General features: G+C 41.1%; 4 protein-coding genes and 1 long non-coding RNA gene across 5 annotated transcripts; 2 read left to right on the top strand and 3 right to left on the bottom strand.

The window, feature by feature from the left end:
* Positions 1-15,913: 15,913 nt before the first annotated feature.
* Positions 15,914-124,327, top strand: WDFY4 (WDFY family member 4). Its single transcript, XM_054276966.1, has 61 exons — positions 15,914-16,195; positions 19,754-19,868; positions 20,478-20,581; positions 21,969-22,115; positions 22,474-22,663; positions 23,754-23,943; positions 25,796-25,956; positions 26,321-26,773; positions 27,156-27,260; positions 28,112-28,302; positions 30,851-31,458; positions 35,461-35,554; positions 40,129-40,343; positions 41,224-41,324; positions 42,281-42,488; positions 42,759-42,835; positions 43,519-43,737; positions 44,732-44,916; positions 47,855-48,086; positions 50,006-50,157; positions 50,659-50,770; positions 50,881-51,071; positions 52,587-52,739; positions 53,086-53,159; positions 53,956-54,117; positions 56,247-56,338; positions 57,221-57,320; positions 58,112-58,317; positions 58,890-59,059; positions 59,415-59,540; positions 59,982-60,143; positions 60,258-60,455; positions 61,442-61,559; positions 62,140-62,297; positions 62,749-62,987; positions 64,784-64,893; positions 65,857-66,048; positions 66,603-66,739; positions 75,651-75,728; positions 76,664-76,867; positions 77,724-77,775; positions 78,632-78,798; positions 82,790-82,938; positions 84,072-84,192; positions 85,729-85,814; positions 87,167-87,229; positions 100,010-100,052; positions 100,845-100,964; positions 101,441-101,558; positions 102,247-102,356; positions 105,968-106,121; positions 107,697-107,788; positions 110,638-110,850; positions 111,375-111,522; positions 111,965-112,122; positions 113,718-113,876; positions 116,803-116,982; positions 119,869-120,054; positions 120,665-120,752; positions 122,931-123,042; positions 124,027-124,327. Exons 1-61 carry the CDS (start codon positions 15,914-15,916, stop codon positions 124,091-124,093), a joined length of 9,597 nt encoding a protein of 3,198 aa, XP_054132941.1. The 3' UTR covers positions 124,094-124,327.
* On the bottom strand, positions 89,960-90,814 carry LRRC18 (leucine rich repeat containing 18). The gene has a single exon (XM_054276730.1). It carries the CDS (start codon positions 90,812-90,814, stop codon positions 89,960-89,962), a length of 855 nt encoding a protein of 284 aa, XP_054132705.1.
* Positions 124,328-131,899: 7,572 nt separating the features above from the next.
* Positions 131,900-163,391, bottom strand: VSTM4 (V-set and transmembrane domain containing 4). Its single transcript, XM_054277067.1, has 8 exons — positions 163,291-163,391; positions 157,760-158,158; positions 154,056-154,124; positions 153,154-153,261; positions 150,615-150,648; positions 145,585-145,697; positions 144,687-144,748; positions 131,900-133,955 (listed from the first exon to the last, which is right to left on the bottom strand). Exons 1-8 carry the CDS (start codon positions 163,343-163,345, stop codon positions 133,830-133,832), a joined length of 966 nt encoding a protein of 321 aa, XP_054133042.1. The 5' UTR covers positions 163,346-163,391; the 3' UTR covers positions 131,900-133,829.
* A 19,213-nt stretch (positions 163,392-182,604) lies between these two features.
* On the bottom strand, positions 182,605-189,850 carry LOC128937591 (uncharacterized). The gene is made up of 3 exons (XR_008483053.1): positions 189,829-189,850; positions 183,588-183,614; positions 182,605-182,824 (listed from the first exon to the last, which is right to left on the bottom strand). It is a non-coding gene; the product is annotated as an uncharacterized LOC128937591 (long non-coding RNA).
* Positions 189,851-231,613: 41,763 nt separating this feature from the next.
* On the top strand, positions 231,614-236,266 carry CUNH10orf71 (chromosome unknown C10orf71 homolog). Its single transcript, XM_054277370.1, has one exon. The coding sequence runs from the start codon at positions 231,614-231,616 to the stop codon at positions 236,213-236,215; it is 4,602 nt and encodes a 1,533-aa protein (XP_054133345.1). The 3' UTR covers positions 236,216-236,266.
* The last annotated feature ends 7,527 nt before the right edge of the window (positions 236,267-243,793 follow it).

Raw genomic sequence — 243,793 nt, 5'->3', positions numbered from 1 at the left:
TGCCAAGGGACAAAGTCTGGAACAATTTCTTTGAATTTGGCTGAAAAGTAAGAAAGTGTATAAGCCTAATGACATCTTGGGCTTCCCAGGGGTGATGGTCGCTGCAGGAGGCGGTGAATGTGCCAAACACATCAGGGCTGCGAGGAAAGGACAGAACTGTGATCTTGCAGAACTGCATTCAGGAGTGGGGATTAAGGGCGACACTGAAAAATAATAATTTTTCATGTTTTTCAGAGTGAAACTAGGGAATTTCTGTGTGTCTTTATTATTCTTTTACACTCAATGTTCCTTCCCATCTAGTCACGTTCCACAAATAGGTCAGAAGTAATTAATCATTGATTTCAGGATGTAAGAGTGACTCTCTAGAGAGCAGCTGTAGCTTGAGAGAAGCCTATAACACAGCTGCCTTGGACGTCAGTGGGATAAGAAACTATCCTGCAGAGATATTCCTGCCCACACTTTTTCCCCTCTGCACTGGTGAGCATATACCAAGTGTACCTATACGCATGTTAGATCTCACCACTATTGGAAATACCTTAATGTAATCCAAATTTATTCAAAAGAGTGCCCTGTAAGAAATAAAAATAGATATTTTACATAAGTAGCCTGCAAAAACACCTAGAGAATTGTATGTTATTTTTCCTAGTAGATTAAAAAAGCAGGGCTTGGATCTTTTTCCCTTTGTTTTTTGGTTTATACTTGACAAACATGAGAGACGTTGATGTGCTCTTTCTGATTTTGTTATAAACAGTGATCTCCGACCATGTCAAGGTGCACTATTTCTTATGAGAAGAGAAACCTTTGACAGAATTTTTCAGCTTTTGAAAAGCTGTTAGGCAGTTTAATTGAAGAGGTGGTAAAAAAATGGATAGTCAATTCTGAATCATTTGATAAATATTTCCTGATGTGTTTTGTGATGTACTTTCATGTATCCCAGGAAAGCAAGACTTAGATTAGGAATGCAAGAACTTTCTTCAGAGCAGTAAGTGTCTTATAAATCTAGATGTTCTAGATTTCCTAATCAGGGAGATCAAGTGTGTTCCTAGTTTTTATTTTTTTTTTAATATTTTGTTTTGTCTTTGTGGTGTTATCCTTATTATACTAGGAGCAGAAATTGTATGTCCCCTTTAGTACTAAAAACTCCTTTGGCAATGAAGGTGAACATAAGGATACTGAGACAGGATGGCTCTAAGCATTGCATTGTATTTGCTTTTCACAGGAAAAGGAGATAAATACAGAATGGATACTAGTTGTATGGACAACCAGTGCCCATCTTAATTTTGTGTCTAGATGATAGCTTTATCAATGAGGCAGAGAGAAATCTTTTAACCATTGCAATATCTACGGGGGACGTGTCAGGGCAGATCAGAGACTTTGAATCATTTGGTTCTGCTCCATACAAGATCTAGTGGATATTTTCCAATCTGAAATAGGATGACAGCTTGTGTCTCACAGCCAGATGAAATAGTGTTAACACAATTAAGGTACGCAGAAATAAATTTTTCCCCAATTATATTATACTTGGTTTGAAGTGTTTCATATCTGAGTAAGGACTACGCAGACTATTGAGGACTAGGGCACTTCTCCTACAAGGAAGAGTTAAGGGAGACAGATTTTCTTAATCTGGTACAAAGGCTATAAGGAATCTAATGTCAACCCACACGTAGTTAAAGGGCATTTTCAGAGCATAAAATCTAACACCTGGTAGTACAGATGCTGAAACACAAAAAGCACTGCCCCCAAGTTTGGACCTTAGGAATTTGGAGTGGAGCCCAGAATATCTTTTTGACCAGGAGGATGATGGTGCCGTACCTGCAGAGCAGGGGGAATGTCAGCCTTCAGAGATTAAGATGATTAGATTAGTTTGGTTTTGGTGCTACTTCTGTTCCAAGCAGAAGGCTGGACTAAGCAACCTCCAGAGGTCCCTTCTGTTAACATGTTTGTGAGTCTGTCTTAAAGCCTCTTTTCTGCTGCTATATCTTTTGATCCAACAAAATGCTACTTTTCTCTCTAGCTCTTGCTTCACTATCACCTTCAGATCATCACAGATCTAAGAGGGCTGCTACTGCTGCTAAATCAGGGAATCACAGTTGAAGATCTTCCCTTCATCATTGTCTCTTTTAAATGGGTGAGCTTCTCACTGAAATTCTCTGTGAAATGTATTCTGATCTTTTTGAACTTAATTTCCTGATTCCAATATAGAAAAACATTTGAAATTAATCAAACTTAAATAATGAGAGTGCTCACAAGCTTCACATCAAAATACAAGCTGAACTGACCTGCTGGATCAGAATTCATTGGAGTAGTTCACATTGTTTGGATTTTACGTTATGTAAGCAAAGCATCTCAAAGTTAAAGATGAAGTTTCCTGACATGGCCAAGTCCCAGTTAACTGTGCTGTTGTGCTCACATCTCTGGTTCTAATTGTGTCACCTACCCAGCTATGCAGTCTGCTCCAATCACCTAACAAAATTTGCCAGATTGAGCTTTGATATCCCTGAGACAGGTAGGATGTGAAAGCCTGGAAACATCATGGATTTCTCTCTTGTTCATCTGTTTCTGTACACCCTCCAGGCCTTCCCTGCACCTTTGAGAGCAGTGACAGTAATATATCCTTTGACAAGGAGCTGCAGGACCTCATGAATCAGCTCCATAAAACACAGGGACCTGGGCAATTGCTTATCCTTTCTGTCACCTGTGGGCCTGGAAGACATGAGGTCCTTGGCTGGGAGAGGAGATAAAGAAATGCATTATTTAAAACTTGAATGCTATCTCTGCAGAATAAATGTTACTTTTTTTTCTTTTAGTGGCAGGAATCAAAGAGCAGTGCATGCATATTTTAGACACCTTGGACTGAAGCTGGCATCCTCAGGAATGTATCTCCTCCTGCTGCCTCAGGGAAAAATATAGTCATTTAGGCAGATCTGATTCAAAATGAAACTAGGGTGAAAACTGGAGGCTAGGTGAAAAATGGAGGGAGCTAAAAATTTCAAAGGTGCTGTTATTTTAACACTGACCCATTTTTCTTCTGTTTCAAATCATTTTAAGCAGAGAATAAGAAAATAATGACATTAAAATAGAGTTGTTAATGACTTGCAGACTTGCGGTTTGGAGGCCCAGGTACTATTTGTGGCTCTGCCACAAAACTGGCTTGGTATGTCATTTCAATTCTTGATGTTACTGTTTCCAGCCTGTGAAATGCAGTCATTAAAACTGACTTATCTGATAAGCTTTTAAAGATGGAAGAATAAGCAATATTATTTATTATGTATAAGTGTTATCTAAAAATATGTTCCCGTGAATATTTTTTGGATCAAAATGTTATGGAAACAATGTGGTATTATTTTTAAAAATATTTTCAACTTCTCTATGGATGAAGAAAATTTAAGAATTCATTTAAAATTGATAGTAATTTAAAGCATCATTCATTTTAGAGCAGATGTTATCCTATTAAAGATTGTCTTAACTTGATAATCAGCATCTTGTTTATAAGGAAACCATTTTCCTAGAAGAAGACAAATCATCTTCCCTTTGCCTCCCCCAATATTCTTATGTGCAGCAGACTCATTTTGACCATCCAACTGTTTATTTTTACAAATGTCTTCTCAGATATGCCCTGCTGTGGAGGTGGTCCACTCATAGCTGCAGTATAATGAGTTTGCATAGAGATACTTCATTTGATACTGTAAGATCAAATAAATATACCAAAAAAATCCCATGATTCTAAATCCTTAACAAGATTCCTAAGCTTGTGTTCCTGCAGGGAATTTCAACTTGGAAAAAATAAGGTACTGAAAAGTTCTATATTACTGGATTTTCAGAGAGAGCCAAACTATTCTTTAAAGTTTTATGAATGGGATTTTTGTTTTGTTTAAAAGCAACCAAATAACCCTCTAAAAATCACCCACCTGAACTCCCCACCAATATATTTTGTCTCAGTATATTCCTGTTTGTTATCCTTCATCTAGCCTTACTAATATTTTTTGTTCAAGGAAAAAATACCTTGCCAAAACAAAGCATCAACTAGTTTTGTTTTGAAAGTCTCAAAAACCATTTGTTAAACTAAATATCCCTTATGTTTTTTCTTTTGCCAATGCTGACAAAATGTAAAGGTAATTTGCTTATTCTAGACCTTCATTACTCATCCACAATCTTTTATCTGCTCTGCTACATGCTGACACCTTTATATGCTGTGTCCCTAAAGGGAGAAGGCCAAAATAGAGCACTGTTTTCTAAGTGGCTTCTCTGCTGGGTGCCCAGCTAAAACCTGTCCATTCCAAAGGCTGGTGGGAGCGTGAAAATGTAATCCTATAAATGCTTAAATAGCTGAAAGCATGTAAACAGGCAGCTGAGTGGTTGTATTTTGTGCTGTGGCACTCTACTGTCTCCTATCTTAAGATGGTGTCGGGAAAATAAACGGGAGCTGCAACTCTGAGATGAAAATGAGCTGTGTACTTGCAGGTAGGTGTGCGAGATTTTCCTGCCTGATGCAGGAGCAGCCCTGGCGAGCCCTTCTGTTGTGCTGCCACCTCGTGACGCTCAGGGAGGATGGTGCCAACCAAAAGATGCTCAGAATGAAAACTGCCCAGGTTACTGCTGAGAACCACAAAGCGAGTAATGTTCTCTGGAGCTCAGACAGAGGCTAAAAGGCTGTAAGGTACAGTTTCCTATTTAAGATTTGTATGGACAAAACTGGCCTGTGGAAAGGGGACAGCCCTGAATATCTCTGGCAGGAATGTCTGTGTTGGGCAAAGGCTGTCTGAATTTTTCATCTTTATTCTCATCTCATTTGAGGAAAAAAAAAAGAAATAAGTTGGTTGGAAATGAAAAAAGATAAGACATTAAATAGAAATAAAAATGCCACCAGATCCTGGCCTACCTCACTAAGGGTTTAGTCATATGCTTGTCATCTGTGCATTTCAGATGTCTTTTAAGATGGATACCCCCTCTGAGCTATTCTTCCATTTGTGCAGAATAAAGTATAAGCCATGTGCATGATTTTGACATTTTTTTCTCTTTTTTTTGGTAGCTCTGTCAATGTTCTGAGCACAGGTTCTGGTACTAGTTTGTTGCTACATATCTGGATGAAGGGGGCAAACCTCTCAGGTTACATTCTGAATGCGTGCAGGTCCCAGATTTTGGCAAGGTAGGTTTCTGCTCCCTTCAATAACTTGAGGCATCTGTGTTGTGACTGATGTACTGAGATACAGAACAATTGTTTAAGCTTCACCTTATGACTGCTGTCTGTTTTTTAGGCAGCTTAGCAACTCTTGTTAGTGCATAAGCCTCCCTGTGAAGCCTGCCATTCACATTTCCCTCTTGCAGCCAGGCAGTTCTTGGGGGCAGTGATCCCAGAGCCCCTGTGTCTGGGTGGCATCCCAGTGTGCAGCCTTGCACAAGGAGCTCTCTGGTTTGACAGAGGCTCAGCAGCAGCAGGGGCTCCTGTGTGACAGAGAGCTGCTGAGGGGCCTGTTGCACTTCCCTCTTGTGGTGAGCCCCCCTGCAAGGTGAGGACTGCATTCTTGTACCAGTTCCTCCTTTGCTGCATGTGGCAGCTACCTCTGCTGTGACAGCTCTGCTTTCAAGTTCTGCTGAATGCTCTGAGCTCCAAATGGTCACACAGCCAACGACTAGTTCCTTGTTGCTCTAATTTACCCCCTTAACAAAGTAGTTTCTACTTGTGCAGTGCTCAGGTTTAATTTCAGGACTAAAAATACCTCTCTGATTAGCAGCAGCAATTTTTTGTACCCATATTGGTGCAGTTCCTAGCAAAAAAGCAAACACTAATGTAGAATCTGGCTATAAATTAAGTATAGATGAAGGAGATTTATTTCTTATTATTTCCTAGCCTAGAGCAGGGCTGTTTGAACACCCTAAGGGCAACAGCCCCCAGGGAAGCTACTCAGCTTCAAGAATTGTTTTGTTTTTTTTTTTTTTTGTTTTTAAATCAGAACATACCAGATAGCAAAACCACTGTTTTCATCCCCATTCCTTTTGTCCAGGATTTTGTATGGCATGGCAAACCAAATGCAATTGGAGTATTGGTTCTGTAAATAAAGAATTGAAGAAAAGGGAAGATACCTGAGTCTAGTTCACAGTGCTAGAAGAGTATCTATAGCAAAACCAGGCTTATCCATTAATAGAGTGTGACAGCTTACTGAGCCTGGCTTATTAGGCACTTGCAGGTACCTGAGCAGGTGTGACTGTGGGGAAGCAGCCCTCCTGGGTATGTGCAGAGTCTCTCTGGGAGCACAGCTTATTGGAGAACAAGGCCACAAGAGCTGGAGTTTATCAGTAGACTTGGGAACTGGAAAAAAAAGCCAAACTAACCAACCCAAAAAAAAAAGTAGTTAGCAGGGGACATATCAGAGCTGGGAAAACGTCTGCTTTCACACTTGTGTTTGAAGGATCTTGTTTAATTTGTTTAGCCTGAACTTCAGGCTCCCTGTTTCCTTTGTGATGATGATGAGTGTTGCTGTAGGCTGTGCAAGCTACAAAACATCCTTGCAGAAAGCAAAGGGGGTGTAAAACGGGAACTAGGACCCGTTTATGAAACTGAAGGAAGTGATGTTGTCTGCAGAGATTTTGATGATCCTTCTGCAGGGAGAATAAGAGTAAATATTCTAAGAAAAACATAAGAATGAATCTTCCAAGAAGAGCAGATCTTGGTCAATGTGTGTTTTGTAATTACATCTTGTGGTTTTATCTGCAGCTGTCTGTGAGAAATATTTTCTGATAAGGACTCTGTCTTAAAGTCTAACTTTGCCTTGCAAGTATTTTTAAAAAATCCTGCAGAACTTCTGTATCATGATAGTTTAATTCAACAACTTTTGTGTTGAAAAGAAAACAATGAATTCCTGTGTATCCTGTTGTGGAGAACTAATCTGAGGTACAAGAGGGGTAATGCCATTGCTATGCCAATTAAATTTTTTGCACCAGCCTTTCAACTTCCTCCATGTCATTAGGCTAACATGGATTCTAGTGTGGAGATAATGTGTTCAGTCAAGTTGCCTTAAAATTTTCCTGCACAACACTTTGCTAGTCAGTAGGTGACATTTAACCAAAATAGCAGCTTCCCAGAGGAACTTTCTTTTTGATACTTTTTTCTTTCTGGGAAAAAATATTCTATTTATACAGTTCTTTTTGGGTCTGACAATTCCAAATAAAAATGTTTTCACTTTTATTACATACCCATTTTACAATGAGGCTTCTTTTTTCTTGTCTTTTTGAAAGTTGATGCTATTTTATTGACTCTGGAATAATTTTGAGATTTATTCAGGCACAGAATTTTTAAAAAGTGTAGCTTAAAATTATTCAGTGTACTCCTGTAGTTATATCATCCTGTGAGTCTCCCTGACTAATTTTTACAAAGGCAAAAAATGACCAAAGGGTGAAGCTATCAAGCAGCTGATTTACATGTCCTGCATAATGGTTTGTAGGAAACTATCTCAGAATTGCACAGGTTTTGAAAGACTGAAATCCAGTGTTGCAGCCCAACATGTAAGATGCAGGCCATTGGGTACACTTCTGTTGGTTCCTGTTAAAACAAAAACATTGGAAAAAATTCATTTTGACTAACAGATTTGTGTTGATGGAGGGAATTTGTTTCCAATGAAACATTTTGAAATAGCAAAATTCAAGTGACACATTATCCTTACTACATGACATTGCTACTGCTGATGGAAGGTGCCAGCTGGGTGCCAGGGGCACAGAGGAGCAGCTGCAGAACTCCTGACCTTGCTCAGGTGGAAACACGGGCAAAGGAAATGGATCACTTTCCTGGGACAATTAGGAGCTTGACCACAGGATCAAGGCTGCAAACTGCCGTGTTCTTCTAAGCCCACAGCCATGGTAATGTCACAGACATCTTTTCATGAAAAAGCCTTTCCTTAGGATTTTTCCTCCTGAGAAGCTGAGAGGCCTCAGGAACAAAATGTAAACAATGGTTATCTGCTGCTGTGGAATGCAACAGGTGGTTCTGTGATTGGCTCATGTTGGTTTGTTTGTAATTCATGGCCAATCACAGACAGCTGGCTTGGACTCTGAGACAGATGCTTTGTTATCATTCTTTCTGATTCCTTTCTATTCTTAGCTAGCCTTCTGAGATGAAACCTTTTCTTCTATTCTTTTAGTATAGTTTTAATGTAATATATATCCTAAAATAATAAATCAAGCCTTCTGAAACCTGGAGTGAACATTCTCATCTCTTCCCTCATCCAACACCCCCTGTGAACACGGTCACAGTGTAGTGTGGGATGTGTGGGGCTCCCAGCACAGGCTGAGAGTGCTCAGGTGCAAGGGATGCTGGCAGGCAGGAAATACTCTCCTTGTGGATAAACTGTATGTCTTCACCAGCTATCTTTTGTGGTTTCCTCAGCATGAGCTCCATTTAATGTACAGCTGCAGTTAGTCTCTGTGCAGGTGCCCAGACAGGTGAGTTACCTGGCGGTCTGCATGCTGTGGCCGTGCTTTGGCTCATGGCGCCTCCTTCCCCTCCGGGCTGTGGGGCTGCCAAGGGCTGGGCAGGAAGGGCCCTGGCTCAGCTGGGCTGCCTGCCAGCACCAACAGAAGCCGTCTTCTCCTTCCACCTCCCCAGGGCTCTGACCTCCAGAGGAGACCCAGCCCGCGAGGTGTCGTGGGTACAGGTGCTGCCCCACGCCTCCCCTGTGCTGTGCCCGAGGAGAGGAGCTGAGCTGCTCAGACCCCCTGTCTGCAGCTCCTTTGTGCCTGCTGCTTCTGCCTCTTTGGGAGGATGTGCTGAGGGAGCTGAATGCCTCCTTCATTGCATATTTCAAGGTTTGCTGAGAAAAATGATAAGTGAAAATGATGGTTAAGCAGATGGTTTAAATTTCTGTGCTGCCTTTCTCTGTGGTTTCGCTGTCAGCTTCCGTTCTGCCACTGAAAAGAGGGGAGAAAAATGAAACACAGCCGCTTCCCTAAAGAAATGAATAATCATTCTATGAACATTTTTAATCAACTTTCTTTTTATCAAGAAAAGATGATGGATTTCAGCAAAAAAGGCAAAGAGTGGGGGAAAACTTGCAGCTAATTCAACTTTTGGACGCTGAAATGTGGAAAGGAACACATGTTTAACTTGCTTTTTTCTCTAGATTGAAGGTAACAAATGTGCAGCACAAAAATTTATTGTCTCAGCAAATTCAGATGAATTTTATTTTTTTATATCTACAAGGAGACAAACCTGCTGAAGGGAGAAATACAGGCTTTTCACCAAAGCCCCATCCCATTTGGGTTTGCAGTTGGGCTGAAGTCTGAGCCCTCAGGCAAAGGCAGGGGCACAGCAGTAGCTAGAGGATGTGTCTGCTCCTGCTGTAGCCAGTCAGCCACTTGGTGAATGTGATAAAACTGAAGCATACTGCAAGTTGTATTTTTGGGAAAATCTGCATTAGCTGACCTCCAGACTCAGGCTGAAGAAGTACTGTGATTCTTAGCATTCTGAACAAATAAGATAAATTGGTATGGCTGGTATAATAGATGTAAAGGCATGAATCTGATTTTTTTCCACTTGTGTGTGGAGACTGGAGTGGCAAAGAAGAGAGAATTTTGACAAGAAGCAACGTGAGGGACAGTGTTGGATGCTGTGAGACAGGTGGGCATTGTAGCTGCAGTTATCTCTGGCTCCTTGTCTCAGAAAGCCAGCTGTAGGTCTGGCTCAGGCCGGACACCATCTCCACTGGGCCATGGATCGCACCACAGTGCTGCCCAGCCAGATGGGAGTTTCCAGTGGTGTTGGTACAGCTGGCTCCTGGGACCAGGAGATTTAGTGCCCTTTCTATCCCTCAAGGTGAAGGTTCCTTTGAACTAGGTGCCCTGACATAGATGCAAGTGGGAGACATGTCTTTTGTTGTTGTTGTTTCCCTCAGACTGTAGGGAAGAGGACAAAGAAGGATTTTTCTTCCCGTTTTTGTACAAAGGGGTTTATAGTACAAACAACCCACCCTGACAAAGGGTGTTTTGGCACTGTTTCTTACTATGTGAACTCTATGTTTGTCTTTACCCCTTGAGTTATTTTTGCTACAGATAATTTGGTTACATCTGTTTTGCTCCAGCGAAGCAGAAATTAAGTGGGTGGGTGTGTTGAAACTGGACTTTCGGGCCCATCAACAGTTAGTGAAGTATGAAAAAGAGAAATGGAACTTCCTCTGCTGTGACTCTCCTAACGACTGTGTGTCTGCTGGAGTCCTGACATCATCTAGTGAGGAGGTACCACTGGACTGGGGGAGGTCTCTTTAACCAAACAGCATGGTGGGGCTGCTGCAAATGACCGTCTGTGCTTTTAAAGTGGTAGTGGGAGGATGGAAATGGAGCACACTTAGGCTTGGTTCTGAGTTAGGAAGTCTGAGGGATGTTCTGCCTGGATTGGTATTAATATTCTCTCTGGATCTCTGTGTTTCTGCCACTTATCTGAGCAGTGTGGGCTGGGCTAGATTGCAGCTGGAAGTGGACCAGCTGCTATGTGAATGGCCTACAGCAGGAAAGCAGCAGATGTGCTGGCACAGAGCTTCACAAGGTGCAGGAGCTTGCTCAGCCTGTGCTGACACTGCCAGAGGCCCCACAGCAGTGCAGCAGGGGCTGTCAGTGGCTCTGGGGACCACTGAAGTGGCCAAATGCAACATTCAATGGAGCTGCCCCAAATGTGCACAGCTCTGGGTGACCTTGCATCTTCTTGGAAAACACTCTCTAAATTATACTTAGTTTAGCTAATGCTTTCTGAAGCATGGTCAGTTTAGAGGCTACTGTGTGTATAGACTGGTGCAGAGTCTTTTCCTTGGGATCTAAAGTATATTTCTGTTTGCTGCAAAGCTACAGCTGTGCTTAAATCCTGGTATAATGTGTAATGTGATGAACTGAACCCCCATGGTTTTGCTGATGCCTGTATTCCAATACATTCCCCGTAAGGGATGAGAACTGTCCTCTGGGATTGCTCTGTGCCAGGAACACCACTGCATCAAGAGAGGTCCCTGTGGAGTACAGGCAATTGTTATCCTGGCTTATGACTTACTAGGAGTCTTCAGCCTGGATTAGCAGCACTTTATGCAATGAAGTTGCAGCTTGGTTGGAAGAGAAAGTTGGTCAGTTTTTCTTCTGAATGCTTTTCCAAGCATTTGAATAAAGCAGATGTTAGCAGGTGGCTTTAACCACCGAGGGTAGAGTCCCCTCAGGTTTCAGTCACTGTAAGGTCATGATCCTGTTGCTTCTCAAGATCACCATAAAATGCTGGGGAGAAGCAGTTGGAAACACTTGAATCTCCTGTGTAAAAATCTTTAAACTCCACCTCCCCTTAAAAAAAAATAAATTATAAAGCCTTTCAGATGTGTTATTAGGGAGAAAAAAAAAGCAACCAGACAACTGAGAAGTAATCTTCCCCCAAGCCCCTATCTAATCAGGGTTCATTTATGTTGTCAGTGAGCTTATAGTGCTTGTTTGCTTTTTGATCTGAGTAGCTGCCAGATAATTTCAGTAATGACAGAGTTCCCCTTGTCATTCAAATGTATTTATTTTAAGGGTTCAGCATTTGAGGAAGGACTACAATAGTTGCCTGACTTTGGCCATAGATTGTTGCACAGGGAGCATGAGATTTGTGGTGCTGTATTCCAGTAGTAGTTTTTGTAAGCCTTAAATTTAAAACCAAAGTGTAACAAATCCCGCTCCCCTTCCCCCTTGTGAATATGGTACGGAGGGGGAAATACCTGGTTACTCTTGATGCAGGGAGAAGAATGCTGTGCCGCCCAGATTTGTGTGTTGGCTGAACTGTTCTAAATTGCTTTGGGAGCTTGATGGCTCCTGAGCTGTGGCTCATTTGCTTTTCACTTCTGCTTTCCTCAGGAAGTAAGTGCAGCAGCCTATCAAGTGATTCACAGTGGAAAGTTTAAAGAGCAGAGTGGGAGATACTGCATACACCAGCATGCCTAGAAGGGCAGGGGCAGCAACACTTATTTCTCTGGATATGGGCATTGACTGCAATAGGAGCTACCACATCTAGGAGCCCAGGTATGTCAAGAGATTGTCTGTGAAAGCAGACAGAACACAGTGCCACTGGTATATTTTGATAGGATTACTTTCAAATAGTGAAAGATTCAGTTGAAGTTCACTCTAAACTGCAGTGCAAAGACAGTTTTCTTTAGGAAGTAGTGGAATTCCTGTTTTTAGCATTTACAATTATTAGCTGTCATAACTGTGTTCATTCAAGAGTCATCTTGGCTGCCAATGAAAGGAAGGGAGTATAAAACAATATCACGCTGGATTTTTGGGACGATCTGAGCTGTGTGTTTCTGATAGTCCACACAATCCTGGAATTTAATAGTCAAGAAAAGTATATTAGAGAAAGAATTTTTAAAGCTGGTAGCTCTAGAACTAGGGGTCTGATATTTTTCTAGTATATCTCTTGTTATCTGAACAATTGAAGTAAATAAGGAGGCCAATTACAGTCTTTATTTTTTGTTCATGTACTTTTGGAGATTAAAGATTGCCATGTACACTGAACTAACATTTTTTAAAGACACTTACTGTAAAAAGGGGACCAATTTTGGCCTGAATTTTGGTATGAGACTTGATTCTCTTTTGGTCTTGGTGCAAACTGGGATTTTTTTACTTGAATGGGATGCTTCTATGAACTGCTGAAGGGGGTAATCACAGATAAATACAATTAAAATGTTATTAAAAAATAATATTTGTTCAACTAGTAAGCTGTTAGTAACAGTATTCTGCTGGTCCTTCTGCCAGTTTTGGTCAGGCCTTTCTTCCCTTCTGTCTTTTCAGTCTGTAAAGATGTAACCACATTGCTGTGTGATTTCGCACAAGCTTTATTTAGAAAAAAAGGGAAAATACATGATTAAGTTCCATTTTCTCTCTGTAACCTGACACTGTATTCTGAATGATACTATCAGATTTATTTGGTTAGTCTTCACTTTTATATATTTTAAAATATTTATTATTTAGATTTTACTTTTTGTATCATTGTGATACTTATCAAAAAGTATCTTCTCAAACTTAAGAATCAAAAAATTCACCAAAACTGAAATAAGCCATAAACTTACACTGAGGATAAGAACAAGTGGTGGAGTGTACAAGACAAAACATATAAGACTTTTTCAAAATATCAAGTTTATCCTTAATTCCAAAGATATTTGAATAATGAACTATGTGATTTTGTGGTAGGTCTAAAAGAGTAATTGTCCTGCCAGATGATTAGAAAATTAAAAGGATTTAAAAGTCCTAATCAAAATGTAGATGCATTTAGTGGATGCATGTAGTGGAAATAAAATATAAAGCATATTGTGCAAGTAGAGTCGACAGACTGATACTGGAGTGCTGATATTTAACCTGATATGGCTTTTGTAGTCTAGATAGTTGGAAAAAAATACCAAGGAATATCATAATCTTCCTTTTGCTTTCATGTAGTTTTGGAGATTAAAGTGTTTCACATACACTTTAAATGTCTCACATAGCCTGTTACAAGTTGATCTTCACTGAGGAAGTTGTTTGTGAGTAACTGGTTGTAAGTTTCTGTGGAGCTGGGATGAACTCTCTCATTACAGGGATTCACAGAGTGAACACTTTGAGAGGCTATCCCTGCTTGCTTTAACTATGCCACCAACAGGAAAGGCCTTCTCACTCAAGTATAAATAGAGAAAATTGGTAACCACATTTCCAGGGCCATGCAGTGCAGCTCAGGGAGCTGACTCATGAGTCACTGACCTTTGTTTGAGGCCAGTGGAAGCCCTTCATTTCACCTCTCCATGACTAATTTCACCATTTATAGAATCCCTCTGCAAAGCACTTTGGGGTTCTCTGTGCAGAAGACCACGGTGAGTGTAGGCACTGGAGTGAGTTACTTGTAAACACTGATTGAGGCTTAGCAGAGTGGCTTCCAGGGTGAGGGATCTCCTTGAGGAAGGGAATGGCTTTCCTATTTGGGATGCAAGTTGAGCCTCACTGAAAACAGAACTGAACTATGCTCACTGCTAGAACAGCACCCAGGCTTTCTCAACCAACACACTCACAGCTTCAGGATGACTCAAGTGGGTCAAAATCCCACACCAGAGTTAAGTATAACATATGACAAATGTAACTCCCACACAGTCATGAGGAACAGTGTCTTCCTGTTTACTCTGCACACTCACCACACTTTTTCTTCTCATAGGGCTTGTTGTCTTAATACAGATAATTAAGGAAAACAACAGCAGCAAAACAGAAAATGTTGTGGACATAGGAAGTTCCAGACTGACTGTTCCTTGGGCACTGATCAAAATTATATAGGCCTCCATCTCCTAGCCAAGGACAGAGTATGGGCTGTGGTAAAATAGGCTAGCCTGGGTGCAGTGTGAAAGACCAGCATTTGCATCTAGGCACAGATGTCTGCTGGGACCATCATTTGCTGCAGGTGGTGTGGTGTGCAGCGATGGTGCACAGTGACAAGATAAATGCCCTGCCCTTCATCACTGCAAGAGTGTGGAAGTGAGACTGGTTCATCTGGCGTGGAGTGGGCAGAATGCAAGCAGTGAGCTAGCTGTGTAACTAATGGATGAAGAAGGAAGAGAATCCCAAATGGTGTTTTAGTGTTGGCTAATAATTCTAAGCCAGGCTCATAATACTGTCTTTTAAAATTTATTTTCATGTCTGTATTTGTTCGTAATGCAGATCTGACTCAGAATTTTAGTTACATTTGCTTTTTTGGCATTTTTTTTGAAATGGTGGAATAGCAATCAAAGAGACACTGTAGAGAAAGGACCAATTTCCCAGAAATGAAGGTAGATTAGTGTTTTTCTTTGAGAGGTAATGATTTGTTAAAGACTCTCTTGAGCTCTTAAAAAACTATATATATGGTAAGCAAAGTGAGCTACATTCATCTTGGTGACCACTCCCATCTGCCCACCCACATTGTCATAATTTGTCCTGTTGTAGTCTCAGGAGCAGTCACACAATGACGTAGACTCCAGTAAGCAGATGGATGACTTTGATGGAAGCTGGAGAAGCCTGATCTCCATTGTTGTCATGATGTAGGCTCAGTACAGCAGGGTGAGATCACAGAGACTGTGGCAAAGAAGTAGGGCTGAGTGAGCCCCCAGAACATTATGGATAAAAAAATGGCTGTAAAGTAGATAAGAGGACTTGGGGTTGAGATAAGGGTACCAGAAGGATTCCTTGATGTGTAGTGTAAGATGAAATTAAAATCACATTTTAATTTTTATGGAAGTGAGAGTGCCAGAAGCACCATGCTCCTTTATTGTGGCATATCTGCTTCAGTTTACAGGATCAGCAAAACAAGCAGTGTTGTTGTGAAAACACCTATTGTACAGAGCTCTACATCTGCCACAAAGAGCTGAATGTTGCTTCCTCTTGGGGCCAGAACAGCTCTGTGAGCAATCTTTGGCTTTTCCACACAGCTACTATTCCAGATGGTCTTCAGCCCCACTCTGGGTGGGGAATTTATCAGTGATGTGCAGCTAGGTTTAGCATCCACACTCAATGAAATCTGTAACTTGGCTCTTAGTGTTCTTCTATTGCAGATCTGCTGATAGTAATAGTTATAACTTTTACAGTTGGGGTGGCTGAGGTAATAAGGGAGAGGATCTGCCTCAGTGGCAAAGCTGGGGCTGGAATCCAGATTTGCTGTGTGGTTTACTGGTTTGTTCTGCCAAAGCCCAGATGAGTTGTGTAGCACATGCATACATCTCATGGAAGAGAGCTTGTTCATGCAGCTGCAGGGCAGTAATGTTCTTGTCCAGGAGCAGGTTGATTTGCCATTAAATTGGAAAAAGTCAGTGACTGAGAATGACGGTTTTAACTGCTGGAGTTAGAATTTAGAAATATGGAAACAGTGTCTAATTTCTTGGGTGAGTTGACTGGTAAGATGTGTAAATAACACAGTATATTTATTTGGTCTCATCTCAGCATGGACCAAGCAGCTGAACTCATGTGGCAGCTGGAGGAGTCACCTGACAATACAGGACAGCAGGAGCAGAGCCCTGATGATGGAGACACAGCAAAAGGGCTGGAGCAGCCTGCACACAGCAAGGATGAGCAACCGCAGAGCAAGGATGAGCCACCCAAGAGCCATACCCTCCTGTGGGACACTCTGGGCAAGCAGTTTGTAGAATATGAACGAGTGGCTCCATTTCTCATCCCAGAGGAGCAACAGAGAAGGCTGCTAGAATTTCTTCCCCTCTTCTTAAAGGTTTGTTCTCTTTATTGCCTTTGGTGCAGATAACAATTTGAGTTTCTTTTGCTTTATCCATTCTGTGGTCACCTAAAGAGCCATTGTTAATTGAAGCAGGATCCCTTTAGGTGATAAATTTCTATTCCATTGGGAGTCTCCTCTCCAGCGTGGCAGCACAAAAAGGCCTTGGCTCTGTGTGAGCCCTGCTCAGCAACAACAGCAGTATCTCTCTTATCAGCCCTGTGTGCAGCACAAATCCAAAACAGCCCCATTGAAACCAGACCAGCCTCTACCCCAGACCAAACCAGCACACTTCCTCTTCAAGGTCTGTGGAAAACACATCCTTAATGCTTCTAGGGTGTTATTCAGACCAATGAACAGGCCTTGCTATAGAAGATTACCTCTCTCAACTGCTTCCTCCTGTCTTCATAAGAAATGTATTGCAGGCTTTATATGAAATTCTTCCATTGAGGTTTTCCTACCTCAAATTTACCATTTCAATTGAAATTCTTAGATCTCAAAGTTTCTAAGTTCTATTAGAGCTTTAGTTTTTGAATACCATGTAGTGAGCATGAAAGAAACAAGTTGTGTGAGATGAGATTATATACAACTTCTTTATATTTACTGATTCTTAACTAAGTATGAATAGCAAGAATGTCTTTAATGTGCTGATAATTTTTTGAACGAAATTTTCAAAGAACTGAGAAAGCAGAACAAGGGTGATAAAAGTTATAAAATCTTGAAGTCTTGGGAATTAAAAATTGGGCCACATAGCAGAAAATTCTCACATGTCACAATAAGTAAGCAAATAAATGTTAGTACCAGTACTTTAGGGTCAAAGGACAGTTGTTCCCAGGAGGCAGCATGAGTATTGCTGAGGGACTGGCAATGTTGTACATATACATATGCATCAAGTGTTTCCTTCTTGTAGGGCTGAACTTCACAAGCCTTGAGACTGTAAAATCCTAATACTGAATTTCAGTAATGCTTGAAAAAAGGGGCTTTTAAGTTCTCAAAAGAAACTTTGCTACTGAATATATTCATAATGGAGAAGTGAATTTTTCATTAGCTTAACACTTGATTTTATGCCCTAGGCGTGAGATTCTTCCTCTCCACTTTTCTTAGATAGGCTAGTGGAGCTTTGCACTGCCTTGGAGGCATTTAGGTCCAGAAGTGTGACTCGATCATTTTGGCTTTGCATCATTCATTCTGGAGGATCTTGCCCTTTAGCTTTTAGTCATCACATCCTTGCCCACATGATTTTACTCCCTTCATATGCCAGCCTTCTGCTGGCTTGGGGAAATGCATCTCAGTTTGGGTGGTACACGTTGTGAAGTTCTTACAGAAACTACCCTGTTTAACAATGGGCTCTGTGTGAGTCCTCTCCCTCCTTGGAAGATTTTTCTCTTGCTTTTACTTTCCTGTTCTGATCATGCAGATGCCAATGCATCTCTGCCTTTTTGTTTTAGTGCTTTAGCTCTTACATGGTTGGCTGAAGAGAGGGGTCACCAAGCAGGAGACACCTGGGGTGCGGGGGCTCGTTACTCACTGCTGCTCCTTGACGTAGAAGGAGAAGGTGTGGGAGGGAAATGTCAGCCATCTGCTCGTGATTCAGGCCTGGGCTGGGAGTCATTTTAATGTGCCTTCTGTATCTTCCCTCTTGGTGCCTCAGAGAGTATCAGAACGTTCTATTACACGGCTGGTTTCGAGCTAGCATCTCTCCGTGAACCATGGAATAGGAAGGGCAGATGGGAACAGCAGACACGGGGAACTTGTGGCAGAATCTTAAATATGTAGAAACAGGTTTAAGAGGAAGAAAGAAAAGAAGATTACTTTGATACCATATTATTTGAGTTTCCCCTCAAGGCAGACATCCTACAATGGAGTCAGGTTGATATGCTCCCAGATATAGATCTTCTGTAGGCTCAGACATGAATATGAAATTAATGAAATCTGTTCCTAAAGGAGAGTGTATTCTGAAGATTGGTTTTTAGCCCTCAGAAAGAGCACTTGCACGATCAAATCAGAACGTTAGTGGCCTGTTTTGTAGGGAGACGGACTATTTCGTTCATCAATAGCTATGAACTTTTGGTTACTGCTCTCTGCTGTGTATGATCCAAGCTTCTAAAACTTATCCTTCTCATTCTGTTGGCAAAAGAGTGATTATAGTGAGGTCTTTCTGAAGTGTAAAGAGGATGTTCCTCTTTGAGGAAGAGGGGCAGAATTCTTGCACTGCTTTCTTCTGAAAAAGGGCATAGCTTAATGACAAACATTGTATATTTTTAAGTGACTGTAGGTTTCTTGTCATTTTGTTTGCGCAGCTTGCTTCTGCTCTTTACAGATATTCCCTCCCTTCTGCATCAGAAGTGGACAGATTGGTGGATTTTGCTTCTGCAACTGAGTGTCTCTGAAAGTAACTTAGGGTCAAAATCTGAAAAAGATGATTTGCTTTTAATATTATTGACTGATTTATGAAAATTAATAATAGGCACACTATGCAATTGAATTTCACTCTTGTAGCACAGAAAGATGATTTGGGTGCATTTTACTTATTGACTGCAGTAAAATGAAGTAAAAAGTAGATGCTTGCCTGATTACTGAGAGGTGACTGACACTTTGTCCACAAGCTGCCATCTGTGATGAAAGAAAAAATTGAAAGCCATGGTAGGGAAGGGAATAGTATTTGTGGAGAACCTTCATTTACAAAAAGTTGCACTGACTTCTTGGCAGAAAGTACTATGGGATGTCTTATCTAATTTTTTTTAGGAAGACATATGTAGTTTTTCTTCCTTTAATTATTGGGGCTTATAGTGTGATATTTCAGAGCTTCTAAAAGGAGGAGACTTTTGTAAAGTAAAATTTTCAAGGTTGCTGAGGACAGAAATATCTCAGACTGGTCTTTTGAATGCTGAGCTTTTGCTAATACATAAATGTGTGCATCATCAGAGGTTTTACAGAAAAGAATTGGCACTTGGTTCTTGGAGGCTAGTTGCGTGCAGTAGTATTATTCTACTGGAATATTTTCTTTATTGATGTTGATTTTTTCACCCAAAGATAGGGCTAAGAAACATAAGAAGGGTTTGTCAGACTCAGGGAATCAACAAGTCTTCCTGTTATTTATCTAGTAGGTTTTGTACTTAATTGCTTTGTCCATTCTTAAACAAGGGAGTTATAAACCCATTTATGAAATTGTTTATAAACTTGTCTATAATTTTGTGCTTATTCAGGGTGTTTGTCATATTTTGAAAGGGGCTAGCATATAATTTTTGATACAAATAATTAGTGACACAGGGTATAACCAACATTTACATTGTGTTTGGATGGTATTCAGTGTGGAAAATACTGTAAAAGTTCTCTAGTAGTTGCATTGCATGATTCAAAAGGTAGCTCCAGTTTGACTTCTGTATCCAAAATGTCAAATTCCTGCCTGAGAAATACTGCTTAATGGATTATACTGACTACTGAATTTTATAGAGGAATGTTAGCCTTGTTCTCCTTTATTTATGTTTATTCATTTTTGTCAATCTACCAAAGACATGATGTGTCAGAGACTTAACAGTTGCACTTGGATTTCAGGCCTGGGAACAGTCTGCTGGAGTAATTGTATTCCCCAACATTCAGCTGTTAGCCAGTGAGGTTTCCAAGTTTCTGACTATAGAAATTAAGAGGAACCTCAATGGAAAACCTGCAGGTAATGATCCCATACAATTTCCATTGGATCCAGTTATTCTGGAAATGTGTGTCTTTCAGTTGTACTCTGCGCTGGAAATAAAGGGGGAGCAGGAAAATGCTGTGCAGCAAGCCAGATATTTTAGTAGGTGTGAGCTAGCACTGATTTGAGGTGGCTGCACTGAGGATTTCACCTTGTATGACATGCTGATCTTTAGTTTGGAACTCTTGTAGCTGGAAGTGTGTAATGTATAATGCAGGTAAGAGTGAAAGAGTATGTTACACACCATTCTGAGGAGCTTTCTTGAATGAGAAAAACATTGCTAGCCGCATATGGCTTTCCTGGTGGCTGTTGTACATTCTTTGTGCTGTCAGCTGCCAGGCTTCATGAACTGAGCTGGTATTCTTGGTGAAATTTGTCAGTTTGAAATATGTAGTTTGCATGAACTGAGCTTGATGCTGAATCAAAATAATTTTGTTTTTCTGTTTACTTTAGTGGACTCCTGCTACTATAATTTTGTTAAATTTGTCAGATCTGTGATAGATAAATGCATAATGCCTAGATAAAGCATAAATGCAGCATTTTTATCTTTGACTAAGGAATTAAAGTTTAATGTTTTTGTGATAACAGAAGAAGCTCGTCTGGCTTTGGAGCAATTGCTGAAGCAGAAAGGGGAAGCAGGAGATGGCCATTTGCTCTTGAAATCAGTGTATCTGCTCTCACAGACTGACTTGGTAAGAGAAAATACCACAAAGCATGTTTTCCATTTTATTTCAGAGAAACTCTGCAGGTGCAGTAGAACACCCAAGTCTCAGTATTTGCATTATCCCTAATATTTTGAGTTTGAGCATGCCCAAGGTATACAGTTAAAGGACACACCACCAGGTTTGTAGGCCAGTCTTTTCTAAAAGATAGAAGTAACTATTTTGTGCTTTCTGACACCCTTTTAGTTTTGGTTGTCAGATGGCTGGTTTTTCTATTGTTTCACTGCTTCCCCTCCCCATTGTGTATCTTTTTGTGTATTCTTTACCAGTCTAGTTTACATATAAGAAAAGATGAATAGTTAGAATCTGTCTGGTAATAGAATGGTTGACTTTACTTTTCAGTCCTGATAGTCTCTCACTTTGAAGTGTTTCACAAACTCTACTTGTAGAGCCATCCCAAATGCAGACTGGCATCAGGAGTACAGCCTGCTGGGGGCATCTGTGGTGTGTTTATCCATGACATTTAGTTAAACAGTTTGTGTTAGTTTTCTTGTTCAAAGACACACAAAAATAAAATCTTACTGTCAGATTATAGTGGATATGTTCTGTATCATAAGGAGATCTATAAAATTATATATACATATATATATAGCTAGTCACAACATGACATTTCTGATGTGTTTTTCACAGATTTAAGATGTTGCCATTTTTTGTAGCACACATACTTACAAAACTTCATATCACAAACCTCATTCTTCTGTTAGTTTGGTGCTGATTTTTGTTATGACTACTGTGTGCCAAGCACACACACTGGGACTTCTCTGGAAGTTCTGTGCAGCCATAGTGAAGATGAGAGGAAACTAAGTATTGAGAAACACTGTGAAGAAATTGCCATTTGCATTTATAAAACCTGTAATTAGAGGTGTGTGCAGTTATTCAATATGTTAAAAAAATGAAGGCATTAGAGGTAAACTGCTGCTATTCCGAATCAGGAAGCAGTGGAGAATTGATGTTTGCAGCATTCCAGGCCTCTCTAGCTGCAGAGTGTCCTGGAAAGTAATGGTAAAGGGGACACTGTCTGTCCCTGGCCTTGCTGTTGGTCCAGCTGCTGGGTAGTTTGCAGGTTGGTGCTTCCCTGACTGCAGGTCTCCATATGCAGGACAGAGTGCTGCCAAAGCTGGAGTTCAGCTGGAGCAGGAAGTCTGGGAGCAGCTATATAAATACACAAAGTGTATTTAATTCTGCCAATGGACTTCACAGCCACACTGTGTGACTGCCAGTCTTGTGTGCCCTAGAGCACCCATGAGGGTAAAATGCCCCAGTGGGTCTTTTATCTGTCATGGCTATTCTCAGTGTGGAGGAACACAAGGAAACTGTGGTCAGCTGCTGGAGGAGCTGATTGCATTTTTCTTCTTAGAGGACTCTGTGGAACATTATTGGATCTGGACTCCCAGCTGCTCTGATGCAGTGCCTCTACCTGTTCTTTACTGTCCCTCTGAAGAAAACCAGCAATGACAGGGAGACAAGTGAGGATGATGCCCAAACTCAGGAAATGCTTGTTAAGGTGAGATGTGCATTTGGGGGTTCATTTGCCCTGGGTACTCAGATGTTCACTTAGGCTCGTAGTTGTTAATTTGATTCAAGCTGACAAAAAATCTGTAAGCTTGGACTGCAAAATATTGAATAAGCATCAGGAGCCATATAAAAACTATCTCATCTTTTTTTACTAAAAAAAAAAAAAATTACTTTAACTGGGAAAATCCATTAAGAATTTCCTGGTGGTAGTTTTACTTCTTCATTTCACTGCATCCTTTCTCCTGGCATTAGTATCAAACTTATCATCTCCTTCTCCAATGGATTTTTCTTCATCTCCTGGGTATCTCTAGAGTGTTTATTGTAGCTGATATTTGTTTGCTTTTCAGACAATGCTTAACATGTACAAAGAGGAACAAGGCATAGAGGAACTGCTGGCAGCTGATAAGCTTCAGTCATTAATTATAGCAACTTCTTCTCTGTGGGACCAGTGCAGCCACTCTTGGAAAGTACCTACAGGCTGTGTGCTAAGAACAATTTCAAAGGCTCAGACCAAAAACAGCATTGTGTATCTACAAGGTTTGGCTTCTTCTTTCCCCATCACTCCCCTGAGAATGAATTACCAAAAAGAGTCTCCCCAGGACAGATTACATCATCTGTAATCTCCCTTACATCATCCAGTAGTCAGCTGCAAAGCATGGGCTTGTGACTTAGTAGAGAGGAGCTTTATTTAGTACTGATAGTCATCTGGAAACTGAAGGATTGTAACATAAAAAAACCCTCCAAATTACAGGCAAGAGCCAATCCCACTTAATCACACTGACATAGGCAAGAGGAAGATGTAGTACCTTTTTTTTTAGGTTGTGTGACTCAGTCTGTGGGTCTGAGCCTCATGAACACTAAATACAAGATTGGGTCTGAGTAATGGTGTCTTGAGGGACAACAGCATGGTTGGTTAAGCCCTCTCTTCTTTCTAGGCTTTATTAGTTCAAGCAATTTTTTTTTCTTATTAAGAAGTACAAAGGTCACAAGGCTCAATTTCTTAGAAGTAAAAAAATAGTTTTATCATGCACAAATTACCATCAGTATTCCATATAATGGAGTAAATGCAAATAGATATTTTTATATTTTAAATCAAAGGACTTGGCTTCCCAAGTGAGATGGAAAGAACTATTTGGGCATATTTTGAAGCTGCCCTGGAAGGACTGGCCATGAGATTAGACAAGAAAGCTAGGCTTCATTTCCCAAAGCAAAATCTGTGTACCCCATTGTATATGCTTCATTGAGCAAAGAATGAATCTGTGAACTCTGCACAGGATGTGTGATTGACTTAGTATGAGACAATTAAATCTGCTAGTCTCTGCTTACCTTGTGCTCAGGCAGCTGGATTCAGTATATATCAATTTTGGTGAGTTGGGGATTGAAAGCTTATGCTCCTGAGATTAAATCAGTTTCTGGTAGTAAAGCAAAAAAATGCATGCCTATTTTATAGCCAACAATGCTTCTGAAATTAGTATGATATTCATATGTCCTCTTTTCTTTTTAGAAAAATAGTTATCTGACTCCTATTTTAGTGGGAAATAACTTCAAATTTGTTTGATTTTTGTTGGTAACTTTAAATTTGTTTGACTGTCAGTTCTTAAATACCTGCTGGGGTTTTTTTTCACAGCTGTTGACTGCATTAAAATAGCTGTTCAGAATCTCTTTACACTGGCTGATACTCTACCTGCTTGTGATGTGTGTGAAGCTGCCAGCATTGTGTTGTGCTTTGTCAAAGATTCTTATCCTGTATCATCAGCTTTATTGACAGAGTTTGAAAGTAATGATGGCTACCAGCTCCTGCTAAAAATTTTACTCAGGTAAGAGAGGCTTCTAGTAGGCTTCTAAAGCATGGTAAAGCTTAATTTTCAGAATGCGTAGTGGTCTCTTAAAATATCAGTCACATAGGTAACTCTGGATGCAAAGCATTGCTATATTAGGAAGGGAAGTAGTGCATAACTCTTACTACTTTAGCCATAACAGAAGGAGAACAGTACAGGGGAAGTTAGTTTGCAGGTGGGATGGGGATTTTTTGAACACAAGACAAAGGTTCATCAATTAGTTTACAGAGGATGTAGGTCAGAGACATTTGTCTCAGTTAAGGTGAGCTTTTAATCAGGAATGCAGTCAGCTAGGGAGGGAAACACTGTGTCCTTGCTGTGCAAAAACAAGTGAACAAAACCCACCCAAACTTAAATCTGAGATGCTTATATTCTTCAGAACTGAGATGGGCATAAACACATCAGGAAAAATCCCTACTAGTTATCCTAATCCAAATTAAAAAGCAGAATCTGTTGCTCTCCTTTGTCACCTTGTGTTGTTGCACCAGGCTGAACTTCTTTAACATTGTCAAAAGAGAGCATTTCCAGATGTTTTTGTTTCCATTCTGGATTTGCCTATTTTTGTAGCATTCATCCAACACCTGTGCAAACTTTGACCCCGGAACAATGACTGGGGTGGGGAGGGTACTTTGTAATTTGGATCTAGAGGATTGTAAATTGAATCATGAAGTCAAAGATATCTGTGAATGACTATGTCAGTTCACGGTTTTTGAATGGCACAAAATTATTAGTTTATGGTTGGAAAAAGAATTGTGTTTTTCTGGCAGTGTTTTCTTTAGTTACCAGAGACTGTCTAGATTTCCCTTGTAAATAAACTGCATTGATATGCTTATTTCTGATTAAATTCTAGCCATGTTAGGGCAGGAAATACGGAATCCTTTTCCATAAGGGCTATGACTGTCCCCGTCCCTTTCAACTGATGTAACTAGGCTGAAGAGACAGAAATAACAGATGCTCAGGGCTTCAGATTAGTCTTCATTCCCAGCATATGCTGGCATAATGGAGAGTTCTTTCCAGAATGTTTTGTGTGAGCAGGTACCCTCTTCTCTGATGGTTGGAACTTTTTCTTCAGGTAAAAAGAGTCTTGCTAATAGCATTCTTTGAAACAGAGCATTTGCTCTTTTGTTCTTTTTCATGTTTAGGTGAAACCACAATATTTTGTTGTTTTCGTCAGAGATTTTTCTAACCTAACTGTATCAGTCTATTTCTCTGCTACTAACCCATGCCCAGATTATGCAGTTTTCCTTAAGAATTGACCCATTTTAGAATTACAGAATAAGATGATGTGCTAAACAGCTCCCTGTCCTTTGATAGACTGTCACTTCAGTCTATGAACCATGGCAAATCGGGGATTACATTTCAAACTATTTCCTTATTTAGGAGAGATCTGCTGTCTTCATGTCTGATTCACAAAGCTCAGACAATATGTTTTTCTGTTCCTCAGGGATGAGATTTTTCTGTTATTTATCTCAGTTTGCAAGTCCCTTATCTTGCCAACCACATGTCCACCTTTTTATATTGAGTGTTTTAATTATTTGAATTCTCACAAAGTTTAAATTTTTATCCCCCAAATCAGACTTGTTTTGAGTTAGCTTTTTTTTTTAAAGGACATATAACGGGACTAAGTTAAAATATTTATCTTCCATTTGTTAACAAGACTCTTTCAGTGTCACTTCAGTTTCCTTCAGTCTGTAGGTTTTGTTCTGACTCAGTGCGCCACCATGGTGGGGATTATTCTGTGCAGCTCCTATGTGCTCCATGCCTGATGATGTACCCCAAGTGTTTCATAATTATGGCATGAATATATGACTGTCCTGAGTTTTATTCCTAGATGTGAAGGTTTGCAGCAAAATGAAGGAGACCCTTATCTGGATGAGATCTTGGACATGCTGACTTGCCTTACAACCTGTGGAAAAACTGAACTGAAAGTTTCTGGCAATATTGTGCACCCACAGTTGCCACACTTTGACTTTGAACGCACACAGTCTTCTGGTACGGTGTATGTGTGTGTATATATGTGTATGTGTATACATGCCCATGTGGCTGGGTAGGGGGGGTCATAGGAAAATGAAACTCTATTCATTTTGTGCCTTAACATGGAGGGAAGGAGTTTGATGTGGCATCTTCAGATCTATGTGTCAGTGCTGCAGGAGCCTGAATGCCACCTACATCAAACTGAAATGACAATGTTAAATCTAGCATCTTATCCAAGCTCAAGAATATGCCTCCCAATCATATCTCTCATGTCTGTTGCTCTCATTTCCACTTTCAGATGATCTAGAATTGCAGTTAGGGTGCTTGCAGACTTGAATGACACTCATGTAAAAATGATCTCTCCTGGGTTTTATCCACACAGGAATGACAGTGAAAAACCTCCAGCCTTTCCAGGTGCTGCAATCCATTTTCCAGAGAAGTAATGATCAGCATCTGTGTGGAAGAATCTTGTCAGCAATTGGTACCATATGGGCTTGGGACAGAGTGAACTTCTTTCTCCTGGAATGGACACTGCAACCTATCAACCAATTCACTGATATCATTCACCTCAAACCACCCCCAGTCCAAGTCCAGTTCTTCAGACTGGTGGAGTCCATAGTCCTGGGCCTGTCCTATGTTCCCCATGAGATTTTGAAGAAGGTTCAGTATTTGATAAAGGAAAACATAGTGCCATTCTGCACCTTAACAGCTCTCCAGTGCCTTCTCAGCATGACCCAGAAGGACCTGTTATTTAGTGACATTTTCCGTGACTCTGGGCTCTTAGGCCTACTGCTGGCACTCTTGAGGAAGGAAGCCAAGATCTTGAGGAAATCAGGTACAGCTTAAAGCCACTCACAACAACCACTGAAGAAGGCAGATCAATAGGAATAAATAATCTTTTTCTACAGTAAATTTATGTGGTTTTTTTTTATACTGAGTAGCTAGATTTTGTCTTCAGGCCAGTCAGCCTAAATTTGGCACACAAGCTGGGTCCTCTCTGAAATCTTTGCTGTTTATTTTTCTGCTCGCTAGCCTAAACAGCTCTGGGATTTTCTTTGCTAGTGTATGTTGAATTTTTCTGGGTGGTACCCATCAGCCCACACTTTTAAACAGGTCTTAATTTGGGGTTCTCTAGAATGCAAGCTTGAGATGGGAGCAAGAAAAATACTTCCTTCCATTTCTTGTATATTGTAACATAACTTTTAATATGCTGACAGCTGGAACTCCTCTGCCTAACCCAAAAGAAGGCACTGAGAAGGAATTAAATATTGTGATGCTGAAAATGGTGGCTGCCCTTACAGCAAGGTCTGTGAGGAACACGGGTAAGGAAATACACATGACTCTGTTACCCTCATGATATTTGGTGGTAAGTGGCCATGGTCTTAAGGAGCACAAACAAATTTTCTGACTTTTGTGCTTCAGTCAAAAATGGAGGAAAAAAGCAAGAAGTGTAGGGGTAACTGTGTTACACTAGAAGGAAATGTGACAAAGGTATTCTCATCCTGAATTATAAGCTTTGCCCCCAGTAGTCAGCTTGTTTCCTTCATCCATGTGCATGCTCCTGAAGTGTTTGTATAGAGTTAGCTTGTGGGACAAAAGCGTGTACTTGGCTCTTGTGTATCATTTGTTCATCCAGGTTTTCTGCCATTATATCTGTTTTTTGAAATCTTGATTGAATCAGGTGCATGCTGAGGAACACTCCTATATTTGTGTTATACCTAAGAATTTATACCTGTTTGTATGGAATCTTGTGGAACACAGCAGCACAGGAGTGAATGCTACTGAATACAGGAATCCACTCAATTCACTATGGAACCCTAGAATCATCATGTTTGCAGCATCTTGCATGGTGTAAAAATATTTTTGAAAATCATCAAAATTTCCCTTCCTAAATGAAAGAGATGCTTAAGCTGAAAATAAGGTGTCTTTTTATTCATTATTGTATTGAGAACCTGTCATCTCTGATGATTGGAAATCATGGTCATCCAGTCATTTTATCCCTAGTTGTTCTTGTGCCATTCAGTTTGTGTCATCTTTAGCTTAACCAGCTGCTCTTTTCTGTCCTGCTGTATTTGTAGAAATGTGGAACTTCACACCAACACTGAAAATCTGCCTGTAAAAATTACAAGCAAAGGGTACTTTAACTGAAAAATAACAATGTGTTTGTCCCCAGTTGTTCTGAAGGACTATGGAATGGTGCCATATATCAAGATATTTTTGGATGACGAGTGCTACAGGAGTGCTACCCTCAGCATCTTGGAGCAGTTATCAGTCATCAATTATGAAGAATATATGAGCATTATTATTGGGGCCCTCTGTTCTTCCACTCAATGGGAACTGCACCTGAAACTAGATCTTCTGAAGGTAATAATGTGGCTCTCACTTGGGCATTGTTTTCTTGGGAACTATCTGTTTTCAAGATGAAAGAGCAGAAGAAAGAGCTGTAGTCCAGCTCTAGATTATGGTAACTTGGGCACTTTGCTTTTTAGCAATGCCTGTGTGGTCAATACCTTCATTCAGTATCAGATTGCAAAGTATTTTGAAGACTTCAATGGTAATGCAAGAGGGAAAAATGGAAATGCTAAAGGCACAATTGTATGAGCAGTTCTATATAATGTGATAGAGAAAGGAGAAACAAATGTGAATGAAAGTGGATTTGTAGAGAGAGGATGCAAGATGTGAAGCAGCAAGATTGGAAGAGCCAGGAAAGGCATGAGACAAACAGCTTAATTCTGAAAAGTTTCCAAGATTGAAATTCTGATGTCCCTAATTTTGTCATTTCTCACAAACACAAGTGTAAACACATGTAAAAAGAGATGAGGCAATGGAAGGGAAGAATTTTATGAATGTTTGGAGGAAGAAACTAGAACTAGTCATAGCCTCTATTGACCCCAGAGTGTCTGATCCCTAAGCAATGAAACAGAGGAAAGAATCACAGTGCTTTATTTTGGTTTAGGTCACAGGCATCCAGTTGAAAAGCAGCACTGTTGTTGTAAGCATTGATTTTAAAATTTCTTTCTACCTTCTCTGTCAAGTGTCAATGGAATTAATTTTTCTGTACAATATAACAACTGCTTCTATAACAAAAGAACCATGTAAAAAAAATTAAAACCATTTAAAAAATTAAAAGAACCATTAAAAAAATAAAAGGATGAAGTTTATAGCTTTGATTTGAAATAGTAAACTTTAACAATACCTGTGGAAAAGTTGAGTATGATGTCCAAACTAATATGAAAATAAATGCAACTTCAGTGTCTAATTTTGACAAATGATAACTGTATTAAAGTATAATGTAAGCAAATGAATTTATTTTCTTTATCCATTGGGACTGTGATTGTGTTACACACAAATTCAGATTGATTTGCTAATGTATATTTAGCTGTTAAAGCCTGAGTCCAAATGCGATTAGCACTGCCGTATTCCAGTGTGGCACGTGGACAATTATGAGGAATAACAAATAATGGAATGTGCAAAATAAATTCTGTTAGCAGTAACTGAGTTAGGGGGTTTCCAGCAGACATCAGTTTTATAGATTCAAGACAGAGGAATACTAACTCATAGGTGATTAAATTCTAACTGAGTTAAAGCTGGGGGAAATGTGTTTACTGTTGACCTACTCTGGAATGTGTTAAAGCCATCCTGATAACTTCAACTCTAAGTTATTAAATTTACTCCCTGTTCAGAAGTCTCTGCCTGGTTTGATACATTATCATACAAAATTGAATGACAGTAATAGAGTGCCCCGTCCCCCTGCAGTTCTCACAGCCTTTTCTCACAGTCCTAGCTCCTGTTACGGCAGATATACTTCTGTTAAAAACTGTTTCTCCTCAGGAGGCTGTGAAGTAAAGCTTTTCCATTGGGTATCTCTTGGGGAGATCTATATGTGAAATTAACCCTTTCCAATGTGCAAAGGTACAGCATCAAATTTGAAAAGTCCCTGTACAAAATGAATTGTGCAACACCTCAAAAACTTGGGATCAATTATATTCAAATGCAGTAGACTGTTTCCTTGCAAGCTCCTTTTTCTCACCAATTTTGTTTCCACAGCTCTTAATAACTTTTCCAGATTTGCTTTAAAATGGCAAGCCCATAACATTCAAAATTGGAAAATAGTTTAAGTTGGTTTTATATATGTTATATTGTCAAGTGGCATTCACTTATAACGTGCTTTAATCCTGTTGAAGTTAGATAAAATCTAATGACCTCATTGTCTTGAGATCTTACTTTTTATGGCTTTTTTCCTCTGAAGTGTTGTGCAAACTTTAAAAATACCTTACCTGAGAAAAGATATTCTTGCCTTTCTTAATGAGGAGAGCCTGCTGCTTGCAATATTCTTTATGTCATCCTGTGTCACTAGTTTTTTTTTGGAAAGGGCATTCCCAGTCATATGAGCAAAAGTTTAGTGTGGGTTCTCATGTGCATTCAGGGCTGCAGGAAAAGTTGTCTGTAGAGAGCTGTCCCTTCCTGCCAGTTTCCATGTGAGAGTATTTGCAATTTAATCTTTACTTCCATTTATCTAGGGCAAAAGCAGGTTTCTTGAGAGAGCTTGAGAAGACTGGTAAAGGAACATCAAAGATATGAAACTACCTCTGGCCAAACTGACTAGGATTTGTAAAGCAGGAAATTTGATTTCTTTGCTTCCTCCTGTGAGCACTGCTCTGTACCTGACTGCTTTAGTGGCTCCTAAGGGTGCATTCAAGGGTTGGTTGTATGATTCACTGGGTATATGGGGAAAGGGAGGAGAAGTTGTGCAGTGATGACCTTTATTTTGACCACCTTCCCCTTCCCCGTCAAAGAGTGAAATTTTGGTCAAAGAATTTTGGTGCAAACTTGTAATTTTACAGTATTCTAAAGCTTCTTTTCCCCTTGATTTAAGTGCTTCTCTTATTTTCTTTCTTTCCAACATCTGTAGTCACTCTTGAGGATACTGGAGAGTCCCAAGAGCCATTCAGCTTTCAGAACCTGCAGTGGATTCAATGGGCTCCTGTCCCTCCTGTCTGACATGGAGGGTGCACTGCAGGACCCTCCATCTGGGCAGTGGGCAGCAGTTGGGCAGAATTGCATCTTGGAGCTGGTTTTCCATGCTCTTCAGGGGATAACTGCAGCCCTGCACCTAGACCCTGTCAACAGCACCTTCTTCCAGAGGAATGGCCTCTTTGAAAAGATGGCAGAGGATCTGGGATCACTCGGATGCTTCTGGACGGGAGGGAAAAAGCAAATTCCTGTGAGCCTTGAGAAGACAAGGACATTTCCAGAATTCTTGGATGCAGCACTCTGTTCTTCACAACCTCTCCCAGAATGGCTAAAAAACTGCATTTGGATTCTGAATTTTCTTGATCACATGGTCAAAGGAACCCTCCATCAAGAGAGCTACTTTAAGGAGAGGAAGCCAGAGATGGAAGAAGCAAGAGATGATCAGGAGGCCCCCCAAGCTCAAGAAGAGCCTCCTGTTCCTTTCAAAAGACCAGTCAACAAATTACCTGCCTCTGCCTATATGCTATGGGAGAACCCTGAAGAGAAGTAAGCCTTTATTTACTACAGGAAATAGAGTACTAAGGCTGATATGTGCATTTTATATGATAGCAAACTGAGGGAAGGTGTGATATAACCTGCCAAGTGTAAACAAACCAGTTCAATCCCAACTCCCAGGCCTCCAGGCAGCAGAAGTCTGGAAAGGTTTTGGAAAGGTAAATGATAAAAAATTGGGTTATAAGTATTTAGTGCATCAGTGGGACACACAGCCCCAAGAGCTGCAGAGTTTATGTTGAAGATTGACACCTGCAAACTGGGAGCAGGAATGGAGTCTTAGAAGAAGGTTGGTGGGACTTAAATCTTGTGCTTAGTCACTGCTTGAACCCGCTCTGATCAATTTTGACTTTTTCAATTATGTGGAAAGCTGCTTCCAGTCACTTGATACAATGAAAATAGAAGTTACACTAAGGTATTTTAAATGCTCCCTCATGCATGTGTGTCCAAGCACGTGTGCAGACACACTCTCATTTATTCATGTTGAAATAGAGAAAATTGGGAAAGGAACAGTCATGCTGCCTACCTCACTGAATAAAGGTTTTTGTCAAAACATATATCCTTGGTAGGAAGGGAAGACTATACCAGAAATCAGCATAGCTGTCAGCTGTGAATCTGTTTTGAAGCACCTGCTTTTTGTAACTCATGAGATTTTTCTGTCTATTCATTTTTCTCTAGCTTTATCTTGAATATAAATTCTTTTATCAAATTTGTTTCTGGTTGGAGTTATGCTTAAAAAGGCTAAGTTGATAAGTGTGAGATTTCTTCAACCCTTACTGTAGATTATTGCAAAGTCATCTTCCAATTTACAGACCAAGACATAATGTCTGCCACTCATAGCAGCAGTCACTGAAGTCAGCAGAACTCTTTTCCCTGAGTACTGGAGCAGGCTGAATAAGCATTTCTGGTTATATTTATATTTGTTTGAAGCAAGTAAAAGAATGTGTGGTGGATTTCTTTGTTCCCTGTGCAGCAGATTTTAAAGTAGTCATGGAGATGTTTGCTCCATGTTTACTCTTTAAAGTACACTGGAAGTTTCTGATTAGTACTCAGTGCTGGGGAGAGGACTTGGTAGCTCAGGAGGAATAAATGCTCTTTTCCAAGCAGATCTTCCTAGCCTGATTTGGAAGAACATGGGTCCCTGTGCATAGAGGGTGGTAGTTGTGAGAAGTACACTGTCTGTTGTATGGATGTTAAGGGAGAAAGAGTAGGTTGAGGCAGTGCTGGGAGGGGTGTGGCTCTGTCTTTCTTTATGAAGTTACTAGGTCTGAAATGAAGAAATGAGCAAGGCTTCCTATCTCCTTGTGTTCTTTTGCCTGCTGAGATGTGATGTTGTGCAGTAACTGCAGACCACTGTGGAGATATTAATCCTGAAAACTGGGACCCTTTCAGTTCACAGTGTCTGTCTGATTTGGGGTTGTTTGTTCTGGGATGTGAAGGCACAAAAGGAAGCCAGATCAGCTAGGGGAGGTTGGAGACTGTGCATGACAGCTGTATGCAAACACAAAAGAGGAACATGTACTGGAAAGCAGACAATCTTCAAGCTATACAGCCTGTATCCTTTTCCACCAGTAAATTTTATGAAAATAAAAATAAGAAATCCCATAGTTTCTGCAAGCCGGTTGTTCCCCTAGTGCAGCTTCCTCTTAGCTGTAATCCACACTCACACTTCCTCCTGAAAGGTTTCAGGCAGCAGCTTGAAAGGAGGAACTTCAATGCAGTCAGTGTAGGTGGCCTCTGATACCCCATCTTGCAACACGTATTTAATATTCCCAAGGAGGCAGGGAAGGGAGGTGATCCTGCAAGAGCTTGTGGCTAATACATAGCGAAGTTAGTATTTTAATGCTGGATAATATTCTAGCCCCTTCCACTGTCCTGTGGTCAATGATGCTGCAGACTTGTGGGAATTGACTCTGTCCTTCCCATCTCAAAACCAGCCCTCTGTGCTCCTGCAGTAATGTTTGAAACACCTTTTGTGGCAGATGGGGTCTCTGGTTTTCCTTTTGTTCCTGGTGATTGGACATAGCCTGCTGCAAGCTGTGTTAACTGAGGCTGATCTCTCTGGAGGGAGGGAGGGAAGCCCTTCTTTGTGCCCACCCAAGCAGCATGGCTGCTGCAGCTGCTCTTACAGCAGCTCACTGTGCTAATGGCTCTTCAGGTTCTTTGTGACATCGCATTTTGTACCCAAAACCTCTTATTTATCTTATTTAACTAGCACCAGTGCAGAGCAGATTTGCAGTTCACACCATGAGGCTGGTGAGATAGATGGAGTGGAATCACAGGGCTAGTTGGATAGCCCTGGGGCAGGGGTGGGAGAGATGGGCTGTTTGCAGAGGTGAGGAGTACAGGAACACAGCTTTTGTGCTAAGACAGGCCATAAAATGAGGAGCACAGAGAATTCTTATTATTCAGTATATTATTCTAAAAAACCCTTCTTGAGCCTTGTTGCTCTTCTCTGCACACACTCCAGTACCCCGACGTCCTTGTAGTGAGAGGCCCAGAACTGGACACAGCACTCGAGCTGTAGCCTCACCTGTGCCAGGCACAGGGGCAGAATCGCTCCCCTGCTCCTGCTGGCCACTGTTGTTGATGCAGGCCAGGATGCCATCCCTGTTGGCCGCCTGGGCACACTCTGGCTCACCTGGGCATGGGCCAGCAGACCAAGCTTGTTTCCAGCCAGGCAGCTTTCCAGCCATGATTTTGTCCCCATTGATTTTAGTGAGCTGGGGTTATTCTCTTCTAAAATGGTGTGGGTTTTCTCAGGGAGATGGGAGGAGAGTGTATTCTCAATGTACTTTTTTCTGTGATATTTAAAAGCTTGCCCACATTCATGTCAAGTACAGGTCTGTATATCCACACTGAAACCACTGCAGTAGCAACTCTTTATACCAGACCTGATTTTGATTTGTTGCACAGAAAATATTGCAAATAAGCAATTAATTTGAAATTATCCTTCTTGAGAGTGCAGTAAAAATTATTTGTCACTGTGTGGCAGTGTGCTACACACTACTCCCTGTTCTGCTGTATCAGATGAGCCTTTTTGGGAGTGGCTGACAAACATGTTTAATTGCAGCCCTTTTACCTTTCTTTACATCCCTTGTAAAACTTTTTTTTTAATGCTTACTCCTATCCTTGTACCTTGTGTTTTATCCAGTTCATAAAGTATATTATACTTTATTTTGTCAGTCTAATTACAGCCATAAGATGTTGCCTTTGCTTTTCTTGTGAGATCTGCTTGGGACAGATGTTTCTGACAGTGCACATCACAACTCCAGTTCAGAGGTGCACCCAGCAATGCTGATGATACTCTAAAAAGGATGAGCCTGTAGTGCCTAAACTAGAGTTTTTGCTGTGCTGTGGGTTCATCTTTGAGCTGTATCTGACCTCTAGACTGCATCATGGCATTAGCAGATCTTCTCTGTGATGTTTCTGATTCCTCAGTTCCTTCCTGTGCCTGAACATAAAAAGGTCCTAAGTGGCAAAAATGAAGACTTGTGGGAAAGCTATTCAATTTTACTTTATTACTTTAGGCAAATTCTAGTGTTGGAAGGGGAGGATGGCATACTGATTTCATCAAGACTGTCTCACCTTTGCTTATTTCTGTTTTATTTTAAAGTACTAAGGATACTGTATAACTCAATTTATAAACTTCTAGAAAATAAAAGGATAGCACTGGTTGTGGACTGATTCATCAGTGATGCCTCTGGTTGTCTGTTTTCTGTTCTGCAAATACCTTCAAAGGCAAAATTTGCTTAAAGAGGCTACCTCACATCTTTGAATGTGCAGGTCCTTGAAATGTCAGCTCATGAGCAGGTGATGTCCTGTCTTTGTTACTCTTAGGAGGCATCCAGCTGCTCTGGGTCATTTGTGTTGTTTGCTTAGTTTCCAATGCTGAGCCTGGTTGCTGCTGGGAGGATTTAATGCTGTGCTCTGCTGGAACATGGTTAGAACCTCTTTGCTGGTCTATGATAATTATGATGTGTCCTTTTACTGCAGGTTGGAAATGAGAGACTGCACCATTGTACATCCAGGTGCTGTCTGTGTCATGGTGAGGTTGTTGCCAAGGCTGTACAAAGAAGGATATGCTCAGGTGAGTCTGAACATATCAAAATGCCATCTAAACAGTGTCTTCTACTTCTCTGCAGCTTCATTTCCAGGAATTGCTTAGTCTTTGCAAATGTGGCAGTACTAAAATTTACCTAAAATGCTGTCAGGAGGAACAGCACAAATTTCACCGTGTCAGTAGATGTAAGAACAACAAAAACTATTGGCTGTCAGTTTGCCAAAGCATTTCTGTGCTTGTCTGATGCAGTGTATGGATTTTGGTCCCAGAATACTTATTGCAAAGGCATAATGTAGAAGTGCCTTGAAAACTGTTTTAAGTATAGCCAACAGATCAAGCAACCAGAACAGTCTGAACCCTTCAGGCCTAATGGTCCATAAACATTTAATGCAGCTTAGAATGTGTTTTTCCTGGTCAAACCTTCCAGATATATACACACCCACTCTGAATAAATATACTGCCTGGATTGTATTGGCTGTTTGGTCTAACATGCAGTCAAAGTACACATGAAGGGACTGAAATAAACCCAGGTTCTTCATCCAGAGCTCTGAAAGGAACAAATAACTGCTGGTACATTCCATCTCTTGTTTATTGGAATCAAGCCACCAGCTTGTGAAATTTTGTTAATTACAGTAATTAATTTCTGAAAAACAAGTAGAAGGGTTAATTGGATGAGAGTGTCATTGAGAAATTGGAATTGGCTCCAGGACTTGAGCTCTGTAAGAAGGAGAGCCTCTGAGATCCTCAGTAGATGGCAGTGTTCTTAAAAGTATGAAGGACTAGAGCACAAATTCCAGTTATGTATTTAAGTATGCTCATATTTTCTTTTTGTCTCTCATTCCTTTTTTCTTAGTCAATAAGAAATTATTACTGGTAGTGTTTTAGTATTTCTGTTGTGAATATGATTGCCTCAGGTAAAATTGGACCACTATTATGCAAAGTCCTGAGTCAAACTCTCCCTAGGAGTTAACAAATGTCTTGAGGAGTTCTCATAAAATAACCTGCAAAAAAGGTTAAAGGAAAAATAGAATTTTCCTGGCTATTTCTATTGAAAAATCATTGAATGAGACAGAGAAGGAACGGAATATTTCAGAGCTTGGGGAGCTCACTGATGCTGCCAGGTAGAGACATAAAAGGCTGGACTTTATTAGCTTTAATCATAACATATATCACTACATGAATCCTTGTGCCAGGAGATTCTACTTGGAACACAGGAGTCAGGTAAGATCTGATGCAAAAGGTTTAACCTCAGTGGCTAGTGAAGGGGAGCTATGTGCTAGAAGGAAAATAACTGAAGCAATTACTCTTTGGGTAGATATATTCTGTCCCAAACAGGTTACTATTTCCTTTTCTAGTGCTACAGTACTAAACAGCTAGATGAGATGAAATAATGGCTTTGTGGATGTACTGCAGACTTTGATAAAAAAGTCCTTAAGGGGCTTCTTGCTCTGAATTTAAGACTGAATCAAAAAGTACCCTTTTTGGGAGCAAATGTGGGGAAGAGACAATAACTCATCTCTTTGTGCTTATTTTAGTGCCATGATAGATATTTTAGGTCCTAGTCTCCGAGAGTAATCTGGAAAAATCTTACAATCAGTTCAAGTCATGTGTGATTCCTTTGCTTTCACAGAATTAGCAATGAGAAAGCACTGCTTTTACAGAAACTTTAATGGGACTCAATAAAATTAATGTACTTTCAATTCTGACCCTCAGAAATAATATCAATTTCCTGCCAATTTTGCAACTTCTCAATGACCTTTGTCAGACCCAAGAAATGATGGGCTGAAGCAATGTTGAACCTGTCAGTGTAGAAAACCCAGTAGCAGACAGTAAAACAGGTGTTTTTGTACTTCAGCCATTTCTTATGGAATGGAATGACAATTCAAAGCTGAGGAGAATAGATTTGTGGATGTATATTCCTGCCATTGCTAGGCATGAGGAAAAAATAATTTGAATTTCATGGGTCCAGAAACTTGCTTAAAACTTTTAAACTGACCAAGAGTTTTGAGTCAGTGAGCAGTCTTTGAGTCAGTAAATTGTATTTAGGGGACATTGCTCATGTTCATGCCTATGACTGGAACTAAGCCAGTTTCCATCGGACTCTATGTTGTTTGACCACATACAAGATAGATTTTCCTTTCATTAGTATGTTGTCTGTTCAGTGATGAAAGATTGCCTTGCACATGTTTCAAACACTTTGTAAATTGAGACAGGTTCCCATCCACTTCAGATATGTGGCCCAGGATATTCACAGCATATTTTCTACCTTGAAAAGAAAGACGTTTCCTTTCAGACACATCATCCTTGACTGAAATTTTAAGATTCCAAAGTGTCATGACAAATCTTTCCCATTTGTAATGTCAGATACAGAGATCGTCTAGATCTGACGAAGGTGGGTAAGGGAAAGGAAAGAACTTCTGAGAAGAGAATAAAAGCTTGTTTCAGTTCTGTCTCATCATCCTGGCAGGTTTCTTCTGAATACAGACAAAAAAAAAAATCTTCACACAATTCATCATGTAAATTATTTATACTTTTGCTAAGTAATACTATTGCTTCCACAGCTGGATTTTTCCTTTTTGTTTTCATCCATGTCTCTTGTATAATGAGCTGCTGTCATAGTCACTGTTGTGAAATCAACATCAATAAGGATTTTGCAATTTTTAAAAAGACACTAATCCCTGTTTTAAATTTAGGCTAAATTACTTGTTCTCCCTTTAGATGTTAAAAAAGTTAATTTTTTCAAGTATTTCTGCACACATAATTATTGCTATTTTGTTCTTCAATCTAAGGAAATTGCATCCTTTTGAAGTGAATGCACAGTGACAAAAGTTCATCATTTTTGCATATCTTGAAAATAGCATTATAACCCTGAAGATGAATAACAGTGAATTAAATTCAGCTACCAAGTTTTGAAACTATGGGCTCTTAGGAGAAGGAATCTGGGAATTACTTAAGCAGATTGGACAAATTGCCAGGTGACATTTGCCCTTAAAACTCTGAGGCAGAGCTCAGCTGCATTCTAACTGCACCTTCAATATCCTGATTCACAGTGCAAGTAACAAGAGTTAAGAAAATCAATCCATGCATACAGAAATACACAGCATGGTTTCTTGGCCACCTTTAATATTTCCACTAAAATCTCATTTTACTGGAACAAAAATCCATGAAAACAGCTCATTTTATTCAAAACAAAGCAATATTGGTATTGACAGAGCTGCTAGGCTAATGAAAACAATCAATCTTTTTGTACACCATTATGCTTTTATTGGATTTATTTTGGAATAAATCGGTTGCTTCACTTAGTCAAGACCCATGACATCCTCTGTTTAGTGTTATTTACACATACTTTCCTGCATATAGTCAGAAATGAAGTAAAATGTTAATTAAAAGATTTAAAAAGTTGTGAAACTTGTAAACACTCTGAAATAATGTAGTTTAGTCTGGTGGACGCTTTCTGTGTGTAATGCTATGCACAGTGAAAGGTATGTCCCTGGCAATGAATAGTCCTTCAGAGAGAAGAAAATGTTATCCAAAGAACTCACCCTTAGGAAATGTTATACAAAGAACACACCCTTCAGATATGACAAATTTAGTTGAGTTTGCAAAAACAGTATGTATGTTGCAATGGATGCATTGTTTTCTAAGTGCTGCAGTTGGGGGCACTTTGAACACAAATTGTCCTGTGTTGGCTTTGAAATTGTCCTGTGTTGGCTTTGTCTGGTTGAATGAAAAAGAGCTCAATTCCTCTTTCCACTTAATAAGCTTATTCTGAATCCAGTTGCTTCTCATTCATGTTATAAAATCAAATCCCATTGCCTTTATTTGTGTGTCTGTCCCCATTGTTGTCCTTTTCTTTAAAAGTTTGTGTGTCTATTTCCTGGAACATCATGGGAGAAAGTTTGAAGCTCTTTGAAATAGGGAATAATTCATCTTTGTAAGATTTGTGTTTAAATATATGATCCAGTTACTTTTACATGAAATCCAGTTAGGTCAATGGGGTACAATGCATTCCTAACTGTAAACAAATTGCTCTAAAGATAATTTAGGAGAATAGAAAGACTTAAAGATCATTAAGAAGCAAAGCTTCAATTCAGCAAAACATATAGAGAAGTGTTTAAAATTGTTTCATGACATTGCTTGATACAGTTTTCTTTAAGAACAGTGCTTTTAGAATGAAGAGTAGATAATGCCAATATGGCTCTCCACAGGCTTATTGTTATATATATTCTGAATTCCTGTGTTGGTCTTGGAGCTTATGCCCAGTAATCTGTCCTTGGTGGTGGTGCCTTGTTTTTGAATGCCAGCTGATTGTTTTCTTCCTTCACTGCCACAGAGACGAGGCAGGAAAGCTGAGCTGTGGATGGCCAGGCAGCTGCTCAGATGAATATATGCACATGAATATATGCACACTGATTTAGCGCAGAGCTTGATAGAACAGCCATGCAGTTCTGCTTGAGCCTCTTGCCTCAGGGGCTTCTTTTCTGGACCAGATGTTTACACTCAGGGATTTGACAATTGAAAAACAAATTAAAACAGAATAAATCAGTTGTCCTGTACAGCATAGTTCCAGCTCTCTGACTTTACTTCTGTGTCCATTTCAGCTTTCCCAGGAGATCCAATGTGCTCTGGTTGATCATATCCAGTCCTTGGTGAAGTCAGAGAAGAGCCGTCAGGTGATGTGTGAGTGTGGCCTGCTGAGCACCGTCATCACCTCCTGCCAGGATGCTTTCTGCAGTGACAGCCACCCCCTGCACCTGCCCCTCACCAGGGTCTTTGAGAAGCTTGCATCACAGGCTGTTGAGCCACATGTGTTAAGGTATAAGATTGTATCTAATGGAAGCAATTTGCTTTAGTGGTGCCTTTTTTTGCAAAGTTTAGTAAATAATTAGATGCTTCATGTAGTGCTCTAATTCAGCAAGACTCAGCCTTTTCTTTCAAGTCCTAGTTAATCCTCCTTCCTCACTGATTGCAGGATATATGCTTAAATGACTCATGAAGATGGTATGAGTCTGTAGTGTTCTGCATCATCTCTGTAGAGGTTATAAAGCCACTTATGAATGAACTAATTAAGTCACTCAGGGCTATGATAATACCAGGCTTCTCTCCTGGTATTTATATGGAGAAGCTGTTTTCTGCAGAGTAAAAATTACTTTCTCATGTCTCAGATTCATGTCAATGACAGATGCAAAAATAAAAAGTGCATCCTTTTTCCTCATGTGCTGTTTCCTGTTCAAGGTTGCATTTTCCTCAGTAACGCTGACAAATGCTAAACATTACAGTACCTAACAGCTACCAGAATGCAGATGAATATAAATATTCAGTGGAAGACTGTATTTCTTTCAGTCAAATAGGGAATAGGATTTAGAAAAAAAAAAAAAAAACTCCATAAAAATCTCTGACCCATTTTTTTTTTTTCTGAAAAATTAGGGCCATTCAAAAATATCGATGAAGAAAAGCAATCTTTGGTATTTTTTTTCAACATGAAAACCTTGAAAGGAAACATAAAGCAAGCAAAATATTTGTGTTGCTACAATGGAAAAGATTTCTTCTGTTCTATTTGGGATGTCTTTAAAATTCGGTGTTGAGTAAAATAAATTGTTCTCAAGAAGTCCAAGTTCTATTTGCATGGTTGCCGTGACTCCAAGTGTCTAGATTGTTTTCCTTTTTTAAAATGGCTTTTTTTTTTTTTATTTTAGGCAATTTTTGTGGCTGGGAGGTTCTCCATTAGTACCTTCTAGGCCCAGCACAAACAAGGCCAAGGTCCTTTCCTGCCAGGGGAGCGAGTCAGCTGATGCAGGTAAGCACACAATGAGCAGGGGCTGAGTTAGAGTTGTCTCTGCAGTGACTGGAAACTGCTGTTGAGTAGGTTGCTCCAAGGCAGTCCCTGTGAAGCTGGAGTATGCCTAGAAGAGTTTCACTGGGTATTTCCCCAATTGGGTGGTACTTGACCAACACTGAGAGCTGATCTAATAACTAGCAGAGATCAGATTAAATCTTTGCTCAAGTTAGATGCTGAGTATATACTCAGATTTTGCTGAATCAGACATGGACATGGTTTATAAAAACACTAATATTCTACAAATCAAGGGGAATGTCTCCTTTGTTGTGCAGCATATTTTTCTAGTGATTTATAGACAGAAATAGAATAAGCATGGGAATAAAGAGCACTGCTTTTTGTAGTCCCTAGCATATCCTAGTAATCTCCCTTGCTTCTGCAGGCAGTCTGAGTCGTTTCTCTGCTCTAATGTATTTTATAGATGAGAGGCTACAATACTATTTGCAGTAGTATTTATACAGTAGTATTAGGTGCTTAAACTAGTCTCATGCCTGAGACACCTGATACAGCATGGTCTGTACTTGGGTCTTATGCTCTTTGCAGTCATTCTTCAAATACTCTCTGATGTGTTGCTTGGGACTATTCTGTTACAGCACAGTTGAATGAATGGTCTTTGTTTAAGAAGAATGAAACCAATGGGTTTGGGATATTTTTTAATAAAATGAGTTCTGGAGCTGCCTGAAGATGTGTGGGAAGAAAATATGGCTATGGCTCTCCTGAAAGCCTCCAATTTTAAAATGTCTTCAGTGCAATATTTTTTTGTATTGCTGTAGGATTTCTGTGGGCTGCTGAGGTTGTGTTATCTCAAGAGCATGAAGTGCTATTTTGAGCAGGGATGCCTAGAATATCGGCAATACCTGTGGCTGGAAAATGACTTGCAGACATTGATCTGGTTAGGCACTGTGTTCCTCTTTCAGGTTCAGAAGAGAGTGTGTTGGACAGTAAATCTGATCCTCAGACCGTTGTGCCCGTCAGGAGCTCTCCTTGGCTGTCTAAGGGATCTGCACTGGCACTCCAGACTGCCATGAGTCTCATCTCCATGACATCCCCTCGGAACTTCCAGCTGCACAGCACTGCTTTGGCTCCGTCCTTTGTGGAGTTTGACATGTCCATGGAAGGCTATGGGTATTGCTGCTGTTGCTTTTATTTTAGCTGCTCTGGGGTCTCCAAACCCTTACTCTGAGCACAGTAACCATTCACTTCTCTCTTCGTCCTAATCTATGTACCCTATGGCTACCTTCCATGCAGCAATGTTGCCAATACCTTTTGTTACTGTCTTATTGCTGGCAGCCTCCTCTCTGCCTTGCTACCATGATCATGCAGTATCAGAGGCTACTGGTGACCCTCAGGGATGATTTTCTTTCTGATGATGGGTTCTTGCTTGCTTTTGTATAGGTGTTTATACCTGCCTACCTTGGCCACTGTCACGGGATCCAGTGCAGACCAATCTGTCTCGGGAGGGACTGGCACAGGTAAGCACTGTGACACACCTACAGCTTCTGGGAGCACTGACTACTCAGGCCCAGTGAAAATATTCAACAGCTGTAAGAAAGGGCAGCTCATAAGCTGTGTGCTCCAAAACACTTCTGTCTCTGTTTCCCAGACCAGCTCTGAACTGTAAAGCTTGTACTGCTCAGCAAAATGGGGGAATTGGGTGCAGCTTCGTACTGTGATGAATGAATATTAGCAATACAAATTGAAAGCAGGCTTCTAAGAAAACAGTCTTAGCCAGTAAGAGTCACCTGATTTTAGGGTGATCTGTGGAAGGAATAGTATCTTTCACTTAATGGGATTCTCCTATACAACAAAATACTCTATTGGGTGCACTGGGAAATGGTTGAACCTTTTGCTTCCTGAGTTTTTGTGAAATTTGAGAACTTGTTTCTAGCTCAGAGATTGCTAATTCATCTGCTCCACAGCATGGAGATCTAGTGCTCATTTCCCATCAGTCAGCTTTAGGCGATTTATACATGTGCACAGAGTCATATGTGCAATCTCTGTGATATTGAATGCAGGCAATGGAGTCCAACAGAATAGAAATTAAATTCCATAATCTAATGATGGTTCTTCCCTGGTATGGAAGAATGAAAAGCAGTTTGCTAATGGCTGCACAAGGAAAGCAACTTGCTTAATGCTTTTTTGTTCCTGTCTACAGGCAGCAGGACGTTCCCTCCCTCCAGTGGCCTGACACTGTCCTGCTGGTTCCTGGTGAGCAAGTTTGGCTTGGTGCACAGCAGCCACCCACTCCGCTTCCTTACCATTGTGAGGCACATGTCAAGAGCAGAGCAAGAATTTGTTTGCTTTTCTGTAAGCTTCTTCCCACAGGACCTTTCTCTGGTCATTTCTACAGAAGAAGTAGAATTCCAGCCACTTGGTAAGGCTCTTTTCAGTTAAGTTGCAGTGCTGTGTCCTCTTGTTATCTGGAATTTTTCATTAATAAATTTCCTCTTTGAAGTACCCAGGATATTAATGAGATTTCTCTTCAGTTTTCTTCTTGAATACAGTCATGATTGTAATTGTTGCCAGTGTTTAATTTTCAAGTTTGCTGTAGGCATTGTGAATTACTGCAATATTCAATTGAAAATTTTTGAGTGTCTCTTATATTGTGGAGTACAGTTTTGGAGACTGGGTATGAACCATTCAGTTCTGTATGACACTAAGCAGGTTTGGAGAGTAGGACTGAGGATTTGGGGAGTGATCTAGCATCCTAATGAAACAACTAATTTCCTCTCCTTACTTTCAGAATGTTTTCTGTTTTGCCAGTCTGTTAATATTGTTCCCTGTTGATATTTATCCCTTTTTCCTTACTGAGTAGAGTAGCTGCTTCAAATGTAAATTTGATTGAGTATTCCAGAGGAGGTTGGAAATGATGTGGGAATAGTAGCTGGGACTTTGATGAACAGCTGACATAGTGTGAGTGCTCTGATTGCTTTAGATAATGATAAAATTCCAGCTTACCTTTTTTCATAAAAGCTACAAATTAATATAGAGACTTTTATCATCTCATGGATCTGCTAGGGATTTTTTCTCTGTGTCAGCTAACTCTGTAAATACACAGAGGGGTTCTCCTCTTAGTGAATATGCTGGGTTTGTCCTAGTTCAGGGCAGGTTTGCAGCATCAAGGCAGACAGCAGGTGTTATTTGGAAGGGTGCCATGTTGCATACTGGAGGCATCTTGAGAGCTGTGCAAGTTGTAGGTCCTGAAACAGACTTTGGGCAGTATTTTAAAGACTTTAGACCTAATAGCATCAAAGCACACTGTACACACAGTGTGTCATGTTCTTCCTGTCACATCTGAGAACTGTGTTCTAGAGGCAGGTGAAGATGAGAAACTTTTTGTTGACTTATCCCTTTTTTTGCTGTTGCAGATATTATGGAACCTGAGACTGAGGTCCTAAATCCCTCTCCATTTCCAAGGCAAGTCAAGTTTGGCTGTGGTAAACTTTTGGTCACTGGCCAATGGCATCACCTCACAGTGACAGTTGCTAAGGAAGCAAAGAAGAACTGCATTGTGTCAGCTTATATAAATGGCCAGATGCTTGGCTCTGCAAAGGTAAAGGCTCTCTGCATAGGTCTTGTGCCTGGCTTTGGCCTTGCATTGCTTTTCATTTCCATCTCCCAATACCATGAGATTTCAGTGATTATCTGAGAAACTCAAAGCATGTTGATTTACGCTTTTAACACATGCCACTGTGCTGGGTGTGAATGGAGTCAGAGATGTGTACAAAACAGGGAGTACTTGCGCTGCTTTTCAGAACTATGTTCTCAGCTTATACTGATGCTTTGAGCTAGCTCTTCTCTCCCGCTTCAGCATGTAGGTAACCAGGGCAATTTGTGTGATGATGCTCCTCTAGATTTGGGGATACCTAGCTTGCAGGTAGCTCAGGGTTATATTGCTGGAATTCATTTATACCCTTAGGTCAACATTTTCTGAGTTTACTAGTGATTCAGAGGATTTATCAGTTTAAACCTAAGATCTACAGAGGTTGTCAGCTATAAAAAGTGTACTTCACATCAAGGTGTGGCCAGAGAGCCCTAAATCAAGGATGACTTGGATTTAGGCTAAAACCTGCAAAGATGATGAGTTACACAGAGAGTCTCCACTCCTTCTTTTCAAGAAAGCTCTTGAAAGTGGAAAGGTCACGCAAAAATAAGCTGCTGTGACTGGTCAGCTCTTTGCTGAATCCAAAGGTGGGAGGAATTTCCTCAAGAATCTTATTTGGTCATGTATTATTTTATATCTTATTTGATCAAGCTGTCCTCTTTCTCCTACACTCTTAGAGCAATCAGTCAGTGGTCTTTTTCTCACTAGCACACTAAGCACTCAGGAACAGATAGGTGTTCCTCAGGGTTAGTTGTTCAGTGTGTGAGATGATATCAATTCATGACTTCATTGCTAATATTGGTGTACTGGCAGTTCCCCTAATATGCAATTTCTTGTGATTTTTGTCACGCAGCAGTCAATTCACAAGTTGGATGAAATAGCAGGCAAAAGTAATCCAAATGCACCTGAAGGGTTCATAATCTACAAGATAAATGAGAATAGCCCCTGGTTTCTATTATTAATATCATTATGCTCCTGGTTTTGCAGTTAATCTCTTAGTATTTCAGAGATCTCATTTTTGGATTTTGAATGCAGTGTAGAAAATGCAGCCTGTTCTTTCTATTATATCTCTGGTTGGTGTGGTGGATTTTTGGTTTTTGAGTAGAATCCTTTTATGAATTGAAACTTGTGACCTTGTTCTCCTTCTTTTTGTTCCCATGTTTCAATTCAATCTCAGCATGTGCAAAGCTCACTGTTGTAAACACAACCTGTTTTAATTCCAAGTATTCTCTTTCCCATACTTGAGAAAAATCATCTGTCTTATAAATGTCTTTTGGGACCTATATCCATTTCAAGAATGAAAATTGAATTCATTTTGACTTCCTTCAAATGAGACTGAAAGTCATCAATAAAACTAGGCCTAAGCATTGCAATTGATGAAAGAATTCACAACAAGTGTGTTTAACATTCAGTGAAACAGCTCATATGAATAAAATAATCCTTTAGTAAACAAAAGATTGTCCCAGTGTTGGGCTCACTGATTAATGTAAGTCTTCATCTTGATATGTACAGTGAAGAAAAGATGGCCTAAGAAGTTAGAAATGGATGAAGGCTGTTAACAATACTAAAGGCTATTTTTAGTTGGTGGAGCTGGAGTGGGGTGTGTTACTGTGCTGCAACAAGTCTAATATTATTCACTGAAGTGTCAACTCCTGCCTCTTAATATTGACCATCCCTGTTTTCTAAATCTCAGTAGTCAGAGACCAGTAAATGCTTGGAGTCTCCCATCCTAGCAACAAATTATTAAAGACAGGGCTAAGCCCCAAAGTACAATATAGTTTCTCTTTACCAAAAAATTCCAACTACTTCCTCTATGGTTAAATAAAATAGACTCAGTTTAGGAGGCCAAATCATTATTCTGGTACCCAAAATAAATGGCCCTGTTTTCTAAACAATGTTAGTTCTGCTGAAGCTAACTGATGCAATTGGACAATCTACACTCTTCAAACACTGCTTATTCTCCATTAATGCCAGTACAAAGTAACTGTAACTTGCCTTTCTGTGTTGAATGTCCCAGTCAGGGTTATGAAGTTAGGAAAGGGAATATTTCTGGAGTCAAGACAGGGTTTTCTTTGCCAATACTTGCAATTGTTTTTACTGTGTTTTTGGAACAATAATTGGGCTTAAACATTCAAAATGCTTATGTTTACAGTACTTGAAGTCCAATTTCTGAATGGTAGTTAATAATTGTTGTGGTGGGTTGACCTTGGCTGGATGGCAGGTGCCCACCAAGCAGCTGTATCACTCCCCTTCCCAGCTGGACAGAGGAGGGAGAGTAAGGTGGAAAATGACTTGTATCTTGAGTTTATTAAAGCAGAAGTGAGTTTTCATGTGCACAAGCAAAGAAAAAAAAAAAAAAAGGTTTATTCTCTACTTCCCATCAGTGACTGCTGTTGAGCCACTTCCTGGGAAGCAGGCCTTCAGCACATGGAGCACTAGGAGGTATAGGAGGCAAGCATTGTAAATAATGAATTCCCTTCCCTTCCTCCTCCTTTCCTTAGCTTATATGTCTGCATTGATGTTATATGGTATGGAATGGAATATCTCTGATGTTAATTTGGGTCAGCTGGCCTAGTTTTGTGCCCTCCCAGGATCTTGCCCAGCCCCTTGATGAGGGGAATGTTGGAGAGCTGGTGCTGCCAGCTCTGCTCAGTAAGAGCCAGAGCTCTGGCGTGTTACCAACCCCTCTGTAGCTGCCAGGGCAGAGCACAGCACTGTGAGGCTGCAGGGGCAGAAGGAGCTGCAGCTGAGCCAGGCCCAGTATGATTGTGTTGCACAGCTGAGACCTCAATGAGCAAAGAGGTGGCAGGCAGCACCTCACAGGGACAAGGCCCCAGGGCACCCTGAGTGCACTGGATCCCCCCAGTGAATTCCTCCTCTGTTGCAGATGCAGTATCTCCAGCCTTTACCAGGTAGCTGCATTTCCATGGATCCCTCTTCCTTTGTTGATGTCTATGGGTACATAGCCACCCCTCGGATTTGGAAACACAAGTCCTCCTTGACCTGGCGCCTTGGTCCTACACACTTGTTTGAAGAAGCCATTTCTGTGGAAACCATGGAAGTTATTATTAAGCTTGGCCCTCAGTATTGTAGCAACTTCCAAGCAGTACAGCTTCAAGGTATGTGACAATTCTCATATCTGCCACTGTTTGTTAGGACAGTGTTCTTTCTATTCTTTTCATCTCTGTTAGTGTTCCAACTGTGTTTAGAGATCACTCAAAAGTCTGGAAAATGGCATTACTGAATGTTGTCCAAGATTGTAGTGAGATATATGAGGATCTTGTAATGTTCTGTGAATTGGATAGAAGGGTAGGAATCAAGCAGCAGAGAGAGATGAAGAGTAAAGAGGGACAGCATGTCCTGAGTTGCAAGGTTGTGATTTCTGTTGGACAAACATTAAAGCAGAAGCTCCAAGTGAGACATTCTGCATTAACGGGGGGAAAAAGGCAGAAAGAGAACTATGGAGTTTAATTGCAAATGCCTGCAGAATAAGAGAGAGGGGCAGGGGAGTAAGTTACATTCAATTTAATGAAGAGGCTTTTTAACTAAAGTATGCTGTTAGCTTCAATTATTAAACAGACAGACAAAACATTTCAGTTATTGATTACTCTTTGTCCAACAAGTAGTGCATTCCCCTCCATGCTAGAGCTTGGGATGATATGGGATGGCCATTTCTCATTTGAAAACAGCAAAATAATCTTTCTTGGTCATGCTCCAGCCTAAAAGAATACAAAAACACTGGCTGAGAGTACTCCTTCTGACAGAATGCTGTAAATATACACAAAAAGTTGCAAGTCAAGTGTGGGAAGGAGTTATTGAGAGAGAAATGGTGTCAAAATACAGCTCTGAAATAAAAACATTACCTGTAGGAGTCAGAAGGATTTGATTTTTTGAATCATTGCAACTTTATGAAGTCTGGGGGCTTGTTTTCAGCGTAGTTCTTCCCAGCTGGACTTCAGTACTAATCACAGGTTGTGGCCATGTGACTCTAGGGATGCCCTGTTTAGGGGAGATCACTGAGCAACATATAAGATGTGATCTCCTAATTGTGAAATGATCTCACTCTCTCTGCACTCTCCCTATTTCCATCAAAACATCCAAAGAAACTCAGGCAAATGGAAATTTTGACTAAAAAGTTTTACACAATCCCTCCAAATACTACAATGAGGGTTTTTTTTTTCCCTTAAAATGGGTTTTTTACCTTGTTGCAAACAGCAGTGGGAATTTTTGGCAGTGGTGTGTCCTGTCTCTGCACTATCTCATTGCTTCTTGTTAATCAGCTGCCATTGTACAGAGGCTTAGTCTGCAGACCAAGTGCTGCTGGAAGGGAATTGGTGACACAGTCTTGAGGCATTTTATTTATAGTCAATCTTCATGTGGTGTGTGAACTAATTTTTTGCCTAAAAGGGCAGTGTTACCAGCATTAGTAAACAGTTTTGTAAGTCAGCTGTTTTCCCAGTCTATAAAACTGTCAAAAATACAACATGACTTTTTTTTAATAAGGATACATATAGTTTTTCCAAGTGTGAGAATGAATAAGAAATTCTTTAAAGAAATGCATAAGAGAATTTCATACTAAACTGCTGAACCTGGTACTATTGAGAAGTTTCCCAAATGTTGTGAGTTGGCAGCCCTGAACTTTTGTCTCTGCTCTCCTTCCACACAAATCTTTGCTTTGAGTACTCCAATAAAGTTCTCAGAAGGCCTCTGAAATGTTTTCTGTGTCCAGAAAGTTTGTTTATACTGTGTGGACAGAGAGAGAGGTTTATTATGGACATTTCTGAGCTCCATGAGATGTTATGAGGGGATACAGAATCAAGTCAAGGCAGTTACCAGGGGACACAGCCATGTGTTGGTGATGCAAGCTGCCATGGTCTGTGTTGCAAAGGGTGAATGCTTTTCCATGGTTATAGTTAAGACAAAGTAAAATTATTTCCTAAACATTTATTTCCTCCAGTTATTTTTCACCTGCCTCTCTCCTGTCTTGCATAAGGCACAGTGAAGTTCCTTCAGACATTCACAGCCTTTCTTGTTTTAGGTGAGGACCAGTGCAGTGATCGTATCATCGCACCTCTGGTGGCAGAAGAGAAGATTTCTTTTGGAATCAATGCCGTGTGCTCCTCTCTCACTACAGTCCAAGATATAAAGAGCTCTTACAATGAAGTGGATGGTCGTCTGATTGCCAAAGAGGTCACAAATTTCCCTTTCTTAAACAAGAAATTTTCTATGGCTTCTAATCAGTTTTCTAGAGCCAAATTTCTGACTTTGTCTTGCCTGTGTACCTTCAGAGATTTATTTTTTTTAACTTCTTTTTCAATTCCTTAAATTTGTTCTACTTGTAGGTTAATTTTCACCTATTAAAAGCATTTTTTGAAACAGGAACAGAAGCCATAATTTTCAGGTTTTAGCATAATTTGTTTCAGTCTGTGTTTTCTTAATGTCTTCACAGGGACTTTTTACATGCTATTCTATTGTTTTTCTAATACCAGGTCTATTGATATATGAAAGTAGTGGCATTGAAGGATGTTGTTGGTGGGTGAATATTTGTCCTTACAATCAACTTTTTATGGAAAAAAATTGTTTTCATAGTCTAAAATTATTAAAATAATCTAAAGTATTGGAGCATAAATTTTTTTTTAGTGTCCCTGATACTACTAAAGGTTTTCCTGAAGTGCCTTTTATCTGTTTCAGATTGGGATTAATTCTCGGGACAGTTCAACTCCAATATTCCTGGCTAAGAATATTGCTGGACACCTCTCAGGTTCCTTGAGGACTATTGGGTCAGTTGCTGTGGGCCAATATGGTAAATGCACTTGTCTTAATGTTAATATTCTTTTAGGAGTGAAGCTTTATTCTGTGCAATAATAGATTGTCTGTGTGACCACCTGGTAGAGTAACAGTGCAATTTCCTAGGGGTGAGAGTGTTCCAGTCCTCCCCAGCAGCCACCAGCCTGAACTTTATTGGGGGCCCTGCCATTCTCCTGGGTCTCATTGCTAAGGCCCACGATGACCACACCATGTATGCAGCTGTCAAAGTCCTCAACTCCATCCTCAACAGCAGCCCCTTGAGTGCAAAACTGATGAGGCACATCCACGGATACCAGGTAGACACACTTTTGTTCATTCATCCTGGTTATAGTCTTTCCCTTGTAGATATTTACCCCCAAATTTATCAACGGGAATGAACCAAACATATCCTGACTATAGCCACTTGTGGTTGGAACTTAGCAAGTTAGGAGGGGGGTAGAGGACGATGCTCTACATCCTGTGTTCACAGTTCCTGGGAGCCTCTGTAACAGTTTTCTGCTGAAGGAAATGTGAGGACAGATGCCTCTTGGTCAGACATGATTTAATACAATAAGTAAGCAAGAGCAGCAGATTTGTGACTGACCCACTCTTCACCTTTTACCAACACACTTGATCCCACACACAAAAGACCACTTCTCAGGCAGCTTTTCTTCGTCCCCTTGGCTCATCCAGCCTAAGATTGCTCTTTACAGACTGCCCAGTGTAGGGCTGATAATGAGTTCCTATGGCTCAGTCTTCACTGTGTATGAGGAGTTGTGCTGATGTAAATAAGTGCTGTCTGAATTGCATCGAATAGGTCGGTTCCAAATTCATTTTTAAACCTGAAAGCTATGCAGATTGAAGATTTTGGTTGTATGTAAAGTATAAATATGTAATATTGGATGGATTGAGGCTCAAGTATGAAGTTTCAGTTTAGTATCATTTACTTTGTGCTGTGTAGGTGAAGCAGAGAACTCTGAAGGAACAGACAAAACAGACAAGACTCTTTAATATAGAAGGTTCCAAACAAGACCCTCAACATTAGGGTTTCATTAATCATTTATTAGAAACCTTCCATTTTCCCAACATGCAAATTGTTCATCAATTGATAGCAATTTCTATGAATATGTTTATCCCACTAAGCTACTGCTTGCCCAATGCTTTCCTGTAGGTCAATGCCTGTCTTTGTGTTGTGTATGAGCTGTTCTTTTGATTTTTTGCTAAATAGTGTTCTCTCCATGCAACTGACCATTATGTTGCAATGGAGTGAAGCTTTTTTTAAAAGCCAAGTAATATATGTGTCTTGATATGTATTTTCAAATTGATTTCTATTTTTCCCAACCTTCTCAAAATGTAATGACTTTCTGAACATTCTTCTCACAGTATGGAGAAATTGTTGGATAATCAAAGGTAGGCTCAGTTGAGAAACTGGCCATGTTTCACTAATGTTTTTCATTTGGGGAGGTAAAATTTATTATTTTTTAAATTAACACCATTTATAAGCAATTAAGATTACATCCATTGAGAATAGAATAGCACAGAACACTACTGTGGTTATTTACAGTTATATTTGTCTGTCTATTTCCATTCAACATAATATGGCACATATTTTCCTCCTGTTCAATGCCACAGAGTTGCCAAGCTCCTTCAAAAATTCATCCTTAGACTTTCTGCATGAAATTTTATGTCTGGACTGAAATCTTAATTTTCTTTATGATTCTTATGCAAAATGCATGCATGCATGACTGCTACATGTGATTAAACTATATGGTGGTCTTGAATTAAATAGAGATTTATACTTGGCAGATACTTATTCAGTATTCTCTTTTCAGTTGCTGAGCTATCTATTGAAGAGGAAAACTCGGCTGCTCAACAATAGGATTTTACAGTTAATATTCTCCCTAGTGGGCACAGCTGAGCTGGGCTTTGAGTCTTCTGTCATCAAGAATTATAGTGCATTCCAGTATGTTCTCTGCAACTTTGAGGTACAACTGTTCATGTTGCTCTGTGGGTTTGGCTGTATTAAAGATGGCTTTATAATACAAGATTTGGTTTGTTCATAGCATCTCCTGGACCCAATATTTGTGTGTTGTGCTTTTGCACACTGTGGGCCCCCAGGTCTGCAGGAACACTCCCAAGGGTCTGCTCCCTGGGCCTAGAACTGGAGCTGCAGCTCCCTGCACGAGCAGGGACTTCCCAGTGCCTGCAGGCTGCATTACAGAAATACTCAAAGTTTATGATGCTCTCCTCCCCAAATAGTTTTAACAGTTTCTCTGATGCAGCTACTGTTCTCACAGCTCAGTAAAACCTCTGCTTTCCTTTGTCTTTCAGCTTTGGATGAAAGCACCAGAAAATCTTGACCTTGTTCTTCTTTCCCATCTTGTGGAGATCTTGCAGTCCTCCAGGTATAAACTTCTGTTTGAATCAGAAACCTGAGGGGAAAACTCATCTGTAACCTGAAGCTGGAACTCTGAGGGGGATATGAAGGGTCTAATCCCAATTGGAATCAGAGGATTCTGGGAGTGAATCATTCATGCATTGCTCTTTCAAGCCTGGGGTTAGGGATTTGATCAGCCCCTGAGATGACTTGGGGGACAGTCTGGGAAAAGATATCTGGTTACCTGGTTCATGTGGAACCACTGCTGTACAATGCAAGTTTAAATATCTGCTGGGGAGGGGAAATCTTAATGTTTGAATTGACTATGATTTTTTTTTTAAATATATTATTGAAGTTGTGTTTAAAATCAAAACACAACTCCTTTATCAATATTCTAATCATCTGGACTGGAGTTGAATGCATCTAAAGAGACAAAGCATGGCAGAGGGACTGAGTAAAGCTAGATTCCTACTTTTTTGCAGAGCTGTGTGATTCCCCTTGGTAAGTTTTACAGGAATAGAATTTTTTGCTACCAACTTGCTGCTTGAAAATGCAGTAATGTTTTCTTTGCGTTTGTTGGAATGCAGCACTTTCTGGGGGAGAGGGCAGAAAAGAAGAGTAGAACACACAAAGTAGTCCTCCCATCTCCATCACTGATATATGTTCAATTTGTCTGACTATGTTTTAAATGGTATAAAGACAGTATTAGAAGCCAAAAGTGCAAAGTATCAGTGCAACCTGAGAATCCTTTTAGCTGAAACTCTGCAAATTTTGTCATTTCCAGTAGAAACCTTTAATAGTCCCTGTGTTTGTTTTTTTTACAGAGATGCCTGTCAGAATATTGCAATTGCCTACCAGGTGCAAATGGTGCCCAAGCTTGTTTTCCTTTTCAATGATCCTGAAATCAGCAGCTCCAAGATCACTGTGGCCTGCACTATCCTGTCCCATCTCTTGCAAGGATACTTTAATACAAGGGATGTTCTCAGGTAACCCTCAGGGTCTATAGCTTTTCCTCAGATTGCAGATGAGCTATACTTGTGCTAGTGTTGGAGAGAGCTTGACAGTCGAGCTTCCCTCACCTTGTCTTTGGTAGAATGCCAGATCTTTGGCAACTGCAGGATCCCCTGGTGAAAAATTGATGAAAAATGTTTTCATTCACTCCAACCTTATATTTGTGTGAAGATGAATATGGTGATTCCTGTTATAATGGTGGCACAGACAGTTCTGTAGGTATGACTGGGATTACTCAAATATGTACTTAATATTTAGTTTCATTAAAGCCTTGTCCCTAAAGTATCACTACAGTATTACAATTTGGCCCCAAAGAGCAGTGTACCTAATCCTGTTGGTTTGGCTTATATCCCAGTAACAATCCTTTTTGTTCCTGAATTTCAATCAGTTATGTTAGTCAGGATTTCATGAAGCATTGCATTTAAATCCTTGTTTGCTCTTCACAAAATGCAAGAACTGCTTCATTTTATATTCACAGCCTAATTGTATCAACCTGTAACATATCAACTGAGGGAGGTCCACATAGTGCTGGCTGTAGCCACCTAATTCCCAGGGAAATGCCCTGCACAGATGGAAGCTCTGTTTCTAAAGCTCTATTTTTAATAGTTTAAAAACAGAGTTGCATGTCAAATCTGTGGACTCTGCCTTTTGCTCTGTTGGAGAGTATGAGCACCTCTAATAGTTAACTGTGGAGTAACCTAATACATGAACTTGGTGTTTTCCAGCTCTTCTGTAACTGTGTGCCCCTGGATATATGTTATCTATATGTATATTCCTACCCTGGGCTTGTAGGAATTAGCCTGTTCTTTTTTCATATAGGTGGTGAGACAGGTGAGAATTGTGGATTTAGTGTATCAAATTTGTCGTGTTGTAAGGAGGTGAATGAGCATTTTTTCGTAAATAATCGTGATTTATTATTCCATGGTAATACGATTAGTTTTCAGGCCCATGGATGCTGAGAGTGGACAGAGACAGCCCTCTGTCCCTGTCCTTCTGGCCCCAGGACAGCAGAGACTGTAACAGGCTCTCAGCAGCACTGAGAGGTGCTGGAGCTTCTGCTGGTCCCAGATTTGGGCTTCCAGAGGGAATTGCTGTGTGGGCTTTTCCTGCAGAACAATTGGTGTTCTGTCCCTAAAGAAATGTCCTTCTTGTGGGCAGGAGGCGATCGTGCACTTTCACTAAATGTGTATATTTCACATTAATCTTTCTATCCTTAGAACCAGATAATGTGTCAAAGCAAACTACAGGTGAAAAAAGGAAGCCAGTCCCCCTTACAGTGGACCGGCTAAAGTTTCTCTGTTCTCCTCTATATGCTTGGAAGCCAAGTGGTAATAACAGTGAAATTACAATGCCACAGGCTGCTCAGAATCTTTCATATAAACTGAGTGCTTTACTCAGTAATCCCTTCCTCTTGGTGAAAGACATTTAAAGTGGAGAAAACGTTTCCATAGCAGAATATATTTTACTTTGATTTTTAGATAGTTTAATTGATCAAAATATAAGAAAGATAAACTATTAGAAAGCATCCAAAGAAGGGCCACGAAGATGAAGAGCCTTGAAGGGAAGCCAGATGAGGAGATCTGAGTTCACTTGGTCTGTTCAGCCTGGACAAGAGGAGACTGAGGACAGGCCTCACTGCAGTTACAGCTTCCTCTGAGGGGAAGAGGAGGGGCAGGCACTGATGAGAATGGCCTGAAGTTGTCAGGGGAGGTTTAGGCTGGATATTAGAAAAAGGCTCTTCCCCTAGAGGGTGGTCAGGTACTGGAACAGGGTCCCCAGGGAAGTGGTGACAGCACCAAGGCTGACACAGAACAAGTGTTTGAACAATGCTCTCAGGCACAAGTGTGACTCTTGGATTGTCCTGCTGAGGGACAGGAGTTAGGCTCTGATGATCCTTGTGGGTACCTTCCAACACAGCACAGTCTGTGACTTTTTAATTTACTTCCTAGTTTATGAAGTTTTCATCCTATCTCTGAAATGGTTAGAATTTCTAATGGTGGTTCTTTAGTCACTGTTAACCTGTATGCAGCTTTGCATATAATCTCCAAGTAAGTAAATTAATTTCTTTCTGTTGACCACAACTGCTTCACTCTTTCTCTGCTAGGATTGGATTGTTCCTTGTTTACACCTTGAAACCTTCTTCTGTGGATGAAAATCAGATTTACATGGATAGTGTGGCTGAGAGGCCCACTGAAGGTGAGGGGTTGCCTTTAGGGTATGAGTTGTGATAGTTCAACTACAGAATTTCCCTCCTCCCCCAGGACCTAATTGCAATATTAGTGCTTCTGCCTAATTGCAATATTGTTGCTTCTGCCTTCTGCTGCAGGAAGAGACAAAATTCAAATTTCTTCATATGGAAAGGGACAGGCTGCACTGAGGTGACCCTTTGCTCTCTCTCTACCAATAAAGCAGCAGTACTTTTGCTGCATTGTTCAGAGCCAACACAATGCTGGATTTCAGATATACACAGAGAGAAAGGACATTAAATTGAAATCACCCCAAACCAACCTACTAGGCTGTTGCAAGGAATAAAATTTCAAAGGACATTCTGGATTTTCTGTAAACACTTACAGTTGTAGCAAATAATAATGAGGAGCTCTGCACCTCTTAAAGTGGCTATGTATTTGTCAGGTTCATGTGGAGGAACATCCAGTCATTTGGCCCTTTCACTGGGATCTTTCAGTTGAGGTTTTATTGTAACTGCATCTCTAAACAACAGATCGTATTGAGGTGACAGTGGGAACTGCAGTTTGTAAATAGACATCTCAGCTGGGCAATACAAGTCAGATTGCCTGTTTTATATTTCTCTCTCTAGTTAATCTGAGATATTGTTCACCATGCAGTGTTAATGAGTTTTAAAAGAGAGGACTTGGGCAATGTAAGCACTGGTTGTTTATTATGTTAGCAGGAATCCTTATGTCTAAAATTTGACATCTGCATCTTTTTACTCTGCAAAAACCAGATAGAAGTATTTCTATGGGGCTAATTGGGTGCAAACAAAATTGTTCATCAAAGCAATGGAACAATGGAACATCTTTTGTCTGTTCTTTACTCTTTATTGCTTTCTGATATTTGTAGCCTTAAACCAAACATCTGGAAGGACAATCTGTCTTCGAAACCAGCTACTGAGGATGCTGTTAGATGTAATACGCTCAGACAAACTTCAGCTGTCCTCTGAGTAAGTAGAAACATTTAGGAAGTTAAGTGTCTCTGTCTCCCAGATTTTTCATCATCCTGGTGCTTAACCAGGACTAAACACACCGATAATATTTGAACTTCAACAAATACTAAGTAAGAGCAGACTGGATTCAGAGACTTTTTTGTCAGTGATTTATCTGGCATTCACACAACTGTGTGGTCTGATAACACATCTTATATCCATTTTGGAAAAAGTCTAATGTTTTTAGAAAATACAGTGAAGGGGGAGCTTGGATATTGATGCTTCTGCTGCATATCAGAGGTTGAAGAGACCCCGTCTCTGAAATCTGTCTCTGAAAATCAAGTCAATCTAATGTGAGATTACTTGCACAGCTATATCTTAACCATGAGAATGCCATTATTATAATTTTGCCTTTCATAACTGAAAGGCAGATTTCATAGTGCTGGGAGCTGTAATTGTGCATTTTTATTAGTTAGCACATCTTGGACTTGAAAATTTAAACCAGAATTTTGAATTTCATAGCTTGAAAAATCTGGTCTGTGACGTCGTTTGCCTTGGTTATTGATACACACTCTCAGAAGGGGCTTCACATTAATGAACTGTTTCGCCTGACAGCAGTAGAAGGTTAGACATAGCAGGAATTGAATGACTTCAGCTGTGTGGATGAGCCTGTGGTTACATCTTTGTGATTCTCTAAGGGTGCACCTTTAATGAGGTTTTATTTTCTAGAGAAACATGAGGTTCTAAATCACTCCTTTCTGTCTTCCATTGTTTCCTTCCATGTGTTTTCATTTACCTGTTTTTCCTAGGGAAAAAGAAAAGACATTTTTGGCGCTGGGGCCAGACTGGTTTCTGCTGTTCACACAGAGCTACCTGCACTTCAGCACAGTTGTCCTGGGAATCAAACTGCTCCTGTGCTTCCTGCACAATCATTTGCTGCTGAACAAATTCAAGGAGGGGATAGTGGCTGGGCGTTGGCTGGAAAACAGCTCTGCAGGGTTGAACATCCTAATGGGTATGTGCTGTTTACCGTTCCAAAACACTGCCTTTATCCAGCACAGTGATAGAAAATCACTGTGCACATGATAGGAGGATTCCCACTGATCTCAGTAGACCAAGAGTTCAAATTACTTTCTAGGGCAAATTTGTCCTGGTACTTCAGCATTTCTGTGCTGAAAAGTGGAAGGCATTACTTCTCCCTTGCAGGTAATTAGCAACTCTGATTAGATGGGCCTTTTTGTGTTGCACAAAATCAGGCTACCTGATAACCCTGTAAGGTGTTCAGATGTCAACTTGTTCTGAATTGTTTCTTTAAGATTTGTTCAGCCTGCTTTTTTGATAATTAGACCTTGGGTTCTGAGAAAGGGAGGAGAAAGGAAGAAGAACAATTCAGGGAGAAAGCCCTTTAACAAAAGTGATAGTGGTAAAAATTGTTATGTTAGTCTGGAGGTGTTTATTAAACTGTTGATACTGCAGCCTAGCAGACTACTGTGTTCTGGGACAGAGACAAGGATAAAATTATGTCAGTAATCCTTCTGCTGATGTGACATTCATTTTTAGACACTTTCATTTTCTTTTCCTTTAAAGATAATTTAAAAAGTCGTCCTCCAGTGCCTGACAATGGCTACTTCTTGATTTTTGGATTTTCTGTATTGCAAAGATGTCTCACTGATCATGTTCATATCCCTGAGATCTACTTGGTTGTGGCAGAGCTCTTTCTGGCAACTCCACCATCTGAACCACCTGAAGCAGTCAAGGTATGAAAAAAAAAATAGCAGACAGGCACCTGAAGCTGCTATTGCATTACTGTTTTGACATTTTATGCCCTTTCCCATGAGATGATTTTCAGGCATGTCAACCCTACCTGGGCTTTGTAATAATAAAAACTATTCATACTTTTTAAATTAAGTTAATTAACTTTTATTTAAGAAAATTTACATTCAGAACAACCTTGTTCATGCAGGTGTTAAATGTTACAAATTTAATAGGAGAGGAAGGAACTGCTGGAGGTAGACACCTGTTGGTTTTGTTCTGATGTAGAGAGAGCAGGCATTTTTCTTGATGTGTCATGTACAATTCCCATCTCTTAATGAAATCTTTCTTCTTGTGTAGAAAGATCTTGAGTCTATGTTGCAGTGGATCTTGCAGCACCACCACAGAGAGAATGTCCTCAAATCTGGGTTGTGTGCAGAGGCAGCTGTGTTACTGCTGGAAATGGTTAGATTCACTGTGGACCAGGTAAGTGTCTCATTGCAAGGACAGTGCAGTGTGAGTGGCTGAATAAAGAGCCCAGGTGTGAGAGATGCTGGTGACAGCCTTTGCCTGTAATCCCTGTAATCCCTAGTCCTGCTCTGCCCTCAGAGAGCAACACTGAACAGGGGCACAACTACTACTGCCCTGGGTATGTAGCACAGGATGTGATGGGCTCATGTTTGAGAGAGACCAGAGGCACATCTTGCCCTCAGCAGTACTCAGTTTTTTAATTCTTGATGATGACTCTGGTTGGGTCTATCTTCAGTCTGCAACGTGGGGTTGGCTACTGGTGCCTTGTATGAATTTGTGGCTGGGTCATGCTTGCTTAGGAATACCTGAAGAGGAACAAAGATAAACTTTTTAAAAGATAAGTTTTTATAAATGAGAGGAATGCTGCCTTGACCAGATGCACGTTTGTCTGTTCAGCCTATTGCAGATGCAGAAGCCTCCTGGGCGATTGCCTATCCGGGGAATGTTATCGAGTTTCTGTGCTTGATCTATCACAGTTATACACAGGACCCTGTGTGGCACTGTCCTGACTTCTTGAAAGCTTTGGCTATGATTGCTTTTCATTCAGGATCACCCAAGGTATGTGCACAGGAGCCAGCATAAGCCCTTCTGACCAGAGATGGGTCACTAGGAGGAAAAAAAAATCAATGTACAGTAGACTGAGTGCAAATGTATTGCTATCTGCTTTCACAGGGTGGGTCTGAAGGCCTCCTGACCCCTGATGGTCCAGCCATTGCTGAAGGGAAAGGCTGTGCTGATCCCTCCTCTCTCCCGCTGCTACCACACCCTGCCAAGAAACAAGTGTGGGATTTTGTGCGAGTCCTCCTGATGGACAGTCTTCTCAACATCCCAGCAAGCAAACAAGGACACCCCCTTGAGCTGCTTCTCGAGGTTTATCTCATCAGCAGGCTTTGCTGTTCTACCTTGCACTGGGGGTGGAAGGACAGGACATATCCTTCTAGTGACCTAGTAACAAAAGTGTTAACAGTGATTAAAGGAAAGGACTTCTCTAATTCCTCTGCATTAATGTGAACTAAGAAAATGCTGTCCCTGGAAAACAGAAATTTTTCAGGCAATCTTTAATATTAAAGAAAAGTGTGAAAAAATATCCTTTTCCTTAGTAATACCTGCTTGTCATCAGGGCACCCCTTGAATTTGAGAACAGAAAATGTCACTTGGAGCATCCTGTGTACTGATTTTTGATATAACAAAATCTCAGTTCTCAAATAAAAAAATCCTGTCTCCACTGTAAGTACAGATTAATACAAGCTGTAACAGCTGAGTCTGGATAATAGATTTCAACTACTCAAAGCACTCTAGAGAATCAGAGTAGTCTGAAGAAAGGGGAAAATTAAAAATTTAGGATTCAGCTCCAAATTGTCAGTAGTTCAGGTGTCCCAGGTGTGGGTTCTGATGCAGACTTGACTTAGTAATACGGATAGTAATTACTAAGTTATTAGAATAAGTTTGACTGCAGTTTTAATGACTTAAATCCTCTTGTGGAGCACCAGCTCCCTAAAGTTTTACATATACTCTCCTGAAGTTTGATACAGTTAAAATAGAGTTTGGATTTCTGGTTGTCTGAATCCTGGGAGCTCAGTGCCCCTGACCACAAGACCTCTTGGGAAGCACTTGTGAAGCAATTCTGGCCCTTTACAAAACCTTGTTTCTTTTCAGTGTGCAGAGGGTGGCAGTGCTGGCAGTCAGCTAGATGGTGTGGTCCTGTGTAAGAGTTCCTTGTTTTCCAGCTGGGAATGAAGTTCTGCCATCTCATCTGTTGTCCAGTAGCTGTCCACATATGCACTCTTGCTGAAAGTGAAGCTGAGTCAGATTTCCTGTTTTCCTGCTGTACTAATATGTGTGCCATCACTGTACAGGCTTCTCCAGAAGATGCCACCAGTGAGCAGAGGAGACTTTTTCAGACAAAAGTTCTGCTGTCTGCTATGGATGTCTTTCAGGTTGCCAGCCAAGGCGAGGGGAAAATGAGACCAAGAGGTGAGTGGTGAGAATCAGATTGTTTAACTCTTGCTTGAATATCATTGTAACTGGTATTTAGCATGTAGGTGTCATTGTTAGAAAGGTTTGGAAACAACAGCTAGAATGACAGTCCAGCTCAACAGGCTGCACTGTCCATTCTATATTATTGTGAGCCAGTTTGCATCAGTTATTGTAATTGTATAATTTTTCTGGAGAGCATCTTCCTTTTTCTTTTTGAGAAGAGATTCTGAATATTAAAAAGGGAGTATATAGAAAGAAACCTAGATTCATCCTTGAACGCTTCTGGAAACAGCCCCATTAACTTAGATGTTACTGCTCTCCTTTCTGAGTTGTTAGTTAAACCAGTTCTTCATTACAGCATTTTAGTGAGATTGCCTCCATCCTTAAGATGGGACTGTCATTTCCAATCTGAGTAAGGTGTTTCTGCTATACCTAGAGACTTGTTTTCTTAGACATGTCCCACCTCTGAGATATTATGGAATGAGACTGTTCCTTCTCAGCTCTGATAATCTCACATTTCACTTTTTTTTTATTTCCTCTTGTTCTGCAATAATCAACCCTCTTATATCCTCTCCAGCAAACACTGATCCTCATGGTTGTTCAGAATCAGCTGCACCGCTATCCATGATGAATATTGCTTATTTTGTTCAGAAGCTGGTTGAGAAACTGAGCAGCAGAATGTTTGTGGCTGATCCCAAGCAAATCCTGATCTTCATTGCCAAACAGATTATATGTGTGAGTCACTTTTCTTCTCTCCAGCTTCTATCAACATGATGTAACATGCTGGTTTTTTACACTGAGGTCATGATGCTGCAATTCTGAAGAAGATGGCTGTATTCCATTTGGTGATTGTTTTTATTCCTGTTTTTTGCAGGAGAACATAACAGCTGTAAATTATAATTAGAGAGAAATGGTGCAGCATAAAGAAAGGAGAGTTAACTCTCTTGTGACACTGTTTGCTGGCTATGTACACATTGCTGAACTAGGATAAATTAATAAATTAATCCCCACGGTTATGGGTACTTCAGCAGAAATACAAAAAATTTACAATTTTTATGTAACAGGTAGTTCAGGGGAAATTTGCTGAAAGAAGTTTCCAGCAGTTTAAATGAAATGGGAGGAGTGGATCCTTGGGGAGAAAGTTCTTTGAGCAAGTCAAGTAAACTGCTGCTTTGTGTTTTCACAGGTCTTAGAAAGCTCTGTTTCTCAAAAGGAGGTTTTCCTCAGTGCCCTGTACAGCTGCTTAAACAGAGCCATCCTATACTGCTTATCCAGACCTCAACAATCACTGCCTGAGCAGTTTAATGTCCTGAATACTCTCATTGTCCTGCAAGAGCAGTGGGACATTATCTTTGCAACTTACAACTCAAACAGTAATTTTGTCATCTGCCTGATGTACTGCCTTTGCCAACTGAACTCGGGCAGGTACAAGTGTTCATCTCATTATGATTCTTTATATTTGTGCTGTACCTGTGGAAGTGGATGCAGAGGGGGAGATATGTCACATAACTTAGGCAATTTCCAGTCTGGGGAATCACTCGAAGCTGAGATTGAGCTGGATCCAGCATTTCCAGCAGCTACTCACTTCAGAGTAGTAACTGCAGTTAACAAGCTTGAACTGATTTCAGTGGAGCTGGCTCACAAACAGCAAAATGAGCAGCTGGAAATCTTCCTGGGATGTGGGCTAGGATCACTCCCAAATCATGAGGGTGGCCATTCTCTGAGACATCTGCATGGGGTAATTCAGTGAGAGGTTTTGTCTGATCCACCAGTCATTTGTGTGTGGGTACATTTAAAGCATATATAAAAGTGTGATCGTTGTGTTATTGTTAGTTTGATCTAAGCCGCAATATCTTAGTTGTTCTGACATTGGGAGTTTTGTCTTCTGCCATTGGGTAGAGCTAGAACATCCATACTCACTCTTTGCTGTTCTTACAGATGTTGATATAAAAGATGAACCCTTGTTAATGCAAGCTGGGGAGTTACCTTGGAAGCTTAGCTTTGTGAAAAAAAAGCAAACATTGGCAAGTGCATTTTTCGCTTTAATGTTTCTTGCTTCAATGATAACCTTCTGTACTGCTTTGATGATCTGAATGGAATCCATTAATACAGTATCACACCAGAAATGAGCTGCACTTCCTGAGATCTTTTCTGGATGTTCTTATTCCAGTCAGATAATAATTTCCAGGCCAAACTCGTTGAGATGGGATGAGGATTGCTTTTATGGAGTTAAGAGCACAAACCATTTTAAAAAAACCTAAAATACAGAAGGGTTTATGTTATCCAAAAGCTAAACAATCCAGGGAATCAGAAATGTGGTATTTTAAAGAAAATCAGAAATAAAAATGCCAGCTGCCAGCTTTGCATACCCAAGGATTTGATTCTCCCATGATAGCAGGGCTTGTTTAGAACTGAAAGAGCTTTGTGTTACTATATATGCTTATAAATGCTATTATTGACAGCAGTTCTGTGAGAAAGTCCAGATTTTCTGGATACCTTAAGCAAGCCTGTTTCTTTTTTTTTTTTTTTTAAGTATTACTGCTGTACTGAAGTTCCTAGTGTCTTTTACCTCCTGTCTGGTAGATTGTGGCACAGCCCTCAGTCCCAAAGCAGAAGTCCTCTTGGCCATGGTGATGTTCTCAATAATCACATCTGCATGCTAGTTGTATCCATGGAGCTGAGTTCATAGCTTTTTTGTGCTGAGCACTTTAGAAACTGAGTGAATCATCACTGACACAAAAAACTCAGTAAGCAGTTCAAGTGCAGGGTAGAGCAAGACACTGCTTTCCACATAGTGGCAGATACCTCTAGCAAAGGAATTCAGAGTAAAGAGACCAAGTGCCAGATGCCCAGGGGAGGTGCAAGAAGGCTGAAGCAGACTGGCTACATCAGGACAGCCCAGAGCTCCATCTAATTGGGGTGAATGGTAGATACAAGTGCAGTAAAATGTAGGGATAAGGCACATACAGGAGAGTGATTACAGGGTCATGATGACTGCTCCTTGCCTTTGAAAGTCAGACTGGCAGGTAAGTTCCCACTTGATGAAAATTCCCTGGTATTCCATAACTGGTATAAGATCCAAACCTGAAAATACTCATCTACTAAACCAAGGAGGACTGGGTGTGCAGAAACACCTGTAGCTCCTTCACTGTTCTCAGTTTGTTTGCAGTCTGGTTTCCTTACCTGCCCTCCTTTTTTTCTTTTTTTCCCCTTTGTCACAGCTGTTCAGAAGGTTTTGGGATGGATGCAAAACCAAAGCTGGCTTCTCATCACCAAATTTTCCTTGCACCTAGTGAAGAGGAAAAGGGCAGCCTGCCTACTCCAGATGATGGTAATTTATGGCATGTGTTTCCTGTGGCTTAGAGAGGAGAATGCCTGTCTTAAGTAGTTTTCAGAGTAGGTTGTACAAGTGCCACTTATTTTGTCTTTGGTATACAGGCACTGCACAGAGAAAGGAGAGTTGTGCTAAAAATTACTTGGGTTTGCATCAAGCCTTTTTATTCAAAAGTCCTACCCAGCATCCTCAGGAGTAATGGGTATCAGTTTGGAGATCTCTCCTCCATGCTATGGCCAGTATAAGGGGTGAGATACATACACTATTTGCTGCTCTATTTCTTTGTTCAAGGCCCATGCAGGGTTTGTCTATTGCATGCAGAAAGAAGTACTGGAGTATTTCAGAGAAACACAGAAAAAAAAATTGTGTGTTGGATTCAGCGTGGTCAGCTGAACCCTGCAGCAGAGCAGTGTTTTGGTTTTTTAATTTTTATTTTTAAATATATATTGGCTTGGTTAAGCTGCAACCAAATTAGTCTGGTTTGCAGGGAAATAAAGAAGAGCTCAGCACTTTGTTGTACAATATCCTGCTGCTGTGTCAAATTGTTTCACAACTTGGTTACCTTTGCCCCTCCATCTCCAGTGATGTTTGGCAACATAAAGGAAAGTCGTTTGTGTGCTTTAGCATTTTATGCACAATAGTAAGGTCATCAAAATTCTGATTAAATGGTTTTCCAAAGAAACCAGCTAAAACCATGTGTCACTGCTACTTGTTTCTTTTAAGGAGTTGAAATACCATAAAAGAAATGTCCTGCTGTTTTCTGTATAAGATTAACTAGTCTAGCTGAGAAACTTTGGAGGCAGTGGACAAAAAGGAGCAACTTCACTGACTCTGACAGTTACTCTGAACCAGTGCTTTTCCAAATTAGATGTTTTTGCTTTTTTTGTTTGTTTGTTTTTTTGCTGTTTATTGACTTGAAAACATAAATGAATTTTTTTTGATGTTGCTTTTGTTTCCTAGTCCGCCAGGAGATTCTGAGGACAGTAGAAATCATCTGGAAGCAGCTCATTTCTCAGAGGCGGCAGGCTCTGGAGGACATTTACAAGATGGATCTCTCTGTAAAAGGAAATGACAAAGAAAGGGACATGAAGATAACGGAGATCGCTCCTTTATGGGAAGAAATTATGACAAAAGCTTGGCAGCACTTGCTAGGTCTCTGTTCTTTTATGGAACACTCATTGTAGTATGCAAAAACATTGTGGTAAATGGGGTGCCTGGTGGAAAGCTGCTGCTCCTTGGTTCTGCCTTTCCTCACCTGCTGAGAAAGCAGATTCTCAGTTTCTCTCATTTAGGGCTGTGATTATTTACTGTGTGATAACCCAGCCCTCCTGTAATCACCTGGTGGGGTCACAGGGCCCATGTTGTACTGCAAGAAAGAGAAATCACCTTAGACAACTGTAACCCATAGGAAGACTTAAAGGGGAGGATATATGGTTGAAAGAAGGGCATTGCAATGTGTGTAGTGCTGCAGTGATTCAATGTTCATGTCTGTGTACTGAAACTGATCTACGACAGACCTCTGCGAGGCTTTTAAATAAAAGCTTGAGAAGTATGTGTTAATTCACTTCTCATAAAAAATAGAATGTTATTCATCTGGAGTGACACACTGCCACGTTGTCTTGTCTTGTGCAATGGGGATAAAACCCCTCTATTTCTGACAGGCTCAACCTCATCTTAAAAGCTTTTTTGTCTGTTTTCCCTTGCAGTATCTGAAAAGAAGCTTCTTCAGAATAAAGCAGGGCCAAGCCTGTCCCAGAGCAAGCACAATTCCTGGAGTGAAAGCCTCTCTTCAGCTATTAGGTTCATACCTGGCCGAAACACAAAGGAAACATGCAAATCAGAGGTGAATTTTGCTCTTTGTCTTTTCTGGGTCTGCCTTGTATATAGCTCTGGATCTGGATTTGGGAGGCTTCTGAGTGTGTCTGTTGTTTGACATGTTCCATTGCAAACTAGACAGCTATTGCAGCTGAGGTTCCTTTTCTAGGCTGCTAGAAATAATCATAAAGAAACAGTGACCTGAAGAATTTCTCTTGGCAGCCTGTTCATACAGTCTAATAATGCATATTTTCTGCATAGGGCCCAGTTATGGCACTTGAAAAACCTAAGCAGCCCAGATGTGTTTGTGCTTACAGGCCTCTGCTTGGGGTGGAGCAAGGTGAGGAGATGCCAGCTTTGCTGCTGCTATTGGCTTGCATCACCCATGTGAAACTTGTCCTTCAGTCTCTGAGTTAGCAGGAAGACTCGGGTGTTATCATAGTGCTTACATTTTCAGTGTTATCATGTCCTTACATTTTCTACTCAATATGAAGTATTAAAGGTCCAAATTTTAATTTAACCCCTAGAAATAGGGAAACAAGTCTTGGTGTATAATCCAGGGGTGGGTTTGGAGGGTGTGCATAATTCCTCCTGTCATCAATGAAGATGTGAACTATCTTTTCTGTGTGTGAACTCCTCCTTTGCTGAAAGAGAGGGTCATTTCCATGTTTTTGCTTAGCATTGTCAAAAATAGACATAAGAAGCACTAGATAGTTGTTACTTTTTGAGTGTACTAGGGGTAGAGTAACTAGCTATAGGGTAGGGCAGAAGTGCATTGACAGAATATTCAGAGCTTTAAACCAAGCTTATGTTAGTTACTGTTGTGCTCAACATATTAAGGTCTTTTTATTCCTCCTGGGGAGATAATGAGTCTCTTCTGAGCCTTAACCCTCTAGCTCAAGCTATAGGAGGTTGCAGCTATGTTTGGTGTGCCTGGTCCACTTGCAGGTGACCAGGCAGACTGTGACACCCAGCTAACGTGTCTGACAGTGCCTTGCTGAGCTGAAAGGCTTTTTCTGCGTGCTGCAGAATCCTTCTCACTCCTTAAAATCACACTGCTGCTTACAGAGTGAGCAAGCTCTTCCCAGGTACATATGCATACTGTGATGTCATACTGCAAGAGTGTTGACTATTTGCCCTGGGGTCTGTTTAATTATTTTTTAAAATTAATTTTGATTATTACAGCTGATTACACCTCAGTGAGCAATGTAATTGATATTTGTAAATGTATCCCAAGGAACATTTTGTACAACATGCTTTTTGCTGTTGAAGGTTAAAGACTCTGTTATTGGTTTTTCCCTAAATATGCCCACATCATTAGTTCCTCCAGTGAAAAGGTTGCCATCTGGAAAAGGCAGCACGGAGACATTATTCAGGCACAAGTGCATGAAATTGGTGTTTCTACATCTTCTGTCTCTCTTCTGCAAGGAAGCTGCTTGTAATTAAAGGAGCTGGGTTTGGAAGAAACATTACTCACTTGGTGTTATTCCTTATCATGTCAAGCACTGACAGCTCCGTAGCTCTGATAAATTGTTCTTCTCAATGAGATATGAAACTACAGTTCCAAATATTCTTCTCTTTTCTCCCTCTCCCCCTTTCTCGCTCCAGCCTGTCTTTCAGAGTTTGATGCTCTTTTTAGAGAGGTGAAATCTAAGAGAAACAAAATGTTGAGTTATCTCTCAACAGCCCTCTTCCTTTGTACACTTACTTACATTAGAAAAGTTACATTAAAAGTAAATGGTATTTTTATTTTTAACTTGTATTTTTGACAATTTTGGTAATCACTTTAAAAAGTGGTGTAATGTAATTTTGTATCATTTTCTGTGTTCACTACTGGCCTCTATCTTCACTTCTGCCAGTTGTGGACTTATGTCCTAAAGCAACAGGATATCTCCATGTTTGGTTGAAACATGGAGATTACAGGAAAAAATAACAGTGTGAACTACATAGTGAGGAACAAAGAATTTAAATCCCATGGTAAAAATAAAAATATTTGCTCCTAACTGAATAAAGTTACTGAGAGAAGTGCAGAAATTCACTCAAGATTTCAGAGGTGTGACCAGTAGAAAAAAGAAATTAGTTGTTTACTGGGTTATTAACTTGATTCCTTTATCAACTGAAAAATAAACAAAGAAGCTGAAGCAGTAGTAGTATTTGATGCAGATTAAAACAAAAAAAAACAAGCAGCAAAGCACTCCTCTTAAGTTTTCCCTGTGATTATTTACAAGATAGGAAGAGTGCTTTTGAGACCCAATCCTCAATCTGGAAAAACCAGCAAAATTCAAAGTATTCACTCCAGCAAAAGCTCAGACCCACATTTCTGTTGCACTTTTGCTCGTGTTCTCCATCCTCAGCAAAGCCAATTTCCTGCTGTTTGGTGGCAAGTGTGAGAATCAGCCATCAAATGCAGCTGTGTTTTCTGCATATTTCTGAGCATATTGTGCTATCTCATGCTTTGCTTGTGGCTTTGTATGGGAGGCGTGATCATGTAGAAAAGAGAGTGTAATTACACTTGTGGTACTAGAATGGCAGTGATCTGCTGTGGTGATTGTATCTTCTTGGTAGTCATGCAGGAACATGAGGAACATTGCACAAAGTTGGATTTTTTGATGTTTACAGGTGACAGACTTGGGTACATTTGCTGGCAGGAAGGTCTGTAAGAATGAATACAGTGCCAAAGGTTTCAAATCACTGACTTTCCTGTTTCAAAGTGAGCCTTTTGATCTCTTGCTCTTTCTCCTCCTTTCCCCCTACCACCGAGTTCTGCTGTCAAAATATTTTAGGTTAACAATGACTGTGACAGTTTTTGATATCATAAAAAGCTACAAAAGCAGCAAAGGATGACTGTAGCAATTGTGTTTCAGTCAACTGTAAATCAGTCAGAGCTTCTCCATGCCCTGACCTGAGGTTCTTCAGGATGGGTACCTGGGAAGGTTACAAGCACCACACTTGTAGCTCCTGTGAGACACACTGCCTCAGAACTGTAGATATTGCTGTTACTCTTTACAAGAAATGCAGAGCCTTCTCAGTTTTACAGAAGATCTGATTGTGCCTGTCCTCTGTTTTTGTTGATTAATTGCATTCCTCTATGACAGAGAATGATATAACTTGAAATAGATAAGGTCTTTTTAATCCCCTTTTTAATCCCATTCTTCAGAATGAAGAGGTTAAGAGACTTCCTAACTTGTAATTGCAAAGCCAGAAAGGTTACTTAAATCTTGTTCTTACCAATCGCTCAGTTGGTCTTTTATCAGCTTTTCAAGTTAACTGAGTTAAAACAAGCAAACATTTAATGATATTTCTTTGAAAAGAGCGTCATTTGTGTAACATGTTTATCTTCATAATAGAAGGATAATTAACATCACTAATTATCTAATTAAGTTCATTAACTATCCACCAACAGTGCACCATGAAGTTGACATTATGTTCTTCTGTCAACAAATGCTTTGATTTCTTAGGAAGTAATTAAAATGTAAATTAGCATGTCATTAAATGCACAAGGGAACTTTGGAATCAAATATTCATTTCAAAACTGCTCATAGCACGCATTTTTTTTTACTTCAATGAAAGCAGGCACTTTACTATTAATGATGTATATTAAACAATTTCCATTATAATATTATTGTCTTGTTTAATAACTGGCTCAAAGCTAAATTACAGCATGCTGTAGAAAGCTGAAAAAAGTTTCTTTAACTTTGAACACAGAAATTTCCATGTCCTCCTACGCACATATCTGACACACTGCTCATTTATCATTTTCAGATTGTTCACAAGATCATAAAGAAATCATTCAACAGGTCAATGTTAGATAAGAATTGCATGAAAACATAAAATATAGAGCTATTTCATATTATGTTATACAAATCACTGAATTTTCTGAAACATGTGGGGATCATTTCTCCATTTATTGAAGGCAAGTGTTTAGCTGAGAATTGGAATATCAGTGTTGTATGATCAATACTAGTCTTCAGGCTGGCTCAGATTCACAGGCCCCTCTGTCCCCTAAAAATTCATCAGAGGCTGCTACAGGAGATGGGGTGTGATAGCCCAGTGCTCAGTAGGAAACCTATCCTAGCAGAATTGTTTCTTTCTTGATTGATATCAGTTTCATCTTAAAACCTGAAACACAAGAGATATGGCTTACAAATGTTTTGTGGGTGGCTCTTCATGGGGAGTTTTCCTCTGTTTTTAAACTCAGTAGTCTTCTGTGGGAGTCAAGTCCCTTCATTGAAGTACACATTGGATAAAAATATTGCCTGTTATTTCTCCTGCATATTGTTTTAAAATATCCATTTGCCTTTCAAGCTAGAGATTCTGTCTGGTCAAGCTTAACTTTGGATATTGGATTTCAGACAGTGGAATTTCATGTTTAAAGCTGTTGGCACCAAAGTCTCATCTTTCAAGAGCTGCTGGTTTGCAGAGTTTTACTTTCATGTAACAGAGCTGATGCCAAATGAGTTGAATGGTGTTAATGTGGTTGGAAGAGGAGTTTTATTTGGTTGCAGAAAACCCTAGAAACATGTGCTAGACACTGAAACAGATTATTCTTTTCTTTGCTGAATACACAGACAAATATTTTTTTTATATTTCTTGATTCAAATATGTCTGTTTTCTTCTGGTTTTTTAGTCAACATTTTATTTATAAAAAATTCAGAAAGAAATGGACTGAATTCAAAAGACTGAAGTGTTAATTTAAAATGAAGAATAAAAGAACAGAAAAAATGAGGGAGGTCTTAGAAATCTCTGCAAGATTGACTTAAATGTTTCTTCTAGGTCAGGGTATAGGTTGTTACCTCTGCTGAAGTCTGTGACCATTCATTTCTTGTTGCTCTTATCTTTGCTAGCCAACTTAAAGTTTGCTTGCGTCTATCTGTGTTCTATTTATACTTTCTCTGCAGAGCAGCTTGAACTACATCCACTAAAAACCCAGAAGTAGTCTTGTCACCTTTAAATCTAAGTCATTTTAGAAAAACTTATTTTTATGGGTCAGGAGAGAGATTTTTTTTCCTCTACTCTGGCCCCATAGCATATACTGATGTTTACAGAATTTTTTCATCAGCTAAAGGAATAGAAGGGCAAGTTTTCCTAAAAAAAGCCATGATTCAAATGTAATAAGAAAATGCCAGCACAGGAGGCTGTTGGACAAATGCATTTAGATAATAGTGTGTAATAGAGCCATAAGTTACATCCACCTGTAGGACTTCCACATTTTAAATAGAAATCGGAAACCAGTGAGTAAGAACAAGTGAAGGCAAGAGACTCCCCTGCTGTTCCCCACAATGCCAAAGTCTGACCTTCACCTTTCACTTTCGAGGTAAAACCTAATGCTTCTGTAACAGGATGGGAACTGAGTCCTCGGGGGGTTGAATGAACTATCCCAAAGTCACAGAAGCCATTCTCAGAGACAGGATTAAAGAACAAACGTGCCTTGACTCTCATTGTGCTTTTTTGCTATTAGGAGGCAAGTTGTCTGTTCTCCCAGGGAATAATCTGTTCAGGAGTGTCATCTGGTGAAGGGCTGTGTGTATGCACACACAAATACAGAGTTATGGTTGCTATAGAAGTAGACTGGCTTCTGTACTGCCTGTCCTTAGCTGATAAATGCAGTGTGGAAGTCTCATCACATGAACACACCACACTTTAGGTTTACCCTTTGAAACCCACCCCTGTGTGTGAGTACATTTATGATGCACTGAAATATGGAGGGTTTTCTCATTAGGTCTGCTATTCCCCAACCAACTGGCAATGCCAGGAATCCATCCATGATCCTTAGGAGCAGTTGGCACATTGCATTAGCCTCCTAGCGGGCTGAGGCACGAAGCCTCCATGCAACACTTCACTGCTGGAACTCAGGCTGTTGAAAAGCTAAATGAATTTTGGCAAAGCAACAGTAAAATCCACACAGCAATAACAATTTTGTGATTCAAAAGAGCCTGCAAACAACCCCCAATGTGGAGAGTGTATGTGAAGGACTAGGATAAACTGCTCTTTAGTCTGCTAAGGAAAACATCATCTGCCTTAGCTTGATGATTGTTACCTGGAGAGTAATGGAACAATTTTTCCTCTTCTGAAATGAAATGCCCATGGCAGAGGGGTTGGAACTGGGTGATCTTTAAGGTCCTGTCCAACCCAAACCATTCTATGATTCTGTGATGTTCCAGAAACTTACTTCTTTTCTTCCCTATTTGTAAACTAAAGACTTTGTCTTCTCTCATAAATATCTATAAGATGTACTGGTCAAAAGTTCTGCACAAGGGTTATAGCTGTGATGCTACATTAATGCTCTTACTATGTATGTTTACATAGTAAACATACTATTACATACTTAGAATATTTTGCTCAGAAGAGCTAAAGTAATAGACTAATATCACTAGTTTTAGCCCTTACCAACAGATGACTTAAAATACATGCTTCAAAACAAGTATGTGGGTATTGTCACTGTCATCCACAGGATAATTCACGTGGCACAGCAAGGGATTTGGGCATTTGGGCTTTCCTTGTGTCTCTTACAAGTCCAAAATTAGTTTGTCTTGATGTTTATTTTAATTTATTAAGAGTTTTGGCACATACTTTTGTGTGCATGTGTATTCTGTAACACAACACACGCAAAGAAAGCCTCCAAGTGCAGAGCCCCAGTGACATAATGTTTCTTTAGGAAAGAACTGTGGTATGTGTGCTGTCTGTATCATGAAATTCAAGTGTATTATGGCATGCCTGAATATTTATGAGGTGCAGGAGTGTTAAGTGATCTATATATATTTTTTAAAAAAGAGACATAAGGGATTCCAAAGCTCAGTAGAGTTTTGTTAACTTACAAGTCACACCTCAATCTTTCTTTTCCACTGTTTCTCATTACAAACAGTGTCTCAATTGCTTTACTTGAAAGAAATTATAGAAAATTCACACCCTGGGTTTCCTCACTGTTAATCATTTTCTCTCCTATTTGAGGACTCCATGCAGCAAGACAAGAAAGAGTTTTTGAGTCTGTGATTTGTTTTGTTTTTTTAATAGGAAAATAACTTGTAAATTCTATCTCCTTTTTAAGCTCTAAAGATTGACTGGGGAATATGTGGCAGCAAAATGATCTGATTCTACTTACAATGTGGTTGCCTAAGGCTGCAAAGCAGAGAAATCTGTATTAAAAAGACTTAAAGCATGATTTCCTACTATTTCCTACTACGATTTCCTAGATTTTTAGGAAAGGATTGATCAGTAAGGCCCTTTGTATGTCTTATTGATGCCCTTCCCAAAAATGTGCATTACAGTTCTTACATTTACACCTGTTTTTCTGCATATGAAACTCAAACCTTATGTTACACTACATTAGCAATTATCAAAGCTGGCATGTTCTTATTTAAGACAGATTCTACTGTGGCACTGCTGTATTTAATCTACTCCATAAAGACTTGCTCTTTTAAAAGATAAGCACCTACAATTTTTAATTGTAGGAATCTCTTTATTTGTTGGAAACTTGTTTGCACTAGTTATTCATTAGGCATCACAGTATAAATGTTTTGACTGAACACTTAGCAAATAATAGTCTGGTCTATATTCTCCATGTTTATCTCTTTCAGGTTTTGTTTTTGTGTGTTGGTCTGCCTTGTCTGACTTTTTTTTTTTCCTTCAGTCATAGTAATCTCCAATTTTAACTGTACATTTCACTTTACAACCAGATGGTTTTCCTGTGAGATCAGCAGGGACATGTTCATCTGGTTGAAGCTATAGCTCATTTGGAAGCCAAAGTGGTTAGTCTTCAGCTGACCAGATGTGGGTAGCAGAACTTTTTCATCTTAGGACCCTTCATATGTTCCAAGGGCTAGGAGCTGGGTCAGTGAGAATCTGCAATGTGGACTTTGACTGAGGGGTCTCACTGATGACCATGAGTGAAATACAGACTATGAGCAACTTTGAAATAGCTGCCAGTAGAGCACTGACTTGGCTTGAACAGCCTCTGAATACCTAAAGTGCAGGAACTGATTTTTCTACTCTGAATGGTTTTGCCCAAGTCCGCATAGAGCCGGGATCTCAGCTCTTCTTCTATACCCGGACTGGTTTAAGAGCACAGAAATGCTGTTGCTTTCTAGGTCAGCCTTTATGGGAGTTTTATATGAATTATGGAATAGTTTTGTGAGGCCACAACTGTGATTACAGGTTCAATGATGCTTTAAACAAACAAAATATAATGACTTTCATCAGTGTAAAACAGGAGCTTCCTGCAGGGAAACACCAATAAATGTGACTTCACAGCAGGGCTGCAGACCTGGCTGGCAGCCAGCAGTAATCAGCACAACACCCAGACCCTGCATGTTAACTGTATTAGAGCCCAGTGCAAGCAGCAGCCAGGAGTTTGCTGTGAGGGACCACTGCCAGTGTGGCACAGAGTCCCTGCATTTGAAAGTTACCTGCCTGACCCATGGCTTCAGGTAGTACAAGGCTGGGACTTTACAGCAAGTTCAGCCTCATACTGTGACTCACAGCAATCTCACATTTGCCAGGGAAGTTCAGCTGGATGTGACAGCCTTCATATGGCACTGGGGGCACTCACCTCTCCTACAATCTCACTATAGATCCTTACCTCAGTTGGAGTCTACAACGGATGATTATAATTTATGCTGTTTGCAGTACTAATTCAGCTGCAAAAAGGGGAACCTTACATTGTATTTGGTGTTTTCTTTCTCCTCCTGAGAAAGTTCTGAGTAGTTCCACTAATGGCCCTTGTTAAGATGATGTCTATGTTTATATTCCTGGTCTAAGTGTGCAACTTGCTCTCAGGTGGTTGACTCATCTCTACACTGCCTGCAGAGCCATCAAACTTGCAAACACATGCCATATTCCCAAACTGTTTTACTAAAAGACAGGGCAATGAATGCCTGTTTCTGCCCCTGGCAGGATTTACACCTGCAGCACCTTGGCATAATGTGTTCTGATGTTTTTTCTAGGGATTTGTGTCGTGTATGGAGCGGTACCGAAGAGTTGGGCAGGAGCTCTATGCTTCTCTGTACAAGGACCACGTGCAGGTAAAGGACAGGAATATTGGGCAACAGCTTTCTGTTGTTGAAAGGGTTCTCTTGGACTGCCCTGAGAAACTGAGAATTTTAGAGGAGAGAGGAACATTGTGCCTAAAGAATTGCTGAGAATTGATGAGTCCACACTCCTTTCCTGACGTTATTGCAAAAGTTTGATACAGCATCACCCAGCAATCAGACTCCCAACTTTATTTTCAGGACCCTTTTTTTCCCCTTTATTAAATGAATTATTCAACTCTTTCAATGTCAGAAATAAAAGTGAGAACTTTGACTTTTTTTTTTTTTTAGTAGCCAGTAAAACTTTTTAAATATATCTCAAGCTCATAGACAGTAAAACATCACAGGTATGTTTCTGTTTCAGGTTTGGCCATCAGGGACTAACAAACTTTTTGCCCTTTTGAATTCACACCTCTTCTCTTCTTTTAAATTGATATGTTAGTGCTCCCTAACTGCTTGCACACAACACCAAAGTAGAAAGAATTAAGTTTACGCCTTGCTCAGAGGGAGCATAGTACAGTTACAACTGAATCATTCAGACTATTTTCAGTGAACCTTGTTGTTGCCATTTGTGACACACGTTTTCCAGAAAACAAATGGAGTGAATAAAAACCTTTGTGATGTGGATCTCCTGCTTTTGACTTGCAAATTTTATGAAAGCAGCCATTTTCAAGTTTGTGACATGCTTTTATTTGTCACTGTATTGTCTAGTCAGACTACCACTACTTTATCACTAGTAGCACCTCCTGCAGCACACTTCCAGTGGTCAACTGGACTTGTGTTTGTGTTTGTTAGGCCTGCAGCACTCCCTCTGCAGAGGTCCCATCTGCTGGGCTGGGTAGGTCCCTCTCAATCACTGGGGCAGTGCCACTGGTGGCTGAGAGGAGGGAAGTGTCCAAAAGCCACCACAAAGCGTTCCTGTCCCACAGATGCAGCAGTGTGCTTACAGCAAAGCAGCCAAGGACTGGATGACACTCGAGGAACTACTTTTCCACAGAGGGGGCCCATGGAGAGATGCTTCACCATCATTCGAGCCACGATGGATGCTTGATTGTTTTGAGGGGCCCTCAAGAATGAGGAGGAGGATTCAGCTCATGAACACCCAAGCGGCAGCAATGCAAAGGAAGAGTGAGGTAGAAAGATTTTGCAGGAGGCGCACAATGTCTGTAACAGCCGCTGGTGACTTTATAGAATTAGAGGAACATTAAGGTTGGACAAGACCTTCAAAAGCAGAGTCCAACCTTTGACAAATATGTGCATCTCTTTCCTCTGGTTCTCATCACCTGACTTCTGAATATGCTGCTCCATGTATGGAGAACCCACTGAAGGGATCTGGTTTTGTGGTTAAGAAAGGCTGCAATGTATTTAACAGCAACAGAATTTTTTTTTCTCTTTTCTTGTACAAAATCTCCTTAGACAGATGACAGTATAAGGTGTCCATACTTTTCTGCTAGTAGTATCTCAATGATACCATGCTTCCCAAGGTATGCAGCAGAGTACACTTAGAAGGCTGCACTGTCCTGTTACTAGTGCTGCTAAAAGTGGTGAATGGCCAAAAGGGGAAATAAGAGTGGTTTAAGCTAAGACTGAACTGTGAATGTGGGGTACTTACTATTTCTGTTTCTTTAATGTCAAAATGCCAAATCCCATCAATGAAAGGCTGAAGCACTTTAATATAAGGTTCCCATACCTAAGGGATTTTTTGTGCTGCTTGGATTCTGACAGTTTTCTGTATACTGAGTAGTATGATTTTTATCCTATAACTGGGCTCATGTACGATCATCTTTGGAAAGATAATAGTTCTTTTCTTAATTTGTTTACATTTGTTTCTTTAGATTCCTTTCCAGTGATGGTTATTTGTTCCTTTCCTTGAATTTCCAAGGCATTTATTTGCAACATAGTTCTAAATGTGTTTTTCTCTGTCAATAAGGTTCTGAATTATGTACCTATCTGCATCTTCCACTCTAGTCACACCTAGTCTCTTTTCAGGTTCTCCTAGGAAACAGAAGGGAAACAACTTCCCCAACTGAAGTGAATCCAGGTAACGTTTTAGGGCTACATTGCATCGTCAAGACAGTAGACATAAACAGTCAAAGATAATTGGAATTAGGGTATTAATTTCTAGGTCACATAATTTAATCCAGAAAAAATCCCTTACTGTTGGTGCTCTGGGTGAAAATGTCACTGTAACATCTGTGACAAAACTGATGCAAATTTCATAGGTGATATATCAACTATCTTCAGAATTTTCTGCTCTCTTGTTGCTACCTGAAAGGTCTAAAGCAAAAAAGCTATTCTGAAGTGTAAGCTTTTGCATTTTTGGGGACCTGGAAAGCTCCTAATTGCTTAACTTGGAAAAAGTGCTGTTGGAAATATGCAGATTGTATACTTTTTACTGTGATAGGGCCTAGTAAATAAATGAGTGGAGCTCATTGTTTTAGACTTCAAACAAGATGGAAGCACTATGTAGTTTTTGCATGAAGCCTTAATAAGAAGGCTGATTGTACCTTTTCTATCTGCATGCATTACATGAGCTTGCAAAACCTGGGACACAGCTTGGGCAAGATATAAGTGGGTTGTCTTTCTTTGGGTTTTCTTAAGATCCTGCTCAGTCCATGTCCCTAAAAGACACCATTTAAAATTTTTCCTAATTTCCTAATCTTCTGTGAATATAGGGATTTTGTTTGAATTATGACTGATTGCATGTATCTGTCTTTGGTTCCCTGAAATAAGCATCCTTCTTCAGTAGTCACAGATTTTAATTCTCTTGCCTGTTTTTTGGAGATAAATAATGCTATTTCCCAAAGTAGAATAGATTGAGTGAAAGACTAAATTGCAAATGCTTTTGGTGTCATCCGGCTGCCACTAAAACCACAATCTCTTTTATACTCATATAGGAGAGCTGATGTTAAATGGAGCAGAGAGGGAGATGGATCAGAAGGGATTGGATTGTAACCAGTTAACATTCTTCCCAGCTCTACATGAAAGTTTCCATTCAGAAGACTTCTTGGAACTGTGTGTCGAGAGACAAATTATATTGCAGGAGTTTGCAGAGAATGAAAAGGTAGGAAAGATGAACTAGAGAATTTTCTCTGGGGTCATGGCATTTTAGAGGGTGAATGGATATGGAGGCCTATCTGTTCCTTTCAGTTCAGGGTTCAGGTGGATTCAGGCTTCAGTAGACATCATTCTCTGTTTCCTTACAGGAAATATAGTTTTCCAGACTCTGTATGAACTCCAGACTTTTCTTGATGAGCATTTACATTAATTCCTTGAAGTAAGAGAAAAAATTTGGGCATGGCAAGCAAGATACTCCCTTATGAGTCACTGTCTGAATTTGCCTAAGACAAGGCAAATTCTGAGACTCTTGAGAATTCCTGTACTGCTCTACAACCTTTACTCATGCTCAGAGCAGTGCCTACATCAAATTTATTTATAACTCTGGAAGAGAATGCCAGTTTTGTATAGGTTGCTAGTTCAGTGGTGTTTACATGTCTTCATGAAGAATACCAGAAAATGTTTCCTTCCTCCTTTTACATGTTTTTCTTTCTGTCTCCCCATGAGTACTGGGCAGATTCTTCCCTCTAAGGCCATATAAACTTTCCATGTTTCATTTTTGATGCTTCCATCATGTGTTATCTATTCACAACATTTCTGTTCCTTCTCTGCACTTACCCTGGACTGGATGCCCTTCCCCAAGGTTTCTTCCCAATACTAGGAAGGGGCTTAAGGTTCAGGAGCACTGGGAGAGGAAATGAGTTATGGAGTAAATAAGGGTGACTCTTAGGAAGATGGTACCTTTGATGTTGTCAATTTAATTATAACAACCTCAATTAAATTGACAACCTGGCCTCATTCCCTGATCTTTTTGCAGTGTACCTTTTTTTTTTCTTTGGCATCATTCCCTCAGTGGCCCAGGAGTTAGCATCCCATAGTGGAAGCCAAATACTTGTAGTATGTAAACTCAGACATCACAGTGCTGTGACAGTTGTACACAGATATAGAAATAGCTGTTTTTTAAAAAATATCTCAATACCATCACCAGATTTTCTTGATGCTTTGCCACTGGCTAAGGGGTCACACTTGTGCTCTCTAATATGACTTTCTGTGAGTTCTTGATGCAGTCTGTTTCTGTAACAGAATTCATTTCTCTGCCCCTCCTCCTTTTGCCCCTTCCTCCCCATACCTCTCCCCAGCAGAAGGAGACAGGCATGAAAATGTGAGGCCTGATTTCCATGCACTGATCTCATTTTGAGCCTTCAGGCTGTCTGTCTCTTCTCCATGTAACTCTGCAGGAAGCCATCAGAAATGCCAGGCATGTTCTTTTCCAGCAGCAGTCCCTGCCTCGCCGAGCTGACAGAAGCATTAACAAAGGCAGCGGGGGGTGACATTAGCTGTCCTGTGCTCACTTAGTGCACAGAGGTCCTGCCTTGTCAGTGGCTGCCTCCTGAGCTCTTTGCACTTTAACCAGGCAACTGCAGCCATTTTATTTCCTGCACTGCTCAGAAAAGTCATTGAGTGTGTGTGTGTCAGTGTGTGAGTTGGAGTGAATGTGTTCCCTTGTACATCTGAATGAACAGAGCAAGAGATGCAGGGCTTTGGGCAATACCTTAAAAGGTAATTATTCAATTATTTTATGTCATGTTTGCTTCATTGATTAATGATTCTAGTAGCTTGTGAACAGGGTTTTGATCTGTTTTGACAGAAAATGAAAGTTTTTGTTTAATTTATAATGATGCCAAGCTGCTTGGTGTTTCAGTGCAAGACTGAAGGTACAAGACTTGCAGGTACAGCACTGTCCTGGTGGAGATTCTGCAGTACAACTCAGTCAGATCTTTGTTACTCATCAGCAATAATAGAAGTCACATTCCCCAAATGAAAAAAATGGACTCAGCTCAAGGGCTCTTGTATTTCAAATAATGCAGATTTAATTAACAATATAAGTTTGAAAAACTAAGATAGAATTGAAGAAAGGGATTGTTACTGTTGACAGTTTCTGGTTGGATAGTACACAATACTTGGGCTTAGAGTTTAAGGTTTGTGAAAGAGAAGTTAAGTGCTCTTCCCCATCAACAAGGCCTACTAACATGCCCTGGCTCTGCCTTAGGCACAATAGCAGAGTGGTTTTTTGTGCCAGACCATATTAACGATCATAGACCTCCTTCATGATCCACGTGCCTCCTATACCCACACACATCATCTCTGGGTTTGGTGAGGTGGATTTCTTACAAGTCTGGATTTTAACTTTGTGTCTGTGGAGCTGCTTTATGCAACTGCCTGATGTTTCAATATTCAGTTACCTTCCTTTTGGGAAGAAGCAATCTTTTTCCTATTTAATTACTTCAGGAAACCATGTGGTTTGCTAATGTGAGCAGAATTCCCCAGTATTCTCAGTGCAAGCATACATGTCTCTAACCATGTAAAGGCAGGCGCTCTAGTACAGAGTTCTGTGGTTGGCACATCCCTGCAGAGACAGGCATTCCTGTGGGAGAGGTGATGGAAAAATGCTACCTTCCTCTTGGAAATCATTTAGAGGGGAGAGAGATTGAAGAGATTTTCATGAAAAATTACCCACAGAAATCTCCCAGGGCTGTTTTTTCCCCTTAAACCCAGAATGAGGGAAACAACCTCCTGTGCCCACTAAGTGATTTCAAAATGAAGCGCCCCATTTGTTGGTAAAATAATGGATGGCTTTTCAGTGAAGTATTTAAGTGTGGAAACAAGATTTTATTAATTTACTTGTGAATTTAATGTTTATGTTATCCTAATATCAAAGACTAAAAGCTTGTGAAGCAGTGTGGGTCTGCTTCAGCTGACCTTAGCCAGATCATGTGTAGTTTGGGACAGCAAGGAAGGTTGTAGATTTGACTCCAGAAATAGTGAATTTAGGAACAAATTATCATATAGACTTCACGTGATCTAGTAAAACTAATTCTATTTCTGGGTAAATTTTGCATGCCCCATAAAAGAATACAGCTCCCTCGTTCTTACGAAGTTTGGTAGAGATAAGATCATTGAGATCTTAAGAGAAAAACAGATTTTGTTTTGTCAATCCGTCCTCTTAGGAACACTGCATTACATTTCTGAACCAGGAAAGTTGTCCTGTTATCTCTCTAATCCATTTGTATGTAGCCTTCTGGTCCTTGCAGCTTTAGATGGACTCAGCTTCCAAAATTCTACACTCATTTCTGGATCCTGTGCAATTCAGGATTGTGCTAATTTAGAGGAGGAGCTCAGCAGTGAGCAGTTTTCTTAGTAGGTAAGGTAGTAGTAGTGTTTTAAGATTTTGGGAGCAATATTTTTGAGGCTGGGCAAATGGATGATTAGCTACTGCCCCCTTTCTAGGAACAGAGGAGGTACTGAGTTCACCTTGATCATCCCAGTTGACTGTACTGGGACGTAGATTTTGGAGCTGAGAATATATAGAGTATTTTATAAGCAGACAAAAATAAGGAACTCCATGCTTCTAAATGTAAGGGATGTTCTTTGCAATGAACTACTGCTTGACTTAAAATCAGAGCTTTTAAATTTTCTGCAGGCCACACAATTTTCTGATCTCTAAATTGGTTTGTTTACTTTCTGCACCATCTCTCAGCCATAAAAAATGTTCCAGAAAAAGGGCTTTCTTTTCTTTATCAAAACTGGTCAATTCCCAAGAACTTTCTATCAACTGGCATATATAATAAACAAAATACTTAGTTGAAAAATTCCCCATGCTTCTCAATTGTGTTTTAGAAATTCCTCTATTGTAACGGCCAAATTAGTTTACTTGGGAGTAAAAACAAGAAATTGAGTCTTAATATACTAAGGGAAATAATAATATTCTAGAATTTTTATCGAAACCCTTAAGACAGTTGGATTGATAGATTGCTATATTCTGATTGGACTTCCGTCAGTCATATGGTGATTTTGTGACTTTGGCCCTGTGAACCCAAGAATCAATATGGCAGGGTTTTGGTACAAACTTGTGTTCTGCATCACTGGTTCTGGCTCCCTGCTGCCCCTGTCTCCTGTGTTAGCAGCTCCTGGCCTTATTATGCTTGTCTCCATTCCAGGTGACGTTCAAGTGCTCCGTGGCAGTCGTGCAAGGCCATACAGCACTGGAAGGGGTGCTGCTCTTTGGCCAAGAGCACTTTTACATCTGTGAGTGCTTTGTGTTATCCCTTCAGGAGGAAGTCTATTGTACTCGTCACTGCTTGTCCAGGTGAGTCATTCTTTCCTTCCTTCCAGAGATCTGCTTGGTCAACTTCAGTACTGGCACATGGATCCCTTGAGTTTGCACAGATTTTTGGGGGATTTCAAGCAGAATAATAGCACAGCAAGAAGTTTTCCATCCTGCCCATTTGTTACAAAAACTGCTTACCATAACTAACATAGATGCTTGTTTGCAGGCTTTGGAGGTGCCATGAGAACACCCATCTTCAACAGATGTTGGACAATCTCACACCTACATTGCTAGTTTTCAGTTTTGTTATAATGTTAAAGTTTCTTTCTGAGTAACTCACATCTTTTATTCATATGGAACAGTTAGGACAGGAGCCTTTAGCTTCATTGTCTCATAAGTTTTTTGTTTGTTTCTCCAAGACAGAGTTGTAATTAATATTTGGCACACTGCTATCATCTCTTGACTCATGATTTATTGAGAGTGATCAATATTGCAAATGAGTCTGTTAGACCAAGCTCTTTGTGCATGCTGTGTGCTCATGTGCAAAGCCCAGTGGGACAGTGAAAAGCTCAGCATTTTTACTCCCTGTCTGCTCTGCAACCAAATCTTACAAAGTCTAATATCAGTCAATCTGATCAGGTGACTCGAGGATTGATCAGACTGGATCTACTAAAAGCTTAGATTGTTTTTCTTGGGGATTTTCTGTGGGCTAGGCTTTTGATTGCAATTCTAATACATATACAGTACTAAAATAATAATTAATTATTTGCTTAATTATTAATTCCAAGTAATTGCTGTTTACAATAGCTGTGTGTCCATAAGATGCTTACCCTTGACTTGGGCTTTCAGGTTCTCCCAACAAGTATCTTCCCTTGCTGATTCTCAGACTCCAATGTGTGCAAAACATTGATGTCTTCCTACTTGCATATACTAAAACAACTTCAAACTTACCCTTAGCCTCCACAGGCTCTTTATTTGGGTAACTATTAGAAAATCTGCCTTTAGTGTTGAGCTTTATTTATTTAGCTTTGTTTTCAGTTTATGTATGTCCCAGTTGACCTTGATATCTCTTGGTATTGTTATTTTTCTTCAAGGGAGGACTTAAATGTTCAAGAGGACTTTCCAGGTTTTTTTTGTTTCAAATTTTTTTTAAATTTATTTTTCTCATCCAGAATCAGTGATCCATTTATTTTCAACTTATGTCATAAAGACCATGCTGTGGGAGACCAGACGTGTTCCCGTTTTTCCTATCAGGATATCAAAGAGATCCATCTGATGCGCTTTCTCCTGCAGGTAGGGATTAACATGCTCAGTCATTTGAGGGAAAGCTGCAACAGCAGTAATGACATGTGGCTGAAAATCACTTGCTCAGTTTCCTCTAAGACTGCTGATATGTCTTTGCTTGAGTATCAGAATGCTTTTGGACCCATCATTGCTTCATTAGCCTTTGCTGGTACAAACTCCTTTCTATACACACCACAGTGTTTGAACACCCTGACTGGAGTGGTTGGCTTATCAATTGTTGGGCTATCAGTGTTGCATGGGTTTTTTAACCATACAAAATAGAAATTTTTGGTGTGACCCAAAGTGAGAAGGGGAGATGAGTAGAAACAGTCTTTGAATGGAACTGGGGCAAAGGCTGAGCTTATTGGTTGGAGGGGTTTTGTGGTTTAGGGTTTTTTATTGTTATTCCATGGTCTTTTTTTGTTGTTCCAGGGTTGTTTTGTTCATTTAATGAACTGAAAACTCAGGTATCCGTATCAGGCTTGTGCTGGGTTTTTCAAAGTTTTTCAAACTTCTTTGAAAAAACATTGCAGAAAAAGAGGAAAGCTGATTCCCTGTGCTTTCCCTGCAGGACAGGTAGATCTGCTGTTTAGGCAGTGACTGTGCCTCAGCTGGTCTCCTCTTGCCCATGCACATAGTCCAGCCCAGAGCAAAGCACTGGCCCAATTCTGTAATGGCAACATTTGAGCAGACCTGGTTTGGAAAGCTGAGCTACAGAGCAAATGCTGAAAGGTGTTTATTGTCATAGCTGCTCTCATATTACCTTTCTGCTTTATATTTTATTTGTGAGTCATGTACGGGCCACCTGCCATCAGAGTGTTTTTCTCTAGGTTTGTATTGCACCTGCCACATTTGGATTGAAACTCATGTCTGGGTTCCCAGAGACTGCACATTATTTCTCATTTTACTTGAATGACTTGGGGGAAAAAGGACCTCTCACTAAGTAAATAAGAGGATTATATACAAATGCCCATAAAAACAAAGTATAGAGACATTTGGGGGCCAGGGAAAAGGGAGTGAAGTTTTCTTTCAGCTTGAATTCCTCAAAGTTTTGGTGCAAAATGTCATAAACTCCCCTTTCTCCTTTGGTGCTTCTAGTCAGGAGAAACTATTTGGCAGTTCTGTTGAGCTCTGTCCTAATTTAGCAAGCAGTATGGTTGCTTTCTAAAAGAAATTCTTACTTAGAATCCCCTCTGTCTTATCTTTGTCACCTAGTTGGAACTTAATGCTACTATTGTGTTATTAATCACAGAGATTTCATGATAAAAATGTTTCAGAAGCAAAAGGTGAGTGATGGAACCAATATCTGGAGTTTGGTTTTGCTTGAAAGAAGTGTTTGAACTGCTATTCACCTTGTAGGACCATCCCAACAAGTTGAAGAAATTTAGAATATTAGACATATTTTGCTTTAGTTCTGCACATTTGTCAAAGAAGTCCGGGTCTTTTTTTTTCAAAGCTCAGAAGAACTGGACAGGCCATGATGGACCCTTTGCAGCACTAGGCTTTGCTCTGCAGCTCCTCACATTAAATTATTTACCTTTCCAGGAGATTGCCTTGGAAATATTCTTCAAAAATGGCTACTCCAGATTTCTTGTCTTCCATGACAGTGACCGAAATAAGATCTTTAAAAGGTAATGACTAGCTCAGAATAATGTGGGAATGCTCCTGGTGATGCTTGGTATACCACTCTTATTTATCCTGGTGTCAGGTGTCTGTGTTGTGTTGCTGCAGGAGGTTTGTTTTCTGTTTTTTCCTTGAGTTTTAATGCATTGCACTTCAGCTGTGAAATTTTCCTTTTGGTGACCTGTGGACTGTTTGGAGCATTATACAGCCATTGACTTATCAAGGGATCTAATGTGCAGGACTTTTACAGCACCCAGTGGTGTTATGTGTCCCTCCATCCCAGGAAATTTTGACTGTAGCTGTTTTCCTTCCTCCTCCTGAGATGAGAGGCACCTCACAGTACTGGGTGAAAGAAGGTTTCTTCCAATCCTCATAGAATCACTAGATTCTTTAGGAATAACGTATTTTTGTCTCTCGAACTTTATCTTTGTAAAGTTACCTTCTAACAATGGCATTTTTTAAAAAAAATCTCCTTATGTGTTTGTCTTGTTTAATGGAACTTGAATGTAAGACTATGAAGTGATTAATTTGCACTTTTAATGTTTTCTTGCATATTATTGTCTACTGCAGTTCTGGCCATTAGATTAGGATTGCATTCACTGGCCTCTACACAGGAAAATCCACTTCAGTACTAGTGCTTCCTGCACTAAATTCTGCAGCTGAACTCAGCATTGGTACTGTTAATTTCTAAAGAATCATAGGAATTCCTTCTGCTCCTGAAATCTCTGAACAACCCCTATTGCAGTATTGCATTAAAAAGTCAGTGCAGATTTATCTGTTCTTCCTTTCCAAAGAGGCTGCATAGTGAGACCACTTAAAATCACCAGGATCCGCCCCAGAGCCAGCCCTTATCTTTGCTGTCTTTGAGTTCTGTCAAGAATCTCTTGGGGGAATCTTTCAAAGGCAGTTCAAGACAAGGTTTTGATCCTCAGCTGAAGGTCACCAAAAGTGTATATTTCAAGGGCATAGTTTGTCAGTCATCATAAATCCACAACAATTGTAAATATGAATGGCTGAGATGAGGGTTGGTGCCTCTTTTTGCCATTTCTGCTAAATAAATGTCTGAGTGGGTTCTTATTTTCTGACTTTAATAGCATCTTAAACCAAAAAATCCACAACCGTGTATGTAAATTCAATGTCCTGTTGGGGAAAGAAATGGCCTTTATCCAGCCCATAGCAACTCCTTAATATTAATGTATGCTTTTGCCTGTTGTCTTATAGCTTTGTCCTAGGTTAGAGTCTCAGGACGATGCTGGGGCTTCCTGAAGAAAGTTGTGAGGACAAAGCAGTTATATACAAATGTGATGTGTCCTAACAACCATTTGCATAACAATAATGTGACCTTTCTTATCTCCTATAGATTCTGTTCTTTCCAACCTGCTTTGAAGTCGAAGGGGATAACAGAGGAATCCCTAAATATAAGGTAAAACATAGGAAACATTGGATAATTGTAATAAGTGCAATTATGTGAAGAAGTTACACCTTTAAAAAGCATATAGAAACATACCTATTTGTATCCATCCTTTTAAAAATTCAAATGTGTTAGTAGGACTTCAAAAAGCATTCTAGCATACTTCGTCACAGTATGAAGATGAGTGTCAATCAGCTGACTGTGCATAGATGATTAATAATTATCTCCTTTGTATCACTTTATTGATAAACTCTACACAAATGGTTTCTGTGGGAAGAGATAGTGAGGTGAGGACAGAGCTAATCCATAATGCTTTTGCAGAACAACATCTTCATTGCATGCTCAGGGCAGACAGTGATGTACATATGGATGCTTTGGCATGTTGTATTAGCTGCGCAGAAGAGATTCTGACTTGTCCCTCAGATTTACTGTTGCAGGAAAGAAGTTTTCTCCTAGTGGGGGGTGCTTGAGAGAATGTTTTATGCATTCTGTGAGTTAGAGTAACTTTTCTCAATTTAGGTATCTGGGGAGCACAACCCTGAGTGCCCAATTGGTGTCCTCTGAAATGATTGCTGAGGCAGGAATTGTGTTGAGACCTGAGGTGCACATTGCCCCTGAGTGGTTGCAGCCTGTCAGCTATCTCCATTTTAATATTCAGTCTACCCATTGCAGGTCATTATCTATCTTGTAAGTGAGCACTTTCAGTGCTGAAAATGCTTTCACTTTTATCACCAGGCTAACAGTACCAGTGCAATGTGGAGCCAGCTCCAGCTAGAGCCCAACCTAAGCCAGAGGTGATGGCTGGCTGTGGAGCATGGCATCTGTTCTGTGTAAACAGCAACTGGCTCTAGGCTTTCCTTTCCCCCCGCTTGCTGGGAGCTCAGGAGGTGAGAATGTCTTGAGAGAAGATGCATTAGAGCTTCAAGAAATTTGGGCATTAACTGGGCTGGTGGTTATTGGAAGAAAGACGTGACTCATGGTTAATCTCAGAATTTGGGACTGGCTGCATGCCTAGATCCAAAGCAGCCTGTCCTGAATTCCAGTAAGGCTCTGCCTTTAGGTTTTTTTCCACTGGCTGAGAGAGGCCCCTGCACAACTTATTCACCCTGAGAGTGTAAAGGGTCTTTAGCATAGCTTTGGCTGGACCCTGTCAGAGCATGAACTGAAATAAAATAAATGTAAAATTTATTTTAATCCCTGCTTAACTATTGAAGCCAGAAAAGTTGTGTTAAAGTGGAAAGTTAGAGAAAATTACCTCACTAGCTGTGCTTCCCTTTACCAGTCAGAACTAATGGACTGAGGACTTGATGAGTTTACTCTTCCCTTGTTTGAATTGTTGAGCTGTTTCAGAGTTGGAGAATTTCAAAAGCAGCATTTGGGGCTTCTTCCCCATCTAAGGGGACAATGGCAAACTTCCACATCTTTGCAGCTTTTCCTGCCATATATGAGACAAGGAGGCAGGCCAGATTAAATTCTTTGCCCAGACATACTATTAATAATTGCACAGTTGAAGCATGGAAAGAAGAAATTACTAGTTTGATGCATCATATGACATTGAGGTAATAGAATTTCTGGGAAATCCCTTATCAGTTTTTCCACCTAGTCCAACACATAGGAGTTCCCAGGCTGTGCTGTAGTAATTTAAAAAATGAAGTGCTCCTGGCACTTTATTCCTCATTCAAATATACTTAAATGTTTGCTGTCACCATAGGTTATTATGGCCACTGCCAACCTTTCTCATGTCATGCCTGAGTGCTTTTACAATCTGCTCATTGCTTGTCCCTGTATTTTGCTGTTTGCAGGATGTCAGCGCTCTCTGCCCTACAGATGTGATTTCAGCAAGTGAATGTGTGTGCTGAGGTGCACATGTCCATATGCACATGTCAACAGAAAGCTAAAAGTGTTGTGGGGGTACCAGACTTTTTGTCAATGCAGAAGCTGACTCTTGGATCATGGAAGTCAGTGACTCTTCTCTTAATCACTTTAGTCACTGCTTAAGTGATAAACCTGAGACCCTTAAAAAGATAAATATTTCTCCTACCCCTTCTGCATCCTCCTTGGAGAGAGTCTTAGAGGCCAGCAAAATGCTATGAGTACAGGTAGTCATGCTAATTGTGTTGTACAAGTTGGAGATTGCTGCACCTAGGTATAGCACTCAAAATCCCAAAGAACTTGCAGAATCTGGCCTCTTGATGGCAACCAGGATCACTGGCTATCTCTAAGCATTGTGTTTGTACTGCTTAGTTACTCCTGAGCAGAACACTTGGGTTTGCTGCCTCTGCTGAATTGGAGCAGGCTCGCAGTTCCTACACTGACAGTGCCTGTTTGAGACTCTGAGAGCTTGGTGGCAGCCACCAGCAGCAGAAAGTTCCCAGGTCTTTTCCTCCAAATGAAACATAGTTCAACTGTGTTTCACCCTATGAAAATGAGCGGAAATAATATTTGGGGCTTAATGGTGGGAATGGATTTACTAGAAAAACCTATTGTTTAAAAGATCCCTTCATTGGACCCTGCACACACAAAAGACCCCAAAAAGCCCAAACATGGAGAACAAGTTGTAGGGACAGACCCAGATGTAAATAGCCTTTTCCAAATACACATCTGGTTTAGTTGTTATGGTTTTCATTCTAGAGACCACAGATATCTATGTTGTGTTCTAAAACCAAGCTGATCTTTAAAGAGCAGAACTGCAGGAAAACAGAGGAGGAGGGAAGTCAGCTTTTTATTTGCTTGGGCTGGACTTCATGGAGCTTCAAGGTCTGTAGAGTTCCTTGGTGAATTTGAAGGATTGTCTTCTTCTGGTGTATTTGAAGGATTGTCTTCTTTTATTCTCCATTCTTCTTGGTTATCTATTGCAGTAGAATTGGGTGTGGTGAGTGAAGAGAAATTTGGCTTCTCTGGGGGGACAGGTGTTATGTTCTCTAACTTGTGCAGCTCGTCCCTCTCACCCTGGCAGGTCAGCAGGCAGGACTCACACAGGTCTTTCTTTTCTACTAAGTAAAGCGATTCTAAACGTTTAATGGTGTCAATCGGCTCCTCTTCCTCTGCAAATTCTGGTAAAGGGTTCCTTTTTACATTCATTCTCTCAATCTTGGGGAGCTTTTTCACACTCTTCGGGATGATGGTCAAGGAGTTGTCAAAAAGACCTAGCTCAATAAGTTCCTTCAGGGCCCCAAGAGTGGTGGGAATACTCTCAAGACAGTTTAAGCCAAGGTTGAGAGTACGCAGGTTCTTGAGATGGGTCAGCTCTTCTGGCAGACCTTTTGTGGTCAGCTTGTTGTTGCATAAATTCAGGAAAGTAAGGTTGCGAAGCGTGCCTATCTCTGGGGGCAGCTCATCAATCTGGTTACTGTGCAGGTCCAGCCATATCAGATTCTGGAACTTCTCAATGATGTTTGGAATCTTTCTTATCATGTTTCTGCTCAAATCAATTTCCTCCACATCAGCCAGCTGCAGAAGGACCTTGGGGAAGACGGCAATGCCCATTTTGCTTAGCTCAAGTCGACGCCTTCCATTAAAAAGTACTCGCATCGAATTTTTGGCCGCTTTCAAGGAGATCCTTTTCCCTTGTGGACCTTTTCCTTTTCCCTTGGGCATCTCTCTGCTGACAAACAGACACCAGACCCTGTGGATAGAATGTGAGAACTCCAATAAGGCCTTTGAAAGCCATGGCTGTTAATCACAGTTATATGTTAATAACAGTTATATGTTAATACTACTGCTAGACTTTTCTGAAGCTGGTTTTCTTTGAGGTCAGAACTTTTAAACTGAAAATCTGGAACTCTGAAAATTCTTCTTTGAAGTGTTTTCAGTAGGTGAAATTCTAATAATTTATAATATAATTTCATTGCAGTGTGACATCTATGTTACATTACAGGGTGAAATTACAAGTGGGACACATTTGCTGTCTTTCATTCCTAAATACTGGTTTGAGCTTAGGATATAAAGAAACTGAATGAAATACATTATTATCCATCAGCTAGTAGACGAGAGGAGAAAAATATATTGCGGGTCTCAACACAGTCTTAGAGTGTGTTGAGAGACTGCATTTAAAAAAGCCATCCAAAATTGTCTCATTCTGCCAAACCAACACTTGCCATCTTTACAGGCCTGGCATTTGCTAACAGGTTGGTTCAATTTCTTGTGTAATGGACTTGAGATTTGGGCTCTGGATGTTATTGGAAGATTAAAAGTTTATAGGAAATTATTAAGAATTTTGTTTTGACCAGGACTCAGGAACATGGTGGGCTCCTAGGCTTGCCAGAATGATTGGCAATTCATACATCACTTACAGGACAAACTGCAACAGGGACTGATGTCAGTGCTGCTTAATGCCATGTGGACCAGGCCTTGCTAAGTGTCTCCTCCTCTGGATACTCTAACCTTGTTATTTTCTTCATGCTGTGGATAGAGAGTCTCCCACTGCAGAGGTGCCCTGCCCACAGAAAAATCCATATAGGTGTTGGAGTCAGATTTTTGACTGCTAGTGATGCTCAGCATGTGTTACACGCTTCCTGGAATGAGGCCTCTAAGAGTGTAGTCCGCTTGCTCTCTGGTTTGGTGAACTCTTTCTAATCAAAGGTCATCAAATACAGATGCTAATTATGGCTAATGGCAAAGGAAATAGGCTGATTCCCTGGAAATGGATGGCAATGTCCCTCCCAGTGAGAGTTTAGAGAGGAGCACAGGTTACAGCTGAGTAATCTCAGGTCTGGGTGCTCTGGCATTTAATTTTGAAGAGCCAAATTGCAGCTTTGATGAATGATTATTTAGGACAAAATATAGATTTGTCGACAATACATGTCCCTATTAGAGAGACTGCACTACAAACCCTTCAGGCTTTTTGGCTACTCATTAATCATGTGTGGATACTCAAGCTACAACTAAGGCATTTCAGCTTCTTTTCAATTACATGCCATAGCCCAAATAATGCAGAAGCATTAACCCAGCTACCACCCACTCTCCCAAGAGCTCTGTAATGAGGCAGATGCGTCAGAAAGTACTGGAAGCAGCGCAGTGTTTTCAGTCTTGCCCTAAGGGTGAGTTCCAAAATAGGTTTTTTGTTATTTTACATGAAAATATTCACAGTTAAATGTTTCTGTGTGTCACTCCCATGTTTCTGTCTCTCATGAGTACTTACAGAACCATATTACCAAGGAGCAATGTCAATGCTGTTGTATCTATATGTTGACTGGTAACTAAAGCAAAGTACTCTACAGTGCAAATAAGTACTCTTTTCACCTTTGTTGATGTTAGTGTAAATAATTTACTCAGGAGTGACAAGAAAGTTCTAGAGATCAAAACAGCAGGGTTTTCTAATCACAGCTCACTCATTTTAAGGATTTTATGCAATATTCTTGTTGGCAATTCTGTGAAGATAAAGCTGAGCAGTATGTGGAATGCCAGGGCCCTGCTGCTGATACAGAACACCCTGAGTCCTTTGTGGTGCACAGAGGTGAGGTCACTACCATGCTTCAGGACAAGATCTACAGGGGAGCTTTCTTACATGCTGGCAGAATGGAAAGAGACTTTCTGCTTCCTGTAATTGACATGAATCGGGTGACCTTTGGGCCTGACATTTTCTCTGTTTGAATTTTGTGTTGGATGAGTTGACCAAGACATTGAGTGTTTTTTGATAAATGAAGCTTGTCAAATAAGTATGCTTTTAAAAAATGAATGGAGGCCTCAAGGAAAAAAATGTAATATTTTTCCTAACTTCAAAATTATAATTTATTTTTAAATGCTTTTTAAAAACATGTTTAAATCTCAGAAAACATTGTATTCCGTTCCTAAATTTTTTTCCATTACTTTTCATTTAAAATCCAAAAGGAGAACATTGAGCCAAAATATTTTCCTATTTCACAAAATGCCATCTAGGCAAGGAATCATTCATCTGTGCCCCTGCTCTGGTGCCGGGGTCCCTCTGCGCTGTGCGTGCCTGGCAGCACTAGAGGGAGCCTGGCGTACAGGGCTGAGCGGTTGCTGCAGCTCAGCCTGCTGGGCTTGAGTATTTCTCTGTCAATAACCCTCTCCAAGCTGTTACAAGGTTTGAACCTGGACCTTTCAAGTTTTAAAGAAGTCCAAACAAACAGATCAGTGTGATTTTTCTCAAGACAGATCTCTTTGTATGATGCACTGCATAATGCGCAGACTCCAAAGAGTTTCTTTCCGCAGCCTACTTCAGCCAGATTTTTTTTTACATCCAGCTGTGAACCTCTCAGATGCACTGATCAAGTCCCTAAGGAGTGCTCACTCTAAGTGCTACTTAGTTTGGGTTGAAAGTTGGGGCCATATTTCAAACTTAGAAAAATATGATTTGCAATTCCAAAAATAGGGATTAGTACTAGAGCAGAAACATTTTAGTGTGTTTAAGAACTTGAAGAGGATGAATAGCTCTCCTGCCTCTGCATGCTTGCAAACTAATTATCAGTGTTTTACAGGGCTGTAGCTGGAGATAACGGAGCTTACTTAGCCATGTCTCATTATCTTTGGTTCTGTGTAAGAGGGCTCTAGTTCTGTAGCCACTGATATTAAAAAATTCAGGAATCACAGAAGTCCTTCTTGTTTAAATGTTGATTATGCCTGTTCAATCTTACACTCACAGTGCATCTCCTGGAAAGGCAGAGAGAGAGGTACAGGTGCTGCCCTACCATCTAAGAAATTATTATAATAAGTTCCACCTGTTTTCTCTAAACATGCACTGCACTGCTGGCTTCACCCTCCGAGTTGTTGGCAAGTCTTTTCCTCGGGTGGAGGGTGCTGTATTTCTGTCTAAGATCTCACTAAGATGGATCTTGACTAGAAAACCCTTTCCCTTTCTGTCCACACTTGTTAGAATCTTTGGCCTGGATGGGCTTTAAAAAACCAGAGCTTTAGGAGTGTTTAACAGGCCCAGAGTTTAGAGGTGGATCTGATACAGAAATTAATAGAAAATGTGTGTCAAGGATGTCATGCTGTCTGTGGTGCTCACTGTTGCTGGGAGCTGCAGGGATAGAACAGACCTGAGCATCAGTACTAAGACTGTCTGTGTCTCTCTGAGGCAAGGAAGGACTGTGGATTAGTCCTTATCTGCACTTATGCTCTTGCACAGGGGTCAGTTGTGACCCATTGTATCTTAAGCCTGCCCTAAGAAGATCTGATCCTAAAAGACTGCATATTTGGACCCTGTACATCTCTTTCCTTTCCCAGCCCAGGCTGGAGCAGAACTGGCCTTCTGGCTGTAGCACTGGTTGGTGCTTTGGGACCCGCTTCTCCATGGTTCTGCCTGTTCTTTTTTTCTAGAGCTGGTGCTTCCTGGTTCACTGCACCCAAAGCTGCACAGGACCATCTTGAGCCCATCTTGATCTACTCTGTGAGAATTTCCTCTTGGAGTTCTGCATGCTGCAGAGCAGGCATGGCAAGCCCAGCAGAGCTCTGCATTCCCTGCACAGCTCTGTGGCAGGAAGGCTGTGAGGTGACGTGTGCTAATTCACCCATGGAATAGGTGATACTACCCTCTATAGTGAAATATTTGCATGCGGAGCTTAAAACCATCATTCGTACAGCAAATGATTTTGTGTGAAGCCAAACTGTTCCACTTCCCTGCTCACAAGCCTGTTACCATTTCTCATTGTTGGATGTGATCTGTTGTGGAAGAGATTAATTCAATGACTGTCTTAAGCAGTCAGGTTTAGACTAAATTCCACCATGAGTAAATAGTTTGAGAAAAGTTTCCTTTCTTAATATTCTTATTTTCCAGATGACTTCAGGGCCACCATACTACCACCCAGTGCAAAGTTACTTGCAAAACCAAGGCCCACCAAGAATAAGCAAAACCATTGTTTCATCTTAACAATCCTGCCAGGCTGACCCCTGCATATGATCTTACCAGCTAAGTAGCTTGAAAGGCCCAGAGGATGGGGTGCGGATGTCGCAAGCTGCTCGGTTTTTCTCAGTAGTGTGGGCTGGTACTGTGCAGGTGTCCTCTGTCCGCTCTTCTTTGAATAATGAATTAGTCTTTCAGTCTGTAAATAAAGCCATGAGCATGAAACACAGGACAGTTTCCTTTGCACAGTCCTGTGGGTTCAGAATGGTACTTCCTTGATGGAGAATGGCAGTTCTTCAAGCTTGTGTGAGCATGCTGGTGAGGAGTGGCTAAAGGGTTCCCCCAAGCCCAGGGTCCTGCTGTTCAGTGTTGCTTCTGCAGCTTATGAAACTTGTGTTACCAAGCAACAGGAGTGCTACGCCCTTGGAGATCATTAGCATAATGGTTGGTTCCAGAATGCAAGATTGAGCTGGATGGAAAAGAACTGAATGTCATGTCTGGAAATGTTGTATTTAAAATTAGGCCAAAAGAAAAAGCATCTGGAGCTCGTTAGATGCTGTTAGTCAGCTTCTAACATTGCCTTAACTGTCCATTTTAGTCACTTGACTATTTCATTTTACTTGGCTGTAGCAAGTGAGAGATACTTGTCTGTGTGTGTTCAAACTCACGATGTTTGTGATATCATCCCTACCACGTGCCAAATGGGATAGATGTGGACACAGGAGGGAAGGCTCATTCAATGCTGCAGCAGAGAGTATTGAGCCGCAATTTATCTGTTCATTTGTATCGATCTGTCATATCTATCAGTGACCCTTCAAAAGTGCACTTGGTATAATGACTTTCATCTGGAGCATGGGAATTTGTTGAAATTTGTCCTCATGATTGAAGTTACCAAGCTCAAGCTTTTAGTAACTGATCACAATAATTTCAAAATAATATCTGAAAGAAATCCTACTATGGATGAGAAGAAGCTGAGTGGTTTGTTTGGGTATTCTTTACAGGAGATGCAACATTGAGACCTCTCTTACTCATAATAGGACCAGGATATTATTGGCATAAAGAAGCTGATGATGTTAATGTCTGATTCCAGGGTTGGAGATTGCATTCTGCTTACCTAAACAAATTAACTGGATTTACTTGATGTGTTTCTTCATGACCTGAAGTATGCCTGAGTGCAGCATCTCCACGGTGGAAATGTTATCCCTTTGGTTTAAGCACTGTGAATGCACATATTCCATACATGCGGGAGATTCCTTTCTCCCCCCTCCAGCCATTACAAGACACCCTGCTTCAAGGAGCCCTACTTATATGATGTTTATTTTTTATTTTGAATTATATCTCAGTTCTTTAGCACAGATTAAGCATAACCAGAAGGTGGACTAGGTGGACTGATACAGTTAAACAAGGAAGATGCTGTACCTTTAGAGTAAAGTAATCTAACCTAGCACTCTTCTAAGTTTGAGAGAGACAGATTATTTCATAAGGGAAAGTTAGTATTTCTTTTCAAGGCTTCTTTCCTCTGTTAATAGTATGACTTAAACCTAAGTTGTGGCTTACCAAAAAGGAGATTTTTCTTACAATATCCTTGGTAGTTGCAAAGTTTTTTAAAGAAAAGTTGGTTTAGGAGAGCCTTGGCACAGTTTTTTAGACTGTAGTCTGAGGGATGGAAGGACAAAAAAAGAAAATTAAGGCAGAAATCTAAGAATCTATTAAATTTATTGGAATTTTTGCATTAATTTTAGTAAGAGCAAAATCTTATCCTTTGAGATTATCTCATCTGCAATGAATCTCCAAATGGGTTGAGGTCCACCTGTCTCTAGCAAATGGCACACTCACTATCACAAGGGTGAGATCATAGTCTGATGTTAATGGAAGAGGGATTAATAAATCACATATAGAGTAGCCAAAGGTGGATCATCATTAGTACACATCGTGTTTACATTCTGCCATGGCTGGTATCCTACAAATACCTTATAAATTAAAATATAGCTAGATCTGTAGGTACTTCTCTTGAGTTCATATAATTTCACTCCCTCTGGAACTGTAGTTATTTATCTTGATAAAGCACTTCAGTTTATTTTACAAACCAGCCTTTGATTATATATTTATTTTTAAATTCACTTACTGCAGTTGGGTAGCTGACCTTCATCTACACTGACTTTTGCTGTGCTGACTAGAGAGGAGTTGGCTGGAAAAATGTTATTTGATTATCAAGGAGAAGTTTGGAATAGGCTTTAGCTGCCTGCAATGCAATTCTTGTTTTGAGACCCTGAGTCAACAGAGGAGAGTGGAGAATTTCAGATCTCTGGGGAATTAGAGGGAGCATCCTCTGAGACCCCGAAGGATGGATTTTACAGGGGAGAGACTACATTTAGCCTGGCTTATTTTCATGACATGGTGAACTTGTCAACCGCTTTGAGTTATGTAGTGGCTCCCAAAGTCAGCAGGGAGAATTATTTTGACCCTTGTGTGGTCCTATTAGCTGTTTAAGGCTTGTGATGAGTAGAGCAAGTGTTTCACCAGGGGGTCATGGCACCCACAAATCAACGTATTTATATTTGCATAACATTCACACAAGACTGGCCCAGTTTAGTCCCATGTGAAGCATTTTATAATGCTCTCCCCTGCTCTCTAACTTAACCAGAAATCCAAAATAAACCTGGATGGTTTTAGTGAGAGAATATGCCCCTGTGGAAAGGGAAGAACCTAACTTGATCACTCTGTAACAAACAGCCTAATCCAACCACACTTCAAGTAATGCCAGGAATCCTGATCCTGTTACATCCCTTTAAGATACCCTCTCTGAGTTCCAAATGTGTCTTGGAGGCCTTACAAAGGCCACTGGGGCAGCACTCTGTGAAATGCACAGTGAGTGTGAGAGGACTGTATTTTAAAGGGTAAGTGTTCATGGTATTGCTTTTGTGCGTTGGAGTTCCCACGTTCATGAGCCATGTGTTGCTCAAACTGGGAGTGCAACACAACTACTCAATAGAATTCCCTCTGGTTTACACTGTGTAAATTGTATATGCTAGTCTTTTTTTGGACAAAGAGTGAAGATCATATTTTTCTGTACTGGACACGAACTCTACACCTTTGTGTGTACTGGTTTCCAGAAACATAGCTTATCGTTATTAGGTTTCAAATGCTTAGCAGGAGACTTAAGCAAAGCTTAGGAATTGTAGACCATGTGGTAGAATTCATCCTGGCTTTCATGTTTATGCATTCAAAGCCCTTCTCTTGGACACACACTTTTCTCTAAGCAAAGAATAAAATAACGAATAATGTGTAAACCATAGTGCTTTTCCTTTATGTACACTATTAAATGGTCCACGATTGAATAAGCAGCAAAATTATTCATAAGCATGAGAGGTGGTTGACAAGAAAATACTACTGCCAATTCAATAAAATGGTAATGATCATAGAGAATTCTGGTGTTTTAGTTAGGTCTTTGAAGCTACTTTAAGCCTTGCATTGTGAATTTCCAGTGTGGTCCAGTACAGAACACAAGAGCAAAAAGCAGCAGTTAGTTATTCCTGCAGTAGTTTTATATCTATGCTGAACAGATTTCCTTACACTTCATGGAGTGAAATGTCCTGGCTCTGAGCTGGAACCTTAAGATTCGCTTTACTATTGAAGGGAAGAGCCTCTCTTACCACCAGTATCACATCAGTAAGCCTGGATAATTTGACAGATGAAAAGTCTCTTCAATCTATGCACTGGTTTTGGCTGGTATAGAGTAAATTTTCTGCATTGTAGAAGAAAATCACATTTGGATTTGTGCTGGGAGCAGTGTTGATAATTCAGGGATTTTTAGATACTGCTGAGCAGTGCTTACACAGGGTCAAGGCCTTTTCTATCTCTCAAAATGTTCCATCAGGACCTTGGGGAGGCTTGGGGTGCATGAAACCTTGGGAGGGAATGCAGCCAGGACAGCTGATCCCCAGTGGCCAAAGGCACATTCCACAGCAAACTGTGTCACACTGGGCATATGAACCTGGGGGCGTAAGAGGCTGGGGCATTCCCAGAGATGACGTTTGTTTTCATAAGTCATGGTTACATGTGATGGAGCCATGGAGATGGCTCAATGCTGGTCTGCCAACGGGAAGTAGTGAGTGAATTCCTTGGTTTGTTTTGCTTGCGTGCACGTCCTGTGCTTTATCTGTTAGACTACCTTAATCCACAAGTTTTCTCGCTTTTCCTCCTGTAATTCCTTCATCCCTATGCAGGGACAGTGCCTAAGGGGCTGTGTTGAGCTCATTTACCAGCTGGGGCTAAACCGTGATAATCCAGTTGTCACTTGTCTCAGTTTGGTCTCTAGATGTTGACAAGAACAAGTCCATGGTCTTCAGATAATGACATACGTTCTGGTTCAGTGCAGTTGAAATGAAACTTTTGTTTCCTCAGAACCTTTGACTCTTATTTTCAAGTGAATTCCCCTGCTTTTTGTTGATCTGGGTTGTTGCTTTTTTTAAGTTTTAATATCAACTTGTATTTTGAGAAGCAAAAATGTGGAAATGACATGTTTATTACTTTAAAAAGTAATAAAATGGCAATCCACTCTTTAAGAATGACATTGGTTTCAAAGTGGATTGTGCAACAAAAGTCTTTGACATGGAGACTGAGAGAGTTTTGTTTTTAAGTCAGTGTTTTCTCAATGCTTCAGAAAAGCATGAGCTTTTGAGAATAAGGCTTCAGAATAGAATCAGGCAGGCTTAATGGTACCTGTCATTAGCACTCTATAGTTCTACAATGGCATGAGGCTGGGAATACAGGCTGAGCAGTGTGGCTTGACTCAGAACAGCACTAACCTAATCAACGACACTCTGATTTTTGAATTATTTGGTCAATGATGAAACTTCAGTCTTCTAGCATTGGTGTTCTGTCTGTGTGATGGGAGCAGGGGGCACAGGGAGCACAGATGCTAATGAGCTGACTTTCTCTTATTGTCCTGAAGTAGGCTGTTTCAATCAAATGTTTGTTCCATACAGGAAACACTCAGGAGGGGAAAAGACAATGCTCCAAAAGTGGCAGGTAAGTGAAATCTTTTCTGCACATAATTAAGCAAAGAATTCTACCACACAGATATGTCTGCGCACAGATGTGTGTGTGTGTACACGTGTACCTCAAGGCCTAAGCTGTTCTCTCACTGCTGGAGGTGAGGTTGTTGGCACGAGGAGCACAGTATTTACATCTGGTTATTGCAGAGTTTTTGCTCCTCCTGCTATGAAACATATGGTGCTACTGTCTGGCAGATTAAGTGTGATTTTGTGCACATTTTTAAATTGAGACCAAAGAGAGCCACCTAGTTGAATGCCTGTTCGCAGATCATCTATACAGCTAAATGAATGCACTGATGTTTTGCTGAGCTGGGAGACATGTTTACTTTTCTGTAGCCATGATCTTGGTGACTCAAGGCAAATGAAGAAATCCATACCTTTTTGCTTATATGTAGCACTTTGTGCAGCCTTTTCTGTATAGGCAGTTGTCCAGGATTTTCCAATATCCAGTCTGCATGCATTTGGCTCACTTTTAAATCAAGAAAAAATGCTCTGTTATGCAAATACAGCATAAAAGCACTGTGTGATTATAGACAAATGCAAATGGCCTGTCTGAAGAAGAGACAGAATGAAGACAGGTTCTGTGGAAGGGACTGTTGTGTAAGAGGTATTGTGTTGATCTGAATGGGAGAGGATGATTGATTTCACTATTTTACATAGTTCTTGTCCTGGTGGACCTGGGAACCACAGGCCTCTGAGGGTGCTTTTGCATGGGTTTTTAGGGGCAAAGTCTGGAGAGTTAAATGCTTGTTTCCTTTCCCTGCAGAAGAGGGAGATCAGCAACTTTGATTACCTCATGTACCTGAACACTCTGGCTGGCCGCAGCTACAATGATTACATGCAGTATCCTGTGTTTCCATGGGTCCTTGCTGACTACCACTCTGAGGTCAGTGCTGGCTGAAGAATTCCATACTTTCTATGGTAGCAACTGCACAAAGGGTTGATGAATGATGCCATTGAAGCAGAGGGGTCTAGACCAAAGGTTTAAAATTTGAAGTAGTTAGTTTGAACTGTACTGATTCCATAAGATTAACTTTATCTTCAAGTCAGCAGACTGAGGATCATGTTCCATGGATGAACATCTGTTTAATACAGACCTAGTTAAGGACATGCTGAATCAGCTCAGCAGATAGGCATGGACAGGTTTCTGTGAACACAGAGGAGGAGTTTTGGATAGAAAAGCCTTAAGAGTAATTTAGAACCTGCCAGGTCCTTTACTTGTGAAGTTCCAGAGGAGGGTAAACCTGTAACCTTCTTGCATGAGTGAAACTTCCAACACAGCCTTGCCACCTCCCAGTGTCACTGGGATAGTTATGATGTCTAAGATCTTAAAATCTGCATCTCTGCTGTGTTTCTTTTCAGACTCTAAACCTCACTGATCCTCATACATTTCGAGACCTGACAAAGCCCATGGGAGCACAAACTGTGGAGAGGAAACAAAAGTTCATCCAGCGCTTCCATGAAGTGGAAAAAAGTGAGGGTGAGTGTTTTAGGAGGCTAATAGAGAACAGAGGCTTGAGTCCCATCAGAATACCCAAAAACTTTGCAAGTCTGTGGCTAAGGGAAACAACATTCCGAGGAGAGCCTCTCTCACTGCTGTATACAAACTGACAATTCAAAGAGAAACGTCTCTTTGAAATAAATGCAATTACTGCTTTATGTGCCTTGTACTGCTGCATTCTATTCTCTTCCCTTTGACAGGAAAAAAAAGTTACAGCAGAAGGCAATGTTCCCTGGAAAAATTGTGCTGTTACAGTTTTTCTGTAACAAAACAAAGCTGCACACATTGGTCTTATTTGTTAGCTAAGCTACATGTAGGAGGCTGCTGCATGCAGGTTAACAGCTACCTTAAGAAAAGGAAACAGAATGTTGAGGCTGTTGACCTCTGGAGATCAAGTGGCACTACTAGAGAATGGGATGTTTTTGAAAGTTAAAGGCCTTATTCTTCAGAAAATGAAATGTGGAAGTCAAAAAATTAACATAGTTCAGTAGTAACTGTGCACATTCAGTGCATGTAGTCAGTGCAAGGGGTGCTGAAGCTCACAGGTCTTTGAACACATCTGCTTAAAATACCTGTTCCCTGTTTAGTTGTGTTGTGGTAACTGGATGCTATGGGCTTGAAATGGTGGGGTTCTTTTACTGGAATCTGGTTTGTGTGCAATTTCCAGGAGACCTGTCAGCCCAGTGCCATTACTGTACTCACTACTCATCAGCAATTATAGTGGCATCTTACCTGGTCCGAATGGAGCCATTTACCCAGACCTTCTGTTCTCTGCAGGTAAGGGGGCAAGATAAATTCTCTCCTGCTCCTTGTTATGAGCCATGCAGTGAGTTACTGTGGCTGTGTAATGAAGGGGGATTAGTTCTCCTGACAATTGATGTACTCCATATGTGGACTTGGGGCTTACTTGGGGCAGCATTTATGCCATGAAAGTTGAATTCAGTGAAAACAGCTTAAGGAGACCGTGGTTGATACAAGGGAGAGGATTATTTAGCTTTGTGAGAGGTGAGGCACATGAACAAATAGCTGTTTTATTGCCTGTCTGACCATAAGCTTCTGGCTTTGGGGCAGATGAGACTTGGTATGATATTCTATAAGGTGAGGTCTTCTAAGCCCAAGTACAGCCATGCAGCTACTGGCAAGTACTAGGAGCTTGCTGTGGTGGCATAAAGAACATTGCTGGGCCAGGTGAGGACATATAACTTCTGGTACGTATGAAATGATAGGGATTGTGGGATCGACTTCCTGAAGACGTGGGATGAGATTACATCCAATGCTCCAGAAGGAATATTTTGTGTAATCTTGTTCTGAACTTGTTACTATTTATACAGTGCCAAGCTGATTTCACCATGGAATTCAATTTATGGAAATTGAATGTTGTGTGTACCTTTCCCATCTGCCCAGCATGTAGGGGCACCAAATTTCCCGATTGCCCTTTTCAGCAGGCAGTTGGTAATGCTCAAGCAAATACACTTGGGCTGTAGCAGAGAGTTGTTACCCTCTTTTCTGTAAGGTGTTGTGTTATAACGGGGTCTACCAGGAGGACCAATCCTCCAAGGTGTATTTTTTAAAGAGTATCTTGCTGAAATCTGCCTACCCTTGTGGAGAAATACAGGAAGATATCTTGGCCAGAATATTTCACACTTGGAGAATGCTGTATGCATAGTGCAGGATGGCCATGTCTCCTGCAGCTTGCCACGTGCCTTGCTGTTGTGGTTTGGATTTTTTTCCAATGAAGTAATACAAATAAAGTGCTGTGTTAATTAAGTAATAAGCCCTATGATATTGGCTGTTACCAGCAGTAGCTGATGGGTTAGTGAACCACCTGAGGCAATGGTTGCCATCACACTCTGTGAGCCATATGTTAGCTGCAGTCATGAATGACTGTGGAGCAGTTATTTCTTGTTGTAAACAACAAAGGCTGTTGGATCTCCCTGGCACACTTTTCATGCATAATGAGTTCGCAGTCTGAGTGAATGCTTTGTGGCTGTGTTTGTGTGAGCAGCAGGTAACCAGCAGTTTCGTGAGCATAATTATCTTCAAAGGCTACTGAGATCTCAAACACGCAAAAAATGTTCTGGGTGTGGACCCACTAAAAGAAACTGTTGAACTCCTTCTGTTCTTATTCTTTTGCTTTTATGTTGGTGCGTGTTCTGCTGAGCTCAGTGTTGTCATGTTCCCCAGGTGACTGGTCCTGTGGTAGCTCAGGAATTGCTAACTGTGAGATGCTTTCAGGCAAACAGCAGATCTGAGAACTGTGTGATCAAGTCATTATCAGGTTGCAAAAAGAGAACTCCCACACTTAAACCCTTGGAAGGGTGCTGCTGCCTTTGGGAGCTTTGAAAGTTTCTCAGATTCTTAAAAAGTGAAAAAGCTACATATATATCTGCAAATGGGTGGTCTGAATACATGACAAGGACATGCAACAACTTGGGCGCACTCTCTGTGGAAAATTGATGTTGGCATAACATTTTGTCTCTCAAGTCAAACAGTTGATTTGCACTTGACCACAGAAGCATTGAAGTGAGGAAGCATTGCTTTCAGTAGTGGGACTGTACAGGAGAAACCTTATTTCACCTTTTTTAAGTGCATTGAAATCTGACTCTGGATAAAAGTTTGCATGTGCTGTTCATATTGTACTGGAATGGAGGAAAAATTGGCTTTTCAAACAGGTATTGGTTGGTACCTCCTGGGATTCTTTTCAAGAATTGGTCTCAGCACCACAAAAGAGCAGTAAGGTTTCCATGTCCAGTGTCTTTATTTGAAAGGCATTCTAGAACCTGCCCTCAATTCTGAGATTTGCTTTTGATCAATTCCACTCTTTTATTCCCTATTATTCTTATCCCACTCTTGCATTTCAGCTATCAGGTTGACTTTTCTTGACATTTCCCTCTCAAAAGTACTTATAGAGAGCAAGGTCTTTACTCCTCATGGTGTTACTGACCCTTGAGCAGTCACTACCAGCAGGGAACAACTTCTCAGCATCACTGGGCAAGTCTTTGCACCTTCATAAGCAACTCTTAGAAACACTGAGGTCTTTGGGTCTTGAGCACCACCAAGGTGATGGATGCTTAGTGTTATGAATTTGTGGAGTTCTGACTTGTCTCTAGAGACCCTTTTGCCTACTTGCTTTGTATATATCCTGCTGGACTGTAGTTTTAAAAAGCATATTTTTCCAGTATTTTTGATTTCAGTAAGGCCTCTACTGAAAGGAAAGAAAACAGACTTACTCTGTCTAACTGTAGAAAAGTCATAAGAGTTCGTTGTCTTGCAATCTAAAAGCATAAAGCAATTCTTGATTCTCTTTTTCCCTTTCAGTGCAGTTTTTGCATTCATAGAGAGAGAAAACTCATTAATTCTGATATAAATATATGCAAATAAATTTATTAATATAGGAAATGGGAAAATCAGTTATTGCTTCCTTTATAAATAATACAGGCTTAAGTTTTAAAGATATTACTTTTCCCTAAAATGAATTAGACAGCCAGGGAAAAAATCACATTTTTTCGTGGTGGTAATATCTTTAACCAGATTTGTCGCGCTAACAGCATTTCCTATGTATATATTATTTTTATTTAATACAGGTAATCTTTTTATTACAAATCATATTGTTTCTCAGGAGATTACCACCAGCTCTCATAAAAGCTGCAAAAAAAGATGAAAAAGCATCAATCACCACCAGACACAGCACACTGTGTGCAGATTAAATATACAAAGCCCTTTAATATGCTTCAATGAGATACTTGTTAGCTGTTGATTTATTTATAGTCCTCCTTCTACTCTGTTTTAATTTCAATTTGAATTTGACTCCAAGGGTCCCTGCCTAATAATGATCAAGAGCAAGATGACCTTGTGCATCAGATTAACTCCAGATAGGCTTGCTCATGTGATTAGCCACTTTTTCACTCTGTCCCTTGAATGGGTGTGGGAAGGCTTCACAATTGTCACTGGTATAAGGAAGAAGGACGAGGAGATAAAGCAGAACTGTGCTGTCATTTAAAGATGAGGCCGGACCAGAAGCCTGACCAGAATTCACCTTAGGGGAAAGAGGGGTGGGATCTTTCCATCTGGGATGTATGTTGAGTTTTGGTGTGAGTCTATCTCAAAAAACAAGCAAGGAGTGGGGCTTCAGCACTTGAGGTTTATTGACTACTGTCTTCTGACAAAATTTTCATGAAAGTATTTTCTCTCTAAGAAAAGATATGGCAAAAATTACTTCTTGACTTGCAGTTGCCAGACTGGGCAGAGCAGATCTAAAGGAGTTGAAACCTAAGTGTGCGAGTACAGAGGGAGCCACAAGGGCAGTGATTCTTGCAAAATTGGCAAATATGTTTTTAATGCAGCGGAATGCTCACCCTGAAGTCCTTTTGTCTGTCTCCATTTCACAGGGTGGGAGTTTTGATGTTGCAGACCGGATGTTTCACAGTGTCAAGAGCACGTGGGAATCAGCATCAAGGGACAACATGAGTGATGTCAGGGAGCTCACCCCTGAGTTCTTTTACTTGCCAGAGTTCCTAACCAATGCAAATCACTTTGAACTTGGTAAGTTCTAGAAGGGATATAAATGTTCTTCCAGCATCCTACCAAAAGGAGAGATGCAGATCATATGTTAAGAGTTGGTCTCTGGACAGGATAAGTCTTTCTAACCACAAGATGAGTTTTTATTCAAATAACACTACAAGAATACAAGCTTCCAAAACTGAATTATGTCAGAAGAACCAAGTTTCCAGCCCAGGAAAAGAAGCAAGTAGTTCCTATTAATTTCTGGGCAAAAGAATTGCATGTTTTGTCACACAAAAGTAGATTTTTATCTAACCAAACTAGTTGACTGCTTTTGAAAGTTTGGCCGTATTATGATATTTGTGTAATTATTGAAAATGTCTTCTTCTTTTGGAGATATGTCAATTGCTAAATGGTGTTGGTGAAAGGTTTTTGTTTTTTTCACTCTGCATGGGATCACAAGGTGATTAGTTTCCAAATGTCCTCATGATCATCTTCAAAGGTTCTGCAAAACTCACATGAACTCGATACATTTTCCCTATTCTCAAGCAGCATCACAGTCCCCTCTCAATGTACACTGTCTCTAGACCTTTCTGCATCCGTGATGAAGGCTCAGAGAGAATCCAGAAAAAACACTAGTGAGAAATAGGCATGGCAGTTCTGACTCACTTCATTTTACAGGACTTTCACACCATTTGCAATGCAAAGTTGCTTTCTTTAATAGACACTGGTTGGTTAACAATTAAGGCAGAGGGAAAATACCTGAAGAATCATCCTGAATTTGTGATAGCAAAGGCAATTTAACCCATTGAAATCTAGCTAATATTACATTTAAGGTATCAGTGAAATGAGGCATGCTAAAAGATAGTAATGTTTATATTTCTATATAAGAATAAGGGAAAAAATCTATTAGAAGTTTGTTGAAGGATAAGAAGGAATTAGCGTAGTTTCCTCCTGAGAGGAGACCAAGAAACAAAGTCTGGCTGAAATCAAAATCCAGAGTGCAGGGACCCAAAGGGCACCAGAATCTTGCCAGTAGAGAGCAAATATACAGGAAGATTTTAAAATAGGCAAAGCCAAGAACCCGAATCTGTTCATTGCTAAGTTGTACAGAAACTTGTGGTCCCAGAGCTGAACCTCAATTTAGATTTGAATTCATCCAGTTGCACAACACTGTGCTCTGAATTAAGAACATATGCTCACCTTCTGAAAGGGATCAGGTTGCAAAGGACTTGAGAACAAAATCCCTCTCAGTGGCTGCTTTGGTCGGAATATTTGGCAGTAAGGCCTGCAGGATTATGTATAAAAAGAAAGCTGTGCAAACACATTTGTCTTGTCTGCATTTGCATTCTGTACTAAAATGACTTGTGCTGAGGACATGCACATTTTTACTGTGTTAGTGACAATTACCGGAACATCTTCTCACTGCTTTATCACTGGATCAGAAATCCCAGAACACTGGTTCTTCAGTCTTCTATGGCACTAAATTTGATGAACCTGAAACTGCATGTGGGAAAACCACCTCAATTTACTTTGACTTCAGTGTTTTAGTAAAGCTGTTCCTATTTTCAACGTGTCAGATTCTTGTTTTGGATTCTCCCTTTGTAATTCCTGCAGGCTGCATGCAGGATGGAACAGTGCTGGGAGATGTGCAGCTTCCTCCTTGGGCAGATGGGGACCCCCATAAATTCATTTTTCTGCACAGACAGGTAGGTGAATATAAAGATTTGTGATAAATTGCTGTCTTGGTCCCACTTAAAATGAAGCTCTGAAGGCCAGAGTCACAAATGAAAACATTGGATCCAAATGCATCCTGCCTTTCTGAAGTTTGTGTTGGTTCTGAACTTTGTATGACTGCTTCTCTGCCTGACGATTCACCTTCCATCAAGGCAGACTTTCCAGACCAGATGTGGATTATGTGTAGGTTTGCGGCATGTACATATCTCAGCCCACAAGTGTAAGAGAACATAATATAACGCACAGAAATTTATATGCATACAGTTCCATGTTGTTGGTAACAATCTGTGTGTTTATTTAAATTATTTATTTCCATCTCTGAATCACGCCAGAACTAAAGTTTCTTTTTTATTTTGGGGGGTTGGGATGAGGGAAACCTAATGTAATTCTCTGCCCTTAATGGAGTCAGCCTTGGCAATTTGAAAGCAAATAGCTCTAAGGTCCTGAGATTTACTGCAATTAGTGCTATCTATTAATAGTTAGAAAGTCTTCCATGTGATGTCATCTGCTACATAAAAGTGAATGCAAGTGCAATTCTGTATGAAGATTGTTGCATTGAACTCAGACTTTGCAGCATAATATCTTGGTGTAAGTCTCTCTAGTGCTCCTGCATTACCACATCAGATTTCTTAGGGTGAGCTGCATGTGTGAGTGCACACAGACTGTTGCTGTGTACAGCTGTGATGAATTTATGCTCTGTCTTGTGGCCTTTCCAAGGTGCTCAGTCTCTGTTTCCCAGTTCCCCAAATAAGGGAAAGGCAGCACTGTCCTTCCCTACCAGCTATGCTGCAGAAAAAAACGCCACGTATGACTGAAAGATGCTGCAATTTTACACTGATGCTTTTCAAAGAAAAACACAGGGAGACATCCTGTCTATTCTATGTGTTGTTTGCAGTATAAGCTGCTGAGCTCTTTACTGCTTGTGTAATGATGAACACTCCAAAGGCACTCGGATACAATGGAGAAATTTGCTTATGCCTTGTGCTTTAGAGTAATGGTGCAGTTTGGAAATCAAACTACAGTCATCACTGCATAGCATGTTTTTGGTGTCACTGTAGAATGATCTCAGATTGTGTGAACTAGATTTGTTTTGGATGAAATGAAGGAAAAACTGCACTCCGGTTGTGTGCTCCAGATGCTGGTAGCATTCACCCTGCAGGAACAATTTGGATTTAGTTGGAAGTAAAACCCCCAGAGTGCATTTAATGTGGATACTGGGTGCTCTCTACCATTTGTTTACAGAACTGCTTCCACTGGGCTGTACTATTTAATAACATTGGCACAGCTGATAAATTAATTTAAATCTCAAATAGGAACAGCTTAGCAAATGAAAGATCATGTTTATAGACTTGTGTTAATAATTTGCCAGACCTGATCAGATTTCCTGTACAGTCAGTGCAATATTGTTTCTTCAACCATAGCTGATACTAGGTACTACACAGGGGAGTGCAAGAAAGCTTAATTAACCTGCCTGGAAGATTTTGTCTAACCCTGAAGTGAAGAGTCAGAGATCTTGAATTCTGAAACATGAGGGGTTTTGTCTCCTCTGATGATATCCACAAGGCTGGAGGCACCAATTACTGACGTTGTGGCCATTTTTAAGAGGTTTCACAATGAGTTTGGTGCATAAAACAGATTGAGGTTGACACTGTTCTGAGGGGATATGAGAGCAAATAATTGTTCTTGACATAAAACTCTGAACAGCTTCCTGTTTCATGCTTAATAAGTTAGGAATCTAGTCCACTAAATGAATGTATTTACTTCCTCCCTAAACCACAAGTTCTCCCTTCCTGGCTGGGTTTGCCGTAGTGCTCAGTGAAATTCTGAGAGGCTGCACAGTTACAGCTCTGTTAGTTGCTCTGTTTTGCTTTGGCAGGAATGCCAGTCAAAATTTACAGTTTGTAATTCATGGACTAACTGCTTTTATTAATGAGTTCTGAGCCTGTTCAGGGACAGATTGTGCACTGTGCTTGCTCTGTGAGCTGCCCTGTGATCATTATAGCTGTGGGCACGGTCATTTACACCAGCTGCACTGGGCAACTGCCTGCTCTGTGAAATGAGCCATTGTTCTGGATCCCATTAGTTTGTTTATTTCTGCTGTGCTTTGGGTGGGCTGGTCTGCTTGGAAGACCTTTCACTGAACATCAGGGATTACTCAGTCAAATGATTCGGAGATAGGAAAGTGCTTTTAATAAAGCTTGACACTGCTGCTTGAATCACTGGGCAAGGCTGTTTGGGAAAACACAAAAGTTTGGTGAGGCAGGTGTTGGTGGGAGCAGTAGTATTTAGTGAAGCCTCATGGGTAGCTGGACTGGCTAACCTGGTGGTGGGCACAGGTTCAGCTTGAACTCGTGTCCCCCGCTTATGAACTTGCTTCTGGTCCATCCAAGTTCAAGTTTTCCTCTGATTGCATTGAGCTTTCTATGGAGCTCACATTTAGGTGGATATGTTACCTTGCAGCATCTCTTCCGGTGTGTCCAGTAGTAATTGTTCATTCTGGTCCTATTAATCCACTTGCCAATCACTGTGGGTGGCAAGATCTGTGGAATGCTTTCATTTTGCTTTGTGGAACCTACCTTTGTCTCTGAAGATATTGCTTCTGGTGTCTCTTAAGTCAAATCTGGAACCTTCTCCTTCTGTTTCCTGTGGGGGTCCAGTTTAGTCTCTTTTAGTGTTTTACGAGAATGTGCTGACCATGGTGGTAGTGGAGAAGTGTGATGATTGACTTGCAGAGAATTTGTCTCCAGCAAGGACTGGAAAGCAGTAATGCATTTGTAATGGACACAGTCTGGTGAACTCAGTAATTTTGTTTTGGTTCCAGGCACTGGAAAGTGACTATGTCAGTGCCCACCTTCATCGCTGGATCGATCTGATTTTTGGCCACAAGCAGCATGGCTCAGCTGCAGTGGAGGCAGTTAACACCTATCACCCTTACTTCTATGGAGACAAGATGGACCTCAACAATATTAAAGATCCTCTGATTAAGGGCACTATCCTGGGATTTATCAGCAACTTTGGACAGATACCAAAGCAGGTACCACTTTATCATGAGAGTAGAGAACATAATCTATCTTGATCTTTTTTACTGCAAACCAGTAATAGTAACTTAAATGAGAAACACCATCTGATGTAAATCTGCTGAACAATGAGCTGTAGGCTTTTCCAGGCTGGGTACTACCTCAGTATGCACCCCCACTTCTCAACCATGCTGCTCCTGTTGTATCCCATACAGCTGCAGCATCAGCTCTGGGTTCTGCTCCTTCAGTACAGCCACACAAGTTATCACTAGTCTGGGAATGGGTATAGTCAATTAAACCTCAGCTCAAAGTCTCACCTGTGTTTTCTTTCTCATCCAGAATTGTTGGGATTAACTTTCTGTCTCTCTGAGGGATGGAAGGATGTAGTGTGATGAAAAAGCAGTATGTGTACGGTTTTACTTTAATTAAGAGGTTTATGTATGGTGGTCCTGGAGTCTGTGATTAAGGATTTAAACAGGTGTTTCTCCTGCATGGTCTTGCAAATAGAGATTTATGTTTCAATGACATTCCTTTGTTCTAGCTCTTCACGAAGCCACATCCATCTAGGAATGCTCAAGGGAAAGGTCCAGCAGGAAGAGAGTCTGGGCTGTTCCTTCACTCAAGTGGAATTCTTCCTCCTCTTGTGAGCAGTCTGCAAAATCTGAAGCTCTCACCAGTTACCATAAAAGGTACCTCAGTGGCTGTGTTCCATTTTCTGAGCTAACAAGTACACAGTTTTTGGAAAGGATGAATCTGGATTTTCAAGATCATGAAAGTAGTCTCACAGCTTTGTACAAGCTGGTTCAATCAAGATCCCTTCTGCCAATTGTGATTTTTGTATCCTTGTATTAGGAGTCGGCACTGAAAACTTCTTCAAACTTCGATTGTAGAGTTTGGAACAACTTTTCTTTTAAGTCACCCTCTCCACATGTATTTATGCTGTCCACTGGAGAGGAGCGTTCCCACTGTTTTGTGTGGAATCTCAGTTTCAGAGTGGATTTCTGTCTGTGGGCCTGGGCAAAGCACTGAGCCCAGATGTGAGACTTGTCAGTCTCACCACACAAGCTGTGCAAGGAGAAAACATAAGTGCTCTAAACCCAAAAGAATTAAATATTTTCTCTGTCTTGCCAGACTATCCCAAGGGAGCTATTGGGCACATTGTTCATACAGAGAAAGGCATTCTGGCTGTCGAAAAAAATAAAATTTTGATTCCTCCTCTTTGGAGTAAAACATTCTGCTGGGGATTTGAGGACTTCACCTGCTGCTTTGGCACCTATGGATCTGAGAAGGTAAATAAGAAAAACTCTAAGAATTCAAGAAATGAGTTATATGTTGTGGTCTTTGACTGGTTTGGGCTCCCATGTCAAAGGCTGTTGGGGAGCTGATTTCAGAGGATGCTGTACAGGACTTTCTCACTGTCAACCTTCTTGAAGAATCTCAAGCTGGATATCCAAGATAGTTTAAAATGATTTTAAACTGCTCAAAAACATGGCATTTGCCTCCAAATTATCCCAAGTTTTCCATCTAGTGATTGTGTTGTCCATAGGTCATAAGGACAACACAAGGTCTCCTGGTCACTGATTAGAAATTTCATTGTGCAGAAATTTCTGCTGGAATTAAGGCAGAACCATCTGTCAATTCCCCTCAGGCTCTAGCATAGCCCAGTGCATTCATTCAAAATAATGAAGTTAATACTCTTAATTCTTTGCTGTTAAAAATAAATGGTCTATATCATCACACTGCTTGTTAAGGCACTTGACAGATCTAGTTTCTTCCTCTGCCATAAATACACTGATTTTTGGATGTATTTGGGACAATGCTATGCAAAGAATTCTGAGTTAGCTTAGTTACCAGAATAGCATAACATGTAATTCAGCAAGATACTGACTTGGATATTTGTGCAAGTGGCATTCATTATGTTTTTACAGACATACCCAAAGTCTATGGAAATGAAAAAGCCATGAGATATATTTTAATTTCTGCTCCCTGTCTAATAAAATCAGTGCTTAGCAGTTCATAGTGTTGCTGCAGGCATCAATTATTCAGTTTGTCCCTTAAAAACTCAGGGTGATGCTGAGCATAGTGAGTGTGATTGCACAGTCATTGTGAGTAATAGTTGGGAGTCCAACTTGAATTTCTTTAGGACAGCAGTGCCAGGGGGCATGAGCTTATAAAAAACTTTAGTCCCTGTTGTAAGCAGGTAAAGGTTTGTTCTGTCTGTGGCAGGGGTTTGTATCTGTGCCATTCAACTCCACCAGATTCATTGGCACCAGAGTGTTGTCCCAGCTGTGTGGGGCAGAGGTAATGCAGAGTGTGCAGGAGGACGCTTGTGCTGTGATTGGAGCAGTGTGTAATAGACCTGACCCTGATTTAGACTGATTTGTGTGCTGCCAACAGAGCACAGAATGGAATTTAGTGCTTTGTCTTTTGGCTTTTCAATCCAAATAAAGGAGGGTTTGAGGGCCTGGCAGTAACCCTGTTGGCAGTGGCCATCACAGCCTGAGACTTCTTTTTAATCTACATGGAATGTTTGCCTTCTGTTACAATACAGTTGGCAGAATGAGCTTTCCTGAAGTTGTGTAGGAAGTGTGGCACAAAAGGAATCAGGACCCAGATCTCCTAAGACAAGAAATACTGAGCTTTGCTCAGCATTCCTGTTTGCTCCCTGGAAGATGGCACAGCTGCATGCAGCCACAGCCTGTGCAGGTCCACATGTTCACAGCTGTGCCCACATAGACACTGGTTATGAATAGCTTTTCTTTCTTATGTTTAAAATATGGAGGGTTCGTTTTGAAAATTGAATCTGTCATTTGAAAATTGGATGTGTCATAAATACGTAGTATCACCCAATGAGAATTTGACTTAAAGATGCTTTCTTGTACAGAATGTGACTACATTTGAGTGCATGGCAGACTGGGGAAAGTGCCTCTGTGCAGTGTGTCCTTCAGCAACTACCATCATCACATCTGGAACAAGCTCAGTTGTGTGTGTCTGGGAATTCTCCCTGGTCAAGGACAAAGTGAAATGTCTAAACCTGAGACAGGTAAATACTCTGGCTTTTCTGCTATGGAAACTTGATGAAACCCAGAAAATAAGGTTTTTATCTCTCAGATGATTGCCAGAAGAAGCACCTTTGTTGAATAAGGCAGGAAAAAGGCAGTAGTAAGCATGTGACATGTGACAGCCTGTATCAGGGCAGGAGCTGATAAAATGCCTTGTACCAACAGCTCATAGCTATGAGTGCCACTTGGTGGATTTTTTCCCTTTAGTAGCATTTTCAAAGTTCATAATGATAAAAGAAATAATGAAGATAAGGCATATTTTCCTCTCTTGAAGTGCAGCCCTTGGGTTATTTTCAGAAACAAGTATCACCTAGAGATGCTTATAATTTGTTCTGGGCTGCTACAGCAATGGACAGGATCTCTGAAATATCCTGCAAACTTAGCTGGTGGAGATGAAGCCTCAGCCAGCAAAGTTCTTGATTCTTTTTCCTCAGCCTGAATTCAGAATATAAAAGATGTATCTGTCACTCTGTGTGAGAGGTATGCATCCATAAGAATGCTATAGCTTTTGACCTCATTATCCAAAGCCTTGAAGTGATTGTTGATTTAGAGCTCATCTGTAGTCACCAACCACCTGTATACATGCTATTTCATTTACAAAATTGAATTCTCATGCAACATTTGTGTGGTTCAGCTATGATGAGTTCTCAGCTTTACAAGTAGAACTAGAGTATGCCACTATCATATCTGGAAGGTAGCATGGGGCCATTTTTCCCGAAAGAAATGAAGATACTCTTGATTAAAAAACTCTGCTGCTTTTAGGAAGACAAAGGGTTCATTGATCACCAAGGCCTCCAAGTGTTAGAAGCTTCTTCTGTTTGTTTGTTCTGGAGAGGTATTCAGATATTTCAATGTTCTTCCTACCTTAAGCCAAAACATATTTTATTTGTCATTAAATGAAGTGAAAATTTCTTTGTCTGCTGGAATGCCAGAGAAGTATTTAGATCTTCATTTACCAGAAATTCCTGTTGTAATTTGTGTTGAAATTAGCGGGGGAAACTGTTTTAGAGCAGCCTCTCTTTTGAGGTTTATGATGTTAAATGCTGTAGAAGACAGAAATATGAGACAAGATCTAACGACCTTTTAATTCAGCTGGTTATTATTCCAAAGGAGGACATGAATATAGAAATGGAAGAAATAGCATCAGAGAATATCATAAGCAATAATTTTCATCAGCATCTAAACAGTTAGGGGGTCAGTCTGAGTTTCAGGCAACCCAAGATGCTGTCTTTTATCTGCATTACAATGTCTTTCTCTTTAACAATCTAAAATCAGCTTTGCTGATGTGTTCCACTGTGGTTAATTTGGTATTACCCAAAATCCACAAAGTGGTATGAGATCATGCAATTACAAATTTTGTGTTTTTTCCTTTACTTTGCCAGCGGAGGGGTTTTTTTTCCTTTTTATGACTGTCTGGACTGGATGTAAACTTGAACTATGGTTCTAAATATCTTCCAGTGAATTACTTTCTGTTTTCCTGTAATTCACTGTTTCATGGTGGCTGCTTTTTCTGCTGAACAAAAAAATTTCCTGAGAGAGTGAGCTTTGCTTAAGAACAGCTTATGTGCTATAAAGTGGATGCTATTCACTTACCAGCTGTCTCATGGGACTGACACATTCTGGTTTGGAATGTAGTAAAGTACAGAAACTATATTTCTGCAGAAAAAGTAGCTTTTTCCTCTCTAGTGGGATCTGCTTGCACAGTTTTGGGGAACACTAAAGATTGAGCGTAATTGCCTGAGTATTGATCCATGCAATTTACCAGCAGAGGGATCTGTGCAATCCAGTCGCCAGAATTTCTGGGCCGAACAAAGCACTCGAGCTAGGTGTGCTCTCTGCCTCACAGACCTCTCAGGAAGGTGTGGAGCTTATCTGCAGTGTGTCTGTGTCCTTGTCAGACAGTTAACTAGAATGGTCAAACTTGATTTAAGTTTTCATGGACTAAACATCCTTGCAGTGATCCTTGCATCCCTCTTTTTTGTCTTTTGATATTTGTTAAAATACCTTGGAGATTGGCCTCGAGATCTTTATGCAAATATGCTCCAGGAGATTTCCCATTAAGGAAAAATCTGTCAATCTTTGCAGAGCGATAATGAAAATATGTAGGGAGTCAAAAGCATGAAACTTTTTTCATTAATGTGTATTGAGACTGCTGGGTTGAAGCTGATACTGTAATTGCGTGCAGATCTTGAGAACACTGCATAAAACAATTGTTAGCAGCATACTTCAATCCATGCCTTCTCTCTGTGCTGTTAAATTGCCTAAAGCATGTTTCTTTTTTAAAGAAACTGTTTAAATAAAACTAAGTTTAACTGGACACTCCTTATGTCTCTGAACCTATGAAACAACATCAATAATAGAATATTGTGTAACGATGAAAGAGAGGCATTCCTACATGGCTTAAAGCAAGAATTCTCCATAAATGCTGTTTCTCCTCTTAACCAATATTAGAAATGTATTAGTACTTGTTCAGATACACATGAAAATATGACTCAGAAGGTTACTGAATTGCATCTTGATAAATTGTATTTCAAAAAGTTTTTTAAATATTGAGAAATTTCCAAGCATAAATATTAGTTAAAATTGCATGAACCTAAGTGATTTTTTTTTCTTTTTTTCTTGCTGAGCACAGAGCACTGTCTTAGAGTCTGAAGAGTAGGCCAGGGGGCCTGAATCACTGTGTAATTTGGGCAAGTCATATAATAATCTCTTGGACCCTCAGCTTTCTTCAACTATGAGTTGAGGACAAGGACGCTTCTCTGTAATATCCTTTGGTATTTCCCCCTCATTCCCTCTTCAGTTCTCCAAAGAATGACTAGGTTGCTTGTTCTTACTAAGCAAATGAGGTATTCCCTAGTAAATCACCCACCGTCTGCTGTGGTTTATTGGTTGGTTTTTCCCCACCAGGCTTTGTATGGACACACTCAGGCAGTGACCTGCCTTGCTGCATCTGTAGCCTACAGCATCTTTGTGAGTGGCTCTGATGACAGAACGTGCATCATCTGGGACCTGAACCAGCTGACGTTCATAAACCAGCTTCCTGCCCACGAGGAGAGCCTCCGCTCTGTAGCCATCAACAATTCAACAGTAAGATCTTCATTTATCATCTTTCTTCTGATGCATCCATGAACATTTCATGATAATGTAATGGGTGCTTTTCCCAACATAAAAACATCCTGAGAGTCTGATACATTGATTTTTTTTTTTCTTTCTACTGAGATTGCTAATAGTGTTTTTAATGATGAGAGCGAGCACTAAAAGCAACATCTTAGACTGAGTAGCTAAGTAGCTAAGAAGCATCTGTGGATAGATAGCAGGATTAAACAACTTTAAGTTTATGGAGCATGAAGTATTACCCTAGTACCTCCTGGATTTGGCTCACCCATAACCTTGTTGCCCCTGTTATTTCAGTAATTTCTCCTGACATTCCTGCAGCAGAGCCACATCTGAGCAGTACATTCATGCAGCTGAGACACATTAGACTGCAGTCTGCCAGCTCAGGTGACAACTGCCTTACACCTTTGCAGTGATATGTTGGCTATTTCCTTTCCTTTCTACTCCCAGGTGCAGGGAGAGCTCCTGATAGCAGTGGGTACAAATCTGTGGTGTGTGCCTCGCCAGAATTGCATGCATGTTGATAGGAAAATATTCTGTATTAGATTTTACTGCAAACACTCTGGATGAGATTTTTATACTCCCAAAAATGTTACTTTCATTTTTTTTTTTTTTTTTTTTTCTCTCTGCTAATATACTAAAACAGGATTTCAGCTGCTCAGGCAACTCAAGGTTGAATCCAGTCCTGGATATTGTACAAAAGCAAAATTGAGTTCATAGCAGTAAGAAACCAGGCAGATATTCTCTACTTGGTCTGTGCCAAAGCAGTCATCTCCTATCAGAGCTTTATTAACCATGCAGCCTGATGGCTAGCAATTTGAGGGTGGGAATTCAGTTGTCTGTTCAGTGCCAGCTCAGCCCCCAGCCCTAGCAGTCCTGGTTAGTGTAAAGTGGCCAGTGGCCTCAGCAGGCCAGCTCAGAATATCCTGCTGGTCCCTTGTGAAGTGAGCTGCAGCAGTGCCAAGCACTCAGAAATGAAGGGAGGGCTGGCACAGAGCTGCTGGAGATCCCAAGGGAACAGAGCTCTCTCCATTCTGCACCAGCCGGTTCAGCAGCCTTTTCAGGTATCTGCTCTCCTGGAACTGTCCAAAAATGAGACAGCCTGTGCCAGGAACAGTCTGGTGACTGATCCAAATGACTGATCTCCACTTTATTGGAGTGCAAAGGGTTAAGCTGTTTGGATAACAGTATATCAAAAGGTTCATTTAATAGAGGAAAAACCTTAGAAAAGTATGACTGAAGCTTCAAGGAAAATAAAAAGGCCCATATCTTGTGGATTAAAAAATTCTTTTTGAAATTAGCAAAACAGAATACTTAATTCTGAAATGCAATTTTTGTTTAATTCTTCTCTCTATATTTATGTAAAGCTACATGAAAATAGAAACAAATTGTTTCCATTGTGCTACAGTGTTTTGATTGACACAAAATTACATGATTGGTAGCAAGGGTTTTTTCCTGAAAAATTCAGAATGGTTCAAAGCAAAGTTTTGAAGAAAAAAACTGAACCACTGAAATAAGAACCCTATATAGCTCTTCATTATATGATTCTTGGAGTTGCTTGAACATCTAGAAGTTCCATCTATAGATCCAAACCCCATGGTATTTGTGTAGTGTAGGTGCAAAATAAGAACTGTCCTGAAAAGTTCATTAACTAAGGAGGATTGTAAAAGCTTGCTGTAATTATTTCAGTTAGTTTTAAATCCCTGATCCAGACCTGAAAAGCACTGTAGATTATTGCCAAATGCCTGGACATCATGTACTCTCATGCAGGTAAGGTAGCTGAAATTTAATCTCTTGAATTATTGGCAGCTCTGTTTTGAACATGCTATCATTTTTTATCTTCAGAATTCTGCCCAGCAGTGTGAAGAGCCCTGGCCCCAATTGAGGCAGGGGTGAAATAAGGTGTGAGGTGACTTAAACCAGATGCAAGCTGCTAATTTAAGGGCACACTTAAATGTGTCCTTAATGTGTCTGCACTTAAATGTCTGTCCTTTCTCAGAATCAGATGACTTTGCTGTTGAGGTTCTATTTAGCTGATTCTTTCTATGGATCAAGAGTAGAAAAGTCATGTAGAATTTCAATTAATAACTTGATCAAAATGCACTTTTGATTAGATCATTTACAATTGCCACATCAGCTCTTGGTTCTTTGTGTTTCCCTGAAGACTAACCTGAGTATTTGCTCCTTACAAGCAGCCTCTGGTAAGGCTGCACCTGCATGGAGTGGAGGGGAGAGGTGCAAAGGATGTTTTCTGCATCACAAATGCAGGGCACTGGATGCAGAGCTGGCCATTGGTCCAATGCAGAACACGGTGCAGAAATGCGATGACAGTGAGCTCCCTGTGAGGGGCAGAGGAGGATTGTGGAATCACCACAGGCTTCCTGGCTAAGCAGGTGAACACCACATCCTTGTGTCAGGGAATGCTTCTTTGTAAAACTTATAAGAGCACTAGTTCTGGCCCAGAACCTGTGCTAGGCAGTGCTTGTGCACAGCCCCTGATGGTCACTGGGTCAGACCGTGAGTCTGCTTTTTTTACTAAAAACCTGGATTTTATGGAAAACAGAAAGGGAACATTTCATTAAATATTTTCATTCTAAAAATGTGGGGGAAAGCCCCTTTTTCTGCATTATCTTGCTAGATCTGAGGCAGTTATTTCAGGTTTCTGTGATGTAAAAGTGTCAGAATTTTTCATGGAAAAAAAAGTAATTTTTGCTTTGTCTGGTTTATATCTTCTGCCCAATGGAGAAAACAATGGTCAGAATTTACATCAGAGGAGTTCAGCAATTTCTAATCAGCATTTAAAAGTCATGAGGAGGATGAGTGTGGGGCTTGGAGACATTGCCTCTTGCTGTGTTCCAGGGTGACATTGTGTCCTGTGCGGGATCTCAGCTGTACCTGTGGACAGTCAATGGGCAGCCCCTGGCGAGCACCAGCACTGCCTGCAGCCCCAGCTGCCACCTCCTGACCTGCTGCTGCTTTGCTGAAGTGATGGACTGGGACACACGCAGCATCATCATCACAGGAAGCACAGATGGAGTGGTCAGGGTAGGTGGATGGGAGAGGGAAAAGGAATCTTAATTAAATGTACACCAAAGGTTGAGATTTTTTTATTCTAAATGGAGGGACAGAGCTACTAAAAACCCCTGACACTTTCTTAAAAGTACAGCAGAGGGCAAAAAATGAAAATCAGAGTAAAATATTATCTTCCTATCAACTTTTATCCTCCTGACAAGAGGACTTCTTGCCATACAGGGAGAATTTGGAAAATGTGCTCTCCATTCTAGGGTGATTTTGAAAGCAAAAATTCTGTCACTCCTTAGAAACATGTTTGAATATGGTTTCTGAGAGTTCACATCTCAGTATATTAACACCTACTTTCTCATGAGTAGGAATTTACTGCTGATTCTGCCTCCAGTATGGTAGGTGAACTTCCTGGGTTGCTGGGATTTTCAATAGCATGTCAGCCTTGCAACCCCACCAGCTCCCTGCACACATTCCTCCAGTGTGATGCCCTGCAGCACAGTGACAGACACAGCTGTGAAATCCTGGTGTTACAAGTCCAATTCCCAACCCCTTGCTGGGAAGCAGGAGCTGAATCTTTTTCTCATTGTTACCATCCATGCTTTTTTCCATGTTTCCCCCCTCACTGGCACAGCTGTGGAAGATGAAATACAGCAACACCCCAGAGCAAGGTGCTGGGCTGAGAGCGCAGAGCGGCGTGATGGAAGAGCTGGACAGCACAGGTATGACCACAGTGGGGTTACTGGGACCCAGTGCTGCTGGCCTTGGTTGGTGGTGAGGAGGGAGAGGGGGTGTGAGCACTGTGGTGTGAAGGGAAGATGGTGTGGGCAACAGGTGCAGTGTTACTGTGACCAGCAACAGTGGTGGGTGGCAACAAAGAGCACCCCTGAGGCAGCCATCTCATGGGCACACCTGGATGAAGCTGAAGGCTTTTGCACAGGCTCTCCCAACCTCAGAAGTCCACCTTTCTGCATGAACCTCTAAACCAATGGCTGGAAATAGTCCTGGCTGCAGGAAGTCCACTGCCTGGGCACCCCTGCTGATGGCCTGTACTAAAGTATCCTGGCAGAGTGGGCAGTGCCAATCCTGCTCTGGGATGGAACAGAGAGGTTTGCTGTCTTTGCCACCTTAAAACAAGTAAGAGGTCCTTCATACTGGTGGGAGGCCAGCAGCAGGCCTAGCGCTTGGAGCTGTTTATTCAAGGCTGTGTGCAGCTGAAGCTGATACCATGGAGATCTCACAGAGCTGAGGTTAATGAGATGGTGGTACTATGGTGCTGACTGGAACTAAAAACAATTCAAGCTCACTTCTCTGTGCTAACAAATACAGGAGCTGAAACCTGTCAGAAACCTTTAAAGACACAGCCTAAATAGCACAGCTTTCTTCTTTTCCCAGCGCTTTTTCTATGAGAAAGGAATTGTGGTGTTATTATGTTTAATTTATTCCACTTATTTGCTGTGGTCCTCATTACAGACATTCTCTATTACTTCAATTTTAGGCATGCAGTTTGCATAAATATAGAGCTATAGATGTAACATCTCCAAAAAGAAAGATATTATACAGTAATTGGGCATTACCACAGAGATCTTCAGAAGTGCTGTTCATGGAACTTGGCATCAGCATTGCTTAGATTGCAATGTGAAAACATTTCCAATATGCTTCTGTATGTTTTATGGCCTAACCAGATGCTTATCAAACCTTTTGTCATGCCTCAAAGTAGCCAGAGCCAGATGCTTCTAGGAAAGGTGTAAGAACACCTGAGATGCCAGATGTGAGGTAGTCTGGCTGTAGTAACTTCATATTTGTTTTTGTTCTCATCTCTAATTGAAGAATGTTTTGTCAATAAGTCAAAGCTAAAGACTTAACATCTTTACAAAATCCCTGTGGTATTCTGTAGTCATTTTGTGGATTCTCTTTACCTATAGAAAATTCTCCTTTGATTTAAGAATTTCTGAAGTTCTTGTCTGTAACTCCCCATGGCAGGTCTTTCCAGGCATAATTCCAAATGCATGTTTTTTAACAGATTGATATTTTAGCTATTTGTAAAATGTATATCTTAAGCAGTTCTCTAAATGAGGACTTAAAAGCCATCCATGGGAGCACAGCAGAAGATTCTTGTTTGTGGTTTTCGTCCAAGAGGACTGTAAAAGATTTGTGCCCACCCCAGGTATCCAGTGATGTGTAGAGACAGCACCTGTTTGCACATGAGCATAAGGCTGTGTGTTTTCAGATGGATACAGGAACGGCATTCTTTAATAAAGAGTTGAAAGGTGTAATCAAAGCAGGGTCATACTCCCTTAACCTATTCAGATGACTACAGAATTATTTTAAATGACCAAATATTCCCACATCTCATTCTGTGCATTAAAGAAAATAAAATTAATATGAAAAAAAGTCATTAGAAAGACCAGAGTAACTGATTGTGTTATGTTGTTAGGTGTGTGTATGTATGTGTGTGTATGTGAAATGTCCACAGCATTTAATTATTGGTTCTGTTATGAGCAGATTTAGATAAGTTGATAATACTAGGGCTTTATGTAATTTCTTTTTACTAGGCAATTATAGGCTGTATTATATCCTGGCAGCAAAGTATTGTGGGGCATCTTATTAAGCACAGAGCCAGTGAAAACTGATGAACAATTTTGCTGAACTAGGCATGCAATTTAGAAAGCAATAATACACAAATCCAATTTAGCACACAATTGATACCGCCGCACGTCAGCACATGTAACTATCATAGCCACAAATTAAATTGGGATGGGCCTATTTTGCAACAGCACAGGCCAAGATTAAATATATTTGTTCTCAACTTAACAACTTGCTGACCGTAAATAATAACAATCTCATCTGTGCTGCCCCCTAGACGCTTTCTAAATATTTCTTTTTAAACCGCACAACAGGTAACAGGTGTGGAAAACATCTTGTTCTCTGTCGGGAGCTGAACCCCAGCGCTGCCCTGGCTGGCCGGGCGAGCAGGACGAGCGCGGCGGTGACGGCGCTGGCCGTGTCCAGGTAGGGAACATGCCCAGCAGAGGGGCCCTGGGCGGGGCTCCTGCTGCTCCTTCGGGTTGGGGCTTTTGAGAGCTCAGCTGGACCTCTTGTAGCCAAAAGCAGCCCCTCAAGGAGCTAGCCTGGCTAGGTGCGTTAATGAATGATGTTGGGGGAGTCATTGGATAGGTAGGAGACAAGCCAAGAGCAATAGCAGGTTTTGGCCAGAATAGCTGTAGAACTTGGTAGCTGCTACACCATCTCTGCAACATGGAAATAACTCCTGTCTTAGGAGTGGCTGGAGATACTACCTCCTTAAAATGTGAACAGGAAGTTTTTGGCCAAAGGACAGCTTTGCTGTTCAACTCCTCTCAGTTTGCACAGCCAGCAGTTGTTTACTCAAGCCCCTCCCGCAGTCATCTGGCTGTAATGTTTGTTGTTATCTCCTACTCCAGGATGTTATGATGTACTGAAAAAAACTTACTGTCTCTTTCTCTGAAAGTGTTGCAATTTTGACAGCTGATAAAAGGTCCCTGCATTCTGCATGCTCAGCCTTAGAGCAGTTGGTGTGATGTTGATGTGCATTGAAAGGAGGGGGAACGTTCAGGGTGAGGGTTACTTTCATTAGTGTTGGTGGCACTGCATGCAGAGGAGATTTCATTGGCTGAAACCAGGACATTGGGCTAACAAGTCTGAATTCTGAATCTGGACAGCAGATTATTGAACATCCATAGAATCTCAGAGAAGGCTGAGACCTTCTGATCTGGTTAAGTTGTCCCAAACTCACCCACTGAACTCTGGGAAATTTTGGATCCAATTCTAAGCTCAATCTTTGAACTACCAAACTCTGAATATTCTATAACATGGGTCTTCAATTTTAACTTTAAAGAGAATGTTCGCCCCTGAATATTGCATCCTCCTAATTGCTGCACATACAGAAAAAACCTTGATCCTGTTTGTGTCATCTTCCTCACATGGTTTTCTTTGTCTTTTTCTCTCTTTCTCAAGAAATTCCTCCAAGCTCCTAGTGGGTGATGACTGGGGAAGACTCTACTGCTGGTCTGTGGATGGGTAGAAAGAAACAGTCAAGATTTCTTGATTTTTCAACCTTTTGGATGGAGAGAAAATTTATCCTTTGGAGCATGAGAGAAGCAGAGAAACTGGAAGCCTCTGGCTGGGGACTGAATGTTAAGGGAGTTGTTGGACTGACCCTGGAGTCAGGCATAATTTAAATTAGACACTGGACCCCAAAGTTGTGAGAGAAACTGACACATATGCACATAGACAATGAGATTTTTGTAGTATTTGTCTTGGGAAAACTTTTGTATTTAAAATGTTATTTTAGATACTTAATTTGACATAATACATTGTATTTCACAAATATTATTTAGCAAATAAAACTGCCTTGATTATGCCAAAGAGCAGTGTAGCTTAATAATAACATATTGTATTTTTAATATAATGGGATAAAAAATACTTGGGCTTCAAACAGGTAAATGAGTATGTCCCAGTATTTTTGTTCTTCACTGACATGCAAGAATATTAATATCTCCATTCTTACTCTTCCCTTCTCCCTGAATTTGCATTAAAATATATGCATGCCTTGTGAAAAGCTGTTTTGCTTGCAAAGTGAAGTTTGGAATTCCCAGCCTGATGCTGGTGCCTTTATCCAGCACCTCTGTGAACTTGTGTTATGGTGCAATGTTTCCTATCTCTGACTTTTTCTTTATAATAAGGCAGGCAAAATGTAAGGAATGGGTGAGGAGAAAGATCTGATATGGCTAGTCAACATATTCATTAGTTTTCCCTCTTTTCTGTCTTCCTTCTAACGTTGTCTTTGTACTCTCTGGAAGTTCAGTATATTGGACATCTTTCAGGATTTAACTCCACAATCTCCCTTTATGGTAAAAGTGAGTATTTGTAGTAAATGAAGGCTGATACTATAGTGTAATAAATTCATGTGTCATTTGTGTCCCTAGTGGGGATGGAAAAACAGTGAAAAATCAGCCTCTTTAACATTTTAGCATAATTGAAAGGAGCTAAATTGATAACTCCCTCTCCCTTCTGCTCCTCCTTGACCTGCTGAAGAGATTGAATACCTTAGCTCCCATGCAGGAGGGCTGAGCAGCCCCACAGGCACAGCAGCATCCTGAACGTGCAGAGTGGGTCAGAGATGTGCCAGGAAGAACACAAAGGACATTATGGGCATTTTGTTCACACCACCAAACACATCCTTGAGCAGACAGTTCCCTGATTTCCAGTGCACTGGGACTGGTTAGCACAGCAGGAATGAAGCCCCATGTGTGCTGCAGATGAGGAGCTACTGTATGCCAAAATCTTGGTGCTAGAGACTTGCTAGCATCATCAGGAGGAATCTGGAGTAGAACACAGGTTTTTACCAGTCTTCTTTTAATTACGTGATCAACTACTTCTTCCTATGGGACACTGCTTAGCTAATGACTCTTCCTTTGAATTATGTTGCTGAAGGAGCAAATCCTCCTGTCGCAAACAGCCTCCTTCCCTACAGAGTGCTGAGACATGTCCCCACCACAGCCCCCCCTGGGCTGGCCTGATCTCCACAGTGAGTGAGGTAATAGCTTGTGGAAAATGCAGTAATTAGATGTAAGCTCATGATGCAGGCATACAAGGAAGTCTGCATTATGTCTATACAGATAACATGTCTGGTCTTCCTTTCTGACCTCCACGTGCATGACTTGGTGAGTCATAAGTCTTTCTGTGCTCAGGGAAACATACACTGAACACAGGCCAGGATACACCAATATTTAAATCAAAATATGGAGCAAAGGTGAACTCTGCCTATCTTTATTTCTCCCGAGGACTGGGTAAAGATCAATTGTCAAAAAAGGTATACTACTTCTTTCTTCTTCCTTCTGCACATTCCTTAGAAATAAGCTGGGATTTAGATATGTGGACAGCAAGACTTGGATTCCTGTCAACTGCAAATACAGCTTTACTGAACCATGGTAAAGGTGATTAGGAGCAGTGAAAAAAGGTCACTACCTGTGTTTTCATTTACCTGGTAAGCATCTTGAATAGCTTGCAAATTGCCTCTTCCTTTAGCCTTTCCATGCAGCCTGCGTGCCAAGAGCAGATGCTCCCTGTTCTAGAGCTGGAGGGGCACTCACTGTGCAGCCTGGGCAGCTGCACGAATGCCTCCAATACTCCAAACATCAACCTGGCTTTGTTTGGAATAAGAGCCCAGCTGTAGGCTGGCCATGCATGGATTTGACAGGCTCACCTCCTTGTGCCTAACATCAGTTCTCTTAAATCTTCATTAGTTGCTTCAACAACATCTGTTTTGAATCACAGAGACCAGGTCCAGAGTGTACATGTGTGAATGGAAGTCAGCACATTAAATGTTTTCCCAAGTCAAGCTTCTCCTCATCTTCAAGGAGCTGTAATTTGGGAGAATATAAAAGGCAGATGAATAGAAGTTGGTTGCAATTTTGTCCTGGTAGAAGTTCTCATTAGGAATGATTTGCTGTGCAACAATGCTTGGTTGAAAAAATTCTGGGTTCTTCTCTAGCTCCAGAGAATTTTTCCACAATGACATAAATCATTGGAAGAAACACATACTGTCAGTACCAAAAGCATGACTCAGATTGCAGAGTTAAGGCACAAATGTCAGCATGCTGCAGTCATCAAGTTTTCTAGGCCTGATACAGCCTGTGTGTGTGACAGGGGTAGAGTGCTACCAGGTAATTTTTCTACAGGTAAGTCTCTGGGACAGGAATTTTTTGCTCAAAATTTGTAGTAAGTGGTTGAAGAATCACCTCTAACCAACTCTCTTGCAATCGCCTGTTTTAATATTTGTTCTGGTCTCCTATGTATTTGGTAAATTGTGAATGTCCATGAAAATGTCCAGGAAATTCCATCAGCTCTGGATGTGGAGGTGGCTTTGACTGATACATAGAAAAGACTTGGTGCTAGGTCAGGGGCAGTAGTGCTGTGAACTGTGAATATCCTGAATGTGACATGTGCTTGGGATGTAGGGGCAGCAGATCGAGAATATGCTTGAAAAATGAAGTCTAGCAATTCCACAGCAAATACTTTTAGCGCAACTCCATTGTTACTGTAAGTGGAACAGTGTGAACATCAACAGACTGTTATAATTATCTCAGAATCCACTTTTGCATGGGCAAAAGTAGCTCAGGGTGAGAATTATCCTTAGAATAAATTCAATGCCATTAGGATAAGAAATGCAGAAATAAGTTTTAACTCCGCCCTATAGGGAAATGAAGAAGAGAAATGTGGAACAACCGAACATTTGTGACTTTAAAAACTAGTTTAATCTAATTGAGTACCATAAACCCTACAATGCCTTCATTACACTTATTTGGTTATTACACAGGCTATCTTGCTTCCTTTTTCAGCAACAGAACTCTTGTAAGTGTTACACTGAGCATTAAGTAGAGTCTGATCTCTAGCATCCTCCGGGCCAGTTAGCACTCATGAGGCAATATTTGCCTGTGCACTGCAAGGCCTTTGCATCCTCAAAAAAAAAAAAAAAAAGAATTTGCTTGAACTTTTTTTGATAAATCTATGCAAGGCAATCTGTAATTCCCACAGGGAAGTTTTCCCTGTAGTTGTCACTATGTGCTACTCTTCCCAACTCAGAGATCAGTTGTTGCATTATTGGTGTCACTGTTCAGATGTGTGCATGCCAATTATTGTCATTGAAGTCACCCAGGCTGATGGAGGGATGTGAGAGGGTACAGGCTGGTGTAATTCCTGTGGAGGAATGCCAACCCTCTATACTTTTTTCCTGACAGACAGTTTGTCATCAGAGCTCTTCCCAAGCATCAGGAGGCTCATGAAAATTTGCCACATTAAATTTTTAAAGGGCTCATCTGAAAGGGTTCACCCTTATTCCCTTCACTAGGATTAAGTGTCTTATGGAAATGTGGTATCCAGAACCAGGCAGCCTTTAGCAGTACATCGGAATATTAGTGACCATAAGATTTGCTGTAATGAGTACTGAGCAATGTGCCCTTCTGATGGGGACAGTGGTGCCTCTGTCCAGCAATCACATGATGTACTTCACATTCAAGTGTTGCAACTCTATGCATGAGGAGACTTTGGTGTAGAGCAGTCATGGGGGTAGCAGCAGCATGGGAACTTTCCTTGTTTCAGGTCAGGAATTGTCTCCTTGCTCAGTTTGGACATGAGGCTCTCAGGACTTTGTTTCTCCCATGCACATATGTTCTCTGGCCAAGAGAGACAACCAATTCTCCTGTTCCCATGTCTACTCCAGTTTTGATGGGATTCTCTGCTCCCCTGAGGGGAGAACATGAGGTGAGCCACAGGGGTGAGAGTGCTCTTTGGCTCCTCCAGTGCTCAGTCCATTCCCTTCCATCTCCTGGCTGTGGCATCTCCAGTGGAGAAGTGGTGGTAAGTTAAGTCTCTTCAGCCAATGTCAATGTCTTTTACTTTTTAATTTACTGACACTGCTGGACTGACCAAAATCAAATGCAGTCAAGGTGCAGTCATTTAAATTCCTATCTTTGACTGACACAGTTGTAGAGTACCAGATCTAGTAAGCAAGCAAAAGGCTTTGTGTGACAGTGGGACCGTGGATGCTGTAAACCAGGAATTCCAGTAGTTATGGAAATAACCAGAGCTGCTGCCAGACTGTGAGGTTATTTGGTTGGGAAGGTGAAATCCTGATTTGTTCCAAAGCCTTTGTCTGCCTGGCAGGCTGGCTTCAGCCAGCATTTGTTGGCTTTTGTTGTGTCAGGACTCATTTGCCACCTTGTTGTGTAGCAGCCTGTGGTGTTCATGGGGGTGCTTGGGGCTCTTCAGAGCCTGATTATGAGCTGAATATATTCTCCATATCTGGGCTGTATATTTACAGGCCCTTCTCTGTGCCAGTGCTGGGGCTCTGATAAGTGGGAGGAAGCCCACTAGAAATCTACTGAAGCAGGTCTAATTGAACCAAATAGACCAGCTCAGTAGAGTAGAAAATAGTCCTTATATATCTACCCGAAGAAGATAATGACCTTTTAAATAACAGAAGCAATTTTATTTCAATACCCCAATTACTCTGAACTCTCAAATGTCAAAGTGCCGAGCACTTTCAAAATAACTTAATTTAGACATTTATAGCACTTAGACACTGCTAGTTTCTTATCTAACCTAATTATGGGTTGTACAGGAAATTGCAAAGCATCCCAATTAGTGTTATTTTTTATAGTGATGCATAGGAGCGGCCTTTGCCATTTGCTGTAATCATGTGCATGGTGATTTACTAATTTTGGCTTCTGTGTTAATTCTTCTATCCTCTGGTTGTTCTTTGAGAGCAAGCAAGGAGGAAGTAGAAGTGAGCATAGCTATGTTTGTCTGAGGGATTCAAAGGGCATATTTTCCTCTGAGAGCAGAGTATATTTGCAAAGGACCCTTTAAGATGAAGAGGTGCCATGTAGAAAATAACAGCTGAATAGCAAAATTGTTGACCTTCCTCTGACCTGAGCACTTAGCCCATGATTCTTGACTTTTCTTATGCAATGTGCACCTTGATATAATAAGGTCAGGTCACATCACTGGAGAAAGAACAACATCGTCTTGTAATTAATTACACATCTATAAGTATCAAAGCAACCCACTGCAAGATTACAGAGAAGAAAATTTCACCAAGTATAATATGCTTTAGTGTGAGAAGTGCAGAATAAATGGATTTAGCTCTTTTTAAGAAGAACTGCAAGGCCAAATTAATCCCTGGTCTAACTCTCCAGCTTCAGCCCCACAGGACTAGTTCAGGGAAAAGAGATGTGTAAAGCTGTTCAATGATTGGAAGCAGCCCAGCAATGCTGGTAAGGAACAAGATAGACACAACAAGGTGCCAAGACAGGAGGATTCCTGAAATGCCTATTGCTAGGCAAGAGCCCTCCACTGACATGGAGCCTTTTGATCAACCCAACCAAGGCAGCAAAATGGAATCAAGCCTGCTGGTAAAACAAAGCATGTGGAATGAGTACATTTCGCATCAGTGCAGGAAACTCAGATGACCCCTTATTATGCACTAAAATTTAGGAATTTTATCTTTTATCCTGGCAGGTTAGACTGAAGCCAAAAAGAATCTTGGAAACTGGATGCCACTTACCCGAGGTGTGTTGGAGAAGCCCTCTAAAAGCAGAATTTAACCTACAAATTAAACAGTAAATGCAATCTTTTCTGGTCTGAGTCCCTCTTTGCCAGCAGCACCTGGCCAAACCTTGGCTAAGGACACGAGTTTATTAAACTTTTTAATGAAGAGAACCCACAATTACGTTGCAGTTATACTAAAACAAATTATTTGCTTGCAATTGCAGAGATAATGACATGCTGACCACACCTACCAATTAGAAAATTGTAATAAAGAGTAATAAAATACCTTTTCCTTGGGCTGCAGATTCAACCCCCACACAGCCTGTGACACTAATATGATTTACTCCTATTTGCTGATGGAGGATTCTAGTAATAAAATTTAATGTGGAGGAACAAGGAGCATTTAACCAAAGCTGTAAACATATCTAATTCTATTTAAAGCTATAGGGTGCAGTACATTAACGTTTAACAATCTGATATTAAATTGGTGTGAAGCTAATAGAGCTGTATTTGTTAAGATTTCAGCACAAAGCCATCTTTTACCAATGAAAACAGAAGGAGTAACCAAAATAGTGTGACTCAACAGACTCCAACTGCTGCTTAATAAGGTTCTAAGAGTCTTCATGGGAACTCCTGTCATAAAAGAACTGTGGGCCACCTTCAGCTCTGCTGCTGTTCTGCTAAAGCCAGAGAGAGTTAGTCCAGGGATTAATTTGGCCTTGCAATTCCTCTCAAAAGGAGCTAAATCCATTTATTCTGCATTTCTCACACTAAAGCATATTACACTCGATGAAATTTTCTTCTCTGTAGTCTTTCAGTGGGCTGCTTTGACACTTACAGATATGCAATTCATTGCAAGATGGTATTTTTTCTTTCCCCAGTGATATGATCTGACATTATTAAATCTAGGTGGACATTCCTTAAGAAAAGATATAGGAAATGTCTTCTTGGGAAGACGGGTGTTCTCCCGAGTAATATTTCTGGCCTTGTTTCACTCAGCTGGTCTGTTGCCTTTCAGGACTCTGCTGCCTCCTGAAGTCAGCTCCAAATAGAAAACATTTTAAAAAGCTGGAATTTTCTGCAGAATGAAGAATTCAATTCCAAATACTGTGACTTTCTAAGTGCCATGTAAGATATAAACGTATGTCCTTCAACCTAGGATGCAATATCCCTCTCTAGGAAGCAATAAATCCTACAGAGAGACTAAGACAACAAATCTTACAAAAAAGGTAATTTATTCAGTTCAATTAACTATTATTTTGGGGAATTAGATATAAAACACAAACAAGAATATATAGGATATTACTACATAAAGAATGGTATTCATTAACATGCTGGGCATAAATATGCAGTAGAAGATTTTTCTGAACAATGGGCACAATGGTCAGCTCTATGCAAAAGAAATGTTTCTAACCAAAAATGAAAGTTTTCACAGCTAAGTGGTCAAATCATTAGTGCGTTAGGATTTTAAATTCCAAAGTAGCAACTAGTAAATTCTAGATTTGTCTAAGGCCTTTTGAACAGCTGTCTGCATTACAGATGTCCTCACTGAATAGTCAGTCAGGATGTTCCAAAATTGATCCCTGAATGTTGAATCACTCATTAGCACCAGTTTGTTTTTGGTCAATGAGTTGATTGCTGTGTTAACTGGAAGTCCAACACCTGATCAGAGAACAAGGAAAGATACCATGCGCTTTCAGTGGGTGATTAAATCCTGGGATAATGCAAAGGTGAAACAAACATCATTTTTTATAGCTCACAAATGCAGACATTAAAAATGCAAATAATTACTGACAAATCTATTGATGAAAGCTGGCCTTAGTTTGGAAAGAACTGTTTTGATGCAGGAATAGAATTGGAATTAGTACTGTACATAATGGTCAGCCTGATAAGCTTTTCTTAAATCCCTTTTTATAGAAGAGATTTTTATCCAGTGTGGAGAAAAGATGACTGCATTTTATATTTACAGATCCTGGCTAGACAATAGCAGATTATGTGTGCTGCCTAATCTCTACCACTATTCAAAAAAGTTAAAAAGCAGTTTACACAGACTTGCTTATTCTGGTGAATCCCTCCAAAAGGCAGTGATGTGCTCTGTCACATGGGTGCCCTTGCATGTCTGTCCCCATCCCTGATTGTCCTGCCACCTCTCCTGCACTCCCATGCAGTAGCAGGAACAAGGGCACGAGTGTTCCTGTGGTGATTCCCAGCTGTGCTCTGAGCCCGGGTGAGAAGCTGCTCTATCACTGAAGGGCTGTGACCTGTAAAGGAAGAAGCAGCTTGGGCCATCTTAGTTATGACTCCAGAACCCAAGGAGTGCTACTCCAAAATCCACACTAGATACTGCTGAATGAGTGCCTGTCATGGGGCTCCCTCACAGACCTGGAGAGGACCTGGCACGGGCCAAGTATCAACTCTCCATCACCTGATGGTGACCTAAAGAGCCCAAGCTTCTACATCTCCATGAACTGCACAGTTACTCAAGGGTTAAAGCCTCCCAAGAGCTGAAAGATGTTAGGTATTTTAATTATCACGGAGCTTTGGGGACATTTAGACATTGAAGATACATGAGCTTGAAAACACAGTCCAGCTACTCTTCATGACTGAAATGCCCAGGATGGCACAGAATGGCTCATTTTCCATGAATGTGTATCAAAGGAAAAGGAAGAAGGCCTTCTCAGTTATCAAGAGGTAAGGAAAGAGGAATTTTATTTTGTCTCCTGACATTAGGCTCATTTCCCTGTCTCCTGAGCCCTGGTCTTTCCAAAGAAATAACTCCAGTCAGCAGGGCTTTACAGAGTCTGTTCCATACAGAAGGAGAAGCTGTGTATTTTTTTCCTCTAGATCAGCATCTCATTAGTGCAGGCTACAGGAGGGAACTTTGGTTTGGAAATACCACACGAAATAAAGACCAAAAGCAGTGTCCTGGTTATCTCAGTTTTTTACTCACTATCAAGTTTTTCCTACTCCCAATCAGAATTCTAAAAAATCAAATTGTGGGAGATGTTCTCAAGCTATGAATATTCTTCCTTAAATCATGGGGGTTTAACTATAAATGTTCCCTTCAGATTATTTTGAAATATTTTATTTCAAGCTATACTAAAAGTAACGTAAGTTTTTAAAGACAATGTCATTTAGAGAGGGAATTTGAAAACACAGAGCACAAACCTTTCCAACTATTTCTGGAGAAGGGGAAAAGAAGTAGAAAAAGTAATTTTAGCTTTTCCTTGGCTGTAGCAAAAAGTCCCAGCTGTACTGGGTGGTTATTTTTCTGATGGGGTGAAATGCATTTAAGTGGCCATTTTCCTGGTCAGTGGTCTTTCCCTTCAGTAGCAGATTGATGGGTGTGGATCCTGCTGTTTGTCCTCCTGAGGCCTGCTAAGATACTGATGTTGGCAGCTGGACCCATCACATCAGCATTAAAGAAGGAATAATGTTTAGTGTTAAAAATGCCCCAGGTGGACCTTCAGTCCATTTCCAACAGAGGCATGGAACACCACAAAGGTATCTCTGGAATGTCACTTGTTGGCCAGCTGCTTTTTCTGTGATTACCTTCAACTACATCATGTTTAGAAGTCTCACAGAAAAACAGAAGTGCATGAATGGAAATAAAAAAAATAAGGACATTTGTATGATTTTTATAAATAAACAGCACAGAAAGAATTAAATAGAACACAGACAAAGGACATTTATACAGGCACGAACTATTACAGCTTGTTCTCCTCAAAGAGTATCTGTGCGTAGACTGTCATACTGGAAATGCCTTTGGCTTCCTGAATTGGCTTCATCAGTTCAAGTTCAGCATATGTTAAATTCTCCTCTGCGATTTTTGGCTGCAAAACAGAACCAACAAATTCGTTATAATGCCGTTGCCATTGAATGCACATATTTTATAATATTGGGTATAGTTCTTCTCTCACCCATTCCAATTCTACTATGTTGTTAAGCAATTTACTCTGCATTAGAGCTAATTCATAGAAGATGAAATAAAAATAATATTAAAAATAGGAAACAGGGCTAAGAAGGATTTTCAGATTTGCTTCTGATTTAACAGACTATTTTGACAATTCAAATATTAAAGATTTGAAAGATGTATTTTAGTAAAATGTTCAGCCTCCTTAACACTAAATTTCCCAATTTTATTTATTGCAGACTTCACAATTTTAAAGATATATGCCAGATGTGCTTTCCAGCTGTAAACCTTGGACCAGTTACATCTCTAATCACAGCCACTCACACAGCCTCTCAGTATATTTATTAACAGAACCAAAAAATGTTAAAAATACAGAGAAGGCAGAAAAAACTGGATAGAATTACTGCCATTCCAGTGGAATTTCACCACTTTTGCCAAGCTGTAGATGAGTTCAGAGTTTAGAACAAAGGCCATTCCACCAAAACTGTTTGCTGTATTACCATGATTGAATTTGACTTAAAACTATAAAATTTAGCTAAGGGAGACGGCCAATAAAATTTACTGAACAAATTTATCATGTGTGGCAGAAGCTGCCTACTGCTATTGGCAGCTTCATCCAGACTCAGGTGGTTTAGAGGAGGAAAATCTTGTATTGTGCTCCTGTATGTGTTTTGCTCACAGTTGGGAGTGTGTTGTTCATGTCTAATTCACCTCAGAAAATGTAGCAACAAATAAAAGAGTTGCTGTGGAATTGTATGAGACCTTCAGTACTTGAAATGGATTTGATTTTATCTGTAGAAGGTTGAGGTTTATGCTCTCTGAAAAAGGACGAAGTTCTACAGCCCTATGCAAGTGAAGAACAAGTGGAGAATTTGTTCTTTATTTTCTTGAGTACTGTGTTCTACCCAAATAACTGGTGTCCTCAAGTTGAAGTGCAGAAGACAATTTAAAAACTGAAACATTTCAGCCATGTAAATTTTTGCAGTCACAAGAAGTAACCATGAAAAGGCTGCATTTCTCAGACTAAGAAATGGCAATTGTAAACTTAAAACTGAACTTTAAAGTTCATAAAGTTTCAAAGTTCATAACCCAAGATTTTCCACACAGTACTTAAATGTTAGGAAGAAATTGTAAATATTTGTCAAGGTCAAAAGTTTCACATTTTATTTATTCCTTATTTAATTCTGATTTAATACAAAAAATTTCTGTTCCCTTGAAATGTGTTTGAATAAGTATTGTATTGTCTTCTGCCTAAAAAGAAAAACATCTAATACCCTCTGAAATCAGCCCCTGTGCTCCCCTGCTTCCTGTCCTTTGCACTGCTCTGGAATCCTCTCCTGTTGCCTTGACAGTTCCTCACACTCAGCATTTCAAGTTCTTTACATCAAGGTGAAAAAGTTTACACTTTTCCAGCATTCATTTGATCTTATTTCTTCCTTGCACATCAAATCCTCAAGAATTTGTGCACTGCTGCTGCAGGTGGTGCTGCTGAAGTCAGCCCATCTGTGCCATGTGAGTACAAGCCCTTTGCAGGGCACTGCCTGCAGGGCTGGCACTTTGCATTTCACTGGTCACTCTGTCTTCCCTCCCTCCCTCCCTCCCTCCCTCCTATGTGTCACTCTATTTCATCTCAAATTCTGGTCCTCGTTTGCTATAAAATGCTCCGCTGTTGAAAAGACAGAACAATTCCTGCATTCACTGAATTCTCTGGTGTAATGATAAAAGGAATTCCTGTGGATCCAGACAGGTCTTGACTGTAAGAGAAATTAAACATACATTTTCTTTGTTAATATATTAGAACTGAACTGAACCACAATGTTTAGTAGGACATCTCTCCTAACCTGGCCTTGGCTTAAAGATTTGAAAAAAAATCTTGGTCAACTGATGTGATTCCTGAAAAAATTTTATATTACCCTCGTATTTCTATCCTGAAAGTATTAGTCTCAGTTTCTAGGCATTTAGTGTTTTTTTACTTTTATGTTAAGTTAGAGATTCCTTTTGAGATTTCAAATGATAAGTGCCTATCTATTCAGTCATGTTAATAACAGAAGCTAAATACAGGAGTTACATTGAGGATGGACACCACAATAACATCAACAGATGCTAAAGATTTTATTTTCAGTCTATGACAATATATTGAATTTCTGTTTGAAGGTATTGAGAATTTTGCTGCCAGATTTAATGTCACTTCAATGCACTGCATGTGGAAAGCCTCCTAAAAAGGAATCTGATAAAACTTTTGAACCAAAGCTGTTGGTCACTGCCAGAGTAAAACTCTACATTTCCTAAGTCTGATGCAGACATCTGTTGAGGTAGAAATATTTTCATTGTTCTGTAGGAACCAGTTGTTCAGGACAAGCTAAATCTGTATATGCTTTCCCCTTTGTTTAATCATATTTCTTGTTATGTTTCCATTTAGAAAATGCTGCATGTCCTAAAATAGCCACCCTAACGCCCAGCTCATGTAAATTTTAGAAGTAAGATTTATGAAATCATATTGTCCAGGTGTTTTATTATATTATCTCAAAATTGCATTGTTTTCCAGTGTAGATTATCTCTTTATTCTTACCTTATTCTATTATGTTTGGATATGAAAAATAACACTAGATTCCCCAAAATAAGTCATTGGGCAGTAGTGGCTGATGTGTTGCTTTCATACATTTTTATGATGTTCCTATAGTAAACATAATTTAATAAAGCCAAAACACACTAAATAAATAATTGCATCTAGAAAAGCAATAAAACCAAATAAAATTAGTACTTTCATAAGTGGAAAAGGTACTTCAATTACTGCTACAAGCAACAGCACACCATAAAATGTGTAGAATAATTTCCCTTATGCATATTTCTAGTATGTAATAATTTGATTGAAAATATGAGGAAACACACAGGAGGTTCAAAATTGTGAAAGGTATACAGATTTCAGCAAAAGATGTGTAATAACAGTGCATGGGAGCCAACAACACTTTCAGTACCTGTGGTAGCCAGGTTTTTATTCCATACACTCCTCTGCACTTCATTTATCAACCACATGTTTAATTCAATTTTGCTGGTTTGTTTGTCCAAAACCAACTTTTTTGAGCAGACAGGGGAAAAAAACCCCCTAATTCTACAATTTCATCTCTCATTAGGATTGGATACTGTCTTGGCAGTGTTAACCTGGAACTGGGACACCACCTTCTTTCTGGAACAATTGTGTGACTTCAATAACTGGTGGTATAGGTGGGAGGGAGGGTAGGGCAGAAGAGGAAGAGACAATGAAAGACTGGCTATCCACCCCTCTCTTTCTGTCCTGGGTCCTCCTCTAGGAGTTCACTGGGATTTCTAGGGCTACAACATCCTTTTATAAAAAACTGCATCATTGCTCTAAAATAATATTGAAATTATTTTTTCAAGTAGGATTCTATTCCAGTGTGGCATTCCTAGATACAGTATTTATCTTGTATGTCTGTTTTCTCATCTCGGGATCATACACTTTGCCAAAATATAAATTAGGAAGAGTTATGATTTTCCAGTGTATCTTCTGGCAAATGTGAAATGATTGCTCTTCCAGGCTTCTTCCAGTTTAATTTTAGTTTATTCCAGTCACAAGGCTTCCCATTGGCAACTATTCAAAAGAGTTCACTTATAGGAACATTTTTCTTATTAAGCAATCTGCAAGGTCTATCATGTGAGTACATAGTTTTGTTTTTATTGGGTTTGTCTAGTATATGAATGTATTAGAAATTAATTAGAAAGTTTGGGGTTTTAATCAAAATTATTCTGAATTTTATTTCATAATTACCAGGAATGTCAATTGTGCTCCTGCCAGGCTTAGCTAGTTTGTTTCTTTGCAGCCTCAAGGATGTTTACTGTGAGCAATGTCAGACTTGAAAGTTTTTGAAGTTTTAACTAAGACTATTGTCATCTAAATTTGTGATTACTTATGAAGAAAACAAGCAAATAATAACCCCTTAAGTTTAACTTCTCTGGAAAAACAACCGCTGCCAACTTGCACTTAGAGACTGCTGCAATATCAGTTCCATGACCACACATGTTATCATGGAGATGACAAACCCGATGTGAATTTTTAGTTTACTATCAAAAATAAGCAGAAAAGGCCTGACTTCCCAGTTCATTTCAGTCTTAAATATTTTAGAGACTATTGCTGCAAACAGTCCCCTTTGAACTCAGTGTCTATATAATCCACATGTAATGTAGTTTTTGTTTGAGATAAGATACAGAAAGACTTCTACACTGGGAAAAAAAAAACTATAGATGATATTGAATTTTCGGCTCTGAGTTTTCTGGATTTAACAAGAATATGTCCAAATTGTGCACATGGCAGGGGGGTTGGAACTAGATCATCTTTAAGGTCCCTTCTAAAGCCATTCTATGAAATTCTAGTCAGAGCTTCACAGTATTTTTAGTCACTCTAGTTTCCTGCAGTAACACTTGAAAATGAAACCACCCTCACTGGCATGTCCTGCACTCATGAGTGAATGGCTTGGTCAGCAAGGACAAAACCCTGCCAATTCTGCAGGTGTTTGCTGTGTGATTGCCAGTCCATGGCAAACTGCCACCTGTGGCCCGGCCATGCCTGCTGTTGGGTGGCCATGTGGTGCCCAGGGATGCTGCAGGAAGTGCAAATGGGAAAGGCACAGAGTCAAGAGGTGCTGCTGATGTCTGTTTGATCCAGTCCCTAGGAACTGCACTTCTTGCCAGGTTATTCCACAGCACCAAGCAAGCAGCCTTGCCCCACTGTCATGAAAGAGCTCTTCTTAGCCAGCACACTCTGGAACTACCATTATTTTTCTCTCCCTTTCTCTTACAAAAGCCAAACTTGACTCTTTGGCCTTTTTCCTTTAATGTTTGAGAAACATCCTGTTTTGTAGTCACAGTTGGTAAAAAGCTCCACAGAAAAAATGCAGATACTATCCAGATGGCACAGCTCAGGAGCATCCAGTGTCACTACTGAGCACACTCCATCAGAAAGTGTTGATACAGGACTCCCCAGGCCAACTGACTGGGCTAGTTTCCACAGGAAGAGATTGTTGGCTGTCTCTGTATGCATGCCCAGAAGGGTGGGAACTGCATGCTGAGTGCAGCCTGAGGGAAAGGGGGTAGCCCATCATCTCCTCTGCATATCTCCTTTTCAAAGCATCTGGTTTTTACAGCTGTGGAGGGGTGGGATATGGCTGCCAGCTTGGCCATCACTGAAGGGGCAGTGATGGGGGTGAAAGTGAGGATGTGCTGGAGCAAAGATCCAGCATGTTTGGTGGATGGGCTGCAACTCCCTTGCCTGGGCCACCAGAGACACTGGGGAAAGCACATGCTGGCAGTGGGATCAGGCAGGAGAAAACTCACTGTGGCTTCAGAGAGAAAATGATCTGACAGTCCTGTTTTTAAATCTACACTGGAAAATCCCACCCTTTAAAATATGTGGCCTTGCCTGTGCTAAAATCAGTAGTGCTCCTGAGGGCCACAGATACACTGAATGCTTAAATTCAGTGGGATGACTTCCTCATTAGGATTGTACCATAACTCAGAAGTCAGGAAAAGATTTTTTTTTTAAGAGCTTCAAGTGTTTACCAATGTCAGTGACTTGATTGCTAGCAGAAAGCCAGAGACTCCCCTGTAACAGAGGAACTTCAGAAATTATTTCTGCAGAAGTTCGGAAGCTAGATCTGCAAAATTACTTATCCTCTAGAAACCCATCTACTGGCCAGTAAGAGTGTTGAAATATCAAGAGAGACATTCAGTGCTAAAGCTAAGAAATATGACATTGGAAAATATGGAGAGTACTAATTATATCTTTTAGTGGCATTATCAGTTAAAAAGAGCAGGTTTTTCTCATTAAGACGCCTGGTTTTTACTCCCTATAGCATGAAATGTTCCCTACACTCCCTGAGAACAATATCTACAACAGTTTGTGAAGACTCATTCACCATTGCATCTAAATTTTGTTATTGAATCTCACAGAAGTTATGATTACAGAGTCAGGGACGAAGATGATTTGATAAGTCCCACTGAATGAGTTTTGGGGGAAGAGCATCCTCACCTTTGCTAATGCTCTGTTGCTTTTACAGCTGCAGTTATTCCTAGATTCTAAACCAGCATTGCTGGAAATCAGGCTGATTCCTTCTTATTATTAAAAAAAAAGCCAACAAAGTAATTAAAAGTTTTCACTTCACTGGTGACACTTTTGTTACTCCAAATGTTTGGAGTAACCCAAAAATCATCTACTGTGGCATTTTGTAAGTACACAAGCCTCAACACTGATCCAACAAGTAATTTTATGTATTTATACAAATTATTCCTTCTTGAGAGTAAAGATAGCAACTTGAATCTGAATGGGGAAGCAAGAATAACTCAGAAGCTTTGAGTATGTTGAGTTCCAAGTGCCAACCTGAATGTGCAAATGATATTCATGTCCTATGGACATCTCACAATCTATGGAGAAACTGAAAAAAAAAAGATTATTCATCTTACAGAGAGAGGAATTATGAAGACTGAATGGAATTATTAAAGAATAACAGGAGTCAAGGGAAGAACTGTTCACCACCCCTTTGTATATCATATGTATGTTCTTACTGAAGTCTGTGGACATCAATAATGCCTTTAAGAAACTGGGACCTTAAATCATCACTCATTGTTACATGTGGAGGAAGAAACTCTTCTAATAGAGGGTGGCACAGCTTCTAATTTAAAGTCATCCAGTAGAAGGGAAGACCTGACTGCTCCCAGCTTCAGAATTCACAAATGACTGAGCAGATGTATTTCACTTTCCTTTTCTTTCTCAAGGGAAGGGCCAATGGTACCTACAGTTAAGACTACTGAGGAATCCTACTAGTTGTGCAAAATACTGACTGCTAGAAATTTCCCTCTGCCTTAGATAACCATAATCCCTTCCCTTCCTGTTTCTCAAGCAGCTTTTCCATCATCATCATCAGAAGCAGATCTCAGTAACCACGTAGCCCTGAGCCACTGGTGATCCAGTCCGTGCTGAAATAACCAGTGCTGTCCATGCTGTCTGAGCTGAAGGCAGAAGTGTGCTTCTCTTAAACAGCTCAGCACCATGGTCACTGGGAGGACTCTGCTCCACAAGTCACACAGGAACAACATGTACTCTGTGCTGGGGAACAACCAGATATACTCTATTCAACAGAGAGCGTACTCAAGGTGTTGGTCAGTGCAGGAACAGCAGAAGCCAACTCTTGTGGACTGTGACACTTACATGGATGTGTCTGAAGAAAAAAGCCCAAGGGATAATTTGTAATAGAGGAGATTTATACCTGATTTCAAAGTGTGATATTTATATGATATAGCAGAGTGCACATGTCAATGGCAGAATCAGAAGATTCCCTACAGCCTGTCTTATCTGAGCAGATATTCCTCCCTTTAAATTTTAGAGTGAAAATGATGAAGTCAACAAAAATTTTGCATAAGTAAAGATTTGAAGGTTTGATCCAACCTGAAGTTGCATCCTTTCCATTGGTTGTAGTGAATCACACAGGAGCTCCTCAGATTGATGGTTTAAACCTTCATGAAGACACTACAGCCTTTTCATTTAGATGATGTTCTGCAACTGACACTCTTGGGCTATGACAGCTAATCTCTATGAGGCAATGAAAGCCTTACCAGAAAATCTGGTTGAGGAAGTAGAAGATTTATCTCTACCAACTCAAAGGGCTAAGTACTTAAAGCTAGAGCAGAACAGCCCTTAGAGAGAAGAGTTTGTGGGCCCCCAGAATTTTCTTTTTCATAATGACTCTCTGTGCTTCTTGCATGCTATAAAAAACATCCCTTTTTGCATTTCAGCATCTCTATTTCCTTTGATCTGTACACATTTCTCATTGATGCTAATAGAGAATGACACTGATGGGGAATATTTTTGCAACAGGGGGAGCATAGAATTTTTATTCTGGCTAAAGCAAAAGCAATATGACTTAAGCAGAGTATTTAAAAGGCTTTGCTCAAAGCTGTGCAATTGAACTTGGTATTAGGCTTTCTCTCTTTTTTTTTTTAAATTTTCATTGAGATTATGTCCATATTTTATCCAGGTTATTGTGTTCTTGTAAAATTATATTGCAACCCACTCTAGCACGTTAACAACAAAAGAAATTCTCTGGCTTATTATAAACATCTTTCAAGAAACCAAAAGCATATGTCCTCTGGAAATAATTTTGCTGGTATTTAGGCTATTACAAAAAATTTCCCAAAACACTGAAATTATTTTGTAATGTTCCTTTATACTCTAGCTTGTTAGCTTAAGTTTTCTAGAATATTCTCCTGGTGCCCCAATATAGTCTCTTCCTTGGGTTGCACAGGAAAGATGCAGAAGTAGCCCAGAAACTCAGCAATTTATGTCTGTCTTTGCAGTAGTGATTACATGGTAAGTGTGCCATCAGTGAAAAAAGACCTAGTGTAGACACCAGCTGTGCAATCATTACAGTTGGAAAGAAAAGGTTATTTTATCCTGCAGAGATTTAGCAGGACGATGATAATTTTTTTTGCCCCAAAGCAGATGGAAAATTTAAAATCTGAGAATATTTTGAGAATTAAAATAGACAAGTTTACTAAAATTAAAAATAGTCTCATTTAGATGTATTTTATATGTCTTTTTCTCTGTATTTTCTGTATTTTTATCTTTCTTTAAACTTAAGTTCAATTAGTTTCATTTTCCTCACTGAGAAAAAAAAAGTAGTTTAAAAGCAGAAAGTATGGATCATTTTTTCCTGAGAATACAAAAACATAGACAACTGTGTTGTAAAAGGAGGTAAGAGGAACAGACGTGGGAAACTGTTCTGTGAAGTGCCCTGCTCAGATTCTGAATGTGCCTTATAGACTGACTTTGGCTTTGTTTACTTTGTCCCTTAATGCACTTTATTGCTAGGTGAGTCTGTATTTGTTGCATCACTTTTTAATTTAAAACTAACTCAAGTCCATAAATTGTGAACTGTCTGGGGGCTGCTGCATCTCTCCAGGGGGACTCTGAGGTGAAATAGGAAAGGGAGGAGAGCAACACATGGGAACAGCTGCCTGACTGCAGTCCAACAGCAAGGCATTAGGACAGAGTTTGCTGTCTGCCTGCAGTGTGGGGACCCTCAGTTGTGCTATGGGAGACAAAGCTGATTTCATTGTTTGAAAAGGCTTTGCTCCTGCTCACCTCCCAAGTGTTTGGACCTTCACAGGTGTTGTGTAGCAGGAAGGGAAGAGCAACAGCTATTTGAGGGCTATCCTTGGAATAATTTCAGAAAGTATCTGGAAACAGATTTCCTTCAAGTTCAGTGTGTGTTGATATGCTTTATTGACCTGCAGGAAGGATCTGAGTGCTTTAACTGGTGAGAGCTTTTCCTAAGAGGCTCTGAAGGTTGCCTGATTACTGATGTGCCCGCTAGTTGGGATTTACTCTGGATGCACAGCAAAGGGTGGCTCTCACCCCTGGTGCCAAGTGCTCTCATCTGTATCTTTCTCCTCTTAATAGCTTTGGCCTGCCACATGTCAGCATAAGGCCTTTTTCATGGAGTTTTAAAACTCTGCCTCTTCCTCTACCACAGCCTGACCTGCAAAAGCAGAGCCTGGCTGAGGGGCAATCCCAGCAGGACCAGTAGAGGAACAATGAGCTCCATACCCAAGCAGTAAAATTGCCTCAGGTATTAGCTGAGCTGTTCTCAAGTCACCTGGCATTATGACCAGGTATCCAGGGCTGTAAAAAGTAGAAGTTATTTACTGACAATTGGTGGTAAGGCTCCCAATTCAAAGCCTCACCTGAAAGTGAAACCATCACATGGCATTTGAGTTATTCCAGTGGCATAGTTTGAGGCACCCACCTTCACCTAATATAGAAAGTTGGTCTCTCTGGGATCTCTATTGCCAGAGAAGGAAGAAAGGATTCCCAAAAGGCAACTCTGAGCAGTAGTCTGAATTACCAGGAGCATCAGGCTCCAACTCTAACTCATCTCTCTTTCTATTGCCTACATAGAGAACAGAGCAGGCCACAGCACCTGTAGGCATCTGAAGTGAGTTGGTATAAAACTGTCACTCTATTACCACTGGATGTCTTGTCCAGGCACTGCTTGGTTACAAAAGCAGAGAAATATCTCACCAACCCTCTGATTTGTCTGGCACATATCTGCAAGGGTATTTTTCAAACAGAAACTTGTTTGAGAAACCCAAGAGAAACTGTCATATGAAGGTTTTTTTCCTTAGTATGAGCTATATATATTCATCTTATTCCTGCAATTCAAGGCACTTCTGACTTACACCAATGAAGTGCAGAATATGGCTCCTCATTTCTCACTTGAAAAGTCTCAAAAGAAGTGTGAACAGTACAGTTATGATTCTGTCAGTAACTGGTATTTTTTTTTCCAAAACACCAGCTGCTAGAAGCACGTGAGAATGAATAGCAGGTTTCATTTAAGGACAGGCCAAGTTTATAGACATGACAACTGTGAGAAAGCTGGAAAACATAATCCAGTGTAACACAATGCTCAAAATGAAAAGAACCAAGATGATTCATCATTTGAAAAATTATTATTTTTTTAAAAAAAAACCTGTATGATTTTTTAAGACAATTCATAATATCTGAACCTAGAGTTCTGGCAACATTACAGCATTTGTATTGAGAGAGAAGAATATACAGAAAATTATGTCACAGAAAGTTACTCACCAGGATCAATTTTCTTTGAGGTTTCAAGAGCCTGGGCTTTGGGAAATTATTGGCAATTGGAGCTACAAAAATAAATATTAAAGCATCATTTCACATAATTATAATTCATTGTCATTTTTAGTATATGTATTAGGAATCTATAAATCACATATTAATAGCAAATTAGAAGCAAATGCATGTACTTATATGTGAGTTTAACCATACTTCAGGTATCTTACAAGGAAACATAATGAATGTTTTGGATTAGAAAAATTCATAAAATTAAAGAATCTGATATGCAAGACATGCTGTTTGCATGCAAACATTAGAGCAATTTACTCCCTGGGAACTGATAATTTGTGACCTAACCCACAGCAAATCTTCAGTCCTTTCCCTCTTTTCTCCCACTGGCTTAGCACTGGCAGTGTTGCTTAGAAAGTACACCCAAGAGTTTGTGAGACAGACCCCAGAGTTGCAGATCCTCTTGGAAAATGAAGTCCCCAAGAGGCTGATCTTTACCTGCTCAGTTTGCTTGACTTCCCAAGTGCATGGGCAGTTTTAAAGAGTGCAGTGTGCTGGCTTCCCTCAGAATACCCCCAACAAGTAATTTCAACTTGCCTAACCTTATTCTTCTCTTTGAGGAGGGTGAATATTGCTGCAGAGGTTCCTCTCTCTCCTCTAGTTAGTGGGAGCTGAGACCTCCTGCTTGGACTCACTGAGTAGCATCTCAGGATGGCTAAAGCTGCAGGGAGGTGCCAGCCTGTCCCACAGCAGGTGCAGGGCATTTCCTCCCCCCCAGATGAGAGCAAGAACAGGCAGAGACAGTGGCAAAGTGCAGGATTCCTGACATCCCACACTCTGCTGTCCCTCCATGGCTGTGCTCAGGATTTGAAATACCTCTGTGCCTCTATTTTCATACCTTTTGCTGGGATGGCTGGTGGCTGCTCCAGTTTCTCTTTCTCCTTCTTTTTCTTCACCTTCTTAGGCTGTAGAGGGGACATGCTCGTCACACTGGTAACTGTCTCCCCAGAGCTGCAAAGCACAGGCCCAAAAGTGAGGGGAAAATGAAGGCAATGGAGGGAATGAAAGTTTGTCCCTGTGAGTTCATGCAAACACATCACCTTCCACTTGTGGGAGTCCATGCCCAACAACCTGGAATGTGATCTGGGTATAAAATGAAAAACCTCTTATGGGAGTTGGAAATGCTCTGGGTTTTGCATTTTTTCAGCCATATAGTATGGCTGAGAAACTCAAAGAATCTCACTCATCTTGGCATAGAAAATGCAGACTGTCAGGTTTAAACAAGATTAATTTCACAGCACCTATTCCTTAAAAGCATGTATGACCCCACTGCTGCACCCAGAGTGAACTTCTGCCCAGCTACCCTCGAGGGTCAGAGGCTCAGGCAGATTACAAAAGTTGCATAAGCTCCCATGGGAAGTGTATGGAAAAGCAAAATTTGATGCAGATTCTGGGATAAGACTGGCTGAGGGACTAGGAGAGCATGCAGCATGTCTTCAGGCAGCTCAAAAACCCACATCTGCAAAATCTGGCTTCTTCAAGGGGGCCAGTGTACCCAGGGAATATAAAACAAGAGGCTCTGCTCCACTCTCTAATCAGGCATTCCCCAGTACATCTGTGCTGAAAAGGTGCTCTTAGCTATGAGGGAAGAATACAAGCTATACTGTAAACAGACTCTTATCTGCTGGATTTTTTCCCCTTATCACCTCCCAAAGGCTGAGATCAAAGCCCCTGCTTTGGATATGCAGGCTTGGAGCTGCAGTCAGGTTGCAGTGGCTGTCACTGTGGGAACTGACTCTGCAGGGGCTCCCTGCTTGCAGATAAAGGGGAATTAAATTGTCCTGGCTTAAGTGACACTGAAAGGAATCTTAACTTACAGCTGGGGTGTGGGGCGAGTGTAAACCATTCAGTTATGGTGACTACAGTGATGGAGGTGACTTGGTAAGCAGAGGCTGCTCAGCTGCATCTGCCCCTGGGCTCACCCTGGGGAGGGTTAGGGCAGTTTGGTTGTGCTTCAACAGGGACATTTCTCTTCTGTGCTGTGAGTTCCACCATGCCATGGAACACAACCAGGGTCTCCATGGTCGTAACACTGATAACACTTATTTCACTGAATTTTAAATCATTTGTCCCAAGCTCCTGTTCCTCTCCAGATTCTTTTGCATAATGGAACATTCTCTTTATATTAATAGAATAAAATATTCTTTATATTAATAGAAAGAAATATTTAGGGCAAAAGGCTTAATGAAAGTTAAGATGTCTCAGCTATTGCCCACACAAGAACAACAAAATTACAGACACATTTTACACAGTTGTAAATTCAAATGAATGTCACTACCACTGGTAAAATCACTCTGGATTTACACTTATGTGGACTGCAAAAAGACTCTGGTTTGCTGGTATTCCTGAGTTCTACTTCATATACTCAGTCAAAAAACATAGTTTGGGTGCCAAACTTTCTAAAAAGTGCTTAAAAAATAAAATATGTTCACAATTTACAAACAAATCATATTTTATGTAAACTGAGGGCTGGACTGAAACAATTTCTTTCTAAGTCTTCCTGCTCAACTATGAACCTATCCCACAACAACCATCTGTTTCTATACTAAAATCAAGATGAAATGGTTTAAAACCAGCAGAAAATGAAATTGTTCTGCCTGGCTTCTTTGTACAAACAGCAAACTACTAAGAAGAAAGACTACCAAAAAGGAGATGAGAATGCTTTTTAAAAAATATTTTAAGTTTTAATAATCCAAGGTCATTAAGGCAGATGTGTAGCCTAAAGATGCTGTTGTTATGACACAAATTTAGGCACAATATATGAAAAAGCTTCGTGTCAATTCATTGCATTAGTTATTATTCCTGCTTTGCCGGAAAAGTGAAACTACAAAGAAATGTATTTAAGACTTGCAGGTTTCTTTTAAAGGCTAGGGCCACACAGGGTTAACTAATTCTGGGAGATACAATAACTATACTTGCTGTCTCAGAACTGAGCTCCTCAAACCAAACAAGGAGGCTCAGAAAAGACTCCCTGGCCCCGAAACACTGCCTCTTTGTGAGCTTGTCTTGTTCTGTGCCTAAAAGGAAAGTTAGTATTTTATCTCCAGCTCCTTCTTCAGCCCCTGGGCTTCTATTTCAATGGTGTCATGTGGTGCATTTCTTGAAGGATCTAATGAGTTTATAGAGAGCAAGAATAATATAGGTGCTTGGGGAAATATCCTGTGGAAGAAGTGTAATGATCATGGAACAAGGCAGCAGTTGCCCCAACCTGTTGCCAGACCTGGAAAACTACTGAATTTTGGCTTTGTTATCCTTATTAGAGTCTAGGACGTGGAACTCTTCCTGTTGTCATCTAAGTCAGCTATTTTCTCTTGTCAAAGGTCTGCAGGGGGGTGACAAAAAATTCACTTGAGTGAACTCAAGTTACTTGGATATTTTCCAGATAGGAGAGCTGTGTGAAAAGGTGCCAGGGATTTCTGGATTCTTGTTTCTGGTTCTGTGTGGCAGAATGTGCTCCTGTAATGTGAGATTGGCACTGTGGAACCAAGGTGTTGAGAAGGACAGCCTTCTGAGGAAAACTCTTTATTTACCCCCAATTACTTATCTCCAGAAGAGCAGTAACTGAAGGACTAGAGAGTTCAGGCCAACACAAATATGAAAGACAGAAAAAAATGTCCCTGCTTTCAAAGCTTCACCTCCTGGGGGTTTCTGGATCTGAAAACTGGCAAAATGATCCAATAACAAGGAAAATAATATGAAGAAGGATATTTAAAGAAAATACCAGAAAACTGAATTAGGTGGTTTGGAAAATTAAAAATAACTGTACTGTTTTATTTATGTAGTTATTTTTAAAATGTGGTCAAGAAATGTGTTTTGGTCAACTCATTTTTTTTCTTTAATTTGTTGTTGGTCAAGTAGCAACCCAAAACCTAAACATTTGCTTTGTTATACTCAGGAAATCTGGATTTAATTTTCTTTTCTACCACAGCCATTTTGTGAGACCTGGGGCAAATAATTTAGCCCGCTGTGCTTTAGATTCCAATCAAAAGCAAAAATATCATTCTGATGTCAGGACATAAAATATTTTAAGATGCTTAGGTATTACTGCAGTGGGAATATAGACATTTCTTAGACACCAGACTATTAATGTAATTTTGAAAGTGGACTCTACCCTGTGTTTGAAATATCACTAAGGGAGTTGAAGTTGAGCTTCTCTAATCAAGACTGAATTTTGCACTGTAGTAATTTTAAATGACAAGAATCTCACGCAAATTAGTTAATCAGTTTGGTCTAATGGATATTTAGACAGTAGGTTTTGGGTCTAAATGTGTTGAATTAAGTTCCAAGACAAGGAATTTGCAGGTGAACAGCAATGAGTTTGAAGGAAGTGATGGTTTGTGTTTTGAGCAGAGGGTGGAAAATAAATGGCACCAAGTGCGAAACATAATTATGATGCTGGTAACACTGTCATAGGTATTTAATTTTAAAGCCCCAAAGTCAGTGCACTTTAGGCATGCATTTGTGTGATTGAGGATTTCATTAGCATAACTTGTCACACTGAAATACATGAAACCATGTTTTTTTATCCATATAGAGTCATGTATTTCTTTCCATTCTAGAGAATCTGTTTTATTGTGAAGAAATCACATTGGCTTGTTTTCTCCCTAAGTTCAGTGTTTGCAGCAGTATCACTTCCACATCATCTATTCCCAGAGACCCAGAGTTTGCATTGTGCATTTTTATCTGACTGCCATGCTCCACTTTTTCAGTTGGGTCTCATTTTTCTTCTCTTTTCATGTTCCCTACCAATATACTTTGGTTTCCTCCCCCTGCCCATTCTTTTCTGTTTGTTTGTTTTTTTGTAATTCCAACTTTGTCCCAGAGGTTAATAAAGAAGGGGGAAAGCAAAAACATGCAGGAAGAAATGAAAACTGCTGAGCTGTCTCTAAATTTTTGGGTGGTGCAATGGCTGGTCAAGGTCACAGAACAAAGATGTGTCCATAAATAACGTGGAAGTTTTGGTTTGTACTGGCCTCTCCTGAACCCTGTGCTGCTTTGTTTTGATTTCACTTCCATCTGAGTGGCAGTTAGATTGAATACCATGATAATCCCATGAGAATGCACTAAAAATCACACTGTTGGAGAATCTAGGGTGTGCTATACTTGGCATTGAATCCCACAGTGTCCAAAGAGACTATGAGAAACAGTATGTGATACCAAGAGGTACTGGATTTAAACTGCAAGGCTAGAAACACATGGTTTCTGTCACTGAAAACTGGGAAACAGCTGTGTTTCTGTGTTGTTATAAGGCAGCCCTCTTTCATCTTTTTTGTTTGTAAAATATTTGTCATATATTGTTACTGCAGCTCCAGTCCAATATACGTATCAGGAAAATCATAAAATGGAAATCAGCTTTATAGCCACACCATAAAAAACTTTTGGCAGTTGATGGTATTTAAAGGGACAGTGATTAACATTGCAGCAGAAGAATTCTTCCCATCACTTTGAGTCTTCAGCTGGGAACAGACTGTGGGCCTTGAAAATCTGCTTTTGAACCCCACTCCCTCCCTGGGTGTGGGACTCCCTGGGTAACATTGTGATTGGATCTGTGTGCATGGAGAGTTTAAGTCACTACCATCTCATGAGGTGTTGGGGAACCCTAGAAACAGAATGAAAGTAGGCTTCTTCAGAAAGCAATTCTGAGCATCAAGGAGAGGCTTGTCACTGAAACACCTGCAGGACCCACAGCTGGCCCAGGCAGATTCTCCCTTTTCATGCACACCAGGCACATTCAGGAGTCAGGTATCAGCAAACCTTTATGTTCCCATAAGCATTTTGAAAACATTACTCTTATTCTTCAGCACACATAACAAAACAAATCCAGAACGGGTACCTTGGTTTAGAGCAAAGAGATGTGTAATCTCCTACCTGTTCTGGGGGCATTTCACCAGGTAATGCTTCACTGTTAAAGAAAAGAAAAAAAGAAAGAAAATGTGGCTTCACACCAACATAGTTTATGAGTTTCAAAGACAGACCAGTGTTGCTGAGATGGCGGAGTTGCCAGGCTGTTACACTGGGAGAGCTAATGATAGTCACCAGACATTGTCTTGTGCTTTACAATGCAGTCTGACTGAAGAAGACACAGCACAAATCCAGAAGACATAGCTAGTCTTGGGAGAGGGGAATGTGTTGAAAAACACCAAAAAATCTGCTGTGGAAATGCTGGGCAACACACATTCCAGTGGTCAGCCCGGTAAAAAGACAGCTTGCTAAGGAAAAGCACAGCAGGCCAGTAATTTTACTTTGAAGACTTGTATTTCCCTTGTGATGCCTGTATTTGTTTCCAGAAGCCTGAAATAAACCATTCACCCACAAGAGCCACGGCTGTTGCTAATGTAAGTCAGATTGTGGCCACAGGCATAAAGGGATCCCTTCTGGGATCAGATCAGAGGTCCAGTCCAGCCACCATCCTGTCTCTGACAGCTGTGTGTGTGAGCTGTGTAAATCCTTCTTCATACTCCTTTGAGTCAGTAGTCCTGAGCGAGGGCAGCTTCCCCCGCTGCAGTCTTTTAGGAGCCAGGGTTATTAAGATGCTCTTTTGTGGCTTTGTGGCTTCTATGCCTCTCTTAAAGGACAGACTCTGGCTCTTCTGGTCAACCTACTGCCAATTTATATCTCAAAAGGATGAGAGAGTGCATCCCTGGGTCATGATGTGAAGTTGAATGCAACACAGATTTGCCCCCACCTTCTCATTCTCTGTTCTTTAAAGGGGGACATTAAAAGCAGACACTCACATGACCCTGCCCCTCTCTACGGGAAAGTTTTCATATCTGGACTTTGCTAAACTTTCCCATTCTAAGGGAGCTATATAGCTCCAGGGAGGTGCATTTTGGTCCTAAGGAAATGGGTACTGAGGGCACCAGGAGCTGGACTAATGCAGAGACAATTTTTAAGCCAGTCAAGGCAATGCTTCCATCTACCTGTGTTTTAAATCTACAGAACAGTAGACTCATCCTTCAGGAGTAAGGGACTGCTCATGAACAATGCTGACTGCAGTGGAGAATGCAGATATTCAGATATTTGGGTAGCACAGAAAGGTTTTAGCGGCTCAGAAGCACCTACTTTTTCTCTTTTGAAAATTCTTATTCTATATCGTATATTATTTCAATATTTAGCAGATGTTGGTTCAATGTAAATAGACCTTTCCTTGAAGCTGCTTGTATGCTCACAGCAGTAAATTGACAAAACCAAGCAAATTCTAACCCAATGTCTGCTCAAGAAAAACTGGGATACATCAGTCTAGTGCTTGTGGCTTCAGGGTGACTCACCATGACCAACATACTTAAGTGTGGGTACTCCCTTGGCACAAAACCTTTGTCATCACTTAACAGGGTAAGAAGAATAACATCGATCTTGCTCCTTCCTCTTGGCAAGCACAGTTGTTGGGTTCAGTTAGAATCAGAGTTACTCTGCTAAGTGCACTACCAGGAAGACAGAACCACAGTCTGAAATGTGTTTGTGGTCAGGCAAGGGTTTCTCTATACATCTATTTCTGGCTTACATGTCTTCTCACTGGTGTATCTGAGTCACTCATTCCTTCATGGGACCTGTGTAGGCAGCAACGTCATCATTCTCTCCTGTCATTAACAGAGCAATTCACTAACCAGGCTCCTCCTGAAAGCTTCTGTTCAGAAGTGGTCCTTACACTCTCCTCTGACATGGTGGCTGCTAAGTGTGCTGGTATCTCATCCCTACAGCTTGTGTGAGGTCTCCAAATAAACCACTTTCAAACTGAAATCAAAGTACAGCCTGCACTGGTTACTCCACAGATCTGAAATAGCACTTCTGTTTACAACAACGCTGCTTTGATGCAGCCTCTTTGGGAAACCCTCTCTGAGGCCAAGATTGACACAGTAACCCTTGATCTTGAAATATCATTATGAAAAGACAGATTTGAATGCTGAAATGATGCTTTAGTTTCAGAAAATACTGCAAGTGAGATAGTGCTAATAAAACCCCTCAAATCCCAAGAATATTGACAGCTACTCAAGAAAGGAGAATAAAATAGAACAGAGTTAAGATTGCTTTGAAACCCCTCTACATGTTTGGAGAAACGTGACTCATGCAAAATTTTAGCTTCTGGTCAGAATGCAACTTAATGATTCAGCACTTGGTCTTCTCTGAAGGAAGTTCCAACTACTTTCAACTTATGTTGGTGCAAAGATAGAAGATTTTTGAAAAGTCCAAACAAATTTAGTTTAATTTCTTCTCTATTTAAAGGGAAGAAAATGCCTGTAATCTAATTTGGCCAGTAGAATTTTTCTCTTCCTACTAATTTTAATTAAAATTACAATCAAGGTAAGGAAATATTTATTTTTCCTGCTTTCTCTGCATTCTCTTCTCCTGTCCCCCTGCCCCCCCTTTTTGGCAAGGGCTTTGCAGTCATCAAGAATGGCATTTCACTCACCTGTGGATCTCCTCTTGTTGAGAAGGGACTGGCAGAGAATGACAAGGGTGAACAGGAGGACACTGATGATTCCTATGGAGCACACAAACACTGCGTACACGTACAGATCTGAAACCAAGCACAGATGATGGTCACTGCTGCAGCTGATGATTCATGACAATGGGACAAGAAAAAAGGTACAAGATCTAAACAGAATCTGCTCCAACAGATTTAGGGTAACAGTTCAGAAGTAGTTTAGCCCTCTTGAAACTTTCCTGTAGTACCCTGCTCAGTTTGAAATTTGGTTGAAGTCTGCATAAATGCAAATAGGCATAACTGCGCTTATGAGTTGTGCCTTTCAGGAGCAAACAAAGAACTGGTTTGGAGATTTTTTGAGCAACAACTCAAAACCCAAAAGGACTTCATTTGGGTTATTTCCCAGCTCAAACAGCTGTTTTGCTTAGTTTTGTTTTGTTTTGTTTTGTTTTGTTTTTGTAACAAAGAAAAAAAGCAAACACACAATAAAACAAGAAAAGTGGCAGTAGGGAGAGTGCTGAGTGGCTGGGGAAGAAGGAAGTCTGCAATTGCTTCTTCTGCTGGCAGCACTGGCTTGTAATTTTTGTATGATTATTTTTTTCTTTTTCAAACTACAGCCTTATTCTCCCCTCATGGCCTTTATTCAGGTGTGTAAAATATTTCCAGTGGTTATTTTCCCATATCAGACAGATGAGAAACTGAAGCTGGACTCTTCCACTCTCTTTTGTCCAGTACCTCTTGTACTTTGTGGGATGATTTCTCAGGCAAGGCTGGGATTGCACAGGAACTAGCAAAGTTGGCCCTGATCTGGGACACTTTAGTTGTCCTGTCCATTGGACTAAACTAACATAATGTATAAACACAGTAGCAGTTAGATGTATCTTTACCTTCAAAAAACTTCCAAGCTTCATGATTTTTCTTGAAAGTGGGATGATCAGAAGATTTTGATGAAATCACTGAAAGAAACAAAACAAGATATGACAAAAATTGAAAAATGTGTGGCATAAAAAGTTTGAACCTCTGGAAGTAAATGTATTTTGCCTTAGACTTTAGTGCCCCACGATTTTGCTTTGTCTAACTGCCTTTTGATGAAACAGTTCAGAATTGTCACAGACTTGTCCTCTCTGTTTCAGGAGGATGGATGACGGTCAATATCATAACAGCTGTACAGCTTAGAACCAGAATCCAAATGCTCTGACTGCTGAAATGTTGTTCAAAACCCCCTCTGCTCTCCTCAGCCAGATTGTTTATGCATGCTGATATTTTTTATGATATCAGATTAGATGATTAGGCCAGTTCCATGATTTTTCTTTCTCTAGAAATCACTGCAATGAAATGGGAATCTGGCGATGTCCTCCAGATTGCCAGTGAGGTCTGAACCTCCAAGAGAGCTTCATGTGGCAAATCATTAGAGAACAAGCATCTTACTGGCAAGGGAATTCACTAAGGAGTGCCCTGCAGGCATGTGAAGGGTGAGGCTAGATCAGTGGATATACAAGTTTCAGGACTAATGACATCTTCTCTTCAGTTGGGATGGGAAGTTCATCCTGAATATTTTAACAAATTACTCATTTGTTACATGAAAGCATCACATGTGTTGATTTTTGGCAAGTACTCCAGGATAACTTCCCTGAGAAAAGGGCTTTTCTTCATTTTGGGAAAAAAAAATAATCTTGTAGTCGTGTAATTTACTGTTAGAAATTGCCACATGTAACTAATATTTAAGAAGTCAGACTTTCTTCTATGGGAAATTCTGATAAATAAGCTTCCAACAAGACAGATTGTTGTGATCATCTCCTTGTTTTTGTTGTCCATGCCAGTAGGATTATAGTTGGACTGCCTAATTTTCTATGTTTGTACTCCTACAAGCAGTCTCTTCTCTTGATTGTAAACCATTTGGAACATCTTCCTGAGAGATGTGCAGTATCATGAGGGATTGCCTAATTGTAAATTATGTTTTTGGGGTGCTGAATACTGTTCTGAGAAGAATACTGATTATTTTGATTTTTCTGATAGGAAGGAAGTAGAAGAATAATTTTTCTGATTTTTTTTTTTGTCTCTGATAAATTTTGCTTTTTGTGTATTCTCTGCTATAACTGACTAGGTTTTAGTCTGACATTGATGACACAAGTCCAGGAAGAGATGCCTTTAATGAGAATAGGGGAGAAGGAGAAAAGGTTGACCTTATATTAGACAGAAGACTGTCTGCCATTGTGTGGCTGGATTAGGAGGCACTCCTTGGCAAACACTGGCATGTGGATTTCTCTTGGTTTTATTAACAAGATTTAACAATAGCCTTCTTATAAATGCTATCTGATGTCTTGTATTCATAACACTGAAATGGGCAAACTGCAACAAATTTCAAATTTCAGGTGGACCTTCTGAAAACACCAGAGTTGCTGTAGTTGACACAAGTGCAGGAACAGAAAACTGTAAGGATTCAATCTCCACAAAAAGGTTTCTTTTCCAAAGAAATGTATTTTGCCACTAAAGTACCAGCCAGATATGTAAGTAAAATTTAAATGACATCATTACACGGTAAGGAATTGTAGCCTGTAACTCAACTGCTTTTCTGTAAGTCCAATATGTGTATTTTTACAAATTTATATGTTGTGACAAAATGTATTTGCAGCTTATTAATGGCCTATGCAAATTTGCAGAAGCAAACTTGCTAGCAAATAACAAAATCTGAATATAAATTAATAGCAGTAGATACTACAGATCCAGCTGTCAACTTGCTTCAAGAGAAAGACACGTTTTGAAGAAGCAGAATTATCCTTTTCTTTTCCCCCTGGAAATCTGCATCTTGCACAGTAATCTCCTCTTTCTGTGTAAATATTTTTTTTTTTTTAAAAAGGGACTCTTCTATTTCTGCCTCTACTTGATGTGCAAAGTTTTAAGAAATTTGTCTGGTGCTTTAGCATAAAGATACTATTTTGAATTTGGACATAACTGCAGACATTACTGGAACAAAATGTTAGGCAACACAGCAACTGTGATGTGGTGGAACACTGCTACCTTATTTGATAAAGCACAAGCAGTACAACTTAAGTATCCAAATGCTTCAGGCAATTTGTATTGCTCCTTTTGTTGTATCCTGGGTCTAACTGTAATATAAGTAAATCCCTTTGCAATAAAAAGTGTAACTGATCATAATACAAAATACTAAATGCGTTTGGAATAAAATTTCCTTGAAAAGCCCAAGTGTTACTTTTGGGAAAACTGGAAACTTTATCAGTACTTGGAAAAGAGCCGCCTTCCCTCTCAAGCACAGCAGGTACTGTGCACTCAGGGTGCATTAGGCAAATGCTAGCAAAGGTGGTCCTGTGTTTCCAGTCAAGAGGCTTTGAGTGGAAGAACAGTTGCTATGACATTTAAAGACACGCAATATTTCAGATATCTTTTGGTATCTTTAATCTAGATTTAGAGTTAGAATAAATATGCTTTTAATGGGCCAGAGTGGTTGTGGTGTTTGCCTCAGAGCCCCACAGGGTGTCAAAAACTCTGCAGGCTGGCCAGCCTTCCTCTCTTGTCTCAGGTTTCCTGCTTTGCTTTGGGCCATTTAAAGTGGAGAGCAGCAATACAGCTGAGCAGACAGTGTGAAAATGATGAAGTCATGAGGTCTCAAATCCCTACTCTGATCATACATTCATATAGACTCATACTAGAAATCTGGTTAGAAATATTATTTAAGGACTGGACTGAAAAATTATGGATTTCCTTCTTTTCAATAATTTCATTGATCTGAACTCCATAGTTTAGCTATGAAAAGTAATGAGAGGTTTCAGTGTTATAATTAGCAATAGCCTGAGAAGCTATGAAAGATGTGGAGTGTCTCTGTGAGGAAGAGTATGACAGGTGGGGTGACAGTATTTTATATTGCTTTTTCTTCTGCTGCCACTTACTTGGAACATGCCATTCCATCTCCAAGGACTCCTGATAAATCCATTTGTTTCTACTACAGGCATTTAGGAACTTATTCAGTGAATGAGAAAACACTCAACACTGCTTTATCCTTAAAGTGGCATTATCTTTAAAGTTGTCCCTGTGAGATACCAATTTGTCTGTTTAAAGAGGTACAAGAAGGGAGGTAGTTTGCCAGCTTGCACTGATGGCATAGCTGCTAAACAAAACCACCTCTGCAAAGGAGTCTGTTCTCAAAATCCAACTTCACCCATCTTGGAAAGGGTGGGTGTGGTGATTTAAGATTTCAGCTAATCCATCCCAAAGAGATGGCTCGTTTTCAACTTGGTTCACATCTGCCACTTGTTGCTGGTCATTTTATCCAAAGTTCAATACCAGCAGGCTGGCCATTGCCTTTCTAGCTCTGCTTTCTGGCTGCAAGTGATATAAACAATAGTACTGAAGTGATAGTAAAAGTGCTACTCACCAACTGCTGCTAGGCTAGAACTAAGACCAAGGGAAACACTAAGAGAGAGGCAAAACATGAGTATTAGGTTTTCTTCTCCTATCCACAGATTACACTTAAATATAATCTAAATTCAAATGTCTTATGAGTGATTTTACAAGGAAAAAAAAAGGGATCACAGGACAAGAAGAAATTAAAGACTTGAAATCAGTAATCTCTCACCTCTTATTTCAGTAGCTGCTGTACCATTTGACCATGCTGTCCACTTATTTCTGTGTTTGCCAATTTCCTGTACTTTGCATATATAATGTCCTTGATCTGTTTGCTGGAGGCTTAAAATAAGAAATTTGTACATAGTTCCATGTTTCTCTTTAAGAAGATGAAGTCTTTGCTTGTGAAAATGATGAGTATAATTTCCATAGTACTGGACAGACCCAAACTTTGTCATTTTGATCATCAGGTGCTCCTGGGCAGGTGATGCAGCGAAGACCCACCGCACAGCCAGCAAATTGTCTGTCTTCCTCTTTTCAGAAATGTGGCAGTAAAGGGTAGCATTATCCCCCTCAGAGTATTGCACCATTGGTCCAGGAGAGACCGTCACATTTAAAGCCTCACAAACATCTGTAAGGAAAGAAAAGATGGTGAGAATCCTCCATACTGGCACAACAGCACCATAATCAGTCCCAGCATGCAAGCCTACAGCAGGAAAACTGATGGCATCTGTTTAGTGGGCAGTAATTTAATGACCTTGTAGAACCTGACACTGTCTGCCTCTCTCTGAATGTTAAGGATGGCATGAGGCCCTCCTTCAGCGAGTCTGCCCTAGCATTTTTTCTGTCACTAATCAATAACCTAGAGCTGACACGAACACCTTGCTACTGTCACAGGACCAACTTCATGTAATCTTTTATTGGTCTTTTAACAGCTTTGGAAACTGCTCTGTGACCAGCTCTTCCGACAGCTTGCATCTTAGGACTTCCAGGCTAAATGCTTTCAATACCCAGTTTATGCTCATTTGTTCCTGTGCCAGCTTTAAGCTTAAAATAGCGTTTTCTTCTCTAGAGCTTACTTCCTGACTCCAGATACAAAGCAATTATCTGGCCTCAGCCTTTGCTTTGTTGAGCTAAAGAAGACAAGCTCTGTTAGTCTCCTCTAGTAAAGTAGTGTCTTCCCTATTCACCCTAACAGCCCTTCTCTGCATTGGTTACAGTTTCAATTTTGGGTTTGATTGTATTTTTTTTTTAATGTAATTGACTGCAGTTACAGGCAGTGTCTGGAGTTCTCCAATGTCCTGTGGAATACTCACATTACTTCTCAGATTTGACTGGGATATACCTTACCTGATATATCCCAGAATTATCTTGTCCTTTCTCATGATACTTTCACATGTGATTTCGTGTCAGGTAAAAAATAAATAGCACACTTGGGTGTTTTCCCTTCATTGTCATTTGCAGTTCAGTCACCAGCATATCAAAGAAATTCTTACTAATCCTCAAGTATGTGACTTAGCTGTACTAATTTCTGCTCAACTTCTGTTACCCCATGCTCAGTTTTTCCTATGTGCTGTCCTCATCTTATGCTGATTTAATAAGGTAGCATTTCAATGTGCATGCTTCTGTCTACTTCTTTTAGACATCATTTGTGCAGTTCTTACATCATACTGTTCCTTAGATTATCACTGGAAGGCCACTGGATTCTCTATATCCTACCATTCCCCATGTCCTCTGTTTTAAGTAATGTTCTTCTTGTCATAATCAAATGGTCATCTCAAACTTGGGTTAAATTCATCAAACTAATTTTTCTGACTACAAATTTAAGTCAACCTGACAGTATTTGCATGACAAAATATGACTTGAGATCATATGGGGACAAATTATTATTCCATCGTTCCATTAATTTCTGATTCTTGTCTTCAATATTTTTCATCCTAAACCATCACTTAGACCAGTTCTTTGTCTCTCTAGTAATAGCCAGTATAGGTGAAGGCTGAAAAAAGTGTCCATAGTTAAATAGAGGAAGTTTTCCCTTTCCTGACATAACTGATTTATACCAGACTGATTTTCTGAGGCATGGGAATTAATGCTTGTTTTATTTCCTTCCTAATGCACATTAGAAAGTCCTGATTAGTCATATCAGAGAGTGATCTATCTCTGACCAGTGCTGTATTGTGGCAATGTGTTCCCTAAATGACTTGTGATGTGTAATCTACTGGTCTGAGGGCATCCACTAGAGAGAGAACCATATTCCAGCAGTGAGCAAGCACTCCCTGCAATGCACTCTGCAAAGCATGAAATGTCCTCTAAACTGTGAACTTCCTGTTATGTGAATACTGCACTGTACTCAAATTCTAATGAGAATTGCAACTCTGGGAAAATGATTTTCTTCATTTCTGGACACTTTTCTAACACATCAGCAAGGAACATTTTAACAAAGGGGATGAGTGTTTTGGCAAAGACTATTGTCTGACATCAGCTCCTGAAACACAAACATATATTTATCTTCAAAATAAGCAAGTAAAGTATTTCCACTCTATTTCTGAAGGAGTTTTGGAGACAGAGACACTGGTTTTATAGACCCAGTGAAGCAGTGAAATGAAATGGTGAATTATATCACCTTACATACAGTAAATCCACTAAATTAAAAGAAGTTGCATTGCAACTGTTTGAGAAGAATTCTGAAAAATAATAGTATGATAATTATTTTGTGCCACTTCTGTCCAAATCTCTACTGAATGGCACATCTATTCCAAGCAGACATTATTCTTTTGTTATGAAGGAGAAAATATTTTGTATAAAGAACTGTTTGGGTTTTAAAACAAAACTATTGAAGAAACTGCAGCCAAGTATGGATAAGGTTATTGATAAAATTATTCGTGCAATATGTTTGTCTGCATTTCACGTAAATGCATTTGTCTGCAATTCACGTAAATGCCAAAACAAGAGATTATTTTGGATTGTAGAAAGCATAAAAGTAGAACAGGATGTTGAAATTTAATATTAAGGCTGAATCCCACCAAAAGCTTTCCAGGCATGAAACTTCAGTTATGATTCTCTGGACTTACCAACCTTGGTGCTTTACCAGCAGAAGGGAAGCCAGCAAATGGCTGTCTCTGCTATCAAAATAAGATTAAATTTGAAGGTTGTGCTGCTTAGTAAATAAGGAATAACTTTGAGATTTTCAACACTTTTTGATGCCCTCACATGTATTTCAACAATGAATGTTTAATAAATCATTTATAAAATTATAGTTTTGGTAAATGAAAAACACAGACATTTTTTCTACTGAAAATATGAACATGTCAGGAAAACTCTAAAGAAAAACAATTATGTCATTTTCCTGACATGTGAATTTCTTTTTTGAAAAAGCTGGCTAGGAGTAATTGTGAAACAGAATCCCAAAATAAAAGGCAAAAATAAAAATAAATTATTGCTTAATTCCAAACTAGGCAGAACATAGTGCCAAGAAGTACCCAAGAGAAAATGCAAAGGAAGTCAGATATGGTGATGATGGACAGATTCTGTTCCCTTTCTAGCTGTTTACACTCTTACAAACATTGGTATTTTATACCTAATGCTTCTGCTTTTCCTCTGGGGACATGCCTTTTCATAGGGACATACCAAATTTTGCATCCTTCACGTTTCTGATCAGTGGGAACCTGTCTCCTTATCTTCCTTCTGCGGCTCTTATTGGTGCAGCTGCACAAGTGCAGCAATGGGTAGAGTTTTAGAAATCTCATGCTGCTATCATGGTATCAGCTCATGTTGAACAGGGTCAGGTGATGCTTTATATAAAGCAGAAAAACAGTGTCCATGTGACTTTATCCTCCTACTGCCATTGGAGGAAGAATAGTGGATTTTTAAGGAAAGAGTTCATTTCCCTCCTATGTGGAAAGCAAAACCCTCATTCAAGGCACTGGTCAGTCCCAACATGAGGTTTACCCTTGTAATGGGCTCCTTGAGAGGAGCAGGAGACCTCACAACTTAAGAGCAGGCTTGTGTGCCAACATAGTATTGAATTTCTAGACTTGAGATTGCTGTTTCAAGTGAGGAATAACTGTTTATCTTCTTCTGCCTTCCCAGTACAGTATGATGTAGCCGTTCAGGTGGAGCTCACCACAAGAGTTTCAGTCTTGCTTCTGCTTGGAAAGGGAAATTATTTATAGAATGGGAGGAGAGAGAGTCAGAGACTTGGTGATTTCTTTGCAGCGTGCTTAACCATCAGACTTCTCTCCTTTTTGCAATGAGCTTGCTTAGTTGCTCCCATCCCATCATTTTACCCATTTGCTTCTCTGGTATGTTCCACCAGCATTGCTCAGTAGCCAGTGGGGACTCAGGACAGGTGACTGTTGCCTAAACTCTGTTTCAAAAAATTCCAGTTTGAAAATAGTCCACTTCTGCTTGCACTAGTTCAAGTCGAAGAATTACCTAGATTTGGACTTTGCTGTCTGCCACATTACACAGCAAAACACTTTAACAGCACTGTCAGGAGTACCAAATATAAAACTATAAAAAACTATACTTCTAGCACCCAGAAGCTTTGTTATGCCAGGGCCTCTCCCCTCTGTCTGTGCTGGAACAGTGCCAGAGGACTTACAGCAGCCACTAGGTCCTGTGAGCAGCTCCAGCATGGCTGTGGTTTTGTGGGAGAACCCCAGTTACTCCAGTTGAGATAGGAGTGGAGCTGTTCCTGTGCTGAGCTGCTCACAGCCCAGGTTTAGTGCTGTATACAGGCCTCTCTCTCTTCCTCCATGGAGATCTACAACCCAGCCTCCAGCGCTGCAAGGACTGATAGCTGGGGATTGGAGGGGGTTACCTTCTGATCTCAGCTTTGCATGACCAGAAGCATATGGGATGGCATTTATCTCTGTTGTAGTTTGTTCAGTGAAGCTATGCTACTGTCAAAGCCTGCTTTCGTTTGATTTCCTTACAATTAAAAAGAGCAGATGAGCCAAGAAGCAGCAAAGCTCTTTGTTTAAATGAAAATAATTAGGAGCTGATTAGCAACAGCACCAGAAAACAACCAGTTGTTTTCAGTTGAACAGATCTGTCAGCAAGTTTCACAAGTCAGAAGCTCCCCCTCAGAGAAAGTTTCTGCATTGACTAAAGACAGACTTGAACCAAACCTCTGCCTCCACCATCTCCTGCCCTTCTGCAGTGGAGTTCGAATGCAAGTCTTTAATTAGCCATAAATGAGCAAGGTTTCCCCACCCCTCTAAGCTCGCTGCACCTGGAAGTTCAGATCCAGACTCTGTGTCTGTTCTGCAGCTTCAGGACACACAACATTGTCCAATATGCCTTTGTTTTTAGAGGAATAAAGGTCTTAAAGGGAGGACGCTTTTTACAAGTGACCTACAGGTTCCATTTCCACCTGATGCCAACAGGATCAGGGCACCTGTGGAAAAAACAACGCCGAATCTCCCTTTCCTTCGGCTTTGCCTGGCAGAGAAGACAGCCGAGGACCCATTTCCATGAACTCGCATGGAAATCTGGCCTTCTTTTCTAAACAGGATGGGATCGCTGCGAAGAAGCGCTGCTGCCGGGAGCCGGGGGAGCGGCAGCGGAGTGGGGCAGGGAGCGGCCGGGCGGGCGGAGGGGCCCCGGGGCCCGGACCCTCAGCTCTGGCCCGCGGCCTGTCCGCCGCCCGATCCGCCCGCTGCTGCGGGACCCGGCGCGCTCCGCGCTGACCGGGGGCTGCCCGAGGCGGGCCGGGGTCCCGGGGGGCCGGGGGAGGGCTCGGGTCCCGCTGGCGCTTACCTGGGGCCGGGGCCGTGGCCAGCAGGGCGGCCAGCGCCGTAGCCAGGAGGCGCATGGCCCGCGGGGCGCCGGGTCCCGTCCCGTCCCCTCTGCCGAGCTGCCTCCCTCCTCTCCTCCCCGGCCTCTCGCCTCCTCCCCGCCCGGTCCTCCCTTCTCCCTTTGCTTTTCATCTCCTCCCCTTTCTCCTCCTTTTTTTTCCATTTTTTTTTTCGCGCTTTCTTCCTTCCCTCCCGACTCCTTTGCGCTTCTCAGAGTCCTGCCCCCTTCAGCTCTCCGCTTTTTCTCGCCCCCTTTCCCTGTCGTTTCTGCCCACGCCGTGCCTGTAGGGTGGCATCAGGGCTAGACAGGGATGCTCCATGTCTTGACTCCGCGATGCTCTCTGCACACACACACCCCTTGCCCAAAGGACACGGGTCTGTGTCGAGGGGAAATGAGAAACTCCCTCCCTCAGTACAGAAAACCTCTGTACGAGCAGGTGAGGCATAAACAGCTGGAGGTTGCGGGGTAGACAGCTGGGATGGGAAAGGCTGCATTAGGCATCCTCTCAGGTTTCCTGGATGTGTTGGCAATTTTGCAGGCCCTCATGCCCATTTCACTTATCCCATCCCATAGCTGGAATAGGACCACCACTCCCTAGCAGTTCTAGCTAACATTATCTCCCATTCCGTGGGTTCAGGTGGTGGCAGCCTGGGGACAAGGAGGTCTGGCAGGCAGGAGGGGCCCATCAGCAGGCATGGGGATGAACACTGTAGGCATTTAGGACACTTGTACCAGGACATTGCATACACTTCATCTTAATTCTCCCAGGATTCAGAATCATCTCCCACATTGTGACTTACTATGCAGATAAAAAAGAACCATTTAGCTACATGGGAATAGTATGAGCAATACTATCTATAGGATTCCTAGGCCCTATTGTCTGAGCCCACCACATATTCACAGTAGGAATAGATGTTGATACCTGAGCATACTTCACATCCGCCACTATAATCATTGCCATTCCATTATGTGCTTTCATGTATACCCTCTGCTGTGACAGCACCCACTGACCACTAACAATCAACCTCTCTAAGACCATCCTGAATTAATTGATATAGTAGCTTCAGGTGCATCACGCTAAGATTAATGTCCTTGTTTTCACAAATGGCACTACAGTGCTAGGCCAGAAGGAACAAGGGAAGTTGGCACCTTGCAGTCCGTTCCTGCCTCTCCCCTGCGCTCCTTTTGAAGTGATTGTCACTTGAAAGCCTACAAATCTCCCCAGATATGGATTTAATACTTCTGCCAGCAGGTATGATGGGTTATATATTCAGCTTGCATGAAGTATGGATGATAAAAACACACTGGCATTTCTGCTTCCCTGGATAGGGCAATTAGTACAGATTTAGCTACTCCACCCCTCTCCTAGTAATCGCTTAGACAGGATCATACATGTCTGCTTTTAAATATCACAGATAATTTAGTGTGTGCTAAATTTGATCCTTATGAGACTGAAAACTGCCTTTAAAATCTTGTAATTTGTTTCCTCCAGGAAGAGACTTTGGTGTCCATACAGCAAACACTTCTCACAAGAGAGTGACAGGTCTGGATTATGCACAGAGCAATCATCAGAGGAAGCAGAAGCAGTTTTTAAAATTTATGCTGCCTGGGGAGGTAATTAAAATTTGTAGATTCAAATCTACTCTTTTAACACAGCAAAGGGAAATCCTGTCAAAGAGATAAGCTAATTCAAAAACAAACAGACAAATTCACCAGAAACATTCTACCAGCAATTATGTAGTTTGATGATCCTGATGGAAACTCCATTTCAGGATGTCCTTGGTCTGTTAATAGAGAGGAAGCCAGGGATGACTGATTTTGTGTACCCTTCCAATGCGTCTACTCCTTGCTGTTGCTTGAGAGAAGATATTAGTCTGGATGGACATCTTAAATCTTCTCATATAGTTCTGCTAGGCTTGTTCATGCCTCACTTCATGTCTCTCATAAATTACTTCAGCCTGCTAATCTTTTAATGGTGTGTACAAAATACTGGTGTAAAGACATCACTAAGGTCTGCCTAAGGTCTCATGTGAGTGCTTGGGCCCTACAGAGCTGAAAGATGCACTGCAAGAGTCAGTTTCAATTTTTGTTGTTTGTCAACAATCCCCATTCTTGTTGGCACCAACAGTTCTTTTAATTGCATCAAGAGCCCTAACAAGCTTTGGGACAGAACTAGATCCTTTAACTGGGGAGAAGGCTTTATATAATGTATTTGCCTATGATAGAAGACAGAAGAGGAGTCAAAGGCACATCTGGACTTCTGAAATCTCTCATGTCTGACAGTTTATGAAATCTCTTGTGTCTGACAGTTTATGAAATCTCTCATGTCTGACAGTTTATGAAGTCTCTTGTGTCTGACAGTTTACTGAAAACATACTCTCTCTGTTCTGAGCATTTGATCTCTGTACTTTTGACAGTTCCCTCTGTGTTGTGGATTCTGTCTTTTGTGTAGAATCAATTTTACTGCTCCGGCTTGAAACTTCTTCAACAACATAAAAACATAAAAAGTGATTCTTACTCTTAAAGGGATATTTATTCTAAAGTTCCAAAGGTACTTTTAAAAGTGGTCTAGGCTGAAAGTCGTTTTCGCTTGTCATAGCATAAATGAGCTCAGGTGATGCTGCCCTTTTAGGTTTTTTGCTAAGGGAGAGCTTTTCTTTGCACAGCTAGAGCAGGACCTCTAGATCTATATATATGTCTCTCTTGCTCTCTCTAAATTGTACTGCCAGTAGCACTCAACAGGTAACCCAGCACACAACACACCTTAGGAAATCTACATTGTGCCAATCCCTTAGGATATACTCATGGGCCAGACAGCACAAGTCAGGCTAGTGAGCTGTGGGCAAACATAAACTTCTGACCTCCCGTTTTCCCAGGTTTGATGCTGATTTGTTGGATGACTTTTTACAAATCAATTCTCACTTTTGGCCTGCAGGTGGGTGAAATGCAACCTTCCTTTGTCCCTCTGTTGGAAGGGTTTGCTATTGGAAATGAGGCAATCAGGAAAGGTGGCAGTTGTATGATTTGACTTTCTTCACTGTTAAAATCTTACATCCCTTCCACCCATTTGTTGCTGCTGAGATGTTTCTGCTTTTGTAAAAAGTTTTTTCAAGATTTTTTGTCTCTTATCCAATGCCATCACAGTTTACCCATACACCAAAATCCCAAAGGCCAAATGAACATGCAGTAGAATTCCCTTTTTCTCCCAGGCTGGGTGCCCAGCTCTCTCTGTACGACAGTGCAGCTCCCTTTGCTGCTCTGGACGTGTGCTGACGCACGCCAGTGGAGCCTCTGACCCGCAGGATATGGCTTTCTCAGCTCTGGCAGCACGCATGTGGCCTCGTTTCCTGCTGAATGGGTCTGCTCTGAGGAGAAAAGTGCCTAATCAGCACTCCAGTGCAGCTGACACAGCACAGCCTGGCTGTTTGCAGAGCCTGGAGCCCCTCTCTCCCTGGGGCAGTGTTATTGAAATACCAGCTTTAGTCGCTCGCTCGGGGTGAGAGCTGCTGTGCAAATCCCCTTTGCCTCTCTGCAAAGTCACATCTGTCAGGAGAGGTAACCACAGCCTCTTGCCTTTTGCTGTCCTGTCCTCCCTCTCTGGCTGTTCTTAACCTGCCTTCTTTCTTTGAAAGGTCTTGCTTGCATTCCCAAATCTGTCTCCAGAACCTGCTGCAGGATTCCTGTGCGCAGGATTGTGGCTTGCCCTTACAGTAGTGTGGCAGAGGGACACAGTGGTACCCTCTGCAACTCACATGGGCTGCTTTGGCTGGGCTCTAGCATGGAAAAAAGGTTTTCTCAGGGCTGCAGCTCTCTCTTGTTGTGCTGGGGTGGGCTGCCTGTTTTCACACCTGATATGCTGTTAAGGAGAGCTATGCTTGTTCTGAATGATGTATGGGAGTGTGCTCCCCACCTGCACCAATAAACTGTCTCTCTCTTTTAATCTTTCACCTGGCCATCGCCTTTCAGGGCAACTACAGCTTATCACCCTTCCACACCTCATGCAGGCAGCATGCAAAGATGCTCTCTGCCTGCCTGAAACCTCCCTTCAGAGACATGAGTTATGGCCAGGACTTTTTCTGAGTTCAGCAGCTGGTAGCTCCCATGGCCCAAGGAATCTTAATTAAAAATGAATGTTCAGTGATTAAAGATGGATAAAATCCAAACTGATTCAATGTTGCCGAGCATGGAGGGTGTTTGGATCTGTATCCAAATTTTCCTATTCCTTTATTGGGCCAAGTTACCTTTGAACTGTAGCAATCCAGAACTTCTGAACAATGTGGTTCTGCCCATGGTATTTTTCTATGGCTATTTGGTGGATCTGCATGTGGAAAATACAGTTTTGTGAACCCAGCTCCTTGTCAACAGAAAAAACACTATGAAAGAACTTCCAAATTGTAAGCATCATGCCTTTTATGTCTCTGAACATCATGCAATGTTTACACAGTGTTTGGGGCTTTGATCATATTTTTCTTGTGGCCATTTATTTCTGACTGATTGAAAAATATCTAAATAGATAGGGTGATGATGTTAACTGCAGATTTCCTTTCCCCCTGTGTAAAGTGTCCTTCTTCCATTCCCTTTTCTTTTTTTCTTTCAGGCTTATGAATGAATGATACTGATTTATCTGGGTAGGGTCTGAGGTTTTGTAGCTGTTGTGCAGCCACTTTCATGGAGAAGTGAAATCCTTACTATTGATGCTATAATGTAGTTTTCTTTTTCTCTATCTTCACATAAGAGCACATTTTGTTTTGGTACAGGAAACTTGTTTTTGTTATTATTTTTATGATTCCGTTCAGGACTGCACAAAAGCACAGGGGATTTAGTATGTTTTTCTTAGCTTTTGCTTCAAGTTTGATCATTTTCAGGGCACTGCTAATCCTGAGAAAAAATGAGACCTGTGGGTATTTTGCAAGAGTGTTTAGAGACTCTGTCATGTGTACTTCCTGCATAGTTAGGTGTATGCAAGAGTTGAAGAGTCTTACTGTTATTTTCATGCACAAAGACACACTTCCAGCTTCATACAGTTGAATATAGCAGGGTCACCTTCATCGAGTGGTACGTGGCAGTGTCATTTGGAAACCATTAAAAAGTCCATTGCTGCTCCAGTTCTATTCTCCAAAAATATTAAAATGTCAATTTTAGGTGGCCTTATTTCTGGCAGTTGGAGAGCAAATATGCTAAGATGGATTTCTAAGGTTTTTCAGTGCGTTGGTATGTTCTGGCAATGCATTCTCCTTAGACACCTGTCCCAGTTAAAACATTAGTGACAGGACTTCAAGCTAGCCCCTGTGAGCCTGCTGATCCCCCTCTGCTCAGCCCAGAGAGGACACAGAGTCCAGAACCACACAGTCAGTGAGAGTTGTCCTGACAATGCACTGTGCTATCACCTGTTCTGCCTTGCCTTTCTCCCCAAACAAGTATTGCAGGCAGGTTTGGGGAAGGACAAGTCTCTCTGAAAGACCTCAGGATATGGTTTATTTGTGAAGTCTCATGCTTCATGGAACGCAGTCTGTGCTTTCCATACAATCTGTGTTGGCACCATATTTTATGTGGACTTTATGTCCACAATTTCTCTCTCTCTTGCCATTTTCTAAGGGATTGACTGATGTAAGGATGACTCTACTGAGACAAAGAAATTATCCTGCTGGTTCAGTGCCCTTTTTCTGACTGTGGCTGGAATAAACAAACACTTAAGGGCAGGGCAAATACACAGTATTGTGTTCCCAGGAGACTTTTCCAGCTTCATATGGTTTGCAGCATGTGCTGCCTCAGCAAGATGTGTCTCAGAGCCTCCTGATCCAACCACTCAATGTGCTCTTTTGTCATTTAGCTCTGGGCTGAGGAGACAGAAGTTTTCCAGTGCATCCCTCCTCTGTGGACAGGGTGGAGGTGTGGCTCCCATGGTGCCAGATGTGGTTTCTAATAGAATAAAACTTGATGGGAGGGAAAAAAATTTTAAGGTGAAGCTGATCCTGAAACAATCACTGTACCCACATAGGGATGGTCAAAGAGCTGCTACTTGGCTCTTGGCAAGTCACACTACAAAAGCAGAGAACTAAAGTCAGAAGGTATAGTGAACTTGTCTGAGATTTGTTGGCTTATGCTTGGATTTACTAAGTTTACAAACATCTCTTCAACAAATTTTACAAAAAGCACATTTAGCCTTGATGTATCTTAAGAATAAATGCTGCTACATAAATTCTTTTGACCTACCTGCTTCTGTTCAGAAACCAGAAATACTACAAGAAATGTACCCCTTCCCCTTTCCTGGTATTTCTGATCTGCCCTTACCCTCTCCTGGACTGAGAAAAATTCAAGTGTCCAAGCAGAGAATTGAATGGTTGTGGAATGCAAGGTTTGGGTGAAGGTGAATTAAAGGGAAGAGTGTTGGACTAAATGAGATCTAAAGAGCTCTTCTAGCCTTGGGGTTTTTTTTGAGACTGCTTTACGCTTTCTGTATGTTGTCTCTTTTAGTAGAAGTACTAAATCTTTTAACATACTGCAGAAAAAAAAACATTTAAGGTCTTCATATCCCAAGGAATAAGAACATTTTGTATCTGACCTACCTCGTCCTTCTTGGACATAGATAGAATCTTACCCTCTGATCTCCATTTTCTACCATGCCCACCAAGATTTTCTTCTGTTTCTGCTTTTCTTAAGGAAAATAAATTCTTGACCAAATTTCTTATTTGGATAATAAATTGTGACTCTGTGATTCTGAGTTTTGAGTTTTTTAAAACATTCCAGGCTGAAAACAAAATACCCACGCACATACTCACAGCACAGTTTGTTGTCAGAAAAGCAGGGAAGCCTTCCCTAACCTCAGGAATGTCCCTGGAAGATGTGCTGCACTTTTGCTCTGTTGTCAGGAATGGTGTCGCTGCACTTCGGCAGCTGCTAATTTTAAAACAGATTCTTTAAACTTAAAAACAGAAGGAAAGGCCTACTGTTTCTTAAGGAATTCTTCCAGTAAAAATCTTTATCAGAGACATTTTAATCAGGGAACTTCAGTCAAATTTTGTGTGCTATACAGGTTTGAGTAGTGGTTGAACTTTGACTTCTAAGCTTCGGGAGGATTTATGGATGAGACAAGTGGTTGTGTTTCCTGCTGAGCAGTGAAATAATGGAAAAGTATTTATCCAAATATCCAGTAGGTCTGTGAACTGCTTAAAAAGTTACCTCACTTGTGTTTCTAAGATGATCTCTCTGAAGAATTTTTGACCCAGCTTTGAATAAACAAAATATTTGTTTCAAGTCCTTCAAATACTGGGTGTTTTAGAATAGAATGTCTTTCATGTTGTAGATGAGGACATATGTTCCTCAATACTGCATCTAAGTGAAAAACAGGCAGATGCAGTAGCACATTAAAGGTATCTCTTTCATGTAACTGCCAGGTACTGAATATTGTCTTCTTCATCTTCTTTCCTTTAAAGGTAAAAAATAAGGAGCAACAGAAATATGTCTGGTCTTTATCAAAGTACAGAAGTTCAGGTGCCACTTGTTAAAAGATCCTTTGCACAGAAAGAAGCCAATCTCACATGCTGCACATGCCATAAGCTTGGATGTATCCCTTAACCAAATATAGATATTTTTCTTATCATTGTTGTGGCCACGTGGAAAAGATGTAGAGATGTCATATCACCAAACCAGCTTGTATTTTTTCTGTCTGAGAAGTTGCTTCGAATAAGCTCTCAAATATGCACTACCTATTAGAAAAGAATCTAATTTTTCTTCCAGCATTCCTCTCCTTCTATGAGAAGGCAATAGACAAAGTTTGTCTCCTAAAGCAGGAAGAAGATAACTGCTTCAACAGCAGGCCTTTGAAAGGCACCAAATTATTTGTATTGTTTGATGGAAGAGGAGAGGTCCTGACCCATGAAAAACTAGTGATTTTGATGTGGTGAAGTAGCAGCCAGATCCTTTTTGACTGTGTCTGGTCTGATTTGCTGGCTCCATGGCTACATGGAACAATAGTCTGCGCAGGGCAGCTGGGACGTGGGCAGAATTACAAGCGAGCATCCGTCAAATTCCTCTGCACAGCACAGAGGGCTTTTCCTCTGCATTTTCTAAATTACAGAAAACCTGTGTGAATTATTCTCCATGGCTTGGGATAGGCAGCTTTGAACTCGGGATTGTACCCTGGGAAAACGAAAAATTATTTTTGCCACTCATGAAGGTATTAAAGTGTACTGTGTTGATGTTAAGTCAGATATTGGCAAAGCTCTGGTGGTGGGTTGGTTGGTTGGCTTGTTTTAAAGAGAATACTAATATTTGCACAATTTGAAAAAACAATTCTCTTTGTGGAGAGCCTATGCGTAGACTATTTCTATTCTGATGGTTAAAGTCAGTCAAAAGTTATTAAAAATAGCAATGGAAGTTTCTGATGGAGATTGTTGATGAGGAGTGCCAGTAAGCAGTGGCTGAGTTGCTTTTCATTGGTTTGTGGGAATATATCTAGAAAAACAGTGCAGTTTCTTAGAGCTGTAATTCTATCAAAATATATGTTATCCACAGCAGTCATTGAGCAAAGGCTTCCAGCTGGGGAGTGACTGCTGAAGGGTGTCCCACACCTGAGGCTGATTTCACCTGGCTACAAGGTTTGTGTGTGCCTGAGTGGCTGTGGAGAGACACAAATGGGAAGGAGGAGAACTCACCTCCTTCTCTGGCACTCACAACAGACATCATTCTGATCTTTAAGGGAAGTCTGTATTTGAATCTAGGAAACCTCTAAAGTTAAATCAGATGTATGAGTGAGATCATCTAAATTCTGCTTGACTGGCAAATAAGGTATGTTGTACCTTGTAGTGTCTTGTTAAAAGTCTGCTGCTGATTCTTCTCTTGAATTCTGATTTATTTATTTTTGTTATTCAGACTCCTCAGTGCACAGGCAGTCAACACTCTGACTGAAAAGTAAGGCTAGCCAGACAGTGAATGACCACAGTGCTAAATGGCCATAATCTGAGCCATGGCATAGGCAAGTCACTTTCCAAAAAGGCATGTATTTGAACATTGCTCTGAAGAAAACAAAGATTATAGGGAAAAAAAGGAAGCAGGATACTATCTTTTAAAAATAATAGTACACAATACAGGCTCCAAAATGTTGCATAATTGTTTGTGGTACAGCCTCAGAGTAAGGAAGTATTATCATTAAAAAGAAGTAATTTGAGTGAAGCTGGAGATCATAACATTCCACTCACCCGTTGAAAATGCCTACTGTCAAAACACAGGTTTCCGATAATACCCAGAGACTTTCTCTGCTTCTTTTGATCTGTTGGGCTGTAACAAATATACTTTCCTTCTCTGACACTGAACTTAGGAAAGTAAACAAAATCAAAACCATATTTAAAGCACTGATTCACAGAAAACATTATGCTCACATATGTATGTCAAAGGCCTATGTTATATTAGTCATTATAATTAGATCAATACACACATCTGTTTTACAATGAAATGTGGGTAATGTGTCACTGATTATTAGCATCTGTAGTTCTTTCTAGCGATGATATTTCCATTTTTAAAGGCTGCACAATCTCTAGGTTAATAAAATGTACAGAAGCAGATTTGAAGTTTAAATTTAAAAATTATAGTACCCTGAGTTGTACTTTGATTTTGCTCAATCAGTATTTGTCATCAGGGACATCCTGGCTTTCCGTGAACTGTTTTGCCCCTTTCAGCAACCAGAACAAATGTTCAACAACTGGACAGATATTTCTTCCCTGCCTTCCCAGACATGTGTGTCTAAGCTTGCCCTCTCTTTGCCAGAGTAGCTTTCCTGGGAGCCTGTGTGTTGGAGCAATTGTGTCCCTTCAGCACTGCTCAGCCCTCTTTGAGAGCATCCCAATTTCCCAAAAGTGTCACTAAAGCCTTTTTCAGTTGTTTTGGTCTCTCCTTCTCTAATGAGTGCATTGTCTTCACCAGACTCAGAATGTTTAGATCAGCTATAAGATTTTCCTTCTTCACTAAATCTTGGAGGACACAATATTATTGAGCAGCCCACAGCTGCAGCCAAATCATGTTTTGTAGCCATGGTCTCCAGACATCTCCAGAAGCAGCAGTGTTGGTGTTGTCATCGTTGAACGTGCCAGGCCTCCCTTGCCATCTCATCATGAATTACACCTCTAAAATAGTTTTAAGCTCTGGGCATGGTTTTGGCTTGTGTGCCGAGTCACGTACTGTTTTGTACTCTGAATGCCATGAGCAGGTCCTGTCTTTATTTCTTTACTTATAGTGTATTTTCATGTTATACACAGTATCAGAGCAGCCTGCTCTCTGTAAGCTTCAGTTAAGTCTGGGTGACTTCCTTGCTTGTCAGACTACAGATGTTTTGCCAGAATTTATTTCTGGGTCTTTCATGATCCTCTCTTTGGCTTCTCTGTGCATGTGTGTCTTCACGCCTGTGATGAACTCTGCTCTTATCAGGGCTAGCCAACTACCATGCTCCCCCAACCCCCTTCCTCCCCACTCCAGAAAAAAAAAAAGTTCATCTTTCAAGTCTTAGATCTGTTACAGACTCCTCTAATACTTTCCATTCCCCCTGCATTAAAACAGTCTTGCTCCATTTTTGCACAGAATGCAGTCCTCCTTAAGGTTCTGCAATCCATTTTCATTGTGAGACTTGGCTGTCTTAATTGAAAACTAATAAAACTTCAAGCAACTGAGAACCAACTTTTATCAGAAATAAATTGACTTTCTGCCCAGTATCCTTCTGATAGCGTTCATTGTAGCTGCAGAAACTGTTCATGTCTTCTCTGAGGGTTTTTTTTCACTAGCAGGGAGTTTATCCTCTCCACTATTCATTCCTGCAGAACAGTTTGATTCTCCCTGATCCTGTACTTTGTCCTGAGCTAAGGCCAAGTTTGAGAGCCTGACAGCCTGTAAATGTGATATCTGAATGTGTCAGCATTGTTCTGCATGGAGCACCATCGAACTGAGCATTTCCTTCTACACGTCCCATACAGCAGTTTTAAAGGCACAGCTGCACACATGCTGTGAGAACATTTTCCCCAGGACATTTACCTTTCCACCCCTCCCTTTCATGCCCCACAATGGCATTGTAGAGGAGGAAAATTAAAAGAGCTTAATGCAGCCTGCAGCCCAGGGCTGTGAATTCATCTCAGCTGCTTGCAGAGTGTTAATGGACACCATGCAGGCCAAAAAGGCACAGAGGGAATCTGTCCCAATAGTTTTTAAAGCTTCCCCTCTGTTGGTAATGTCACCTTTGAGAGCTAATGAAACACTTTTCAGATGTGGGTCTGGTCTCTGCTAATGCTTATGATTGTGAGCATACAAATAGTATTGCATACTCCAATGGGAAGTTTACTTGGGCAAAATTCCCACTGAGGTCAGCTAGGCTTTGTCCAGAGCAATCCTTGCCTAATAAATCCCTTAACACTAATAAGCACTGAGTTTGGAACTGTAGTTAAATATAGGAATATTTTAAATTAAAAAATACATGGGCTGAAGTCTCCTTCTGTCTGTACTGCTCTTTCCTGCAGTAATTCCATCAAGTTACTCCAGTCCTTGCTGGTGTACAGCTGAGTGCAGAATCATGCCTCCTATTACCACATGAAATAATGAAAAGCCTCAGTTTTACAAAATTTAATATTCAAATATTAATTTAGGGCTTTAAACTAGTGAACAACATGACTTCTAATGAGTCATGAAGTATCTTAACCCTAAAATAAAATTGAGGAAAATTCTTATTTTCTCTAAATGCAAATGTGATGGCAGAGTGGTTACAGAGTGGCATTTTGACAGAGGTATAAACTCCCTTGTCATGACAGTGATAAGTGTTTTCAAGCCAGGTAGAGAATCAGATTGTGCTGCTTTGAGGCTTTTTTTGGTCAACTTGGCTCTAAATGGATAACAATCATTCCAGCTGAGAATCAGAAAGGCTATGAGGAAAAGGTCTGCGATAACCACCTTAGTGTTTTCATCAATGGTTTACCACAGAAATGGCATGTGCCAGTCTGATGGGCTGAAGTGCCTTGGTGTAAGTTGTGGCCATTTTCCTACTACTTCTGCTGAGTGATGTGTGTTTCCAGTGTAAGCAGATTTGTCTTGGGAGAGAAAGAAAGAACTAATGAAGTCAGCTTCCCAACACATTTTGTTATGTGCTTGGTTGATGTTTGTTAAGTAATGCCATGGATCTTAGTAGGCATCAGGTAACCTGCAAGGAGAGATCTAGAGAAGGCCCCAGTCTGGGAAAAAGCTTGAAAACGGCATTTTGAGTCCTCTTTTTCTAGCTGCTGGCCTTCATGAAGCATGCTGGAATGTAAAAATCTGGGAGGCTTCTGCTCTTTTATCAGGTTCTGAGAGAAATTGGCAAATCTGTTCAAATGGTGGCAGGAGGCTGCCTTGGCCTGAGCTCCAAAATTCTCTGAAAGGAGAGATTCTCCAAATCATAGCACTTTTTGGTGGATGCATACAGTCAAACACGAGCTCTGAAAGGGTCTGCCATGGGCAGGTTACTCAGAATACTGGGATATACCCTGTTCAGCTGTTCCAGGGACCAGTCAGGAAGCTCTGGATCCGTGCATGGCCGGGCTGCAGCCAGCAGTGCATGGGGATCCGTCTGCTTTACCTGACTCTTCACTTTCAGCCCAGGCAAAGTCTGGCTGACCCTGCTGGGGCAGAGCAATTAACTGCTTTGAAATCTGCTTCTCCATTTAGGCCTTTTAGCATCCATACAACTCAATTGCTTTGATTTTCTCATGATTTTCCCCCAGCACAAAAGATGCTGATTTTTACTCTCAGTGTGTAGCTGCATCGACTTCTTTAATGCCATTACATTAGTATCAATTGGCAATGTCCAAAAGGACTAAAAGCCCTGTTTCCAGAATGAAACAGAAGAAATTCTTATCAAACAGGCCACAGTCAGGTACTACTGTTAGACACTGGGATTTTCCCAGGAAATTGCAGGATGGGAAACAAGAACTTCGAGAACTGTGAGGAGGGTTAAATACAAGTTAAATCCATAAATTTCTGTAGAGTGTAGAAATTCTGCAAATAAATATGTGAATATTTGTCTTTTACACTGAATTCTTGGAGTTCTTACCCAAGTCAGAGAAAGCTTTCTATTCTCCAGAGTCCTTAAGCATGTGTTTAACTAAAAGAAGGGATTTTAAGGAGAATTTTTGCAGAGCTCTATGTATTTCCTATCAGCTGCTTCCATGTGGGAATCAAGCCATTTATGTATACAGTTCCTGACTCTGGGGCAATTAAAATCTCAACCATAATGTTATATTAACACAGAATTTGGTGTGCCTAATGACATATTAAATCTTCCTAAATTATAGCTAAATTACGAAAAGGACTAATTTACCAAAACCAGTTACTAAATGTTTAGAAAAGGAAGCTAATTGAATTATCTCTTGTTTGTCAGAGACAGATAATCTCCTTGTGAGAAATCTCATTTTTTCTGAAGCATGATTAATTGGCTTTACGAGTCAGAGATTATGACAAATTATGCAGGAGAAGATAATAGATAATAGTAGGAAGGCTTGGGAGCAGAGAACTAGCAGCTGTTATTTGGTTTGGGTCTAGGTGCCACCTCTGGATTCACCCTGATCCTTGTGTGGTCTCTTTGCTGCTGCTGGAGATGAGCCTTGCTGCTCCCACAGCCACCCTTTGCTCCTTTCCCTGACATGCTCAAAGCCTCAGCCCAGTTCTGATCAGTAACATCACCTCCCCAAGAAGGATGCCTGAAAAACTACCTGCTTTTAGGGGTCAATGAATGGTTTCTACTGAATAATCAACAACATGAGATGTATTTTTGATTTTCCTTTAGTCATGGTAGGAGGGCATTTATGACTCACACAGAAGGTCCTGTCACAGCTTTGTCATCCTGTCTGAAAAGCCCGGCAGGTGTTGGATCTGAATCAAAAGTTTATTGGTTATGTTAATATTACATCCCATGGGTTTTAGAATAATCTTCCATTTGCACTATCTTGTACATGTAGATCATGCTGTAATAGGAACTAGATTTGAGTTATAGTCTCATTAACATTATTTGGAAAATGTTATGAATTAGATCTGCAATATCTATTAATGTGCTCAAAAGTAAGGTATATTTAAAATTATAGTGGGTGTTGCCACAACCACATGACTTGAAGGCTTAGTGTCTCAAGCAGAGTATCAGATAGTGTAAAATTCCCAAATTAAATGACTGTTGACACCACTCTGCTTTTCCTGTTGTTCTGACTGCTAAAACAGTGATTTGATACAAGTATAAGTTCACATATTCTGCCTTTTCCTCTGCAATCACTTTTTTACCCCTTCCCAACACCAGTTGGTTCTCTCTCATATTTAGTTGTCCTTTATATTATCAGTTTGCTTATAAGAAAAAATGATTTCCCAGGCATCCCCAGCCAAGTCCCTGTGAACCTACCACTGTCCACAGTCCCATACCACACACATCCAGTCATCTCCTCACACCAGGACCCCCTGAGAGCCATTCCAGCTCTGCTTTGGGCACTGCATCCCTTTGGCAGGCAGGAGCACACCGTGGCCTTTTCTTCTGAGCAGCCACTTTGTGTTTTGCCTGCATTTCAAGGTAGCAGCTCCTTTGCAGGCATCCCTTTGGGAGCCCTTGGGCACTCAGCACAGCTCTCTGTTGCTTCCCTGGTGTTACTCGAATGAGTTTAAACATGAAGCAGCTTAAAACATACAGGGGTGGTTCCCAAAACAGGTGAATAGTCAGTGGTTTATATTCATTGGAGCATTTCAGTCAGTTTTAATCACAACAGAATGTGCTTGCATCTGGTCCCAGCCCTCCAAGTCCTCCCTCAGTACTGTGGAGTAATTGAAGAATAGGATTAAAGGTAATTATTTTAATTGCCCATTGACTGAGGAAGATTTCTGATAGTGCTGGGTAGGATCTGATCTGTAAAGGAAAGGCTTGTGGGTTGTCTGCATCAGGACAGATCCCCACCAGCAATGATGTGAGGGGTGCAAATGATCCCCCTTGCATCCTGCAAGCAGCCTGTGGATCATGGCATGGAGAGAGGGGGTGTGGGGCACATAGGAGGAAACATGGGACATACTTTGTCTGGATGCAGAAGACAGAATGTGTGCAGTGTGCCACTTTGCTTACAATGCGTTTGGGCTTGTTATTAGCTCACATAGTGTTCAAGCCCAGTGTAATGTCACTGACTTTGCTGAGGCTCCCTTTGCTGCAGCTGTCAGTGAAAGCCCAAGGTTTGTCTAGGAATTAAAGCCAGAAATATGAGAATTGAAACCATATATATTCAATAGGGTGAAATACTTAACACCTAACCATTCCAAAAGCAGCATTTTTGTTGGAGGCAGTAGTAGAGAAGAATGATGGCATACTAGGTGGCTCACCATGTTGAACTTGGAAAACTTTGCCTGTGCTCTTTGCTCTGCTGATCCTGCACTGGCCTTTGCTGCAGCACTTGGGCTGCTCCATGTCTCATTTCCCCTCCTGGTTAAGAGTCCTTCTTAGGACTATGTGAATTGCTTTCATGATGTGTTAGCATGAAAATTTGCACAAATTCACTGAGGTACTGATAGGGAGGACAAAGACCTTTGTGATTTTTTTTTTATGTGTAACTATATAGCATCTGTGGAATTAACCACTTCTGACAATGGAAGAAAAATACACCAGAAAACAATAAATTCAACACTTTTGGCTTAGTGACACTGAGCAGAAGTTTGCTGTAGGATAGTAGGGTCCTTTAGCAGATCATTGGCACATGCTTGCAATGCTCTTAGGCTTCATCTAGATGTTTGCTGGGGCAAAGAGGCTATCAGAGAAGATGGACCTCTGTCAGACCTGACTATATATAATATTCCATGTGTGTAATGAGAGCAATTTTCAGAAATTTGAAGCCTCTATAGGTGCTATTTGTATAGTATAAACATCCTTTCTTTATCAGGTCTGCTAGTTAGGTACTTTCTTTGCTTGTGTTTTCCCATATTTTCTTGGTGAGTCAAAGAATTTTAATAATCTTTTTTATTTGATTAAGTACAGCTGTGAGAAACAGAAAAAAAATTCCTGACTAAAATTATCTGAGTATTCATTTATAGGCATGAGAGAAGCCAAAAAAAATTCATATTGCAAATGTTTTGACCATTGATATTTGTCATCCTTCTTCTTTGGGAGGAGCTGAATCAGACTCTCTTCTTCTTCATACTTTTTAGAGTGGATTTATATCACTGGGGCCTGATTTCCAGGACTCCACCCACAAGCACCTTTTTATTACCCATGCAGCTGCACCGAGTCCAGTGGATTTTTGCCTGATTTATTGTCATGTGAACAAGGGCTGCACCAAGCTGTGTGACTCCTGCAGTTAGTTTTGATTTGCACTGATGCAGCTGACAGAAGGAATTGACTTGAATGATCTCACTGTTGCTGTGCTCTTGCATTGTAATTAAAGCCAAAGCTGTGTCGTTATCTCTTTAGAAATGCATGCTGTGCCTGCACCTCTTAGCTCACTTCTTGTGCCTACAACTGTCTGCTCCTCTGAATAACTCCATTCACCAGCATCATTTTGTTGCTGGGCATCTGCTGAGAAGGGGCTGGCATGGCATGCTGGGGCATGTGTCCAAGCCCTGGCTGCAAAGAGCTTCCCACTGTTACCATTCAGGGAATGCCCATGAGCTCAGGGGGAGCAGGGGGTGCTGAGCATGGACAGGCACAACCTGTGCTGGACAGGCAAACTGGTGAGTGCAGATAGGTGCTGGATGTTGACTGCCAGGGCTCATCCTTGACCAAAAATTCATGGGGCTCACAGTGTATTTTGTTCAGTCTTGTGACTGAATGCCTCCCAGATGCTCCTCTTTCATTTAGTTTTCCTTCAGTGATTATTTCCAAGCACTGCTGTGCAGTTTGGCCTGAATTTAGGAGCTGCTGATGCTCCAAGTGGTGCTGGTACAGCTGCTTGTAGGAATGGCCAAAACAGCAATTCCCTGGAGTGGCAGAAGACTGCAGCCCCATGTAAGGGTGCCCAAAGCTCTCAGTGACAGCAGAAGCAGCAGCTCTGAGGGTCCCCTGTGCCCAGCTGGCTTGTCTCAGTACTGCTCATCCTTCTCCCACTCCCAGGGAGCCAAGACACACACCAAAAGGTTTTGAGAAATCATGATCTATTCACCACCCAGCACATTTGCCTGATCAAGATTACCGACCTTAATTGTCCAGGCCTTTCTCCTCTACTGCTTGTAACTTAGCATTTCTTGTTTATTTTCATCTTTATTTCCCATAGTGTACTGAAATGATGTGTACTGAAACATTTGTTCACACAAATAAGGAGAGGTGATAGCTTTCCTCCCTGACCACATGCTCTCTCTTCTGTTCCAAGTCTTAATTAAAATGATACTACAGGAAGCAAATCAATTAACAGATACCTTACAAGATGCTTTATTCACTTACACATGTACACAAAATTACTTACAAGTATCACATTACTGCTTTAGTTTATCTGTTAGCAAATGCTGCTAATGAACTGCAGTGTTACTGAAATGGGTAACAGACACCTAGGAAACCAGGGAAAGTATTTCAATATATCATTCTTCTCTCAGAATAAATTTTACATTTTGTTGTTCAAAATGCGTGGAAAAATTACTATCCAGTTTCCTTTGCAAATGTGACGAATCACCTGCTTTGTGAAAGCCGAAAATGCCCACATTGAAATCCCTTCAGTTGGTTACAAGTACTACAGTAACTTATTCTTTATAAAAACAAAATTCTGTTACAGCTGCCCTTATGCTCTAACAGCATGTTTCCTCTGAATCCCTGACCCAGCACATCAGCTCTGCCTGATCCGAAATTTGGTTACTGGATAGGAGGCCTTGGTCTCCATGATTTTTCTGAGGGATATTTCTTAATAACACACAGAATTTCTAGGCTGGACTTCAGTCCTACAATTGCTTTTTTGTTTGCTTGGTTGGTTTTTTAAGTTGGATTAAATCTCTTATATTAGTGGAGAGCTGGAAAGAATTCATTTATTATTTTTATTATGATCTGCCACATGGAGAGCAGAAACAGGTACAAAAGTGAACCTTGACAATGTATGTAAGGTGAGAGATTTTAAAAACCCATATGTCTATAGACATTGGCTTGAGCTAAAAGGTTATGAAGATACTATTTATTTACAGGTTGTAGTCTTTGGTTCTGGATAATGGTAAGTTGCAATAAAATAATGTAACATCCTGTTTGGAGTCATCCTGTAATGCTACAACATGAAGCTCTGCCTGTGAAATATTGGGATATTACTTAATTAAGGTGGGCATGTCATCTACCCGAGGCCCCCAAGCCTTGAAATTCTGCTGGGTTTCCTGAGAGAAGCTGTAGGAATAGCAGGGGATGCTGGCCAAGAATTCCCAAAGCTCCCACAGCTGACAAATACAAAAATCTCTGTTTTCTTGCACCTTGTGATGACAATACGTTATATACAGCATTCTTGAAAGAAGAGGATTAAACAGAATGGAATCTACAGCATTATTTTTTGAACTTAGACCAGAGCCACCAACTCAAAGCATTGGTAAAAGTTAGAAAGTGTTTACAGAATAACTTGGGCTTAAATTATTTTAAATTATTTAAACTACTCTCATTGTTCTGAAACAAAGTTCTGATTTTTCTTCTTATCACTCCCACTGTAAGAAGCTTGAAATTGGAGCCAGGCAAAGAAATTTTGATGTAATCAAGCCCACCAGAACATAAAAGGCTAGAACAAGAATGAAGGTGCTGGGAAACTGAAATGATTCACAAATTCTGATTGAACTTAGTGCATTGTTTTATACTAAAAAAACAGGGATAGGGAAATTATGTAAATAACAGATTAGCTTGTTTGTACAGTGTTGACATGAAGTGTCAACAAAATATGAAAAACATTATTTCACAAAGGAATTTTTAATTTTAAATGGTCGTAATTAATTTTAAATGGTTGAAATCATCACTAACACCTACAAAAGACCTCAGTTCTAGATTTAAAAAATTAAAACTTTAAATGATTGAAATGTTTTCTTACTAACACAAAAAATGTATTTCCTGAAATAAATGAAAAGCCTTATTTTGTTCTAACCTCAAATGAATGATTTTTTCAAGTTATCAAGTTACTTATCTTGAAATATGGGTGTGACCATGAATTCTGCTGCTGAATTATACTGCCACTTTTCTGATTATCTGGTATTTCACTGACTTTATAAATCAATCATATATTAATCACAGAATAGAGAGGATCTATTAGTGAACAGAGCTCATCTATTTTATTTTCCTCACACATCTGCTGCATAGACATGCTGAGGGGGATTGCAGGCCTTTTGGGTGCAGGTGATTGAAGTTAGCTGCACTATAAGCTCTTCCTGTAAACAATCAATCAGCCTTTCAACTAAAGAACAAAGAAAAGGATTTGGATTGGTGGGATTCCTGCCCCTGCACAAGAGACTCCTATTGATCCTCAGACCAGGTAACTGTTGATTGCAAAAGGGTTATTGATCTCTTGTACTTTGGTTTCTTATTGTATTGCTGTCATCTCTGAAAAGAAAGAAAAATTGCAGGTTAACAATAACTCTCTGGCTTTGGTTTTACCTGGATTATGCCAGGTAAAACATCATTGTAAAAGCTGAGCTGGGAGATGCTCAGATAAAGATCACAGGAATTCTAGAAAATTATTAATGGAGATGCTGGAGTTACATTCATGAAGTTCCTTTCACTTAACTTTTCTTTTGGTAGATGTTCCTTTGTACCTTTGGAGGCATCTGTTTTTCCTAAGTGAATTAACAGAACAAATTCATGCTTGTGGCTGTTGTGGTGACTTCCAGGTTCCCTTGTCACTGCCAAGCAGGAATCCACTATCAGCAAACCATGCATTTTTGGGTAGCATCCCAGGATCCCTGCATTGCAGGCACTGGACTATTGTCACTTGGGGTGCTTCCCACTACTGCCTTTTCACAGGGTGGGGAGAGGCTGAGCAGCAGCTCCTGGGTCCTTCTGTGGCTGCATTTCCCAGGAGTTTATTACGTGGAGTGCCTGCTGCTGTGGGGCAGCTGCACAGGGCAGCCAGCCTTGCAGTGTGCCTGTGCCAGGGAGCTCCAGGTGAGCACTGGGGAGCTGTGGCACAGCACAGCTCAATTTCCTGCCTTAGCCCATGCAGAGGGCCCAGCACATCTGGGCTGTCAGTAACCCAGGGTGACCCCACAGCCTTTATTGCTGTGCACCTTTCCCTAGGTGGATGTGCCTCTGCTGCTTTGGGTCTGCCCACTCCACTCCCTGTGCCACCCCCGTCCCCAGCACATACCTGTTTTGGCTTGATCCCGTGTTTGACCTGCAAAGTGTAAAGAGGGAGCTATTAATTGTGACTTTTAGAGCCATAATCAAAGGTGAGAATTCAAATGAGTAACACACAGGAGTTGCAGAAATGCGGGAAGTTTTTTATTTTTTTCTTCACTGCTCTAAATCTTTTGTTCAGTTTTGCTCCATCTAGTGTCAGTGCTTGGGAACACGATCTTGTATTGCAGCCCTCGATGATATTAAATCTCACAACACCACAAGGATCTGAAATCAGTGATTCTTTTTTCATAAGTCTAGTGTGAACTTGTGTGCAGAAATTAACTGTGATACACAAAAACCTGTGAGCTGGAATATGCAGGAGCTTTAATTTGATGCTGCTCCTGTCTGACTAACACCTGGCACTCTTGTCTCTTGCATCAAGAGGCCTTGGTTTGTGTTGGTTTTAAGCTGTCCTTCAGCTATCATAGCAGCTTTCATTCCTAGCTAATCCCATGTTGTCACTTCTCTGACAAGCCCTAGGCAACACAAAGCTGCTCAGTTTGTTTGGCAGACTGGTGCTGCCAGGGAGCAGGAGGCTCTTTGCTCAGTGGCATCCAATATTTGAGTTACCCTGGGTGCCTGCTGACAGGGGTGAAGAGGGTGCTCTTCCAGAAACATTTCACCTTTTTTTTTTTTTTTTGTATCCAGACTTGCAGCAGCTCTAGGGAAGGGTAGAATTACTCGTTCAGTGCTGTAATCATTTGCACCAGCAAGTTTGCCAGCTGCAACCACGATGGCTGTGGAAGGAATTGCCTCTGACAAGTGTCTGAATATTACCAGGAAAGCATTCTCCTGACTCAGCAGGTTTGGCACCAACTCTCACAATCAAATTATTTAGAGCTATTCAAGACTAGCCTCAAACAGTTTTGCAGAGGGGTAGGAAGGAGTAAGGATTCTTCCCTGTTTGGCAGCTGTGGAAAGGTCAACCACAAAGGCAGTCCCCAGATCCAAGAGGAGAACAGACACCCTGGGCCAGGTGCCCTCCCAGGGAATGTGGAGGGTGGCCAGAGGAGCAAAAAATAGCCAGAAGTGTGGCTCTGCCCATCAGGCTCATAGCTGGCATCAGTGAGGTATGCTGTATCATTGAAATGGGCTTAATGAATTAATCTCACCCCAGAAGTTTCTGCCATACATATATGTGTAGTGTGTATATATATATATAAATTGTCTTTCAGGGGCTGTTTGTGTTTGTATTCCCTCAATCCAGGAATGGTGCTAAGGAAGCTGAGAGCCTATAGAGTGTCTTACTGCTGCTTTTTAAAGCCTGCTGTCCCCAGCATAGTGCAAAGCTTAATGTCCTTGATTTTGAAGTGTGTGATAAAAAGATTAATTTCATTTTATGGAAAGGGTAACCTGAGCCAGGGACTTGTCCAAGGTTGTTCAGAAGAACAAGTTCAGCTAGACAGGGCAGGGACAGGAGTAGGAAGAAAAAACAGTTCATTACTCTAGTCACTGGTGATTATTGCCTCAACACAGAATGGGTATTGGCATTTTGTTTATGCAAATGTATATGTACAAGGAGTTGAGACAGCCATTCCTGCTGAGATTATTTGCCCAGGAATAATTTGTGGCTGATTTTGCAAGGCTTATTTGGATCATTGAAGAAGTTAAATATTGTTGCTCACTCTGTTTTTCCTTCTATGTAAACCACTGACAACTTCTGAAAACTTAGTTGATGTGATGATTGAATTGTATGTAGAATATCCTCCTTGTCAGAATGAAAGACCTTGTGAAGGTCTGCTTGGGAAACCAAGAGTGGCAAGTGAAAGAACAGCTTAGGGCATCACTGAGGGATGTTAAGAGAATCCATTCACACAGAGGTGTCAAAGATTCTCTACTGACTGGATCTATGACTGGTCTGCTGCAGATTCAAGAAGGTCAAACTGATTGCATAGTTTAAAATATTCTGGGAGAGGAAAATAAAATAGGCTTGTTTTAGGAGAGTAAGGACAGATGCAGGGAACTTGCTGCCAGGCTGTGGGCTGAACTCACAGTGTTGCCTGTGAATAGCTGGCACAGTATCTGAGGGGCTGCATTTCAGAGCCCAGCATCCTGGGAAACCTGTGCTGTCCATATTGACCCTTTCCCTTGAGCACCACCCTTCCAGTGACACTCTCAGACAAGGCCAAAGTCTCTTTTTATTTCAATTTGTATTTAATTAGGAATTTTGGTTTGTATATTTCGGGACCATTTTCCAAAGGACTCCCATATGTGGTTTTTTCAAGTACCCACTCCAGCATCAAAACTAGATCTCCAGTTAAGTTTATTTGTGAGCTCACACTCCAGTGACTAGATAGACCGTGTCTCCCATTTGCAGGTGATGGGACTCATGTGTGTTTTTGGCTTCCTGTTTGTTAAACAATACATTCTGCAATTCACAGTGCTATAGACCAAGTTTGGATCAGAAAGAACTGTTCTCATCTCCAAAACAAGATGTTTGTCTTTCTATCTGACCTTAAACCTGTTTGAAGGATATGATATTTTTAGATCAGATCTTGTTCATTGTCCCTGCCTGTCAAGCTACAGACCTGAACACAGCAAAATGCCAGGGAAAAGACTCCTGGTTCAGATGTTTGGGCTGCCACAGTTCTGGTAGCTGGAAGAAGTTGCAGCTCAACATGGAAATCTGCACATGATTGCCCAAACCTTGTCTTTTCCATGCCATCCACCTGTGATGTTTATATTTGGACAATTTCACCTCCTATGCAATGTCTGGCACTGTTTTTAGTGAATTTTAGAACATAATACAGGCTTTCAAAGTAGAATTACATTCCAACACCTGCTCCATTCTCCTAAAGAATACTACACTTCTCAAAAGTATCCTGTGTTTCTCAAGCACAGTCTAGCAAAGGAGAGAGAAGTTGGTCCTTTTGCAGTCAGGAGGGAAAATATAAGAGAATATTTAGATGAGGCTTTGGATAGGAAAAGAAAATCACCAATACACTTGGCAAACTCCTCCTCTTCCATAAAATATCAGAAGAACTTGTGTACTGCATTTAGAACCTGATTTTCTACTGAATGATTACATGAAGTCCTGTAGAACCCAGTGAATGGCATGGGGGATTTTGTGTGTGCTGTTGCCAGGATGTGTTGACAACAGATTCATTTGTGGCAGGTTTAAAATATGTACCTTTTCCTTTTTAGTAAACATTCTCTGTCTCTCCACCCTTCTCCTTGTCTCTGTATGTCTCTTTCTTTGTCTCCTGTCAAAATAAATCTGGCTGACATGCACTGTAGTTAACTCAAAATATTGCCAGCATTAAATGTGCCCAGACATTTTTATGAATACATTAAACTTGCATGAAATTTTTAGGCATTATAATTTACCAAGCTTACACCAAGATGGCATTTGATACTGACATGAGCTATTAATTAAAAAAGAGGACGTTAAATAATTGTCAGTTGACATATAAATTGCTGTTTTGTTGGCTGACAGAATCTTGCCTCAAGCCTTTTTCTTCTCAAGTGTTAGTAAATATCCCATTGAGTTTAAGGGCAACCCATTGTGAATTGATTGTTGAAATCTTAATGCTATGTACCTGACTAAATAAAGTGGTAAATTCTGTTAATTATTTCACAATGAGCTGTCAGTGGCATGTGGGGATTGAAACACTTGTGTTTTAAGTATTTTGGAAATTATCGAGGGGGATGCATTCAAATTCTTCCTGATTTTAGTGAAAATCTGTCCTTGGAAGGGGTCAGTTGGGTTCAGTACCAGCTAATTGGGGTTCTGACACAGAGGATGATTATCTGCATCAAGACCTTCAGCTGGTATGAGGCTGAGCAACTCCACTGGCTGTGGAAGTGCAGTGCTGGGTGATGCCCACTCAGAGTACTTCCAAGCTAGGGAAATATTGAGTGGCTGGTGGCATTTGTAGGAATAATGATGTAAAATTTAAAACAAAATTTGGCTGAAGGTGAATTTGGTTGAGTGTTCTATCAGTTGGATTAAGTATTTTTTTTTCCTGAACAAGCATTAATAATCATCCCTGGTCAAGCAGAAAATGAAGCTGTTTGCAGAAGATTTGCCAGTTCTGCTCTCCAGGCCTAAAGGGATGGTGTCTCTTAACACTGAGCAGGTTCCAGGTTGCCTTTCCCTGAGGGATTCAGGATGGCTATATGGTTGGTTGGAATAAATCAGGTGATTTCAGATAATAGACTTCACTTTATCAGAGCATTTTCTAGGACTAGCCACTGGTCTAAAAATTCCATTAATTAGAATTCCCTAGGGAACTGAAGCAAGTAAGTAAAATCAACTTAGACCTAATTATCATATGTGTCTCTGGTGACCTAAATTAATCCTACTAAGTATTAGTTTATTAGGGGCATTTTTAAATGTTTATATAGCTCTGTAATGTTTTTATTTCCAGAGGTTTCCTCAAAACCAGTACAAGGCTATTCTGTTTCCACAGATTATTACCAACATCACAGAATCCCTTAGTGACCTACCAGAGAGTAATATATAGATGCCCTGAAGTGAATGAGAACAAAGATTTGCTAGTAAATTACTGATTAGCAAAGCAGAATTGAGAAGTGCACTGATTAAGCAGTGACAGTGGATATCTAAGTTTTTTTCTACTTAGCTATAAAAGTGTCATCTTTAAAATAAAAAGTTTTGTCCCAAAACTTTTTGTGGAATTAGAGTTTCTCTCAATGGTCAGTGTCAGTGGCTCTAAGGCAAAATGTTTCTGTATTGTGTCAACTTCCAGCCTTAAGACTAGAATTATTTCATGAAACTGGAAATTTCACTCTACCTTTTAGCAAATGCCTGTAGACTGGGATAAGGAAACATCAAAGAAGTCAGTGTAAGGTCACCATTAAAGATGTTAAATTTTGCTGCCACCACAAAGTCAGCCACTTCCCCTAGAAAGATCAGAGGATGATGCAATAAATGTTCAGACTGTCTCTGAAGGAAAATATGGCACATAATAAACAGCAAAGAGAGCTAGAGAAGTCCAGTGTGGAACAGTTCATAGATCATCCTGTCTGCATTTCACCCAGGCAATAAATCTACCGCTGCCTTCTGTGTTTCTTGTCTTTGTCCCTCTCATCCTTTTATTCTCTTTTCTCTTGGCTCTGGTCTCTGGCTTTTCTGTTGGCTTATCTCTTCCTCATGACTTTCCTGTTCAGTGCTCTGTCTACACTGTCCTGAAAGCATCATAAAGTTTACCAGGTATTCTATGTTTGTTATTCTGACCTTATCATAGCCCTAATCTACTTCAGGTTAATGCACAGAAATTGACAGACTCTTGTCAGAGAATGGTGTGTTACTAAAAAAGGAGACATTTTGTGCCAGTTACACTGAAAGAGTGTCTCCCTGGGAAAATAACACGTGCTGCAGGACTGGGCCCTTTTCCGTCAGGCACACAAAACATTGAAGCTGCTGCTGCAAAGGGTGTCCTTGCTGTGGTCTTTAATTCAGTGTTTACATATGCTGTGGTCTTTAATTCAGTGTTTACATATGCTGTGCTCTCTTTCTGAGGAATGGTTGTGGTGGGGACATTCTTCTGTCCAGCTCTCTGAGAGAGGCCAAAAGCCATTTCTGAAACCACAGAGTACAGCTGTTGTCTTCCCTTGATGAGAATGCTCATTAATTGATGTTTGGGGGGTTTTAGTCACTTATAAAATGTCTCAGAGGGACACAAAAAAGTGTCCACATCTGTAGGTTACCATGAACCACCAGAGCTTGCAATCCAGAGCCTCTGCTCCTGTACACCCCTTCCCCACTGCCTGTCCCTGGGGAGATGCAGAGTGGTCATTGCCTGAGAAGGCTGGCACTGCTCTGCTGCTGGGGAGCTGGTCAGGTGCCCAAACCCTAAAATGGCCTCACAGTCTCTGGGTAAGGGGGAGGAAGGTGAAGGGCAAAGAGGCATCCCTCCCAGCAGGAATGATCACTGTGTGACCCTGACTTGTAAGTGTGGGGGAGTTTTCAGAACTGAGGTGCAGTAACCTAAGAGGCTTCATCACAAGCGTTTGAAGGATTTTCATTTTAAAAATAATCTGTCTGCTGGGTTTTCTTGTGTATTTCTGAAATGTTGAGAAGCTGTTAGAAGAACATTCCTTTTTCCATGCAGACTCACTAGATATCCCAGCCCTCTAGAGGTTTATCACGTGTGTTATGTGCAGTCATTCCAACGTGGGGAAGCACCATGCATAACGAGGGAGAGAAATTAGAAGTTGTGCATAACAGAAAACACCGTGACTCTTACCTTCTATCCATTTTGCCATCTGACTCTAAAGTGAGAAGAGGAAAATGTGGTTAGTTGAGAAACAAGCAACAGAGTGGTGATAGGCCTCCACAGAATTTGTGAGGAGGCAACCAGGAGTACATAGTTACAGCTGGTAAAGATCCAGCCATCCCTTCTGAGGCAAAACTCTTTGATATTAGTTGTGTCATGCAACTTTCCTAAAGCCCTTCTTGATTCTTCCAGCTGGAATATCTCATGACAGTTTTCTCAGACCTGTGTCTTAGCTAATACTTTCTCTGGTTTGAGTTAGGTTGTAGCATATCCCCAGGGTATCATGAGAAACAACCTTGAGGCTAAATAGTAGACTTGGTTATAGTAAAATGTAAGTCTGCACTTCTAGGCAGTCCAGCAATTCAGACACTTTTAAAATAGTTCTTCACAGGAACGCCAGAGCTGCTGTAAATACACAATTGCTAACACTGAAGCTCAGATCTGCTGTATCAGAAGATGAGGAGAGCAAGATCTATGGAAAAGGGATCAGGAGTATTTTTTTTCTTACCTCCAAAGCCACTGTCAATCATTTTGGCTTTGATCATGCACATTATTACTGCCAGAAAACCGATTGCTAGAACTGCTCCCAGAGTAACTCCTATAATAACATATGTGTAATCTGCAAATAGTGAAAACAACTCAGTGAGTATACACCCTGAAATAATAAATACATTATTTGAGTTTCAGATGTAACACATCCCTAAAAAAAATGCTGAGCCTGAGTAAGTGGTTGAGGAGGGTCTGAGTCTGTTCTTTAAAATCCCTGTGTACAATGAAGCCATGTGAACCTGTGGCTAAGGGGCTTGAGGGTGTTTTATGATAATGAACAACTTCAGCTTTTGGTGTGTGCACCTCCCAGCTGAGTTTTAGAGCTGGGGCTTTACTTTTACCCCAAAAGCAAAATCCCCCATCCACACTCCTTTGCCAATCTGCATCCTTCCAAACTGTCATTGCTGCTTCCAGATATGCCCATGCACATATCCACCCCCCAGTCCTGAGCCCCCTGACTTGCCCAGCTGCTCTGCCTCTGTAAGTCTTTGCTGGGAGGAAGGAGAATTTGAAAGTGTAAGTTATGTGTTGTGATTATGTACACTGTGTGTACACAAGGGTTGTACCTCAGGCAGGGGTGCGTGCCTGTGTTCAGGATCTGGGTCCCACACTCTGTCCTCATACATGTAATTTAAAGAGTCAATCACATGGCAGGACTCTGCAGCATAGGCAACTACAAACTCACAATGTTTATCTTCTACACCTAAAAAGTATATGAAGTCTTCTAAGGACATTCTATTTTGTTATTTTGCCTCTAACTTCCTGTCTGGAAGTGAAAATCCCACCATGAACTCACCTATTTCTTCCTCCCATGGGTTTCCAGAAGCATGTACCTTTGCTCTCCAAAAATCTGGAATGGAAATATTTTAGCCTGTTAGGACATTGAACAGAATTCCATTTCTGGCTTTTTCCAAGGGGATAGTTGATTCTAATAAATCCTAGAATAGAATCTGAGCCTTCCTGCAGTAGTGAAATGTTATCAGTCAAGTTAATGAAGGCATCCTAGAAATGTGGCCACACACATGGAAATGCGCCAGTTTTTGACCAGAAGAGAAAATACAATTCCAAAATGTTATGTTGCCTTAGCACTGTTTCCATTCTATGGTTTTGTCACTGCAAGCCAGAGAGCTCTATACAAGAGAAGCTGCTATAAATCAAGGAGAAGATTAAAGATGCACTAAAGCTAATAAAACATGCTAATAAGTGAGGATATGGCATAGCCCAACACCCATTTTCCCATGAATCCAAATCCTTCCAGTCTTCAGAATGTGATTTATTGCTGGCAGAGAAGAGTCTTTTCCTCTTGCAAGGAAGTTTTGTGGTCTGGAAACCTGTCCAGAGAGTTCTACACCAAGTTCCCTGTTAATGAAAAGGACACCTCCTGGCTCTTTCCTACTCCATAAAGCCACTGAGCCACTCTGATGCTCAGAGTGTTCAGGCCCTCAGAATGGAGTGGCTTTGAAGAAAACAATTCTTTCCCACATACTTCAGCAAGAAAACAGAATCAACATTTTTTTAAAATATGAGAAAAAGGAGAGGTAGTGTTTAGTTTTAATGTTGCTTGGTTATTATAGGAAATTATTAAAAACGTACATGTGAATGTCTTTTCAGTGCAAGGAGGGGCTTTTCAAGTAGCTCCAAGTGATGTAACTGATGTGCAGCTGCATGGCCTGGGCCATGAGAAGGCTTTAAAGGCAGATACGGCTCCTGCATTCCACACCTGTGTGCTGCTCAACCCCTGCCTCCTGCTCGTGCTGCAGGCACAGCACAAGGTCACTGTTCTTTGCCAGGGTGACAGTGCAAGGGGCACCTGGTGGGGACACACCTGCTTTGCACAGCAGCATCTTCTCATCGCCATTCCCCACCACAGCAGGAACTGGGAGGGAGTATTGTCTGGCTAAAATCCAAGTAGAATTTCAGTGTCTTAAATGCACTCAGTTTTCCTACTACTCAGTGTCCAACACTGTAAGTCCCAGCTCCTCCCCTCCACATTTAATGGAGAAAGAATTTTATTTTCTTGAGGTTTTGGGTCTGCACTTTCATTTGTTGTCCAGCAAAATGAATGCTAGGAACATGACTACTTTCAAGCTTGAAGCATAGTCCTTACATTACAAAGCAAGGCATTTTGGTATCTTTACCAAAGAAATAATCTTGTGTCTGCTTTTCAGACTGCTAAAACTCTTGAGCTGAGTGAGTGTGGGCCCTGGGGCTTCCAGGATTATGCCAAAAAACTCTGATATATTGGGTGGCTTACAACAGATTTATTTTTATTTCCTGGTCTTAATCACATTTCTATTCTCAAATTTTAATAAATTACAAATCAAGCTTCAAAAATCTGGAGAAGAGCTTAAAAAAAATCTTGAGTTTTAAAGCAAATATATTTTGGGAACTATAATTCAGAGCTGAATATTTTTTTTTTTTGGCAAACTTTTCTACATAATGAAAATGTCTGGAAACTTATTTTGTACAAGCAGAAATGTTTTCTCTCCAAAATGTCCATGACACTCAGAGGAGGAGTTGTAAGGGGTACTGGCTATAGTAAATGATCAAAATCAAAGTTATAAAGATAAGGAAATTTAAAGAGAACAAAAAGCTCTAAGGCTACACAGTGGGCACAAAAAGCATAGCTTCTGTTTTTTCCAATATAAAAGCTGGTCTCTCTGCTCTCACCTGTGATTTTATTTCATTATAAATTTAAAAAAAACACCTTTCTTCCATCCCCTTAATTATTCTTTGTGCTCATATGAAAAATGTTTTAAATTCAAGCATAATAAAAGTGATATTGTATTACTTTTATTATCCTAATGATCATAATACATAGACCTTAATGTATGCTTTCTAATGGAATTAAACCAGTGACAGATTATGTGTTTTATGGCAGAAATAATATTTTACATGGAATATTTTATGTAGGTCAGTTTAATATATTGAGATTAAATTATTCGTTTCTTTTTAAAAAGGGAGGGAAATTCCTGAAAACCCACAAGACTAAAGAGAATATTTTCAATTCATTCTTGCAATATACTTTTAATTAAGGTTTAATATCATTTACTGGATGCTGTTTAAATACTGTTTGCTTTCAAAGGCAGTGTTAGGTGGATTCTATTTGTTTCAGTTTTTTCTTGGGTGGAAATAGGTGGATTAACTAATTCAAATACACGTTTTTCTGTTTGATCTTGATCTTATCTGCAATTTAGATCTTTTGGGGACATACAAAACCCTCCCATTTGGAGGGGTTAGAAATGATGGTTTAAACTCTGCAGTGCTGGATTTCTGACTCTATATAGAGAGTTTAGACTGACTCTTATATCTTGAATAAACCCTCTGGACTTGCAGAGTGCTTGCTCGTGTGTGGAAGAGCCTAGCAGATGAATTTGATACCCAGGCTTGAGTGACCTGTGGATCATTTTTCCAAGAGCCCCGGAGCCAGTGCCCTGTGCAGTGTGCCGGCTCGGGCACGGTGCGCAGCTGGCACAGGATGGGGATGTGCCCCCGGCTCTGGCAGCACCGCTGAGACACCGGGCTGCGCCTGCAGCCCCCGGGGAACACCTTGGTGAGTGCGCTGCTGGCACAGACCGGGCTGCATGGGCCCTGCTCACAGGTGGGGCACTGGAGAAGGACGAATGGAGAATGTGCTGGGGGAGCTGGGCTGGGTGAGCTGGGCTGGAGCCGGGCTCCAGAGGGGAAGCTCTCCCTGCCGGCTGCAAACACTCTGCAACGCGGAGTATGGCTCTGTAACCCAGAGTATGGCTCTGCAAGGCGGAGTACGGCCCTGTAACACAGAGTATCGCTCTGCAACTCAGCGCATTGCTCTGCAACACAGAGTATCTTTCTGCAAGGCGGAGTATCGCTCTGCAACGTGGAGTATCACTCCGAAACAAAGTACGGCCCTGTAACGCAGAGTATGGCTCTGCCGCTGTGGTTGCCCTCTGCGAGGTGGAGCTGCTGAGCAGGCGATGGAGCCGCAGATAAGCTCACTGGGCCGGGAGCCTCAGGCTGTGATGTCGGTGTGACTCTGGGCAGAGTCAGCCCTGCCCAGGCCCGGCTGCTCACAGAGCCGAGCCAAGCAGAGAGCTGCCTCTGCGTCACACTGCTGTGCCCGGGCTCTGTGACACAGCGCTGCCTTGCCCCGAGGTCAGCTCAGCCAGGAAAATGGGGCAGAATGCAATTTGGGTGTAAAATCAAGGAGCAGGAAGAGCTCAATTTCCCCACCAATTAGCTATTGTAAACCACTCCCAGCCGTGACAGCAATGTGTGCCTCGTCTTCCTAAGTACTCAGCATTTCCCTTTAGTTCCTTTGTTTGTTACCTCCGGCTTCCATGTGACTTTTTTTCCGTCCCTCCAACAACTCGTATTTCTCCTCATTGCAACAGATAAAGGCTGGTCCGGTGGCTTTGCAGCAGCCAGGAGCTCACTGTTATTTGTAATTGAGGCAGCAAACAGGAAAGGAAGGCAATCTCTGGGAGCCCCAGAGGCAGGGTAGAGCAGTGCTGCAGATCTGTGGACAGCTTTGCAGAAGGGGAGGCAGGAGCAGATACCCAGTGGGTGCAAGCGGGAATAACTGTTCTGCATGTCTCAGGTGGGGCAACCTGCTCCTGTGGGATTCCCCAGGTGTAGATGGTGATTTTCTGTGACCGTCCGCATGAAGCTGGGTAGCATGGGAGGCGCTCATTAGGTAAAAACTGAGCCTTGCCACCAGAGGGTGGTGGCTGTCCCCTTACCAGGCATCCAGGGACGGCAATAGCCCATGGAACTGCTGCCAGCTCCCTCTCCCCGTTAGACCACACTGTCCCAGTGCTCAGCCCTGCTGAGGCTTCCTAGCCATGAGCCCCGCTTCTTCCCCGCACAAAGTGGAGATGAGTAAGAATGAAGTGAGAAACAGGTTGTGAGAAAGCCCTGCTTGGGCCAGCAGGGAGTATTAGAAGCAGCGTGAGTCGGGACTCAGGCAGTTCAGTAAGAGAGGCGCAGAGCCCAAGAGCAGCTTGCAGCCAGCACGCACGCAGGTCAGTTTTCCCTCAAACTCCACTGAAGTACTGTTTCCTGGAGAGGGAGAAGGAAACAGAGTGCTGAACAAGGTGCTCAGCAGGTGCACATCTAATCTGCACAGCTGCAGGCATTTGACTTCACTGTGTCTTCTGGACTGTGCACAGCTGAGCCCTTTGCACCCAGAATAAGAAACGTGAGCTAGAAAACTCATCAAAATACCCCTCTGGCTCAACAAATGTTTTTTTTCCAAGAAACAAAGTTTTACACACGATATAGACAATTAAGCTGGGGAATAAAGAAGCCCATCAAGCTCAGGAGTAAAAGCTCTCAGAAATAATGGAGAACAAATAAGTTAGATCACTTACATAAGAGAAGAAATGCCGTTGGTGCTGATATCCAGCTTGTTAGCAAGGTCATTATGAACTTGTGACAACAGAGTGGTTTCACTCAAGTTTTCATGAATTTTGCTCTTCTGTGGTGTCTGAAAAAAAAAAAAAAAGCTAAAGCAGGTCACATGACTATTGAGAAAATACAGTCACATCCTGAGTAGTTAGATTTGCAAACAGAAGTTCCGTTTTTTGGGTTTAAGCTCAATGCATAAACAAACTTGAAAGTATTTTGTGAAGAAGGTGGACAGCCAACAGCACAGCCTAGTTCAACTGAGATTAGAGATTTGCTCTCTAAGGGACCTTTAAACACTAGCAGTTATTTTCGTATATTGAAAACATCCTACCACAGTGAATTTGTTTCTGCTGAAATCTTCTGAATCCGTGGATAACCAAGTGGATTTTCTGTCTTAGAAGAAGAGTTTTCTGAGGCATTCTCTTTCAGTATTGCTAGCTTTCTTATGAACTCAACTTGAATGCTATCATGTTTTCAGCAGAGCACTCATTTGAATATTTCCCTTTCATAATCAGCTTTTTCAGGAGTAGAGAAGCAGCACACTATTAAACTATTGCAAGCCAGTTCCCAGACAGTAACTTCTAAGAAAAATGTCTTGATGTCCCTATCCTATTTTGCTGTGTGAAGCATTGGTACAACCGATTCAGTGTGGCAGATGTCATAGAAAGTATTTGTTACTGCCTTGACCTGTAGTGTTGGTGTGCACATACATACATGTGTGTGTGTGTAGTTCATTTTTGCTCTTTCTCTGGTCCTGGTTTTCTATGGGACCAGAGTTGGAAACACCAAAACCAAGCAAACAAAAATCTCTGCACCTGCTGGATGGGAAAGATCAGTAAGAAACCTCCAGTGTTTTTTGTACCTCATGTTTCATCTGCAAATGATCCCATGCTTCAAGGTTCCTGAAAACCTCTTCTAGAGGTAATAACAGGAATGTCAGCTTGCTTGTTTTGTTTTGGGGTTTGGTGGTTGGGGTTTTTTTTTATTTGGGGGGGTTTTGCTTTATTTTGCTTTTGTTGGTTTTTGTTGCTTCTGATGGCCCAAATCAGCAGTCTCAAGTAGTTTCAGTATTTCAGAGAAGGAACTAAGCATCTGAGTATTTGAATAAAATCTCTAAAGCTATTTGCTTTATTCCTTTGCTACTTTTCCATGAATGCTTCAAAGAGCTTAGCAAGGTGACTGCACACTGTATAAGCTTCACTGTTCTTATTCACAGCATACCTCCAGCAAGGAAAAGCACTGACCAGAATAAGGCAGACTTCATAGAATCCAGCTTTGTAATAGGTTTATTCTGATTCCTGACCAAATTGGGAAATGTGGTTTCAAGCACCGTCATCATTATCAGCCTTCCCCCTGTTCTTCACCATCCAGCCACTGGGTAGGATATATATGTTTAATTAATTCTGCTTTTACCTTCGACCTGTAAATAGTGGGAGTAATGTCAGATTTATACGTTATATGAATAACAAGGATTTCTCAGGAGACCCTATCTTGGTGAAAGAGGCTAACTGTAATTTTCAGCTGTGAGTAATTGTATATAATATAATCCTAAATGATTTTTCTTCTGTAATTTCATTAGAGTTTAGAAATTTAATTAGATTTTGAATCACTCTGAAATAAAGTAGCAAAACACCCAGAGACTAAGTGCAGTGGTTATTTTGTCCTCCGAGGCCAGAATTCTTGGTCTCAAATTGGCATGTGTTCATTAGGAGGAAGTTTGCAGAAGTTCTTGATATATTATTGTCTTTCAGAACGGACTCTGAATAGGTCTTTGGAGAGCATTAGAAGAGCACACAATTATTATACAGACTCTTTTTGAGGTTTAAGATCATCTGCCTTTCATATACTTAATAAAAATACGCCTCTAAAGTTGTTTAAGAAACTGTGGAGATAGGAAAGATGCTACTCCAGTGCCTCAGTGCTCTTCCTGGTTTATTAGCAACTCCAGTACCTGTGTATGATGATACAGAGAGGAGCTGTTTGCTTTACTTTAATGATTAGGTAGGTTTATGGTTATTTTTATTGCTACACATATGAACTGTCATGGTGGCTGTAATTAGAGACACACTAAAATGCTGTTCCTTCTGTTCCATCTGAGGTTCAAAAGAAATCTGTCCTGGCCAACTTTGATTGTCTGTGGAATTCATTCTATGGGCAAAAAATGGACTCAGATGGCACTAAACAGCATGAAGCAAAGACCAGGGCAACAGCTTATGATAGCATGGGGTGCCACGATAGTTGTGAGCTCAAAAATGAGATTCTCTTAAAAAATGAAAAAACCAAATGTTGTAAAATGAAGAATTTAATCAGGAAAAATCAGACAGACAAATATACAAAAGCTCTTTCAATAATGGCAAGCTAAGCTATTTGAAAAGAAAGTAGTAGGCCCAGTGCAATGGGATGCAGTCCCAAAGTGAAAAATTACAAAGAAGCACCCTATATAAGCAGAATATTCTGTTACAGACTGACCCATGCAAACATTGCTGGCTGACTCATGTCAACATCCTCTGTTGACAGGATTCCAGCATCCTCTTCAGCTGGACACAGATTGAAACAGTTCCTTGATCTGATCCATGGGGTCATTTCCTTTGTTTCATTAACAGCTCTTAAAGAAAGCTCATCATCACACAGAACCAGTCCTCAGGCTCAAATATATGCTTTCAGAGTGTGGCCAAGTAAATCTTGAGTCCAATTGAAAAAGATTGAAAGACTTTGTGCATTTTTCTTGATGGATACCGTGGTGATTAGACAACCTCAGGCAGCCTGCTGTGTGTGGGTATGCTGCCTTCCATTAACGTGTCATGTCATATCATGGAACAAATTGAAGAAAACATGTTCAGGCTGGCTACTGCCAAAAAATCAAGGTGCTTTTGCTGTGGGCATCCAGAACAAATGGAAACTATGCTTGAAAACTCACAGCTGCTCTTCCTCTGCTATTTTCTCCATCACCCCCTCTGTCAGGACTCTGAGCTGCTGGGACAACTGGAAGGGATTCCACAGGGCAGCAAGCAGCAGAATCACAGATGTCGGGCGTGTTAACAAAGGGAAACACGCCTGCACCAGTTATTCAATGCTTTCCTCCCTTGGTGCTAAGGAATACTGTGGGAAACCATTCGGCATTCCAGTCTTGCTCCTTTTTTATTCCCCTCCATCTCTCTTTCCTTTTCCATGTAAAGCAATGTGTTATGTTACAGAGATGCTGGTACATTTTTAAAACGTGTTTCTGGATTTTACTTGAGGGACACAATAGCTTGGCTCTGTTACCAACGCAGAGAGGTGCAAGGAGGCAAAGAAAAAAGCCTTGGGGCGTGTACTCAAATCTCTTGTGTGCATCAGGAAAGACAGTGCTGGAGCAATCTCTACGTTATTTGTCTCATTGCTGAAATCTGAGCGAGCAACTGGAGGAGGAGATTTTTCCATAGGTTGTCTATTCTCTGAAGCACTGTAAGCCCCAGTGGAGATACTGTAGTATTTGTAGAAGTGCCAGAGGAACTGGGATGCTACAGAGGGAAGAAACAATCCCACAAAGCTCATGAAAGACATCATTATGGGAGAGTTTGGCTCTCTGAGCAGTGAGTTTGGACTGGGTGACCCTAAATGAAGGGCTCCAGTATTCACTGGATGATATTGTCTGGTCCTCTGGTTATCTCAGTCACTGGAGGGGTGTTTGTTGATAAAGTTCCTTTAGTGAGGCAGCACTGCTGGAATTTTTCCTATGTAGGTATTCATACAGCATGAACAAAACACGCCAGGCAGCCTGGCTTTGTCATTGTTGCATATTCTGGTACACTCAGCTGTGTCTTAAAATACCTTTGACGTGTATGATGATAACTTGGAAAGCTCCTAAGCAACCTCTGAAAATGGCTGGGTGCTTACTCTCTGAAGGTGGTGTGTGTGGAGGAGGAGAAAAAAGCAGTCAGAGCGAGAGGAAAGGGTAAAGTATGTCCAATTTCCATCCAATATTCTTGCATCTCCTGTCCATCTGTATTCTGTGAAAGCATGTTGGACTTCATTAAAAGGAAACCATGGTGAGTTTCCTCCAAATGATCTACTAAAGAACATAGGTGGTGGAATAGAAGCTAGTTTTTTTGTCTTTCCTATTTCAGGTGTAAAATAGGACTTTCAACAGACTAAATCTTCAAAATATGCTGTAAGATTGGAAAGGTTGAGCATCTTTATGAGGAATTAACTCCTGAAAAACTCCAGCTTTTCCTTTGTGAAAATGTAGATTCAGTGCTCCTTAGGAGTGGTAATTCAGGTAGTTCATGCCCCTGTTATCCCCTCTTGGCTGGGTCACCCACTGAATTGCATTTTCACGATGTGCTGTAACCAGAGAACAGAATGATCCATTGCACTGGCACAGCAAAAATTTGATGTACCCAGGGATTTTTTTTTCTATTCCTTGTCAGTTCAGCCATCAAAAGAGGGGACACAAAACGTGAAGTATGTAACATGTACAAGAAACCTGGTTAGTTTCTGGGTAGAAATGTTCAGCTTGTGGTTTTGGGTGTGTTTGTGCTTGTCTTTAGTGATAAGGAAGTTTTGTGTGTTTGTGTTTGATTCAGTGATAAGGAAGTTTTGCTGTCAGACTGCTAGTCAAGGGCAGCTATGCCTAGTGAGCAGTGGACAGCTGGGCTCCTGCAGCTCATTTATATTATTCCTTGCATGTACAAACATGTTGCACTTTACTTTTGAAATCCTGTTGTCAGAAGCCAATTTTGAATGTACATAGAGCAGAGTTACTTGAACAAGCCATGCAGTTCCTATCCAAAGGAATTGCCACTTTCTTTACAATATGAGCAATACTGGTGACATGACATTAGACCTAACTGTATCCCATTTTGGTACCAGCTAATATTTGCACTTAGACAAGGCATTTAAGAATCTGGGACTTCTCTTGACATAAAGCAAATGTTGCTTCTTTAATGGAATATAAAAGGCATAAACAAGTTAATCCCTTCTTTGGTATTAAAAATGTGTTTTTTTCTTCTTTTACATCTAAAAGCACTAAAAGTCATTAGACATCTTCATAAACACCAGGTTAAAGTTAAACAGCCATTCAGCATTCATTTCCATGCAGATTCCCCAGAATAGATTACATTTCTTTTGTATAGATTACAGTCCTTTTGCTCATGTGCACAGTTCTGTGGAAAGCTGAAAGCTTTCAGCCTCTGACAGAGGCATTCAGAAATCTCATCTGTGCATGGTAGGGCTGTGCCTGCCAAAGTGAGTGGAAAGATGTTTATAGACAAAGGAAGAATGGCAGTAAAATTCAAATTTAGACAGCTGAAGTAAGAGAGTTAAATATGTTACCTCCCTTCTTTCTTTAATCCTGTAAGTTATATATAGATACAAGGATGTAAAAACTTGTTTTAACTCCTTCAAGAGAAATTTAAGTATCTACATTATGGTTTAATATAGAATCTTAGAATCTTATAGGATCTAACCTATGTTAGCTTTCTGCTGGATGAGGCCTGAAGTCTTTCCTATGGAGGTAGAGTTACTGATAGGCAGTTAGCAGAAACAGCATCTCAGTGCAGAGGCACTTTGCTAGTAAAATCATCACTATGCCTGATCAAGTGACAGCCAAGGCATTCAGCTTTTGCGGTGTACTAACCTCTGCCTGCATCACAGCCCAAATTAATCTTATGGGAGGGATCTGAAACAAGACTGCCTTTCTCACTGATCCTTGCAGCACCACAAGTTCTGGTGGATGCCATTCCCCTGCATTGTCTATTTCTATTGAGCTTGCAGACTCCTGCACCTCTGGTTCCCCTTACACAGAGCCCTGAGTGAATTAGATTAATTTAAAATATCCTTAAAAGCTTTCGGTGGTGGACAAAAAATGTGAGGTGGTCACTGATGGCAGCTTATAGAAAATGTGGTCCTCATTACTCTGTAGAAATCAAGAGCTCGGCCATAACATGTTTCCTGATTTCCTTCCCTTTTGTCGCTGGCCCTGTTTATCAGTCTAAAGCATATCAGATGAGCCAGGTCAGGGGCAGCATGGGGTTGCTTAAAGCTGTTGATGCCATAGGGGGAAGCAGCAGAACCAGCATGTGAAGTATTCAAGGGCTGACTTCGAACTATGTGAATTTGTGATATGCAAGCTGCACCAGGAAAGGGAATGTGAGGTTACTGCAGTCACTCAAGCCTGTGAAGATATTTGTCATTCCAAAACCATGCTGTTGAGGGTTTTGGTTGAGGGGGAGCATCAGGGAGGATAAAATAGAAAGTGGAATGTAGGTTCTGAGGATTGCTATAAAGAGGCACAAGTGACATCATGACAAACTCCTCTATTTCTCCCCCAGGGAAGAGGTGGAAACAGGACACAGAACATTACCCCTGATCTCTTGGTGAGAATTTTGCAGGGTTTGTATAAATCTGTGCAGTGTCGTGGATATCAGCTTAGGCTGGGACTCCTGTGTTCCAGGGAAATCTGAAGTGCACTTTGGCTTCTCTTGAGCTCTTACTTTCTCTGTGGGCTTGCTGGCACCTGAGCCTGGCCCACATACCCCAATTCTCTTTGTGGGTTCAGCTAAGCAAGGGTTTGCAGAATGAAGAGTGAAGAAGAGATCACATCTACATGTCCCTGTTTTGGCTGCAGAAAACAAAAACCATCCCCTTTTGGTGATGAGTATCCTTAAATGCCACCATCCACCACTGGGATGCCAGGAGAGTGGTCTGTGCAGTGGTGCCACTCCTGCAGCCTTTGGGGCTATTTCTGCCCATAGCTCACAGCTCTGGGTTTGCCTAGACATTTCCAGTGTCAAGACATGTCCAATGCCTCTGGACATTTTTCATGTCCAGTGATTAATTTTTACTTTTACAGCGTTTTTCCATGATTTTCTTCTCCTTGGCTATCTAAGGAAGTCATGACTTGATAACTCCTGCCTGGAAATGCAGTCTGGGCTGGATCCATTCTCATCTCTTGGGATCTTCAGTATTAATTGTCTGTTTTCTCCTTTCTTGAGCTTTTGCCTTTTCCAGTCCAGTCCTTTGGCTGTGCTATCACCTAGCAGTGAATGCAGCTGCAGCAGAAGGTTTTGTTCAAAATTTATTTCTCTGATGCCCAAAGATGGACAAAACTAATAAAAACCTGAATAACTACCTGCTGTAGTGGTGGGAAATTTCTGACTTGAAAATGGAAGATTTTTCAGTGGTCCACATGTTCACATGGTCTGACACTATTATTAAGGTAGGCAAGGGTTCATTTTCAGCATCATAGAATGGTTTGGGTGGAAAAGAACCTTAGAGATCATTGAGTTTCAACCTCTCTGTCATGGGCAGGGGCACTTTTCACTAGAGCATGTTCCTCAGAGCCCAAACCAGCCCTGAACACTTGCAGGGGTGGGGTACCCCCAGCTTCTCTGGGCAACTTCTGGCACTGCCTCCTCAGTTCCAGTGCCTCATCAGTTCCAGTGCCTCACATATCATGTTCCTTTGGCATTCAGTTGTCTAAATCATGTAGGAAAAATTCTAGTCTGAGTTACGTGTGTGCAGCTTAGTGGGTCACTGCTTTAGTATCTTATTCTGTTTTCTCTGTGACTGAAGGATTTCTAAATTTCTCAAGTCACCAGTAGGACCCCAGTCCACCAAAGTTTAGACAACATCAGTAAAATTACCAGGTGTCTTTTTTCTTTCAGAACTCTCCCCCATGAAGTCCTTTATGATCAGCATTAAGAGGTCATTCCTTCACCCTGGCAGCCTCTACAAATAGTGAAATACAAGCACTTTTACCAGCACTTACCATGGATAATTAACAGCTTAGCTGGGGCTTCAGTGCTTACTTGAAGTTGCAAGGATGCAAGACTTAGGGAGGCCCAGTCTGATCATTATTCACTTCTGAGACAAATGCCCATGGAAGAGGTTGGTATAGTCCCTGGCTTCTGTGTGAAGCTGGGAGCAGGGTTTGAGGGGTAGGGATGTAGGGAGGCTGTGGGGGAGGGAGGGAGTGACAGTAGCAGAAGTGGGAAGATTTAAATAGCTGTAGGAGGATGCTGATGGCCACAGAACAGGGGCAGGGACACCTCTGACTACAGCAAAAGTGGCATGACATGTTAAAGGAGAAAGGAATTGCAAAACTGAGGGTCACGCTTAAACTACAGACTGTGAAGTGCCATGTCTGGGGTGGGCATGTGGGGACTGATGCTAAATGAGTAGGTATATTTTGTAAAGCATATTTGAGGGCTCTTAGGCTAAGGAAATTTTAGATGAAGTTTCAGATGTCAGGTCAGACAAGGGGACAGCGATATAGCATAGCAGCGGTGTTAGTCTGAGCAGGGAGCCAGTGACAGGGCTTGGCTCATTTTGCAGAGCTACCAAGCTCATGCAGCATTTTCCAAAGAAGCCCTGTAGCAATCAGGTGCCTCTTGCAGTTGATCCCATGGACTGAGTGTCCATATCCCCTTGGCTCTTCAGACTATCCTTGTCTCTTCAGTGAGCTCTTGCTATCCCACTTGGTGTGATAAAAGAAGCTGCTAAAACTGGAGGCTGCTGAGTGTTATGCTGCCTCTATTCAAATCTCTAATGAGCTCCTCCTTGTAGCTCTAGGTTTAATTAGTTTTCATTGCAATATTAATGATCCAAACAAACCATTTTAACTTTCCTGTTGCACAGCTGGAATCTTCTTATTTAGTATTGTACTCTATAAGGGAATCACACCAACTTCCTTTCCCCTCCCCCATTTCTGCCATTAATATGCATTAAAATCACAGTCTCACTGGCATAGAATTTCAGACCTGCTATAAAACTCTAATAATTTCTAAAAATGGCGAGGCTGAACTAGTGACAGAGCCTTATCCAAGTAATGCAAAGATAGATTTCTCCTAGAGTTTGATGGAAATTATGATTAATATTTCATTTATTTATTTACAGTCTATCAGCATTTACAAAAATTTGTTCATTCTTTTGAGTATACATAAAGTCTCTCTTGAACTCCTTAGTAGTGAAGAAGAAATGTCTAATCTATCAATCTTCAGCAAAAATGCTTTCTCTCTTTATTTCCCCCTCAGGAGAAGGGCACACCCTGCCCTTCCCAGTGTAGGTCTGAAGACTGCCTGCCTCAAAGTCTTCTCCTGTCACAATGGACTCGGTGCATCTCACATTGCCCTCTGAAATCCCCAACAGTGATGGTTTAGAGGACAGTCCTTTTGTTACTCTGGTGTGTTTCACCTCCCGGACTCACTGTGACCTCTGAAGGTTTAAACAAACTGGATTGTGGATGATCTGGGTATCTTCCTGTTGAAAGATGCTAGAGAAGGCTAGACTCTCTGAAGGACTGATGTGGAATCTTGTCAGCACCTTCTTCTTTCTAAGCCTTAGAAATAATGAAAAAGTTGGTAGCAAGAAAGTTCCAGAGTTTGTTGTTTAAACTGCTCCTCAGAGCTGGTCTGTTGCTGTCACAAGATCTGGTGAGTTTTGGCTTTTTCCTGTTTAGAAATGGATGTTTTCTAGGAGCCTGAAGAGCTGTGCTCTGCTGAGAGGCTGTCAGCAGCTGGATAAAAGGATTTCCCAGCTATCCTGCACAAGAGAGGTCGAGATACAACCGTGAAAGTGCAAAATAGACTCAGTTCCACTTGCAAAAAGTAATTTTCATTGGGACTTATTCTCATAAGTGCTCACATTGTTTTTGAAAATAGGACTGTAGAGTGTGCCCATGAAGATAAGGAAATGCTGTGTGATTGCTTGCTCTGTTGTTGCCTGCAGGGTCTGGGTTCAAGAGAGGAACAAGTGACTTGATTGAGAGCCCATCCCTGTGACCCAGGGCATGGAGAGTGGGAGGTGCCTGCCTGGAGCCCCTGCAGGTTCCCCCCTTCTCCAGGAGGGCTGTCCTCACAGAGCACTTTTCTTTAGGGGGTCATCAAGCCACATGGGAGCTGAACTCACCACAATTCTATCCTCAAGTCAAGTATTTATGGTTCTGTAGATTTGCTTGAAAACTAAAGCAATTCAGTAAATGCAGGAATGTAATTGTGTCATCAAGGTCTCTGGCTGCTGCTGGTGTTGGGAGAATCATCCATGAGAGGTTAGATACTGATGGTCAGGACTTCACTCAGTGGTCCCAAGGTTTCTCCAGCTGTGTAGTATTGCAAAAATAAAAATCTCCACCTCCACCTATGTGTTTAAATGCCTGAAGACAGACTTTTAGTGTGTGGGTATCCTGACTTATGGGACTCGTGGCTCATGGCACATTTCTCTGCAGCAGCAGTTTCTTGAAGATTCATATCAGTGAGCTGATTTTGCTGTTGCTCTTGTGTTGGTTTACTTCAAATTTGTCATTCATTTGTGGATGGGAGTGTAAGGGTGAATGGTAACCTACCAAAGCATTGTCCTAACCTACATTGTCAACAGCTGGCAAGTGTTTGTCCAAAGTGCTCCTGCTGGAAAGTTGTTGATAACTTTACAATAAATAACTTCTTTGCTTCCATGTGGAAGAAAACAAGAGGATGTGTTATCCCTTCAGAAATCATGAGAGTAGATGGGGAGAGGAGCAGCCCGGGAAATGAGGGATGCTATCTCCTTGCTCATCTGCAAAAAGTGGAGATAAGCTTCACATGATCTGAAAGCTGATCAGAATCATATCCTGACAGTGTGACGGGGCGATACAGCCTGCACCCACAGGAAGGTGTGGCATCATGGGAACACAGCTCCTGGCTGGGCTGTGCCCGGGTTGGGAGCGACACCTTCAAGAAAGGAATAGAACGGCAACAGGGAGAGAACTTCCCTGATGTTTCACATCACCAGAGTCACCTTTGTGTTTTGTTGCAATTGACAATACCACAGCATGAACGTGAGCAGTTTAAATGCATTTTTTACTCTAAATGCAACTGTTATTTAAAATTAAAATTGGTAAGATCTCTTATCACTGCCAGCTAACCACAGCTTATCATACAAATATCTCCATTACTTCGTTTCCAGGGGCTTATTGTCTTCCCTTGGCTGCCAACATAATTATGTGTGGTTTCTTCCTAACTCAGTTCTGCCAGAAAGATGAACTTTAGTTTAAGTTCTTATCAGAAGGACATTCAGTCTGTTCTGTTTCTTCAGAGCCACACCTGAGGCACCCAAAGAAGCCAGCAAGATCCAGAGAGGGGAGATGGGCATTAAGGTTAAGCCAGAAAACTGCTGGGCACCAACACCCTCCTGCCTTGGCAGCAATGAGCACAGCATGTGGAACTGCACTCCAGTGACCTGCTCTGCTCTTCCTTCAGCCAGTGGCCCCTTAGCCAAAATACTGCTGTAAAGCTAAAATCAAAGGGATTACACCAAGGGATGGATGTCCTTTCACAGAATAGTTTTCTAAATTGAATTAAATTGCTGTTCAAAGTGTGCTCCCTTCAGTGACAGAAGTGTGATTTTACCTCTTCCTATTCCTTTTATCTCTGCAAAACTGAACCACCTGAGAGAGGACGGCTTCGTGCCTCTCCATGTCTGGGCATTTCCACTAAAACTGAACCAACTTTTGATAGCAAAATATGTATTTTTCAGTGATGTTTAAATTAAGAGCCTTGGTTAATTTACTGCTCCCAGACTAAATCACATGGCCCTTAGAGAAACATCATTTTATCTCATACCCAAGCACATCTTTCATTACTGGTAGGGCTGGCAGCATCTCTTGAAGAGACAAGGCTTCAGGACAGCAGATGCTTTATAGTATTTCTATTTGCTTGCCATGTTGAATCTTTGCAACCCCAGCTGGAATTTTCTTTAGCAGCTGTGAACATAACTCATGGTTTTGAGGGGGACTGAGGACTGACAGCCTTATGTAGAAACCATTTAATGGTACTTTTTTCCCTTTAAATGAAAGAATAATTTCTTGTGCTGAAACAAACGTAAAAATTGATATGCTTTGGGTGTAAGTTGGTGTTGCTGAATTAAATGATGAATCTTCTGCCTCCCCATAGAAGCATGAGGGCCAGCAACATTGCCTTAGGTACAGACACTAAAGACAGAATTGCAGACACTCACCTGCAATTTCAGCAAGGGCATTTCTGAAGACAAATAATGCTGCAGGAACCAGATGCATTTATAATAATTATAAGAATAATTATATTAAAGGTGTAGGGTTGACTGGGTAGGTTTCCTATTCTGGAATTGGAATCTCCTCTTGAAATCTTTAGCCATTTGTCTTGTGATTGAAAGCTGCATGATGTTTCCACATTGGAGCTCCTTGCAGGGAAAAGCTTAAAGCTGTCAGTTGTTCCAAAAGCTAATGGAGACATTAAAAATACAGCAGCTTGCTGGGGAGAAAGCAGGGTGTGTGGGGAACACGTGTTACTAGCATATGCTGTAACTGGACTGTAAGTGGTCTCCACATATTCATGAATGATGGCTGACCTCTACTCTGCTAGGGCACATGTGTGCATGTCCATCATGACAACACACTCTGAACTTACTCTATCAGAGCCTCTTGGGAACATAATCCCGATATCTGCCTCCAAATATAACTCTGCTGGTCTGCAATATAAGGCAGTGAGGAGGGCTGCTGCGTCCAGGAGCCATTTGGAAACTGCTGCAGTGATATTCACAGGGATCTCTGTGCCTGGTTGATGACCTTCTTCACTAAGAGGCAAATGTCTGCAGCTTGTAAAAGAAAAAGATGCCTCTGCATGCCTTTCCACTTTTAAAAGCTGCTCAGTGCCGGCTCAGCAGGGCAAGTGAAACCCACAAGGGGCAGTTCTTGCTGTGTTTGTACTGTAAGAATGTGTGCAGCCATGCATCTGGACAGGGAGGCTTGTCCCAAGCAGGGCACTGGGAATAATTCTTGGAACTGCCTCCAACTTAGAGCTAGAGGTTTGACCCGAGCCAAATCACTAACTAGGAACTGTTTCAAAGTCAGTTCCTGTGGAAATAAGGCCAGTAACACCTCTCTGCCTCAGTGTGCTCCTTTTTAATCTGTTTGTAAGACAAGACTGCAGAGCAGTGCACAAGGGATTGGGAAAGGCTCACTCATTTGTATTTAAGGAACATCAGGATCCTTGGAGAAAAGTTCCTTATTAGAGCAACAATGAATACAAAAAATAAGAACAATAAGAGCAGTATCACAGGGAAATTGCAGAGATTTGGTCAGCATCACTTGACTGTAGCTTTATTTGTCCTGTGGATTACAACAAAGGAACAAATCATCCTCTCTAAGTGTTTTTGAATATAGAGGATGAAAGTTATATATTGAGATCTTTTAAAAGAAAATTAAAACTTTAACTCTGAGGTGTGTGTAATAAAATGGCACTTTAATTCTCTAGTGAGCCATGCAGGCTTCTTCTGTTAATTTATTCACTTCTTTTCTTTTCGTGCCTCATGTAATATTCTGAAATTATTAATGTGGCAATATATTTGACCACAAAAACCTGCCTTCTAGTGTTGTTAAGATTGTGAATTAACTTCACAATGGAAGGAGTTCAAGGCAAAGAGATCATGCTTGGGATAAAATTATTTACATGACAGGTATGCAAAACTTATAGCAGAAGGTTTTCTCAGGTGTCTTGCCAGCCTGTGGCATTCCAGCAGTCAGGATTGTGTCTCTGTAGAGCAGACACCTGTGTACCCCACACCTGAGCTGCTGTGACCCCTGGGACACAGCGCCATTCCCCCTGGGCAGCACTGCAGGCCCTGGTGTGCTTGGGACACACCTGGGCTTGGTGTGCCCAGGGAGGGTGCTTGGTGCCAGGCTGAGTCTCTGCATCACCTCCCAGCACAGCACACTGCAAAATCCACTTGGTAAGGAGGCACCTCAGCCCTTAAATGACTTGTATGTCATCTGTCCTAGCTGGGTAACCCAAAACCCAGCAGCAGCCAACAGAAAAGAACATTCACAATGAATATACAGATAAAGGATCAAATCTGCCAATTTTAGAGGAAAAACAATGACTTTGCTTGTTCTGCTGCTCCTAGTTTTCCCTTTATTCTTTTCTTTAATTTTTAAGATTTTCTCATTATCCCTGCTCCCTTTAAATCTCCTTTGGTGTGTATTTCCTTTGCATTTCCTTGCTCAGGGGATCTCAGCCATTGCTGGGTTTCTGTCCCCTTTCTAGGGCCAAGGTCCTGCCACATCTCTTCAGCTGTCTCAGCACTTGGTGCCTGGCTAAGCCACTCAGGAAGGCTTCCTCTCTTGTCTGCCAGGTGTCCTGAGCTTGAGATTCTTCCTTACAGGAGGAAGGGCATGTCAGATATCCCAGAGGGGTCTGCTAACCTTCAGGGATGAGGAAAGGAGCCAAGCTCAGTTTAAACTTGTAAAAGGTGAGCAGTAGGTGTGATGGATTTTGTGCACTGATCTCTCCTTCTTGCTCATACAGGATATTTGGCACTAGAGCTGTTCTCTACCTCACATTGTGAACTATTTCTGCATCCAACACTGAAACAAGGGTTCTTAAGTGTCTCTGTCCCCTGAGGGTGAATTGGTGCATTCCTGTGCCCTCACAATAATAATAAATAAAATCTTCTATTTATAGAGCTTCAAAGTTTCCCAAGGAGCCGCCTTTGGGATGGAACATACCAACAGTTAGTGCATAGCAACCCTAGATAACAACTTAAGACATATAAATGTATCCAGTCAAAGCTGAAGCTGAGATTTCTGTTGGCAGCAGATAATTGCAAAAGTTGTTAATTATTATTGTTTTTTGTTTATGCAGCTCTAGACTCAAGAGCAATAGGCACTTTTAAAATATGACCAGCAGTTAGAAAAAAGCACAAAGGTATTGCAGTCATACCATGGTAATTTGCAGAAGGCAGAATGTGCTAGGAAAAATGCTCCCTTGGAGGTTTTTCCATCTAGGACTCAGCATAAGCTATTGCATATTCCATAATGCCAGAAGAGGATAAATATGGCTTTTTCATAAGTTCCCAGTGTAAACTTGAGCATATACTTTGGTTGCTCTGAAGTTAACAACACATCTCCAAAGCATGTTGTAGGTGTTTAAAGGTGAGATCTGGAAAGAATACGAATGCAAGTATTTGATAGAAATCTCTATGTATTTTGCAGGGTGATTTTGTTCAAATTGACAGTGGGATTGACAGGGATTTTTTGTCTTAAGCAACAGGACCATGTGTACATAGGCCTGGATTTACAGATCATCTCTAATTGCAAGGTTAGGTGTTTGCTCACTCTGGTACCAGCCACAGTGGAAACCACTGATATACTGGATGAGTATTATTAAAATCTCCTGGACTTCACAAACTAATGTAGCTCAAATAGTAAATAGAAGGACTGTGTGATTATATTGGAAGTGTTTTGTAGGAGCAGTGAGTCTGCAAATGATTTTTGAAGGAACTACGAAATTTTATGACTAGATTTTTTTTATATTGATGCCCAAATAAATGGTAAAACTGTGAAAGGTGTGAAGGAAAATGTGAATCAGCACACTGGAATTAACTATTCATCAAGGCATCTAATGCTGAATTATATAAAAATATTCTTTTTAACGGGTGTTCCATTTTTGCACATTTTATACACAACACCCATTCCTTGCTTTCTTCTGATCTTGCATTACTAGCATGGAAGTTTTGTATTTTTTTACTTCAGTTGTTTTCCTAAAAATCTGCAGTCTTTCAGAAAGGGTAGAGATGTTTTTTCTTCAGTGGAGATGTCTTCTGCTTGTCATGCTCAACTAAGTTGGAAAAAAGACTCCAAGTCCAAGGTCTCATTACATCCCTCCTGTAAGGACAGCACAAACTCTGAAGCAAAAGCAAGCAGAGCATATTCCAGCTCCCACTCATGTCTGTGGAATGGTTTCTGTCGATTAGAGCTGGCTCAGCTGCATATGCCAGGCTGCTTCTGCAGTAAACATCAATTTCCAAAATATCCAGGTTTTGTGCACCACTTTGAAATGTGTGAGATGCTGCTGTCCTTCAACAGGGCTGGAATATGGAAATCACAGGGAGCTGTGATCCCAAATGACATGGGCACTGTTAAAAGTGTTGCCAGAGAAGACATCAAACCTTGCCTCTGTTCAGGTCTGCCTGCATGTGCAGTCATTTTCTGAATGGATGTGGGAACATTGGGTGTAGGAATTGCTCCTCTGTTTTGAAACAGCAATATTTTCTGTCACTAACTGAAAGACTGCAATGAAAATGCAGTTTGAGCTTGCAGTGCTTAAATGCTTCAGTCTGCTCTGTATTGAGTGTAAACACTTCTGAAATCAGGCACAATCATATCTGTATGAAGTGTTGTTATGGATCAGCTAGAAACCTTGATTTTGTGAAATGTTTAGTTTTGTTCCTAAGAGAAGAGTCCCTAATCTCTGAAGAAAGACAGTCATGTACCTGTTTGCCACATTAGAATTTTCACTGGTAATAATTTCATTATTGTTTTATGTTTATCTTATTTTATCTAAAACACTTTTATAAAGTTTAAAGGAAACCAGTTGTGACTTTTTTGAAGACAGGCTTTTTCTCTTTCTCCCCATTATGGTTTTATTCAAATATTTGACAGTGTGAATTTTCTAATGAATTTAACAGACTAGAAATATTCAAAAAATGCCTGAAGGCAGTGGTTTATATGATCATAATTCAAACCACATGCCTTTTCCTTAACAGAATGAGAGTAAAGAATTATTTTGTTTCCATTTGTTGGTTTATTGATACCAGCCACTTTAGTACATTTTGTATGGTGACTTTCAGTCCCAGGAATCACTTTACTACTGGGAATAGTCTCTGATTACCTAGGACTCATCTAATTATTCATCATTAACAGGTTGTGACATGGTTTTTAGGCCTGGGGGAATTCTTAGGGTGGTCTCTGATGGCATCTTCCCATCTACTCCACAAATATCACTGAGTCCATTCTCCAAGTTCAGCTACAGGGAAAGAATGAAAATCCATCCCGGTTCACCCAATTCCCTGGGCAGGTTTTGCCATGGACCTCTCGGGTGGTGCAGGGCAGTGCCAGCCAGCCCAGGTGTGCTGCCCAGGGAGGAGCTGGGCTGATTCCTGCAGAGCAGCAGCCCCAGGCAGTGCTGTCTCTGGGCGCCCTGCTTCCATTGCCTTGCTCTTGCAGGGGTGGCTTTTCTGCTCCTCAGTTGGCTCCTTTCTTCTCAGTCATTATTCAGCTCTGTTCTGCACAGAAGCACATTTGCTATCTTTCAGGCCAGGTTTTTAGCTGTTCTTGGCCTTGCTGTGTTTGCATGAGTTCCTCCTGCTAACACTGATAATCTCACTCCTTGTTAATCTTCCATTCCCGACATTCAGCAAAACCTTGGACAATTACACACTGCCTTTTTCTGAAAAGATGGGCATGAGCTTCTCCTTCTCTCTCTAGTGCTTTCTGGTTTACTGAATGCTGATTTTAGATTGCTGACTTTTCTTAAATGTGGCTTAAAGTCATATCATTTTGGAGAGACAGTGTTATAATTATTCGGATTACTGGAATGAGAAATGCAAACAGCTGTGCTGCTTCTTGCAGCTTAGGGGTGTGCTCTGTTCTGCTGGTGGGCTGGAAGCAGGTTAAGTGTCTTTGCTGTGCAATGCATACTCCTGGTACCTGTTTTTCTGCCAAGACATGCAAAAATTGAATATTTTTGAAAACCTTTGTGGTTTCCAATAACCCTTTCCTGACAAGCATTCTGAACTAGGAAGAAAGTTGGTTTGAGAAGGAGGAAGTGCAAATTTAAATTTCTTCCCTGTCTGATTCCAATCTGGGCTGAAACCTTTCTCCTAAACCAGCTGGCCTCCCCTTCACTGTCCACTGGTGCTCCAGTACAAAACCATGCAGGAAGACATTTTGCACCCCAGTATCTTCTGAACCCATTTTGACGGACTCTTGAGTTTTTGAGATAATGCAGGCATGCTTCATTGACTTCTGAGGAATAAAACTGTATTATAAAATTATTTTCTTCTGCTGTGCTTCACTCTTTCTTGGCCCACAGAAAGTATATTCTACAAACCAGAAAAAGAAAACCCATGTAATTCAGGCAACTCATTAGATTAGAACAAGTTTTAATGTTTTATCTTTCTCTCTTCATCTCTCTTCACCTCTCTTCACCCAGAGATAAACACACGTTTGTACCACAGCACCTCTGTAGTATCAGCTGAACTGCAGCATAACAGAACTTCCTCTTGTAGTGCTGCACACCACAATTTCCTCTTGTGATTTCCCAGCACCTGGGGAGAGTCAGCCCTGCTTTCCCTGCCCAAAACCCATCTCTCAGCTGTGAAGGAACCTGGGACAGGATAAGAATGGTGACTCTGTGGAAACTTCCACGGGAATTCATCCAATGTGTTGCGTAAAGTGCAAAATACTGCATGAAATCTGGATGGAGGTGTGTGGGGCTGAAGCAAATATCATACTGTCTGGTTCACCTTGTCTGTGGTGGGGTGAGAGAGTGCAAAGGACTGAGAGCAGCCATGTGACACCTCTGGATTGACTGGACTCCTGGCTGCCTGGGCTCTCACACGGTCCCCTAAAAATAGCCCCTCATGGTTCCCATCATTGTTTGTCCAGCTATTTTAATTAGCCTGTGGTCTCTGGTTTTTGCTTTGCAATTTGTAAATGGGAAATATTTACACTAGGCCAGTGACCCCACATTCTTCCAACCTTTTCTTAAATTAGATGGATTGCAGCTATGTTTATAAATTACCTAATGCATTTGGCTTAGCATCTTTAAATGTCGCTGGCTTCTACATAATGTTTTTAATGAGAACTAATTTTAGATCACTCCCAGTATTTACTGGTATTTTTCCCACATCTGATATGTCACTAGTGTGCTCATTTTTTAAAATTTAGCTTCAGAAAGACTGGTTTATTGTATGTCCTGGCACAGGCTGGACCTCTCCTCCAAATTGCGAGGTGCTGTCAGGTTTGCTGACATATCCTCGTGAGAAGGGAAAGGTTTCCAAGAAAAATCAATGACCAGAAGGCAGATAGGTATTTAGCATATTATTTTGGCTATTTTAGGTAGTGCAAACCAAAATGGGTGAAAAATGAGCTCAGGTAGAAGAGTGCTTTGCAGGTTTAATCTTTATTTGTAGAATAATTTAGCCCTCTTCTGCTGTTTAACATTCTCTGTAGTTAATTTCTTTATTGCCACATCTGTCTTCCACTCTTGGCAGAGTGTTTAATAGTGAAACAGTTATGCAAAAGCCTCTTCCTGGGGTTCCTCAGGTGTGATCACTGTAGTGAGGTGGCACTGGTAAAAGGTGACTGCTCCTGACTGAAATGCCAGTTTGATTTGGGGAAATATGCAGGATGAGGTTGTGACTGACATCCTTGCCGAAGTGTCCCTGAGGCTGTGTTTTTAGAGTCCTTCTGGTCTGCATTCTGTCCCCAAAAGCCAAGAGAGAGATGCTGAGCCCCGGGCTGGTGCCATGGTCGGGCATTTCACGGAGTTCTAGGATGAGTGTTCCAGGCTGGAATCCAGACAAGTTCTTTCGGAGTCAGCTGAGTCTGGGTGCTATTGATGGCACAGCAGCAGGGAGAGGAAAGCAGGAGAGCAGAAATTCTTTTAAAATTGCGTTTAAGGTGTTATTCACAGATGGACAAAAAGATGGTGGAACCAATGTCTGCCAGTGATTGCAAATGCAGCCAGAGTCAAAATGTAAGAGAGTTTGTTATGTTTCATAAGAAATCTGATTTCAGAGAAGAAACATAACAATTCTTTTAGGAAATAATATTTTTCACTATTTTCTGAGGGGAGGATGAAAATAATTTTGACATTTTATTTTATTAAACACCATATTATAAAATTATGAGAGATGAAATTAAGGAAATATTTCTTTTTCTTGAACCCTTCTCAGATTTCTTCCAGAGCTTCCTTTTGCAGAGACTTTTTACTTTGCTAGGCTTCATTCAAAGCTTCAATAAGGAAAAACAGGAAAAAAATGCAATGGCTTAAAAAAGTTCTCTCCTTGTCAGAATTCTAGGAGTCCCTGGAGTTGGGACCAATGAACTTTATCTTCTGGCAAGGTTTGAACCCTGGGGAGTAGTCCTGGGGAGAGGCTGGGAATGAATCCTGCATCTGTCTCATTGCACAGATTCTGCATGAAGGGATAAGCAGCTCTTCCAGAAAGGTGGAGAAATGTCCCCAGGGAAAGAAACCATAGGACTGCTAATGGTTCTCAGGTGCTGGGGATCTTTATGTCCTCACACACATCTTCTCAGCTGGGTTTGTCAGGACAGAATCAGGTTCAGCCCAGGATGTGTAAGGGGCTGGGCACAGACAGAGAGGAACATGACCTGTCATTTCCCCTGATGCCACGTGCAGCACAGCCTGTTTGGCTAGCAGGGGGAGCTGGGCAGAAAATGCACCCTTGATCACCCTTGTTCCCCCTTGGGAGAGAAAATACCTGTATCAGCAATTCACTGCTTCACTGCTTTTGCTCAGCTGATATGACCCAGAGGCTGCTCTGTCCAGGCTCTGCACTCACCTACACTCCTTGTCCAGTGCCCAGACCTCAAGTTATTCCACTCACTGTGATAATAGCCAATAAATCATTCAATCTCTGGCTGCCAGGTAAGAGCTGAACCTGTGTTGCTCTGCTGGACAAAAAGTGCTGTAAGCAAACAACTGAAAACTCAATATAGTCCTATTGCTCTCATGGGTTCCTAAACAGACCCCTTGTTGTTAATGCCTTGAGAATTATAAAACATTTAATTTCTGCAACAAAAACAGTTTGATGCTTGCGTTTTCCTAGTCCAGGGTGATGTTTTCATTTCTGTTTATAATCAGTTCCACTCCTTGGTTTCCACGTACCAGGGACTTTTTGCATGTGATTGGTGCATTGACCCCTTGGGTCTGCATATTGCTTCCCTGGGATTTGCAGCTAAGGTAACAAAGGGAAAAAACTCTCTCTATCAGCAGGGCAGAACTCCATTTATTTCCCTAGAGAAAGTGTTGGGATGGGATACAAATCAGAAAAGGCTGAAAGCTACTGCTCTTGCATAAGGCTTTCTTGTCAGAATTCTCAGCGTTGCCAAGCACACAAAGTTTCAAGTGTGTGTGTGAAAGATGGAGTTCATTATGCATACAAACACACATACATACATTTTCCATTGACATATTTGTGCAAATTGAGTACTGTTTTCATACAAGTTTAAAATTTCAGTCCAAATTGCTGTCTGAAAAAGTTCAGTGTGATCTGTTATTGCTCGACACTCACTGAAAGAAAGCAGCAGGAATTTCTGGATTTTAAATTTCCTGGGAGTGAGATAACAACATCTAAGTGCCACTGGGTTGTGTTTCCTATGTGTTATTCAGTAATTTTCCCCAGAAGAGGTTTTATTTCAATGACAGCCCATCTGATCCCAGACTCTCATCTGAACACTGAGTTAGCAAATATTTACTACCACAGTATTTGAATAAGCTTAATGCCTGTCCCAAGATTTGAGTCCTTTCAAAGCTGGAGTCTGTGAACCACATTTATCCTGATGAATAGTGTTAACTCCAGTTGCTTTCATGTGAGAGGCCTGTTTTGGATTTTCCAAGCAATCAGCCAACCTTCCTGCATTAGCAGTTACCATTTCCACAGGGATCTTTCTAGTTGTGATTCAGCCTCTCAGCAGTTCACAAGTTCAGGGCTTACAGAAAGCAGGACCATACCTGCCTCTCTTCATAGACAGCAGAGATGGGTTTATTTTTAGCACAAATATTCCAGAAATACATTCCTCCCCTCTTTAGAAATCTGTGGGAGAGACAGACACACGTACAGACAGCTTTGCCTACATTGGTGGCAGTGGGTGCCTGAAAACTACCTTTCCACTGTCTCTTGTAATCCCAAACATGTTTTTCAGTGTGCACCAGTTCTCTCCTATGTCTCAGTCCATAGGTGCCATGACTGATGATACACCAGGCCTTTGTGCATAAGTGCTGCTACAGGTGCAGAGCATGGGGAGCTGTTGGAACTCTGCAGTTCCAGGCCAGAACTCAGCACTTAGAAGTGCCCTGATGTTTGGCAAGACCAGCATTCAGTTTGGGATGAGTTAGAAATATTTGAGCACAAAAAACCCTGAACGAGACTTCAGAAATGTCATATCTTTGCAAAATCTTCCTGCTGAAATTTAAATTGAAAAATGCGCCTTCCTCAGGTTGGGAATTCAAAGCTGAAGGCTGCTTTGGGAAGGCAGGTCTCTGTCCCTCCAAGGAGGGGTAAGCCTGGGCTGCTCTTGGATCTCAGGGACAGTTAGCTCATCACAAGTGTCCTGGTGCTTGGAGATTCCCAGGCTGCAGAAACTTGCTGGTGCTATAGCAATGTAATTAGAAGGTCTTTTTAATGTGTAAGTGACCTCTGGGCTCATGTGGAGTCCTGCTCTGCCATGGAAGCACGACTTGGGCTGTAATCACAGGAGATCCTGCTCTTCATTTTACTTTGGGCTGTGGTTCAAGTCCAACATGATGCTGAACCCCAGGAGAGTCCCATGACTCCAGTAAGGAGCTGTGTGCACTCAGCATGGCTCAGGGTGCCATCCATTGTTCAGCTCTGCAGTACAGAAATGGAGCTTGTTGACTTCATGGCATATTTTTCCCATTATCCAACATCCTATTGCAGTGTGCCAAATGAAACCCAATGCTGGCATGTGCTCATCTTGTTTGCTTTGGAGGGACAGTGGAAGAGGTCCTTACTCCAAGAAGTCCAAGAACACTGGCTACATGTGTCCAGCCTTGATGATGAAATGAGCTATTTATGCAAAAGCCCCCACAGGACAGCAGTGTGTTACTCGTGTGCATATGTACGCAGTATTTTTAGTGGTGACCCTAATAAACACTTTGCCTCCCACCTGGAGGTACAAAACTGCAGTGCTCTGAGCTTTGAGTCACTGGCAGCAGCGAGCCCATGGCCCAGCATTGCTGTCTGTATTAGTTATCTCTGAAGCATTACCAATGGCCAATGTGGATGTAAAAATAGCTGATGACTGTTTGTTTCATCTGTCTGTTACTCGACACCGCGTGGTTATTCCAATACGTGTGTTTGCCTCTTCCCCACCATGATCTCCGCTTGGTTTCCCCTTGCCTTATAACTATTTAAATCCATTTTACTAACTTTGGATTCCTTGCTCATTTCACTTCACCTGGCTGGGCAGGTCTGCGAGGATTCAAGGCTTAGCTCCTCCACTTTTATTATTTTTGTTTATTTTTCAGTCATCGTTTTTATTAAAATAACCATGTTCAGAGGAAGAGTCCGACACACATAAGTAATGGGAACTGCTAATAGCAAGCAGGCTGCTCTAAAATGTGCTGGGGCTTTGACTTAAGGGAAGAAAGCACAGCCCTGCATTGTCCCTGTCAGGAAGCTGGAGCACAGAAGGTAAGGGGGAAGTGTCTGGGTGGTTTTAAAACAGGGAAATTGTGGAGAATGGTTGTTCCTGTGAACGTGTGTGCACTCAAGGACCAGTAATGTGCTTGATCAGATAGGAGAAATCAAACATCATTTAAATCTTTTCTTCAGTGATTAGAGGTGGAGTGTCCTTTCACTTCTTTCACTTTGTCCAGCTTTTTTTTTTTCTCAGAGAAATGCAGGATTGCCTCTGAAAGTCTGTGTATGAGAAGAGACATACACATAGATTTGTTTGCAGTGAATAGTAGTTATGACATGCAATTATTTTGCAAAGGGGCATGATCTTTTAAAAAGAGCACTAAATTGATATGAACCTCCATTTAATTTTTGTACATTGTGCTGTACACAACTTTAAGGAAATATGTATAGGTTTTACTTTCCGGGTGATTATTGCTACAGATAAGCTACTCTCTAAAACTTTAGTGATTTGTATATGGTTTGGAAGGCTGTTGGATGTTTCTCTTTTTGGAACAAATAGGAATAGAATAATTTAAATATTTTATAAAAAGTAATTACCATGGTACACAGCCTGAAAATTAAGATAGTTCAAAATCTATGCAGTGCTAAGAGGCCACAATAAATGACTGTGACTATGACTTTCATCCAGTTTTAATTGTTGGAAGATTTCTTAAATGGCATAGGTTTTTCTTACTCCAATTGTTGCAGAACTTCTTAGTCTCCTGTCCTAAGGAACTGCACTTTATTAGTCTAGCTGCAGAACCCAGTAGCAAAAAAAGAACAGAAGTAATTAAAATCGAGCTTGAGAAGCCAAACTACTTATGTTTTTTTAAATGACTTGTAAACTGGCAATTTGATTAAATGTGAATAGAGAAAAGTTTTACAGCAGCAGACCAGAGTGACTGATTCACACTGGATTTGTACAGTGCCAGCTAGAGGGTTCCTCTCTAGTCCTCTGACATTTCTGGGAGGGAGGCAGGGGAGAAGGAGAAGAGAGAAGAGATAAGAAGGACAAATAAGCTTTCTGGACGGGATCAAAGTCTGTGGCTCTCTCCTCCTTCACTTCTCCAAGGAACTGACCACTTAAAAAGCAAATGTCCTCAGTTAAATGCTTGAAGGATGAGGTCTATGACAAACACTAAGATGTAAAAGATTGCCAGTACACTGGAGCCCCAGCTCCATTTCTCCATGCTTCCACACTTGTCATGAGGAAGGTATTTATATATGCATTCTCAGCTCAGTTACCCAAACAGCTGTAACTTCGAGGCCACAGCTGGGTGGAGGTTTGCAGGTGCAATTGCACCCCTCTACTGCAAGACAAAAGCACACAGAAATTTTGCTCTGTAGCCTCCTATTCCTACCTGCTTCTCTGAAATGCTTGTCTCACCTGTGCTTGCATTACCAGAGCTGTGGAAAAAAGTCCACAAAACTGTTAACCCCTCCAAGACCAGAAACAAAGTCAACTAACCCTATGAGCCATGCTGGGAGAAAATTCCACTCATCTGTATCAGTCTTTCTTTAGTCCAGCTGAGTTACACACAGGGAAAGTTGCTGGCAGAGGCAAATTCTGCAAGTGGTTTTTAGCTGCAGGCCTGGCTGCAGCTGGGGTGCCAGGTCACACAGAGCTGTGGCTGCTCCCAGCAGAGGGTGAGTTCATTGCTCTTAGAGGCAGCTGTGCATTGCCTGAGGTTGTGCTGCATTTTGGGATCAGCTGTCTGTGATCAGCTGTGATCAGGTGTGTGGGGAAAGGACCACAGTGGGAACTGCATGTCTTCACTCAGAGGGGAACTTTACCCTGGAGATGAGGTTGCTCCTCTTCAATCAAGCCTGCATATGTTTTTGGATGGATCAGTGATTATATCTGAAGTTGTATGTGTGTATGTATGTATATATTATATATGTATATTTGTGTGTGTGTGTATGTGTTGAGCTTGGTGTGGTATGGCTCTCTTGCTTCTTGCCAGGTTTTTATGGCTTGCAAGTGTGTGTGGTGGAAGAGACTGCACCAAGACCCCTGTCATTTAGCAGTCTCAGAGAAATTAAGGCAGCATTGAAGCTGTAAGAGGACAACCCTTACCTAGAAGAAAGGTTTCCCTTGGGTTTCCCTGCCAAATGATCCTCTTTGGACAGGAATAGAAAGCAGATAGTTAATTATAGTTCTAGGTTTCTTTAACATCCATCACCTGTGCTTGCAAATAATGATATACAAGAAGCCAATAGCTAGCAATGATTAATCTAAATCATCTGGTAACAGTCAGGCCCATCTTTTTATCAGCCAAGAAGGTCAAATAGGGATGCATCTTTATTTTCAGCCTCTCACATAGCCACATCCCATTAGTTTCAAGGATGCCTTCCCTGTTACCTACGCACCATGTCAAAGGCTGTTTTGGGGACTGTGAGAAGGTTATGACTGTCAGGTACATGAAGGCCACCTAATTCATACTTTCCATGTGCAAGAGACACGTGTCTTTGAGACACTCTTTTTTGGAAGAGTGTCTCAAAGAAGTGTATGTGGTTAACATTTGGCTACACCTTAACATGCAAAGCCAGCAAACAGCAGTCTCTGGCAATTTGCAGCTCCTGCAGCTCCTCAGTCTATCCTATCTATCTTGATGTGCCTCTGTCTATCAACTTTACCTGGGTCAGACATAAGCTGTCATACCTCAAGGCCAGCTTGGCTTGCCTGTCTGCTTCGTTATAGACCCATGTACAATTTTGCACTCTTCTGTTGGCTTTTGTTTTGTCGAGATGTATTTCATGTGTCACTGTCTCTATCCTTTGCATATTTCAAAGCACAGGGCTTCATTGTGCAGAAATTGGGATAAGTGCCCAGGACTGCCTAGGATGCTGGTGCAGAAACAACATCATCCTCAGGGGAAACTGACCCCTGCAAGCTGTGTCAGGGTTTGTGCTGGCAGTGGGGCAGCACTCCTTATCATGGTATTGTTCACTGAGACTCTTTGTTTTGACTGATCTGCTTTGAAGTAGTGATACTGGGACTTGGTCTGTCTCTCCAAAACTGAGACATCAGTCTTTGAGCAGGCTTGTGAATGGAATGAGGCCACAGACAAATAGCTAGAGTTGCCACCTCTGTGGTATGTGGGAGAATTGAGGAGAAGGGATGGGAAAGGAGAGTTGCTGGTGGCAGCACTAGGCTGAAGAGGCTGGTGCTATTGTTTGTCTGCAGGCTTCTTCAGAGGGCCTAGGGGAGCCCCATGCTGACAGCAGCACTGCAGCTGCTGAGGGACTGACTCTGCCAGGGTCATCAGAGTCTGTCTCTTGGGGAACAAGTGTGGATTCTCCTTAAATCTCTTGATGCTTCCTTTTCTGTCTTTTGCATATATCCTTTACAGAATAATCACAAGAAACACCATAACAAGTGCATTAACTGTGAAAGAATGAGGGATTGGCTTGGGGACACACCATTAAATCATAACAATTAATCAGTCTCTGAGTAGGGAATCTGCAGGGCAAAACCAAAGCAACTCCTGTGCAAAATGCAGAAAGAGGCAGCTGGAAGGAACTGTCATCTTGTTTGGGGTGGGAATTTTCTCCTGGCTTTTGCTCCTTGAAAGGAGGAAAGTAGTATGGCCTCTAGAGGTACCTGGGGCAAGGGAGAGGGGGCTCTGCCCTGCCCTCCCAGAGATCTCCCATAGGTGTGTAGATGTCCCATGGCCATGCTCCAGACAGCAGGCAGAAGCCAAGCCACAGCTTTTGTCCTTCAGCTGGAATGGTTCTGTTATAATCACAAAGGTTGAGGAGCAGTTTGTTGCTGGAGGAGAGATGTAATGTGAAAGGATGGCTGTGTGCTTGGGTCATGTGCTCTGGCATGCGCTGAGTATCACCCTGCCTGCCACACTGCGTGCCCAGGAGCAGAGCTCTTCTGGCTGCATTTGAAACCTACAGCAAGGTGTAAGTGAGAAATAGCTCTGTTCCTGCAGCCTGAACCAGAATATTTTGAAAACCAAAGCCTCAACCTTCTCCCTCACCTCTGATACCTACCTCTTTTTGTCTATGGTATTTTGGTATATTGCCTGTCTGTAAATCCTGTGGAATTCAGTGGGTGAGAAAACTGCTTAGAAGTTGGAACCATTTTGAACTTAGCACGTACAAGCACTTTGAATTTTCTTCTTAATAGAAAACAGTTTCATAAAAGTCTTTGTCCAAATCTTGAAAATATCCAGAAGTTATAAAGAAAAAGAGCAGATGAGACTATCAGTAAAAGAATAATCCTTTTTCTCTGCAAGCCTGTTATTTCCTGAGACTGTATCCTGTCTGGTGGGTGTGGGTCAGACTCTCCTTGTCAAGAAGCTTAAATGGTTTAAGTGCAAACTTGACAATGCTGATGGTATCAGTGTGTTGGGGCTGATGAGCAGAGAGCAGTGCAAGTGGGGGATGGTTTCAGGTTCCCCAGCCTGGAAAGAGAAGAGAGGCATGGCTTGTTGCTAGCTGCAGATTTCCTCGTGTAGGTCACAGAGGAGAATACACCTGTCTCCCATTTGTGTCTAACATACTTGCTGGTATGGTTACAATTTTCCCATGACAGGGACTGGGACTGTCTGGTGTGCTCTTGATTACAAGGCATCCAAAACATTGTATTTGTTTTCTTGACCATATTTTATTTTTTATATATCATAAAATTATAAATATATAGTTATAAAATTATATTTTTTCATATTTTATATATTTTTTTATTTCCCTTCCCCCTTTACCATCTTCCACCTCTAACTATTGCAATGCTGTGATACTCCACAGCTTTCCCTCTGCTGTGGGAAAATCTCCTTTCTCTTATTCAGGAAGGGACAACTCAGAAGCTTTCATCATCTAACTCTTTCTTGAGAATGGAGAGAGATGAATACCTGTCTCATCAGCCAAAATCCTTTCAGTGCTCAGTGTGGGCACTGTACCATTGTAATGTCAGCTGTCACCACCAGCTAGTGAGGAAGGCTTGGGTTTTAGCAATCTTAGCAAGATTTAGGTATCAAGCACCTGAGATGAAGCAGAGATCTTCGCAGTCAGTCTCCTCCAAAACTGGTTGGATTTCAATGTATATTGGCAATGTATATTGGCATTTCAATGTATATTGGCATTACTATACAATGTAATGCCAAGCTACAGCACCATACTCGGATGCAAGGGGACTGGGGTGGGCTCCCAGAGATTAAAGTACTATGAGTTATGAAGGGCAGTGGGAAGGCATATTTTTGCCTTACCTGAGAAGGGTTAAGCTCTTCTTGTGCAATTCAGAAAACACAGATTTGGTTCCCTGCCCTGCCACAAATGCCCTCTTTGATCTTGGGCAGATCAGCCAGTTGAAGGCAAAGACTAAGGCAAATCATCCTTAGCTGCTGCCCTGTAGAGGAGACACAGATCCTGGTTGCAGTGGGAGAGTTTGCAAAGACAAATAGCCACGAGGTGTTCATATACCATATTGCTGGGGAGCTGTATAAATATCTTGGTGTACAGTGACTGACCTAGTTACAGACAGTGGCCTTTTCCAGGCAGACATTTAATGCCAAGAAACACGCTGTTTGGGTTCGGTTGCTTAAATGTCACTTGTCTGTGCTGGCTGCAGGTCATAGAAGGAGCAACATCCCTTGTGCCCTGTGTTTCTCATAGACTCGTGCTGTTTGTCAAGTGCTGTACCTGCCCTTGCCCTGTGTCAGTCATGTGCTCTGTGCCTTTGACTTCCCCTGTCACGTCTGCATGCTCCTGGCTCTTCAAAGGCAGTGAACAGGAGATGGAAAGGATGAACAGGAGTTGCAAGAAAGCCTCAGTCCAGATACAACCCTTTCTGAGAGACATCTCCTTCTTCCAGACGTAACAGGCCTGTTGGCAGGATGGGGCATTTGGAGGACATTGGGAAAGGCAGCCTGGAGACCGGCTGGAAATAACTGCTGGGTCTTTGCCACTGAACCAGAAAGGGAAAGGTAGAGACACTTGCAGTCTCTGTTCCTCCCATTTTTCTTCATGTGAGGTCTTCATCTTCCAGTGTTTGAAGCTTTGTGGTCTGAGCTGGAAAGGTAAGCGTTTCAGCTGGGGCTGCAAGAGGTTCACCTCCTTTGAGGAAAGGACACAGCAGGATACAGAACACAGTCATTAACTAGGTACACGTCTTCCTTGTGTTCATACTTCCACCAGCCTACACTGACCTTCCTTGAACTGATGAGTCCCTGGCTCCAGCTTCCATTGGAACAAATGAAATAGCTTCAGTAGAGCTCACTGGAAGAAAAAGACTTCAGTTCTTTTTTTCAGAAAAAAAATGAGAAGAGGTTTGATTAAACAAATAAAATCACAATCATATTCATTTTAATGACATTTCCCCTAGAAAGATAATTCAAAATTTATGGGCTTTATAATTTGAAATATTTACTTAGGGAAATTTCAAAACAAGATCACACTCTCTGTTGCAGTACCATCAGAGTATTGTTTGACATAGAAAATAAAATGAAATATTTCAGTTAATGCTAAATAGCATATACCCTCTTTGATTTAAGGACACTAATAACATACTATTATAGCTATTATAGTATATATGCATGTTATTTCTCACAGGCTTTTTTTCACTGAAAATGGTGAAATAATCTAAAATTTTTAAAAAAGTTTTTAATTCTAAATGAAATTTTGATATTTCCCAATATAATTTATCCTCAGGATCTTTATTCCATGTGAAATTTCAAAAGCTATCTAAATGAGAACAACCTCCCCTAACACACACAAACATGTTTCCAAAAGTTGATATTGTCCACATGATGGCAATTCTGTCTGGCAGCCAGCTCTGCTGGTGCAGTCTGGACCTATACCATGCCTACCCCACCACTCTTAGGTCTGTGTATTCTAGTGAATATTGCAGAAAAGAGCAACATTACTTTATCCCAAATGTGCTGCTATTTTTAGTGATGAGCAATACAGGTGAGAAAATCAGAATTGTCCAGAGAGCACGATTTGGTGACATAACAATGTGGTATTGGTTCTAACCCCTTTCCTTTGCATGTTGGTCTGAATACCTCATGGGGGTGAGGTTTGGCTCTTCGCAGATGAATTTCACTTTACTGTGGTTACAGTTGCAGATGTAGCTTCTGGATAGCGCTCAGTGCTGGCTGAGGAAGTTGATGTATTCAGTCACCAATTCTGTTCTCAGTTATTCTTCTGACGTCTGTAAAATGACTCTAGATTTATACCAGCGTAACTGAGAACAGAAGCTGGCCCAAAGTCAAGAACAGTCTCTCCTCTGGCCCAGAACAAGCCGTTCGAGCCATAATTTCCAGGCCAAACCCTCAAAGGGAATGGACCCATTTCCTACACTGGTTCGGTTCAAACACATGGTTTCTTTGCCTTGCTTTCCAGTGCAATGATCAAAGACCTGATGTTGGAATAGCTGAGGTCACCTTGTTCTATGCTAGCCATTTCTGCCAGTGTGTGGGATTTTCACTGTAAGCTGGAAAGATCCACTTCTTCATCTTCCATCTGCTGGGGTGGATATTTGTGTTTGAGTAAAGTGGTTTCCCTTTCCCCAAGCAAGAGAATTCACGTTGGTTTCCTTTTATGACTACAAAGAATTGGCGACAGTGATCTTGTTGGATGAGGGAAAAGATTTAATTTTATGTCCACCTCAATTTAGAAATTGCATTTCTTGACAGTCCAGGGAAATGTGGCTTGAGGACTGCTGCCTCTCTTGGAGGCAGCTCCCTTGCTTGTTGAGGGTGTTGTGATCCTTCCCCGGGTCCACATGTTAACTGCCTGACACCTTTTTGTTTGTTTTCCTAAATGCGCAATGAATCCATCAGTGCTGTGATCCCTGACCAGCAGCAGCAGCAGCTCGGTACTCATTCATGTGCTGATCCCTGCTGCCATGCAGGATTTTCCAGCAATATCCAAGGGACCTCACTGGGCCAGCCCCACTTGGGCCAGGGAGGAGCTGTCGTGGCTGGGAGTGCTGCCTCAGCTTGATGACACAAAGCTGAGGAGACCTTTTTCCATCCAGAGCTCTCATCTGGTTATGAACTCCTGTGTGTGCCACGAACAAATACAAACCTATGCAACAAAGTCATCAATTCATTAGGGATTCTCCTATTTCCCATGGCAAGGAGCATTAACTATTCATTGTCATTATGAGCCCCTGGAAACTTAAAGAAGCAGCATGTGTGGAAGTAGAGCATGCTGCTGAATAAACATCAGCCCAGTTACCACAGGGCTCTGAGTTTTGAGCTGGAGCCATGGATGGATGCCACAGAGAGAGCACCACCTGAAGAAACCAGCTCACAAAGATTAAAAAAAAAAAAAAATCTTTCCCTCTCCTCTCATTCTCATGGGTAACGCCATGCTGCTGACTTCAGACCACTATGCAACTCCCAGAGGGCGCTGCCAAAATGCCACTGTGATGTCTCATGGCATAACCCTTCAGCCAAATACCAGCCCAAGGGGGTGGGGGAACCAACTGGCCCTTTATATATTGCAGCAGCAGTGATGTCATACGCTCCAGCCAAGTTTGCTGGTTTACCCAGCTCCTGTCTAGTGAAAAAAAAAGGCTGACATTCAGTCTGTGCCAGGCCAGGAATAGTATCTGTAATTTAACCTCCTCATCACAACTTGCTGGGCACTTAAGAGAAACTGAAAAAAGCCACCTATTTAAAAGAGAGAGGAGGTTGGTTTCTGGATTAAACTGCTTGAAATCTGTGTTCATGCTTTTTCAGTAGCTTGTGTCAGAATGATGCCTGCTGCTAACACCTCGCACATTTCTCAGCATTTCCAGGCGGTTTCAGATGCCCAGCATTGCCTTCCTTTTTCTTTAACAAAGACTAAATTCAGACATCCTTAAACGTTTGAAACAGCTGAATCCTGACCTAAGCTCAAATACTGCACCTTGCTTGTTAGTGGCCATATTTGTCCAAAAGGTAAAGAAATGGGACTTTACCAGGTTATTAAACCAGTCAGGAACAGCTTCTTTGCCTAAGAAGTTGCTATCATATTTATACGAAGAATAGCTACATCAGTACAGTGCTGCTGTTTCCATCCAGTCCCAGGAATGGTCTGCACCTTGAACACTTGGTGCAGATGCAGCTTTTCCAGCTTGAAACATTACACTTTACAAGCACTTGTATTATGTCCAGGCAAGACAAGGATTGTCACAAGGGTTTCAGGGACAGTGGCAGTCACTATTCTTTCCTTCATCAGTGGCGCCGAGTTGTTTTTGTAACTGTGACTCCATCTAGGAAAATAATTGCTGAGATTACATCATGATCTCCATGCTTATAGTTACTCTACTCACTTTTCAGCAAAAGTTCTCAGTTTACAGGGGACAATATATTTCTCCAGACCTCCGTCCATGAGATCTGAAAGCCAAGATTCCTCCTGGTTCAGGCTCCACCACCACTAAGCACTGATAAACATTGTGCTACTGGAAAGTAGTCAGCAGCCCCGTTAATGAGTGAGACAGAACTTAATCACCATCTCCCATGTCTGTGTTGGCTTTGCACTGTTAAGAGTACCACAGAAGCAGTAAAGCTGTAATTTAACCTCTGAGCAAAGAGAGGACTCACTGTACATCTCTGGAGTGAGGATACCCTTTTACATCTGGCTGTAACCAGACGCAGCACTGTTTGTTCTTCGCTTGCTTTTCCTTTACTTTAACTTTTTTTTTACCCACACATCTTAGACAACAAAAAGCTGTGATTGGTACAGGTTTATCCCTAAACACAGAGCTACCATTCCTCAGGTGAGGTGCAGGACACAATCACAGTGGGTGATTGCCACTTTTGCCCATAGATTTTGAATATCAGGAGCTGACTCAAAAGTTTCCATTGAGAAGACTGTGCTATCTGTATTACCTCAGGGCCAGACAGTTCTCCTTGTAGGAAATTGATATATTCTTGCAAAGATTAGGGAAACTGGCCTGAACCTTGGGAATTTCCATAGAAGAATGGCAGCAATTCATGTTCACCATGGCTGAGCTTTCCTTTAGCATCTCCAGCCTCTGGTTCATGCATGGAAGCAAAAAGATATTTTGTTTGCTGCCCCTTACCATGCCAGCTGTCCAGCTTTCATCTCCTTTGCCACAGGGACAGTGAAAACCAAGGACTTTCAAACCTCAGCTGCTTTAGTTCCAAGTTGACCAGATGGACATCTGTATTTGTTGACAGTAGAAATCCATATACAGGTGGAGTGGAGGCATGTATTTTCCTCTCAGTCCCTCTGAAAGGGTGGCACAGCAGGGAAGAATTCCAGAATTCCTCTTTTTAGCCTGGAGTCATCACCCAGCCTTTGCAAAGGGCAGAATGCCAGGAAATCGTTGCTCACTCAGCTGCCTGTCCCTGCTGGGGCTACCAGAGTGTGCTGGAGATTGTGACAGTTGTTTGCTAGGAACCTGACTGTGCTCCACAAAACCCAGCAGGTATTTGTTATTGTCACTCTGGGATGGACAGCTGTCTCTTTTTTTAAGAAATCCTGTAAATCAGCCCTAAAATGGTTGTAAAATGGGAGTGAACAAATGAACAAAACAATCCTCAGATCATGCAAACAAATACCTTTGTTTTCAAATTGCAGAGTTCACTTAGGATCAAAAAAATGCTGGTGGCCAGAGACATCCTGGGACACTACTTCTGTGGAATCTACATCACTGGACTATTTCTACCTCCTCACTAAAGATGGTCAGAAAAGAAGCCAAATACAAGTATGAGAGTGAGTTCTAAAAACAAGAAGCAAAATTATAAGGCAGGTATGTACTTGTACTTCTCATTTATATAACAGTTAAGAATCAAAACCAGGAGCAGGATGACCTTTCATTTGTCTTCTCTTTTTTCTTACTGCATTATACAGAAGGATGTATGTCTGTGAGGGGAGTGAAACTCATGTTTGAAAAGTCTTTGTACAAAGTAAGATGGAGAAGCTCTGTTAGGCTCATTTTATTTGTGGTGTAAATCTATTGTAGTTATGCATAAGTCATTGGAATTGCATGGCTGGAAGGATAGGATCTAAATTCACTATGATACTTGGAGCCTAAAAATAGGTTGGCTGAGATTCTTTTATTTAGAAAAGGAAGGTGAGGAGTGTTTTCATTTGAAAAAACAACTGAGCCAGAGTAATTTAGCTGATTAAACTCAGTTCCTCTTACCTTTCATACTTTGACCAGCACTGGTTCATCATAGAGGAAAACAGGTCCTTCCAAGAGCGTCACTGAGAGGGACCAAGGTGGAATCAGGGATTTGGACACCTGGAGAGGCTGGGATCTAGATCTGAATTTCATTGCTCAGTTCTACAAGCTGAATCAGTGGATTCAAGCTTGAGATGTAGATGTCTTCTACTGTAGATGTGAACTGTGGTGTTTCAGCTCATCACAAGTTCATACTGCCATTGTAAGGAGGAAATGGAGATACAGACCAGACTTTCGTTAAAGTTTTAGCCAGTTCTGGAGTATGCTTTTAAACTGAGTCTCCCTGCAGTTGGTCAAAACTCTGTTCAAGTCCTCGAATATGAGAATAAACATCTAAAGAATTTACAGAGAAACTGTGAGAAGTTTTAGTGTAGAGATTTCAAGTACAGCCAAAGGGTCTGTGTTGTTTTTAGTTGTTCAATTAAAAGATTCCCCCATCCTGCGTTCAGATGGGAGATACACAAAAACCTCAGTACTGTGGGCCCTGACTGTGTGTCATAATCAGTCTGTGGTATCTTATAATTGTGTTGAATGGGTTACCTTTAGCTCTCAGCAGTGCTGGAACTGAAATCAATTGTTCCCTGTGCTACTGTAGTGGGTGTGCCACAGTCCCCAGGGCACTCCTGCCTTCTGCTGGCTAAGCTGATGTTAGCAGCCTCTTCAGGCCAGCAGACCAACACAACCCAGCTGTATCCTGCTCTGGGTGCCTAAATTGTACCCCAGCACTCTTTGTCTGGAACATGCACAGTAATCCTTTTTACCTGTAGAGCCACTCTACTTTCTCAAACAAGGGTTGTGTTCATGGCAATTATAATGACAAAGCTGTGACAATTAAGTTTTATTGACTTTACTTTCATTTTGGACCTTGTGTGCAATGATGTACTCAGTGACAACTTTCTTTAAGCAACTTCTGTTGCTAATTCTTCCTGGCCAAAAATGGCTAACCTTCTTTTCTAAATGGATGCACAGCACTTGGAAGTGTTTATGGTTGGAGGTATGGAAAGGGAATTACTTGAAATTTGTTTCTTATGATCTTGTTTAAGAGCTCAAAAACAAAATATAAGATGAAAATACTTTTTTTAATGGCTCTTTCCAGAAATTAAACTATCTGGCATGAGCAACTTGCATTGATCAAAATAACAGTGATTTTTAACGTTGTTCATTTTGTTGTTAGCATCACAAAATTAGTCATTGACTGATATATCTGGAAAATGCTCTCTGTCTAATAGTGTTAATATAGAAAAATGGTAATTTGTAATTTTTGGCTTTGCAGAGAAGAAAGGTTCCTTCAGCTGTTCTGTAAGATGAGTCAATGTGCAGCAGCACCACCTGGAAGAATGGCTTTGTGCTTGTGAATTGCAAACAGCTGGATCTGCCTCACAAAGTCACCTGCCTATTCAACATCTGAAATTAATCCTTTGGACACTTCACCCATGACTCTCATGAACAATGCAGGGGAATAAGAAACATACAGAAGGACACAGTGACTCCTCAAGTATTGGGAGTCTCCTGGATGATGCAGACAGAGAAGTGAGCAGCCTCACAGCTCGGGCTTTCAAAAGTTTGTGTGTAGCAGAACTCGAAGACCCTTACAATGAGCCAGAACTTTCCATTTCACCTGACTTTGCCCTCCAGTTGTCTGCTAAATTTCACTCAGGGACGTTAAACCATGACATCAAGAAAAGCAATGTTTGTGACAAGCTAACAGCAAGAAACAATGAACATACAATATGGGCTTCTACATTCCAGCAGTTACCTAAGTGTGCTTCGGAGGAGAAGAGGATTGCTAAAAACAACACCTTTGCCATGGAAAGGAAACTGAGCTTGCCAGTCCCTGGTTCAAGGAACAATAAGCATGTTTCAAAAGTGTCCTCATTGATTAAGACGTTTGACAAGACTGCAGACCAAGGGTCAGGAAGTTCTCTGATAACAAACAAGCAGCCCATTAAGAATAGCTTTCAAAAATACAAAATAAATCAGGGCATTGATGCTGCTTCCTGGGATGATACAGACATTTTAAGCATCCACAAGGAACTTTCTGAATTTTCTGAGGCTAGTCAAGGTAGCCACTGCCTCAGTGGCAAACATGAGCCACAGAGAAGACCTAATAAAATAGACCTGAGTTATGGGGACTCTGATGGTTATTATCCTGTGCTGATTGAGATGTCAAAAGTAGCCAAGTCAAATTTTTCCCATTCTTCTAAGAAGGCTTTAAAAAACAGAAACTTGAAAGTTAGTGAGCCAGCAAAAAAAGGTAGTTTTCTTCACAGTGAGAATAGTGCTTTTGAATCATGGAATGTTCATCATAAAAAAATGACAGAAAAAGAGGAATTTGTTGACATAAAAATGGAAAAGGAAGGTCATGCATACTTGGAAGAATCACCATTTGTTAAAGGATCACACACAGGTGAACACAAATTGTCACCTGCCACGACCACTGTTGCTAAGAAGAAAGAGAAAGATTTTCAGATGAAGCCAACTCTACAAGAAGCTTCTTTCTCTCTCCGAGTTGTCCCTCAGGGTCCCCACCCTTTAGAAACCAAATTCCCTGTTGTTTTCCCTCCCACCCCTCCCCCGAGGAACCACGTACCCCAGGGTCCCCCTCGGCCACCCCCTGCCCCACCAGCTCCTCCTCTCCCACCCCCGTGCCATCCCCCAGCACCCCCTAGCCCAGAAGCCCCTCCTGTGCCACCACCCCCAGTGCCAGCTCGACTGTCCCCCACTGCCCTGTCCCAAGGCTCTGTGTCACCCCAGTCTGTGTCCCACAGCATGGTTTCACCCTCACTCAGGTTTGAGACACCCAGCCCTCCTCCGCCAAAACCCCAGGGCACCTCAGCTGAGGAGGAACCCCAGAGCCCCCAGCTGGGCAGTGCCTGCCCACCCTGGAGGAGACACAGGGCTGCAGAAAGGGCAGCAGGGAGGAGACAGGCTGCAAAGGAGAAGGTCACAGACAGCCACAGGACCTCATTGTCTGAAAAGGCGACTGGTGCTGACCCTGGTCTGCATGTGGCTCCGCTGGCTAAGCAGGCAAACTCCCCTGGATCCATCAGCCCCTCTTTCAACATCAGCGAGCTCCTAACACCTGTCATACCCCCAAAACAGGACATGGACACTGCTGACAGGGAGCTGATCCCACTGACACCTCCTCCCACGGAGAGCATGGCCTCAAGAGACCCTGAGGAGAGCACCGTGGATGATTACAGGTCCTGGGATAGCTGCAGGTTGACGGCATCGAGTCTGTTATTTAACTTAAAGGATGTGCGCAAACGTGTTAAAAGCATTTATACCCCTTCTCCCCTGTTAAGGGCCTTGGAGGAGAAAAATAAAACTAGGGAAAATATGCAGGAGAGTACCAAAATGGATGCCTCATTCTCAACTTCACATGACAAAAGTGAGAAAAATATTACAGAGAAAGATGAATTGAGTGATATAGCTTATGTATTGTCTAGCAGTGTTCATGAAAATGACAATAAAACCGATTTAACTGGACACTTCACAGGAAATTTTCTGGCTTTGAGATCACCCCAGACAACAGAAGACCTTCCATTTTACCAAACTGGAGACAGCATGAAGCAAGACAATTCAAAACACCAGGATCTGGTTAAAAACACAGAGGATGATGAAAATCTCCTCTCATTCAGACATGAATCAAATGAACCTGACTTGGGAAAACATCAGCAGTACACAACAAAGACACCATTCAGTAGAGACAATGTAGATACAAAAGCTGGGCAGCCCATGCAAAATCACAATGTTCAGGGTGAGGAAAATGAAAGACAAGCTGCTATTCAGAGTGAAAATTTTGCCTTCAAAACACTCCTAAAGCAACTCTCACCAGAAGAAAATGAGCCTCACAGTGGCGCCCAAACCAACATTGGGGTACCTGGCCATGAAGCACGAGGCAAAAGAAGCACCAGTTCCTCAGAGCAATCCTTTGTCTCCACAGTGGAGCAGCCACTTCAGGAAGAGCCATTTCTGCCAGCACCCCTGATGGAGCAGATGTGCCTCCAAGAGAGCCAGAGGACTGACAGTGAAATGGGTTTAGGAAGTAAGAAAATACACAAGGAGAGAGGGAAAGAGGTTGGGGAAGATGAACTGCAATACTATGCTTGTATCAGCCCTGGTACTGGTGCAGCAGAGAAGAGGGAGGGAAGTGTTACTGGGAATGAACAGAGGAGCTTGATGAAAGAGAAGATAGGGAGAGAGAAAAGGGAAGAGGCTGACAGCACAAATTCTGCGTCCGACAGTATTAGAGACACATCCATACCCAGGTCTGAGGAACCACAAACACCATCATCTTCAAGCTCAACCAAACCCAGTCTCTTTCTGATTAAAGATAACACATTCAGGTCCCCTCAGGTGATAAGGGCTGTCAAGCTGCCCCTGCTCCGGTCATTCTCCCTGGATGACTCAGTGAGCAGCAGCTATAGGGAAATGGAACGTAAGTTTATGTCCCCAGCAGTGTACAGCAAGCGGCACCGAAACATGTTGCACGCCCAGGAGGTGGGCTGGTGGGCATCGAGACACAGAGGGCAGCAGAACGTGACAGATGGAGCAACTGACAGAGAAAAAGAAGCCAGTGAGTCTGGATCTACTTCAGTAACAGTGGATCCCACTCTTCTGGAAAATACAGAGAGCTTTTCATTTGGAAAACTGGCAGAAGAAGATGAAAAGATTTATGTGTTGTTAAATAAATTTGGGAAAATGGATGAGGAAAGTGTCTGTAGAAGTGAAAAGAAGCCTACAAAGGCAAGACACAGCTTAGAACAGCCAATGACAGGCCTGGAAAATGACCAAGCACAAAACAACCTCAGCTATCCTGCAGGAGGAAAGACAAATTACTTTAAGAATCATCATTTATCTAACCGCAAAGGGGGCTCTTGCGCTAAAAAAATAATCACTAGGCAGACAATTTCCCCTGTGACTGGCTCCATGTTAGAGGACCACACATGTTCTTCTGTATCCAATGACACTTTAGAGGATATCCTGCATACAGAAGATGCACCTTTGTTAGACAATCTTTCATGCCCTGCTGTCAGAAGCCCCAGGTCAGGAAACATGATGCACTCTCTTGCTGCCAGTTCATTGTCAGATAAACCAACTATTTCTGGCCTTAGAGAGACAGGGGATGTTACAAATCCTGCCTTGTTGAACATGGCACTAGAGAGGCAAGCTTATATGCCTGCAGAAGAGATAATCAATTCAGCACAGAGGAATCTACTTTTGGATGTCACAGGGGAAGATGGGAGACTGGAGCCCAGGGGACTTGGTGGGAGACCAGCAGGCAAGCCACCCACTGTGCCACCAAAAACAGAAAAGGCTCTGCGTCGGGCTAAAAAGCTGGCAAACAAGAGGAAAAAGGTGCAAGAGCAGCAGAAAAACCACCAGACTGAGCATGCATATTCTGTAGGGAGAAGGCCTACTCATTCTGGAGAGACAACAGCATCTGCTTCACCCTTAGTATATTCTCCCCTTCATCCTCCCCTTCACTCCACTTTTACTCCCACAGAAACCACTCCTGGGAAATCTAGACTTGCACCAGCAGCAAACTCTTCACCCTCTACAACCCAGCGGAAACTTCTCCAGGACCCTGACTCTGGTCAATACTATGTAGTTGATTTACCAGCTGAAGTTAATGTAAAGACATTTTATGACCCAGAAACAGGCAAATATGTTCAAGTCTCAGTCCCTTCCTTGGAACAGAACTTATACCAGTCCACCTCTTCAGAAATGAAGAATTCTCCCTATGCCTCCTACCCCAGAGTGCTGCCTTTACCAGCCTCATCAGTAGCTGTGCTGAAATCACCTTCTCAGCTCTCCGAGCCTGCCTGGTCAGTGCCTGCTGCACCAGAACCAGCTGAACTGCCTGAAGATGGCCAGCAGGACTACAGATACTCTGACTCTGTGGACACTGAACCAGCCTCCTACTCCTACCATCAAGATGCTGAAGAAATTCACCTTCACTTAGGCAAGGATGTGAGCCCAACCCAAAGTACTAGCATTGTCACCCTCACCAATTTAGATGATTTTGCTGCTGAAGGAGTATCTTGAAAACTGAAGTAACAAAACATGCCAGCTAGTGTTTTTAAGAACTGTTTGGACAGACACATGCACACAAAAGCACATGCAGATTTGATATTTGTGCAACACTTTGTCTGAATCTCATTGTGGTTTGGGTGGGAAAGGAAAAGGAAGCTGTACATGTTGAAAGATGCAAAGTAATGACCACTCTGAAGGAAAGAGAAATTGAGTAAGCACCAAACTATCAGTGAGATGAAGGGGCAATGCCAGCTAGACAAATACATTTGACAATGTAAAGCCACTGCTTGCTGCTGCTGCTGCTTTGTCATTAAGAAGGCTGGGATAGCCAAAGCAAGTGTCCTGTTGCCAGATGTGTTGCATGATACATGACACTAAATAAAATCTGTGAGACCATTCTATGCATCCTACGAGACCTGGAACTGACGCTGCATCTACTGAACTTTCCTCACTCACTGCCTTTGAACAATATTGACAGGTAGAAAGTCTTTGGCTACAAATATGCCATATATGCAAGATCCATTTTTTGCACACTTTGATTGCCCTGATGTCATTGACAACAAGATTGTATACTGGATGCACAATACAACAGCCATGTCAAAAAAAAAAACCCTTTTAAACAATCAGAATACAGTTACAGCTGCTCTAGATTTCCCATATACTTTTGCAGTGCCCACTAATATGCTGCTGAATTCTTTATATTTCTTGATAATACCCAAATAGGTTTCCCCAGAGTCAGGATTTATTTATAACGCAACTTAAAACTTCAGGTTATCTTGATACTTGGCCTGAAATATTTTGGTAAGGAGCAAGGTTGAATGAAATGCCACAACAGTATTTAACTGTTTGTTAGGACAAGAAGTTCTTAGCTATTGTAATTGAAATGTGTTGTGTTTTGTTTTCAGGCTCCCACTGAAACATGGAACTAACTTTTAAAACCTGAAAAATGTACCTAAGTTTGTTCTTGTGAATTCTGTGATTTATTACAAACAAACAGACAAACAACATATTCAGGATGTTCAAAGTATTAATTTCTAGAAAAGTGCTTCTTTGAATTATCACTTTTCTTTGAAAATCTGTAGGAAAATATCATTCATCCTTGCATAAGCTCTTTTTTATCATCATAGCTAATGAGGAAACCTAGGTGAAAAGATGGAAAAATTGAATGTATTGTGCCTGCTTGTAAATATCTGTATTTGGAGTATTGGCTCAATTTTTCTGTCTCGTTTTCATACTTTTTTCCCCAGTTATAGCTGAAGTGCAGAAGCTCTAAGGAAGAATTATGCCAGTGACTTTCAGCCTGATTCACATCTTAGGCAATTTTTACAGGATTTTTTTCAGTGAAGCAGCTCGTGCCTTCCTGAGAAGAAAGGGATGAATCAGGACTTTTGTTAGTGAATACAGTGTGGAGACAGGACACAGCCACTGCTCCACTCGCCCAGTGTTAATATTTGTGACAGAGTTTTCCTTCAGAAAATTTCCCAGGACTGAAGCCTCTCCTGGGACACAGACCCACTTTGTGGTTTGTCTCCTTCCTTAGCCTGAATTCAGCTCTCAGCCTTCCTCCATCCCTGACAAGAGCCATGTGCTCACAACCTGTCCCACCTGTCAAGTGTCCCACCTGACACTTCCTTTCCTCAGTGCCACTTACTGACACATTTCTCTTAGACAAACACTAAGGGCCATCACTTCACTGATTACAGTGGGGTTTGGATTAATGACTTTAATGATTTTCTGTGGTTGATTTCACCTGTTACACATTTTGTGATTTGGTAGGTTTGATTGCAGCAGAGGTATGGGTTGAAAATGAAGAAGCTTGTATTGGTATGTTTGAGTTTTAAGCATATTCAGCCAAATGCCCATATTTGAATAAACATTTATTGCTCAGTTTTCCACCCAGGAAAGTTTTCAACACCTGAGTGAATAAAGCTCTGAACAACGTGGGGTGTCCTCAGAGCTGACCCTCCTTGACCAGGAGGTTAACCCAGAGATCTCCTGAGATCTTTTGCAGCCTGAATTATCCTGTGATCCTGTTCTGAAAACATTAAAATTTTAATTAAGTTCGACTTGGAACTCAACAAATGCAGTCTCCCCCCAAAAAAGGCTCATTTTGAAAGAAAGTTTTTTTAAAAAAAACATGAAAATCAAGTGTTTCCAGAACAAGAGTTCATTTTCAAGTTGTTAAACTGAGGGAAGTGGCTCTTACTATAAATATTTTTCTTAGTCACCAATATTTTGTAAACTGATGGTGCTATTCATGTTGCACTTCTCTGTTGCTGTCACTCTATACAGCATAATGTCTATCCAGTATAGAGCAGCATCTCATCCACATGTTAAAATATAGACAAATAGATCCATTAGTGTTTTCCATGGTGCATTTAGACAAAACCTATGAAATCTTAAAGCCTATCAGAATGCACAAGCTTGTGTGTGTGTGTGTGTGTGTGTGTGTGTGTATGGTATTACAAATTTTAATGCCCTTAAGGGCCACAAGTCAAGAAGTAGGGTCTCAGAGGACAGGATAAAAGCTTCATTTCCAAGGGAAGACTACGAATATGAAGTATCTGTGCACAGATTAAAAAATGAATGGTTATTTGATGACAAAAATTTATATATGTACTTAAAAAGGTCCCTTTTACTTCTTTAATTGTCATTTATTTCATAGACATGCACACTTCTGAACCCTTCTGTCAAAGGTCTCCTGAAACTGTTATTGTGGAGAATGGGATGTTCCATTATACTGCTGCCAGGTATGTGAGGAAAGCAGGGTGTATTTTTCCCTCTGCTGTAAAGGTGAACTGAAACATGGGCATTTAAAGAGGAGACAGTCCCAGCTTGGATTCCAAATACATTTCAAGTAGGACTTCTTCATTTCCATCAACCCTTTCTGCCAGCTTCGGGGAGCTGAATTCACAGAGGATTGTGTCTCTGAACAGCTCCCAGAGGGGGTTTTGACCTGGAGAATTTGTAAGTAAATTGTTGTAGCACGGTAAGGGTCTTCTCCAAAGAAGTGACAGCACCTGAAGAAATTACCTGAGGAGTAATTTCCATGGAGGTTTAGATGAGACATTAGGAAACATTTCTTCACTGTAAGGGGCTCAGTCACTGGAATAAGCTGCCCAGGGAAGCAGTGGAATCACCATCCTTGGGAGTGTTCAAAAGGTGTGGTGTGGTGAACACTTGGTGCTAAGTTAACTGTTGGTTTGAGGGTTTTAGAGGTCTTTTCCAACCATAATGATTCTGTGAAATTAAACAAATGGGAGAGTTTTGAGAGTAGATAAGAAAGTGGGGTTTGTCTTGTATCCAAAGCTTTCTGCACTTTGACACAGGGCAAGAATGATATTGGAAAATTATTGCTCCAGGTCCCAGCCTGGTATCGAGCAGGAACCCACCAGCAAAGCTGCCTCTGGCCTAGTCCATGCTGCTGGCAAACTTCTTGCTAGGCTGTGGGAGTGTGTGTGAACAAACATACATCCACACAAACAACCCTGTATATATATGTAATATACCTGTAAAACTGCCATTTGCATATCAGTATAAGAAAGCAGTAATGCCTGTGATGGTGAGCACAAAATGTTTGTGTGTTGAAGGAAGACAAATGACACTTTTCAAATAACAAATACTTTTCGTTCCTCGCCCTATCGTGTTTGTTGGGGGGATGTTTCCCTTGCTGCTGTGGGAGACAGGGCTGAAGAGGTCAGTACCAGGCTGAGTGAGAGCTGTAAATTGACCCTTTTTGGGGGGAAGGATGCTATGGGAAACGTGCAATAGTCCTGAAAGCAGTTGTAGGAAAGCAGTGTTTTGTGACAGTGACATTAAGGTGTAGGTGAAAGAGGTGTTGAGGCAAACCAAGCCAAGTTCTGCCTTGCCAGCAGGCTGTGGTTAGGACTAAAGAACACAGCAGGCTCTTGGTATGCGGGGAAGCACAGCAGGCTGACGGGAACAGGGGCCATTGCTTTCACTATTTCCTTCTCCTGCACATGGCCTTTGTGCATGTTGCATTTCTGGGCGCCCTGAGGCTCCTTTGCAATGGTGATTCTTCCTTGGCAGGTGTGACTGAGGCCAAACCTGACTGAGCTAGTCCTTCATTCTAGGGCCAGAGCTGCCTCCCTATGAATCTCCTTCTCCTTGTGGGGTAACTGCCATGCCAACAGTCCAGCTGTCACATGGCAGACTTGGACTGCCATCCCACAGCCATGGCTCTGTGCCAGGGGCTTGAATTTCCTCGTGAAAAATGCTGGATTTGTTTTAGAGAGTTCAGTTTAATTGAAATGGCCCACATACATGGATTTTTGTCAGCTCTTCCTTGGGAGTTCAGTGCCTTCCTAAGTCATCTGTCCAAGAAGATGTATGTTCCATCAATGCAACTGTATTTGCAAATAAGTAATTATTTATTAATTAATAAAATAAATGGGACTTGTTTTATAATACTGGAATGACTTCTAGCCAGCTTTTTCGTTGTAATTATGTGTCATTGTAATTCTATCTCCAGTAATGCTGGCAGAGAAAGTTGAGAACAAGGAACTGTGTGTATGTGTGGTGTGTGTGTGTGTGTGTGTGTGTGTGTGTGTTTGTGGTATACAATTAAAAGGTCTAGGAGATGACTGGATGCAGGGCTTCATCCCCCTTCCTCCCCTTCCTGAAGAGAGGGAGCAGGACACTTGGCAGAAGCACCTTTGGCCCACGACTCCTGTGATTGTTCCCACCCTCCCTGTTGTGCAAGGGCAGTGGTCTGTCTGGCCAGAGAACCATGGAGATATGTGCCAGCACCCAGTCCCAAAGCACTGGGAGATGATCACCTTCTTGCCACCACCCAGAGGACCTCAGGGCCTTTGTACTCCCTGTGTCCCATCCACCTGGGGGAAGTTACCAGGAGTGTAACTTGTCTTTTTTCACATTTCTCCTTATTTTCTCCATTGTATGTTGTGTTATGAAACATAGTGGAGACTCTTCTCAGAGTGATTTTGGCTCAGTTCTTGTCCAGACTGGCAATTTTATTTAGGTTTGCTCTGCTTTGATCCCTGAGTAGCCAAGGAGTCCTTGCTGACAGTGAAAGTGCTACTGTAATATGAATATAACAGACCATAAAGAGAATAGTTGGCTGGTTATGCTTTTACCAGAAATAGATTGACAGGTTTGCACATCTGTATTTGGGGGATATGCTCTGTTTCATTTCTGTGTAAATAAAAATTTTAAGTTTTATCCCTTCTCTCAGTGAAAAACTGCATCAGAAGCTGGTGATATTGCACATGATGGGTTACATGGGCTCTAGTGAATACATATAAATGTGTAATTTGGAGCAACTGGTGTACATCAGTCATTTTTATTAAAGAAACTCTGCTTCAGAGCCTTATAGGAGATAAAGAACATGGAACATTTGAGTAAATTGGACTTCAATGTGTTTGGGGTTTTTCTGTGAAATTCTCATTTTAACAGCAGAGGTCAGTGATTAATTTATTTTGTGTTTAGGATGATTATTCTGGTCTTATGATGATCTCACATTTAACACCATCCCCTGGTGCTAAATATAATATTGTAATTATGGGGTTTAAATGGATAGGGAATGGCTGAAAATGACCTGTGGTTTCCCTTGCTTCTTTTTGATATTCTCAAAGTTTTCATGATGTTGATTTCTCACATTAGATAGTCAGATCTTTGGTACTATATGGCCAATTAGAGACTTGCTTCTAATATGCTATTGAACATAGAAAGCAGCATTCCAATAGTGCAGAAGAGAAATCATTTCTGTCCCAATTGACTAAAGCTCTGTGTTTTTTATTAAAGCAGATTTAACTCAAGCCTTGGGGGAAGCAGCTTGCAGTGGTAAAAGATAAGCACTTTGCTGTGCCCAAGTCCATATTGGATAAATTAAGGCCTGGGGTACATTGAAAGAAGGAGAGAGGGAAGACTCTGTGAGAAGCAGGGACAATCTTTGAAATCCTTCTAACAATGGAAAGAAGTGGGACTCTGGCAAAAAGTAGAAAATGTTCAAAGCTGGAGCTGCACTTTGCAAAGCCAGGGCTTGTCAAAAGCAAGGTGCCTGACAGGCTGATTCTGCCTTGGACTCCCTTGCCATGGAGCTCCTAGTGTGTTCACTCTCCTGCTTAAAACTGGCATGGGGACTGGCAGCATTCAGAGCACACAAAAATGGAATTATTGCTGTGCCAGCATTGTCAGTGATGTCCCCAATATGAAGCATTTCAGGTGAGCTAAGGGGGCCTTCTTCAGGACCATTCTTACATCGACAGGGCAGAGATGACAGAGTCTGAGATAAACATTGATCTTTCTATTCCTAACACTGATAAGCTGCAGGGGATGAGAGCTGGATCTTGTCCAAAAGAAACTCTCTCTGCTTGCCCTGAGATTCCTGAAAGTCTTTTGGCAGAATCAGTTTCTGCTGGTGGACACTGACAGCCTGGAACAGGTGCCTTGAGACTGCATCCTTTCCCAAGGAATGTGAGTGAAAACATTCCAGAATTATTCCATGCCAAGATTGCCTGTGCTATTTGAAGCTTCTAAAAGGAAAAGTTAGATAAAGAATGAAAACAGAATTTCCTATCACTTTACACTAAGACAATGTTACTGTCAATAGTGCACCCATACCTGTGTAGAGATGCATCTAGGAATGTTTACATGTCTGTATAAACTTATAGATACAGCCTTCATGTACTTCTGGAGTGTCTGGGCATGGTCTAAACAGTGCCCTCAATGTCCTTTCCAGCTCCCACTTGTCTGTGCACATGTCCTATTACTTGCAGCTCCACAGGGAGCTCCATTTTCCCCAGGGATTCCCATGTTCCACTACCCCAGGGAGATGAATGTTTGCTTCTTTCCACATTCGTGCCAGGACTAGGATTGTACCTGGGATGCCCTCACACCTTCATCTCTCTGCTGGAGACAGGATGGTCACCCACAGATTGTCCCCTCTTGCTAAAGGTAGTGCAGTTGGTGAGTCTGGGGCCAGGTGGGACTAGAAGTAGAGATGGAGATGCCCTTTTGCTTACTGTGTCCCCTTCCTGAACCCCCTGCATTATCAGCCCCAGACACAAACACTCCTCCTGGCAACAGGATCAGCCCCAGAACTGGCCCTAGCACTGATCCTGCTGCCATAAACTCCTTTCCTTAGCAACCAGATGAGCCCTAACATAAACCAAGCAGGATCAAATACCACCTGGAGTGCTGGACCAGAAACCTACTGACACAGCCAAGTCACCTTAGCAGGAATTTCCCAATAAAACACCTTCTTTGCTGAAAAAGACGCTGCTTTGACAGCACTGAAATTGCTGGGAAAAAGCCGACATATTTGGACTGTTCATTTTTTCCCATCTACTGTCTTCTTGGATGGGAAATTTGCTCAAAAATTATTGAGAAGTCCTTCTTTACTTACATGGATGTCCAAGTAAACAGTCCTGGATTTTTTCTTTTGGACTGAAAGTACTTTTTCAAGAAGCCATTAATTTAAAATCATGTATTATGAATTTGAAGGTAAAGAAAAAGGGTTTCAAATATCACAAAATGGTTTTCGGTTTATTTCTGAGTTTGTCTAGCTGAATATCGATTTGACCTTTTTTCCCCAGTGTTTGGGGATTT

This window comes from Melozone crissalis, unplaced genomic scaffold, assembly GCF_028551555.1.
Source record: "Melozone crissalis strain CALT ecotype California unplaced genomic scaffold, PUWL_Pcris_2 ptg000019l_1, whole genome shotgun sequence".
Classification (NCBI taxonomy): Eukaryota; Metazoa; Chordata; class Aves; order Passeriformes; family Passerellidae; genus Melozone; species Melozone crissalis.
Note: the sequence above shows the minus strand (reverse complement) of the source record. Positions and strands in the feature narration are given on the sequence as shown.

Excerpts from the sequence above, each read along its gene's own strand:
- CUNH10orf71 (XM_054277370.1), top strand. The coding sequence starts at position 231,614 with ATGCAGGGGAATAAGAAACATACAGAAGGACACAGTGACTCCTCAAGT.
- VSTM4 (XM_054277067.1), bottom strand. The coding sequence starts at position 163,345 with ATGCGCCTCCTGGCTACGGCGCTGGCCGCCCTGCTGGCCACGGCCCCG. Across the intron at positions 150,649-153,153 it reads CAACAAGAGGAGATCCACAG|TGAAGCATTACCTGGTGAAA; the intron begins GTGAGTGAAATG and ends TTTCTTTAACAG. Across the intron at positions 144,749-145,584 it reads ACCAGCCATCCCAGCAAAAG|CTCCAATTGCCAATAATTTC; the intron begins GTATGAAAATAG and ends TTATTTTTGTAG.
- WDFY4 (XM_054276966.1), top strand. The coding sequence starts at position 15,914 with ATGGACCAAGCAGCTGAACTCATGTGGCAGCTGGAGGAGTCACCTGAC. Across the intron at positions 60,456-61,441 it reads CCCTTGAGCTGCTTCTCGAG|GCTTCTCCAGAAGATGCCAC; the intron begins GTTTATCTCATC and ends ATCACTGTACAG. Across the intron at positions 120,753-122,930 it reads GGAAGAGCTGGACAGCACAG|GTAACAGGTGTGGAAAACAT; the intron begins GTATGACCACAG and ends ACCGCACAACAG.
- LRRC18 (XM_054276730.1), bottom strand. The coding sequence starts at position 90,814 with ATGCCCAAGGGAAAAGGAAAAGGTCCACAAGGGAAAAGGATCTCCTTG.